Here is a 263249-nt window from a genome sequence, read left to right on the forward strand (position 1 = left end):
GAATGTTATTCTAATTGGAGGATCGAGGTACTTTATATCTGGATCAAGCGACAATGACAACACAGGACCATTTATTTCTTTTTGGTTCCCGTTTCTGAAGAAGAAAATCAGCCGTACATATCAGAGTGAAACCAAATAGGTTTTAAACGGAATTAAGATGAAAATACACAACAGCCAAGACTAACAGAGAGTTAATACATTTATATTTTCTAATAAAGTCGTTTTCTCTTTTTAATGTGTCTTTCTTTAAGAAATACGAACCCTGTTGCATTTTCACTTGATTGTGTTGGCAGAATATCAGACATGTCCCGATACATTATAGCTGTGGTGATGTAAGTTTCGTCTCCTTAGAAGAACATGAAAGTTACCACAATTCAACCATTATTGTTTTCTTTCAAAAATAGTTTTCAGTCAACTGAATGATAGTTTGATAAAACGACACATGTGACATTAGATAAAATAGTATTTTACATTAGCATTTTATTTCAGGAATACCTTTATTCACTTCAACCGAGTATTCTAAATGTGTTCGTATATCATAAGAGACATTTTATTGTTTAATTGTTGAGTTCAACGCTTTTCAAGGGGTATTCGATGAATTGTCTGTGATATGTTTTGCGCTGTGAAAACAGCCCGTACCTTGAAATGCAATATTGTCCAAAGACAATTTACTGCTGGAGTTATAAATCCAATCTTTTTTAGCATCGGCTGTACCGTCAGCTGAAGATTTGGCAGGAAACTCAATATTTTCTTTATCAATCTTTTTCACTTCTAAGGCAACATTTGTCTTGATAATGGTGGCAGATGATTCATTACCATTTTGAATACTTCTTCTTATAGCAGACCCTACGGAATCGACAGCTTTCAACATCTTTTCTGCCCCCTTGTTGTTCTGATGAATCAGAGTTTAATAAGGATTTTTACATTAATTTAAATGTTGAACTTAACATCATTCGATCAATCTCTTTTTGTTCAAATGTATTAACGATGTACCACAACTCTTTTGCGGGTGGAATATTGGAATACCCGGTACCAACTCAATAATCTGGCTTTGTTAATAAGAATTTTAACCAGACATAGATTGGAATCCGGGACAATTTTAAGAAGAGAATGTTCGAGAGCGCTTGGTGGAAACCTAATTTTTATAGACAATTTTCAAGGAACTAGTAATAACATATTTAAACTAGGATGGAAGACGCGCGTAATAAACCACAGGCGAGTGAAAAGGATATTCAATGTCAACACTTTATACTTAATACTAGTGTGACATCCAAGTAACATATTAATCGCGACTAGTAGACTGAACGTCGTAATGATAATATTTTTATACAGATAATGTACTGATACGTAACCTAAATTCAGGGAATTTACCGACAAAAACCGATTACGTACTGTTTCCTTCATTGCCTTCCAGCTTTCTTGGTTGGACGGATCAAACAAATTGCTGGCTGACTCCATGAAACTCTTCAATTTAAAACGAACATAATTATTACAATGAAGTAATGAATACGCGTTTTAGGTGCATGTATTAGTGTTACTTATACATTATTTAACTATTTTGCAATCATAAACTGTTTGTATTACCTCGGTGATATTCACAGAAACGAGATCATCAGTAGAGTTGCTAAGAAGAGCGGCAACATTTTCCAATGAACCAGAAAGCGCTGTTATCTCTCCATCTGTAAGACCTGTTGAACCGTCTGTCCCATTTGTAGTAGTAACAGCGGTCAAAGTGTTTAGTGCCTCTGATATATCTTCCTTTGTAAGATTAGCTTTCGTCGTGAGGTCATTGAGCTGTGTGCATTCATTTTAACCATATACATTTGTCGAACACATGCAATAAACAAAATTCCTTGTGTAAAGTCGGGTATATGATTATTTATGTGACACATAACAAGAAACCTAAGCTCAATGAGCTATATTCCGACATTCATTATTATATTGATATCTAACTCTTCAAAACAGGTTCGCATTGTTAACGGCATACTCCTTAAAAAAATCAACTGTTTTAATTAAGAAGCTATTTATATTCTGACTCTTTATCATTTCTCATCTTATTTTGTATAATGAAATGTTGAAAAGAAAGTGAACGCTTTTGGAAAACTTTGGTGACACGTTCTCATCTGAACAAGAATTCAGAAACTTAAGAAGCAAATTTCTTACTTGATTATTGACATTCTCCACTGCTTCTCTGACACAGTTGTACTTTGGTAGCTCCCATGTACCGTCTGGACGACATCTTCTAGACATGTTACCTATCACAGACATATGTAAGCAACACATTAGAGTTGTGAGGAAGAATCCCAACCCCTGTATGTTTTCACTGAACTTTTTTAGGCTGTGTAAAATCTGTTGTTGTTAAAAGTATACTTTCAGTCGTGCTAAATATATGTGTGTTACCTCCGGTCTCCATATATACTTTTATTGTGCATATTGCTATCCTGTTGTTTTCGTTTTGTTTTTGTATGAAACCTTATGGAATTTGTGTTAATTTATGCGGAAACTGTCGCTTGTGACATGTCGGAAAATTGTTCTTTGTTATCGTCTATACCTTTAATCCCCATAACGAAATGGTAACATGTAAATACATGTGGTAATAGGGTCCCGATAAATAACAACGTTATTCATTCAAAGGTATTTAAATTTGTGATTTACAATGTCGTACAAAACAGCTTCTACATCCACTAACGACATTATTGAAATTGTACACCAACACCAAGCGTTTGAGTATACTTTCTATAACACGTATTGTGGTAGCCTTATCTATTACATATCTTGCACCCTTAACTCACCTTTATAATCACCTTTGCAGTCATATGAACGTGTGCTGTTTGCGAGAATCTCTGTCCATAGCGTACCTCTTGTGTCTGTGTTGTTTTTACAAGTCAAACGAGGTTTCTCTGTAAAGATACTATGTTCAATATTAATTGTATCTCGGTAGAAGACCAGTGCCCCCCCCCCATCCGGTTATCATTGTAAGATATGTCAATACAATAAAGACACATTTTTATTAACGTTTTCTCTTCACGTTCTCATGCCTACTTCAAAGAGAACTCCTGTTTGAAAGAAAAATGCGAAACGGAAGTAAAATGACAATAAAACCATTGAAATATTTAATGTTTATATCATAAACAATATACCAATGTACAATGTGGTAATATACATGTAGTCATTTCATAGACAATATATTTGTGGTAATATCTTAACGCACATACATGTGACAATATCAAACACAATGTGCCTCTGTTAATATCATTAACCACATACCTTTGGCAAGACAAGACGGTTGTGCCCCTCCCCAAACCCCTGATGCCTGACACTGTCGAACTCTATCTCCAACCAGTTCATATCCATTGTTGCACTTATAAGTCGCATTCTGGCGATATGTTGTGCTCTGATAATGTACTTCTCCATTATCTGGCCTACCTAATACTGCACAGTCTATAAGCAAAATATAAAAGATACGAAGTTACCAAATTTCGAAAAAACAGTGTCTATTAATTAAGTTTTGTGTGCATATAAGGCAAGATTAAAAACCACAACATTTCCGACTAAAAATGCAATACGCTACCTTTTATTCGACAAGTCGGGATAGCTCCACTCCAAAACATAATGCCGCTGGAATTTACAGAACACACCATCGAAACGTTTCCAATCAAAGTATAGCCAAGATTACATTTGAATCGTGTCACAGTTTTGAAAGAAGTTTCGTTTGGGTTTTCTATTGTGCCATTGGCCGGAACATCGACTGATCCACAATCTACAATGGAAAATAAACTGAAAACACTATAAAATTTCATTTGCAGTTGGCAGCCATTTTAACAGTCTATTTAGGAAATCGGCACAATGCAAGTTTTGTTCCACAGTTCCTGTTTGTGATGTTTTGTTTTTGTGTTGTATGTCTTTGGCGTTTACACTGTGTCATTAAACGGGATTAAACGGGGTTTATGTTTAAACTTTTGACTTCTGTAGTTTTTCATATGAAAATTGAAAGGACAAAAACACAAAACAAATCAGGTGTCATGTATTGCTTTAGGTTCAATCTTTCGCAAGCACGACAGAGACCACCATTCAGTCTAATTAGCTGTTTTGAAGAGCTTTTATAATATATTTTTGTCGGGTTTTGGCTTTATATCGTTTGATTTTTTACGCAAAAACAACAAGCTTTGTAACCAGGAAGTCACTATTTCTCAATGTTTTATTGAACAACTTTCATATTTGTAAATGTATCGCCAAGAAGCCAGAATACTGTGTTGCTTGGATAATCTGGAGCGTTTTTACGAAAAGGTATTTAGATTATCTTAGAGAAAAAGCATACGCAATTTTAACAAGTCTCTGAAGAGAATCCTTAGTCAAGGTTGTTCAATGCCTTTCTGAAACAAGATATTGTGAAAAAAAATTATGTTTAAGTATTGAAAAAAAGGTTGTACCTCAAAACAAGATAAAAAAATACATTTTATTTTTTGTTTGCCCTCACCAGCGTTGATATTATGGAAGGCTATGAAACAGAATCTTTCCTCATTTAAAGGCTATTTTGATTTTCGCCGTAGTTTCTATTGTGTTATTCAGAAAAAGAGCAATATGGGCTTGATAGATTCAAATCGTATCTTATTGGTGAATCAAATGATTCATTCTATAGTGCCACTTAAAGTGGTCTGCTAAATTAAACACACTGTCAATGTTCTGGGAACCTACATAAGCATGCTGCTTTTTCCCAGGTGGCATTTGAAAAACATCTTATCTGATTGACATCCGCATGAAACCCCAGATAACACGTGACATTTACTTCCGATCCAAATGTTGTGTCACCGTCGTTGATTATAAACATTCCATTTAATAAAGGTGGCAGATGCCCGCATTCTACAAATAAAGATTTATCAAAAAAGCAATGTAAAGGCAATTCAGTTGTAGAGGCAATTTTACCCAAACCGGTCTTCACCTTTGTAATGACTGTAATTTCAATGATTGTGCCGAGGCAAACATGCCAGTATCTATAAATGTTCAATGCTTTTATTTGAATGTGAATACGTAGTTTGACCGTATGAAGTGAAAAAGTAATCAACGTTTTTATGGCGTCAATACGGTCATTCAGTTGTACAGTATGCAGAAAAATTAATATAACAGTTTTTATAATACGTTTAGTACCGAAAAATTAACTTGATAAAGAAGAAATAAGACATTAATAACAATATTTACTCGAATGCTACATGAAATTGACATAAAATTAAGTGGGAAAATGAATTTTTCAGAGCAATGCAGTGCTTATATGTCCCAACTATAGCATAGTGCAACAACAGTAGGCTTACTTTTAGGCAAGCAAAATGATCCTGACCATGATCCATTACTTAAACAGGTCACTTGATCTATACCAGCGGCCAGAGGCACAATATCGAATAACATTAATTTAAATTATCAAACTAATGTATAGTTACAGCAGTAAAATTATTACGTTAGAAAGTGCTACAGCAAACAATACACGAAATTGCACTCATTGTAAATAATAAAATACAAACTACATGGACAAGCCAAATCGCCCAAGCACCAACTATGACCTTGATAAGAGCTGCACGATTCATGACCTCACATCATTATTCAACAAGAGAATCACAATGTCAAATGACAATTTTCAAAAATTAAGTGTACCTTTAGGTGTGCACGATGCATCTGACCATGATCCGTTACTTAAACAGGATACTTGATCTATATTAGCGTCAAATCCTGATTCACATGTGACGTTAGCAGCGGCACCATACGTCGTGTTGGATGGATCATTCAGATCAATTTGGCCGTTCGGTATTAATTCGACAAGTCCACAATCTGGTAACGATAGTTTGGGACAATGTCAGATGGAATTCTTTAAAGAACATTGTTTGCTATTATTATAGTTTCTACCAAGATCGAAAAAGATGAATGTCAATGCACAAATCAATTGAGTGTTACAGCAGCCAAAATTATTTAATTCGTTAAAACGTACTACAGCAAACTCCACACGAAATTGCACTTATTATAAAAAATAAAATTAGAAACTACATGGACAAGCCAAATAGCCCAAGCATGAACTATGACCTTGATCAGAACTGCACGATTTAAGGCCTTACATCATTATTCAACAAAAGAAACACAATGTCTAATGCCTGTTAACGCAAATTGTGTCTACCTTTAGGTGTGCACGATGCATCTGACCATGATCCATTAACATAATAGTAAATGCACAATATATTTAAATGCCAAAAACAGTCAAGATTTTAACGCTATAATCAATTAAGGAAAGATATATACACAAAATATTATACAGGGTTATATTGTTTAGAGTGAAATAAAGGTAACGAATGTAACTTTTGAAATTGCATATTTTAACCTATATTTTTGTTAAGAAGCACACGATTAAAGGCACAACTAATGACTCAACGACAGATACACAATGTCATCTACTCTCAACACCGATGAAACTACCTCTAGGCGAGCACGATGCATTCGACCATGATCCATTACTTAAACAGGTAACTTGATCTATACTAGCGTCAAATCCTGGTACACATAAGACGTAAGCAACGGCACCATACGTCGTGTTGGATGGATCATTCAGATCAATTTGGCCGTTCGGTATTAATTCGACAAGTCCACAATCTGGTAACGATAGTTTGGGACAATGTCAGATGGAATTCTTTAAAAGAACGTTGTTTGCTATTATTATAGTTTCTACCAAGATCGAAAAAGATGAATGTGAATGCACAAATCAATTGAGTGTTATAGCAGCCAAAATAATTATTTCGTTAAAACGTACTACAGCAAACAACACACGAAATTGCACTTATTATAAAAAAATAAAATAGAAACTACATGGACAAGCCAAATAGCCCAAGCATGAACTATGACCTTGATAAGAACTACACGATGAAGGCCTAACATCATTATTCAACAAGAGAAACACAATGTCTAATGACTGTTAACGCAAATTTAGTCTACCTTTAGGTGTGCACGATGCATCTGACCATAATCCGTTACTTAAACAGGTCACTTGACTATATTAGCGTCAAATCCAGAGTTACATGTGACGTAGCGTCGGCACCATATGTCGTGTTGAGTGGATCATTCAGATCAATATGTCCGTTCGGTATAATTTGAACAGGTCCACAATCTGCAAACGATAGTTCGGAAGAATGGGAAAAAGATTAAATGTGAAAACATTTTTTTCTCTTTCACTTTTGAAACTTCCAATAACATAATAGTAAATGCACAATATATTTAATGCCAAAACAGTCAAATTTTAACGCTATAAGACAATTTAAGAATGATATATACACAAAAATTATACAGGGTTAAATATTTTATGAGTGAAATAAAGGTAACGAATGTAACTTTTGAAATTGCATTATTTTAACCTATATTTTTGTTAAGAAGCACACAATTAAAGGCATCAACTAATGACTCAACGACAGGAATACACAATGTCAATCTACTCTTAACACCGATGAAAACTACCTCTAGGTGAGCACGATGCATTCGACCATGATCCATTACTTAAACAGGTAACTTGATCTATACTAGCGTCAAATCCTGGTTCACATGTGACGTTAGCAGCGGCACCATACGTCGTGTGATGAATCATTCAGATCAATTTGGCCGTTCGGTATTATTCGACAAGTCACAATCTGGTAACGATAGTTTGGGACAAGTTAGAGAGAATTCTTTATAGAACGTTGTTTGCTATCTTAATATATAGTTCTACTAAATTAGAAGAACATGAATGTGAATGCACAAATCAATTGAGTTACGATGGCCAAGAAATAATTATTTCGAAAAACGTACTACAGCAGATAATACACTAAATTTCACTTATTATAAAAAATGAAATAGAAACTACCTGGACAAGCCAAATAGCCCAATCATGAACTATGACCTTGATAAGAGCTGCACGATTTAAGACCTAAATCATTATTCAACAAGAGAAACACAATGTCTAATGACTGTTCACGCAAATTTAGTCTACCTTTAGGTGTGCACGATGTATCTGACCATGATCCATTACTTAAACAGGTCACTTGATCTATATAGCGTCAAATCCAGAGTTACATGTGACGTAGCGTCGGCACCATATGTCGTGTTGAGTGGATCATCAGATCAATTGTCCGTTCGTATAATTTGAACAGGTCCACAATCTGCAAAACGATAGTTCAGAAGAATGGGAAAAGATTAAATGTGAGAACATGTTTTCTCTTTCTCAGTTTCTAAACTTCCAATCATAATAGTAAATGCACAATATATTTAAATGCCAAAAACAGTCAAGATTTTAACGCTATAAATCAATTAGGAAAGATATATACACAAAATATTATACAGGTTAATATATTGTTTTGAGTGAAATAAAGGTAACGAATGTATTTTATAAATTGCATTATTTAACCTATATTTTTGTTAAGAAGCACACGATTAAAGGCATCAACTAATGACTCAACGACAGATACACAATGTCAATCTACTCTCAACACCGATGAAAACTACCTCTAGGCGAGCACGATGCATTCGACCATGATCCATTACTTAAACAGGTAACTTGATCTATACTAGCGTCAAATCCTGGTTCACATGTGACGTTAGCAGCGGCACCATACGTCGTGTTGGATGGATCATTCAGATCAATTTGGGCCGTTCGGTATTAATTCGACAAGTCCACAATCTGGTAACGATAGTTTGGGACAATGTCAGATGGATTCTTTAGATGATTCTCTTTAAACGTTGTTTGCTATTATTACATTCTACCAAGATCGAAAAAGATGAATGTGAATGCACAAATCAATTGAGTTTACAGCAGCCAAAATAATTATTTCGTTAAAAACGTACTACAAAAACAACACACGAAATTGCACTTATTATAAAAAATGAAATAGAAACTACATGGACAAGCCAAATAGCCCAAGCATGAACTATGACCTTGATAAGAACTGCACGATTTAAGCTACATCATTATTCAACAAGAGAAACACAATGTCTAATGACTGTTAACGCAAATTTAGTCTACCTTTAGGTGTGCACGATGCATCTGACCATAATCATTACTTAAACAGGTCACTTGATCTATATTAGCGTCAAATCCAGAGTACATGTGACGTTAGCGTCGGCACCATATGTCGTGTTGAGTGGATCATTCAGATCAATTTGTCCGTTCGGTATAATTTGAACAGGTCCACAATCTGCAAACGATAGTTCAGAAGAATGGGAAAAAGATTAAATGTGAGAACATTGTTTTCTCTTTTCATTTTCTGAAACTTCCAATAACATAATAGTAAATGCACAATATATTTAAATGCCAAAAACAGTCAAGATTTTAACGCTATAATCAATTTAGGAAAGATATATACACAAAATATTATACAGGGTTATATATTGTTTATGAGTGAAATAAAGGTAACGAATGTAACTTTTGAAATTGCATTATTTTAACCTATATTTTGTTAAGAAGCACACGATTAAAGGCATCAACTAATGACTCAACGACAGATACACAATGTCAATCTACTCTCAAACCGATGAAAACTACCTCTAGGCGAGCACGATGCATTCGACCATGATCCATTACTTAAACAGGTAACTTGATCTATACTAGCGTCAAATCCTGGTTCACATGTGGTGTTAGCGCGGCACCATACGTCGTGTTGGATGGATCATTCAGATCAATTTGGCCGTTCGGTATTAATTCGACAAGTCCACAATCTGGTAACGATAGTTTGGGACAATGTCAGATGGAATTCTTTAAAGAACGTTGTTTACTATTATATAGTTTCTACCAAGATCGAAAAAGATGAATGTGAATGCACAAATCAATTGAGTGTAACAGCAGCCAAAAGAATTATTTCGTTAAACATACTACACAAACAACACACGAAATTGCACTTATTATAAAAATGAAATAGAAACTACATGGACAAGCCAAATAGCCCAAGCATGAACTATGACCTTGATAAGAACTGCACGATTTAAGACCTAACATCATTATTCAACAAGAGAAACACAATGTCTAATGACTGTTACGCAAATTTAGTCTACCTTTAGGTGCAGATGTATCTGACCATGATCCATTACTTAAACAGGACACTTGATCTATATAAGCGTCAAATCCAGAGTTACATGTGACGTTAGCGTCGGCACCATACGTCGTGTTGGATGGATCATTCAGATCAATTTGTCCGTTCGGTATAATTTGAACAGGTCCACAATCTGCAAACGATAGTTCAGAAGAATGGAAAAATTAAATGTGAGAACATTTTTTCTCTTTCACTTTTTCAGAAACTTCCAATAACATAATAGTAAATGCACAATATATTTAAATGAAAAAAACAGTCAAGATTTTAACGCTATAAATCAATTTAGGAAAGATATATACACAAAATATTATACAGGTTATATTGTTTTAGAGTGAAATAAAGGTAACGAATGTAACTTTTTGAAATTGCATTATTTTAACCTATATTTTTGTTAAGAAGCACACGATTAAAGGCATCAACTAATGACTCAACGACAGATACACAATGTCAATCTACTCTCAACACCGATGAAAACTACCTCTAGGCGAGCACGATGCATTCGACCATGATCCATTACTTAAACAGGTAACTTGATCTATACTAGCGTCAAATCCTGGTTCACATGTGTTAGCGTCGGCACCATACGTCGTGTTGGGGATCATTCAGATCAATTTGGCCGTTCGGTATTAATTCGACAAGTCCACAATCTGGTAACGATAGTTTGGGACAATGTCAGATGGAATTCTTTAAAGAACGTTGTTTGCTATTATATAGTTTCTACCAAGATCGAAAAGATGAATGTGAATGCACAAATCAATTGAGTGTAACAGCAGCCCAAAAGAATTATTTCGTTAAACGTACTACAAAAACAACACACGAAATTGCACTTATTATAAAAAATGAAATAGAAACTACATGGACAAGCCAAATAGCCCAAGCATGAACTATGACCTTGATAAGACTGCACGATTTAAGACCTAACATCATTATTCAACAAGAGAAACACAATGTCTAATGACTGTTAACGCAAATTTAGTCTACCTTTAGGTGTGCACGATGCATCTGACCATAATCCGTTACTTAAACAGGTCACTTGATCTATATTAGCGTCAAATCCAGAGTTACATGTGACGTTAGCGTCGGCACCATATGTCGTGTTGAGTGGATCATTCAGATCAATTTGTCCGTTCGGTATAATTTGAACAGGTCCACAATCTGCAAACGATAGTTCGGAAGAATGGGAAAAGATTAAATGTGAGAACATTGTTTTCTCTTTCACTTTTTCTAAACTTCCAATAACATAATAGTAAATGCACAATATATTTAAATGCCAAAAACAGTCAAGATTTTAACGCTATAAATCAATTTAGGAAAGATATATACACAAAATATTATACAGGGTTATATATTGTTTATGAGTGAAATAAAGGTAACGAATGTAACTTTTGAAATTGCATTATTTTAACCTATTTTGTTAAGAAGCACACGATTAAGGCATCAACTAATGACTCAACGACAGATACACAATGTCAATCTACTCTCAACACCGATGAAAACTACCTCTAGGCGAGCACGATGCATTCGACCATGATCCATTACTTAAACAGGTAACTTGATCTATACTAGCGTCAAATCCTGGTTCACATGTGACGTTAGCAGCGGCACCATACGTCGTGTGGATGGATCATTCAGATCAATTTGGCCGTTCGGTATTAATTCGACAAGTCCACAATCTGGTAACGATAGTTTGGGACAATGTCAGATGGAATTCTTTAAAGAACGTTGTTTGCTATTATTATAGTTTCTACCAAGATCGAAAAAGATGAATGTGAATGCACAAATCAATTGAGTTACAGCAGCCAAAAATATTATTTCGTTAAAACGTACTACAGCAAACAACACACGAAATTGCACTTATTATAAATAAGAAATTAGAAACTACATGGACAAGCCAAATAGCCCAGCATGAACTATGACCTTGATAAGAACTGCACGAAAGCCTAACATCATTATTCAACAAGAGAAACACAATGTCTAATGACTGTTAACGCAAATTTAGTCTACCTTTAGGTGTGCACGATGCATCTGACCATGATCCATTACTTAAACAGGTCACTTGATCTATATTAGCGTCAAATCCAGAGTTACATGTGACGTTAGCGTCGGCACCTATGTCGTGTTGAGTGGATCATTCAGATCAATTTGTCCGTTCGGTATAATTTGAACAGGTCCACAATCTGCAAACGATAGTTCGGAAGAATGGAAAAAGATTAAATGTGAGAACATTGTTTTCTCTTTCACTTTTCTGAAACTTCCAATAACATAATAGTAAATGCACAATATATTTAAATGCCAAAAACAGTCAAGATTTTAACGCTATAAAGTCAATTTAGGAAAGATATATACACAAAATATTATACAGGGTTATATATTGTTTATGAGTGAAATAAAGGTAACGAATGTAACTTTTGAAATTGCATTATTTTAACCTATATTTTTGTTAAGAAGCACACGATTAAAGGCATCAACTAATGACTCAACGACAGATACACAATGTCAATCTACTCTCAACACCGATGAAACTACCTCTAGGCGAGCACGATGCATTCGACCATGATCCATTACTTAAACAGGTAACTTGATCTATACTAGCGTCAAATCCTGGTCACATGTGGTGTTAGCGTCGGCACCATACGTCGTGTTGGATGGATCATTCAGATCAATTTGGCCGTTCGGTATTAATTTCGACAAGTCCACAATCTGGTAACGATAGTTTGGGACAATGTCAGATGGAATTCTTTAAAGAACGTTGTTTGCTATTATATAGTTTCTACCAAGATCGAAAAAGATGAATGTGAATGCACAAATCAATTGAGTGTAACAGCAGCCAAAAGAATTATTTCGTTAAACAACTACAACAAACAACACACGAAATTGCACTTATTATAAAAATGAAATAGAAACTACATGGACAAGCCAAATAGCCCAAGCATGAACTATGACCTTGATAAGAGCTGCACGATTTAAGACCTAACATCATTATTCAACAAGAGAAACACAATGTCTAATGACTGTTAACGCAAATTTAGTCTACCTTTAGGTGTGCACGATGTATCTGACCATGATCCATTACTTAAACAGGTCACTTGATCTATATTAGCGTCAAATCCAGAGTTACATGTGACGTTAGCGTCGGCACCATATGTCGTGTTGATGGATCATTCAGATCAATTTGTCCGTTCGGTATAATTTGAACAGGTCCACAATCTGCAAACGATAGAGCAGAAGAATGGGAAAAAGATTAAATGTGAGAACATTGTTTTCTCTTTCACTTTTTCAAAACTTCCAATAACATAATAGTAAATGCACAATATATTTAAATGAAAAAAAACAGTCAAGATTTTAACGCTATAAATCAATTTAGGAAAGATATATACACAAATATTATACAGGGTTATATTGTTTATGAGTGAAATAAAGGTAACGAATGTAACTTTTGAAATTGCATTATTTTAACCTATTTTTTGTTAAGAAGCACACGATTAAAGGCATCAACTAATGACTCAACGACAGATACACAATGTCAATCTACTCTCAACACCGATGAAAACTACCTCTAGGTGAGCACGATGCATTCGACCATGATCCATTACTTAAACAGGTAACTTGATCTATACTAGCGTCAAATCCTGGTCACATGTGGACGTAGCACGGCACCATACGTCGTGTTGGTGGATCATTCAGATCAATTTGGCCGTTCGGTATTAATTCGACAAGTCCACAATCTGGTAACGATAGTTTGGGACAATGTCAGATGGAATTCTTTAAAGAACGTTGTTTGCTATTATATAGTTTCTACCAAGATCGAAAAAGATGAATGTGAATGCACAAATCAATTGAGTGTACAGCAGCCAAAAGAATTATTTCGTTAAAAGTACTACAAGCAAACAACACACGAAATTGCACTTATTATATAAAAATGAAATAGAAACTACATGGACAAGCCAAATAGCCCAAGCATGAACTATGACCTTGATAAGAACTGCACGATTTAAGGCCTAACATCATTATTCAACAAGAGAAACACAATGTCTAATGACTGTTAACGCAAATTTAGTCTACCTTTAGGTGTGCACGATGCATCTGACCATAATTACTTAAACAGGTCACTTGATCTATATTAGCGTCAAATCCAGAGTTACATGTGACGTTAGCGTCGGCACCATAGTCGTGTTGAGTGGATCATTCAGATCAATTTGTCCGTTCGGTACATTTTGAACAGGTCCACAATCTGCAAACGATAGTTCGGAAGAATGGGAAAAAGATTAAATGTGAGAACATTTTTTTCTTTCTCAGTTTCTGAAACTTCCAATAACATAATAGTAAATGCACAATATATTTAAATGCCAAAACAGTCAAGATTTTAACGCTATAAGATCAATTTAGAAAGATATATACACAAAATATTATACAGGGTTATATTTTTATGAGTGAAATAAAGGTAACGAATGTAATTTTGAAATTGCATTATTTTAACCTATATTTTTGTTAAGAAGCACACGATTAAAGGCATCAACTAATGACTCAACGACAGATACACAATGTCAATCTACTCTCAACACCGATGAAAACTACCTCTAGGCGAGCACGATGCATTCGACCATGATCCATTACTTAAACAGGTAACTTGATCTATACTAGCGTCAAATCCTGATTCACATGTGACGTTAGCAGCGGCACCATACGTCGTGTTGAATGATCATTCAGATCAATTTGGCCGTTCGGTATTTCGACAAGTCCACAATCTGGTAACGATAGTTTGGGACAATGTCAGATGGAATTCTTTAAAGAACGTTTGTTTGCTATCTTATATATATTTTCTACAAATCGAAAGAACATGAATGTGAATGCACAAATCAATTGAGTGTTACGATGGCCAAAATAATTATTTCGTTAAAACGTACTACAGCAGATAATACATAAATTGCACTTATTATAAATAATGAAATAGAAACTACTGGACAAGCCAAATAGCCCAAGCATGAACTATGACCTTGATAAGAGCTGCACGATTTAAGACCTAACATCATTATTCAACAAGAGAAACACAATGTCTAATGACTGTTAACGCAATTTAGTCTACCTTTAGGTGTGCACGATGCATCTGACCATGATCCATTACTTAAACAGGTCACTTGATCTATATTAGCGTCAAATCCAGAGTTACATGTGACGTTTAGCGTCGGCACCATATGTCGTGTTGAGTGGATCATTCAGATCAATTTGTCCGTTCGTATAATTTGAACAGGTCACAATCTGCAAACGATAGTTCAGAAGAATAGGGAAAAAGATTAAATGTGAGAACATTGTTTTCTCTTTCTCATTTTTCTAAATCTTCCAATAACATAATAGTAAATGCACAATATATTAAATGCCAAAACAGTCAAGATTTTAACGCTCTAAAGTCAATTTAGAAAGATATATACACAAATATTATACAGGTTATAATGTTTATGAGTGAAATAAAGGTAACGAATGTAACTTTTAAATTGCATTATTTTAACCTATATTTTTGTTAAAAAGCACACGATTAAAGGCATCAACTAATGACTCAACGACAGATACACAATGTCAATCTACTCTCAACACCGATGAAAACTACCTCTAGGTGAGCACGATGCATTCGACCATGATCCATTACTTAAACAGGTAACTTGATCTATACTAGCGTCAAATCCTGGTTCACATGTGACGTAGCCGGCACCATACGTCGTGTGATGGATCATTCAGATCAATTTGGCCGTTCGGTATTAATTCGACAAGTCCACAATCTGGTAACGATAGTTGTGGGACAATGTCAGATGGAATTCTTTAAAGAACGTTGTTTGCTATATTATATATTTCTACCAAAATCGAAAAGATGAATGTGAATGCAAATCAATTGAGTTTGTAACAGCAGCCAAAAAATTATTTCGTTAAACGTACTAAAGCAGACAACACACAAATTGCACTTATTATAAAAAATGAAATAGAAACTACATGGACAAGCCAAATAGCCCAAAGCATAAACTATGACCTTGATAAGAACTGCACGATTTAAGGCCTAACATCATTATTCAACAAAAGAAAACAATGTCTAATGACTGTTAACGCAAAATTTAGTCTACCTTTAGGTGTGCACGATGCATCTGACCATGATCCATACTTAAACAGGTCACTTGATCTATATTAGCGTCAAATCCAGAGTTACATGTGACGTTAGCGTCGGCACCATATGTCGTGTTGAGTGGATCATTCAGATCAATTTGTCCGTTCGGTATAATTTGAACAGGTCCACAATCTGCAAACGATAGTTCAGGAAGAATGGGAAAAAAGATTAAATGTGAGAACATTGTTTTCTCTTTTCATTTTCTGAAACTTCCAATAACATAATAGTAAATGCACAATATATTTAAATGCCAAAAACAGTCAAGATTTTAACGCTATAAAGTCTTTAGGAAAGATATATACACAAAATATTATACAGGGTTATATATTGTTTATGAGTGAAATAAAGGTAACAATGTAACTTTTGAAATTGCATTATTTTTAACCTATATTTTTGTTAGAAGCACACGATTAAAGGCATCAACTAATGACTCAACGACAGATACACAATGTCAATCTACTCTCACACCGATGAAAACTACCTCTAGGCGAGCACGATGCATTCGACCATGATCCATTACTTAAACAGGTAACTTGATCTATACTAGCGTCAAATCCTGGTTCACATGTGGTGTTAGCGTCGGCACCATACGTCGTGTTGGATGGATCATTCAGATCAATTTGGCCGTTCGGTATTAATTCGACAAGTCCACAATCTGGTAACGATAGTTTGGGACAATGTCAGATGGAATTCTTTAAAGAACGTTGTTTACTATTATGATAGTTTCTACCAAGATCGAAAAATATGAATGTGAATGCACAAATCAATTGAGTGTAACAGCAGCCCAAAAGAATTATTTCGTTAAACATACTAAACAAACAACACACGAAATTGCACTTATTATAAAAATGAAAAGAAACTACATGGACAAGCCAAATAGCCCAAGCATCAACTATGACCTTGATAAGAACTGCACGATTTAAGACCTAACATCATTATTTAACAAGAGAAACACAATGTCTAATGACTGTTGACGCAAATTTAGCCTACCTTTAGGTGTGCAAGATGTATCTGACCATGATCCATTACTTAAACAGGACACTTGATCTATATAAGCGTCAAATCCAGAGTTACATGTGACGTTAGCGTCGGCACCATACGTCGTGTTGGATGGATCATTCAGATCAATTTGTCCGTTCGGTATAATTTGAACAGGTCCACAATCTGCAAACGATAGATCAGAAGAATGGGAAAAATATCAAATGTGAGAACATTGTTTTCTCTTCACTTTTCAGAAACTTCCAATAACATAATAGTAAATGCACAATATATTTAAATGAAAAAAACAGTCAAGATTTTAACGCTATAAATCAATTTAGGAAAGATATATACACAAAATATTATACAGGGTTATATATGTTTTAGAGTGAAATAAAGGTAACGAATGTAACTTTTGAAATTGCATTATTTAACCTATTTTTGTTAAGAAGCACACGATTAAAGGCATCAACTAATGACTCAACGACAGATACACAATGTCAATCTACTCTCAACACCGATGAAAACTACCTCTAGGCGAGCACGATGCATTCGACCATGATCCATTACTTAAACAGGTAACTTGATCTATACTAGCGTCAAATCCTGGTTCACATGTGGTGTTAGCGTCGGCACCATACGTCGTGTTGGATGGATCATTCAGATCAATTTGGCCGTTCGGTATTAATTCGACAAGTCCACAATCTGGTAACGATAGTTTGGGACAATGTCAGATGGAATTCTTTAAAGAACGTTTTTGCTATTATCATAGTTTCTACCAAGATCGAAAAAGATGAATGTGAATGCACAAATCAATTGAGTGTACAGCAGCCCAAAAGAATTATTTCGTTAAAACAACTACAATAAACAACACACGAAATTGCACTTATTATAAAAAATGAAATAGAAACTACATGGACAAGCCAAATAGCCCAAGCATGAACTATGACCTTGATAAGAGCTGCACGATTTAAGACCTAACATCATTATTCAACAAGAGAAACACAATGTCTAATGACTGTTAACGCAAATTTAGTCTACCTTTAGGTATGCACGATGCATCTGACCATAATCCGTTACTTAAACAGGTCACTTGATCTATATTAGCGTCAAATCCAGAGTTACATGTGACGTTAGCGTCGGCACCATATGTCGTGTTGAGTGGATCATTCAGATCAATTTGTCCGTTCGGTATAATTTGAACAGGTCCACAATCTGCAAACGATAGTTCGGAAGAATGGGAAAAAGATTAAATGTGAGAACATTGTTTTCTCTTTCACTTTTTCTAAACTTCCAATAACATAATAGTAAATGCACAATATATTTAAATGCCAAAAACAGTCAAGATTTTAACGCTATAAATCAATTTAGGAAAGATATATACACAAAATATTATACAGGGTTATATATTGTTTATGAGTGAAATAAAGGTAACGAATGTAACTTTTGAAATTGCATTATTTTAACCTATTTTTTGTTAAGAAGCACACGATTAAGGCATCAACTAATGACTCAACGACAGATACACAATGTCAATCTACTCTCAACACCGATGAAAACTACCTCTAGGCGAGCACGATGCATTCGACCATGATCCATTACTTAAACAGGTAACTTGATCTATACTAGCGTCAAATCCTGATTCACATGTGACGTTAGCAGCGGCACCATACGTCGTGGAATATCATTTCAGATCAATTTGGCCGTTCGGTATTAATTCGACAAGTCCACAATCTGGTAACGATAGTTGGGACAATGTCAGAGGGAAGTCTTTAAAGAACGTTGTTTACTATTATTATATTTTCTACCAAATCGAAAACATGAATGTGAATGCACAAATCAATTGAGTGTACGGCCAAAAATAATTATTTCGTTAAAAGTACAGCAACAATACACGAAATTGCACTTATTATAAATAATGAAATAGAAACTACTGGACAAACAAATAGCCCAACATGAACTATGACCTTGATAAGAACTGCACGATTTAAGGCCTAACATCATTATTAACAAAGAGAAACAATGTCTAATGACTGTTAACGCAAATTTAGTCTACCTTTAGGTGTGCACGATGCATCTGACCATGATCCATTACTTAAACAGGTCACTTGATCTATATTAGCGTCAAATCCAGAGTTACATGTGACGTAGCGTCGTCACCATATGTCGTGTTGAGTGGATCATTCAGATCAAATGTCCGTTCGTATAATTTGAAACAGGTCCACAATCTGCAAACGATAGTTAGGAAGAATGGAAAAAATTAAATGTGAGAACATGTTTCTCTTTCATTTTCTGAAACTTCCAATAACATAATAGTAAATGCACACATATATTTTAAATGCCAAAAACAGTCAAGATTTTAACGCTATAAGTCAATTTAGGAAAGATATATACACAAATATTATACAGGGTTATATATTGTTATGAGTGAAATAAAGGTAACGAATGTAACTTTTAAAATTGCATTATTTTAACCTATATTTTTGTTAAGAAGCACACGATTAAAGGCATCAACTAATGACTAACGACAGATACAACAATGTCAATCTACTCTCAAACCGATGAAACTAACCTCTAGGCGAGCACGATGCTTTCGACCATGATCCATTACTTAAACAGGTAACTTGATCTATACTAGCGTCAAATCCTGGTTCACATGTGGTGTTAGCGCGGCACCATACGTCGTGTTGGAATGGATCATTCAGATCAATTTGGCCGTTCGGTATTAATTCGACAAGTCCACAATCTTGGTAACGATATTTTGGACAATGTCAGATGGAATTCTTTAAAGAACGTTGTTTGCTATTATTATAGTTTCTACCAAGATCGAAAAAGATTAATGTGAATGCACAAATCAATTGAGTGTAACAGCAGCCCAAAAAATATTTCGTTAAAAACGAACTACAACAAACAACACACGAAATTGCACTTATTATAAAAAATGAAATAGAAACTACATGGACAAGCCAAATAGCCCAAGCATGAACTATGACCTTGATAAGAGCTGCACGATTTAAGACCTAACATCATTATTCAACAAGAGAAACACAATGTCTAATGAACTGTGACGCAAATTTAGTCTACCTTTAGGTGTGCAAGATGTATCTGACCATGATCCATTACTTAAACAGGACACTTGATCTATATAAGCGTCAAATCCAGAGTACATGTGACGTTAGCGTCGGCACCATAGTCGTGTTGGTGGATCATTCAGATCAATTTGTCCGTTCGGTATAATTTGAAACAGGTCCACAATCTGCAAACGATAGATCAGAAGAATGGGAAAATATCAAATGTGAGAACATTGTTTTCTCTTTCACTTTTCAGAAACTTCCAATAACATAATAGTAAATGCACAATATATTTAAATGAAAAAAACAGTCAAGATTTTAACGCTATAATCAATTAAGGAAAGATATATACACAAAATATTATACAGGGTTATATATTGTTTTAGAGTGAAATAAAGGTAACGAATGTAACTTTTGAAATTGCATATTTGAACCTATTTTGTTAAGAAGCACACGATTAAAGGCATCAACTAATGACTCAACGACAGATACACAATGTCAATCTACTCTCAACACCGATGAAAACTACCTCTAGGGAGCACGATGCATTCGACCATGATCCATTACTTAAAAGGTAACTTGATCTATACTAGCGTCAAATCTGGTTCACATGTGACGTTAGCAGCGGCACCATACGTCGTGTGGATGGATCATTCAGATCAATTGGCCGTTCGGTATTAATTCGACAAGTCCACAATCTGGTAACGATAGTTTGGGACAATGTCAGATGGAATTCTTTAAAGAACGTTGTTTGCTATTATTATAGTTTCTACCAAGATCGAAAAAATATGAATGTGAATGCACAAATCAATTGAGTGTAACAGCAGCCCAAAAGAATTATTTCGTTAAACGTATACAACAACAACACACGAAATTGCACTTATTATAAAAAATAAAAGAAACTACATGGACAAGCCAAATAGCCCAAGCATCAACATGACCTTGATAAGAAACTGCACAATTTAAGGACCTAACATCATTATTTAACAAGAGAAACACAATGTCTAATGACTGTGACGCAAATTTAGCCTACTTTAGGGTGCAAGATGTATCTGACCATGATCCATTACTTAAACAGGACACTTGATCTATATAAGCGTCAAATCCAGAGTTACATGTGGACGTTAGCGTCGGCACCATACGTCGTGTTGGATGGATCATTCAGATCAATTTGTCCGTTCGGTATAATTTGAACAGGTCCACAATCTGCAAACGATAGATCAGAAGAATGGAAAAATATCAAATGTGAGAACATTGTTTTCTCTCTTTCACTTTCTGAAACTTCCAATAACATAATAGTAAATGCACAATATATTTAAATGCCAAAACAGTCAAGATTTTAACGCTATAAATCAATTAAGGAAAGATATATACACAAAAATTATACAGGGTTATATTGTTTTAGAGTGAAATAAAGGTAACGAATGTAACTTTTTGAAATTGCATTATTTTAACCTATATTTTTGTTAAGAAGCACACGATTAAAGGCATCAACTAATGACTCAACGACAGATACACAATGTCCATCTACTCTCAACACCGATGAAAACTACCTCTAGGCGAGCACGATGCATTCGACCATGATCCATTACTTAAACAGGTAACTTGATCTATACTAGCGTCAAATCCTGGTACACATAAGACGTAAGCAACGGCACCATACGTCGTGTTGGATGGATCATTCAGATCAATTTGGCCGTTCGGTATTAATTCGACAAGTCCACAATCTGGTAACGATAGTTTGGGACAATGTCAGATGGAATTCTTTAAAGAACGTTGTTTGCTATTATTATAGTTTCTACCAAGATCGAAAAAGATGAATGTTACTGCACAAATCAATTGAGTGTTATAGCAGCCAAAAATAATTATTTCGTTAAAACGTACTACAGCAAACAACACACGAAATTGCACTTATTATAAAAAAATAAATACAAACTACACGGACAAGCCAAATAGCCCAAGCATGAACTATGACCTTGATAAGAACTACACGACTGAAGGCCTAACATCATTATTCAACAAGAGAAACACAATGTCTAATGACTGTTAACGCAAATTTAGTCTACCTTTAGGTGTGCACGATGCATCTGACCATAATCCGTTACTTAAACAGGTCACTTGATCTATATTAGCGTCAAATCCAGAGTTACATGTGACGTTAGCGTCGGCACCATATGTCGTGTTGAGTGGATCATTCAGATCAATATGTCCGTTCTGTACAATTTGAACTGGTCCACAATCTGCAAACGATAGTTCGGAAGAATGGGAAAAAGATTAAATGTGAAAACATTTTTTTCTCTTTCTCAGTTTGTGAAACTTCCAATAACATAATGGTAAATGCACAATATATTTAATTGCCAAAACCAGTAAATTTTAACGCTATAAGACAATTTAAGAATGATATATACACAGCAAATTATACAGGGTTAAATATTCTTTATGAGTGAAATAAAGGTAACGAATGTAACTTTTGAAATTGCATTATTTTAACCTATATTTTTGTTAAGAAGCACACAATTAAAGGCGTCAACTAATGACTCAACGACAGATACACAATGTCAATCTACTCTTAACACCGATGAAAACTACCTCTAGGCGAGCACGATGCATTCGACCATGATCCATTACTTAAACAGGTAACTTGATCTATACTAGCGTCAAATCCTGATTCACATGTGACGTTAGCAGCGGCACCATACGTCGTGTTGAATGAATCATTCAGATCCATTTGGCCGTTCGGTATTAATTCGACAAGTCCACAATCTGGTAACGATAGTTTGGGACAAAGTTAGAGAGAATTCTTTATAGAAACGTTGTTTGCTATCTTAATATATATTTTCTACTAAATTAGAAGAACATGAATGTGACTACACAAATCAATTGAGTGTTACGATGGCCAGAAATAATTATTTCGTTAAAACGTACTACAGCAGATAATACACTAAATTTCACTTATTATAAATAATGAAATAGAAACTACCTGGACAAGCCAAATAGCCCAATCATGAACTATGACCTTGATAAGAGCTGCACGATTTAAGACCAAACATCATTATTCAACAAGAGAAACGCAATGTCTAATGACTGTTCACGCAAATTTAGTCTACCTTTAGGTGTGCACGATGTATCTGACCATGATCCATTACTTAAACAGGTCACTTGATCTATATTAGCGTCAAATCCAGAGTTACATGTGACGTTAGCGTCGGCACCATATGTCGTGTTGAGTGGATCATTCAGATCAATATGTCCGTTCGATATAATTTGAACAGGTTCACAATCTGCAAACGATAGTTCAGAAGAATAGGGAAAAAGATTAAATGTGAGAACATTGTTTTCTCTTTCTCAGTTTCTAAATCTTCCGACATCATAATAGTAAATGCACAATATATTTAAATGCCAAAAACAGTCAAGATTTTAACGCTCTAAGTCAATTTAGGAAAGATATATACACAAATTATTATACAGGATTTAATAATGATTATGAGTGAAATAAAGGTAACGAATGTTATTTTTATAAATGCATTATTTTAACCTATATTTTTGTTAAGAAGCACACGATTAAAGGCATCAACTAATGACTCAACGACAGATACACAATATCAATCTACTCTCAACACCGATGAAAACTACCTCTAGGTGAGCACGATGCATTCGACCATGATCCATTACTTAAACAGGTAACTTGATCTATACTAGCGTCAAATCCTGGTTCACATGTGACGTTAGCGTCGGCACCATACGTCGTGTTGGATGGATCATTCAGATCAATTTGGCCGTTCGGTATTAATTCGACAAGTCCACAATCTGGTAACGATAGTTTGGGACAATGTCAGATGGAATTCTTTAAAGAACGTTGTTTGCTATTATTATAGTTTCTACCAAGATCGAAAAAGATGAATGTGAATGCATAAATCAATTGAGTTTTACAGCAGCCCAAAAGAATTATTTCGTTAAAACGAACTACAACAAACAACACACAAAATTGCACTTATTATTAAAAAATGAAAAAGAAACTACATGGACAAGCCAAATAGCCCAATCATGAACTATGACCTTGATCAGAACTGCACGATTTAAGGCCTTACATCATTATTCAACAAGAGAAACACAATGTCTAATGACTGTTAACGCAAATTTTGTCTACCTTTAGGTGTGCACAATGCATCTGACCATGATTCATTACTTAAACAGGACACTTGATCTATATTAGCGTCAAATCCAGAGTTACATGTGACGTTAGCGTCGGCACCATATGTCGTGTTGAGTGGATCATTCAGATCAATTTGTCCGTTCGGTATAATTTGAACAGGTCCACAATCTGCAAACGATAGTTCGGAAGAATGGAGAAAAGATTAAATGTGAGAACATTGTTTTCTCTTTCTCATTTTCTGAAACTTCCAATGACATAATAGTAAATGCACAATATATTTAAATGCCAAAAACAGTCAAGATTTTAACGCTATAAGTCAATTTAGGAAAGATATATACACAAAATATTATACAGGGTTATATATTGTTTATGAGTGAAATATAAAGGTAACGAATGTAACTTTTGAAATTGCATTATTTTAACCTATATTTTTGTTTAGAAGCACACGATTAAAGGCATCAACTAATGACTGAACGACAGATACACAATGTCAATCTACTCTCAACACCGATGAAAACTACCTCTAGGCGAGCACGATGCATTTGACCATGATCCATTACTTAAACAGGTAACTTGATCTATACTAGCGTCAAATCCTGGTTCACATGTGGTGTTAGCGTCGGCACCATACGTCGTGTTGGATGGATCATTCAGATCAATTTGGCCGTTCGGTATTAATTCGACAAGTCCACAATCTGGTAACGATAGTTTGGGACAATGTCAGATGGAATTCTTTAAAGAACGTTGTTTACTATTATGATAGTTTCTACCAAGATCGAAAAATTTGAATGTGAATGCACAAATCAATTGAGTGTAACAGCAGCCCAAAAGAATTATTTCGTTAAACATACTACAACAAACAACACACGAAATTGCACTTATTATAAAAAATGAAAAAGAAACTACATGGACAAGCCAAATAGCCCAAGCATCAACTATGACCTTGATAAGAACTGCACGATTTAAGACCTAACATCATTATTTAACAAGAGAAACACAATGTCTAATGACTGTTGACGCAAATTTAGCCTACCTTTAGGTGTGCAAGATGTATCTGACCATGATCCATTACTTAAACAGGACACTTGATCTATATAAGCGTCAAATCCAGAGTTACATGTGACGTTAGCGTCGGCACCATACGTCGTGTTGGATGGATCATTCAGATCAATTTGTCCGTTCGGTATAATTTGAACAGGTCCACAATCTGCAAACGATAGATCAGAAGAATGGGAAAAATACCAAATGTGAGAACATTGTTTTCTCTTTCACTTTTTCAGAAACTTCCAATAACATAATAGTAAATGCACAATATATTTAAATGAAAAAAAACAGTCAAGATTTTAACGCTATAAATCAATTAAGGAAAGATATATACACAAAATATTATACAGGGTTATATATTGTTTTAGAGTGAAATAAAGGTAACGAATGTAACTTTTTGAAATTGCATTATTTTAACCTATATTTTTGTTAAGAAGCACACGATTAAAGGCATCAACTAATGACTCAACGACAGATACACAATGTCAATCTACTCTCAACACCGATGAAAACTACCTCTAGGTGAGCACGATGCATTCGACCATGATCCATTACTTAAACAGGTAACTTGATCTATACTAGCGTCAAATCCTGGTTCACATGTGGTGTTAGCGTCGGCACCATACGTCGTGTTGGATGGATCATTCAGATCAATTTGGCCGTTCGGTATTAATTCGACAAGTCCACAATCTGGTAACGATAGTTTGGGACAATGTCAGATGGAATTCTTTAAAGAACGTTGTTTGCTATTATCATAGTTTCTACCAAGATCGAAAAAGATGAATGTGAATGCACAAATCAATTGAGTGTAACAGCAGCCCAAAAGAATTATTTCGTTAAACATACTACAATAAACAACACACGAAATTGCACTTATTATAAAAAATGAAATAGAAACTACATGGACAAGCCAAATAGCCCAAGCATGAACTATGACCTTGATAAGAGCTGCACGATTTAAGACCTAACATCATTATTCAACAAGAGAAACACAATGTCTAATGACTGTTAACGCAAATTTAGTCTACCTTTAGGTATGCACGATGCATCTGACCATAATCCGTTACTTAAACAGGTCACTTGATCTATATTAGCGTCAAATCCAGAGTTACATGTGACGTTAGCGTCGGCACCATATGTCGTGTTGAGTGGATCATTCAGATCAATTTGTCCGTTCGGTATAATTTGAACAGGTCCACAATCTGCAAACGATAGTTCGGAAGAATGGGAAAAAGATTAAATGTGAGAACATTGTTTTCTCTTTCACTTTTTCTAAACCTTCCAATAACATAATAGTAAATGCACAATATATTTAAATGCCAAAAACAGTCAAGATTTTAACGCTATAAATCAATTTAGGAAAGATATATACACAAAATATTATACAGGGTTATATATTGTTTATGAGTGAAATAAAGGTAACAAATGTAACTTTTGAAATTGCATTATTTTAACCTATTGTTTTGTTAAGAAGCACACGATTCAAGGCATCAACTAATGACTCAACGACAGATACACAATGTCAATCTACTCTCAACACCGATGAAAACTACCTCTAGGCGAGCACGATGCATTTGACCATGATCCATTACTTAAACAGGTAACTTGATCTATACTAGTGTCAAATCCTGGTTCACATGTGACGTTAGCAGCGGCACCATACGTCGTGTTGGATGGATCATTCAGATCAGTTTGGCCGTTCGGTATTAATTCGACAAGTCCACAATCTGGTAAAGATAGTTTGGGACAATGTCAGATGGAATTCTTTAAAGAAGGTTGTTTGCTATTATTATAGTTTCTACCAAGATCGAAAAATATGAATGTGAATGCATAAATCAATTGAGTTTACAGCAGCCAAAAATATTTATTTCGTTAAAACGTACTACAGCAAACAACACACGAAATTGCACTTATTGTAAGTAAGAAAATTAGAAACTACATGGACAAGCCAAATAGCCCAGGCATGAACTATGAACTTGATAAGAACTGCACGTATAAAGGCCTAACATCATTATTCAACAAGAGAAACACAATGTCTAATGACTGTTAACGCAAATTTAGTCTACCTTTAGGTGTGCACGATGCATCTGACCATGATCCGTTACTTAACAGGTCACTTGATCTATATTAGCGTCAAATCCAGAGTTACATGTGACGTTAGCGTCGGCACCATATGTCGTGTTGAGTGGATCATTCAGATCAATATGTCCGTTCGGTATAATTTGAACAGGTCCACAATCTGCAAACGATAGTTCGGAAGAATGGGAAAAAGATTAAATGTGAGAACATTGTTTTCTCTTTCACTTATTCTGAAACTTCCAATAACATAATAGTAAATGCACAATATATTTAAATGCCAAAAACAGTCAAGATTTTAACGCTATAAGTCAATTTAGGAAAGATATATACACAAAATATTATACAGGGTTATATATTGTTTATGAGTGAAATATAAAGGTAACGAATGTAACTTTTAAAATTGCATTATTTTAACCTATATTTTTGTTAAGAAGCACACGATTAAAGGCATTAACTAATGACTTAACGACAGATACACAATGTCAATCTACTCTCAACACCGATGAAGACTACCTCTAGGCGAGCACGATGCTTTCGACCATGATCCATTACTTAAACAGGTAACTTGATCTATACTAGCTTCAAATCCTGGTTCACATGTGGTGTTAGCGTCGGCACCATACGTCGTGTTGGATGGATCATTCAGATCAATTTGGCCGTTCGGTATTAATTCGACAAGTCCACAATCTGGTAACGATAGTTTGGGACAATGTCAGATGGAATTCTTTAAAGAACGTTGTTTGCTATTATCATAGTTTCTACCAAGATCGAAAAAGATTAATGTGAATGCACAAATCAATTGAGTGTAACAGCAGCCCAAAAGAATTATTTCGTTAAACGAACTACAACAAACAACACACGAAATTGCACTTATTATAAAAAATGAAATAGAAACTAAATGGACAAGCCAAATAGCCCAGGCATGAACTATGACCTTGATAAGAGCTGCACGATTTAAGACCTTACATCATTATTCAACAAGAGAAACACAATGTATAATGACTGTTGACGCAAATTTAGTCTACCTTTAGGTGTGCAAGATGTATCTGACCATGATCCATTACTTAAACAGGACACTTGATCTATATAAGCGTCAAATCCAGAGTTACATGTGACGTTAGCGTCGGCACCATACGTCGTGTTGGATGGATCATTCAGATCAATTTGTCCGTTCGGTATAATTTGAACAGGTCCACAATCTGCAAACGATAGATCAGAAGAATGGGAAAAATATCAAATGTGAGAACATTGTTTTCTCTTTCACTTTTTCAGAAACTTCCAATAACATAATAGTAAATGCACAATATATTTAAATGAAAAAAACAGTCAAGATTTTAACGCTATAAATCAATTAAGGAAAGATATATACACAAAATATTATACAGGGTTATATATTGTTTTAGAGTGAAATAAAGGTAACGAATGTAACTTTTTGAAATTGCATTATTTTAACCTATATTTTTGTTAAGAAGCACACGATTAAAGGCATCAACTAATGACTCAACGACAGATACACAATGTCAATCTACTCTCAACACCGATGAAAACTACCTCTAGGTGAGCACGATGCATTCGACCATGATCCATTACTTAAACAGGTAACTTGATCTATACTAGCGTCAAATCCTGGTTCACATGTGACGTTAGCAGCGGCACCATACGTCGTGTTGGATGGATCATTCAGATCAATTTGGCCGTTCGGTATTAATTCGACAAGTCCACAATCTGGTAACGATAGTTTGGGACAATGTCAGATGGAATTCTTTAAAGAACGTTGTTTACTATTATTATAGTTTCTACCAAGATCGAAAAATATGAATGTGAATGCACAAATCAATTGAGTGTAACAGCAGCCCAAAAGAATTATTTCGTTAAACGTACTACAACAAACAACACACGAAATTGCACTTATTATAAAAAATGAAAAAGAAACTACATGGACAAGCCAAATAGCCCAAGCATCAACTATGACCTTGATAAGAACTGCACAATTTAAGACCTAACATCATTATTTAACAAGAGAAACACAATGTCTAATGACTGTTGACGCAAATTTAGCCTACCTTTAGGTGTGCAAGATGTATCTGACCATGATCCATTACTTAAACAGGACACTTGATCTATATAAGCGTCAAATCCAGAGTTACATGTGACGTTAGCGTCGGCACCATACGTCGTGTTGGATGGATCATTCAGATCAATTTGTCCGTTCGGTATAATTTGAACAGGTCCACAATCTGGAAACGATAGATCAGAAGAATGGGAAAAATATCAAATGTGAGAAACTTCCAATAACATAATAGTAAATGCACAATATATTTAAATGCCAAAAACAGTCAAGATTTTAACGCTATAAATCAATTAAGGAAAGATATATACACAAAATATTATACAGGGTTATATATTGTTTTAGAGTGAAATAAAGGTAACGAATGTAACTTTTTGAAATTGCATTATTTTAACCTATATTTTTGTTAAGAAGCACACGATTAAAGGCATCAACTAATGACTCAACGACAGATACACAATGTCCATCTACTCTCAACACCGATGAAAACTACCTCTAGGCGAGCACGATGCATTCGACCATGATCCATTACTTAAACAGGTAACTTGATCTATACTAGCTTCAAATCCTGGTACACATAAGACGTAAGCAACGGCACCATACGTCGTGTTGGATGGATCATTCAGATCAATTTGGCCGTTCGGTATTAATTCGACAAGTCCACAATCTGGTAACGATAGTTTGGGACAATGTCAGATGGAATTCTTTAAAGAACGTTGTTTGCTATTATTATAGTTTCTACCAAGATCGAAAAATATGAATGTGAATGCATAAATCAATTGAGTTTACAGCAGCCAAAAATATTTATTTCGTTAAAACGTACTACAGCAAACAATACACGAAATTGCACTTATTGTAAGTAAGAAAATTAGAAACTACATGGACAAGCCAAATAGCCCAAGCATGAACTATGAACTTGATAAGAACTGCACGATTAAAAGCCTAACATCATTATTCAACAAGAGAAACACAATGTCTAATGACTGTTAACGCAAATTTAGTCTACCTTTAGGTGTGCACGATGCATCTGACCATAATCCGTTACTTAAACAGGTCACTTCATCTATATTAGCGTCAAATCCAGAGTTACATGTGACGTTAGCGTCGGCACCATATGTCGTGTTGAGTGGATCATTCAGATCAATTTGTCCGTTCGGTATAATTTGAACAGGTCCACAATCTGCAAACGATAGTTCGGAAGAATGGGGAAAAGATTAAATGTGAGAACATTGTTTTCTCTTTCACTTTTTCTAAAACTTCCAATAACATAATAGTAAATGCACAATATATTTAAATGCCAAAAACAGTCAAGATTTTAACGCTATAAATCAATTTAGGAAAGATATATACACAAAATATTATACAGGGTTATATATTGTTTATGAGTGAAATAAAGGTAACAAATGTAACTTTTGAAATTGCATTATTTTAACCTATTTTTTGTTAAGAAGCACACGATTCAAGGCATAAACTAATGACTCAACGACAGATACACAATGTCAATCTACTCTCAACACCGATGAAAACTACCTCTAGGTGAGCACGATGCATTCGACCATGATCCATTACTTAAACAGGTAACTTGATCTATACTAGCGTCAAATCCTGGTTCACATGTGGTGTTAGCGTCGGCACCATACGTCGTGTTGGATGGATCATTCAGATCAATTTGGCCGTTCGGTATTAATTCGACAAGTCCACAATCTGGTAACGATAGTTTGGGACAATGTCAGATGGAATTCTTTAAAGAACGTTGTTTGCTATTATCATAGTTTCTACCAAGATCGAAAAAGATGAATGTGAATGCACAAATCAATTGAGTGTAACAGCAGCCCAAAAGAATTATTTCGTTAAACATACTACAATAAACAACACACGAAATTGCACTTATTATAAAAAATGAAATAGAAACTACATGGACAAGCCAAATAGCCCAAGCATGAACTATGACCTTGATAAGAGCTGCACGATTTAAGACCTAACATAAGTATTCAACAAGAGAAACACAATGTCTAATGACTGTTAACGCAAATTTAGTCTACCTTTAGGTATGCACGATGCATCTGACCATAATCCGTTACTTAAACAGGTCACTTGATCTATATTAGCGTCAAATCCAGAGTTACATGTGACGTTAGCGTCGGCACCATATGTCGTGTTGAGTGGATCATTCAGATCAATTTGTCCGTTCGGTATAATTTGAACAGGTCCACAATCTGCAAACGATAGTTCGGAAGAATGGGAAAAAGATTAAATGTGAGAACATTGTTTTCTCTTTCACTTTTTCTAAACCTTCCAATAACATAATAGTAAATGCACAATATATTTAAATGCCAAAAACAGTCAAGATTTTAACGCTATAAATCAATTTAGGAAAGATATATACACAAAATATTATACAGGGTTATATATTGTTTATGAGTGAAATAAAGGTAACAAATGTAACTTTTGAAATTGCATTATTTTAACCTATTTTTTTGTTAAGAAGCACACGATTCAAGGCATCAACTAATGACTCAACGACAGATACACAATGTCAATCTACTCTCAACACCGATGAAAACTACCTCTAGGCGAGCACGATGCATTCGACCATGATCCATTACTTAAACAGGTAACTTGATCTATACTAGCGTCAAATCCTGATTCACATGTGACGTTAGCAGCGGCGCCATACGTCGTGTTGAATGAATCATTCAGATCAATTTGGCCGTTCGGTATTATTTCGACAAGTCCACAATCTGGTAACGATAGTTTGGGACAAAGTTAGAGAGAATTCTTTATAGAACGTTGTTTGCTATCTTAATATATATTTTCTACTAAATTAGAAGAACATGAATGTGACTGCACAAATCAATTGAGTGTTACGATGGCCAAAAATAATTATTTCGTTAAAACGTTCTACAGCAGATAATACACTAAATTTCACTTATTATAAATAATGAAATAGAAACTACCTGGACAAACCAAATAGCCCAATCATGAACTATGACCTTGATAAGAGCTGCACGATTTAAGACCTAACATCATTATTCAACAAGAGAAACACAATGTCTAATGACTGTTCAAGCAAATTTAGTCTACCTTTAGGTGTGCACGATGTATCTGACCATGATCCATTACTTAAACAGGTCACTTGATCTATATTAGCGTCAAATCCAGAGTTACATGTGACGTTAGCGTCGGCACCATATGTCGTGTTGAGTGGATCATTCAGATCAATATGTCCGTTCGATATAATTTGAACAGGTTCACAATCTGCAAACGATAGTTCAGAAGAATAGGGAAAAAGATTAAATGTAAGAACATTGTTTTCTCTTTCTCAGTTTCTAAATCTTCCGACAACATAATAGTAAATGCACAATATATTTAAATGCCAAAAACAGTCAAGATTTTAACGCTCTAAGTCAATTTAGGAAAGATATATACACAAATTATTATACAGGATTTAATAATGATTATGAGTGAAATAAAGGTAACGAATGTTACTTTTATAAATGCATTATTTGAACCTATATTTTTGTTAAGAAGCACACGATTAAAGGCATCAACTAATGACTCAACGACAGATACACAATATCAATCTAATCTCAACACCGATGAAAACTACCTCTTGGTGAGCACGATGCATTCGACCATGATCCATTACTTAAACAGGTAACTTGATCTATACTAGCGTCAAATCCTGGTTCACATGTGACGTTAGCAGCGGCACCATACGTCGTGTTGAATGGATCATTCAGATCAATTTGGCCGTTCGGTATTAATTCGACAAGTCCACAATCTTGTAACGATATTTTGTGACAATGTCAGATGGAATTCTTTAAAGAACGTTGTTTGCTATTATTATAGTATCTACCAAGATCGAAAAAGATGAATGTGAATGCACAAATCAATTGAGTGTTACAGCAGCCAAAATTATTTATTTCGTTAAAACGTACTACAGCAAACAACACAAAAAATTGCACTTATTATAAAAAATAAAATTAGAAACTACATGGACAAGCCAAATAGTCCAAGCATGAACTATGACCTTAATCAGAACTGCACGATTTAAGGCCTAACATCATTATTCAACAAGAGAAACACAATGTCTAATGACTGTTGACGCAAATTTAGCCTGCCTTTAGGTGTGCAAGATGTATCTGACCATGATCCATTACTTAAACAGGACACTTGATCTATATAAGCGTCAAATCCAGAGTAACATGTGACGTTAGCGTCGGCACCATACGTCGTGTTGGATGGATCATTCAGATCAATTTGTCCGTTTGGTATAATTTGAACAGGTCCACAATCTGCAAACGATAGATCAGAAGAATGGGGAAAATATCAAATGTGAGAACATTGTTTTCTCTTTCACTTTTTCAGAAACTTCCAATAACATAATAGTAAATGCACAATATATTTAAATGAAAAAAACAGTCAAGATTTTAACGCTATAAATCAATTAAGGAAAGATATATACACAAAATATTATACAGGGTTATATATTGTTTTAGAGTGAAATAAAGGTAACGAATGTAACTGTTTGAAATTGCATTATTTTAACCTATATTTTTGTTAAGAAGCACACGATTAAAGGCATCAACTAATGACTCAACGACAGATACACAATGACAATCTACTCTCAACACCGATGAAAACTACCTCTAGGCGAGCACGATGCATTCGACCATGATCCATTACTTAAACAGGTAACTTGATCTATACTAGCGTCAAATCCTGGTTCACATGTGACGTTAGCAGCGGCACCATACGTCGTGTTGGATGGATCATTCAGATCAATTTGGCCGTTCGGTATTAATTCGACAAGTCCACAATCTGGTAACGATAGTTTGGGACAATGTCAGATGGAATTCTTTAAAGAACGTTGTTTGCTATTATTATATTTTCTACCAAGATCGAAAAAGATTAATGTGAATGCACAAATCAATTGAGTGTAACAGCAGCCCAAAAGAATTATTTCGTTAAACGTACTACAACAAACAACACACGAAATTGCACTTATTATAAAAAATGAAAAAGAAACTACATGGACAAGCCAAATAGCCCAAGCATCAACTATGACCTTGATAAGAACTGCACAATTTAAGACCTAACATCATTATTTAACAAGAGAAACACAATGTCTAATGACTGTTGACGCAAATTTAGCCTACCTTTAGGTGTGCAAGATGTATCTGACCATGATCCATTACTTAAACAGGACACTTGATCTATATAAGCGTCAAATCCAGAGTTACATGTGACGTTAGCGTCGGCACCATACGTCGTGTTGGATGGATCATTCAGATCAATTTGTCCGTTCGGTATAATTTGAACAGGTCCACAATCTGCAAACGATAGATCAGAAGAATGGGAAAAATATCAAATGTGAGAACATTGTTTTCTTTTTCTCAGTTTCTGAAACTTCCAATAACATAATAGTAAATGCACAATATATTTAAATGCCAAAAACAGTCAAGATTTTAACGCTATAAATCAATTAAGGAAAGATATATACACAAAATATTATACAGGGTTATATATTGTTTTAGAGTGAAATAAAGGTAACGAATGTAACTTTTTGAAATTGCATTATTATAACCTATGTTTTTGTTAAGAAGCACACGATTAAAGGCATCAACTAATGACTCAACGACAGATACACAATGTCAATCTACTCTCAACACCGATGAAAACTACCTCTAGGCGAGCACGATGCATTCGACCATGATCCATTACTTAAACAGGTAACTTGATCTATACTAGCGTCAAATCCTGGTTCACATAAGACGTTAGCAGCGGCACCATACGTCGTGTTGGATGGATCATTCAGATCAATTTGGCCGTTCGGTATTAATTCGACAAGTCCACAATCTGGTAACGATAGTTTGGGACAATGTCAGATGGAATTCTTTAAAGAACGTTGTTTGCTATTATTATAGTTTCTACCAAGATCAAAAAAGATGAATGTGAATGCATAAATCAATTGAGTGTTATAGCAGCCAAAAATAATTATTTCGTTAAAACGTACTACAGCAAACAACACACGAAATTGCACTTATATAAAAAAATAAAATAGAAACTACACGGACAAGCCAAATAGCCCAAGCATGAACTATGACCTTGATAAGAACTACACGACTGAAGGCCTAACATCATTATTCAACAAGAGAAACACAATGTCTAATGACTGTTAACGCAAATTTAGTCTACCTTTAGGTATGCACGATGCATCTGACCATGATCCATTACTTAAACAGGTCACTTGATCTATATTAGCGTCAAATCCAGAGTTACATGTGACGTTAGCGTCGGCACCATATGTCGTGTTGAGTGGATCATTCAGATCAATATGTCCGTTCTGTACACTTTGAACTGGTCCACAATCTGCAAACGATAGTTCGGAAGAATGGGAAAAAGATTAAATGTGAAAACATTTTTTTCTCTTTCTCAGTTTGTGAAACTTCCAATAACATAATGGTAAATGCACAATATATTTAATTGCCAAAACCAGTAAATTTTAACGCTATAAGACAATTTAAGAATGATATATACACAACAAATTATACAGGGTAAAATATTCTTTATGAGTGGAATAAAGGTAACGAATGTAACTTTTGAAATTGCATTATTTTAACCTATATTTTTGTTAAGAAGCACACAATTAAAGGCATCAACTAATGACTCAACGACAGATACACAATGTCAATCTACTCTTAACACCGATGAAAACTACCTCTAGGCGAGCACGATGCATTCGACCATGATCCATTACTTAAACAGGTAACTTGATCTATACTAGCGTCAAATCCTGATTCACATGTGACATTAGCAGCGGCACCATACGTCGTGTTGAATGAATCATTCAGATCAATTTGGCCGTTCGGTATTATTTCGACAAGTCCACAATCTGGTAACGATAGTTTGGGACAAAGTTAGAGAGAATTCTTTATAGAACGTTGTTTGCTATCATTATATATATATTCTACTAAATTAGAAGAACATGAATGTGAATTCACAAATCAATTGAGTGTTACGATGGCCAAAAATAATTATTTCGTTAAAACGTACTACAGCAGATAATACACTAAATTTCACTTATTATAAATAATGAAATAGAAACTACCTGGACAAGCCAAATAGCCCAATCATGAACTATGACCTTGATAAGAGCTGCACGATTTAAGACCTAACATCATTATTCAACAAGAGAAACACAATGTCTAATGACTTTTCACGCAAATTTAGTCTACCTTTAGGTGTGCACGATGTATCTGACCATGATCCATTACTTAAACAGGTCACTTGATCTATATTAGCGTCAAATCCAGAGTTACATGTGACGTAAGCGTCGGCACCATATGTCGTGTTGAGTGGATCATTCAGATCAATATGTCCGTTCGATATAATTTGAACAGGTTCACAATCTGCAAACGATAGTTCAGAAGAATAGGGAAAAATATTAAATGTGAGAACATTGTTTTCTCTTTCTCAGTTTCTAAATCTTCCGATAACATAATAGTAAATGCACAATATATTTAAATGCCAAAAACAGTCAAGACGCTCTAAGTCAATTTAGGAAAGATATATACACAAATTATTATACAGGATTAAATAATGTTTATGAGTGAAATAAAGGTAACGAATGAAACTTTTATAATTGCATTATTTTAACCTATATTTTTGTTAAGAAGCACACGATTAAAGGCATCAACTAATGACTCAACGACAGATACACAATGTCAATCTACTCTTAACACCGATGAAAACTACCTCTAGGTGAGCACGATGCATTCGACCATGATCCATTACTTAAACAGGTAACTTGATATATACTAGCGTCAAATCCTGGTTCACATGTGACGTTAGCAGCGGCACCATACGTCGTGTTGAATGGATCATTCAGATCAATTTGGCCGTTCGGTATTAATTCGACAAGTCCACAATCTTGTAACGATATTTTGTGACAATGTCAGATGGAATTCTTTATAGAATGTTGTTTGCTATTATTATATTTTTACCAAAATCGAAGAATATAAATGTGAATGCAAAAATCAATTGAGTGTTTCGGCGGCAAAAAATAATTATTTCGTTAAAACGTACTACAGCAGACAATACACTAAATTGCACTTACTATAAATAATGAAATAGAAACTATATGGACAAGCCAAATGGCCCAAGCATAAACTATGACCTTGATCAGAATTGCACGATTTAAGGCCTAAAATCATTATTCAACAAGAGAAACACAATGTCTAATGACTGTTCACGCAAAATAAGTCTACCTTTAGGTGTGCACGATGCATCTGACCATGATCCATTACTTAAACAGGTCACTTGATCTATATTAGCGTCAAATCCAGAACTACATGTGACGTTAGCTTCGGCACCATATGTCGTGTTGAGTGGATCATTCAGATCAATTTGTACGTTCGGTATAATTTGAGCAGACCCACAATCTGCAAACGATAGTTCAGAAGAATGGGAAAAGAATTAAATGTGAGAACATTGTTTTCTTTTTCTCAGTTTCTGAAACTTCCGATAACATAATGGTAAATGCACAATATATTTAAATGCCCAAAATAGTAAAATTGTATCGCTATAAGTCAATTTAGGAAAGATATATACACAAAATATTATAAAGGGTTATATCATTTTTATGAGTTAATTAAAGGTAACGAATGTAACTTTTGAAATTGCATTATTTTAACCTATATTTTTGTTAATACGCACACTATAAAAGGCATCAACTAATGACTCAACGACAGATACACAATGTCAATCTACTCTCAACACCGATGAAAACTACCTCTAGGCGAGCACGATGCATTCGACCATGATCCATTACTTAAACAGGTAACTTGATCTATACTAGCGTCAAATCCTGGTTCACATGTGACGTAAGCAGCGGCACCAAACGTCGTGTCGAATATTACATTTAGATCAATTTGGCCGTTCGGTATTAATTCGACAAGTCCACAATCTGGTAACGATAGTTTGGGACAATGTCAGATGGAATTCTTTAAAGTACGTTGTTTGCTATTATTATATATTTTCTACCAAAATCGAAGAACATGAATGTGAATGCACAAATCAATTGAGTGTAACGGTGGCCAAAAATAATTATTTCATTTAAAAGTACTAAAGCAGACAATACACGAAATTGCACTTATTATAAATAATGAAATACAAACTACATGGACAAACAAAATGGCCCAAACGTAAATTATGACCTTGATATCAACTGCACGATTTAAGGCCTAACACCATTATTTAACAAGAGAAACAATGTCTAATGACTGTTTACGCAAATTTAGTATACCTATCGGTGTGCACGATGCATCTGACCATGATCCATTACTTAAACAGGTCACTTGATCTATATAAGCGTCAAATCCAGAATTACATGTGACGTTAGCGTCGGCACCATACGTCGTGTTGGATGGATCATTCAGATCAATTTGTCCGTTCGGTATAATTTGAACAGGTCCACAATCTGCAAACGATAGTTTAGGAAAATGTGAAAAAAATTAAATGTGAGAACATCGTTTTCTCTTTCTCATTTTTGAAACTTCCAATAACATAATAGTAAATGCCCAATATATTGAATTGCCAAAAACAGTAGATATTTTAACGCTTAAAGTCGATTTAGAAAAGATACATACACAATATTATACAGGGTTACATAATGTTTATGAGTGAAATAAAGGTAACGAATGTAACTTTTGAAATTGCATTATTTTAACCTATAAGTTCGTTAAAAAGCACACGATTAAAGGCATCAACAAATGACTCAACGAATGATACACAATGTCAATCTACTCTCAACACCGATGAAAACTACCTCTAGGCGAGCACGATGCATTCGACCATGATCCATTACTTAAACAGGTAACTTGATCTATACTAGCGTCAAATCCTGATTCACATGTGACGTAAGCAACGGCACCAAACGTCGTGTCGAATATTCCATTTAGATTAATTTGGCCGTTCGGTATTAATTCGACAAGTCCACAATCTGGTAACGATAGTTTGGGACAATGTCAGAGGGAAGTCTTTAAAGAACGTTGTTTACTATTATTATATATTTTCTACCAAAATCGAAGAACATGAATGTGAATGCGCAAATCAATTGAGTGTAACGGTGGCCAAAAATAATTATTTCGTTTAAAAGTACTAAAGCAGACAATACACGAAATTGCACTTATTATAAATAATGAAATACAAACCACATGGACAAACAAAATGGCCCAAACATAAATTATGACCTTGATATCAACTGCACGATTTAAGGCCTAACATCATTATTTAACAAAAGAAACAATGTCTAATGACTGTTAACGCAAATTTAGTATACCTATCGGTGTGCACGATGCATCTGACCATGATCCATTACTTAAACAGGTCACTTGATCTATATTAGCGTCAAATCCAGAATTACATGTGACGTAAGCGTCGGCACCATATGTCGTGTTGAGTGGATCATTCAGATCACTTTGTCCGTTCGGTATAATTTGAACAGGTCCACAATCTGCAAACGATAGTTTAGGAGAATGTGAAAAAAAAAAATGTGAGAACATCGTTTTCTCTTTCTTATTTTTTGAAACTTCCAATAACATAACAGTAAACGCCCATTATATTTTAATGCCAAAAACAGTAGATATTTTAACGCTAAAAGTCGATTTAGAAAGGATATATACACACAATATTATACAGGGTTATATATTGTTTATGAGTGAAATAAAGGTAACGAATGTAACTTTTAAAATTGCAAATATTATACCTATAGTTTGATTGATAAGCACACAATTAAAGACATCAACTAATAACTCAACGCCAGATACAAAATATCGAACTAATATAACCAACGATGAATACTACCTTTAGGCAAACACGATGCTTCTGACCATGATCCATTACTTAAACAGGTAACTTGATCTATACTAGCGTCAAATCCTGATTCACATGTGACGTTAGCAGCGGCACCAAACGTCGTGTCGAATATTCCATTTAGCTCAATTTGGCCGTTCGGTATTAATTCGACAAGTCCACAATCTGGTAACGAATCTAATGCTATAAGACAATTTAGGAAAGATATATACACAATCATATTATATAGAGTTATATAAAATTCATGAGTGAAATAAAGGTATAACCACTGCAATTGCATAAATGCTATCTATATCTTTGTTAAGAAGCACACAATGGAGCATTAAGATGAATATGGTCGTTAGATATTGTTTTACAGGTGCACAGTCTTCTAACAGTAGTTAGTCAGAATTGGGAAAAGGGAAAATATATTTTAGACTATTGTTTGATATTCATTTTTTTCCAAAACTGGAAATCAGTAAATGCTCAATCAATTTTACTGCCTTAAACAGCAAGAAAGATTTTAACGCTCAAAAGCTATTTAGCAAAGTTATTTTTACAAAATATTAAACATGGTGATATCTATCGTTACTTATGGCATTAAGTAAAATTACTTCTGCAGTTGCATTAACTGAGGATCTAACTTATATTATATATGATATAACAGAAGAATGGAGGTAATATTTACTTTGAGACCATTGCGTTGTTGTGGAGTACGATGTTGGAAATGACGTTGATGTGTCAGATGTTTCCCCCATAGTTACTGTTGTTTCTATCGAGATGGTCGTTGCCAAATAAGTTAACTGGATACCCGAATGATAAAATATCAACAAACATATATTTCCAATGGAAGTCATCTTTCCTGAAAAAGATTTTAGTTTTAAACAAAGAAACTATTTAGTCCCAAACGAATATCATTCTCTCTCAATGTTTAAGTTCTCGAATGATAAAGTGCCTGAATGTATTAAACGCCGAAATAGCAGTATAACATTGATGAATTTTTAAATGCAAATATAAATGTTTGTTTAGGAATTTAAAGAGTTGCTAATTAAAATAAAGAAGATTTATACGTTCAAGAAGGAAATCCGGTGTTGATGGTTATATATGTTATCTTTAGTTGCCGAAACTTGAATTATTCAGGTATAGTTTCTGGTATGGTAGCATTGAATCTACAGGGAGTAGCACAGTAGTCCAAAATCTCAAAAAAAATCTAGTGTTAGGTCTTATTTTTACTGTCACGTTAATAGCACTGAAAATATACGTTAGATCGCTAATTGGTTTCAGGGACAAAGAATTTAACTACTTTACGACGTATCCAGCGCAGATGCACTAAGGTATGCTACGAATTATTTCGCTTCTATTGCGGTAAAGTACTAGGAATTCTCCACGTTTATACTCATGTCACGCTGTCAATGTATTCATACTTTCAGCGATATACGGCGAGACGTAACTCGAATTTAAACGCTATATTTGAACGATAGATAGTAATATATTTTATGTAGGGATGGCAACGAGTAGTAAAATGGATACTCGAGTACTCGGACAATCTTCCGATCGAGTACTCGGGTACTCGATTACTTGGATAACTTGAATTGGTTTTCGGAAAAGACAAGTTCGTGTATACATGTATCGGTCATGTACATTGTGCGTTGGTTGTAATATTGGCCATTTCATCTTTAAATTAGACTGCATTATGTACCTTAACAGAGAACTCAATAAAAAGAAAACAAATATTGTTTCATGCTTTTAATTTGTCGTTTTCATTTCATTTTATACGTATATATGTACTACATTTTTAATGGAAAGTAAAACTCGGATCATATTCGAGCGTCGAGATAATCGAGACTAGACTCAACAATGAACAGCATTCAGAATTACAATAAAAAAAATTAGTTGTTTACTCAACGAAATACTTTTTATATTAAATGAAAGTTTTTTTGTACTGAAATATTGTTCTTTTCCTCATTAATATTCATTTTTCCATGATTAAGATATCCACCAATCAATTGTGATAATCATTGCAAAAAATACGCCCATTCAAGAATCATTGCACGTAACGGTCGTTACTAATTCGCTCGTCAACGTCCATTGTTTGGTGAAAACACACTCATTGGTAAACAATACAATTCTGTAGGAGATATACCGCTATAAAAACTTCGCTAACTGACATCAGTGCCATCTGCAAATCAGGGCCCTTTGTTGACAGTTTGCAACTATCACAACAACTGTCAAATAATTTATTAGGGTCAATTGCATTGCCAACTTTGGAGCTTATCAGGGTAACGACGGCCTCTGTCGATTTCTCCTCTTAGTCAAGTCAAGTCAACACATTTTTTCACCCAAATTCATGCACAACATGAAAAAATTGAGGTAATTGATAAAGACAATATATTTCAGAGGCTCAAATTGAGGATTCAAAGACATAACATACATTCAAGTGGATCAAATATTTAAAGACCATATAGTCCCGTTTAACAAAATAAAAATTGCACATGGATCATTGGATTCAAGCAGTTTTATAGTTTACGAGTTGTAAAATGGGAGAGTCAACTAATATATGCAGAAATGTCTAAAATAAATAAGAACAGTAATTTTTAACGAAATTGTTTAAGAATAACAGATACCATTTTACACATGTTCAAAAAATCCTTTTTATTTGTTGTGTTTACCAGCTCTTCAAGTTTATATATGTTTGGATATCTGTTAAAATATGGTTTTATATACTGCTTACGCTCGTTATCAAAAATGTTACACTCGAATAAAAAATGGAATTCATCCCATAGTTTGTTACATGTTTGGCATTTCCTTTCATTGACTGGTATTCTATTCCAATTGCCCGTTTCTATTGGTAGTCTGTGGTTTCTTGTTCTAAACTTGATAAGTGGATATAGTAATGATTTGGGTGTTGAATAAAGATACTTTTCATAGCAAAATGACGTTTTAAAGATTTCATAAAATTGACTGTTGCTAGCATTTTCAATAAGGGAGTACCACGATGTTAAGAATAGATCTTTTAGCTTGCGCTTAACCGCAAGTTTAAGCCATTTAGGATTTACATCTTGTTGATATTCCCAAGTTCCTATAAATCCACACTTTGTTAGTATTGACTTTATATTGAAGAACCATTGATATCGTGTTCTTATTATGTCTGGAGGTAAAGTCTGAACTGTTTTGTATATGCATTTATATATCATCGATGATAGTTTACTACTACTACTACTATTATCATTATTATTATTATTATTATTATTATTATTATTATTATTATTATTATTATTGTTATTATTTTTATTATTATTATTATTATTATTATTATTATTATTATTATTATTATTATTATTATTATTATTATTATTATTATAATTATTATTATTATTATTATTATTATTATTATTATACAAACGTACCCAGTATGACATCATTTTCTCTTCTATATCTAGCGCTACTGGTGTTGTTCCAGTTTCGCCATAAACCATATAATTTGGAGTTAAATTTTTTAATTTGAGAATATACTTTAAAAATTTCAGCTGAACTCTTTCTATAATATCAAGATTCACGTAACCCCAGATTTCTGCGCCGTAAAGTTAAATTGGTTTAACTGTTTTATTGAATAAGTCTATTTGAAGATCGATCGGTAGATTGGGTCTATTAGAATTTCTGAGGAGACTATAAGTTGCTCTAGTTGCCTGCGATGCAACATGTATTTTGTTTTTATAGAAATAACCTGTTCTACTAAACAACACACCTGGGTATTTATATTCCTTCACTATATCACGCGGTTGATTGTTTAGTGAAAAAATTTAATTTGGTTGTCGGCCTTTTAAAAAAAATTAGTATTTTTGATTTTGTTGTATTGATCGTAAGTTTCCAGTCAGTGCAGTAATTAGAATAGGCATCGAGAGCATTTTGCAGGTCACGTGCCGTTTCTGCCATTATAACTGTGGCATCTGCGTATAACAGAATAAAAAGAAGTTTATTGTCTTCATTGAGTCGGATTGAAATTCCGTTTACGGTTGGCTTTGACTGCAAGTATTCATGTAGATCATTAAGAAATAATGTTTATAACCGTGTATTTAATAACTGAAAACGCAAAAATATTAAATGATTGGTGAATGCAAAAAGATTTACTGTGATTCACTATCCTCTCATAAGGTAGAAATACCGTTTTTTCTACACCTTTCTTTAAAATAAAACGCAATATCCTTCATAAGAACCATTGTTTTCGACATTTAATTATCCCTTTTGGTAAATTTAAACAATTGTATTAAATATGGCAAATCTTATTTGGGAGTAAGAGTGCATCTTTAAGAATTAGAACTTAAGCATAACTAATGAACATGTTGACCCGATGTAGATATGTAAATTATAATCTTTGAATACCCTTATTTATTATGTTTCATAGCCCATATGTATTTAAAAAATTAACAATGAAACTTGAAACATTGATATTTTATAAGAAAAGTGTTACGTTTTAACTGTCTGTAATAGTGATTGCGATTAAAAATGGGAATAATTTTTGCTAAAATATTACTTTCTTTTTTTACACAAAAAAATATATGACATTTCTAAACAACTAATGTAAATGAATAATCAAGTATTATGTATTATTCCAATTATATAATAATGCTAAGAGAAAAAAATCCGAAATAGTTGTGGACTAATTGTATTGCTATAAATGACAAACTTCGTTGAACATGTCATACCCAGTGTCATAACCTTGCCGATGGACTATTTCTATCCTGCTGTGAATACGCCGCGGGGTGGGTCATAAAACCGTTATCGTACAGTTGAATACACAATTTCTGGGCATCGATTTTCTACAAATTTTACATAAATGTTCAAAAAGGACCAAAAGATATTTAAAAATTCATTATTTCGAAAAGTGCATTTGAAAAAGAAAATAATTCTGCATCGTAATCCGCTGGAAGCTAAGCGATCGGATTTCTATAACAACTTTAAATAGCAAAACAAATTTTAGCTCCTTCTTATTTCAATGTAACTTTTAATGACCAACAAAACCCTTAAAAAGGACGAAAATGTAAAAATCATAAAATTAATACAAAACCATCATCTTAAAGGGCAAGAATTATCCTAACATATATGTAGGAAGTAAGTTGATCTGTTGAAATACTAAGTCGTGAGAACTGTTTAACCATATTTCCCCTGTATAATTCCATAGGCACTTTCCCTACAGCGGATTTTTCCAAACTTGGCCATGTTTACACAGCGGAGATTAGTGGGGCCGTAAATTGTCGACTTGGAAACACGAAAGGTCAGATACTTACGACTGTGAATTTGGTGAATTTTATGAAAAATAAGTATAATTTTTAAGAGCACTCGAGTAGTGATTTGATACTCGGGTATTCGGATGATTGATCGAGGACTCGAGTACTCAGGTACTCGTTGCCCCATCCCTAATTTTATGGCATCTTACGAGTAAATGTGTGCTTGATAAGAGTTTGTAACATTTAAGGTACGAGTCCGTAAGAGAGGGTACCAGAAGATGCGACGTTATGAGTGGGTACCAGAAGATGCGACGTAATCAGAGGGTACCAGAATATGCGACGTTATGAGAGGGTACCAGAAGATGCGACGTAATCACAGGGTACCAGAATATGCGACGTTATGAGAGGGTACCAGAAGATGCGACGTTATCAGAGGATACCAGAAGATGCGACGTTATGAGTGGGTACCAGAAGATGCGACGTAATCAGAGGGTACCAGATGATGCGACGTAATCAGTGGGTATCAGAATATGCGACGTTATGAGAGGGTACCAGAAGATGCGACGTTATCAGAGGGTACCAGAAGATGCGACGTTATTAGAGGGTACCAGAAGATGCGACATTATCAGAGGATACCAGCAACGCGTTCAGTAAAGATGTTTGCGGCGAACGTTTGCTGTTTGGTTTCCCGCTTAACGTGTATGCGCTGCGTTGCAACAGAGATACAAAACAAAACGTTTGCGAGCGTTCTGTAAACGCTCGCCTTACTGAACGCACTTCAGAAGATGCGACGTTATCAGAGGATACCAGAAGATGCGACGTTTTCAGAGGATACTAGAAGATGCGACGTTATCAGAGGATACCAAAAGATGCGACGTTATGCGAGGGTACCAGAAAATGCGACGTTATGCGAGGGTTCCAGAAGATACGAGGTTATGAGAGGGTACCAGAAGATGCGACGTTATCAGAGGATACCAGAAGATGCGACGTTATTAGAGGATACCAGAAGATGCGACGTTATCAGAGGATGACAGGAGATAAGAAGTTATCAGAGGGTACCAGAAGATGCGACGTTATGCGAGGTTTATAAGCACTTTTATACAACCATTTTATACTACAAGCTCTTCAACTTTGACAAGACAATTTACTTTAAATGAACTCGCCGCAACTCATAGTGACAATGTAGCACGGCTGAAATGGAGGAAAACGGGAGATTCAAGACGACTATACACAACCAACTGGAAACTGTGTTAAGAATAATAAAGATTGTTCACAACCTTTGAAAGGGCAATGTTTTGCACAGTATATTTCCCTTCCCCACTAAGGCCAGAGTTTTTATATCTTTAGATTTACGCGAGCGCCGTACCTAAATATTGCAAAACCCAAATAAAAACAAGAGCTGTCACAGTATGTGACGAATGCCCCCGAATGTGACATTGACCTACGAACAAGGCCAGTACATGAAAAGTTGATCTTGCCTTTATGTGTCAAATACATATGGCAAGTTATTTTAAATTTCCTCTGAACATAAAACATACCACCCATACTTGACAACCTACACTGCTATGTCCTTATATTCAGAATTCCCTTGTGAATAAACACTTAGTGTATCTTTCACCTTAGAGGTAGGGACATGGGTCTTGCACAGGACACGTCGTCTTGGTATGTGGAACACATGTAGCAAGTTATTTTAAAATCTGTCCATACAAGGGAAAGTTACAGCCCGGACACGACAACCTATACCCTATGTCCTTGTATGCAGCACTCCATTGTGAATAAACACTAAGTGTGACCTTGACCTTTGAGGTAGGGACACGGGTCTTGCATAGGACACGTCGTCTTGGTATGTGAAACACATGTGGCAAGTTATTTTAAAATCTGTCCATACAAGGGAAAGTTACACCACGGACACGACAACCTATACTCTATGTCCTTATATGCAGCACTCCATTGTGAATAAACACTATGTGTGACCTTGACCTTTGAGGTAGGGACACGGGTTTTGCACGCGACACGTCGTCTTGGTATGTGGAACACATGTGGCAAGTTATTTTAAAATCTGTCCATACAAGGGAACGTTACACCACGGACACGCCAACCTATACTCTATGTCCTTATATGCAGCACTCCATTGTGAATAAACACTATGTGTGACCTTGACCTTTGAGGTAGGGACACGGGTCTTGCACGCGACACGTCGTCTTGGTATGTGGAACACATGTGGCAAGTTATTTTAAAATCTGTCCATACAAGAGAAAGTTACAGCCCGGACACGACAACCTATACTCTATGTCCTTATATGCAGCACTCCATTGTGAATTAACACTAAGTGTGACCTTGACCTTTAAGGTAGGGACATGGGTCTTGCATAGGACACGTCGTCTTCGTATGTGGAACACATGTAGCAAGTTATTTTAAAATCTGTCCATACAAGGGAAAGTTACAGCCCGGACACGACAACCTATACTCTATGTCCTTATATGCAGCACTCCATTGTAAATAAACACTAAGTGTGACCTTGACCTTTGAGGTAGGAACACGGGTCTTGCACGCGACACATCGTCTTGGTATGTGGAACACATGTGGCAAGTTATTTTAAAATCTGTCCATACAAGGGAAAGTTACAGCCCGGACACGACAACCTATACTCTATGTCCTTATATGCAGCACTCCATTGTGAATAAACACTAAGTGTGACCTTGACCTTTGAGGTAGGGACACGGGTTTTGCACGCGACACGTCGTCTTGGTATGTGGAACACATTTGGCAAGTTATTTTAAAATCTGTCCATACAAGGGAAAGTTACAGCCCGGACACGACAACCTATACCCTATGTCCTTATACGCAGCACTCCATTGTGAATAAACACTAAGTGTGACCTTGACCTTTGAGGTAGGGACACGGGTCTTGCACAGGACACGTCGTCTTGGTATGTGGTACACATGTGGCAAGTTATTTTAAAATCTGTCCATACAAGGGAAAGTTACAGCCCGGACACGACAACCTATACTCTATGCTTATATGCAGCACTCTATGGTGAATAAACACCAAGTGTGACCTTGGCCTTTGAGGTAGGGACACGGGTTTTGCACGCGACACGTCGTCTTGGCATGTGGAACACATGTGGCAAGTTATTTTAAAATCTGTCCATACAAGAGAAAGTTACAGCCCGGACACGACAACCTATACACTATGTCCTTATATGCAGCACTCCATTGTGAATAAACACTAAGTGTGACCTTGACCTTTGAGGTAGGGACACGGGTCTTGCACGCCACACGTCGTCTTGGTATGTGGAACACATGTGGCAAGTTATTTTAAAATCTGTCCATACAAGGGAAAGTTACAGAGCCGGACGGACGGATGGACGGACGGTGCGATTTTAATATGCCCACCTTCGGGGGCATAATAAAATTCATTTTCGTAGTTTTATTTTTATTTTTTTCCGACGAACGTTGCTCCAATGTTAAGAAAAAAATAAAATTAGTGTTCTATAACCCATATCTCAGAACCAACTGGTGTACCAATTGTGATTCATTATCGGTCTTTTACCGCACAAACCACGTAAACCAGTCGGAAATACGCGGGGAAACAGAACAGGTACCCGTTACCATAACAACGTCCTGTCAAAAGTGAAAGTACTTTTTGTCACACCCCTTATTTCTCACAATTTCTGCAGCTATATAGAAATGTTTTACTACAAAAACGTTCCGATGTTTATGTTTCATTATTTAAATCAAACCGTGGTGAACTTAGAGCGTGTTTATTGTGATTTTTTTGTAGATTCAGTATGTTGTTCGCGTTTCGTGGAATGATTGCGAAACTTCCGGTCAAAATAAGGAGACAGAAATTCGTGGGTTGTATTGTCTATTAAAAGTCGTTGGCGCACGTCGTATATTAACAAGGATGAATTGGATTACAGCGCAAAAATGTATAGCTTCTGACAAACACAAACTGCAAAATGATATCGTGTTCATCATAGTCAAAATGGATATTTTTTTCTGAATTTGACTCTGGGGAGCATTGAATACACTGCTTCATGATCACATATTTGAAGAGAAAAACACAAGGTATCGTGATATTCGTAGTTGTTAATTAGTTTAATAATGAATAAGAATTTAAATCGTTATAGAATACTGAAAATGATGTAATAATAACATAGTGTGTGTTTCCGAAAAAACAGAAACAATCTGAACATAAGATATCTGGCAGTCAGTGCAAGAAGTCAAACTTATCCGTTGCTTATTGCCAACGGGCATTGCTGGAATTAGAAGGATATTTTTCAGGACTGATTCTAAAATCAGTTCTTAGACCTGGTTTTTTGAAACATATAACACTTGTAAAATTTATCTTAATGCTCCCGAATTTTTCTTTGGTGAAGTACATAAATGTAGATTTTGACTGTCTGTGTATCCGTAAGCCCTGTCAAACTTTGAAGTGAAGAGGAATTTCCATAAGGGCTTCTACTTTTTTTGGTTATATTTTCTATATAAAAACCACATCACGGTAAATTGTCACGGTGCTATTTCGTTAAAGACAGAAAAACACATTTGACCTCCTTATTATACCGTGTCTGAAACTGTGTTCAATGTTTGATTACTTCACAATGGAAAGGATATGCTTATATTGTGGGCAAAAGGTTAGAATTGGCCATTTAAACTTCTCTATTACACTGACATGTTTCATAAAATCCATGGGTTGATAATATATGCACCTCATATGCATAGATGCATTCGAACAAATATATACAATTAATTTCAATGAGCACTTGAACTCACAGTGTTGAGGTCAATATTTTCAGTCATTAAAAGGATCTTTTAATTATACTTTTGAAACTTTATGGTGATCTATCACCCTTTTTTCAGCCTATGAAATAGCTGACACAAGCATGATATAAGAAGATTTAAAAAATATAAAAAATCGGAGAAAAATCCGTTTTATTTTTATTAATTTTCTCCTTTGGGACATTTTATGCATTTTATTTTATTTTTTATTTCCTCATCCTTACCCAACTTTTTGAAAAATCTCCCGTAGATCTAAAGATAAAAAAACTCTGGCCTAATCTTACATAGCGAACCATCGGCAGAAGCATATTCAAACGTATTGCGATAATACAGAGCTGTGTTAAAACATATGAATCGATGCTAAGTCGTAGTTTATTATGAATCATCGCTCCTTTTCATAATATGTGTTGTAATACATCACACCTTAACCGTAAAATAGCGTAACACATCACATTAAGCCGCACTACATTCGTATCAAAACATATTAAAAACGTTTATATCATTCTTGATATTTTGATGTTTATGTAGTCTGTCTTTGTTTATTCGCGACGTCGTGTGTCTCTGGTTGAATATTTGTTAGGCTTCAATAATGTGCCTCTAAACAGGGACTCTGTAAGAATGTTTGCTACAGGGCTGCCTTTATATATTCCATTGCTATATTCGTAAAGCATGGCTCTCGTTGCCTTAATAGTTCACGATAAATCGTTGAAATAATATTCTTGTTAAATCGGAAAGACATTGTCTCGATGGTATTGGTGGACGATTATTCTACGACGGTACTACGAATATCAACGAATTAGTATGACTATAAAGCGGAATCATCATACAAATGCATTAGGATAGGTAACGATATAGTTTACTCTTTGTACGGTCTAGAATGCTGTAATTCAAAAGCGTTAGGATTATACCACATTACTCATAAGAGATAAAAGACGATTGTTTACGATCAGCTGAATAAAGAGTAGTAGGATGAGGATTTATCACGATGAGCGCACGACAGGCCAAGATGTGTCCGTCTCTGGTATGGTATATATGTCTGTCTCTGCTTTGGTGTATCTGTCTCTCTCTCTGGTTTGGTGTATATGTCTGTATCTGGTTTGGTGTATATGTCCGTCTCTGGTTTTGGTGTATATGTCTGTCTCTGGTTTGGTGTATATGTCTCTCTCTCTGGTTTGGTGTATATGTCTGTATCTGGTTTGGTGTATATGTCCGTCTCTGGTTTTGGTGTATATGTCTGTCTCTGGTTTGGTGTATATGTCTCTCTCTCTGGTTTGGTGTATATGTCTGTATCTGGTTTGGTGTATATGTCTGTCTCTGGTTTTGGTGTATATGTCCGTCTCTGGTTTTGGTGTATATGTCTGTCTCTGGTTTGGTGTATATGTCTGTATCTGGTTTGGTGTATATGTCTGTTTCTGGTTTGGTGTATATGTCTGTTATGGTTTGGTGTATATGTCTGTATCCGGTTTGGTGTATATGTCCGTCTCTGGTTTTGGTGTATATGTCTGTCTCTGGTTTGATGCATATGTGTGTCTCTGGTTTGGTGTATATGTCTGTTTCTGGTTTTGGTGTATATGTCTGTCTCTGGTTTGATGCATATGTCTGTATCCGGTTTTGGTGTATATGTCTGTTTCTGGTTTGGTGTATATGTCTGTATCCGGTTTTGGTGTATATGTCCGTTTCTGGTTTTGGTGTATATGTCTGTCTCTGGTTTGGTGTATATGTCTGTATCCGGTTTTGGTGTATATGTCCGTTTCTGGTTTTGGTGTATATGTCTGTCTCTGGTTTGATGCATATGTCTGTATCCGGTTTTGGTGTATATGTCTGTTTCTGGTTTTGGTGTATATGTCTGTCTCTGGTTTGGTGTATATGTCTGTATCCGGTTTTGGTGTATATGTCCGTCTCTGGTTTTGGTGTATATGTCTGTTTCTGGTTTTGGTGTATATGTCTGTATCCGGTTTTGGTGTATATGTCCGTCTCTGGTTTTGGTGTATATGTCTGTCTCTGGTTTGGTGTATATGTCCGTCTCCGGTTTTGGTGTATATGTATGTCTCTGGTTTGGTGTATATGTCTGTTTCTGGTTTTGGTGTATATGTCTGTATCCGGTTTTGGTGTATATGTCCGTCTCTGGTTTTGGTGTATATGTCTGTCTCTGGTTTGGTGTATATGTCTGTATCCGGTTTTGGTGTATATGTATGTCTCTGGTTTGGTGTATATGTCTGTATCCGGTTTTGGTGTATATGTATGTCTCTGGTTTGGTGTATATGTCTGTCTCTGGTTTTGGTGTATATGTCTGTATCCGGTTTTGGTGTATATGTCTGTCTCAGGTTTGATGCATATGTGTGTCTCTGGTTTGGTGTATATGTCTGTCTCTGGTTTTGGTGTATATGTATGTCTCTGGGTTTGGTGTATATGTATGTCTCTGGTTTGATGCATATGTCTGTATTCGGTTTTGGTGTATATGTCTGTTTCTGGTTTTGGTGTATATGTCTGTCTCTGGGTTTGGTGTATATGTCTGTCTCTGGTTTGATGCATATGTCTGTATCCGGTTTTGGTGTATATGTCTGTTTCTGGTTTTGGTGTATATGTCTGTCTCTGGTTTGATGCATATGTCTGTATCCGGTTTTGGTGTATATGTCTGTTTCTGGTTTTGGTGTATATGTCTGTCTCTGGGTTTGGTGTATATGTATGTCTCTGGGTTTGGTGTATATGTATGTCTCTGGGTTTGGTGTATTTGTCCGTCTCTGGTTTTGGTGTATATGTCTGTCTCTGGTTTGGTGTATATGTCTGTATCCGGTTTTGGTGTATATGTCTGTCTCTGGTTTGGTGTATATGTCTGCATCCGGTTTTGGTGTATATGTCTGTTTCTGGTTTTGGTGTATATGTCTGTTTCTGGTTTGGTGTATATGTCTGTATCCGGTTTTGGTGTATATGTCTGTCTCTGGTTTGGTGTATATGTCTGTCTCTGGTTTGGTGTATATGTCTGTCTCTGGTTTTGGTGTATATGTCTGTCTCTGGTTTGGTGTATATGTCTGTATCCGGTTTTGGTGTATATGTCTGTCTCTGGTTTTGGTGTGTATGTCTGTCTCTGGTTTGGTGTATATGTCTGTCTCTGGTTTTGGTGTGTATGTCTGTCTCTGGTTTTGGTGTGTATGTCTGTCTCTGGTTTGGTGTATATGTCTGTCTCTGGTTTGGTGTATATGTCTGTCTCTGGTTTTGGTGTATATGTCTGTCTCTGGTTTGGTGTATATGTCTGTATCCGGTTTTGGTGTATATGTCTGTCTCTGGTTTTGGTGTGTATGTCTGTCTCTGGTTTGGTGTGTATGTCTGTCTCTGGTTTGGTGTATTTGTCTGTCTCTGGTTTTGGTGTGTATGTCTGTCTCTGGTTTGGTGTATATGTCTGTCTCTGGTTTGGTGTATATGTCTGTATCCGGTTTTGGTGTATATGTCCGTCTCTGGTTTTGGTGTATATGTCTGTTTCTGGTTTTGGTGTATATGTCTGTCTCTGGTTTTGGTGTGTATGTCTGTCTCTGGTTTGGTGTATATGTCTGTCTCTGGTTTGGTGTATATGTCTGTATCCGGTTTTGGTGTGTATGTCTGTCTCTGGTTTGGTGTATATGTCTGTCTCTGGTTTGGTGTATATGTCTGTATCCGGTTTTGGTGTATATGTCCGTCTCTGGTTTTGGTGTATATGTCTGTATCCGGTTTTGGTGTATATGTCTGTTTCTGGTTTTGGTGTATATGTCTGTCTCTGGTTTGGTGTATATGTCTGTCTCTGGTTTTGGTGTATATGTCTGTTTCTGGTTTTGGTGTATATGTCTGTTTCTGGTTTTGGTGTATATGTCTGTCTCTGGTTTGGTGTATATGTCTGTATCCGGTTTTGGTGTACATGTCCGTCTCTGGTTTTGGTGTATATGTCTGTCTCTGGTTTTGGTGTGTATGTCTGTCTCTGGTTTGGTGTATATGACTGTCTCTGGTTTGGTGTATATGTCTGTATCCGGTTTGGTGTATATGTCCGTCTCTGGTTTTGGTGTATATGTCTGTCTCTGGTTTGATGCATATGTGTGTCTCTGGTTTGGTGTATATGTCTGTTTCTGGTTTTGGTGTATATGTCTGTTTCTGGTTTTGGTGTATATGTGTGTCTCTGGTTTGGTGTATATGTCTGTCTCTGGTTTGGTGTGTATGTCTGTCTCTGGTTTTGGTGTGTATGTCTGTCTCTGGTTTGGTGTATATGTCTGTCTCTGGTTTGATGCATATGTGTGTCTCTGGTTTGGTGTATATGTCTGTTTCTGGTTTTGGTGTATATGTATGTCTCTGGGTTTGGTGTATATGTCTGTCTCTGGTTTGGTGTATATGTCTGTATCCGGTTTTGGTGTGTATGTCTGTCTCTGGTTTGGTGTATATGACTGTCTCTGGTTTGGTGTGTATGTCTGTCTCTGGTTTGGTGTATATGACTGTCTCTGGTTTTGGTGTGTATGTCTGTCTCTGGTTTGGTGTATATGTCTGTATCCGGTTTTGGTGTGTATGTCTGTCTCTGGTTTGGTGTATATGTCTGTCTCTGGTTTGGTGTATATGTCTGTATCCGGTTTTGGTGTATATGTCTGTATCTGGTTTGGTGTATATGTCTGTCTCTGGTTTTGGTGTGTATGTCTGTCTCTGGTTTGGTGTATATGACTGTCTCTGGTTTGGTGTATGTTAGGCCTTGGTCCTTTTGCCTTTAAAAGGGTCAATCGCTAAATTTTAAATTCAGGCTTATCCTGTATTGTCTTGTGTATTGTTAAAGGTACTATCGGGATAGGATTTTGCGTTACGTAAGTTAGGTCTGTAAATGTATAATTTTTAATCAGTTTATACTTTGTTATAACGTGTTTTAATATATACTAGTAATACATTTAATAATAATCATGACACACGTGCTGTAATCAAAACCATTTCCCGTACACAACAAACATAATTCGATATATTTAATGCACCTATCAATGCTTCCTCAGACCGGTGAGGTAGGTTTGGCGACTGTGATATGGGTCTAATGCTTCCCCACGGTCAGAAAGGTTTGTACAATCCCATGGTCAGGGATGTTTTGGGCATTAGAAACCTAGGTGTAAAACGCGTCTATGTCTACTTCGCAGATAATGGTCTTACCGGGTCAGTCAACATCCCGACTGTTGTTAATATTGATGTAAGCAGTCTCCAATATGCCGGCCATCCCCACAGCCACCCCCACTCCCACCCCTGGGTATGACAAAACATTGATTTGTGCATTAACAATCAAATGTAAAATGCATTCTAAGTCATATAATAAGATATACGAAACTCTATATCGGTTTCTTCAGTAACCTGAAAGCACTGGTCCAATGTCATTATGCTATAACTACCAGGCAGAAAAATGAATCGTAAATGTAAACAATTTAAAATATATATTGAAGAACTAGAACTTCCCCCCTGTAGTTCACGTGGTCTAAGTCGGATATACAGCGAATTGATGTATATAAACTATGTAATACATCTATGTCCTTTTGATATTTCATAGGTACGTACACATTTTTTCTTCTGTACTGAGTGCAGGACAATCCCAAAATTGTGAAAACAGTGCCTACAATACGTTTTACAAATATTTTAAATCTATGTCATTAGGGTATTATCACTAAATGTGATTTCTGCAGATTTAGACGATGAACAAAAATAAAAGGTTTACCAGAGTCAATGTATTATCCACCATATACCACTATTTTATTTAGAGTGACTGTTAGCGACAAACTCAATTGGCTCAAAAGAGTTTATAAATTTTTTTAAATGAATCATTGATATTTTAAACGCTTATGCTGTCCTGTTCAAGGTTGAGACAAAAAAGCTGTATACGGACTGACAAAAGGGGGAAGCGAACTCGATATTCACTGATTATTCTTGAGGTAAAACATCCGTGTGGCATGCAATTGTAACCATGACAATGGCATAGTATTACTGGTCGTGATTGATAAATGCTCTTATTTCAAATGATTGTTGCATGCGTATTTAAATGTTTTAATGTTAATGAGATGCAAGTTACAGTCATGCCATCGAAAAAATCGATGTATCTGTTTTATTTTAGTATCAACAGGTTAATGTTACTGGTGTAATTTTAATACATGTTCATAACGGTGTGTAGGAATAATTTAAAGCCAATGAAGGGCCAGCTTGTTTTTACGATTTTTACTGATAACATCAAAATATAAAAATGTAAAGTGACTCCTCTACACAATTTTACAGCCCACTTCATACGTATTTTAATTATAACGACAGAGAACTTCAGGGATAAACTTCAGCTTGAAGTACAATGAGTGTAAAGTCGTATATTTTGGGAACGTTCACAGTACAGAAGTGGGTTTGTAAGACCAAACACAAAATATACTTCGCAGATAATGGTCTCACAGAGTCAGTCAACATTCAGGCTGTTGTGAATATTGATGTTAGCAGTCTCCCATATGCCGGCCACCCCCACAGCCACCCCCACTCCCACCCCTGGGTAGTGTTGGGAATCGGACATAAAAATTTACTATAGATAATCGGTTTTATGAAACCGATCAATGATCGATTATTAATCAATTCAATTATAAGTTGATTATCTTTGGTCATCATATTAAAGGCATACAGATACAGTGCATGCATCAGTTTTAAGAACCAATGTTCCCTTACAATATTGTTTGTAGATTTCTTTATATAAATTACATTATTTATTCAGAAAGCGACTATCGTTTAGTGATGACAAGTCACTATTGCAGCACGTGAGACCACAGGCTCTAATTTTTGTCTTACATTTAGTCATTTAGTCATACATGTGCAAAAAACACAAAGAAGAATATCAATTTCTTTTTAATAATCAGTCAGTAATAGGTACAACAAGCAGTTGAATATTCTACAGTTTTTTTTACATGAACAGTTTCTTTCAGAAAAATGAGAAAACTAAATTCTTAAAGGATTAGAAATAAACGGTAACATGTTTTAAAAATCACTTATAAACCACAAGAGATACAAGATACAAGATACAAAAATCTTTATATTAAGTCGGGTATGTGTTAACATGAAACATTAACTCAATGAGCTTTTTTCCGACATGAATAACAAACATACATAACATATCAAATAACAATAACATATCAAATAACAATAACCACAAACATGAGAAGTTGAGAACCAATTAGCAGTTCAATTAAAAAGAAAATTTGTATTAATGCACTGTTGTAACTTTTTGACTCGACAAGCATATGAGTACATAATTTAACATAGTAACACCTTAACATTTTAACATAAACTTGCATTAACCAGAAATAAGTAAATTAGTCGGTAGCGGTTACGTTCCTTGTTTTCATAATCGATTGTTCAAATTTCACTATCGATTGTTGCCGACGTAGGTCTTTCCGATCAATTGTCGATTATAATCGATCATCGGCACAACACTACCCCTGGGTATAACAAAACATTGAATTGTGCATTGACAATCAAATGTGAAATGCATACTAAGCCATGTTATAAGATGTAATACGAAAATATATATATATCGGTTTCTTCAGTATCTGAATGCACTGGTCCAATGTCATTATTCAACTACGAGGCAGAAAAATGAATCGCAAATGTAAACAATTTACAATATATATTGAAGAACTAGAACTTAAACTTCCTGCCTGTATTTCACCTGGTCTAAGTCGGGTATACAGCGAATTGATGTATATTTATATTTCATTTAAGGAATGAATTGCGGGCTTGATTTCATTATCGGGTTATGAACGCAATTGGGCTGGTCAAAGTGTGTGGAGTCCGAATTGCGTTCATATCCCCAATAATGACATCAAGCCCGCAATTCATTCCTTATGTTTACACCAATAGTTCATTATTGCATTCAATAATTGTTAAAAAATACTTCATTTCATTTAAGAAAACCTTTTAGTAACTCTTTCCAACCCATTCTGTAAATAGAACGACCCGACTGTAACCGGAAGCTTTTTTTCAAATGACGTCACAATAACGCGGGAAAAGATCAGCCGCTTGAAATCACTTTTAAACGTAAAATTCAAACACTTAAGGCAACTATTCATTTAAAATTTATAAAATAATACTTTCTTAAAATGTTGATTTATATTTTACGGGACCTGCTGACACAATATAAACAATAACAGTATCAATATTTTTCATGTATATTGTTATGCAATGAACTGCGATCCGAACATATCCGAAGATGTTGCGTTCATCGATTGATGAACGCACATGCCGAAAGGCAGTTCATTTAAGGAATGGAAGTTGAGGTGTAAATATAGGAACTTTCACATTTTTGTCTTTCCTGTGCTGATTGCGGGACAATCAAACATTGTGAAAACTGTGCCTATTTAAGGAATGAGTTGCGGGGTTTGATGTCATTATCGTGGTATGAACGCAATTGGGCTGGTCTAAGTGTGTGGAGTCCGAAGGACTCCACGCGTTCATTGACCAGCCCAATTGCGTTCATAACCCCGATAATGACATCAACCCCGCAATTCATTCCTTATATTTACACCAATAGTTCATTATTTCATTCAATAATTGTGAAAAAAAAATACTTCATTTCATTTAAGAAAACCTTTCTCTAATACTTTCTTACCCATTCTGTAAATAGAACGACCCGACTGTAACCGGAAATATTTTTTTCAAATGACGTCACAATAACGCGGGAAAAGATCAGCTACTTAAAAAACTTTTAAATGTAAAAATCAAACACTTATGGCATAGAGGATATTTGTTTATTTCAGTGTAAGATCGTATTTTATTTCACGAGTGTCATAGAAAATATAAATTTTCAATGATCACGAGTGAAATTAAATACGATCTTACACTGAAATAAGCAGATTTTCTGTTTCTTTTATGCTTATTTTCGGAGTTTTAGTAGTTTTTTTAATTTATTTCTTTATTACCCCCTTTTTGTTATTTACGCCGCTACCCGTGGGGCGCCCCTCACGCAAAATAATAGCTGTTAACTTTTCTATTTCCGGTTTGTTGAGAAAAAGTTCTCTGCTATTCATTCTTATAGTTTATTATTCGCTCGTTTTTAGTGCAAAGCTTTTATGAACAGTAATCAATAAAGTTTAATAAGTGCACATATGTTCCAAAAAATAACGAAAACTTTTTTATTTTAAGCGGGGCATGAATACATAACCAAATTACTAAACCGCGATTTAATGAATGAAAATTTGGAAGGTCAAATGTGTTAGCAAAACAAATGCGGATAATCATTGGATTTTAAACATTTTTCTTAGTTTTAGAGTGTGTTTCATGATACATGGATATTCAGTCATCTTACTGTCAGAGACAAGTCTGTTTTGCTTGAAGACAGGTCGTTTTTATGGTAATGATGAGGACCACGCTAGTTTGTTGACATATTTTGAGGCGTGGATGGGGTTAAAAAGATATCAGATTATCTGTAAATTGTTGTGCGAATTTTCCGGGAAGCTCGTTTTACGTATAACAACGACAAACAGTTCAAAATACATTTGAACGATGATATAACATTCCTTTTATGTTCGAACAGTTGTTTTCATCTGTAATTTGTTTGGTATGAAAGCAAATGTTCGAACATTCAGCTTCAAGATCAAGAAAACGGGATAACCGGTAATAAACAGTAAGTTGTTAATTTCCAAATATAAATTTATTTAAATTTATAAAACATTTCTTAAATTTGCCAACATTTTCTGGTTCAAAGTGAAGTGTTCTGTTTTGATCAAGGGGAAGTAACTACAAAGGATTTTAAAAGTAGTTCTGAAAGTTGATATTTTCACTCCTTATTTTGCAGTGAAAAGATCAAATGGATATTTTCACTGTTGTTATTTCACTTATAAAACCCCATATTTCATCGAAAAGCATGAAAGAAAATAATATATTTAAAATATAATTAATTAACACTTTCTAAAATGTTGATTTATATTTTACGGGACCTGCTGACACAGTACAAACAATAACAAGATCAATAGTTTTCATGTATATTGTTATGCGATGAATTGCGATCCGAACATATCCGAAGATATTGCGTTCATCGACTGATAAACGCAATTGTCGAAAGGCAGTTCATTTAAGGAATGGAAAGTGAGGTGTAAATATAAAACGTTTTACAAATATTATTTATCTATATCATTAAGGAATTATCACGAAACGTAATTTCTGCAAATTTAGGCCATGAACAAAAATAAAAGGTTTACCAGAGTCAATGTATTATCCACCATATACCACTATTTTATTTAGAGTGACTGTTAGCTATCAACTTAATTGACTCAAAAGAGTTTATCTTTTCAAAAATGAATCGATAATAATGTCCACGCTTATACTGTACTGTCCAAGGCTAAGACAAAAGGCTGTATAAGAAGTGACAAAGGGGGAAGCGAACTCGATATTCACTGATTATTGGGGTAAAACATCCGTGTAACCTGAAATTGTGACCATCACTATGTCATAGTATAACTGGTCGTGATTAATGAATGCCTTCATTTCAAATGATTGTCGCATGCGTATTTTAGATTTAGATTTTAGACGGGGGAGATATCTGATCGGTGTCCAACCACAATACTGGAAGTCTCTCAGCTCCTGAATTTTCGCTGGCTGAAGGCGGTTCTATGCTGGGTGTATCGCAGGCAGTAGATGACTTCTTGAGTTTGCAGGGCAGTACACAAGATACAGTTCCTGAGGAGCAGGGAGATGATGGGCAAGAAAATAAAGAAGACTCGCCAATCTTTAGACAGACCTACACTAAGGAAGACTCTCCAATATTTGGGCCAACCTCATCCCAGAAGTATGTGTAAACTTCCCTGGGCCATTGTACTCATCACCACTTGCAGGAAATATTCAGGCGACACAACACCCAGCCAAGGAAAGAATACAGCCAACTTCCAATGTGAGGAGGCACAGAATCGCTTGACCGAAGATGAATGACAGCTGCTTGGCTCGATTCGATGAGGACTTAAACCTTATCCTACAGTCAGCACTGACAGGGGCAGTTGAGAAGAAGTTGCGTGCACTACCTACACTTACCTATGCCCTAGGAAAGGAGAGATTTGGGCTAGAGATGAAACCCAACCTTTCCAAAAAGCCGCTTATTCCGAACAGGAGACTCTGCGAAATAAAAAGATCGGAGCAGAATTGCGGTCCCTGAGGAAGAGGTATAGGTGCTCAAGTGACGCAGAGAAGGAAGGTATTGTGCAGCTCAGAGAAAGAGCAAGGTTGAAGACACTAACCAATGCAGAGAGGCTGAGACGTAAAAGAAGGGAAAAGGCAAAGAAGAGAACTGCATTTACCTCAAACCCTTACAAATACACAAGGAGTATGTTGAGCGAGGAGAAGTCTGGAAAGCTCGAAAGTAGCCAGGATGAGGTTGAACAACACCTTCGGGAAACTCATTCTGATCCACACCGAAGCGAAACCCTGGGATAATGTGATAGAATTCAACCAGTGGAAGAGCCAGTCACCCCCATTGAATATGAATGAACCAACATGGAAAGAGGTCAATGATGTGGTGAAAAAGGCACGTTCGTGCTCAGCTCAAGGTCCAAGTGGTATCCCATACAAGGTTTACACGAATTGCTGCATGGTCCCAAAGGAGAAGAACTCCAAAACTGCCAAGCGAATGACAACCTACATGATAGAAAATGGATACGTAGATACCTCTGTCTAAAAGGGATGAATTCCCGGATTTTCTGGCTGCGTAGAACACACCAGCGCACTCACACAACTGCTACATGAGGCAAGGGTGAACCACAAGCATCTCACAGTAGTATGGCTCGACCTAGCAAACGCCTACGGCTCCATACCACACCAGCTAATCAAGGTCGCACTACATCATTACCATATACCAGACAAGGCTAGCAACTTGATCATGAGCTACTTCAGCAACATTAACCTGAGGTTCTCATGTGGCAACTTTACAACAAACTGGTTACCACTCGAGAAAGGAATTGTAACGGGATGCACCATCTCTGTCATCTTATTTGTCATGGGCATGAACATGATTATCAAAGCAGCAGAGAGGGAATCAAGAGGCCCACTTACAAACACCGGGATCCGGCTCCCATCAAACAGGGGATTCATGGATGACATGACGGTCACCACAGAAACCCATATCCAGGCGAGATGGATCCTCAAAGCACTTGATGAAACTGTGTCTTGGGCACGAATGCTATTCAAACCAGTCAAGTCAAGGTGTCTGGTAGTAAGGAAAGGCAAGGTGACTGACAAGTTCAAGCTGCATATACAAGATGAGGAAATCCATTCACTTGTCAACAATCCAATCAAGTGTTTAGGGAAGTGGTTTGATTCTACACTTAAGGACACCCGCAGCCAAGACAGGCTGAATTAGCAGATTGAAAAGTGACTGAAGTCCGAACTTCCGGGAAAGTTCAAGGCATGGATCTTCCAGCATGGTCTCTTGCCTAGACTCATCTGGCCATTAATGGTCAACGAAATCCCCATCAGCACAGTTGAACAATTGGAGCAGGCAATTAGCATGCATCTTAGAAGGTGGCTTGGACTTCCGCCTTCCTTTACCAATATTGGACTCTATGGCAAGTCAACAAAGCTGCAGATGCCTATAAGCTCCCTCGTCGAGGAGTACAACGTCGCTAAAACACGTCTGCTACTAACACTCAGACACTCAAGTGATGGGAAGATTAGTGGAGCAGGAATAGAAGTTGGAACGGGAAGGAAATTTATTTATAGCTACAGCTATAAATCTACATCTGTAGCTGTACTTTCGAATACAGCTGTAGCTATATAATACAGATTTAGCCATACTTTTGCAGTTGTAGCTGTATTGTGTGTCTTACAGTTGTTGGCAGTGTATTTTGAGCCACATTATACGCATCAGCCCTTTGTCAAAACGAACAATACAGTTACTGTATTGACTGCCACTGTTATCAAACGCTAGGCTTGAAATAGGATCGTGTCACTAACTTATCGGATGTGTATATACCAAAAAATAATGTTGCCTGTCTGTAAACTATTAAATACAAAATGATAAGAGACTATTATGACAAATGTATTATTATTATTATTATTATTATTATTATTATTATTATTATTATTATTATTATTATTTGGACTAACGTCTAAAAAATAAAGAGCCAATGTTTGCGGAAATCCATGGAAATCAGATATATAAGACTGCTGACAAAAAATTAGATCGCAGATTTTTATATTTAAGATAAAAAAAAATGATGTGTTATGCATTTTACTTAAACCGCTAATAACGGTTTAACCAAAAAAACATTTATTTTCGAACAGAAATATGAATATCTACGATCTGATTTTTTGTCAGGATTCTTATATCATTGGTTTGCAGATATCTACGCAAAAATTTGCTCTTTCCAAGAAAAAAAATAAAAAAAGGTTGTAAAAACGGTAAATCTGTGAGAGTGCAGCTTTAAAGTTAGTTAAGAAATTTAAGAAAGTGGATAACAGGTAAGCCATCAAAAATACATAGCACTCACTTTTAAAAAGAAGGCGTATACGTTAATTTGTTAAATCCGTTCCATTCAACTGCCAATCCCTCAAAAACATGCCAATTTGGGGTTGTTGTGCACACACCTGCGGAAAGTCCTGCGTGTCTTCTTCAAATGTGTGTTTGTGCTAAACGATAATGTTTGTTTTTTGTTTTTTATTCCATTCATTAAATCCTTTTAATAAAGTAAAACATACTGGCATAACCTAAAATAATGCATAGTTAAGATAATGCTAAATTTGAGCTCTGTATTATTCTTTCTACAAAAAAGGTAACACTCTTCATGACATAGTAAGCTGTTCACACAGTAAACCGAAAGAGTTTCAAAATTGTCATGGTAATTGGGTTTTCAGTTGTTGTATGATTCGTAACAAAACGCTGCACCAACACGATGTGTTTTCGTTTTACCAATATTCCAAATATTTAATAACCCTGTAGCGTTATATCGTTCGAACATATGTTCAATTGAAAATATATATAACTGTAATACAAATGGTGAACAGGTGTTATTTTACATGATTCATATATACAAAAGATGTTCGTCGCATTATCGTCTCACTTGACTCACACATAATGCATTATATTAAACAGAACAGAACATGTATTGTTAACTTAAACATATACGGTTCATCGTAATTACAATAACATAACACATGGCATGGCAATAGTTGATAAATGCGAGAGTGCATATAAATATATTCATATATAAAATATCAATGATTTCAACATGTTAAAAGCAATAAAGTTAGCATTATTATCCAAAGCATTAAATCGTAGCTTAAAAGCATGTTTACAATACAAAGCTAGTTTTCGTAGACATGCAGTATTTTCCGATTTTAATAATTGAATGAATTTAAACATGCTTGGTCTTGCATAGTAAAATTTATCTATGTATTTTTTCCTTATATAATTATATTGCGGACAAATCAAAACAAAGTGATATTCGTCTTTAATATCATTATGAACACATCAAACACGTTTTCGTTGATTTCTTTCAATATTAACATATCTGCCTCTTTCAACATTTAACATATGAGAGAACAATCTTAACCTAGCAATAATATTCCTAAGTCTATAGCTATACAATTTATCCATATACGATGACATATGAATAGTACTTTTTAGTTCTCTGTACAACACTAGTGAACTAAAAGAGTCTATATCATTTTTCCAATGCCCAATAAATTGGTCGATTAATCTTCTGCTAAAATAGCTATAAAAGAATCAATATTAATCGACTCCGGATATAACCATACTTCATTGAATCCTGACTTTTGTAATATAGTGCTAACATTTGAACACCAAATGTTTGAATTTGCGTTATTTTCTGCATCGTATCGAATCATTTGCAATGTATTGTATAAAATGCAATTGTCTCTTTTAAATTGATACAGTTTAAGGAAATATTTTACGATTCGTACATGTCTAGTAACATACAGAGGGTATCGTCCTAGTTCACCATATATTGAAGAGTTACTAGTGCTTATTTTTACATCAAGTAGTCTTTTCAGAAATTTCTATGAACCCTTTCTATACTTCACAAGAATAGCACAACATGGATGACACAAATGAGTCGAATAAACCCAACATTATTTTAACAGGAAGTCTTCCCCCTAGTTATCCTAAACAAATTTCCCATAGCCTTAAGTCCTTTATCTGCTAAGATCTGTGTAGCGTTTATAAATGATATTCCGCTTGACAAAACAATACCAAGATAGTTAAAAGATTGAACCTTTTCTATCAATTCATTACTGTTGTAAAGATTTACATTTTCTTTGCGCAAAATATGTATTTTTTTGCTACCTTAGTGCGCTTTTCAAAGAACTTTTTTTCTTTAGAGCTCAAAAATACCGTAAATGTTTGAACCATTTCATCCGTATAACAATCATTGCTTTTCATTGTTAATAACAGTCCACATAAAATATCAATTTCTCGACTAACAAAATCAGCCTTTTGCCCGATTCTTGAGTTTAAATCACCGAAAACATATACAGAGCCTAGAGAATGAAAATGAGTAATCTCCTCTTCTATCTTTTGAATACATCAATATTATACATATCATGACTAGGTGAATTCTCGGGAGCAATATAAGTGAAAAGTAAGTAAACGTTATTCATTTGAAAAAAGTTTTATCTAACTTTAACCACTTTGTACAGTCTAAATCATTTTTAATCATTTTGACTCCTTTCAATATTACGAACATATACCACTACTTGCCCACTTTTTTGTTTTGCTCTTCTATTTTGAAACTTTCTAAATGAATGAAACAGCTTAAAACGTTTGAAATCAATTGTAGAATTTTTGTTAGTCCAGGTTTCACTTAAAAATATTAAATCATAATTGCTTAAAATATTTGAAAAATCAGTATTTTTCCCTTTTCAGCTGCGTAAGTTCCTTAACATTCCAAGTCATATTAAAATGAAAGCGCTGAATTCATTGAAAGGCTGTAGGCGCGACAATTGTGATTTTACTTTTTTCAACTTTCTGTTCACAGGCAATAAACAAAATTGAATCCAAAAATATGGTGAGTGGCCGCATGCTGTAACCGATAAGTGCTGCCATTACTAAAGAATTAGTAATGTAAATTGATGAATTGTTTTATAACAGTAACTGATAAACCTATATGTACAATGGTATATAAAAATTGCTTTCATATCGCTAAATAATTGCTAGTGTAAAGTTAATTAAATCAAACCCAATATCAGCTGAGAACGTTTGGACTATTTGTAGTATATAAAGTAAGGTAGGGTATTTAAGTCAACGCAACGTTATTATCTATGAATATCTACTCCCTCGGTTCCTCGCCAAGAGTTATTCAAGATTCGTTTGCTTGTTTTTAATTTCTCATTACCGTTGCAATCTTATGAAAACGTATTTAAATAAATTGATATATTGTATTCACACTATTTTAAACCGCATAACACCATACCCTGTCGCATAAATCAAGTCATGTCAAAAAGTAGATCAGACGTTTGCTTCAGCCAAAATACTTCTTTGGACAAGGGCAAGTCACAGTTAAAATATCTGACCACCATCATATGCAAATTGTATGCATTTTCACTTCGACCGTTAATCTTAAATACACATAAGCTTCTTTATAAACAATGTAAATACATTTTGCAACATTGAGACAAAAAGCGTTGCATACAAAGGTCTCTACCTCAAAACCTAACAAAAGAATTTCGACCTATTTTTGGAATATGGCGATATCCTCTTTGACAAGTGTACACAACAAGACAAAACAATAGCTTGCGAAAAATCCAACAAGAAGCCACAAGAATCACTACTGGCATAACCAAACTTAAATTTATAGATAAATTAACGAAGGAAGTATGGTGGGAAACTCTCTGACAGTTACGTATTACGCACAATTTAGATTATCTTCTTCAAAATGAATCAAAACACTGAAATTGCTAGTAGAAGTAGTTTAAAGTGACACTCGTATTTAAAGTCAATACATACACCTGTATAACAAACATTTTTACAGTGATAAACCTTTACCTTACTTAATTACTGAGGCAAAAAATGTTACCGTGTATTTAATAGCTGAAAACGCACAAATATTGCATGGTAACATTCATATCATCAGTAATGAATATTTTCCATAAATGCATTATTTAGTATTTAGTTAATGGTTTTATTCATAAATTTTATGTTAGTTATACAAATATATGTATTAATTTTAAATACGAGAATCACTTTAAGATAACTTACAATAAAACAGATCACAATTGTTTGGAGAATTGCTTAGTAACGCTCTTAGCCATAAAACACCTCTAACGTACATATGAACAATTGCGATTTGATATATTGTCAGCAGTATAATCTGGTCTCCAGACATGTACGCAAAAATTGGCTCATTCCAAGACAAATAAATAAAGAACAGCCTCAAGCAACCTTTGTTGCAGTTTAACATTCTTCTGACGGATCACTCTTGAATAATTCATTTATATGACACCACAGCTTTTATTGATTTTCAGCGAAAACCCGTATATCTATAGTAACTGTAATCAACGTGTACAAGAAAGTATTCAGTGGAAAGCATGGTATTATATATTTCATGAATTTATTGTGTATAACAAAGTTGAACAATTTAAAATTGAATTATTAAATAATTTTGTTGCGACTAGCTTAAATATATTTACATGGAAACTGAGAGACAGTCCCCCGTGTATGTGTCGCAAGGAAGTTGAAGATTATAAACATTTGTTTTATCCATTGTTCTTCATTATCCAATTTTTGGTCAATAAATGCCATATTAAAAAAATGTGGTATAAAGAAAATGTTTAATGACATCAAATATATTGTAATAGATTATAAGATACACCAAAAATAATACAACTGTGTTAAAATATTGTTTTACGTCCAATATGTTATTGTATTTCTAAAACATACTTCATATGCGACCGGAGTATGAAGCCCATATATATATTTATATTACGATCTGATTGCTTTACAGACATACCTACGAACAAAAATGTCAATTATCGATTTTTAAATTACTTATAAAAAAACCTACTTTGAATATATATGTTTTATCTTTGTCTATGTATTTCTTTATTACATGTGACATTGTTGCTTTTATGATCTAATAAACAGACTGTTATACTTCAGCATTTTCAAAAAGAAAAAAAAGAGATTTTAAGCAGCCGTAAAAGGTACACCGTTGTCCGTCTTAAGTGTGGGTATTCATGTCTTGGCCATTTAGGTTAATTGAAAATTAATTCCGAAAAAAATCGAAAACCGCTGAAACCGGTGCAAAGTGTTGTTTACAATGTTACACAGACGACAAACTGCGAGTTAATGGACACACATTTTATTTTACATGTTAAACATGTTGAATTATACACACAACAATTTTAATACCACCAAACACTTGTTATATGCGATTTTTATTATTCTGACATTCATTAAGATGAATGAAGCTTCCTGTAAATTTAGGCTCAGGATTCTGAGGGAGTTTTCCAAACGGATGCAATCGCCTTTTGTCTTCTAAAGATGACAGCATTCGTGTTGTATATGAACATCAAACGCGAGACTTGCATCATCTTTAATTCTGCAAAAGTAACATAAAAAGTTTAATATCCAAATTATCATATTAAGAGACGAAATATGTTTTTTTTGCCGTTTTAGACACCATGCTATGTTATGCTGCTATGTTTTGTATTTCCTTTGACATGCACCTACAAATTTGCTTAGATTTTTCATAACACTAGAACATCTCATCATCCAGAGCTTGTTGAACAAGAAATATATATTATTATTATTACTAATTGGTCCTACCGATAAAGTCTTGGTAGTTCTTGGATGCCTTGCCTTTGACGTCTGTATCGCCTGCTTGATCTTAACAAAAGGAGAATAAACATATGTATTGATATACAATGTGAAAGTATGTTTTTCTTTGGTAAAGATAAAAGTCGTTTAATAACTATCTAAGCAGCTTCACCTTAATATATAACAAGTTTAAAGCCTTATTTTTAGTAAAGTTTATGAAAATAACTTAAAAATATATGTATTACTTATGTAAACAAATCGCTAAGCTTTACATTTTATATATACATAATTGGTATTAACTTTGACAGATGTTGTGACTTTTATATATTAAAAGATAAAAATAATTCTCAAACAATTTTGAGTTCTATATTATGACTGATTTTCTGCATTTTTTACTTTTTAAACTATTTTTATACGTCCTTCCACATCACATTTATTATATTCGGTGTATATACATTTAATGAATTAATATTCCTCTATACGTAGTTATTAGGGAATAAATATTTTTGCAAAATATCGTTTAAAATAAAAATAGATAATCCAAGGTTATCAATTTTGTTTTCATGTTTATATATATCATCGTTGTTACACTTTCTGTTCTCTAACAAAATAGCATATATAAGCATGGATTCATTTGGCCTTGTCGACGACCCGATATGATTTGATGGATAAAAATCAGGAACTGATAATAGCCTTCAAAACGTTAACCCATTATGCCATATAACACATAAGAAAGTATCGATAGTGTAGCAGGTTTGATAAGATTTACCTTTTGCGTTTTATCTTTATTAAGGATTGTTGGGATAAGAGTGAGGTTTGTGCACATAAACTGGTTTAAACCCCCAGTAAATTTACATTTTACTGACCGTTCCAAGGCGGTACCTAACAATTCTTGATAAACATACCAATTATTTATATATATATATATAGTATTTATGCACTGTGCTGTTTGTAGAGTTTTGTGCTGTTCTATGTTTCTTGTTTGTGATTTTGTGTTATATGTCTTTGGCGTTTGCCCATTGCCACTAAACCGGGTTTATGTTTAAACTTTTGGCTACTGAGCATGTTTCTGTAGCTTTTTGCATAAATATTGGCACCAATGTCTTGGCAACCCATAATAATGAAATAAGTGATTGACGGTACTCTCATTATTTTTATGTTGACACAATGGTAAAATGTTTAAGCATCTAAAACAAAAATAATTGTGAAAAGTAAACAAACTAAAAAAACATTAATGTAAATAAAGAATGTGTTTAACACACAAAAAAAACGCAAGAAAAAACTAAAGAACGTTACCTGATGATTAAAGACGACATGGAACAGGAATATGGAGAACCCCTAGAACAACATAAATGTACGCAAATGAACTTGTAAAAGATATAAGGACAAATAAGTTTTCAAATCTTAGTAAGGTTATTTAGTGTATGACTTGTAGGTGAGTATGTTACAAGCTGGTGGTTTGGAGCCAGATTAAGTTCATCATTAAATTCCAAAGTATTTAATATGGAACAATATACGGATGACTATCGTCATTCTCCGAACAAATCTATAGTATAACAGTTGGTTATGTCATCAGATACCTGCAAGCTGTTACAGATGACAAACAAATACTGCATAAAGGACGTGTCTTTGTTGATATAGAAAATTCCCAGAATCCATGTGATGCCTAGCAGGGGAACCAAGACACACAGGGAGCGAACGCTGGTCCTAAAATGGCGGCAACAGATGAAAGTAAACGGGGTCCTAGTGCAAATAATATTTACATGACAAGTTCATTTTTGAAAAAAATCGACTTTGTTGACGATTATATTTTGAGAACATTAATAAGCTTTTATAAGCCAAATCCGTTATCGCGAAAAATAAACATTGAGTGTCGAACTTAAACTGCATATGTATATGTGATCTCAGTGCCAATACATATATATAATCACCAAGATGACGATTCAGAAAATACATAGACTCTGTACAGAATATCTTTAAACAGGAACGTACATTATTTTTGCATTTAAAGGTTTTCTTGTCATGGCCTTCATTCTCAGCATCTTTGTGATGATTATAAACAGCGCCACAATGTTAACCTGGGGAAAGTAGAACGAAACCGCTGATATTCTTCTTAAAGTTCCTTATATAATAACATAATAGAATATAAAATTAGTAACATATTTTATTACCAGCTGAAGATAGTTATCAGTATTACAAGTGGTAGATAGTTACCAGTATAATAAACAGTGCAGGTCCCACGAAGGCCCATACCACACCTCCTTTTATAGAGAGCCAGCAGCTTTGGAAGAAAGGCAAAACATAAATGTTTTCATGATAATTCGACACACATTAGTAAGGTAAAGTTAACAATGAGTAAAATTAACATCGGTATACATATTGCTCTATATGTTTCTATGCCTTTTAAGTTATAAAAGTACCAAAGTTAAAAAAAAAAATTGAAAAAGAGGGATGAAATACATATTCTTACAAACTCGAATTTCCGTAGCCATGTGTTCGAGTTATTCCAAGAGAAATCCCAACAATAACGAGGGGCAAGGCTGAAAAATGTTGAAACTCATATTATACAGCCGGCATAAACGTCTTGCGAAATGGTATATAACTGAAGTCCGATGTTTATAAGTATAAAAGGACCTTCTTGTCAGTAACTCTGTTATCAAAATGGAAATACTTCATTTTAAATGACACTATTTTCTTTTTCTAGGTTTTCTAGGTTTAATAATTTTAACAACACTAACACAATGTTAAGAATAACAGGGCACCATACATTGCATTCATAACGTCGTCGTACGACGTCAACTTTCGTCAACGCCAGTTAGTATTTTGTTCTTTGAAACACATAGCCAATCAAAAATACGGTTGTTACAAAAACAGTTATTAAACGACGGTCTTGAAATTTGCGACTGAACTTTTTTTGTTTTGAAATATTGATACATAAATGTGTTGTCCCATGACCATATTTGCCTGCAATAGTCACATATATCATTGGCCTGGGTATCAAATTCGAAGGCTCAATATATGCATTTGCATCTACAACAGTTTCATTGGGATAATTCCGTTTACTATTGGTATGACTAATACAATAAGAAATATGTTATTTACCCCAGGCGGTGACCACAAAGTATCTCACTCTTGACCTGGTAGCAAATACAAACAGGACAGTGTAAGCAATCTCAACTCCTTCAGCCAGCATCAGGCAAAATACGACTAGATAAAAATATTGTAGCAAAGCAGCAACAACCGTGCAGAAAGCCTGCAAAACAAAAAGTATGTTTGCTTACAATAAATCACAACTAGGGCAAAAATTGGAAAACGTACATTCAACTATTAAAGTGACACTCTTATTCAAAATCAATACATACACATGTATAACAGACATCAATTTTGAATGATAAACCATCAACTACCTACTAAATAATGCATTTATGGAAAATATTAATTACTTATAACAATATTATAACCGTGTATTTAATAGCTGAAAACGCAAAAATATTAAATGATTGGTTAATGCTAAAAGATTTATTGCAATCTACTATCGTTTCATAAGCTAGCAAAACCGTGTTTTCTGCACATTTCTTTCAAATTAAACTCGGTATCATTCATAAGCACAATTGTTTTCGACAATTAATCATCCTTTTTGGTATATTTAAACAATTGTATTAAATGTGTTAAATCTTATTTGGAAGTACTAGTGCATCTTTAAGATATAACGGCAAGTGAGAGTGTGAGTTGGTAGGACAAGTGTTATGTTATGTGCAAATAAACCAGCTAAACCCCCATTGAACTCGTATTCCAGTTAATTCGTATGATTACTATTTTTGTATATTGTGAGTAAAGGCTTTTCCTGAATCCGAATGTTTACGGTTATAGCATTTTACGATTATTATGATTATTTAGGATGTTCTGTACAGACCGCTATTACCATATGTTTAACTGACCTCCAGGATGTTGTTATATTAATCCATTGTTAACTGTCTTTAAGTACTTGTTCCATTATAATTGTAAATTCTGACAAAGTTCTCGTATTGTTTCATAGTGTCCGCCATCTTTATCTCGTGCTATTTTGTTGTTGCGTCACCACTTCATGTTTTGGCGTACTTCAGACGATACATGTATAGATGATGTTATTGTAGCTGTCAAAACTTACTATTTGATGAGTTTTGATATATTTTCATCTTGTGAAGATATGCCTTTAAACAGGTAATTGATGTATTAATGTATTGTTAATTGATTGCAAGCAAAAAATCCATATGTTTAACTTAATTTAGTAAATTCTACCAGATAGTTCTGCCGTGACTTGCGGAATTCCCTTACTAAATTCCTCCATTTTTAGCAGCCTCACGTTCTTTCATTCCAAAATCTTGCAGTTTCACGCTATTTTCGGCCAAATTACGCTAATTCTAGCGGAACTCGATTTCATGTATAAAACATTGTGTTTTTCTTATATCAGGAGTTCTGGCAAGAGATTTTCTTGAGTCAAGGTGCATATTTATTATTTAGGTTTACTAAATAAGCAGAACTCCTATGCTGTATGCATAGTAATGTAATGGGATTACATTGTATTTTTGGCTTGACTTTGATATTTAATGTTTATTTTTGAGAATGAAATAACTGATGAAATGATATTGATATTTGCATATTATAAATTGCTGGAAGTAATATTTAATGAGTTATATTCAAATAAATTACATATATGAACTGTTATTCCAGGCTTTGTACTAATATCTATGTGATTAGAGTCAAAAGTAATACGTCATGCTACCACATAATCGCTTGACCGTCACAATATCGTTTAGTGTCTTTTTGGCCCTGATCATGTGCCTCTAGTTTGTCCCTGTAATTTTCATCGTAGTATTTGTGTTACAGTATAGTTGTTTGTCTCTCATCCAAAAAGGGGCGTGGTTTCGAGTTTGTTTTTGTTGTGTTTCATTTAAGTAAATAACCGTACTCACAATCATACTAAAATAAATTAGTTTCATCAAATAAATTGCATAAACAGCTTACCTTACTTTCAGTCCGGTCGACGCCTGCTAGGAACACAGTGTATGAGAGAATCATGGAAATACAGAGATTCATCAACAGTATGGTCCGGTCGCTTCTTAAGCGTCTACGATAATGGACAAAATTACACTCTCATAAAGTTCTATAAGTAAATGAATGTTCAAAGTTTATCACATGTTAGCACTATAATTTTTCTCAAACTGAAGCTTTACTGACAAACGTATTAAAGTAGGGATGCAAACGAATATTCGAATATTCGATCAAACGTGTGCTATTCGAATGTCAAAATCGGTAATCGAATATTTGATTTCTTTTTTTAATAAATAGAATAATATATATTTTGCTAACAACTCTTTTGTTGTGTATAAAGTTCGTCTGTCTTGCTATTACAACGATTGGCCCATAATATGCCAGAGGTATGAATGTGATGACAATACACTAAACACGCTTCATATGTCACGAAGGGGGACATATCGTCGGGTACTATAAAACGTCTCCATAATTTTACAAAAACTGGCTTTGAGACAATTGACATCAAACAATTTTGATATTTGTTTGTGTGTAATGTATTGCTTTTTTTCCTTTCTGAAAAGAGGAAAATTCAAAGGTTCACTTGGGAAAATCAGGGTTCGCCGCGCGAACTGGCTACGACAAAGTAGGGATGAAATACACCGGCTATTACTTTTGCGAATAATGATTATAGTTCACTACAACTTCTAGAAGATGTATTTTGGTTATCGAATATTCGAAAATTCGATCGAAAGAATGACCGAATATTCTAATATCAATTTTTAAAACGTATCTATTGCAAGTTTTAGGCACACAGCTTATAAGGGTACAAGACACAAATCTTGCAAATATACCCTGACAATATGTATATACCGCTTATCGTTCAAGGCAACAACCCCAAAGTTATTAGGAAATATATCGAGATGCATAAGTAGACAATATTTGTTGTTTTGTGGCATTGTGTGTGCCTCATTTGTGTCTATTAAGCATTTTAATGTATTATATGGTATCTCTAAACACGGTAATTTGTCGTGATTTGGCTACTGGGCGTATCCCTGTAGTTTTCTTTACATATTGTAAGTATATAGAAAAAAACGTACCTCCACAGAACTAAGTGTGTAATAACTGTAACAACAAGACAAAGTATCGACACTGAGATTCCAATGATAGAAATAATCCTGAGTGGTATCGAGTGTACATCAGCCTGCAATTATATGTAAATCTTAGATGGGAAGAAATTATATGTAGCAAGCATACGTCTATTAACTTCGTGAACATCCCTCGTCAAAATCATTCTAGAAACTACTACTACTACTACTACTACTACTACTACTACTACTACTACTACAACTACTACTACTACTACTACTACTACTACTCTACTACTACTACTACTACTACTTCTACTACTACTACTACTACTACTACTACTACTACTACTACTACTACTACTACTACTACAAAATAATACTAATTATCAATAAGTATAGTACTTTAATGATTACCTCAGCAAAAGGGCTCATCAAGACGGCAAAGTTTGTAGTGTGGTTGCATGCACAAATAGTTTGTCTGGGGGAACTACTAACCACGTGACATCCTTTGCTGGACCAAGAACCAACTTCTCTATCAGATTCGCTTTAAAGAAACACGTTAGAAAACACTAAAAGCAGCACCTCTACCCATTTCAAGACCTCATACAAAAACAAAAACAATTATGTATCCTAAGTTTCGAAAAAAGAAAAAAAGTGTACCGACATTTATTATCTGGCTTAAGTTATTTTCGACTGTATCAGCTAACCATTCTTTTCTTACCTGAATTTCCAGAAATTACACGCAGGTCCGGAGTAATTGTCCTGAATAAAGAAATGATAACGATGTATCAATACATAATTCCTTTACTGATTAAGCAGATCTACAATAAGTATCAAGAATCAGAATTTTACTGTAATTACAATTATAACAGTGTTATGGACACCACTGCGAGAATCCCAACTGCCTTATCTTTACCGATGTCTTGGACATTGTGCCGCTGAACAGGGTGGCCATAACAATTTTAGATACCGGGCCTGTCCCTTTGGTTTCCGTTGTATGATTATTCAAAGACAAAGGATTAAAACTAAAAACAAAAGTCAGGAGGTTACTTACATGGAAGTGTTTAAACGTGATGTTGACTTTAAAGTCGGTTGTATTAATGCTAGGATAAACTGTAAATGCAACAACAGGGCCGTTGAGTTCCTTTGATGTCCTAAAAAACACGTATTCATTTGTCGGTGATATACAGTGGCTAGCAAAGTAGGTGGTGATGTTATTGTCGTTGTCGTTATTCAATTCCATATCATCGTTTATTTATCAATATTTTAATATCTGATATATCTACCAAACAATTGGATGGAGTTACTTACCCTGTCGACATATGGTCACTGAGCCTTGGTAACACGTGCGTTAAATTTCTATATATAACAGTGGACACTATCTGGCTATTTCCTTGAAAATGTAAAAGTAACATAAATAAATACTGGTTATTGTCGAATAGTTCATCGTTGTCGTCTCAAGAATTATATTGATATCCACTAAGATGTCGTATTACATGCATGTAAATTAGATACCCTGTCAAAATGAACATTTTATGCTACACTTACATAGATATTCCATAAAGGGATTAAAGTTAGCATACGTACCTTTTTTGGACAGAGATGTAGAATGAATAACGTTGTCATAATGTTCAATCCACTTGTAGCCAGTCGAGTTAAATGCAGGAAACAGAGTATCACCGCCGCTTATTCTTTTTACTTCCATGGCGATATTTTCTACCATTACATATGCTGTTAAATGTTCTTCTTCTAATTCTTCTACGTTTTGACTCAAATGCTTCCCAAGGTTCTCAACAGCTAGTAAAACGTTATCAGCACTGGAACTCTTCTGCAGTTGACAAACCGAACAAAAGCATATTTGGATTAGAAATAAATTCATTATGTCGTTCGTTCATTTGTTCGTGCGTTTATTCACTCGCTCGCTCGCTCACTCACTCACTCACTCACTCACTCACTCACTCACTCACTCACTCACTCACTCACTCACTCACTCACTCACTCAATCAATCACTCACTCACTCACTCACTCAATCACTCACTCAATCACTTACTCACTCACTCACTCATTTATTCATTCAGCTCGGTTTTTTACTAACCTTTTCCTGTAAACTTCGCCAGGAATGTTCGTTTGATGAATCCAACATATTGCTAACGGACATCAAGAATTGCTGAAATTACAGTAACAGATAGGAAGCTTTATAGCATTATTAATTGGAATTGCAGCTCTTATACAAATAGAAAGTTTAATATATTGTGTGTATCTACCTACCAGTGACCCTTACCTTTGAAAGAGTTGCGTTAGTTCTCACCACTGTCCCATTTAAAGCAAAAGATAAACTGTATAATGCAGTGGACAACACACTCATTTCTCCGTCTGTCAATGGATCAACCGTCACATTGTTGGCAGTTAGACTCACAAAGTCGTCCAATACATCCGTTAACTCCTCGACAGACGCGTCCAATGTCAGGTTTCCAACCTAGAATCGAAACAAACTATATATCATGAAGATGGTTATTCTCGTACACCAGAGTGATAATGTTATGCGTTAGATTTATCATTATCAAACCTCGAATGAATGAGAATGGAAGATGGTATTTGAAGACGACATGGAAGTTAAATGTTCACTTAAATAACAAGCATTCGAATTAATATGTTCATAATAAAAAGCCAAATGTAAATTGAAACGAATGTACCTTTTCAGAAAAAGACCGAATCGATTCTCTAGTGCAAGCATACTGAGGCATTTGCCAGATTCCTCCGCCCATGCATTTTCTGGTAGCATTTCCTAAAAGTTACAAATCAGTGATTGCTATTATTTTTTCCAGTTTGTTATTGTACTGTAGATTCATGTTTTAATGTAAATTATAAACAAAAACCAAGAAAATCATTCGCGCATTTATAATGCAAAACCTTTGTATAACTTAAAGAAGACAAACACTTATTTTCATGATCGGATTTCGAGGGTTTTAATGAACACACAAATAATATTATCTGAACGCATGTAAACAAAACAAACTTCTTTACGATAAATCAGCGTTTTATCGTTTTAAGCAATGTTTTGAAACGTATTTAAAATGTGATAATGAACTAGGACTGAATAGTTATATAAGTAAGTTTCATTATACTCAAATAGTAATCAAATGGTTTGCAAGTTATCACCTTCAAATCCATCAGGACACATTCTTATTTGGTCGTAACCTTCTTTTGTCTGGTGCCATTCGTACGACCTGTAATCTGTATCTCTTTGGCAAAAGCTTTCCTCTATAGTGAAGGAGCACACAAGCACATGTATAAGGTATTTGGTGACCGAACTTTGAAAGGTACTTTCAGAAAGCTGATTCGATTTTTATCTATTTTATAACATTCTTTACTAAACGTCAGCAACCATAAATAAGCCAAAACAGTACACTGTAAAAAGTACCTTCTGAAAAACATAATGGTGCAGGTTCTTTCCAAACGCCAGTCGCCAAGCACGTAATGTTTGGGTTCCCACTGAGAAGATATCCGGACATACACGTGAATGTTGCTACCAAGTCCTGGTCAGTGGCTGTCACTTGCACGCTTCCATGTATCGGGGATGGTGGTATCTTACAAGCTGGAAATACATGTTATAAACTAACCGCAAAAGCAAAAACATCACTAGTCCAAAATTAATATGACTTTTATAATAATAAAGGATTTTTAGATAATGGTATATAGTTATGTCAGAAATGAACAACAGGGGCAATAAAGGCTTATCTAAATATCATGCCATTATAGCAGTCAATAAATAACCAGACCTCGTTAGTTGATTATATAATATAATATATCCCACTCGGATCACAGGTGACTTTATCCCAGGTCAGATCCCCTCGACAGGCGACCATGTTTCCCGGAATGCTTGCTGTGTACCATGGCTGGCACCGGACATCCGCCAGGTCACTGTATCGGTGGACCGTGGTATTGCCTCTGGGAACAATAACACCATTTACAATGTTCGGTGGCTCGGGACAAACTGAAATATATTTAATACATGTACACAAAAATTTACATATATATGAATAAATGGGGATTAAGTCTAAACAATGGAGAACAGAGTGAGATAGACATATGCAATCGACAATATATCGAGTGTGAATGACGGCTTTGGAAGTAACACCTTTGCCATCTGATGAAAGCATACACATATTTAAATGTCGTTTTCTTATAACCATATCAACCAGGGACTCCTATCTATTTATATAAATAAATGAATGGGGATTTACTTTAATAGGGTAAACCACATGTATTGAGTTTCGCTGATGTAAAACAGTGTTTAGCCTCACTTCACATTTAACTACTTAAGTGTATGCATCTAAGCAGTTATTTATATCTATGTATATGCACTGATAATGGAAGGTTTTTTTCTACAGTTCCGCCACCCCCACTTCCCCCTTGCATCAACAAAATAGTTTTAACAATTTCTTTTGATATAATACACATAAATATATATAATATTTATATAACACAGATGTATACAAAACATTTTCAAAGTGCACGGGTCGAACGATGTTGAATTTGATACAAAGAAATTCATATATATCTTATAATAAGAATATTTTTTTATGTAAAAAAATATTCCAATTTAGAAATATTTGATGTTATGCAGAAAATTATTTTATTTGACTCGAGTACCTCAAAAATGCGATTATTTAGGTTAATTTTTCAATATCATGATAGGCAAATTTATAAAGATTATTGTCCGAGGTCCTTCAACGCATTAATTATACGTGTTCAAACATTCTTTTAAGTCCACAATAGATAACAACTACACTTTAGCTAATTTACTGCGAAGCATATTGTTAGATAGCGCAAAAGAGCGCAAACTCGGACTAGCCAGGAATCAATACAATGAATGTAAAGACAAAAGGGATGGCACCCGTCATTTCAAAAAGACCCACTCACACGCACACGAGCACGCGCACGCGCGCACCAAACACACACACACACACACACACACACACTGATTAGCCGATGTCTCATTGGTTTGATGTTTTGATGTGTTCTGGTCTTTTATTTAAAAGTAAATGACAAAAATAAAAACAAAAACAAATTGTATGCTTAAACAATGAAACTATATATAAATATATACATATGCCTTACCGTTGGATATCGAGGCTGCGGGTGTTGTCGAATACTCCTCCGACACTTGCGTGTTTGTGTCTGTAGCATATGTCGTGTAACAAACGATGTGATGCTGTAAAAAGGAAAACGCGGACAACGTGAACGTGATATATATTCGAAACATTCTGAACATATGATTTTTCATAGTTTCACATTTACACCTAAATTTCGCTATTGATCCGGTAAATTGATCAAAACGTTATCAGAATCTGCTTTATTCCATGTCGATAAACAAATAAATTAAGTTAAATACTGTCGGAAAAGGAACACTCACTCTAGACTGAAATTGGATTCCTGTGTAGCTTCAGATAAGAAAATGACATTTATCAAACAAAAGGCAAATGAAAGTAAACATATAATTCAATAAATTAGCTTTATCTTAAAACTCTTAAAAGTCAAGATATGTAACAATTAAATATGACGCATTATGACAAACAGTTTGTCAATATTAGACCAAGATACATTTTCTTTCAATATAGGAGAAAATAAAATAATAAAATAATAATAAAATACGCCGACTGAAATGCACCCATTTCAAACCAGAAATTGTTTAATAATTATTGGGGAAGTACCTCAACCCCCCCCCCCCGCCCAACACTATAAACCAAATAAATTTTGATTCCGAGGGAGGGGTGCAATTAAAAAGCTTACACGTGTAACGTGCCGGCTGTATGTTCAATCGGTGTCGTAGAGCCTATATGGATCGCTCTTATATAAATTTTCCTCAGGCTACTTTGCCTTATGATTAAAACAAATGATTCGAAAAATGATTGGTGAGTTAAAACATAATCAACCAAATAATCAGGGTTCAAAGATTATGCATTGGTTTATATAAAGTTCAGTCACTTTAATGATGAATGGCTTTCTCTTACGGGAGCTTGTTTATTGGCGATGCAAAATACCTTAACCTTTGTCAGCGCGCAGATCGCAATGCTCTGTGGCCAACGCAGTTGTCAGGTATGAGGCTTATTAGAGTTTCTAGCCACCAGCTCCGTTCACCAGACTAGATCGCAATGCTCTATGTATCTGGCTACTTGAACTGGAACGCTAGATAACCCTATAGAATTCAAGTTCCTGGTGCTTTTTTTTATCCCACAGATCGCAATGCTCTGTGTTCAATAATAAACAACCAGAAGGTCAAGACTCTAATTATTTGCCTTCAAAAGACTATTTCCGGTTTACTGTTTGAAGTTACCTCGACGGCGGTCGAACACAGAATGAAATCTTTCTGTTGTTGTTGTTGAGTTTATAAAGGTCTGCCCGCGCCCTATAATGGCTGCATTATGGCTTGACCCCGTCACATCCCCAAATGTGACTTAAACAGAATTTTGAAGCCAAAAGGGGAGTTTTACCCCCATCGGTTGATGGGATATTCGTCAAAGAAGTAATTTTTTACCCAAAATGCCGCGAAACCTGCGATGAATGACATCTAGGGAGGTCCCACAGCTCTGAATATTGGATATGGTTTCATTTCTCCAGTCTTGTATCTTAAAAAACATTTACGTGTAAGAATGGTATTTTTTTGAAGGATGGGCAAGATTCACTGTCAGTTCATTGACAAGAAAGTGTTGTGAGAACAGGACTTTTTGCCCACTCTATGTATTAATATTTCTAATATATATATGAACTGACCACTTTGTTGTCGATGCCCGACTATTGCCTCACTATTTACTTATTGGAAATTCTTCAAGACCAGAGAGTGCGTTGACATTACTTTGCCTACATGTTTTTTAAATGTACATGTACATATATAGAGAGGGTTATTATGGTTGTTTTGTTTTAAAAATAATAATGATTAATAATATAGGTTTTTTTTTTTTTTTCTTTTTTTTTTTTTTGCCTGCGCCCGATTTTTTCCATTTTAATATGTATGTGCGGGATAAAAACAAAAACAAAAAAAAACATAGTATACTTTCTATATACTGTTTTTCCTAACAATAAACCTGGACCAGAAGCGTTATATTACAACACCATCACCATAGCATGTAAAATCATCATGGACTTCTAATAGCACTATGGATGTAACGGTTTAAATCGGTAGAATTGTTAACACAAAATGTCTTTATACAGTTTATACCGATATTGGTTTTCTTTCTTGCCAACTTCGCCCGAAAAATAATTTGGTTTCGTTTTAGGTTATGGTGACTTGCATTTAATAATTTATGGTTAAATCGATGTATATCATCATACTCCTTAATACCTCATCCTTTCATGTGAAAACGAAAGAAGAAAAGAAAAGAAATGTTTTGTCACCATAATGTAGATTGAAAATCAGTAATTTATAGCTACTAAAAGTAGTAGAGATCCAATTTATACGCGTTCATCTCATAACTCCAGGAATGAAATGTTTGTTTACCGGACTTGATAATAATGGATAGTCGATTTGGTATTCATCGTTCCAAAAAACCTGCTTAAATCCATGAATTCCATTCGTATGTTTCGGTAATTCCAAAAGGTAAAATATGTAAAACAATAAATATTCTATATACATTTGGCTGTTAGCTTAGTATTTCGTTCATCGTGTGAATCACTATCGTGTGTGTCGCTTAAGGTGCCGTGCCGGTTATCGTTTCGTTCCCTCTATGCTCATTCTTGTTCAATATAATATAATGTGTTTGTAGTTGTCAGGTAAACCTGCCATATTTGTTGTTTGTAATGAACGTATCTCTAAGCAAGGCGCCGGAGGGGATCGTGATGCCCCTCACTAAGATAAAGTTTTACTTATAGGGAATTATTTTCTAAGCTTCATTAGGATGTTTGAGCAGTCATTGTATTACCACCCTTTTGAAAAGGGCCCCAACAACAGGTACACGGCGTATACAATGAACGTGCTTTATATTTTACTTAGAAAAAAAAAGAAATTATTTATGCTTTCTGTTTCTTTTGGATGATAAAGCAGTCGTTGTATTACCACCCTTTTAAAAAAGGGCCCCAACAACAGGTACACGGCGTATACAATGAACGTGCTTTTTATTTTTTTTGTTTTATTTCTCAAGTTATTATTAATGTATGTTTTTTGCTTCCTTGGGATGTTAAGGCAGTCATTGTATTACCACCCTTTTGATAAGGGCCCCAACAACAGGTACACGGCGTATACAATGAACGTGCCTTTTATTTTATTTTGTTTTATTTCTCAAGTTATTATTAATGTATGTTTTTTGCTTCCTTGGGATGTTAAAGCAGTCATTGTATTACCACCCTTTTGATAAGGGCCCCAACAACAGGTACACGGCGTATACAATGAACGTGCTTTTTATTTTATTTTGTTTTATTTCTCAAGTTATTATTAATGTATGTTTTTTGCTTCCTTGGGATGTTAAAGCAGTCATTGTATTACCACCCTTTTAAAAAAGGGCCCCAACAACAGGTACACGGCGTATACAATGAACGTGCCTTTTATTTTATTTTGTTTTATTTCTTAAGTTATTATTAATGTATGTTTTTCGCTTCCTTGGGATGTTAAAGCAGTCATTGTATTACCACCCTTTTGATAAGGGCCCCAACAACAGATACACGGCGTATACAATGAACATGCTTTTTTTTATTTTTTTGAAGATTATTATTTATGCTTTGTGCTTATTATTGATGTTAAAACAGTCATTGTATTACCAACCTTTTCAAAAAGGGTCCCAACAACAGGTACACGGCGTATACAATGAACATGTTTTGCATATGTTGTTTAATAATTGCTGTGCTATTTAGACCCTATTTCTTATAGAACCTTTTGTTTTGTGTGGTATTAAATTTTGTTTAGGTAGTTTATTCCCGACAGGTATGCAAACACTGCTTCCCTTACCTTCTCTGTTATATCAGGTTCGGGAAACAGCAGATGATACCTGTCGATGACTGACATATTTAGTTTCAGAAGTTCTATTTTCAGGCTTTCTCGTTGTTCCATATAAGTTGGGCTTTTAAAGAAAATGTGATGGAATGTTTCTTTGTCTCCACATTGGATACAGCAGTCAGTATTTGTATAATTTTCAGCAGCTAGCATACTGGTTCCTACACGAAGTCGTGTGTATACTTTATCTTTTAGTGTATTAGTACTATATGTTTTGATTGTAGTGTTAATTTCCCCATACTCAAAATTGTGCTCAAGTTTATATACTTCAAAGTCTCTTACAAATTTGTTTTTTGTTAGTTTCTTTATCCAGCTGTATGCTTCAGGGACGCTTAATTTGATGTTTGTTCGTGAACCTTGCCTTGATGCTTGTTTTGCAATTTTATCAGCCATTTCATTTCCTAAGATACCTATGTGACTAGGAATCCAGACAAATGTTATTGACACTCCTAGATCATGAAGCAGTGTAGTATTATTAAGTATTTGCTGTAAAATTTCTGGTCGTGACCTAGAAAAGCTTGTTTTCATTGACATGAGTGCACTTAAAGAGTCTGATAGTATTGTTACTTTGTTGTGTATATTGTTTGCTTCTGCTTGCTGGAGCAGCATTTTTAGTGCAAGGTCAATTGCCGCCAGTTCACAAGAATAAATAGAAAGCCTGAAGTCAAATTTTAACCCACATTCAAAAAGGGGTGTCATATTTTGAGATAAGCCTACTATCCCGGCCCCAGCCAAATGGAGGTGCGGGTCTTTGCTTCCATCCGTGAAGACCTGCCATGAGTTGTAATATTTGCTATTGATGTGTTCATTTACTATTTGGCGGTTAATGTTAGGGTCCTTTTTCTTGTCTATAACTTTTGTTAAGCATAAGTCTATATTGAGTTCTTGTTTATAGCGACCTATCTCAGTTTGTAGATGATGCAGCGATATGGACAGTTTCTAAAAAACCTGAAATAGCAGTTAAAAACATCCAACATACTCTAAATAACATAGAGACATGGAGTGAAAACTTCGGATTCAAAATAAACCCAAATAAAACTCAAGTACTCATAGTACACAAACAAAGAGTGAAACCACCGGAAAGCTCTCCAAACTTCCCAAAGCTAAAACTATGTAATCAAAAATTAACATACAACGAAAAAGCTATATTCTTAGGATTAACATTCGATAAATACCTAAAATGGGACTTACACATAAACTCACTCATTGCCCGATGCGAAAAGGACCTTAACCTCCTTAGAACTATCAAAGGAGAGGAATGGGGTACAGACAAAAAATGTTTATATACAATATATCAATCACTTATCAAATCAAAACTAGACTATGGAAGTATAGTTTATAACTCTGCTTCAAATGACAAACTAAAGAAACTACAAATTATACAAAATAAGGCATTAAGGATAATAACAGGTGCTTATCGAAGTACACGTACAATAGCACTACAAGCAGAATGTGGTGAACTTCCACTGAACTACCAAAGAGAAATAAATATGTTAAAATATTGGGTTAGATCCTCACGTCAAGATGATCTACCAATCAACAACAAATGTAACAGAGACCCAATCTTTGAACACAAAGCCAACAAATTAAAACTCTTTAAAGTGCCATACAGCCAGACAGTACTACCATTAGTGGAAGCATGTTCTCTCACAAAAAATAAAATAGCACAACCCCATTTCTTAAACCTAATCAATGAAATCTTTCAGCTGAGCGACGCACTTATATACTCACCGGGCGGACGAGTTCATTATTAAGATGGGTAAAATGGGTATATTCCACTTTGCGAAAACATGAAGGGAGACAGCTTTATTTTTACTAAAACTCTTTATGAAAACAACTCCCGGTAAATTAATAATGTTTAACATGATTTCTATAATTATTACTGTCACTAATAAACATTTGTATGGAATAAATAAGTCTAAAATATAAAACTAATTTTAAAACACCGCGAGACATTTAACTTTGTTAACGCAAATGGCTAATTTATAACAAAGGGCGGTAATCGTGCAACTATGCGATTACGTTACACACGCTCAGTTGGATTCGCCCAAGGTACATATGCGTAGCTATTTAATTATGGTCGTTTCTCAGTACTAAAAGTACCATTCTCCAGAGTCCGTAGACAATCTATGGCAAAATTCTTTCTTCAACAAGCTGATCCGAGTACCTTGAGGTAACCGTCTCTTCAGACCTCTCGTGGACCAACCATGTCAATAATATTACAAAGAATACCAACTCCACCTCATCTTTCATCAGAAAAAAAAACATGCTTTCGACCAACCCACGAGTACTCGTCAACTGTTAACAAATGCCTGGTCAAACAACTAGAAATGGTCCAACGTCGAGCAGCACGCTTCGTCCAATGCGACAAGTAACGTTACCCGCTCGTTTGAAAACATCCAGTGGGAATCCTTCGAGCACCGAAAGGAATATAGCCATATAAAGAATATTATTTATCTAAAAAACAACAACCTTGTTGATATCCAGTCTTCTCCTCCACTTAGACCTTCAAGGAACTCTACCAGATGTCATGACCATCAAAACATCATGGCAGGCTATCAGCAAAAAACAATTACTCGCATAGTTGTTACCCAGCGCGATCTTGACGGGTTCAAGAATGTGACATTTAGACTGAACTGCACGCTGTTTAATCCGTTTTTATCCAAACTGTATAAAAGCAACATTTTATATGTAAAAGGCGTTTCTGACTGCTGCGTGTGTGCAGTGCTTTAACCTACATCGTGAGAATACTCATTTAGGGGAGTGCGAGTACTAGAAGAGAGTGATGCTGGCACCAATGCAATAGACGCGACCATAAAGTGCATATGCAAGAATAGTTTAATTTGGAGGGGATCTACCCCGACATCAGTCAGTATGTATAATTATGACCCCTTGCTTGTAAGTGTGTTGGCAGTAAATGTACCCCAAAAGACTGATATAAAAAAATCTGAGTTAAAGCATGCAATATTGTTTTAAAACTAATCTTACTCTCATAAAATGACTGTTTTGGGTAAAAAAAAGACCGAGAATCAGTTTTTATTGGAATCAATGCCTTCAATTCATTCATGTAAAATAACTCACAATAGAAAAAATCTCAATTGTTTGGTTAACTGCCGATAGTTTTATTTGTCTTAAAGTGATATGTAGTATTTAACGCTTAAGGCATAACACATCAATAATAATAATAATAATAATAATAATAATAATAATAATAATATCTTTATTTTAAGAAGGTGACATATTAAGATCATGTACAAAACTACAGAATCTTATTTTCGATATGGCCCTCTGAAACAGAATGAAAATATGGCAAATAATCATAAGACAAACATGAAGACGATGCTAACAACGATGACGATGATGATGATGATTATAAGTATGCTGTTGATGCTGACGATAATGATGCATATGATGACATGATGATGATGTTGAATCAATATTAGACAGATACTCTCAGTTAAATATAATTATGAATAAAACATCACAATTTGTATAATCACAAGTTTCTATAATCTAACGTAAATATGAAAACAGTGATAACACTGTTTACACTTATTTACACAAATATACGCAAAACATGGCTCATTCCTAGACAAAAAAAGTTGTCGAAACGGTCAATCTGTGAGAGTGCAGATTTAAATCGTATTAGTATATTTTTGTCGGCGACCTTGACTGATACAACTACAGTATTAGTGGTGTGTAACCTAAACAATAACAAGATGGCTCTGTTGCGTAACCTTCCGAAAATCATCCCACAAATCCAGCGAGGCAGTGCATCCACTGTTGCTCTTTATCACAAAAATGTGAGTTAAATCAATTACAAGTATATAGTGTAATACGAAGCAAGGTGATGGTTATTTCCTTGATGTTCTGAAAAAGAATGAATCGTCAGAAACTTTTCATGTCATACATTTTCGCGAAGAAGTTATTACGTCGTACTTATCGGTTTATATACCTTAACATTTAGTTGACGATTTCACTACGATCGACGTCAGTTATTTCTTACATTGCTATACCAATATCGAATGCATCATGGCATACGGAAATCAACGCCCCGCCCAATTATTGCATATGAATATGACTGAAGCAGTGATGGGAGTTGGACACAATCATTTTTGCAGAAAATGATGCAATAAATCAACAGTTATTGTTGATTTTCATATATAGTGCTCAATATTTAACTTACTCTTTTAAAACTAATGAACAGCGGGGCAAAGTACAGAAAACTACAGACCTTAACTTATAGGTAACAACTAGTCCAGCTAAATGGCCGTCAACGAGTCTTTTGACGATTTTTTTTAATATGGCAGACTCGTGACGTCCACCATCCCAGCAAAAGATAGCGAACGGTCCTTGCGCAGAGAATCCTCGCGGCCACAATTTTGAAATTAGCTCTGTTATAAATTCAAATTTCTTCGAAAATATTATTGCCTACTATTAAACACATATTTATTTATCTCATTATGCCAAATAACATGTTCAGATAACATAGCACACTTACATGTGTCGATTGCATATCAAGAGACCGATATCTCTTAATCTTGGACAAATCTGACAGGGTGTGTACATGTACAACCGTATTCATGACCCAGAATATTTATGTGAAAATAAAACTTTAATGATCAATTCAATCTAGTTTAGATCACTGTCAGGTATATATTGAACCATTTTGTCATTATTATTCAACATCGATGCATAACATAACTATATATATTAATTTTGCCCTTCGTTGAATGGTAAAGAGTTGTAGCGTTACAGGGATACATAAGAAATGTCAAAATAATAAAAAAAAAAGTATCCCTGATCGCTCATTATTGTAGCTAAGGTAACAACATGAACAGATCTTAACTTATAGGTAACAACATGAATTTATACTACATGTACGTTCATGATGTCAACATAAAGCACTTCCATAGCTTTTAAACATCTTTCGCATTAAAACTAATGTTAAAAGGAAATGTATTATTTTATACCCCGTCTGCTCTTTTTTGTGTCAATATTCCAGATTTCTTGGTGTCTGGCTTTTAGGTGGGTGGAAGGGGTCATGCAGAATACTGAATAGGACAAAAAGCTGAGAAAAGAGAGCTGTAGTGCATAACAGCTCCTAAACCATGGAAAAACAACTGAAATATTTGTTGATTGCCCTTTTGCCAAAGAATGTAACATTTTGAAATCAAACTTCAGATAAAGAGTTCTGCTATGTTAAGAACTGAAACCAAGTACTGACTATAATTTGGCCATGTGTTGTTGAAGAAAATAGGCCTTTCCTGATGACCCTGTTGTCTCAAGTGTCGTATGGTTTTACAAGATTCAAGCTTGAACACATTTATTAAGTTATTTGGACACAGGTATTCCTCATGACATGATCAAAATATTAATTTGATTCTACCATATATACAATATCACAATTATTTGCGTAACAGAAAAATAAACATTTTGCACATTTCATCAGGAAACACATGCCCATTTATGTCCTGTCAGTTTTAATGAAAGAGAAAGGGGAACGGTAGGACATAATTAAATTGTTGTCAGTGCACATTACAGTAATGTTTTATTTTATACCTTGATATCATCAGTGCTTAGATAACTATGAGATTGTTTCTTCTTACTTAAAGTGCCTCCAAATGGTTAACAATGCTTCAGCTTCTCAATTTCTTTTATTTTATCTATTTCACATCACCTTTATTTCTTTTAATTAAGGCACTTATAGTATGTTTTATTATCAGAAAATTCTTGCCAAATGATACCAAAATAGAATAGGGTCCCCAGGCATCCAAAATTCGCAGTATGAAATGATATATTAAAATCAGTTTGAAGGACCCACGCTATAGGCCACAAAGTGCAAACTATTCAGAAGCTGTGAACTTTCAATCTGTGCATCATTTTGGTGAATTTATTGCAAATACTATTATTAATTGATGGCTAAAACCAAGGTTAAGCATATTATTACTTCAGGTCAAAGGGTCCCAGGTTTTTCCTCACTCAAGAGATCTAACTTACAATAATAACAGATTGGTTATTAAACACCATATGAATCAGTATAATATTGAAAATAATCTCTTTTGAATTCACTCATTTTGTATTTTCTGACATTTTAGGTGATTGACCACTATGAGAATCCACGTAATGTGGGCTCCCTTGACAAAAATGACAAGATGGTGGGCACCGGACTTGTGGGCGCTCCGGCTTGTGGGGACGTCATGAAACTCCAGGTTGGCTTATGAACAATAAAGTTAGAATAATTCTTTTGATAAATGCTCAAACCAGTGTTATCATTATGGTTTGAGTACTTTGTGATACAGTGTATAACCTACAAACTATTTGGTGCTGTTCAGGATTAATACAGGTCGAATTGGTTGCGGAAAGCTTTTCTATCTTTAAATTTGTTAGCTACCTTAACTAATATCATGTGTATATGTACATGCATTCAGTATTTGTGTGTTCCAATTCATGTACTGAATTTCATCATGACGTTAACATACATGTAATATCACTTGTGGTATAATTTACATTTGTACATCAAAATACAAGGTTTATAACATTCGGATATTGTAGTTTTACAGGCACTGTTTTATATTAGGTCAATAATTTGTGCTTTATGTTGAATTTATAAACTAGCAGATTTATTTCAAATGTGATAGAACAATGCATGATAAACTACAAGATTTAATTTCATTGTTCATTGAATTGTAGGTGAAGGTTGATGATCAAGGCAACATTGTGGAGGCCAAGTTTAAGACTTTCGGGTGTGGATCCGCCATTGCATCAAGCTCCCTTGCCACAGAGTGGATCAAGGGCAAAAATGTAAGAAGGCTATCTTGATCTGTTTTTCTTTGCCTGTGTTTTTTCTGAGGGCTTATGGTTTAAGTAAGGGGACTCCTTGCCTTTTTCATTTAGGCAGGTGGTTAATCATGCTTAAAATCCTGTTAAAAGAATAACATTTCTAAGGAGAACAGCTATTTTTGTTCTATGCTGAAGAAGTTGCTTCTTGAGTTTCTAAGAAATTATACAGATATGAAATTTCTAGTAATTTAAAGGTTCTACATCATGAAAAAGGTTCACTAATCTATACCATTGGTTATATACAACAAGGGGCCACCATTCAAATCGGAAGGCATTTACTTTGTACTATATTCCTATGTATGGAGTAAAAAACAACAGTAGAAGGCATGTTTAGCTGATTTGTTTTCAACAAAAGGTCCATATGTCATAGTATAGGTTTCAGTGGCAACATTGTCATTGTGCAAAAATTTGGCCATAACTTGAAAACTGTTCAAGATATTCAAATGAAATTGCCAGAAACTGTTTGCATATGTATAGCAAAGCCCATAACTCTGGGTTTAGTTATTGTCAAGTTATTCCCCTTGTTTGACTGGAAAACAACAACAGAAAATTATTCACTCCCCAGCCTTTTCTGTAATGGATTGTCCCTGTAGTTCCAAATTTATTATAAATTTTGTGAAGAAAATTCTATTATATGCATAAAGCTGATTATGGCCTGTTCTCTGCCTTTTTTAGGCTCATGTTTCTTGTCATATCATGTGATAACTTTCTGTTTTGGATATTATAGGTTGATGATGCTGCAAAGATTAAGAACACAGACATTGCTAAGGAGTTATGTCTTCCACCAGTGAAACTTCACTGCTCCAGTATGTTGAATATTTATGCTTTCCATGGTGGTTCTTTAAGTTTTAAAATTGGTCTGTATTTGGAGTAGAGCGTCATGTATTGTCATAGCCATATTGTTGTCTGTTTCTGCATGATTCAAACAAATAATTATCTTAAAATCTGTTAAAGATATGGAACATGAATGTGTACAGTAACATTGTATATCTTAAAACAACTGACAACACTCAGATCCACTTATGGTTCTGTTGTTGGAACAGGGATCTAAATCATATTCTCCACAAAATCAGAGATCTTTCAGTACACTCTGATAAGAAAATAATTTCTCAAACAGATCTCAAAAATCATCTTGGTGCAGGAATTTTATCTATAGATCTTAACATAAGATTATGGTGGCATTCCACCAGCAACATTGCATTACATGACAGTAACCAATATTTGTAATAAATGTATATCGGTCAGTAGTTTGGGAATTATGCCTTCTATCCAGGACTTGACACACTGGCTTAAAATATCATTAGACCCTTGATTAAATGTTTGTGTGTTTGCTTACCTAAGCTTCTTTAGAAATTGGTAATGCAGCACATAGTCGTTAACTATCATCTCAATGTTTTGATGATAGTTACTCGGACACCAGCAAGAAATATTAAGTGTATGTCAGGTCAGAAGAGGGATAACTCAGGCTTGCATTTCAATTTTCCATCAGAGTACTCTCCTCTAGTAACTATGATTGTTTGTGTTATGGTAATGAAACTATAATTAAAAAAATGTTACAATAAGTATTATTAAATATAATCTGAAATGATACTTTAAAGTAATACATTGTATTCTGGTTAATCTCAATTATTTCTTGTTAAATGGTCTCTAAAGGTAAATGTAAGAATCTCTGTTTTGAATAACAAAATCTGTTCTGATTAAGCTTAGGTTACACACTATCAGGTCCACCTTCTTTGTCAAACTCACCAGTTCTGAGAGTTCATGTGAGAGGCCATGAGAGGCCACAAGAATGTTTCCTGACCAGGGATCAAACCCCGGACCTCTTAGTCATAAGGCAGTTCTCTGATATAAGGAATTTGATAACTGATAGATTTATGATTCTCTACTATAAGATATTTCATTGTTTGTGTGACAAACTACACCAATGCTTCATGCATCTGGTGGAGATCAAACCAGAGACCCCCCGCTCTGCACTGGCGTCACGCTGGCGACAAAATCACAATATTTTTCAAAATATTTTCCAAAATATTTTCTTAAAAGCAGATGGTGGACACTCTACCATGTCACTATCAGACACTACTATGTCGCTATATAAGCTAGCTCTATAAAGAAACAGTATAAGTGCCCCTATATATCCCATACCCAGGTTACATTTCTGTCTATCCTTGCACCATGTATGTTATATATTGCGTTGATTAAATAAAAAGATCGCTTGTAGAATGAGGCAACTACTTAATGTTATATTATTGTTTGTTAATATTTTCACACCAAGACTTATGTTACAGTGCTGGCTGAGGATGCAATCAGAGCGGCTGTCAATGACTGGAAGGTTAAGCAGGGGAAGACCGAGGGGTAGACATGACAGTGTAGAGGCAGTACGGGCCGCAGAGAGGGCGACAACACCTCCACAAAGCACTAGTGATATTATTGTTACCTTGTACAGCTTTCCTTCGGGAATTCTTGAAATTTAAAAAAAATCAAGAAAAACCTGATGCAAGCATTTACATTGTGTTTTCCTATTGAAACTTGAGCTTTGAGTGATGTAGATTTTTTGCTGTATTAACAGTATGTCTATGCAGACGATTTTAAAAACAGTAGAGTTTTTTGTGTTTAATAAGTGTTTCAATGTGTGTACATTGTGATGCACATCAGTACTGGCTACAGTGTGCTGTATTATTTGTTTGGTTTTTCTATCACCTATTAACCTTTAAGTCACAATAGCAAACAATACAATGTTACTTAAATATGTTTACGCCTCGGAATAAAACAAAATAATGCTACTATCAATAAATGTGTATCAAAATTATATCACCTATAAACAATGCAAGTAAGTTGTGGGTCTTGTCAGTATTTATATCCAGAAAATTGCTTGTAAATATTTGTGTTGAATCATTGTTGTTGAAATATGTAACTTAATAAATCATTGAATTTATTACATTGTACTTGCTGCGTCTTTTGTGACCTTTTCAATACAAATTATTGTGTTAATACCAACAGCTGTGTCTTAGCAGTTTTTGTACCAATACTTGTATCGATATTTACCAAATGAAATGCACTATAAATGAAATTTACCAAATGAAATGCACTATAAATGAAATCGTGTCTGGTCATTGTCCAGACTCAAGGTAAACTTAAATAAACATTTCTCGATATTTCCTTTAATTTGGCTTATGAACGTTTTTCGCTTTATATGTAAGATGAATATTTTGATCCCCACTGAAAAATGTACAGGGTAGCATGATTACTCTTGACTTTGGCGTTCACTCCGCGGCGCTCCGTTTTTTCGCTGATCTTTGATATTCCTATGTATACATGTTACTTGCATCCTCGTTACAAAGCAGCACCGTTGGGTATACATCGATTCCACAGATGGGGTTCTAATGGGAGGTTACAGTGATGGACAGATGGTCATGCATGAAAGCTCCGTCCACGATTCAAGTGTCAATGTCACAAAAAAGATATCTAAATTGCCCGCAAAAATGAGCGCTTCAATATTTATTTTTTAATCAATAATTAAGACGTGTCACACCATCATTTTTCCAACTCAGAAGATTTGGGGACAATTTAAATCAGGGCCAGCATCTTTAGAATTTATAAATGTCTACCCACAACGTATAATGGCTGCATTATGGCTTCAACCCGTCACATTCCCGGGGTGACTAAAACAAAGTTTGAAGCCCAAGGGGGGAAATTACCTCCACCAGTTGGTGGGGTACAACTGATGGTATATGCCAAAGAAATAATTTTGAAGCCAATTAAAACGATTTGGTTTGGCCTAACTTGAATTCCAATATGGCTATACAGTATGCGTAACAAACAGTCTATCAGAATCTGAAAACAGTTTTCTCGGCAAAAGATAGTGATCCAAAGTCGGCCCACGGTAGCCTAAGTTACTGAATCGAACACGGTTCAAAATGTTATAGTCTAGATTGCAAATTAATTTATCTGATGTGCCAAGCTTGCCATGATATTGGGCCATTCGTGATAATTACATCTTTGTCCTAGACATGTTCTTAGTCATAAGTCCATTTTTTACAGCGATATCCACTGACGATTGCATTCCTTACTTCAAATTAGCAGGGTTCTGTTCGCGGTTCATTTTACTGTAATTAAGTGCCTACCGATGACGGACGTCCAAGCATCTGCATAATGCTATAATGGGACACCTTTTTGTTCGATTTTGAATTCGAGGGGATGTTTTACGGATAGTTCATTTAATGTGTATTAAATCATCATAAGCACCCTACGAATATGCCACCGCTCAGCCCCGGAAGAAACATTGTACCAAGTTCAAGATCATCTATTAAATGCAGCAAAGTTTTGCACAAGGACATCTTGCTACGATAATACAAATAATGACTGCCTAGCTCTTCAGCAATATATGCATTATTAAATAGGAAAATCAAGAAAGAAACACTGTTCAAACATTTTTCTATACTTTTATTGTGGGACAGGATTGTTTAATTGTAATATAATCTTCAAATGTTGAAAACATCAAGAAAGTGAATGATATCAAATCACAACTAATTTTCAAATTGTCCAATCATATCATAGCGCGAGTCATGACGCCACCGTCTAGTACTCCTCGCCTTCCTCCTCACCCTCGCCCTCGACGGAATCGACACCGACCTCTTCATAGTCCTTCTCAAGGGCAGCCAAGTCTTCACGGGCCTCTGAGAACTCTCCCTCTTCCATGCCCTCTCCGACGTACCAGTGGACGAAAGCGCGCTTAGCGTACATCAAATCGAACTTGTGGTCCAGGCGGGCCCAGGCCTCGGCGATGGCGGTCGTGTTGCTCAGCATGCACACGGCGCGCTGCACCTTGGCAAGGTCGCCACCAGGAACGACGGTGGGTGGCTGGTAGTTGATGCCGACCTTGAATCCGGTGGGACACCAGTCGACAAACTGGATGGTCCTCTTGGTCTTGATGGTGGCAATGGCTGCGTTGACGTCCTTGGGGACAACGTCACCACGGTACAACATGCAGCAGGCCATGTACTTGCCGTGACGAGGATCGCACTTCACCATCTGGTTGGCCGGCTCGAAGCAGGCGTTGGTGATCTCAGCAACAGACAGCTGCTCGTGGTAGGCTTTCTCGGCCGAGATGACTGGGGCATATGTGGCCAGAGGGAAGTGAATACGTGGGTAGGGCACCAAGTTGGTCTGGAACTCGGTCAAGTCAACATTGAGAGCACCGTCGAACCTGAGGGAGGCAGTGATGGAGGAGACAATCTGACCGATCAGCCTGTTCAGGTTTGTGTATGTCGGGCGCTCAATGTCGAGGTTCCTACGGCAGATGTCGTAGATAGCCTCGTTGTCGACCATGAAGGCGCAGTCAGAGTGCTCCAGGGTGGTATGGGTGGTCAAAATGGAGTTGTATGGTTCAACGACGGCGGTGGCAACCTGAGGAGCAGGGTAGATGGCGAACTCAAGCTTGGATTTCTTTCCGTAGTCAACGGACAGACGCTCCATGAGCAGGGAGGTGAAGCCAGAACCGGTACCACCACCGAAGGAGTGGAAGATGAGGAATCCCTGGAGACCAGTGCACTGGTCAGCCAGCTTTCGGATCCTGTCGAGAACAAGGTCGACGATCTCCTTACCGATGGTGTAATGACCACGGGCGTAGTTATTAGCGGCGTCCTCCTTGCCGGTAATCAGCTGCTCGGGGTGGAACAGCTGGCGGTAGGTGCCGGTGCGGACCTCATCTGGAATGACGATAAAGATGCATTATAAACAAATTAAATCTTTATTATAACATTATTATTTTACCATTATGAATATTTGAGTATCTTTTACTTTAGTACAATAACTGAATACATGTAATAATGTAGAATGTGGAAGTTTGTTAATGGAAAGGCGTATTGACCACACCGATTCCAGTCGATAACTGCCTACAGTTCAATGTATCGTCATAGCAGACAGTGACAAGCAAATATTAACAAGGCACAGTCCAAGGAGACGAAAAGAAATTTAGCTCTGCATTTCCTTTTTTCAATTTCTATATACGTGTACATGCATACAGATAAAGTTTCAACCTACCAACAACGGTGGGTTCCAGGTCGACGAAGACGGCACGTGGAACGTGCTTGCCGGCGCCGGTCTCGCTGAAGAAGGTATTAAAAGAGTCGTCACCACCACCGATGGTCTTGTCGGAGGGCATCTGACCGTCGGGCTGGATGCCGTGCTCCAGGCAGTATAACTCCCAGCAGGCATTACCGATCTGGACACCGGCTTGTCCGACGTGGATGGAGATACACTCGCGCTGGAAGTGAAAGAACAGAGTTGTGTATTAAAGCTATTAATGCGCCGCCTGTGATGTTCAATCGTGTTTTCTTACAAGATACAAACATCTTTATAGAACGTCGGACTTATGATAACAGAGAAAATTGGCTCAATTACCTATTTTCCGACATGATTGTGAAAACTAAAAGTAACGATTGCTTGTATGGTTTATTTGTTTTAAAGTATCAATTTAAATTCGAAGTTCTCTTCTCTCTTCCTGGTCAAGTTTGATAATAGATGCTCAAATATGTTTCATATTTCTATGCTTCATTGATACGAATTCGTTACACTGTGGTGTATATTTAAATACGCAGACAAATAGCTATCTAGTCTGCTACAATCGATTTACCCAAAGCTTGTACGAACATGAATCATCACTTCGAGAACATTCCATCCTGTGACTAATCATGCAACGATTGTCCGACATCGGTTATGTACGGTGAAATTGACCATTATCTTATCATTTAGCTTACCAAGACAATGAAGGAAGTTAATAAATTAAGTTTATATCAAAAATTCAACATGATGCACACTAATTAATGGCGGACGACATCACTCGCACAGCCACTTCAATAATACCTTTATAAATTGAAGGTAGATCTATACAGTATGATAATATTTGATATATTCAAATGTTAAACTAAAAATGTGTACATCTGTCAGTGTAAACAAAAATATATAATATAGTGACTTACCATGATTGTTGTTTTAGTAGAAAGATGAGGAAATCTCACACTTGACGTAAACAGTCGTAGTAAGACAACTCGAAGTGCCGACTATTGGTGCAGTCGAGGTTTATATACCGGCTTGCCAGCCGGTTGCCCACAACATTAGCCATATTGCCAAACGATTGGTTGTCTCAGTCATATGATCATTTTCCACCCCATTGATTGGTTGAAAATATACTTATTAGCATATACTTGTGCCCAGCTTAGAAACCGCTGCCAGGGATATAAACAGAAACCAATCCTGTTTAGGCGGGATCTGTTAAAACATGCTCTGTCGTCTGCCAGCGGTCAATTATCGAATTTACAATAGACTGGCTAAACTCTTTCTTTTGATATTTATAAGCGATTTTCTTATTTTTCACCATCCTCGGCACCGAGGATGATTTTTCACATTTTGAATGATATTGTCAAATTAATCAAAACAGTCAAATGGCATATGATATGAGCCATACCAATAATTGTAATTTCAGATATTGCCACTTATAAAATAAAAAACAAAATACTAACATGCAAAGTGACCGTCCGGCAAAAAGGGGAGCAAGACAAATCGGCCCCTTACCAAATCGGCCTACTACCAAATCGGCCCCTAAGACGTTTCGGCCCTGCCATTTCGTCCCCTTAATTAAAATGACTCGAGACGTTTCGGCCCCTTAGTGATTTTCAATAGAGACATTTCGGCCCCTTAATTTTATTTTATTTTTTTATCTTGAGTATAAAGAAAAACATTGTAGGTCGTCTTATAAATGTCAAACATCTAACCATATGAAACAAAATTAAATTGTATGACATTATAGGTCAGTTTCAGGCGCCGTGTCCCGCAGTAATAATGTCAGGAGTTCTAGCAGAATCCTGAGGTCCGGGATGCATGACCCCACATAATCCAATAAGCCTATTTGACAGAGGAGATGTGATTTATCTGGTTTATGAGGTCTGCTCAGGTCAGCAGTTTTAATTGTCAACATTCACATGGCCACGGACCGTGATATGGATTGTGGTGTTATATGCATCTGTCAATCAACATTGCTGGGAAATTTGAATTTGAATTTGTTTTAGCTATAAAAAAATATTCGAAAGTAGTATTTATAACTTTTTGAGAGACTTGAAATTCACAAGATATGTCTATGATACATAAAATAAACCATGTGACAATTATTTTTAGCAATTTATGTTTGTAAATTAATTATTTTTTTGTATATTTGAAAAAAAATGTACTGGCAGTCTGTAATAGCAGAAACGAACCAATTTTTGCGAAAATCCATGGAAACCAGGTATATAAGACTGCTGACAGAAAATCAGATCGCAGATTTTTATATTTAAGTTCAAAAATTGATGTGTTATGCATTTTTCTTTAACCGTTTAAGCCATATAACATTAATTTTCGAATGGAAATATAAACATCTACGATCTGATTTTGTCAGCAATCTAATATCATTGGTTTGTAGATATTTTCGTAAAAATTTGCTCTTTCCAAGACGAAAAGTAAAAAAGTTGTTAAAATGGTAAATATGTGAGAGTGCAGCTTTAAGACCCATTTTGATATTCTTTTCGAATTCATTTACGTTGAATAAAGCATGTCAAAAACGGGAGAGAATGAGAGCTTAGAAATGGTCCGAAAAAAATATTCACTTTGTTAAGCAAGGGAGCCAGAATTTTAAAGCCATGAAAACGGTAGCCAGTCTAATCTACGGAAAGTACAAATCGGTGATACTAACTAGTATATAATCATTGTTTTGGAGAGTTATTGGATGAAAGGTTTTGTACACTGTAAAATACCTTAAATCCATGTCATAAACTCCCATTGGAATTCATCATGGAATTGATAATACCTTGGAGTAGGATTATTGGTCCCAGATAATACGAACATAATGATATGGACAAAGTCCACCTCAATAAATAGTAGAATTTTAAAGCGGATTTGTGTAAACCATTCTAATAATAGCATGTCGTCAGTATCAAACTACTACTTTTGAAAAGAACCTTGTGTTTTTTGCCAATAAACCTTAGATACCAAACTATTTACAAATCGTGTGTTTTTATTTTCTTCAGGACAAAAGAAATTCAATGTAAAACCTTTCACCAAGGTATCACAGTTGACGATATTACAACTAGAACAGCGTCACGCTTATTTAGATCTTCTACCCACTCCGGATTTAGTAGAATATAATACAGTAAATATTCTGTGATGACAAAATATACATACACTACTTGAAGAAAAGTTGTTAAAATAGTAGCTCAAGTTTAATACAACACTGGGGCTATATTGAAATGTCTTATCTGTCACAACTCGGTGGTTTATAGTTTTTCTCAAAACCCGTGAAAAGGTATAATGGCAGTTTCAAACAAAATGGACTTTTTAAACTACTGGCGAAGACCTGAAACCCAGAAAGAAAGAAAAACAAAATATTACAATAAACATTTTATAATTGTAAGTTAGTTTATACAAGATCAAGTTCATTTAACACAAACCGCAGGTCAGGTATACACCTTTACCTTTAAAAGGTACTTGTAAATATAGGAAACATTTAAATCAAAGAATATTGAAATCCTATTTCTATTTATCACATCTGTAAATCAATGTGTAATATACCTGGTTATGTTTGACTTAAAAATCACCATAAAGTTTATATAACAAGCTTTAATTAACAAGGGATCTTCAAACCAAATTGATGATAATGAAAAAATGGAAGATTACAACTATCATGATGACATTCCCTTTATCTATTTCTGCCTGTCAAGTCTTGAAAATAGTTCAGCAGTGAAGTAACAACTGGTTTAAATGTGATGAAACAATTCGCTAATCATGAATAAAACAGACTATCTGATAGTTTAACCTTAAAGGGTCTATAACCAGATTGGCACCAAAAAAAGTTTTTTCTGAAACAAATCTCGGGACAATTATTTAATAAAATGTTTTATTTTTGGATATCAAAATTGCAAAAAAATACCGAAATGTAAAATAAATAGAGTCGGATAGCGGGTTCGAACCGGTGTCGCCAAAATTGCAGTCCAGTAATGTATCCACTGTGCTACGAAGGCTTACCATAAACAGTTGGAATATTTAAGCTATAAACCTAACTTGGTAATATCACGTGATAACATCGACTAGCCAATCACGCAAAAGGAATGAATTCTACTAGGTAGACATACCTACTCATCTTTTTAAATGGAAAAAGACGAAAAAACTGCGAAAAATAAATTAATTGTAACTTATGTGGTACTTTAGTTAGTAAGTTACAATGCATTGTACACATCGATACCAAGTTTATGTCAGTTTTCGACAATTTTCTTTTTTTTCCGCTATTTCATCATACAGAGTACAGCCCCTTTAAATGATAAAGCAAGTCATTTCATTACTGTCTTTTTGCAAATAACACAATATACAGAATATAATAAAAGCATGGCGTATAATTTAAGCCATGAAATAAGAATATGGAGGCCTTGGAGATAAATATTCAAAAGTTCAGTACATATGAAATTGTAGAACCAATACTGACAATTTCAAAAGAAATAACTTAAAGAGTTAAAGCAGTTTAATTGAAATATAATATAAAATATATCACATTCACTATTGGATATTCTAATAATTTAATCCAATGTGGATTATTCTTGTAAAGTTTGTGCAATGACCTCAAATGGCTGTAAAATAATCTAGTAATGGAAGTATATCTTCATACAATGTCATGAATCAGCTAGAATGCAAATGTAATACACTTATCTATGTGTTGCCCAACCCAGGAAATAGACTTGGCCAGATTTTAAAAAAAGATATTAAAATTGTCGTCCTTATGCAATAACTCAATAACTGCATATTTGAAAAACAGCATGGAATTGGTTAATACAAGCACCTTCTGTAGTTTATCCGAGATGTAAGTTACTGTATCACAGGCTTTATAATATTAAACAAATATTTATTCATCAATACCTTATAAAACTGGGAAACACCGATACTAGTAGGGCATTGCTTACATCAGTATTAATTCAATATTTTGTCACCCTGGTGAAAGAAGTGAATAACTGCATAAAGAAATAGAAGCAGATATTGAGATCTTGCATTAAAGCTAACGACATTTTAATGTGCGGATCACCTCTGAAAGTTAGGTACTTTAAAGGCCTGATTTAGACGACAAAATGTGAAGTTTGTGGAGTCGGTCGGTCAGCCATCGCCCATGGGGCAAAACATAGACAGGCGTGTGAACACAAATAATTGTCTAAACATCTATTTCAATGCTAGTCCATTTTAACAAAGATGTAGAAGAAAAATATGGTTCTCTGCTCAAGCAAACAAATAAATAAAGAATAAAAGAAGTAACAAGAATCATCACAATCGAAACAATATCCTCTTTCATATAACAACAACACAGACACAGATTGAACCGGAATCCAATCAAAACACCTCCCGCCCCACCCTATCCCAACTCTCCAAGGCATCAGTCAGCGCTCATCTGTAATAAGGCGTTTATAGTGGCGTCTTCGTTGCCGTTGTTGGCAGCAAAAACTGAGCGTATGATGTCATCTTCCATGTTGGGGAACATGTCCTTCACCTTAAATAATTATGAAAAGAGATATTAAGAATATCAGGAGAGCTTTTGTGTTATAATAAATTATTTTAAGGTACACTGTACATGTTTATCAAACTCAATGTAACTAGGAATTGCAGAGGCTGAAGTTACTATAAACCAATGGGTATGCTGGGACACAATCGTTAGACCAGGGGCCATATTAAAAAAAAAATGAATCCTTGTCCTAAAACATGCCTCAGTGATTCCATTTAGTCCATTGGCTGGTTATTTGCACAGTTAAATCAAAGACTTGGTTTCTAATTTAAAAATATGGGTATGTGTATTCTAAGGTTATTGAATACAGTCCGAGGACATACATGCAGCCTGAGGACAGAGGCGGACATTTCTAACCTCGGAAACAACAATAGCTGCTTTTTTACCTGCTTAAAATTTTCCTCTGTGTACCCTGGGCCCTGCGGCTGGGCAGGCATCATGGGTGGGTAACCTAAAACCACAAGTATACCATCATTTAGAATAAAACTCATACTTCTTATCATTTCAATCTCTCAATAATGACCACCCTTAATCGTTATAAATGTCAGACCTGATGTCTGAAAACACATAACATTCGAAGCCAGTAAGAACATACATACCATGACAAATCTTGATGACTTACTTAGAACCTGTACATAATTATATTTATATAAGTGACAACATTGAGTACAGTAAAACAAGAACACAGAAAACAGACGCAAAACACTAGTGCATATTATCATTATATATATATATTATCAGTCAATCAACAGAAACTATTATTAGAGCCAGAATTATGGGTTTTGGTAAATAGTTATTGGTAACATGTGTTTCATTTGTGTAACAAGTTTCATATGAACATCTTTAACAATTCTTTCTTATGGCCAAGGCCAAGGTTGTTTCTGCCGGATGATGACCCAATGGAGAGACGAAGGCTTTGACAATATCCCAACTTTTGGCCTCAAAAACAGTCAGGCTTAAGGTGATTTGGGAGATAATCAAAGCAATGTGAAACCAAAAATGTGTCTGTTTTTTTTCTCAGTTGCAAAGGGAAATAACTCAAAGATATTTTAGCAGAAAGTGCTATACATAATCATATGTATTATAGTGGCCACAAAGGTTCATGTCATCACAAATATTAAGCTTCAAATCTTATTTATAGACAGAGAGCAATGTTCATGTATGTTTCCTAAATGAAAATACCTTTAATAAGTGACGTATATACAGAGGAGACAATAAATTTACTATTGTGTACAAGGTTTTTTTTCAACATTGTTTTAATCAGCTGAAAACAGTTAAATCTTAGGGTGAAATGAGCTCAAAAATTTAAAACAGTACCGGTACTAAATAATTTGAGGGGTTCTAGCAGAGCAATATCGGGATGATAGAATGAAATTGTTGTTTATTGATTACTTAATACAGTATTGCAATTTACTATTCATGTGCTGGGTACCCCTTGTACCATGGTTATTCTAAAATATTTTACACGTGCAGTACTATTTAATAACTTTTGCCATTTAAAATATAATTTGTCAAAACAAGTATGGTGGCTGACGATTTTGAGGTTTTTTCACTGCATCCTATCTATGCTATTAGTGGTTTTAAGTTTTTTCTCCTGATTGTTCTCGTATTTATTTGCCTGTGTCCCATCGATGATAGCGTCTTATACACAGTGATTCAATGTAACTTTTAGAGGGACAAAATGACCTGTTACAAAATAAAGATAGATTTTAGAAAAGAAGGTCTGTGTATATTCGCACCTTGTGGCACAACATAGGAGTTGGGATACATGACGGTTGGAACTCCCACTGGTGGCATCATCTGAGGTAGGTCTTGCACAGGCTGGAAACAATCAATTAATAATTTTATGAAATATATTTTTTATGCCTATCAAAAAGATTATTTTACTATATAAATTATCATTTTCCATGTTTTACTGATAAACATAAAACGTCCTATTCATTTGAAAACAATAATTTCCTATTTAATGTTTTCCAATAGATCAATTGATTATAATCCAGTAATTGGATCATTACTTATTTAACAACAACACTTGTACTAATAGTTAACATTGCATATAAAGAAATCATGAAGCACATCATAGAAACAATGCAAAGAATGAAATCACTTATAAGGTTCGTCTTGAGATAAGGTTTATTGTAAATATCTTTTGAATTTGTATCTACGTTAATCACATGATGTTTGTTGATTCCAGGGTTATACAGTTACATAGATGCCATTTTTCCTTACTTATCAAGCACTCAACTTTTTACTAAATATGAATAAAAACTTTTTGGCAAAGATGGTGTCATATGATCGAAAAAATCTTACATTTGTTGCCATTTAATACAAAATTGTATAAAACTTGTTATGGACAAGTCATAAACCTTGCAAAGGCTAGCCAGCTTTGTAACTTTTCTTAAACTTGTTTCATCAATGTTTGTATTAAATAACAACTCAAGTCAGACATAAGCTAAATTCCTAAAAAAATGCAATATTAGTTCTTGTTTATAAGTTTATATTACTGATTTATTTTAGCTCAACCACTGAAAGCTGATATGAAATATTCTCAAGTCTGTATTCGGTGTCATTTAATGAAGATATGAGAAAAATATTAAATTAATCTACACGTACATGTACAACTTCAAAACACTGTATATAAATGTATGTAAGTAATAAATTAGAAAACAGCTCAGGACTTAATTTACTTAACCTGTGACAAACTTTTGAAATAAGATAGAACTCCATACAACAGTATTAATTCTAGTGTCAATGCTTTATTCACAGTACATTGTATTGACATTCCTCTTGCCCATACTAAATGAAATATGTATGTCAATATACAAAAAAAACTTGTAACGACCCACAACACCTACTGTAAATGTAAGTATGAGGTTGAGGGTTCCCTCTTTCTCGTCTCCCTGTTTGCCGCTGAGAGGGAACCACTGATCTACTGTCTCCCCATTCAGAGCTGCAGCAGGAAAGGTAATATACGTCCACGCAACACGGTCATCAGTGGTGAATGATTTCTACAAAAGTAGAGACAATCAAATAACCATTTTATCACCTCCTCTCATCACCTCTTTTCTTATATAAAGATATCATATTGAATATTCGCAAAATTACATTGGATGAATAAAAGATCAGTTTGCATAATCAGAAGAACATTGAAATAATACTAAATCAATATACATGTACTTGCCTCATCGAAGATTTCAACGTACATGTTGTCTACGCCATGTGGAAGCAAACTAGAACACAAAATGTCAGAACTATAAGGATAAAACAAATGAAGTAATTCAATTAGAAATTCCTTTAATAATCTAACAAGTGCTACAGGTGTCTATAACTTAACCAATAGGTGGTATGTTTGACACCTACCAGGTGCACTTTCTCTTCGCCTCTCGATAAAGGACACCGATTCTGTCAGATTTCTACAGACAAACAGATAAATGCGTGATTTATATCAGCTTAAAGGTGTGTTCACAATCTTACTTAATTAATTCAGATAAAACTGATATATGTTTGCAGTGACATTTTTTCAACAATATACTTTTTACCTGCTAGTGCAAATCTTTGCACCTACAGCTCCATATCTTAGCAACTACAAGTGCATATCTTTGCAGGGTCGGCTTCATATCTAGGTAACTATCTTTGCAGGGTCGGCTCCATATCTTAGCAACTACAAGTGCATACCTTTGCACATACGGCTCCATATCTTTGCAACTACAAGTGCATATCTTTGCAGCTTCAGCTCCATATCTTAGCAACTACAAGTGCATAACTTTGCAGGGTCGGCTCCATATCTTAGCAACTACAAGTGCATATCTTTGCACCTACGGCTCCATATCTTAGCAACTACAAGTGCATATCTTTGCAGCTTCGACTCCATATCTTAGCAACTACAAGTGCATATCTTTGCAGCATTGGCGTCATATCTTAGCAACTACAAGTGCATATCTTTGCAGCATTGGTGTCATATCTTAGCAACTAAAAGTGTATATCTTTGCAGCATTGGTGTCATATCTTAGCAACTACAAGTGCATATCTATGCACCTACAGCTCCATATCTTAGCAACTACAAGTGCATATCTTTGCAGCGTTGGCTCCATATGTTTGCAACTTCAGTGACCTACCAATTCTTATCTTTGCACCTAACAATGCATATCTTTGCACATACCAGGCAGTACATATCTTTGCACATACCAGGCAGTACCTATATTTGCCAATGCCAGGCAATACATTTCTTTGCACATACTAAGCAGTTCCTATCTTTGCACATACCAGGCAGTACATATCTTTGCACATACCAGGCAGTACATATCTTTGCACATACCAATACATATATTTGCACCTACCACTGCATATCTTTGCACTAACCACTGCATATCATTGCACCTACCACTGCATATCTTTGCACTGACCACTGCATATCTTTGCACCTACCAATGCATATCTTTGCACCGACCACTGCATATCTTTGCACCAAACACTGCACATCTTTGCACCTAACACTGCATATCTTTGCACTAACCACTGCATATCTTTGCACCTACCACTTCATATCTTTTCAACGACCACTGCATATCGTTGCACCTACCACTCAATATCTTTGCACCTACCACTGCAGATCTTTGCACCTAACACTGCATATATTTGCACTAACCACTGCAGATCTTTGCACCTACCACTGCATATCTTTGCACCTAACACTGCATATCCTTCCACTTACCACTGCATATCTTTGCACTAACCACTGCATATCTTTGTACCTTACACTGCATATCTTTCCACTTACCACTGCATATCTTTGCACCTACCACTGCAAATCTTTGCACTAACCACTGCATATCTTTCCACTTACCACTGCATATCTTTGCACCACTGGGGATTCTTGCCTCCGTTATAGGATGTGGGAGTCTCAAAAACAGCATGGCCAACACGAATCCTGCAGTAAGGGTCCATCCGCGTCAAACCGTAGTTCTTATTCAGCTTTGCCTTAAATTTCAAAAAGAAACTAATAGTGTTTGTTTTTATAGTGAATAGTCCAGTATGACTTACCAGGAGTTAACCATTTGTATTGGTATAGACCTCCTGTTACAAGATAACTTGTGAGCAATCAATAATTCAATTTAGTCATACATGCATTGTTTGATAGGTGATGTGACAACAAATAATAATTTAAATATGATTTCATAAAACAGGAGTGCTTCAACAATTAACATATTAATGATTTTATCCACCACTTCTAACACAAGTTTGCTTCTGATCTTTTTTTTTTTTTTTTTTAGTTTAGCTATAACTGATATTCTGCCTTTTAACCAATGTTTTCTGGATGTACCAATTACCGGTGTATTAAGAAACTATCCAATGGATAAGCATGGATTTGGCATGTTTGCTGGGATGCATGAAAGCGTTTCTTGAATAAATACTAACTCACCTGCACAATGCTGATGTTAAGCCTGCCCTTGACATTGGCGGGTATCGGCATGTAGCTCTGCTGGGCCTGTAGGACACGAGCCACTCTCTCGTCCGCATATGCCTGCTGCTGCTGGGGTGTGCCGTTTATTCGCAAAAAGTCAGTTGGAAGCTCTCCAACCATCACCTAAGATGAGAAACAGACAACATTAGATTTCTGAATCAGCAAGGTAGCAACTGCACAACAGATAAGTTGTGTGAGATAAGCTTATGAACTGATGCAGTATGTGTCTAACACATGATAAATAACATCATTAATGCTAAATCGGAATGCAATATTTTGCTTCAAATTAAGACTTTAAACAAAGATAATTTAAGTATTTATTAAACATATTCAATGGGACATGGCACAGTCTATGCCCTTTACATAGACCTGTCTTCGGTCTTTCACTAGAGTTTGATTGAGAGTTTTGTTTCTTAAAACTTTTCGACAAACCTTTCACAAAACCATCGCCTGATTGAGCACAGTAAAAACATTATTTTGAAATGAGGTTGGTCGAAGTGTTTGAGGAAACTAATCAAAATTAAACTCCGGATATAAAACAAAGGCAGGGCTCTTGAAGCGGCATAGACTGCCTTTTGTTTCATTTAAATGGTGAAGAAAAAGAAAAGTCATCTTTGTTTTAAGTCATCATTCAAAGCAAATTGTTGCCTTCCGACGTAGCATTTGTGACGTAATTTATCACGTGGTATACACACACTGTCTGGTGGTGTACTGTTGATACCGCCCAAATTATAAGTTGAGTTGCAGATCAGTTTACCATATGGCCCTGAATAATGACTCTACAGGCAAGACTAGTGGACCTTACCTTTACGGCCCAGATTCGTCGGTTTAATACATTCCAAATCAGCTGATCTGAAACAGCCCAGATCAGTGGACTATGGGGTCCTCGTCTGTGATATTCATAATCATGAGATTCACCTTTAACTAGACTGACTGACTGACCGACCGACCAAGTAAGTGAATGATTCCATTTGATAATCTTTTTTTATTAAATGTGTAAAACCAAAACTGACTTGATGAAATCACATATACTGCGTAAAACAAAAACTGGCATGATGAAATTACCATCTGATTAAACTGACATATTTTCTAACTGAATCAATAAGTATAAGAGATGTTTGACGAACATTATACCCCTCTGAGTGCCATGTTCTCAAGATTTTTTGGACAATTAATCAAATACAGTCAAAACCCGATGGCTCTATATCGACCCCCAAGATATCGAGCAATCCGATCAAATTTTATATGAATATACTAAGAGGAAAAATAAATCGGTCCTTTTAATCTGGTTCTAGCCAACGAGGATATCGAGCCATTAAATATCAAGTTGAGTTTTGACTGTATGCATATTCCAGCTGATTTGTTACTTTGAGGCAGTTTAAAGATTATGATTAATTTTCAGTCAAAGTTTATGAAAAGTAGGTAAAGTCCTACAACATGTTGAGACGATGACTGATTTTCCCTCTGGCAGCAAGTACATCCGACGTAAATTTGAATGAGCAATTTCAGTTATAAAAGAAATATAAGTAATATGACAATACCGGAAATCAAATGCTTGCAACATTTTAGCAAAATAATTATGTTGGTTAATATAATAATAGTCACTATATCTAAAATAACAAACTTGTCTAGAAGGATGACTAAGACTGGTTAGCTGAGTGTAACTTATATACACATTAAAACAAAAACAAAAAGTGACTTTGACCTTTGACATGATGGCCCCACAATCGATAGGGGTCATCTGCTGGCCATGCTTAACTTCCATGTCGAGTTTGAGGGCCATAGACCTAGGTATTGTCTACCAATAGTTATCACTCGGAAAAGATTTCCATGTTCAAGGTCACTGTGACCTTGACCTTTGTCCTGATGACCACACCCACAACATCCATGTCAAGTTTGAGAGCCAACATGTGCAAAGCAATTATACAGCCCCTCTTCTTTAAAGGGGTATGATTAATTAATTAAATAGATGAGTGAAAACTTAATTTGACTAAAAGGTGTATTGACAGAATAAAGAAATAATAAAATAGTAAATGATATTATGGACTGATGTATTGATTGTGTAAATATATCTTATCTCTAAATCTACGTGGGTGTTTATCTGGGCCATATGGCTGTATACTATGCTGATCTTGTCTGTACTGGCTAAGGTCACAAATCTGAACACTTTTATGGTTTTTGTACAATTATCTTGCCAAGTTTTTGTTGTAGAAAGGCTGAAAGCTAAAATTTTGTATGTAGCATCTTTGGTTAATGTGTCAACATCTGTCAAAGTACAAGTTCAGAAAGTTATCAAAATTCTTTCCATTGGGCAAAATCGCTCTCTTTTTTTCTTTCTTTTTTATTAATATGTATATACAACAGCAATATCAATACAAAACACGGTACATCAGATACAGAGAAAAAACATACGATATTTTCAATTATCATAGGACTTAATGTTTCATCTGTGTTAAATAAGCTCAAAATCATTCTTATTATGGACAGTAATTCACCCTTCAATTAATGCTTTGGAGTGCACTAATACCGAACATTTATTATAAACAAGTATTGTTTTTTTCTAAGATAATACACCATTCTAAAATGTTTTGCTAATTCTGAAGGATTCAGAAACAGATGAGTGCTTTAATTAAGTTTAAATTGGATTGAAGACAAATTGAAAACAAAATAACTTCAAACTTGATTGGTAAACACCTGCCAAAAGTCAACTTGCGAAAAAATATGTGTACATGGAATTATGATTATTAAGTATACTATCTTAATTAAACACTTAGCTGTCAAGTTATATGATGTTTTCTATCATAAATATCTTAAATGTAGGTCTACATATCTGCGAGGCCTCAAAGATGCACATGTGCCTTTTGACATCAATTCCCCATATGTTACATTTTTATCTCTTAGCGTATTAGAACATTGAAAAATACTCCAAGACACAAGATGAAACTTCGATAGTGTTGCTAAGTCAAGGATCTGTATTGATCTAGTTGATAAGATCATCCAGTTATTGATTATCGTAAACAAACGTGTGTGTAACAATCCGCTGTAGGCGGCGGATGTGCGTTCATAACAATCCGTTATAGACGGAAGTACTTGGTTGTTAACATGCAAATTAGCAAAGCCCAGGTTCTGTGTGGATAGAGAATTTAGTGTATATAAAGACCAGTGGACCCCTTCAGGGTCAAGCATGCTTTTCTCTGAAGGGATCAGTTGGTGTTTGTTTGGCGTCGCACGTTACTAATGGTGGCAGCGGTGGGATAATGACAACTGCCGGAATGGAGTTGCTTTACCCGTAAGATTCCCAGACCAAGACTTGGGACGAGTCTTCTCGGAGGGGAAAGTAATGTAATGGTCCGTTGTAGGCGGCAGATGTGTGTTCATAGAACGTATGTTTACTTGATTGGTAATATGCAAATTAGCAAAGCCCAGGTTCTGTGTGGATAGAGAATTTAGTGTATATAAAGATCAGTGGACCCCTTCAGGGTCGAACATGCTTTTCTCTGAAGGGATATGTTGGTGTTTGTTGGTCTCGCACGTTACACATGTTTTAACAGGTGTTCGGATTTGCATCCTGTTCGGATTTGAACTGTCAACCATAATGGTCCACTGATGTGGGCTATATGGTCTGCTGATAGGGCCCAAATATTTCACCAATCTGCATCCCATTGTCTGTTGATCTAGGCCTTTTTGTGTTTTTTTATCTGTATTGATTTAATTATTAGCAATGTGCCATATATCATGCCATAATATGCATAATGCCAGATGTATCTGAACTGACTGTGTACAAATGTTTGCCTTGCGAAGTATTTTTTTCAGTGTTTGAGGACATGTTGAAGTTTGTCATATGATTAAAGGTAGGATAAAACAATGTAATTAAGAGTGATGATCAATATTTGAAGTGTTATTGTCTTATTCACTTATTGTTACCAACTGATTCAAAGAAGATAGGGTAATTGTGAGAAAATCAGTACCTGACTTCGACGGTCATTAACCGCAGTTGAGTTATTAGTGGAGGACATGACTATTCGTTCAGAAAATACAGAGACAACAAACAAAATGACTAATGACCCAGTTTTGTCAAATGCTTCTAACTTCCTGAAAGGGGAGTAACTCTTATAGTTGATTAAGGCTACACACCACTAATATACTATTGTTCCATAGTGTGGTATCTTAGGTTCGGGTATCTTATCCGATCCACACTTACACTGATCTGCGTAAAATACACAAGATGGTCATGCATGCTGACTTCAGAGCTAAAAGGGTATCTGATATAAATGTTATATTAAGCAAACTTTTCGACTGTCTTTTACATACTGTAAATTACTGGTATTTTGCTCCAACACGGGGCCGTTACATACTACTACACACGTACGAGTATAAGGGGGGGGATATTCTCTTAATTATGTCCTTTGTGGATCACAGACTGAGAGGACACACCAGTACTATATAAACAGATATTGACTTGAAATATCGCTATCACGGTATATTGCTGTGCATATATGTATGCACGTGTTTTAAAGATGTATAGCTTACGCTTTGAAAAATACGGTGACGTCATGACGTCCGTTCAAATATAACGTCAACTCCGTGGTAACCCAATGACTGAAGCGGTCGAAGTTTCTTGTTAACTGACCGTGAACATGCCTGTCTTTAAATATTTCACTATCCTTATCTTAAATCCCTGATATGAGTTACGTTTCTCGACAGTTTGCACAAGGTAAGAATGATCTCATACATGTTCATTGAAGGCGTCGCACAAACGTAGAATATAAAGATTTTAAAACATTCGTAACTGGAACTACACACTTGTTATCGTTTAGGGACAGAAGCCAACTTCAACCGTTAACTACAAATGTAATTAAGGACCCAACATTCGATACTTACAATGAATAGCAGCTAGGTACTGAAATCAATATTCATAAACATAATAATGTAATCGACGGACAGAGAAATACAGAATATAGCATGAAAAAATATTAACTCGCACTAGCCTGACTAGGGTAACAGGACACCAGCCAATATGTGAAAAAGGTTACATGTAACCTTATAATTAAAATGGTTTTCTCCCTTGAATTAATTTATTCGGTATTGAAAGCCTGTCGTTTGACAGGTAATCATTCACTTGTTGTTATTGTTTCCTTTTGTTGTTGATACACGCGTATATTAGATGATCAATCTCATTAATATATATGCTTATATGATAAAGTTACAGTTGTGGAATAGCGGTATCATAATTATACAGTATCTGCTGACTAATTATTATAAACATGACTCAGGCCACGTTCAACCTAGCCACAATACTGCGCTAAAGGGAACTTTTTTAACATTTTGACATTTATTATGTTCCCCTTAACACTAAAATCGTCAAAAATTCTGAAACGGCTGTTTATGTGAACTACGTACAATCAAGACGAATGCATGGACTGGTTGAAATTTAGGACTCGGGTACTCGATCTTCTATTACCCTCGGGTTCCCGTACATGTACATACATGTATATTATTTTCATGCCGCAGAATAAACGCGACAACTTAAAGCAACCATGTCGTGAATATACCTTGTAGATCTACTTAAAAAAGACGCAAGTAACTTCAAAATTTGAAAAAAGTAGTTTGACATGTATATTTTAGTACAATCACTCACTCGGCAGCTTGAAAGCAGACATGTATCTTCCGTAGAGCATGTATCTTCCGTAGAGCATTGCCCATTTCTCGAAAAAAATAAGCATTACAAATTAAGGTTCTTATCAATTCACATATTCTAATTACTTAGCTATATTCTGAAACTTTAAATAAAAAAAATCGTTCATCGTGATTTTCATCAAGAGTATTTCCTTGAAATCTCAGGAATCTTCAAAAGGAAATATTACACAAATTATACCAAAACAACAATAGTGACTAGTTTTCATCCTCTTATACTTTTGAATAGGGTTTGAGTTATGACCAATATTCTATGGCAATACTTCGACATTGTTCTACGAAACATAGACGAGCTAATATATGAGATGTGGTTTTCAAAAGTTGAAATGTTTACCTACCGTATGGCGGAAGGGCAGGGTCAATGTTATCTGGAACTGTGATGGACATGATTCCATCAAAATACGTGTTCACGCAATGTGATCCTAAATCAGCTATGGGAACTATTTCTAATTGGAGCTAGTATATAAGTTAACCTTTTTTCACTTATATTTAATCGGATATTAACATAAAAGTTTCGCATAGGATTTATCATGATTAATATTCTAAATGAGTTTATGTTATTTGTGTTTAAAAATCAAAATGAAGCCTTATTTACATTTACTAAATAGGTAACCTTTTTGTTTCAATTTTTTTTTGCATTATGTAAACTGTGATTAACATGTCATATAACATTACCCATGATTGGAAATTTATCTGTATCTTTATCATATGGTTCTAAAAATATCCGCCCCGATTACAACCGTAGAAAGGTTCGCTATCTGTATGGACCTGGAAGCGGATTTAGATAATGACATAATCGTTTTAGACTGGCTTGAAACATTTTAACTGCTTTCAGGGCGATCATCTTTTAAGAGACGTTTTGGAATGGCTACCGCCGAGCCGGGTGGCCAATGCGATGACAAGCGCCCGGAGGACTCGAACCCAACTCGGGAAATAAGGAAGAACGACGCCACGTTCACGGAGCGCTTTGCTGCCTTGTACAACAATGAGCGTCTCAGTGATATCGTTCTGCGGGTCGGAGATGATCGTTACCATGCACACAAGTTCATGCTGATCGTCAGTAGTGACGTATTCAGGTGAGTACCGGCTACAGCTTTATTACCCCCGACCCCCACCCCCATTCGAAGACCTTAGGCTTAGGCCCCAATTTCTCGAAACATCTTAAGTTATAACAAGATCAAGCTCAGCATTCTTTTTTTTGATTGGGTATTTACAAATGTATAAATTCTCTTTTTTGAGTAGTTTTGAGGTTTAAAGGAACTTTTGTAGATGAAAAGATAAACTATTTGTTTCTTTTACAACATTATATTTAAGTTAGTAATTTTGCTGAATGAAATAAGATATTTAAGTAAGTTATCCTTAAGAACGTTTGAGAAATTGGGGCCATGTCTACAAACTTTGTATTGAGGTTGGTCGTGACCACCAGATGACATCTACTTTGACGGATCAGTGGTTAAACATGGCTGTGGTGACCTTGAAAGCAATAAAGCTTACTCACTTATTACAGAGAGAAAGCTTTGGCCAACGGTTTTCAAACTTTGTAGGTCTATATCTACTATCCTCAAACTTGGAAGAGGTACGTGTTGGCTGTAAGCTTAAATTACCACCATGACAAACATTAAATGACCTCTGGCTACCAACATCTCTTCTTAACTATACGCCATGGATCTTAAGCCGCCAAAATGTCAGTTATTCCATGTATTCTAAAAGCCTACAAATGAGTTCATGATAAAAATATTCCGGTTATCGGTGGCGATGGCAGCTTGGTTAGAGTATCGAATAGTAGAACAGATCAAGTCCCGGTTTCGAACCCCACTCGGGCCCCGTTGATGATAGTTTTGGTTATTTGCCAGGAATTGTAAATGGTCCTTAATGCCATGTACCTATCAGATTAAAAGAAACAATACACTTATGTCTGTCAAATAAAAGTTCAAGGCTGCAGAGTTTATGTTATACGTTCATCGATGCGACATTGAATAAATCTTGTAATAGCCATATACCTTTACCTTTATCATGAATGATATGTTCAATGTCAACATACGCAAAATGTTATCGTTAAAATATAAAAGTTTCATTTTAATTAGTTGTGTTGCGGTTAAGAATAACTTATCAAATACACTGGAGAATTAATATACATGCGGCATAACGTCTTCCGTGTAAATGCACATTTCGGCATATTTTGAACAACATAGAAAGTCGTATGCGCTGTATCTTTTCCTTGCAGTATTATGCTTGGAGAGAGCCGGTGGCGGGAGGGAGGCCAATCGGAAGTGGAACTGACCGAGGAGCCACCCTGTGTCCCAGTCTTCCCAGATTTTCTCAAGTATGTACATACGAAACATAAACGTTGCACAGTGCCTGCTTTCTTCCGATAATTATTGTGTAAAGCGGCGATGTGTGTTAAAAGTGGGGTGATGCTAAAAATCGTATGATTTAAAATCTAACTGATTTGTAAACGTAAGTGACGTACTTGTGCACGTTTTCAATTTACTAAAATAAACGCATGTACATGTATATCGTCTACAAAATATTCGGTCTCTGCCCCGCAATTAACTGTGTTTGTTTTCTTTTTAAGTTAATGCATCGAAGTCTACGAAACTATTAACAATAGAAACTGGCAACTCATTTTAAGTATGTTCACGTGTTTTATATCGACACATAACACGGTTATTCCTTCCACCAGATACATCTACACGGGTAGTGTTACATTGACGACGGACACCGTTTTGCCGATTCTGCTGTTGGCAGACAAATACAGCATCCAGACCCTGGGACAGACGTGCGTGGACTACATGCTACAGCACGTAGTGGAGACCCCCGACACCAACCGCACCCTCTCCTGGTACCACTACGCCAAAGTCACCATGAATACTGTTCTCATCGACAAGTGCCGCATTTTCATACTAACCAACGTAGATATTATTATGAAAACAACAGACTGGATGCATTTGTCCCAGGATGAGTTAACGGACCTCATTTCCAGTAATCAAGTCATCGTGAATGATGAGTTTTATCTTTGGGAGAAGGTAGAACAGTGGTTAACCAGCGACCTCCGTGAGAGTACGTTGGCTGACGACTTGCAGGAGGTTATTCCTCACATCCGCTTTACGATGATTCCTCCAAAGCATCTGCTGTCGGTTGAGGGTAGCCGCCTGTACCAGGAACACACGGCCGCCTTTTCTGGGAAGCTGAATGCCGCCTACCGGCATCACTCGCTGGCCCTTGATAACGTGGGGGGCGCGTGCAGCACAGAGAAGTTCCGTAACTACATGGATGATATGTACGGCATCTCCACGGCCATAACCATCAAAGGTTACCGGAATGTGGAACACATGGATAGCAAGATATCAAAGAGAATGACAGTCCCGTTTGCATTCGTGCCATCCGGCCATACAGCGAGAAATGAAAACCAGGCTGAATTTCGTGTCGAATTTTGGCCAATGGGAGCTTACAAAACATTCAGTTGGTATGGGTCACTAACTGACGACGCGAGACTTTCATTACAAATATTGAACAAGAAGAAAGAATCGGTCATTGTCAGTCTCACTTTCATTGTTTACGGAGAAAAGAATGGAGCGAGGTACGTCTCGTTCGCGTATTCAACTAAACACACATTTTCGGCCAAGAACTCGATTTTTGTGGAAGACAATCTTCTTCCTCTGAAAGAACTGAAAGACGAGAAGTCGGCGCATCTGATAAACGGTAATCTGGAAGCCAGAATATTTGTGAAGGTTGAAAACATTGTACCCCCTGAGGAGAATACCAAGTGAATTGAGAGAAATGAAAACATTTAAGATAGTATAGACATTTATAGCAACGGGATCAAGTGCAATTAATGGCTTGGTATTCATGTTTATGATAAAACTTTTTAACAAAAAATATATGAATAAAATGATATTTTCTAGCAAAACATATGTTGCTTCAATACATACAATTTGAAAGGCATTGTTCAGTCATTGTTTTATTGCATCAGTTTATTGGAGGTATGCCAATGCTTCAGATTAGAGAGTGGACAAGACACAAGTTATAATTCAAGGGTCATTACTCAAGAGATTTAAATAATACGAGTATGCCGTAAAAGTTGTGAACATACTTGTTGAAGATGTAAGTTAGACACCGACAAGAGATATTTAAGCTGAGTAGAATCGGTTAATTTGACGATTCAAGGGCGATAATTTAGGGGCGGTTGAAACGATCTAGAGGACTTTGGGATAAGACTGTATGCTGAGCGGACAAACTGACAATTCAAAGCCTATACCAAGGTGCTTGGTAACGATTGTATCGTCTGAATGCTTTTCAAATAAATATTTATGTGTAGTAGTAATATCGATTACAATTAAAGTAATAGTTTGTTTAAATGTCAATTCAAGCATAGTTTATTTGATTTTGTAAGCATACCGTGCTTATTTATTGTGCACATATCACTTGCGTACTTTCATGTATAATTGCAAATGTAGATGATAAAAAAAAATGATTACTGTATGCTGAAACATTTGTATTACTGCAGGTTGTGAATGTTACAAACTAAATATTGTTTTAACCAAGAAAAACGTTTAATTCATTGGTAACACTGACATACTATTGAACAGATATATAACATCGAAATATGGAACCGATATGTAACACTGACATACTATCGAACCGATATGCAACACTGACATACTATAGAACCGATATGCAACACTGACATACTATAGAACCGATATGTAACACTGACATGCAATCGATCCTATATGTAACACTGACATACTATTCAACCGATATGTAACATGCACTGACATACTGTCGAACCGATATGTAACACTGACATACTATCGATCCAATATGTAACACTGACATACTATCGATCCGATATGTAACACTGACATACTATATATCGATCCAATATGTAGCACAGACATACTATCGATCCGATATGTAGCACTGACAAACTATCGAACCGATATGTAACACTGACCTACGATATATCCGATATGTAACACTGGCATACATTTTACGGTATGTAACACTGACATACTATATATCCGATATGTAACATTGTCATACTATCCAACCGGTATGTACCACTGACATACTATCGAACCGGTATGTAACACTGACATACTATCGAACCGATATGTAACACAGACATACTATCGATCCGATATGTAACACAGACATACTATCGATCCGATATGTAACACTGACATGCTATTGATCCGATGTGTAACAGTGACATACTGTCGAACCGATAAATGACGATGACATACTATCGAACCGATATGTAACACTGACATAGTATCGATCCGATATGTAACACTGACATACTATCGAACCGATATGTAACACTGACATACTATAGAACCGATATGTAACACTGACATGCTATCGATCCGATATTTATTATTATTTCTAGCACACCGGATAGGCATTTCCGGTAAATTCAGCCGTGCTGGAAGACTCAATCTGGCATTGCCAGATGAGTCACGCGCTGTGACGTAATACTTTCAATTTCTTTTATTAAACACTTAATGTACCCATAGTTATGAGATTTCAATAGATGAGTTTCCATTAACATTAATTTGACAAAAATATTCCTTAAAAAAAAAAAAATAACCCTTAAAAGATGTGATAGCGAAGGAACTTAATGACGTATGCAGTGAATACAAATTACTGCGCGTCATGACGTCAGTAAACATCATCGCACGCGCTTTTTGATGAAATGTACAAAAACGCGCTTTCTTATGTATTTTCTTCACACAAAAATTGTAATTTAAGTTATGCTAGAAAAATATCTATCATGTGTGTACGTTCCGGATAGAAAAATCCGACCCTCGGGTACGCTGTGTAGCCGGTAACTCGGCAAGCCTCGTTACCAGGCAACGCAGGTGCCCTCGGGTCGGATTTTTCTATCCGGAACGGGAACACATGACAGATATTATTAATCCCTGTTGTCCTATTCGGCGTCGTCGGCGGCGTGCAAAACCTTTAACCTCGACCATAACTCCAAAAACACTCAAGATAATCTTATGAAACTGTTAGCACGTATTACTCGTGACAATATATACCATTATACCATGGCCCATAATCGTCGAGTTATGCCAGTTGTTTCACTTACAAAAACACAGAGGAGCGTAGGCACCCGCTTGCGGCACTCTTGTTCCCTATTAATATCTCTTGCAATATGCTTAAATAATGTTTTAAAGCCCCACATCGATCGACATCGATGTTTATATACTCTCTTGTAGACCCCATCCTAATCATAATATCTCGTACCCAGTTGCTATAAGTTCATGAAACTCCAGACTAAGTTCATGATGGTGTTACCAATGCTGTGCTTGCTTTTCAGTGGCAATTCGTGATACAATAGAGTTGTATGAACAATCTGATTCTACCATTGCAGCATTACTGCGGCGCAAATTTCGTTCACGTGAATAATGCATATGCACATTGATCACTTCCTGAAGATATACCTTAAACAAAACTTCAGTGGACGATAAAAATACGTTGTAACATTAAAGGCGAATATAGTTTGTTGAAGCATGTGTCGTAATGATCTATGATGCTAATGGTAGACATGTTAAACTCCATCAATCGAGCAGATTTTATCAATGGTCATGATATGAATATTATAAAAAGGAAAGGAATTTATATACATAAGTATTTAGTAACTTGTTTTCTAATCCTTATTATTTGTATTGTTGTTTTAAAAGCATATGTAAATTTGAAATAAATACTGTTTAAACTAATGATCATGATATCATGAAACTCGTAGTATGGGTCTCTACTTAAAGGGTATAACATTGCATACAATTTGCTCAAAATAAATTCAATCGCCCACGACTGGTTAGGAGGAACGGACGAGGTCCGATGAGGGCGAGTTCCGACGGCGAGTTGGAGTTTACTAAAGCATACAATAAAATATCATACAGTTTGATGTTTAAATTAAGCAGCGTATATGACCATATGTATATGTTTTCTTTTCCTTTCAGTAAAACAGGCAAACTACTTGTCATCGGGTAGCACTAAAATCTCCCTGATACCTTGCGCCTGAATTAATAGAAAATAATATGTTCTGAAATCATTATATACACGTACATTTGCATTATGATGTCTGCCTTGATTAACAGATATGTCGCCCTTTTGGATGTTATAATGCGCCCGTCAATTGTAACCAATTAGTTCTGAGTTTTGATCCGGAATGTCCTATTGCGAAATCTAAAAAAATCCACTCGAGTCGATTTCATTGTTAATCCTACTGCATTGTAAATTTACTTATTTATAAAAATGCAATTCAATATAAATGTTTGGTGATACTATTATTTTAAAACTGCAATAAATCAATTATATTAAAAACGGTCCGTAATACTATTTAATACGAGTGCAAGTTCCATAAGGGAAGTAATCGTTGCGAGGAGTTTGAAAAGGCAGCACATAACATAAAATATTATCCAATCTAATCTGAGCTTTCAAATCATTGAACCAATCGGCGATGATTTTACTAGTTTTGCCTGCGAGCGAAATTTGTACTCAAACAAACATCCTTTCAAGGTAAAGATTGCCCATCAATGTCGGTTATAGACTATTTGTTGTGATGTTTTATCATTAATTAAAAAGAACATATCAATTTACCATTTGAACTGCAGTTGTTATTTTCTGTCTCTAAAAAATGAAGACTAGATCTGTTAAATTCCGTACGCAACAACTTCGTATCTTTCATATTCGCTCCATTCATTCGTTCTTGTTCATTTTTGCATCAAGGCAGGGCAATGATTTTAAGGCAAGACTTCACAGTTGATCAGTCACATTAAATTATATTTTTATATATTTAGATTGAATGTCTACTTTTTGAGATTGATTTTCTACGTTTTGTTTTGGGGTTGTATAGCATATATGCTTTAACGCACTAGTCAATTGTAACCACAGCCCCCAAGGTCCCAAGGTTGACTGGTGCATTATCCATAAAGAAACTTTTTTAACATTCGGATATTAATTATGTTCCCTTAACGAAAGGCGCCTAAACAAAAATCTTTAAAGTCTCAGAAGCGGCTTTTTTTATGGACTAATATATTATTGCCACAGGATGAGCCCCAATAATTGAGCGTTCACAGACACTTTTATTAGCATTAAAGCTGCACTCCCACAGATTGAACATTTTGACAACTGGAACGAGCCAATTTTTGCAAAAATCCTTGGAAACCAGTTAAAAAAGACTGCTGACAAAAAATAGATTGCAGATTTTAATATTTAAATTAAAAAAAATGATGTTTTATGCATTTTTCTTAAACCGATATTCACCAGTCAATTGTTACCACGGCTCCCCCAGGTCCGGGGTATACCCAGAATAGCCGGGGAAATGGGCGGTGTTTTACCTTTCAGATGGCTCCGCAGTGCCGGGTAAATGCGGTGGTTTTGTCTTTGCGCAAAATATAGCGGAGAATGGGCCTTACATAGGGTCCCTTGGGTGCTGGGGCATTTGGCGGGGATTTTACCATCAGTCCATCCTTACAGGGCGGGGATTTTACCTGGGGTTGGCTGGACCGAAAGTCAAAGTCCCCGCTATTCCCCGGACCTGGGGGGGCTGTGGTTACAATTGACTGGTGCATTAGTAAAGGTTTAAGCCATAAAACATTAATTTTTGTACGGCTTAATGAAAATCTACGATCTGATTTTTTGTCAGCAATCTTATATCATTGGTTTGCAGATATTTACGCAAAAATTTGATCTTTCCAAGACAAAAAATAAGAATGTTGTAGAAATTGTTTATCTGTGAGAGTGCAGCTGTAAGACAGTTTTTAAAAAAAAATATTATTCTATTTTCTTTTCAGTATATATGGAGACATGTCAGATTAAGTGATGGGTAAAGTTAAAGAACCAGCTGCAAAGGTATTGTGTTTAGTTTTAAGAAAAGTTTAAAGGCTTGATTGAATTGTTTGCATCATTCGTTATTTAAATATGATTTTTCCATGAATGTGTCTGTCATAGTTATGGTCAGTATACATGATGTGACATCCATCTTGTTTTTTGCTTCATATCCAACCGCCCATTGTGTTCTTTTCATGAATGCATATGTGTAATACACACATTAGGGTAAATACTTTTAAATATATACTATTTTAAACCAAATGGTGCACACAAGCAAAAAAAGCCTGTGCATATTTCTACTGTAGTGATTTTTTAAATAAAATACACAGATGCACTACAGAAGCAAATAAAGCATTGCACGTCTTTATTTCATTTAATGATTGATTATTAATCATTAAATCTAGTCTTAGATGGACAATATCTTTGACTCAGTCATTGAAAAATCTTTTGTAGGCACATATACTTTTATTGTAATTGTATTTTCAGGCTGGAGGTCAGAAAACATTGGATAACTTTTTCAAGAAGTCTTCAGAAGTCAAGAAATCATCTGAGCTGTTTACAGAGCAAGGGAAAGACAAATTCTCTTCAGTGAAACTAAAAGATCGGAGCAAAGACTCCTGTATTATAATCGATGGTGAAGAAGACAACAAAGACTTTAAACCACAGAAGAGTGCAAGGAATACCGCAGCCCAAAAAGAAGCTCCTAGTAATGATGCTCAGAATAGTGAAATGATCTTAGAGGGCTGTAGGAAGGTGACTTGTATTCCAGAAACCCAGGCAACCCTCACTACTCCGAGTAAACAGAACACTAACAGTGAAAATGCAGATGATGAAAACATAGATTTGGGTTTAATACCTGATACCCCACAAGATAAAAATGATCTACTCAGGCCCAAGAAACCATTAGGTAGAAGTTTTCTTCTGTCAGCGGTACAAATGACCACCAATCCTATACAGCAGGCAAAAGAGAACCGCAAAGCTAAGCTGGAGCTTAAACGTAAACAAGCCAGCCTTGCAAGGAAAGCAGTTGTGTCTGTGTCAGTTCAGTTTAGTGAAGGTAATAAGAAAACAGATGATTCAATCTGTACCAGGAATGATTCTGATATTACTCAAACTGACGGTGTAAATGGCCACAGTGAGGTGAGTTTAATTGACGCTGGTAATGTTTCTGTTGTGGATCCAACTCTAGGTAACACTCCAACAAAATTTTACAATGACACTGGGTCGATGAAGAGAATGGCAAAGCAAGGCACTTCTCCTGACTCAAAAAGAATTAGCGATCCAAAAACATGTGAATTTAACAATGCCAACAGTTTTAATTGTGATAAACTCAGTAGTAACAATAGTACTGATGTTAAAACTTTATCTCATTCTGGAGTGAAGCAGCAGTTATTCGTTGAACAAACTTGCTCAGATGCAAACAAGACAGTACCAGCAGGTGCTTCAGTGACAGAATTAAATGTTTTATCGAAACAAAATACCCAGAAAAGTGTTCATAAGTCTGCAATGGAGAGGAAAAAAGAAAAATTAAGAAGGAAAAGCCTGGAGCTAAAAATGGCGGCAAAGGAGGAGAAGAAGAGGCAGAATGAGAAGCTCCTTCAGTACCAGCTGACCGGCACATCAGGTGGGTACCTCAGCACAATCTGTGATTGTGGGTGTTATGCACCAGTTTGTTTGTAGGATGGACCAACAATGTCATTCCGACATGGATTAGCGTCGCATTCTGTATCTTTGAGGAATATAATGTTGTCCTAGTGACAATTGCATTATTTGTTCACGTGTTTATCAACTGTATGTCCATTTCATGCATATCTTCTAAAATATCCCACTAACACTTACAGTTATTACACTCTATAGGAAATGTTATTGAGTTTTTAAGGATACCATTCATGGAGCCCATTGTGATGGCCTTTTCAGTTTTCAAAAAGAGTCCTCAAGTCGAAGTTGTTGAATTATATGTACATGTATGAACTGTGACTTTTAAAAGTTATGTTGCAGATGATATGATGTCCTCGGAGCGTGTTGTATCAGTGGCTGGTGATGACGCACTGGGGGACATTCTTCAGGAACTGAACAGTCCTGTTCATAGTGGAACAAGACCAAGCTCAGCCCCAGGGTCAGGCCTTAACTCTGCCCAAGGGTCATGCCCCACCCCACCAAGCTTCACTCGCACCAAACCTCACAAGACCCCCGCCAGTAAGAACTCTAGTCCTGGTGCTGTGGGGAGAGACATGCCGGACTGTAGTGCACTGGTAGAGGAGTGGACTGCAGAGGATGATGCTTTTTTCTCTAACCTTGGTGTAAGCACTGAGACTAAAGGCCATGTATCTAAGTCTTCAGACAAAGGCACAGAAAGGCCTATGTTGGATGCTACAGAGAGAACTGTAAAATCTACTAACATAGTTCATCTAAAAAGCCGACAGAAGAGGAACACTATTGAAAATGGCAAAACAAACCTAGCAGAAACTAGCAAATGTGGTGAAATAACAGAAATAGAGCAGTTCTTAACTCAAAATGCGGAGACAAAAGACACAAGCATGAAAGAGCATGCTGAGTGTAAGATAGAAGAGTTTGCATCACAGTGGTCTGTTGGTGTTGAAACAAGAGAAGAAAACGGGATGCTTGTTTTTGATGACCAAGTCCAGACTGAAGCTCCTTGTTCACAGTACGGTAGATACACAGTCACAAAGGTCACACAAAACAGGTATACTATATGATAGGTTTATTGTATAACAGTTAAGGCTTTAAGGTGATCACTGTCCTAACAAAAACAGCTGCTTTACATAAATCATTTTGTTTTAATTTTAGAGAACATATACCTATGCTAGTATTGCTTATTTTTCAGAGATAAATATCAAACTGTATTGGAGCTGAAATCTGCTGCAGATGAGGAATCAAAGTTCTGTACTCTACATGGGTTCTGGTATGATAGTTTGCTTTAAATTATTTGGACAAGAAAACTTTTATTAATAAAGGTAATCCTTTATATGTGTAAGAACATGTAAATGACAGTCCTATTAAATTATGTCCCTTTTTGGACAGTAAATAAAAACAGATGATCGTGGCATTTGCTTGCAGTGCTCTTGTTCTCTTCTCTGTTTGTCAAATGAAAACTATCAATGTCATTTTGTCCCCTTAGTAAGTACCTGTCTTTGTTGGCCACCATGGCCAGTACTAAAAAAATATTCAAGATATTTACGTGAACTAAGGCCACATGTAACCATTGGCAATGTGTGTTAATGTGTAGTAACTTCCAAAACTCCAAATGATGATTGTCGGGTTAAGCCTCTCAACCAACTGACATAAACAGACAAGGTTTTGTATGCACGACCTGTGTTTCTGAAATTTGACCAAATAGATTTGATTACCCGTAAACAGGTTAGACACCCACGTGGAGGAAGGGGACACAGTGCACGTGCTGGGGGAGTTTGTTGACAGCCATTGTCATATGACCGACACCGAGGGGCTGCTTGTTGTGAACCCTGACCTTCTGCTCTCCGGAACCACTGTCGTCTCCGCATGCTTCTGTATGCGAAAGTAAGGGAAATGAAGGCTTGTTGATGCTTTAAGACAAGGTTGATATAAGCATGCTTCTTTATGTGTAAGTTAGGGGCCCACAGGCTGGCTTGGTTATAGTTTGTGTTATTTATCACATTATTCCTTGTTTCAAGAGCAATGCAACCATAACATATTTTCTTTCATAAGATATAGTGTCTTATAACATTACATTAACATGATTGGCCCTACAAATTTAGTGTCAAATGTTTCACTGAAAAATGAGTAAATTCTTCGTTTTTGGCAACAAATGTGTCATATTATAAAAAGATTAAGAATCTTTTGAATGTGTCTTATATGGCAACAAATGAAATAAAATTGTTGCCATTTAATAAAACATTTTTTGATACTATTTACAAAATAATGGTAAAGCTCGCTAAGGGCTCATTTTATAACTTTTACATAATTATTGTATTAGATGGCAATTCTTGTAATATCCTGATATATATATATATATATATATATATATATATATATATATATATATATATATATATACATTGGCTGAAAAGCAAACCGAACATATTTACTATGAAATAAAAACATCCTTTTAAAGTTTGGTGTCATTTCAGGTCAATTCTCAAGGAAAAGTTCAAAGTAAGGATACCTTTCTATTCATTCTTTAAATCTTTAGACAAATATAAATACTTTATCCTTACTTTATTGATACAAAACAAGATCATGCCATTTTTCATTTACAGTGCTGGTAATTAGAATGTTATGCTCATTTGCTATGTTAGAAGCTTTGGATTTTCAAATACTTGCCTAAAACATGCCTTTTGTATTTTTTCTTATCCCAGTCAGAATCTTTGGTATGTAGGTGGATAATAACAAGCCTTTATATTGTGTTTCAGGGCTGTGACAGCAGGAATGTGTACATGTTGTACGGCAGTATCATACACACCATCTTCCAACTGGTAGGTAGGAGGAGCACTGTCATTATTCAGTATTCAGATTGTAGATTGCTCTTAGGCCAAAAAACATTACCGTAGTTAAGCATAATCTATTTCTGTGGAAAATCTCCACCAAGTGACTTTTCCCATTTTTTTTTACATACATGTATTTCAAGGTTTGTAACTCTGCTACAGTTTTTACCGGCTGGAATAATAATGTACAATATGTTTTCATTAAAAAAGGCAACTTTTCAAAGTAAATGCTATTTTGGTCAACTAAAATTCTAGCCAATTTAACATTGTCAGATATTCGGGGACAATTTGGGCTGGGTAACATTGAGTGACATTTCCATAGAGACTGCCTTCTACTTATGAGCAGAACTATGACTATATGAATATGCTTTATTCATTTCTACATATCTTAAAAGTTTCATTGCATTCCATTCATGTTTGTAGAAATATGAGCACTTTTCCACGTACTTTTGAACATCCCCCGTATCAGGGTACCAAAAAGGGTTATAAAATAGAATAATAATTACAGGTGCTAAAAAAGAAGCTGATAATAGCAGATGATATACTGAAAGAGGCAGAGATTGTTCTTCGACAGGCCTCAAACCTTCTTGAGATGTAAGTACTCTACAGCATTACTGTACTTGCACAGAGCAATATCCTAAGATGCTTAATAACAATTAATTTAATAGGACCAACTAATTGGCATAACTTTAACCTATCTGCCATCACAATTTTGAAGAACTCTTGAACTGTTTTATCAATATCATTTTGTTTGACAAAGAGACCTTTTGCATGAAGTATTGTATCTACAGTTTCCCTGACTCATTAAAATCTTGATATTCTAAGTGAATAATGATTTGATGCATTGTGTCTTTAGGTATGCTAACAAGACAACAGAGGGAAAGGTGATGGATGAAGTGCGTTCCTACGTGCCGCAGATGATCACCTGGGTGAAACACAACACAACATTCACTCAAAAGGCCGGTGGTAACAGGTAACGTAGTTAATTGTTATAAATTTTTAGGGCATCCCATGTAGTGTACTGTAATATTTGTATTTAGCCTGTTTGTTTGGCCAACATATTATAAGCTATGCATTGTCATTGCCTTAGCTGCGTGCTGCCAAAACTGAAAATCTTTAGGATCAATAATTGCTTGTTCTTCTGACAAAAATGGGCACAGGTTTGGCTGTTTATGAATTAAATATTATTATATGCATAATAAGCATTATACACCTGTGTGCTTTTGAATAGATAAATAATGTTATTGCTGTTGATTTCTTCAGCTCAGATGTGATGGTGACCAAAGTGTGTGACATTGAAGAAAACATTTGGTCTCCAAGGTAAATGAATCTGCTTGATGGCATTTGGTATTTGTTAGGCTTAATAACATCAGTATTTAGTAATCCCCCGCCACGAAGTGGGGAGGGGATTATAGAAATGCACTTCTTTCGTCTGTCAGTCTGTCTGTCCATCTGTCCGTCCGTCCGTCTGGCTGTAACATTTCGTGTCCGCGCTATTACTTACTTATGCATTGATGTATTATCATATTACTTGCTACAAATGTTGTCCTCATTGAGACAATGTGCAGTGACCTAGACCCGGGTCCATACCTCCAAGGTCAAGGTCACACGAGACATACACAGACATTTAAAGGTCAGAGTACACACGCTCATGTCCGCGCTATAACTTACTTATGCATTGTTGGATTACCATATTACTTGGTACAAATGTTGTCCTGTTTGAGACGATGTGCAGTGACCTTGACCTGGGTCAATACCTCAAAGGTCAAGGTCACACGAGACATTTAAAGGTCAGAGTACACATGCTCGTGTCCGCGCTTTAACTTACTTATGCATTGTTGGATTACCATATTACTTGGTACAAATGTTGTGCTTATTAAAATGATGTGCAGTGACCTTGACTCGGGTCCATACCTCAAAGGTAATGGTCACACGAGACATTTAAAAGTCAGAGTACCGGTACACAAGCTCGTGTTCGCGCTATAACTTACTTATGCATTGATGGATTACCATATTACTTGGTACAAATGTTGTCCTGTTTGAGACAATGTGCAGTGATCTTGACCCAGGTCCATACCTCAAAGGTCAAGGTCACAGGAGACATTTAAAGTTCAGAGTACACATGCTCGTGTCCGCGCTTTAACTTAATTATGCAATGATGGATTACCATATTATTTGGTACAAATGTTGTCCTTATTGAGACGATGTGCAGTGACCTTGACTTGGGTCCATCCTCAAAGGTCAAGGTCACATGAGACATTAAAAGGTCATAATACACATGCTTGTGTCCAGGCTTTTTACATTTAGCAGTGTAGACATGTCAATTCTTACTAGATTTATTGACCTTATACATTTCATGTACTTTAAGCAACAATAACTATATTTGATCCAAGAACTCGAACCAATTGCAATTTGTGCCAGTAATCCATCATGAAGTTTCGGGTCCATATTATGACAAATTATCATGTTAAATGAAAGTGTTAAACAAGTTGCACAGATTGATACTTAGCTCACTCTACCAAGCATTATCATTATGTGCAACAAGTTTAATATTTAAAAAAAGCAATGGACACAAATGTGATAATATATTTATAACATGTGTTTTCTCGTCAAAAGCAGTAAAACAATGCTATGACGTCACCACAATATATATGTATCACTTTATAGAAAATACTTAAGGCTTGCTATTTCATCAATGTTATAAATCAAGGACTCATTTTCCTTCTCTGTTTGTAATTTGGATGGTGACTGATAGACAGTATCATATATTGTGTAAATATAAGATAAGTTATATAGAAATATTATGAGGACTTTTTTCAGGTTTGGTATCAAGGGAAAGATTGATTTGACGGTTGAGGCAAGAATTAAAGTAAGATGTGTTCTGGTACATGTACATGTATAAATATACTTAGTACTGTATTCTCCTTTGGTAGTTTTGTAATAATGGTAGCAATTGTTTGAAAGGTTATACATATATTAGATTTGTGTTTAATACTTGGAACATGGTTGACGCAACAGTGGGTTGGAATTGAGAGTTGTTATTTAACCATTTTTTTCAACAAGCAAGACTTCAGAAGGGTGTACAAGATTTAAAAATGCAAAACTTGTTTTACATGTATGTATGTGTTTCAGGGAGAGCCAGGCAAGGTGACAGTACCTCTGGAGCTGAAAACGGGCAAGACCAGTTTTTCCATAGAACACAAGGGACAGGTCGGTGGGAAACACATTCACGGTTGTACTGTTTACTAAATAGGCAGTGTTATGGTATTTTAAGTTCATCTGTTTTTCAAAGAAAAAAACACTCAAGGTATTGTGATAGCCTTGGTGTTGTTTGCTGTATCATGCACAAAACATGACCTTTACTATTACTGAAAACCATTTGGTTGTCTTGCTGTTAGAGACAAAATGCACTTATATGGCAAGGCCCACAACTCTGGCTCTAATAATTGTTGTTATGCCCCTTGTTCACATGAAGAAAAACAGTTACGTGTGGGCTTCGTTCTGCAGCATTCTTGTTGACATGTAATTTAGGTTCAATGAATGAGTTCCTAAATCATATGCTTTTTTGTTTTGATCAAATGAGTTGAACAAGATACTGCATTAAAATTAAATATATATATATATATATTTGCATCAACCTGTATGGAGCACGTTTAAGCAAAATAGCATGTTTATCACATAAAAAAACAACAATGGTTTTTGCAGTTTTCTTACCAAATTACATAATAATACTAGTATACAATATATTTTTTTTTAAAGTTTGCTACTGTTTGCACAACGTTGTATGATTTACTCATTACAAAGGCACAAATTGTAATTGAGATATTCAGAAATTTATGAATGCCATAAAAATAATTCCATAGTAATTCAAACACTTTCTACTTGAGAAAACACTGAATGTCAAATACCTTTAACATCACTCAATTTCCTTCATCTCCCAATTTAGGTATCCTTATATTCAATGATGTATGGGGACCGGCGTGAGGACCCCAGGCGTGGCCTACTACTCTACCTTAAGGAGCCCAGTATGAAGCTTATCCCTGCTGAACACCTGCACCAGAAAGGTCAGCTCAATATTATACATCTGTAGGTTTCTTTTACTGTCTTAATTTAATTGGTCTGTGGATTTTTAGGGTAGATATATACAGTTCCTTCGCTCACAAGTATGTTTTTTATGACAAAAAATTTGAGAACGAATTTGCCCTGAGGTGTAAGGGAGCAATAAATTTGGTTCTTTATGGGTCCCATAATTGTCGTAGTATTGGTGTATAATGTTTGTGACATTATAAATCTGAAGACTTTATGGACTGATGAACATTTTAGTATTCTTGTTTGAAGAAACATTAATTTTATTGTGGCAAATGCTCGTCAAACTTGTGTGCTTTTACTACTTGATTAAAATTGATACCACATGAATAGTTTCAGCTTACTTTAATGTAAATACATCTATGCTAACCACTACATTTCAAAAGATTGGCAAAGTAAGATTGTTCAATAACTGAAACATTTTTTTTCAATTCTTTGAAATGGTTGATGAATGATTCACATATATTTGATGAGCCTGTGAGAAATGTATTGCAAACCTTTCTGTATAGCTTCTGTCATTTGTGTTTGCAGGTTTGATACAGATGAGAAATGAGATGGCATATTACATTTCCCGCCAGGTGGCAAAGTCAGAAGACGACAGTGGCATAGCAACCTTCACACTTGGCAGAATGCCAGAGCCTATCTCAAACATACGGGCATGCCAGAAGTGTCCACAGCTCATCAACTGTGCAATATACCAGAGGTAAACTGGGAATCGAATTTAGCAAAGAAAAGTGAATATATTATACAAACAAGTATGTCAATTGTATAGCATAATAAAAGGGATCACTTGGTCCACCATGTATGGTTGCATCTGACATTCATGTTTGTTCAATTCCTTTGTTCAGCCTGAAAAACAGTATTTAGTTGTATTATAATTTTGATTTCTAGCTTCGAATATGTTCTATTATATAAATGATATGTTGCAGTCATTTAAACATAAATAATTTATAATTCTTGCAGAGAAGTTGAGAAGCGACCATTGAATGGCAGTGGAATGGCAGGGCTGGTAAATGAGACTCTGGGTCACCTGACCACAAGTCACATGACCTATTTCATCCAATGGTGTCTTATGTTAGATCTGGAGGCACAGGTCGACCAATCAAAGAGGACAGTAGCTGATATCTGGTGTAAAAGCTCTGTTGACAGGTTGGTACATATATATAATAATTCAATCAAACTCTAGGCAGCGGCAACTTCCCTTTGTTGTACAATAATTACTGCCCTTGCGGTAGTCACATGGTATTGTTCAAAGTCACATGACATCATTTAAAACTTACCGACATTTGAATTCAATTTAGATTTTTTAGAAAAACATTATTATTTTTAAATATTTTTTAATCTAAAAAAACCATGTGTTATGAAAAGCTCAAATTGAGTTATTTTTAGCTCTACTGGCCAAAGGCCAGAAGAACTTTAATATACGATGGTAATGTGTACATAGTATGTGCGTCCATGCCTCTGTAAACAATTGCTTGCGAACACGATACAGTCTTCAGTTTTTATTTTATCTCGATGAAACTTGTACAGTATTTAGATATCTATTAGAGCTCGGTTCCTTTTGAAAACCAGCCAGATCCGCCCATGCATGCCTAGATTATGGGCCTTGAAAGTATGAAAAAAAATGTGGGTCTGTAAACAATTGCTTGTGAACACGATACAGTCTTCAGTTTTGATTGTATCTCGATGAAACTTGTACAGTATTTAGATATCCATTAAAGCTCGGTTCCTTTTGAAAACCAGCCAGATCCGCCCATGCATGGTTAGATGCGTCTTCAAAGTATAAAAAATGCTATTTTTAGCTAAGTCTATTTTTATCCAAGTCTTCATGAGCGAAGTCTATTTTTAGCCAATTTTACATGTAAAGTCACAATTGCTTGTGAATGTTTGTTCAAATTATGCCTCTGGGGTCATTACTGGCCACGCCCCCAGGTTCACAGGTTTGGTATACTTAAATTGGGAAGTGTTAAAAACCTTTTTTTCTGAAACAGCTATGCAGATCCTTGCTATTTTGAGCAAGGCTTAATTTAGTGGTCCACTACCATGGTTGTTCAAATTATGCCCCTTCGGTCAAAACTGGCACTGCCCCGGGAGTCACAAGTTTCCTAGATACTTATTTAAGAGATATTTTCAAAATCTCCTTGTTTCAAACCACAAGGCCCATACCTTTGATATTTGTTGTGGAGCATCATATGATGACCATCTAGCAAAACATTTCAAATAATGCCCCTTGGGCAAAAGCTGGCCCCACCCCTTTTGACTTACTTCTTAATTTTTAAAGCTACAGCAATGAAATTTTTACCATGTTTACAGTTTTGCAAACGAGCATCAATGTTGTCCTCGGATGTCCTGAACTTTGACCTTTTGACCAACTTTTTTATTTTTAAAGCTACAGAAATGAAATTTTGACCATGAGTATAGTTTTGAAAGCAAATATTTTTTACCCTCAGATTACCTTTACTTGGCACATATTAAAATAGTTCATGCAACTAATCTGCTTACAACACTTCCTGTCCTCAGATGTTGAATGTGCAGCGTTTTCAGCTAACCCAAACACAAAAAGCGAACTATATATTTGTTGCCTATTACTGATACGTACATGCTCTGGATTGAAAATGACCACAAGAGCCATGCCAGTAGAGCATAGGTCCTCTTGGGCCTCTTGTTCTTACATATTGGCAGCAATCTTCTTTGTTTGTCAGGGGAGATCACTGCGTAAGTGATTGATACATTTCACATCTTTGCCCAAAGAACACATACTGTGTTTCTTTCTGCAATATTTATATCATAAAAAACAGCTACATGTAAGTTTCCTAGAAATAACAAAAGTCTTTACAAAGTTAAAAATACATCTGCATTGTGGTCATAATGATACAATTTAAAGGTTTCCCTTGGTTCTTTATCATCAGGAAAATTGGTACACTTTGACAAATTGAATAATTGAAGAGAGTTACATCACTTTGGCTAACATATAATGTGGTCAATGCTCCTCGATTATCTATAAAAAACTATCAGATGTAAGCATCTGCAACAGTTCACTACTTTGAGAGAGGTAAGACATTTTAGGTAAGATTTATTTTATGTCGCAATGATCTTTGATCAGCAACATGTAACATAAGCTCTGTGGAGTTTTTAGCATGAACATGGAACCCAGGACCCTCTGAATAAGAGTCCTATACGCTAACCTCTAGACTATCACCACCGATGAATGGCAGTGGAATTATAGCTAAGGTTGAAAGGTGGCAGTTACTACAGTCTTATAGGCTTATATTAAAGTGACTATTTCTATCTCTGCAGGGAGGATGGGGGTCAGTGTTTGAGCGGGATGGTTCTGACTGAGGATGTGGTAGCGGAACCTGGCACTGACATAGTCATCATCTCCTTCACTAGAAAACCAGGCCATATCAGGTAAACATATGGCTTCAATCAGTAAAATGTATTATATCCATTATGTCATGAGCAAATGAGCAAAGCTAGGCCAAATTTTTCTTGCATTGATGCCTGAAGAAGTGTTTTCAAGCATATTTCAAATCTAGCCAAGAGCATTTTCTGTAAATGTTGTAGTGGCTTATCTGCATGAAGGTTAGTGCTGACTTCTATGTGCCTTAATACATTCCCACTATTTTCCTGGCAGGTCAACCCCACTTCATGAGATTGGTTTGTGTGTACAGGACAGTATTGTGGTGAGCCGTGAGTCCCCAGCCTGGGTGGCTGTGTGTACAGGATTTGTGCATGAGATCTCAGGAAACATGATTAAACTACTCACAGACAGGTACAGAAATAATCTGTACAGCTAAAATTTCATGTCGACCATTTTTTGTGAAGTTTTTACAAGTTTCCTATCAAGTATGATAGTTATTTTTTAGATCTGATCATTGCACAACAACTCAATAAAACTTCTAGTATCTTTTAAACCTTTTTTTATAGATATACCGTAGATGTAAAACAAGTTCCTAGACTTTTTCATGTAGATCCATCCAATATACTAGAAATTACAGTCGACGTACCAATGTTTAGTTAGTTGGTACACTGTTTTTAGTAAGCCATATCATTTCTTATCAGGGAGTGTGTGGATCGACTGCAAGGCTTGCACGGTGCTGTCTGGCGGCTGGATAAATGTGACAACTTCAGCACAGCAAGCATCCTCTACACTAATGTCTCCAGACTTATGGCTGATGACCCTCACAGGTAACACTTTCACATGGTGTGTCTATATCAGGGGTGCTTAAAGTATATATGTAATTCACAAAGACTCGTTAGTTGGACTGTTGTTTTTAGGGTAGAAGTTAACAATCTTTCATAGCTCACAAGTCTGGGTTTTTTTAAAATATGGAAAAAGAACATTCCCAGGGTTGTGCAGGATTTCTATATGGTTCACAAAATTGTTAAAACCATGCTGAAGAATGTTTTTGTTGCTCAAACATTTTATAGCGATGACAAAACTATAACAGTTGTCAACTGTTCTGCAAATTTAATATGTCCAATGTAGTTTTGAAATGATAGTGTTAATTATCAATCTACTGTTTGCACAGATAATTTGGTGTTCACAAAAGTCTTAAGCAGCATTTAAGATAAATCTGAGGATGGAAAATTTAAATTTTGCCAACTAAATTATGCAGCCTATTATTGAGCATTCAAATTTTCCTCTTGTTTCAAGTTAAAATGTACAGGCTATATGTCAGGGCAGACTGTATGTCAGGGCAGAATGTATGTTGCAGCAGACTATATGTTGGGGCAGACTGTATGTTGGGGCAGACTGTATGTCGGGGCAGACTATATGTCGGGGCAGACTGTATGTTGCGGCAGACTATATGTTGGGGCAGACTGTATGTTGAGTTCGTATCTTTCAGTCACAAGCTTCGAAGGCTGATCATAGAGAGGATCAAACCAGAGTTCACCAACACGCTGTCTAAAGGAAATATTGAAAAAGGTGTGCATTGACTCTTTATATATTTTGTTGTTGGAATTTTTCATGCAACACTGCTTACTATTACTGCAATTTGAAGAACTTGTAAGCTTAAGAAAGATTCCCTATTCATTTTAGGTTAATCTTTGAAAAGTAGTTGCTCATTGTAAAATATTACAAGGAAGTTACTGTATGTTGTTCTTTTGCAGTGAAAACTGTTTTCAAAAAGCTTAACAAACCACAGAAAACAGCCATTTTAAAGGTAAGTTTCTTGTTTGTCCAGTTGACTGTTTTGTTTCGACTTATTAAAAACTTCACAAGATTCTTTCAGATTTAAATAAAGTAGTTGTATTTTGAAATTGTAGCATTATGTTGCATTTCATTTGTACCAGTATACATGTATTACCACAGGTGCTGATGAGCAAGGACTATGTATTGATAAAGGGATACCCAGGAACTGGTATGCTCAACCTTAACTTTATGTGTTGTCATGATAACAGTTCCTCAAAGTTGAGTTTTCAGTTTTGTTTGTCAAGCATTATCTTTCTGGAAAGAAGTCGATGAACCAGCAGTTTTTATTACATTAAGAAGACTGGTTTTGAGGTTAGTCTCTAAATGAAATAGTCCAATTGAGCTTTCAGCTTATACCCGGTAAGATGTTCAAGAAGAAAAAAAATGAGATATTGTCATATCCTTTTGTGTCTTTGTTTGCATCATTTTTCTGCAAAAACTTTAACCTTGGTCATAAATCGAAAACCATGCAAGATATTCAAAAGAAACTTGGTATATGCTTCCAGAGACAATAGTCAATAGTCATATGTACAACAAGTTCCATATCTCTGTCTTTGAAAAATGGCCTATGCTTCTGTTCTACTGAAAAACAAAATATTAATAGCTTTGGCGTTTGCTCTGTGGAATTTTTGTTCCAATGGAAATTACAGGACAGAACTGAATATTAACATTTACTGTAAATTACACTGCATTAAGACCGAATTTTGAACAGGTTATTGATGTTATTCTGTATCCATTTAAAAAACAACAACACCATTTATATATGTGATTTGACCCAGGTAAGACATCTACAATCGTTGCCCTGGTGCAGGTCCTACACACCCTCGGTCTCTCCGTTCTCCTCACCAGCTACACACACTCCGCTGTAGACAACATCCTCATCAAACTTAAACAGGTATGCTTGAATAGCCTTAGTACATGTCACTTAACAATGTTCTAAAAATAAACGTTTTATTAAGTATTGAACATGTCAGGAATGTATAGGAATGTCTGCCCACCTAGGTAAAAATATATTGGCTATGCTCCTTGTTTAATTGAGAAAAAAGGGGCAATTGCTCCGCTTGTGTGCTCATGTTCTGTAGCTGCATTTACGATTTCAATTATTTTTCACCTTTCTTATATACCGTATAGCCATTGTTAATCTAGTAAGTTTAATCAATGTCTGACATAATGATGTACCGGTAATTTAAAAAATAAATAAATTGAATTTCCAAGCTAAAAATATGATTGAAATACAGATAGAAACTTTATATTAGCATTGTTTATTGATTATTAATTGAATTATAACCCCATGGATGTTGTTATTGTTGCAGGAAGGTATGGACTTCCTGCGTGTGGGGCGTGTGTCAAAGATCCACCCAGAAATAAAGCCCTACACTGTGGACAGGAAGTTGGCAGGCTGCACCGGGGTTAACGAGCTGGAGAACATGTACATGAAACAGGTTGTATGATACATGATCTACACAGTGTTTTCGTTGAACATGAAAATGTTAATGCAATATGGACTTTTACATGTACATTGTGATGTACAAATTACTTTTATAAAATTGCAAACTGAGTTCTTGTGAACTTAAGACATGACAAAAAATATCCTAGAATGAGCTCTACATGTATGTCATAATCCAAAATCGTTGGTCAAGTGCAGTTTATAATATACATATTTTATGCTAATTTCAAACACTTTTTTGTTGTAGAAAATTGTGGCGAGCAGCTGTCTGGGCCTTAACCACTCATTGTTTAGTGGGCGGGTGTTTGACGTGTGTATAGTTGATGAGGGGTCCCAGGTTCTGCAGCCTGCATGTCTCGCCCCACTGTTCACTGCCCACAGGTTTGTCCTGGTGGGAGACCCACGCCAGCTACCACCTGTTGTCCAGAGTAAGGAAGCTAGGTAGGGAGTGAATCTTGTCTATATGTACCATCTATGTATGTTCTTGTAAACTATTACAAAAGAATAAAAATTATGTTGAATATATGATATGATATATGTTAAAGGTGTTCTAACTATGTAGTGTATAACAATAAATCTCCATATCAGTCGCCTTATCCAATTATTAAAGTGGTTCAGGCCAAATTAACATCTGTAATAGGCTAGCTACAGTGGGATGGAATAAACTTTGCAGGTAGGCTAAAAAAGGGATGTTTCAGTGTCTAAATGTATATTTGTGCAATAATCCAATTCTTCTGTTTCTTTGTATAAAATTGAATAATAGTTTTAGACTAAAAGGTCTTTTTGTTTTTGAAAGATTGTATTTATTAATTTTAGTGATAGTTACAACCTGCAAGCATTATAGTTTACAATGGTTTCAATCACAGGGCCCTCGGCATGGATGAAAGTCTCTTCGTACACCTTGATGGCATGGGTGCAACATTTGAACTGAACCTGCAATATCGCATGAACAGGTAACAGCCTCTGTCTGTATAACATGTTATGTTGACTGTGAATATTTGTCATTCTAAGCTTGTCTGTTTACAGGCATTGTGATAGCCTTGGTGTTGTTGGTGCTGTGCAAAATCTTTGACCTTGACAATAACTCAAAAACCATTATGAAACTTGGTATACATGTTGCCAGTGATGATATACAAATGTATAGCTAGGTCCATAACCCTGGCTTCAATAATTGTTGAGTTTTGGCCCTTTTTGAATAAAAAACAATAGGCTAGGGTTGGCATCCCCTCCGCTACACTCTTGTCTGGCATTATATACCCCCTCCCAGTTTTAACAAGTTTATTATATTACATGAAAATTACTAGTTATTAACCTAAATTGGATATTTTAGATATTTTGAAAGAATATGATCAAAACCTGTTTGGATGGGATTACGTAACATACAATGTAAATAAACTATGCTTTTGTTTCCAGTGAGATCATGAAGTTAAGTAACCAGTTGGTGTACGATGGCAGCCTCAAGTGTGGAAGCCCAGATGTTGCCAGTCAAACCCTCACATTACCCCATCCACACACGCAGGAACAGGTACTATGAGAAACAGATGAAAAATTGTGGTGATCATTTTCCATGGGTGTAAAAAATATTGTTCGCCAATCCTCTTCACAAAATTTGAATGGAAGTGGCGGTGAAAGCAAATTTTTAGGTGGCAATAGCTGAGTGGTAACTTATCAGACTCTTGATCATAGTGTCCCTGGCTCAATCCTGACTGGAATCTTTGTGAATGATTAATACTTGTTATAAACTAGGAATGTTTCTTTATAATCTCATTTGCGTAGAAGATTTTAACAACATTTCAAACGTTCATCGGTATAAAAGCTCTTCAAAGCTTACCTGTATTTAACTGGTGAATCATTCACATAAAATAAATCTTACCTCGTCCTTTAACAGTATGTATGTTTTATGTGTTTATATTCAGATATTGAGTGGCGCCCCCTGGATGGCCAGAGTTCTGGATACCAGTCTACCCTCCTCTGTCCTCTTCCTGGATACCAGTCAGGTAACAGCTAGCAGCTCAACATAGCGTATATATAATACTCACACAAGTCTAAATATTAATATGACAGTACATTTTGAGCTCTGACATTTGCTTTTGTAGGATACTAGTAGAAATATTGACATAGCTTTGGTGTTGGCGTTGTCAACTTGGCCATTGGCATCTCTGAAAAAACTTTAATGTTAGCTTATATTGGAAACGTTTCAAGATATCAAATGCAATCTTTTGTTTTGATCAATTTAACATGTTTTAATATAATCATTTGAAAAAAGTTGTTACCCCGGTAATTGAATATTTTTGTAGTGTTTAAATTTGTGACATTATAAATTCACAAATTTTGAACAATTCACAGTATTGTTCAAGTAATGTCTTTTGATTAACTTGGAAATTGTGAACATCTGTTTTGCATGAGGAATGGTGCTTGTTTACGCTACTTGTATGTTATTGCATGTTTACAACTTTCCCAACTAATAAAAGCAATTAATATCATACTTCTAATAATGAATTCATGTCATGTCATTTGAAAAAGAAAGGAATGAGAGTAAAGTAGTTAGCATTCATTAAAATAAAAACTAATCAGATATTTACTTTTGTGCTAGATTGGTGCAGCCCATTGTAAAGTGAAGGGCAGAGGGTTCCGAAATGAGACAGAGGCCAGACTGGTGCAGCAAATAGTGGCAGGGCTAACACAGGTGAAAATCACTCTGACTGGTTGCATTCATTATTGAGTTATGGGCAACTTTACTCAAACACTTGGGAGTGTAATTCTTATTACAAAGCTCTTATTCTAACTTTAATAACATAAATATTGCTCTGTAATCGTTCTTTCCATAAAATAAAAAAAAAATGAAGAATAAAATTGGGTATGTGAGGGAACTAAATTATTTCATTGCTGTTGACTTATCATGGCTTTGATAAATTTATTATTTCAATGTTACTTCTAGGTAGGGGTAGAACCTGGTGATATAGGAGTGATTGCCCCATACCGCAGTCAGGTGCTGCTACTTCAGGGCCGGCTAGGTCAAGGTCATGGTTCTGAGGTTGAGGTTAACACGGTGGACCAGTACCAGGGCAGGGACAAACACGTCATTATCATCTCATTTGTCATGAGTTGTGCTGCAGGACAAAAGGAACAGGTACTGGTACTCCTGTCAGAGTTAAAAAGTTTTATGTTTTATCAATATGTTCACAGATTAATAATCAGAAAATGATTCCAATATTCTTCAATATGCAATTTAAGAGGGTGGGAGTGGTCTAGTGGAATTATAGGGATTTGCCTCTTACTCAAGATGTGCGTTTGATTCCCATCAGGTGTACTTGTCATGATCTCATAAAGAACACCAGCTTTGGTTTCTACCCAGAAAATTGACATGAAAGTCATTCATATGCAATTTCAATTAAGGAATGAATTATGGGGTTGATGTCGTTATTGGGGTATGAACGCAATTGGGCTGGTCAAAGTGTGTGGAGTCCGAAGGACTCCACGCATAATTTGACCAGCCCAATTGCATTATCCTGCAATTCATTACTTATATTTACACCAATAGTTCATTATTTCATTCAATAATTGTTAAAAAAATACTTCATTTCATTTAAGAAAACCTTTCAGTAATCCTTTCTTACCCATTCTGTAAATAGAACGACCCAACTGTAACCGGAAACATTTTTTCAAATGACGTCGCAATAACGCGGGAAAAGATCAACCACTTGAAATCACTTTCAAACGTAAAATTGAAACACTTATGGCATCAATACATTTAAGATATGATAAATAAACACATTCTAAAATGTTTATATATATTCTACGGGACCTGCTGACACAATACAAACAAAAACAATATCAATAGTTTTCATGTATATTGTTATGCGGTGAATTGCGATCCGAACATATCCGAAGATGTTGCTTTCATCGATTGATTAACTTAAATGCTGAAAGATAGTTCATTTAAGGAATGGAAGTTGAGGTGTAAATATTACAATATAAAACAAAACATCTGACAAATGTCAAACTTTTGATTAAGTGATTTTATGTCAGTAACAGTTTATGAAGTTAAGGGCCACTTTAAATATATATTTTCTTGCAGGCTGGTGAGTTGTTAAAAGATATTCGTCGTTTGAATGTGGCTGTTACCCGAGCCCGCTGTAAGCTGTTACTGCTGGGAGATGCCACCACCCTGCGACGGTTTGAGCCAATGAGAGCCATTCTGGAGATACTCACAAATGACGAACAGATATCCTTTTTATGAGGTTTTAAGCCTTCCTATTGGAAATAAATCTTGATAGTATTTGTCACATTAACATGATATTTGACATTCCAGGTGACTAAGAACCAGTTTATCCATACACGCATGTTGGAAGTATTTTAGTGAAGTAGACATTGTTATACTTATCTGTTTACAGTAAAAACTTCCTCAATGAAATGTACATCTCAAGATTTTAATCAAAACATAGTTTCCTTAACTTCCCCACATTATTTCTGTGCAATGATTGACCAGTGTCTAGTGTACACTACCGCATGGATGAGTGCCCATGTGAATGGGGTCAAACATTACAAAGAAGTAGAAGACCCATTCAACCAACGAAAAGACTTGGACATTCAAATTTACTTACACGAGTAATGAAGTAATATTTTCTAAGCAGCATTTAACATGAAATAATACATGGTTGTTCAATAATTATATTATATAAATTAAAGTGCTAATAGAAGTGTTATAAGCTTTAACTCAGGAGAGCAAACTTATTTACTGTGATTTATGCAACATTGGCATTGAAAATTGTTTAAATCAGGTCACATTATACATTATTTTGCATGAATTTATCAATGAGTATACCTGCAGCTTTACATTTGAATGATTTTATATGAAAACTGTTTGCAAATTGTGTTCAATAAAATGTCAATTACTTATTTTTGTTTGTCTACTTTGCATGATAATAACCCTAATTATGAATATCTAGTTTACATAGTTTTGTGTTACAATAGCAGACGTTTGGGTACACGCAACGCTATTGTGATTTTACAGTTTTATTGTGTACTATAACATCATATCACTGTTGAAGGGTCCACTGTCAACCTGACTGACTTCGTCCTCTAAATACATTGTAAAACTGAAACACATATTTTATATTACGAAACATAATTTACATATATTTTGGAATGTCTGTACATATGTATTTGAAATAAATAAGATGCCTTAAATGTCACTATTTACACATACTAGAAATGGCTGTGCAGTCCAGAAAATAGTGTAGACATCCTGATAAACATGTATTCTTTATATGAATTAAAATAAAACCTAAACAAACAATATATGTATCATACACTGAAGGGTGTTGTACATCTATAGTCTGAAGCCCACTTTACTTGGATACCACCAAAGACCTAACAAGTGATTAAACCTTTATTACGTTGAACAATTACTATACTTGATGCCGTAATTGACCTGTGGTAAAAGTATATCTTAGTGGTGAGGTTAGCTCAGTTGGTTATAAAGTTGCTTTGTAGGTGGCCCCAGTTGGTGTCATATTTTGCACCACCTTGTACATATAGCCATGGAATGGAAATATGATCATCAAGATTCATCAAAATTGGAAACTCGGGGATATTTTTCTCATCCTGTGACATTTAATCATTTCTAAGAATTAGTTTCAAATATGGGTACATGAAGAAGAGTAAATAGCTGATATGCAGTAACATTTACCAGCTGGGTTGTCTATTGTCATGGTTCGAGTCGAGTCAGTAGACCATGCGTTTAACATGGACGCTCATTTTCCTTTGTTTGATAAAAAGAAAGCTTATTCACTGTTCTTGTAATGTTACATTTAATTCGTATTTAACGCCTCTTGCAAAAAGTAACGCAACTTCATTTATTTTACTGACGCCAATCATGTTTGTAGTGTTCAACCGTATGCATTTTACCGTTTTGAATATTAACGTTTTGTCTAATTAGAAGTTGACAGCTGTTGGATGTGCTTACTTGCTTACTGAAAACTAAGTCTTAAGCCAATGCAATAGCTGATAGTCAATTAAGTGGGAGGAATGGAGTTCCCAATCATATCAGCTATACAGCGATTACAAGTTTATGAAACAAAAGCGGTAATTTAAACCATATTTTTTCACATAGCTTTATTAAAGTATTCGTACTCAATATCATTCGTACCGGTAGTAAACTTTGTGTCTTCAATATGTCCAGAGCCAGATTAGTGAAACAATTTAAACATAGCTAATAAATATTCAGCTATTGAAATAAAGGAATTATAATAATTCATTTAGTTCAGAGGTTATATGGTTACAATGACAAATATAAGAAATAATATTTGTTTGCCTTTGATCATTATTAGAAAAAAATCTCTTCTTGCAAAAGGTTTCTTTTGGCATTAATCAAATATTTATAAAAAAAATATTTGTTGTAATTCATGAAGTCATTTCCTCCATTGTGGGGTTGTTTGTTTACATTCAGTTGTCCCACATACTGTGGTTTCAGTGATTGTTTGGCTAACATATTAAAGCATTATAAAAATAAAAAATAAAAAGCCTACCTACTTTACCTGTCTTTGAAAGATGTAACCCAAACCAAACCATTTCTTTTGGCCTCAACATTAATTTTATAGTCATGACACAATCTTTCACATGCACATACACACAAGACAGTGGAAATGGCTGCCTGAAGAGTGTTGTGAAACTATTTAGTTAAACTTGGTGTTTAATTTGCACTAATTAGAGCTTTAAGCAAACGTTAGGATTTTCATTTTGGGAAATTTTAACGTTGCACCTTAAGTAAATTTAATCAAATATTAATGCAAGATTGACATACGCATGGAAACAACTTAAACATTAGCACAAACAATGATTCTATGATTGTATGATTCTCTAAAACAAAACATAATTAGTCTTTTTAATGGGAAAGAAACGTCTAAAAATGAGAAGAAAAATAATTGTCTTAAAGTGAGATTTTTTCAATTGGGAACTGCCAAATTCCAGCCTGTGATAAAGAATATAAAAGCCTTGCTTCATGCCTAAATGATGTATTTATCTTACCAGTATCTGTGAATAATATTATGCTGTATACTCAAATAACTAGCATGACCGAATTGGGCCATGAATGTGTTGAGTTTCAAAGAGCATCAGTCTTAGACCAGACTTAAGCCTTTTGAGCAAAAAAGAGTCTAAGAAGCATGATCTAGCTGTTGAGCTAGCTTTTTAGCAGCGTTGTTTAAGGATCAGCCTGCAGATGTGAAAGTCCTGGGTTCAATCACAAGTCGGGACATAAAGTCTTTCATTAACTAGCATGCATAGCCTTCTGAAAATATTTGTGTTTGTTCAAAGTTTGTACTTTTTTGTAGCGATACTACATAATTGGTTCCAATGCCACAGAAACAGCCTTCAGGGTGTTAAAAGTTGATCGTCAGGAGCCAAAGGAACTTGTAATCCATGATGATAAAGTAAGAATTCTTTAATTATAATAATGATAATAGTAATATCAATAATAATGTATGAATGCTCATAAGTATCACACATGCTTATAATTTTCATGCATGAAGTACATACATAGAATTACATGTACTTATATGCTGTTTACATATTTACAGCATGTTTACAACAAAGTGGACGTGCGTAAACTACTGGAAATGATTGCCTCTGGAAACACAAAAGTCACATCAAAACAGAAACAGATTGATAATAGCCTACTGAAATGTGTTGCAGCTTATGGCATTGTTGGTAAGACATCCAATGTTCATGAACTCTTTTTGCACATATTTATTTAAATGAACAAGATCTGATATAAATATAATTATACAAACATTAAAATTAAGTATTGACTACATATTTAGTGGTAAAAATTATCACAAGTCTGCACACCTGGCTTAAATAAACTGTTTTAGAGCTAGGATTGTATGAAGTAACATTTACTTAAGTTTGCTTTTACAATTTTCGAAACCTAATACATGTATGATGTCCCTGTTTTGATCGGAGTTGTAATTTTAATTACCAATATTGGACAGAGTACTTTTCAAACGTGTTAACTGAAAATTATAAAACCAATCTAAACATTTTGTTTAAATCTTCTTGTAGGATTTGTGCGTTTCCTGGAGGGTTACTACATGGTCCTGATTACGAAGCGTAGCGCTGCTGCTGTGATAGGGGGCCATGTGATATACAAGATTGAAGACACCGTGATGCTGTATATCCCAACCATCCCCAGCGATAAATATTTGCACCCTGATGAGCCAAAGTGAGAACTATTAATTTAATCTGATTTTTAAAAAAAAAATGTGTGACAAGTTATTACAACATTATATTAATCACTCTTATTGGCATGATGTTAGGTAAGAGCATGGTTTGTTGTAAGGGGAAACCAACGTAGGAAGAGGAAACTCTTGTCTGGCTTCCTGACCCTAAAACCAAAACCGCTGTGCTTACTTTAGACATTATCATACTTGTATTCATATCACGTTTCTCAGGAATACTTCAGTCAAAAAGTTGTGTGTTCATTGAAAGTTTAAAAATTTGTAACAATTTTGCATGTTGTTATATTCTGACAGCTTTATTTGTAAGTCACTGAAACAGTTGTTGTGCTGTTCTATGTATTTGCATGTTTGTTGAAACAGAGGCCCTTCTATTTTTGTTCTATAACCTGCCTTATTGTCTTATATTTTAACTTGGCAAACAATAATTTCTTGTATTGACCAGGTATGTGAAAATGTTCCAGAGTGTAGATCTGTCCAGTGACTTCTACTTCAGGTATTATAAGCATTATTATTTGTTATTTCTTTAGAATAAATTGTAAAATGCCTAGTGTCTGCATTGTTTAACTTGTCTATTTTTAAAAGGAAAAAAGTGGAGGTTTTGTCATAGCATTGGTGTCGGCATCAGTATCATTTGTGTACAAAATCTTCTACCTTTACTTTATCTCAAAAGCTATGTGCAGCACTCTTGTTTTGAATAAATGAATTCATTAGTAATGCTGCTACTTAACCCCATGCATAGAATTATTGACTGTTAAGCATGTATTTAACTAACTTTGTAACCATGTAATATTGTTATGGATAGGGTTGTTATTTATCTCATTTGTTTAAGTTAACATATGGCCCAACCAATCTAGTGCCAGTACATGTCACGTTGTTTCTTGCAGCTATAGTTACGACCTGACCCACACACTTCAGTACAACATGGCCCAGGCTGTTGATCCCAAGTTTGGCCCTCCAACTCAGGCAGATAAGGATGAGCAGAATGGTATTAATGGCTGTTTTATTACTTCCATTTGAGTTACACATAGATAATCCTTCATTGCTGTACAATTCATCAATCAATGTTGTTATTTAATTTCTTATAGTTATGGCTTAAGGCCTTCATCATTTGTTTCAGAACAAAGCTCATAATGTGTTATTGCAAAATAAAGCTAATGGCATAATAATGAATATTTGTCATACTTTTAAATTATGATACCTTGATATTACTTGACTGTGATGTTTTTGGATGACTCTTTGTTTACAGTGTACGGAGTAAAGGTAAAGCCGGAGACCCTGTATGTATGGAATCACTTCCTAACGCAGCCGTTCAAGGCCGACCCAAACTCTGACTGGGTCCTGCCCATAATACATGGATTCATTGCTCAAGCCAGTATCCTTTAAAGCATATATATTAATGGATCCTCTATTTTGAAAGACAAAAAGTGAAAGCATGGTCATGGCCCTTTTGTTGCAAATCATTAATGTTTGTCACCAATTTTTAGAATACGGTCTTAATTATGAGTACCATAATGTGTAATAGGGTTATGTTTCAGCATAATATTCATCATTAAAAAGTACACTGATAATTTCTTAACCCCTGTACAGATCTGTATATCTATGGGAAGTCTGTTTACATCACCCTATTAGCTCGCAGGTCCAACAAGTTTGCCGGGCCCAGGTTCATGAAGAGAGGGGCAAATAGTCAGGTAGGTGTGTCAGTTGATTAAGGGAAATAGTTCTCTCTTTTTTTAGCTAGATTATTCGAAGAATAAGGAGGGCTTTACTACTCGCCCCAGCATCGGCGTCCGGTTAAAGTTTTATGGCAAGTTGGGATTTTCACTTATAAGTCCAATACCCTTCATTCAATTCCCTTAATACCTCACACAGTTGTTCAGGGCCATCACATAATGAGGTTAGATAACTCCATATCATCCTTTATACAAATTATAGCCCCTGATTGACTATGGAACTTGGGTTAAAGTTTAAGGGCAGGTTGGGATATTTATTAATAACTTCTATACCCTTCATTCAATTGACTTAATACTTAACACAGTTGTTCAGGACCATCACACAATGAGGTTACATAAGTCCATATTATCCTTAATACAAGTTATGGCCCCTGATTGACTTTGGTTAAAGTTTAAAGGCAGGTTGGGATATTTTTAATAACTTCTACACTCTTCATTCAGTTGACTTAATACTTTACACTGTTGTTCAGTACCATCACACAATGAGGTTACATAACTCCATATTATCCTTAATACAAGTTATGGCCCCTGATTGACTTAGGAACTTACGTTAAAGTTTTAGGACAGGTTAAAAGTTTTAGGGCAAGTTGGGATTTTCTCTTATAAGTCCAATACCATTCATTCATTTGACTTAATACTTCACACAGTTGTTCAGGGTCATAATGAGGTTAGAATACTCCATATTATCCTTTATATAAATTATATGGCCGCTGATTGACTTTGGAACTTAGGTTCAAGTTTAGGGGCAGGTTTGGATATTTATTGATAACTTCTATACCCTTCATTCAATTGACTGAATACTTCACACAGTTGTTCAGGACCATCACACAATAAGGTTACATAACTTCATATTATCCTTAATACAAGTTATGGCACCTAATTGACTTAGAAACTTACGCCAAAGTTTTAGGGCAAGTTTGGATTTTAATAAAACAAAATCTATACCCTTCATACAATTGACTTGATACTTCGCACAATTAATAACGACCTTCTTACAATAAGGTTATATAACTACATTTAAACCCTAAATACCAACTATGGCCCTTGATTTACTTTTTTTTTCTTTTGATTTCTTTAGACAAGCACATTTTTATATTCTTAACCAGATTTTCATAAAGGGAAAACAAAATATAAGAATGACTTGTGTGAGACGGGCTGGTGGGAGGGCAGGGTCAAAGTCACCTTATGTATTGAATAATTTTAGCTAGGTTTGACATATAGTGACCAAACTTGGTATATAGGAAGAGGTTATAGAGACCTTTCATGGGATTGCATTTGAGGCCCATAGGATCAAGGTCAAGGTCAATGTTATTATTAATAGAAAAATGGTTGGTATTGAATAACTTAAGTAAGGGTTGACATATTGCGAGCAAACTTGGTATATATAAAGAGTTTATAGAGACCTTTTTTGGGGGCCCGGAGAGTTATGGTCACTGTTTACTTTTTAATTTGATTTTTTATTGCTTTTGACACATACATCAATATTGTATTCACTTCTGAGTCAAAGCGGCGTAGATGAGCCCGCTGTCTTATGATAGCTTTTGTTTCTTTTTTTATTAATAAATAACTAGAACAAACTTTCTAGGAAAATTCATCATTAAATTTCTTTTTACAGAAATGTAATATTGAATTTTATTTGCTCAATAGTTTATACGACTTTTATACCTGTAACAATATTTCACAATACAAAGCACAAAATCCTATGTTTGCTAAAAGCTTTGGACTCTGGTATTTCTTCTGATCATCTTCAAAAATTCAGGTTACCAATTAATCGGATATTAATTTGATTTACCTAATTAAATGATGGGTTGGTTGTTTAACTTAATTAAATTTAATAAACTTATTAGTCATAATTAAATTTAAATAATGATAGCCTTTGTTGCTTGCTGGCAGGGTGCAGTAGCTAACGAGGTAGAGACTGAACAGATAGTTCAGGACATGTCTGTGACCCAGCTCCACCATGGACGTGTGTCCTCTTATGTCCAGATGCGGGGATCCATCCCTCTCTACTGGTCCCAGGACATCTCTAAGATGGTCCCAAAACCTGCCATCACAAGTAAGTGTCTATTACCCCACTTCAGGAAGCCTTTTTATCCTCATTTCACCTGTCAGATGCATTGTCCTTCCCTCTCTACTGGTCCAAGGACAGAAGATTTTCTCCAAACCCTCCATCACAAGTAAGTGTCAGTTACCTGGTCTCAGCAAGGGCATGTCCTCGTATGTCCAGATGAGGGGATCTATCCATCTTAATTGGTTGCAGGTAATCTTCAGGATGGTCCCCAAACCCTCCATCACAAGTAAGTATTTTACTCATCCTCAGCAAGAGCTTTCATCCTTATACGTCCAGATTTGGGGATCCATCCCACTCTCCTGGCCCAAGGACATCTTCAAGATGGTCTCCAAATCTGCTTTAACAGGTTTGTACAGGGCATAGAAAGTTAAATAAATTTAGGCACTAAGTTTAATATAAGTATCTTAAGAATATAATGGTATAAAACAATTTATCAGTGACTATGATAATCTTGTGGCGTAGCTTAGGGCACACTTGATGTCTTCGAGCAACATACCATTTGCTTAGATAGAGATTAGCCATGCTAATATTTATGCATTTCTATATGACCTGTACAGTTGACAAGAGGGACCCCTACTTCCACACTGCAGGCCTGCACTTTAACCGATGCCTGTACAGATATGGATCACCAGTCATCCTGCTCAACCTCGTTAAGGTATAAATGTCATAACTTGGGCAGCAGGGCTTGATTCTGGAACATATTGTGTTCTGAGCACTCTTGTGATCTGCTTTTTAAAATATAACAACAAGGGGAGGAGGAATTAATCTGCCTGGAGAGAGCCCTGTCTCTTGTTAAAAAAACAGTTCAACGAAATAATAATACTGATAAATTGTGGCATTTTTTAGTTAAGCTATGAAATAACTGCTTCAAATAAAAGAACATTTAGTTAACAAACTGCTATTAAGGAAAGAGGTTTTAGTATAATTTTAAATCATCCTTTTACTTTGGTGTCCAGTTATTCTGTAATCGTAGTAATGATACAAAATATCAGGAAGATCTTGTACATGTTGAGGAAAAGTAAGTAAGTATTAAATGGTCTTGGTATTTTCAGCGTCGTGAGAAGCGTCGTCACGAGAGCCTACTAGCCGATGAGTACAAGGACTGTAAGACATACCTGAACCAGTTCTTGCCCCCAGACCGGCAGATGATCTACATTGGCTTTGATATGGCACACTATACAAAGAAGTAAGCAGCTATGTTTCAGCTTGTCCTAATACCCGTAGTAGATCTGTCCCTTACCCTAACCTGAACTAGTTCCTGACTCTTCAGAGGTAGATGATCTAGGTCTGCTTTGACTTTGCACACTATACAAAGAAGTAAGCAGCTATGATAAACCCTGCCCCAATAGTAGATTTAACCCTTACTATAAACTGAACTAGTTCCTGCCACCTGTGAGTAGGATGATCCAGGTCAGCTTTGACACACTAAGGTCAGCTTTGACTTGACACACTAAGGTCAGCTTTGACTTGACACACTAATGTCAGCTTTGACTTGACACACTAAGGTCAGTTTTGAATTGACACACTATCGTAACAATAAATATAGATGTTAAATTTTCCACATGTTCATATACAAAGTCCATATAAAACTCATTATTGTAAAGTTCACTGTTCAATATCCTATAAATACAAGAATTATATTGTATGTGATGGTCAATGTGTGTATAGGTCTGTGATGGTCATTGTGTTTATATGTATATGATGGTCATTGTGTATATATGTATGTGTTGGACATTGTCTATATGTGTATATTTTTAGGCAGAGCAACGATGTGTTTGACCGTCTGGCTGGTATCTCGAGGTTCTGTGTAAAGCAGACTGGTTTCTTCCTCCATCTTCCACAGATGAGGGAGGGATTCTGGAGCCAAGAAGAGTAAGACCAGTCTATGATTCTTAAATTTTAATCCATGATTTTAATCATATCATAAGTTTTGGTGTGAAAAAAAGACTGGATTCTATCTCAGTCTGCCATAGATGAGAGATGAACTCTTTGGCCGAGTAGGAAACAGTATTTTATTTGCTGGAATGTGAAGTTTTTATAAAAGATTTACACTAATAATACAGGGCTCTCACTAGGCTGAAACTTTTTGGAAAGTGACTTCTCCTTCCAGTCAAACTAGGGAAAATTTTGGGAGAAGTGATACTAATCGTAACCCCTGATACAAATACTAAGCCATACCACACACCTCAGATAATTTACATTCAAATTGATTACTTTTACTTCATGAAATGGTCAAAAAAGAATGTATCAGTTGTATCAGACATATGAATCCCACTTGTGTCAAACCAGTCCACATGTCCATTTAACTCATGTCCATATACTACTAGACCATCTAACCTTCATAATTGAATGATGAAAAAGATAATTATATTTAGGCAAACTCATTCATATAAAACTATAAATCACAGTAATGTAAGTGTTTGGGTCCTTTTGGCAGATATGAGGGAGTGAAGGGCTTTAAGACATCTACAGGTTGTAAGCAGACTGGGGCAGTACGCACCAACTGTGTTGACTGTATAGACCGCACAAACACCGCGCAATTTGCTGTGGGAAAATGTGCCCTTGCCTACCAGGTACGACATTGTAATGCAGCAGACTTATGCATCCTATATATATATATACTATCATAAGTGTTGGTACCTTCTTGCATTATACCTGTGAGTTCTTAGCTTGGCACTAACATTTATGCTACTCTTATATATTTTATTTAAGAACTAAATTCCACAACTGTACTACTATAAATTATGTTTATGCAAATATACTGTATGTTAAAACATAGTCAGTTAAAGAGCTCACACAACATTATGTTCACTTGTTGCTATCTTACAGACTTAAATTAAATCTAATCTTATTACTTTTTCTCTGACATGTATTTTTGTCAAAGAGATGTTATTTAGAAGATTATAAATTTATGGTGGCTTGCTGTCCTGTAAATACTCTATTATTAGAACCATCTTGAACAAAAAATGTCAAAGTGTTACTTTAAACTGTCTAATGTCTTTTACATCCATAAGTCTGTGTGCAGTTAGTGGACTGTTGCTGTATGTGTTTCAGCTGTGTGCCCTGGGTGTATTACCTGTACCGGACCTGGACTTTGATACAGACTGTGTTACGTATGTAATGTTGTGACCACCATAAATTAAAATCTTTCTTGTTATCAACAAGAACTTATCTTGGTGTTTTCAAAATGTTCCATTTCAATACTTAACCAAAGAAGATTATTTCGGTTTTGAAAAAATGTTTGTTTGCATTAAACATTTAACCCTCATTTCAACTACGCCGTTGGCCATAGAGTTGTAGGAGATTGAATGAGCATTGCTATTTTGGTTTCCTTTTATTTCCCAGTATGCTTGAGGAGCTGTACGAGGATCAGGGGAACACAATCGCCCTGCAGTACGGGGGCTCGAACCTCGTACACCGCATTGAGGGGTACCGAAAGATAGCCCCCTGGAAGGCCCACTCTGTAGACATATTCAACACGCTCTCCAGATATTACAGCAATGCATTTTCAGGTAGATTAAATATGTTGTAAAACAATACTATATGATGTGACAAGATTATCACTTTTATAATCATACAGTGAATGTTCAAACCAAGGTTTAATTATTATAAATGATACCATAATTATTTTGATTCCTGAAGCAGACACTCTTTGATGTACTTTGAAGTTGTTTATTATTAATTGTTATACAAATTCAATGGAAATTTTGTTCTGTGGTTCCCTTTGAAAACATGTTTTGATGTGTTATTTAATTATATCTTGTGATCTTTGTTATGAAATAACAGCAATGAAAGCTTATGTTTTCTTTGATTGCCTGTGCAGACATGGAGAAGCAGCAGGCAATGAACGTGTTCCTTGGTGTGTTCCTTCCTAGGGAGAATGAGCCCTGCATCTGGGACCTTCCAACAGACTTCTACCTACATAACCCCGACGTACAAGGCTCTACCCTCAACAGGAAAAGGTGGGTCATTTCAGGGGTACGGGGGAATGGAGAGAGGGAATGTGGGAGGGAGGGAGGCAGGGGGAGGGGAAGGTTGTCTGGCCCCTGGTAAATGGACAAAGTACCTGGGATATTCCAAAGGACTTTTTACCTTCACCACTCAGATGAGCAAGGCTCTTCATTAAACAACTAAGAATGTGAGTCCACTCATAGTTGAGGGGAGTGGGGTGCATATAGTTTCCCATGGAGAACAATTCTAGCATCTTGGATCTTCCTACTGACTTCTAAAGGTTAAGGTGATGATGAGGGCAATCCAACATTACCTTAGAAGACATTTATGAGCTTTGAGCAGTTGCTATGTAAGATGGTGATTGTACATTTATGTACTCACTGATTACCCTCTAATTGTTCTTAATTCCAGATACACAATGTGGTGTGATCAACCAATATTTGATCATCTTCCTCTGCCATATGATGAAGGTATGTGTTTTTAAATCAATTATAAATCAAGATATTACAGTCATACTTCAACCAAATTGATATTTATTTGAAACACCTTTTGTTTTTATACATTGTAATTTAAAAACATCTGTATATTGTATAGCATATAAACAAATTGCCTTTTTTTGTGTAACTCAATTGCAAGACTGAATAACTCTTGAGAAACTGGCACTGGCATCCAGTTTGTCAACTGCTGTACTAGTGCTTCTTTTTTTGGCTTAATGTGCTCAAATTTAGCAGATAAGACATGCCTTGTTCAAGTGGTATCAAAGGACGATAAAGCAGTCAACATGCTTTTCAGTTTCAGCATGTAAGACACGCAAATGCCTGGTTCAGGTGGTGTCCAAGGACGATGAAGCAGTCAACATGTTTTTCAATTTCAGCATGTAAGACACGCAACTGCCTGGTTCAGGTGATGTCCAAGGACGATGAAGCAGTCAACATGTTCTTTGAGAACTACAAGCCATATCGTCTCACAGAGCTCAAAGCATTCAACAAGGACATGGAGAAATGTATCAGGTTAGGGAATGGAGAAATATAGGCTGCTAATACATCAAGGGGAGAAAGCAAAATAACTATCTTCTTTAACTTCAATTGCCTTTTAGAACAAATTTTCTTTCATCTCTCAATATAGCTCAATATAGCATTCAGTTAATCAATATTGTAGTAAAATAATGTGATATCATTTGGAACTAGATGTTAGAAATATGAAATTGATAAGGTTTGTTTTATTGTCAATGATCTTAAGCATAAACATAAATACTGAAGGCCGACCTTTTATTGACATATATAGTGGGAAACAACTTCAGCTGCAAATGTTTTACTGACAAGTATGATAATGCTGTGATAGTTCTTTTGAATGATCATAAGCTGTATAATAATAAATCGAGGGGTGAAAGCGAAAAGGTTCTATCTGCTTCTTTATTTAATGTCACTTAGAACCTTTTCGCTTTCAACCCTCTGTCATACTGGTCTATTTATAGGCACTATAAGCCACGGATATACAGGACCCCCACTCCCAGTCCCTTTGAACGGAGAGTGAGCATGGATGGTCGTGATTCCAGGTAACATTCATTATATCTTAGCTAGCGTTAGGCATCGTATGTTTGGTAAGGCCATGCCAAGTTTACTCTATGTTCCACATCATTGGGCAGGTAGGTTTTCATAATTCAGAATTAATAAACCAAAAACAAAAAAACATTTACCAAAATCTAAATTAAGCATAAAAATTTCATTTTCGACAGCTTAATATTTGGAAAAAAAATAGTCAGAGTCAAGAAATGTATCATATATGGAAAGGAGCTCAATGTTGTAGATGTGTGGACCTGGAAATGTATACCATGTTTCACTTTTATGAATAACATTGGTGAAATCAGCTGTCAAGGGGATATACCGGTATTGTAAAATGAATAAGCTTTGTATCTTCTATGACACTTGGTTTGTTTTTCTTGCCAGGAATGTAGGTTTTTAAATGGGAAATATCAAATGACGCCAAACATAGAAACAACTTGGGATGGCCTAAGATTAAATACATGTGTCGCATCACAGAATTTTTTTTAGCAGAACAAATTTAACTAACAGTATAATGAATCTTGAGTAGTAAGTATATAAATTACTCATTCTCTTCAAAAAGTTTACTTTGGGCCAAAATCCTGTGAGGCGACTCCTACATGTCACAATTATTCTAGCTAACTACGGATTGTAGTGTTAGATTCATACTATAATTTTATGCATAATGTAGTACTTTAGTTTCATTAGAAATTTGTTTTTTTGCCAGAACAGAGTAAAATGTTTTTCTTTGGAATATACTGAGTGTGTAATTACATGGTTTGACTGCTAGTATACATTTAAATGTATACCTAGATGTGATATAGTAGGCCTTGCTAGAATGGATTTAATATTTTTCTTTAATTTACATAAGGGATGTTCATTTACTGCGATCTGGCCTGATTTTTAAAAATATTTTATATAAAATAATTGTTACACCATTTACACTTTCAATAGTTATGCAGCATGTATAAACATGTAGCACGATCAAGCTGTTTTTGCCGGTATTTATATATATATATTTATATACATATGTCATGGTACTGACTTTGACAAGTAAAAGAGTATGTAAGCAATCAAGGTTGGTAAGCTCAGTTGGTTGAGCACCTGACTTGCAGGCTGGGGGCTGTAGGTTTAATCCCCAGACTGGCCACATTCTTTTTGAGTCTGTGACATTTTGCGCCATGGGGCTGTGGATAGTGCCCAGTACATAAGTGGAACTGAGACGTTTTGTTAGTTGAGCGGACCGCAATGATTAAATATGGTCTGGTGTTGAAATTTGGAGACAAATTACAGCACCGAGAGGTGGACTTTGTGGTTCTGACGGTCACAGAGTATGTGAGTGATCCAGGACAGTTAACTCAGTTGGTAAACACCTGACTTGCAAGCAGAGAGTCCTGAGTTGGATCCTCAGACTAGCTGCATACTTTTATATATGTCAACCTTTTTCATTGGTTTTAAAAAAATCTGACATATGATTTTATAATCAAAATCCTGATTAACATAAGTCGATACATGTATAAGTATTTCCCTTATCCCTCAGTACAACATGTCTGTTTCTTGATTGTATTTTACAGACGAGTGCTAGATATAGCAGGATTTAATAAAGTGACCCGCACTGTGCATCCTGTCTATAAAATGATGTAACAACATTTAATAATTACAGGCAACGGGATTTCTGTTTAGTTTCATGGTTAGAAGGTTTATGTTAGTTTCCAATAATTTTGCATCTTTCTCGTCTGTAAGGCCATGCCAAAATGATTCCATGTTGGCCATCAACCAGTGGGTGGGTCTTTAGCCTTCAGAATAAAAAAATAAGTATTTAAAAAGAATTTCGCTGAAAAGGGCACAATATAGGTTGATGCAAAAATATATATTTTCTTGATTTTAATGATTATTATGTTACATTTGCCTTGAATGATCAAAACAAAACCACAACATGATTTGTGTTCAGATATAATTATATAGCAATACTTTGGCGCTTTTGACTGGGGAATTTGTGGATATAACAATAATATAGCGATACTTTGGAGCTTTTTAACTGGGGAATTTGTGGATTTAACAATAATAAAGCGAAACATTGGCGCTTTTTAACTGGGGAATTTGTGGATATAACAATAAAATAGGGATACTTTGGCGCTTTTTAACTGGGGAATTTGTGGATATAACAATAATATAGCGATACTTTGGCGCTTTTTAACTGGGGAATTTGTGGATATAACAATAATATAGCAATACTTTGGCGCTTTTTAACTGGGGAATTTGTGGATTTAACAATAATAAAGTGATACATTATCGCTTTTCAACTGGGGAATTTGTGGATATAACAATAATATAGCGATACTTTGGCGCTTTTTAACTGGGGAATTTGTGGATATAGCAATAATATAGCGATACTTTGGCGCTTTTTAACTGGGGAATTCGTGGATATAACAATAATAAAGCGATACTTTGGCGCTTTTTAACTGGGGAATTCGTGGATATAACAATAAAGCGATACTTTGGCGCTTTTTTTACTGGGGAATTTGTGGATAGAACAATAATATAGTGATACTTTGGCGCTTTTTAACTGGGGAATTTGTGGATATAACAATAATATAGCGATACTTTGGCACTTTTTAACTGGGGAATTTGTGGATATAACAATAATATAGGGATACTTTGGCTCTTTTTAAATGGGGAATTTGTGGATATAACAATAATAAAGGGATACTTTGGCACTTTTTAACTGGGGAATTTGTGGATATAACAATAATATAGGGACACTTTGGCACTTTTTAACTGGGGAATTTGTGGATATAACAATAATATAGGGATACTTTGGCTCTTTTTAACTGGGGAATTTGTGGATATAACAATAATATAGCGATATTAATATAGCGATACTTTGGCACTTTTTAACTCTGGAATTTGTGGATATAACAATAATATAGGGATACTTTGGCACTTTTTAACTGGGGAATTTGTAGATATAACAATAATATAGGGATACTTTGGCTCTTTTTAACTGGGGAATTTGTGGATATAACAATAATATAGCGATACTTTGGCACTTTTTAACTGGGGAATTTGTGGATATAACAATAATATAGCGATACTTTGGCACTTTTTAACTGGGGAATTTGTGGATATAGCAATAAAATAGGGATACTTTGGCACTTTTTAACTGGGGAATTTGTGGATATAGCAATAAAATAGGGATACTTTGGCACTTTTTAACTGGGGAATTTGTGACCACTTACCTTCAATGGAAAAAAACAAACATTTATAAAGGCTAGTATTTTTTTAACTGTTCACAAATCATATGTTCATTTTTGGTTATGATCATTTAAGTCAAATGAGTTAAACAAAATAATACTATATAATGCCCTTTTAAGCAAAGTATAATGGGAAAAAATCAATTAAAAATTAAGATAACAATGATACGTGTGAAGAGATATATAATGAATACAGGGAGAAGTTCAATTTCCTAGATGTATAGACCTGCAAATGCATATGATGCTTTCTATATGATTTTCATTGGTAAAATCTGCTTTCAAGGGCATTTGATGTAATGAGAGAAAGATATCACTAATCAAAGAATCAATTTGGTATGGCTTAGTGGGCATTGTTTAGTTGTCTAACATCTTTAAATAATAATTTCTCATATTTTATTTATTTTACCTTTTATTAAATGTTGGCCGTATCTCCAACACATTTAAAAAGTAAATGAAACTGAATTATTATGAACATGCTTACAATTAAATTGGACAGAAACCTTTGCTTAGATAAATTTTCAGTTTTGCTCCATTACTAACTAAGAAAAGAGCTAAGCGTTTGCATCGTCTTAGCTTTGTTTTAAGACTAATCAAATCTTGTTATTCTGTGTGTTAGGCTGGCCGCATTCTCGCGCAGACGGAGTAACCTACAATTTCAATCATTGAGGTTTCCATACAATACTGTTCTCTTTGCCTCTCCTTGCATTATAAAGCTACTCTACCATAACTATTTTTTCTGCCTTTCAAATATTTACAATGCTTTTCCCAGTAATCTTAAACCTGGTTTGCATACCTTATAAATAAAAAAATACAACATTTAACTCAGCTTTGTAAATATGTTTTCAAACGAAATAGATAGACACAGTTCTAATCCCTTCTGATAAGATATACAATTGTAAATACTTCAGCCTACTGACTTGCCGTTTTACCCTCCAAGTATATATAAAAGATTATATTTATTAAACAAATCAATGTCCTGTATCATCATGCATATATGTGTACCTATATAGTGTACAAATCCAAGTATTATGCTGGTATATTGCCTTGTTTAAACTCTACTTCTTGGTATGTCACTTCATGAACCTGTCATATTTTGATACTATCTGCAAAATCCCCAATTAAAATAACTTTTATTGCTAAATTAACAAAAATATAATTGTAAATTTTGAGATAGCTTTTATTGGAAAAGATGGCATCTCCAGTATTTTGAGCACAATATAATTTTTTTTATCATATTGATATTTTCCTATTTGTGCATAACGTTAAACTTAATTCGTTTTTCATTTCTTATATATCTTAATAATGCTTAAATTGTAATTTGTTCTTCCCACCCCACTGACCCATATTCAGCCAGGAGCTGAGTCGCACGATTAGTGTTAAGGACTCAACAGCATCCACTTCCTCCTCCACATCTGAAGATGCGACCTCCAGCAGCGCAAGCAGCATCGAGGGCGACATCGTCACCACCTCCTCTGATGACGAGGGTAATGAGTACTTCCAGCGCAGGCCGAGAGAACTAAACGAAGACACCGAGGAGAACCTGTATGACCTTGACCTATCTAGGTTTGAGGAGGATGAATTTACACAGGAGCTCTACAAAAGGTGAGAAGCTGGAATTTGAATATTCAATGGAAAGGTAACCACCAGTAATACAAAATGAATGATGATATTTAATCTAAAACTAAAAACTAAAATGTCCAAATAATTGCATGGATTATTTTAAACTTGTCTATTTTCTAAAAAGAAAAGTCCAAGGTATTTCCAAAGTCCTGGAGTCTAGAAGTTACCTACATGCTTGAATACCGACTGTTGCTGTTGTTTCTTGATAATCAAATGATGTGGACATATCATCTTCTGTGGCAGCATGCAAAAATTTTAGCCTTAAACTTAGAAATATTTACATGAAACCCATGTGTTAACAGTGACACTACCCTTAAAATGAAGCAAAACCAATCTGTTTTAAAGAACACATCTATAATAGTAGCTATATGGAGATAAAATGAACATTTTAATTTGTTTTCAGGTATGTGGATATCGGAGCTGCCGACCAGAGCAAACTGTCTGAAGCCAACGTGCCTCACCTCTTCTCCTCACCCAAAATGTAAGTGAATAATCCACAACTGGCACTTGTTAACTGGTCTGTTTTTCAAAAAAAAAGTTGGAGTATTGTCATAGTCTAAGTGTCCTTGGTTTCATTATCATAATCCAAAAAACTTGAACCTTGGCCATATCTCAAAACTTAAAGATATTCTTATGAAATTGGGCACATATGTTGCCAGAGACAATATGTATACATACAGCAAGGCCCATAACTCTGGCTGTAATAATTGTTGAGAATGCCCCTTGTTTGACTGTAGCAAAACTGAGTCTTGATGTGGTGTTCTTGTTTAATTCTGACCTATCAGCTCTGTTGTCAGATATAGTTTACTTGGTATAGTTGTGCCTTTTCGGGAGGAAAAAAGGGATTGTTATAACCTAGTATTATGGTCTTGATTATGTAAAAAACTTAAAATCTTGCATGGCCAATACATGGAAATTTTTATGAATATTTATGTAGAACTAACATTGGTAGTAAACATGTTCCATTAACAGTACCAGGACTTAAATGGTTGTTAAGTGAAACCGTTTGATCTGGGGAAAAACAGAGGAGTGTTGGCATCCCTTTGTAGGACTCATGCTTTATACTGCTGTAATAACAATTTGAATCAATAATGTTCGAGTTTTGTTTACCATTCTTACCTTATAATGATGGGACATTACAAGTAGGATATCTCCTATGATATATTATTTAATTTAAATACCAATTCAATAAGATAAAAAATAAACAAAGATTATTGATGTAAATAACAGATTAATTCTCTTGTTTCAGTGACCCCCTTGGTGAGTACACCAGCGATATATACAGCGTTGAGGAACCTACAGTGAGTCACACATCCCTTGATGTTTACTTTCGCTATGTGGAGTGTGGGATGGCTGGGGCCTCAGACCCGGCCCCTGCCAACCGCGACATCTACCGCAACTACATTAAGCAGCTCTACATGTGACAGCCAGTGACTTCCACCCTCCTTGCTACATAGATCTTCAAAAGCTACAATCAAAATGCTCTTATTATTTTTCATTCAATGATTACTAGATTTGCAGCCACAAGTGGCATATACCCCAACCACATTGAACATGTCTACAGAGCGGACCCAGTACAGAGTGGACCCTGGATTTGGCATTATAGGGGTTGTAACTTCGGGGAGCAACTTTGGACTTGGTCCCTTCACAAGAACTGAACAATATATGGCCTAAATGAGGCTTCCTTCCCCGAAATGTTTTTGCCTTTTTTTAGTCTGAAATTCCTAGTGCATTCTAGTGTTCTATTCATTTTTTTTTCTATACTGGCATAATAAAGTAGTGAACTTGAACAATTTAAGGGCAGGTTGGGCCTGGTACACCCCTGCATTGCTTGTGCTCTTTGTGTGACTAGTATTGCCACAATTTACATTCACCATAGACATATTTAACAGTGCCAACAATGATTAATGTGAATCTGAATTACATCAAACCATTTTACCTGTACTTACAGTGGCACTTGTGAACCTATCGGAAATACAGCTGTATTTGTGATTGAAAGTACTACATGAGGAACTATGGTACCTTCACATCTGAAATACAGCTGTATTTGTGATTGAAAGTACCGGTACTACACGAGAAACTATGGTACCTTCATGTACATTAACATAGTTTGAAACGTTGACATCGCTAGAGGGTGGGCACTGCCTCTGTGACTTGACTCTACTACCTACATGTAGACATGATTTACTCAGTGAGTGACATGTTAATGCAGAAATCTAAAATGATAATATTTTTGAATTCTATATTTGAATGATGTGGGTTAATAACACTGTGTTCTAGTTGAAATCATGCTTTAAAGAGTGCAATCCTGAATGGTTTGGTGCAATATTTTTTTTTCCATTTGGTCCATGGTAATACATTCCATTGCAATTTGTATTTTGTTTTTATTTTATTTGTTTGTTAATTGTTACAATGTTGATAATGACAATAAATTTATCCGATCAAATTGAAATTTATTTTTCTGACGGTACAAAAAATAACAATTTATTTTAACCAATATTTAAAGTGAAGACTAATTAATTTCTTGCTTTGTATCAGTCCAATAAGCAGAGTGTATAGTAAGTAACATGAGCACCTCAAAGCAGAGCAATTTTCGTCTAAATATCTGTCAAGATTTAAAACTTCAAAATATCAACAAACCGAGACATAAGTTTTACCAAGTTTTGAATTAGAAAGTTAATCATTTAGCAGAAATGACCATGACTCTCACCCAAACAACCCCAAATGTAACCCAAAATTACGTTTTACCAAGTTTTGAATTGAGTGAATAAATATAATTTAGCAATAATGACCTTGACCCAAACCTAAGATGATCTCATAATCAACCCTTCCATCAAGTTTTATCCATTCTCAATACTGATCAGGCTATTCATTACGTATGACTCCACATTGAATAATGTTTAACTAAAGCGGACAACAAGCTATAGTGGGTTCTGGCTGGTCTTATCCAGACCAGAAGGAGACTGTTGCAATTAGAGAGCTGCAGACACTAAAATTAACATAAGAACTGCGTTAGTTTTTAGTTTGGATGCTATTGATTTTGATCTAAAGGACAGCAAATGCAAGCCAATGCAGATTGTCACAATTATCATGAAACATTCTACACATCAAGTTTCATTCAGATTACATGCAAGGGGACAATCTTATTTTACAATTCAATTTGTGACACTTACTTGGTATTCAGTTGAAATTCTTGATATTACACATTAACTATTAATAAAAAAGTTAAAGTGCAAGATGAGCCGTCATTGAATGCCAGTGGCCATGATTACAAACAGTCTCAAGTCCAGGTCTAGACTCAGAAAAGCACTTATTAAATTACAAAGAATCATCTTTATTCTATTCGTTTTACAAAATTAAATTTGATGAAATGTATAAAAAAAAAAATGAATAGTAGTATAATTCAGCAAATATCATCATAAAACTCCACCAAAAAGAAATTTACAATGAAATGAAGATCTGCAGTTTTGCCACTTGAGTCTGAACTCGGACATGAGACTTTTTGTAATCATGGCCTCAGGGTCAATATTCAATAACATTTTGGGTCGGAATTTGAGACTCGGACTTAGAAAAGTAAATTTTAATTTTATTATAAAAATGCTATAACAGGAGCAAAGATGGCAAAAATTGCTGTACCGGTTACAAATAATCAGTTCTACAAACTGGTATACATCTTTTGTCAAAGTTAATTATATTACAGATATTTTGAAACATTTAAGAATTCAGTTCTCTGAGCCTGAGTCTTAAACTCACACTCAAGACTTTAGTGAATACAGACCCTGGTTGCCAACGGCGATGATATTCGTATATCAAGGCTGCATGTTAAGGGGAAATTGTTGATCTTCGTTTGGTAAATTTTCAGAGTGAAAAGGGGGAATAACTTATTACTATTTAGGAATGTCTACTTAAGATCACTTAAAGTGGTTTACCTTTGTATTGGTATGCTGATGAGGATTGCCATTATAAGATATAACAAGCATTTTCAGTGAAAAGATATCCCCCACCAACAATGGCTTGTTTGTGCTTGATGGCTTGTTTGTGCTTGAAGGTTAAAAAAAATCTCAGAAAGAATAAGATAATCACATTGGTTTTACTGAGAAACGGCTGCAAACAATGATTTTTTAATAAATCAAGGGCAATAACTCTAAGGAAAATTGACCAATCCAAAAGAAAAATAGACAGGCATCATCACAGTATGTTGGTTCTTATTTATTGCAAGTGTCATGAAATTCTACCAGCTAGTTGCATAGAAAAGGCTGCAAACATGGATCTTTTAATAAATCAAGGGCAAATAACTCATATAGAAATTACACAATCCAAAATATAAATAAACAGGCATCATCGCAGTATGTTGGTTCATATTTATTTCAAGTTTCAAGAATTTCTACCAACTAGTTACTGAGAAATGGCTGTAAATGAGAGTTTTTTCAAAAAATCAAGGGCAATAACTCCAAGTACAATTGACCAATCCCAAAAAAAATTAACAGGCATCATCCCAGTATAGTAATTCATATTTATTTTAAGTTTCATGAAATTCTGCCAGCTAGTGACTGAGAAATGGCTGTGAATGTGCATTTTTCAAAAAAATCAAGGGCAATAACTCCAATGACAATTGACCAATCAAATTTTTTTTGGATGGGCATCATTCCAGTATAGTGGTTCATATTTATTTTAAGTTTCATGAAATTATACCGGCTAGTTACTGAGAAAACGCAGGTGAAGGGCGGAAGGAAGGACGGACGGAAGGAAAGACGGACGGAAGGACGGACGGACAACGCCATTTCAATATCCCCCTCCCTATTTCATAGGCGGGGGATAATAAATGTGACTAAATTGACTTTACATTAGAATTGTATGTTCATAAATGTATTCTAGTTCTTCTGGTGGCAACAAAATGGGGGCTGACAGTGACAGTGTCCTGATCTTAAGCTTTTATCTGAATCATCATTGTGTGATCTGAAATGATTTATTAAACAGCTAATGACCTTAAAACATCATTTTAGACAAAACAATCATTCATGGTTAGAGAACACTTAGTGGCACTTAATAAAATTTCTATACATTCTATAGTCAATTGACCACTTTGCACACAAAATAACCCTGATCTTGATTGTTTCACCACCTATGGGAGCAAGTTTCAATTTTCACAAACACATTAAACAATGATAGAAGAAAGTAATGTTTTTTTGTAAGAAAAAATAAATTTATTGAATGTTACCACTTTGAATCAAATCAAAACATTCAGGTGCAAGACCTACAAAGATGGAAAGTACCCAATGTCTGATACGATATGCTTTGATTTACTGTCATTTGTAAATAAAATAGAAAAAACAACAACATGTAACACTGAGTAGTCACTTATGGCTTGGTATAATTTGTCCTTAGAATTGTGTGTGAATAAAAGTCATTGAGTTCCTCTTGTGTCCTGATGATAGGAGTTTAACTGAATCATCAATGTGTGGTCTGAATAATGCATTTAAGTAAGTTTTGGGCCTGATAGTGAAACAATAGCCATCAACATACTTTGCCAGAAGGAACTTTATAATACATCATTTCAGACCAAACACTCAGTCTAACAACTGTGGTTGTGATAAGTAATGTATTCCTAAAGTCTGAGGATCAGATTTATAAGCTTTGAAATAGTTCTCCTTTTAGTAATAGCATATGCATTATGTTGCCCATTAAAGAAGAAGAAAAAGAAGAAGAAGAAGAAGAAGAAGAAGAAGAAGAAGAAGAAGAAGAAGAAGAAGAAGAAATATAATACAAAAATACAATTATAAAATAATTATGATGATGCATAGTAATTTACTGAAGGAAAATCAAAAAATGATATCTTTAATTTGTACTACTACTTCTACTACAACTACAACTACAACAACTACTACTACTACTTATAATAATAATAATAATAATAATAATAATAATAATAATAATCATAAAATCATTATTATGGTTTATGATACTGATAATAATGTATAGCAACTTAATTATGATGATAACACTAAACTAATACATGTATAATAATGTGGTTTTTTTATTATAGATCTAATTCAGAATAATAAAAAATAAGAAATTTTATTTAAAGAAATAAATTTGTGAACAAATATCACAATTGGAGTGAATTAAAAATATGTTATAATATCCTTAAAATCCATTCATCAGTCTCAGCATCATAGGACAGGTAAAAATTACCTTGAGACTAACCCCAGGTATTTGAATAAACGCGCACCTTGATTAATTTGCATATCAATGTACTTATACGCATGCGCATTACATTCCGAAAGATGGGAGGCCGTTGAAACGGTGTGAACTTAGAAAACATTCCAGTAATGTGTTTACAATGTGATTTTTAAACGTTTTTCGTGTAACTGACTGGAATTTATTTGGAATTTTATTGCTGGTGTTTTATTTTTGTCGCGTGGATTACAAGTGCCGATATGGTGAAATCGGAAGAAGTTCGGGACCGTCAAAAACTCGCAAACTTGATAACTCAGTGGAACTTAGATCATTACGATCTTTTTGAATTAAGTCCGCCAAATGAGGTAAAGTATTGGCGAAATTACACCTTTTATTTATGATGATATAAAGTCGAATGTATATCCTTCCTTTTTAGGGTTTTTATTAACCAATTATCTCACCTGAGCAGGTAAGTTCAGGTGACAAAATTCGTCAACAATTCCCAAAATGGCCGACAAATTTAAGGTCAAGTATGTAAACAAAGGTTTCATTGTCACCTGAATTAAATGAACATATGTCGGAATATAATATGTTGCTATTTTTAATTGCGTCTGTTCTCTTATTAACCTGTTTATTTCACAGGTAATTCCTGTTCGCCAGAAAGTTCAAATTTGTTCCATAGCTGGGTTACCTCCCTTGAAAATTAACTTCCTGTTGTCTGTCAAAACATGGTCGACGTTATATTCTATACACGCTCACGGTCTGACCACTGGAATCTATACACCCCCATTGAAATGTCGTAAAATATATGAAAATTTCTTTATCCACATTTTTTTTTTGAGATTTCAGATAATAATTAAGACAGAAGATGACAATTTTAAATAAAATAAATACTTTACAAGGAAATAAACAATTATAGCTCACTGTTCCCAAGTTCGATCGACATTGGAATCTATACAGCTACACCGTAGGACAGACAATGGAGTCTTTTCCAACTCCAACGTAGCACTAACATTGGACTGTATACAGCTTTATATTAAGACAGATATTGGAATCTAAACAGCTTCAAATTTGAGAGATCTTGGATTCAATACAGCCTAAAATTTGGACAAACATTGAACGTTATACAGCCTCAACTGAAGACAAAGATTAGAATCTATATATACAGCTTCAACTTAACAGCCTCAACTGAAGACAAACATTAGAATCTATACAGCCTCAACTTAAGATAAACATTAGAATCTATACAGCCTTAACTGAAGACAAACATTCGAATCTATACAGCCTCAACTGAAGACATTCATTGGAATCTATACAGTCTCAACTGAAGACAAACATTAGAATCTATACAGCCTCAGCTTAAGACAAACATTGGAATCTATACAGCCTCACCTTTAGATAAACATTGGAATCTATACAGCCTCAACTGAAGACAAACATTGGAATCTATACAGCCTCAGCTTAAGACAAACATTGGAATCTATACAGCCTCAGCTTAAGACAAACATTGGAATCTATACAGCCTCAGCTTAAGACAAACATTGGAATCTATACAGCCTCAGCTTAAGACAAACATTGGAATCTATACAGCCTCACCTTTGGATAAATATTGGAATCTATACAGCCTCAACTGAAGACAAACATTGGAATCTATACAGCCTCAACTGAAGACAAACATTAGAATCTATACAGCCTCAACTGAAGACATACATTGGAATCTATACAGCCACAACTGAAGACAAACATTAGAATATATACAGCCTTAACTGAAAGCATACATTAGAATATATACAGCCTCAACTTAAGATAAACATTGGAATCTATACAGCCTTAACTGAAAGCAAACATTGGAATCTATACAGCCTCAACTGAAGACAAAGATTAGAATCTATACAGCTTCAGCTTAAGACAAACATTGGAATCTATACAGCCTCAACTGAAGACAAACATTAGAATCTATACAGCCTCAACTGAAGACAAACATTCGAATCTATACAGCCTCAACTGAAGACATACATTGGAATCTATACAGCCTCAACTGAAGACATACATTGGAATCTATACAGTCTCAACTGAAGACAAACATTAGAATCTATACAGCCTCAGCTTAAGACAAACATTGGAATCTATACAGCCTCACCTTAAGATAAACATTGGAATCTATACAGCCTCAACTTTAGACAAACATTAGAATCTATACAGCCTCAGCTTAAGACAAACATTGGAATCTATACAGCCTCACCTTAAGATTAACATTGGAATCTATACAGCCTCAATTTTAGACAAACATTAGAATCTATACAGCCTCAGCTTAAGACAAACATTGGAATCTATACAGCCTCACCTTAAGATAAACATTGGAATCTATACAGCCTCAACTTTAGACAAACATTAGAATCTATACAGCCTCAGCTTAAGACAAACATTGGAATCTATACAGCCTCACCTTTAGATAAACATTGGAATCTATACAGCCTCAACTGAAGACAAACATTGGAATCTATACAGCCTCAACTGAAGACAAACATTAGAATCTATACAGCCTCAACTGAAGACATACATTGGAATCTATACAGCCTCAACTGAAGACAAACATTAGAATCTATACAGCCTCAGTTTAAGACAAACATTGGAATCTATACAGCCTCACCTTAAGATAAACATTGGAATCTATACAGCCTTAACTTTAGACAAACATTAGAATCTATACAGCCTCAACTGAAGACATACATTGGAATCTATACAGCCTCAACTGAAGACAAACATTAGAATCTATACAGCCTCAGCTTAAGACAAACATTGGAATCTATACAGCCTCAACTCAAGGCAATCATTGGAATCTATACATCTTCAAGTTAGGACAAACATTGGTGTCTATACAGTCTCAGTATTGTCTTGTATATATACAGCTTTTAAAAAGTATTTAGCAACAGCTTTGGTTCTTAATCTGTTTTATTGATCATATACAATGTTTTATATAACATGAGTTACACTAAATGTAGCAATCACATGCAGGGAAACCCTTAGATATTTTGTAAGAAAAATGTTGAGTTCTCTGTAGCCACTCTATATGTATATGCATAAAGAACACATTTTACAACAAAAAATATATCTGTTTTATCTTGAAGGCTAGGAATGGACATGTACATGTACCCTATGACACCAACACAATATAATCAAAATAACAACACATTTAAATTTGTTAAAATGTTTGATAATATACGAATGGGTATTCAATGAAGAGTATAATAAATACAGTTTAAAATGGTTAAACTAAAATGACACATTCGGTCTTGTTTCGTACAGAAAAATGAAGAGAATAAAGGTACACATAGTGTCAACATAAATACATACTATCCCCAAATAAGAAAATGTTATGATAAAGGTTGATTACTCACCACTTAACCTCATAAAAATACAGGTAGTTACAAGACAAATTTCAAGTATGTGGATGAAACAAATGGAACACATCCAAGTTAACTGAAGACTCTGACTATGTCTGGATTTATCTTATCTTGCACTGTCAAAGAATATTTTTTCCATATATCCATGTTTAATGGAATATCATTACTATTAATATAGATATTCATTATTGTTGTGCATACTTGTTATGTAAGTTAAAATAAATCATGTTCAAATTACAAAGGAAACACATCCAGATTGTCAACTGTAGTGTGAACTTGACTTTCTATGTTAAGAAAACCTTTCTTTCTATTCTTTGCCTGAAAAAATAAATAATAAAGATATAGATTAAAAGCATCCCCATTTATCAAAAATCAGCAGTTAGCAATTTTTTTGGCAATCTTGGGCATTTATCAGTTCATATGCAATACGGAAATAAATGCTGTTAATAGGAAATTACAAGAATTTCAAATGTATAAGAAACATTTTTGCATAAAGTTTAGTTGTAGAGGATCTTTTAGGATTATGATATAGTAATACTGGCAAATTGAAATTGGAATACATGATACTTATTTCATGGCAAGATTTAAAGTTTAACACAGTATTCACATATTTAGAAAAAAACAAATACAACATACATATTATCGTTCTTCAATGCTGCATGCAAATCCTTATTCGCCACCTCTCGAACACCATTTTTCCATGAGTACATACTGCAATTAAATCTAAAAAAAAAAATCTATGAAAAATCTTTCTTTTGTTGATCACCTTCAAAAATCAAAGTCTTAAAACCTATTGTGCAGATATTAAGAAGTTTTTTTACAACAAAAGTATGCTATATGGATTGCCTGTACGGTAGTATTAGGCAAAATATATTAAAACATACTTTGTGGTTTGCTTTACTCTCATGATATTATTTCAAAGTCTGAAGCAGTTAAATATTCCTAAAAATCCAATAAAGAAAAAAGTCCAATTCTAGGATCACAATACACATGATATCATATTGGAAATCATGATTAAAAAAGAAGGTGTTTTAAACATTTCTTGTAAACATTACCTGACAATAAGACTCTTTCCTGCCTTTCCTCATCATATTGCTCTCAACAATCTGCATAACCTGAAATTATATTTGAATAATGCAATACTTGATAACTTTGTCATTATCAACTATGACTGCAAGTCTTGGTATAAAACCTTCAGTTCCCATAGTCTTTGATATTCTTCAAGATATATTACAAAAAGAAAAGGAAAATCTTTACTGTGCATGATATCTGATCTGCTTTCATTGCCACAATTGATGAAAATAAAATTTGGACAAATGGGAGCAATTCTCTCAACTAGAATCTGACATTGCATTAAGAATGTTATGCATCAGTCAATTATAACCACAAACACTTGACAAAGTACCATTATGAACCAAACATACATAAAATAACATTCAAATATTCGTCTTTGATATATCAAACGTCACAATAAAATCATATATCTTTTATACTGTTAGCATACTTGATCCCAATCCTTTCGTACCACAGCGACACATCATGGTGACGGAGAAATTACAAAGTTGACTTGAGGCTGTTTATCCATGTCGACATATTGGAAGTCCAAGTTATAATCCTTAAAATAGCTATTATACAAAAACGGTAGCTTAAATGGCTATCCGGAAATAAAACTAGTTGAAATGGTCGCAGTCAACAGTTTCATGGTTTACTTTACGGAAAAATTTAAGGGTGTATAGATTCCAATGGTCAGACTGTGAGCGTGTATAGAATATAACGTCGACCTCAAAACATAGTCACTTGTCAAATTTGTTAAGGGACTGGTGCATGCAGGGTGTCACTGTTAATTTATTTGATCTGTCTACCTAATTTGTTCAGTTCTTAAGTAATTGACAGTTATTATATAATTTGACTTAAAATTAAAAATGTATTGACAGTTTATTTTTATTAATTAAAAGCACTGACTGCCCCATCTAACATATCCCTTTTACCCGCAACAGATATAACATGTACAATATAATATGTTTTTTATTATTATATTTTATATTATATGTATTTTGTCTTTGAAGATGTATGCATTATCTAAGATATGAGACATACGTCTTACTTCTTGGGAAGGCAGTTTTTACCCTGAAATCCAGCCAAAAATATTTCTGTAAAACAAATATTTGTCCCAGTTTGTACACAGTCTTGGAACAGTGAATTTTTGCGCATTTTTCATACTCCTATATATTCCTTTTAAAACAACTTTGCTTGGTTTCTTTTGTTTAAATATGTTATCGTCAATTCACATATTTATGCTTTTTGTCACTACTTTCACAATTGTCACAAAAAGTTGAAAAGTGGGTGTTAATTATTCTTATAAGAGAATGGTGTTCAGGCTTTAATATTGTCATGCATGAGGGAATTTTTAAATAACATTGGACAGATGCTCAGCACATAAAGGTGGCGTGTCACATGATAGACCAACATCCCTATCTCAAAGGTCCAGGTTACACTTAAAAGGGCTATCATCTTGGAATGTTGCATATTTGCACATAAAGCATAGGTGGTCATGTCCAGGCTGTAACTTTGTCAGGCACCAGGGCATTTTGAAATCGCAGTGCAGAGATGTTGGGCACATAAAGAGGACAGGTCAGGTGCAAGACCAAGCATGCAAGGATCATAACTTTGTTGCCAAGTATTACCAAATTACCTCCCTTGGTTAGATCAAAATTCTAAAGCACAATTTACTGAATGTGAATGGAAATTTAAAGATATTGAATAGCACTACATGTTTGACTAATGCATGTTACATGAACCATAACTCTGTGGCAACCTGTTACCTTATTTTCTTCCTTGAAATTAAGTGTTTAAGCAAATTGATTTACTTTTCATTAGCACTTTAGCAAAATTCTATGGAAGTGAAAACAATTTGAAGCACCAGTAAATGACAATGTGATATGACGTTTTGTACAAGAATCCTGTCTCTAGGAACTGATATTACCAAATTGCCTCCCTTGATATGATCAAATTAGAGTTCTTCGGATTCGTAAATGAAGTCCATGCAAATTGAAAGATTGGTTAATGACAGTCCTTTTGTTACCGAATCAACTCTGTTGGCAAACAAGCATTTCCCATAAAAACATTCAAGAAAGACAGTGAAGTTAGAAATAAAAGAAATAAAAGTTGAATGCAATAAGGATTTGTTCCTATTTGTGTTACCATAACTGTATGATCCATTTTTCAAAACTCTTTTGATATGTATTATGTTTTAGAAAAACTGTATTGATGTGGCTTTTGCACAAATGCAAGAATTATTTATTATACTTAAGTATTAAAACTATATGGTATTTGTAATCAAATTCCATTCATTAATCCTAACATATGGTAGGTTTACTGAAAATTAGAACTTTGTATTCATGACAAATGGTTTATGATCTAGGAGTAATATTTCACTGCATGGCTTATATTTGTATAGTAATGATGAACTTACCACAATTGACTTGTTACATGCGTGCACAACCCCCTTGTCAGATATACTATAATTTTGGGCTCTCATCTTATCCTGTGATATATTAATTGCTAATATATTCGCACAACATGCTATTTCTAGGCAGATTTTCATTTATTTTGATGAGCAATTATGAATTTCCCATCCAGACATACTGTTGCAGTCTCTGTTCCAGTTCTGAAATTCTGATTAACGCCCATACAATCCATTACCTTTGAAAGGGTGGTAATTGGACAGAGCAGAACATGTGTTTTAACCATATGAATTTTTGCATGCTGAAAGACTAGCAAGATAGATAAGATAGAGGTTCCAATCACATATTGCATGTTTTTGTTCACAAATTGCACCCATAGGAAAGCCTGAATGATCCAATATCTAGTGTTTTGTGTTATTAATGAGTGTACTCTCTCAACAGGAATATTGTTAATATAAAGATCATTCTTGCATATGAGTTCGAGAACTGTTTTTTGTTGTTGAAAAAAATGTATACATCACTACATGATTCTTAGTGGACTTCTTGGACATACAATGGATTTTAAACATCTGTGTATTTTTAAATGAATAATTGTGTTTTATGAATGGAATGTCATGGCAGGCATTTGTTCCAGAGGATTGAATTTCACATAATTATACAGAACTCATTGGAGTGCATAAATATGGCCATTTTGGGCAGTCACAGCTCCTCAGAGGAAAATTAAATCTGTTATCATTGACTATGATCAAGCACTGATCAACAGTATGTAACGGTGACAAACCATCCTATTGTGTAGATATTCTATTATTCATGTCCTGTTGCTGGAAGTGTCAAGGCATTTTAAATATTTAACCTCTGAATTTGTCCATTGAGCCCTTAATGCTTTTAGAAGAACAGTTGGACTTTTAACAACAACTACAGCTGGTCAAGCTTGGTATGAGTTGTCTTGGTTGTTTTGGATTTCTGAACTGGAAAAAGAAGTCACACAGAACCAAAGGCCGATGTATTTCTGAGGTACATGTATTGACATACATAAGAAAACACAGACCCTCTGAAATAAAGAAATATTTCCAGTGGTCGAAATTTGCACATGCCTTTAAGCACAGCATTGGTGTTAAAATGCTTACAATAGGGTTTGTTATGATATAAAATGCCAAGCATGAGTGAAATAATTTGGGTTTGTTCATCAAAATTCTAACTTTTGTGACAGTATTTCTCTGTAAAGAGCAGAACAGATTTTTTTTGCTTTCAAGTACTGTACATACAGTTAGGGTTATTTTCATTTACTAATTAGAAAATGAATGTGCTCAAATCCAATGTCACAATGAATGGTTAACATTATATGACAGCCATCCATGTGCCTTAATACTTAATACCTACAAAATCACCCTACTTCAGTTACTCTTCCCTTTTCCATTGATAGTTTTATTATTAAAAATCTTAACAGTTGTGGAAACTGAAAATAGGTCTATGAAGCATTATTTGTAATATTTCATTGTCAGCAAATTAAATATAGAATTTGTCAATACAAATATGCAAATATTATGCAATGAGTAGTCAAGTAAATGAGAATCAACACCTTCCTCTGTTTATCTTTAATCTGATCTAAACCAAAGGATGAAATCCTTTTCCATCACGACATAAACATGTATACTACGTTCAACAGCACATTAATGAATACAAAACTGAACTAATTTTCCCCTCCCCCTTGTTGAAAAGTCCTATACATGTAGCATAATAGTGGAGTGTGGAAAAGGATGACTGCTACCTGTAATTAATAGACAAGTAAGAGTTATTAGTTATCTCCTCCCCCAGGGACATGTTTTTAAGGGTACGCCGAAAACTTAAAAGTAAACAAAAAACATCCAACACAAATGAATCATCAATACAAGAAACTAATTAGTCCTAAAGCGCAGTGGTCAAATTAAAAAGCCTCTAGGAGAAAGTCTTTGCCTTTGACATTGTCAACACTAAGCAGTCTTTGTAACACTAAATTAATGTAATATACAGCACAACTCATGTGGATATCATTCATTATTGTCACGGCGGCAAGGTCTCCGGGATGTCAGCAGCTCCTTAGTCCCTGCTTTATTGTAAGGTTGAAGACGGGCAAGGGCACGTGGTACACTGGTCATAGGCCTATCTGGACTAGAGTTTCGGTGGTCCGACTGGTCAAAGCTCAGACGCTTTGGCTCTAAAGTTGATTGGGTAGTCTGCCTTGGAGTAGAAGCCCTGGTTGGCCTACCTGGTATGCTTTCCGAAGGAGACGCCTTGGTGGGTGTTTCGCTTGAGCTAAGCGGGGTTTGAGAACCTCCTGGTGGTAGTGATGGAGTCAGAGGCATGGAAACCTGTGGTGTTACCCTGGATGGAGGAGGGCAATTGGAAACTTCTTGTTGTGGTCGTTCCACAGCGGGTGTCACCGACAAACCTGGCAAGGGAGTGCCGTGGAAAGGGGTGAACTTTCGAAGGTGTTGTCGGTTCCGGATAGTTACTCGGCCTGTACCATCCACACGGATAACATACTGGTGGTACTGCCTTACCTCTACAACAGTCCCAGTGCGCTCCCACCTCCTTGGATGGTTGCCGACCAAGTTTTGCAGATAAACATGATCTCCCACCTGCAATGGAGGCAATCTGTGGGTGTGTTCATTCCAACGCTCATGATCCCTTGAATGTCTTCGGGCAAGGGCCATCTCTCGATGCGACATCAACTCAGTCCAAGTCTCATGAGGAGAGTATCGACCCATTAGGATTGGGATAGCATCACGGATGGGTCGTCCAAACAGTATTAATGCTGGGGACGATTTTGTCTCTGGGTCAACAGAATTTCTGTACATCAGTAAGGCTCTCTGGAACTTATCTACATCAAGGGATCCTGTTGCAGTAACATTGTCCATGAGCATGCGTTTAACTGTTTTAACAGCTAACTCCGCCCTGCAATTAGCATGTGGGTTTGCAACGGACGTAATCCTGTGTCGAACTCCCCAGGCCTTTAAGAACTCCTGTGTCTTTCCAGCTGTGAACTGTGGTCCCCCATCAGAAGTTAACTCTTCAGGTATCCCAAATGTCACAAATGTCTCCCGCAGTCGCTTGATAAGGCCCTCCGCACCTGATTCTGACCTGTGTACCATAGGCCAGTTTGAGTATCTATCGACTATCACCACATAATCCTTGCTGTTATAAGTGAAATAGTCACTGCAGATCATCTGAAATGGGTAGTCTGGAGGTGTTATGTCTGAAGGAGGCTGCATCGGGTTGGACTTGGCCATCTTATGGCAGTGTACGCACTGTTCCCTCACCCTGGCAATATCAATTGAAATGTCTGGCCAATACACAGAGTCCATGGCCCTTGCACGCATTGCGCTGACTCCTTGGTGGGCTGCATGGAGTGCATTAAGTACCGGCTTGCGGAGTACAGGGGGAATAACTATTCTTTGGCCCATGAGAACCACACCGTCCACAACACATAGGCCTGCAGCAAAGCGATGAAAAGGGCGCAAGGGCACTGGTAGCTCCCTGCAGTCCTCTGGAAACCCAGCCTCCAGGATGTTGACAAGGTCAACAAACGTCGGGTCTGATGCTGTGGCCTCTCGTACCATGTCCCAAGTAACAACAGTGATGATCGCATTAAGTGCACTGCTTGCAGCGGCAACTGTATCACTGTCATTTGCCATATCATTATCCTCGGCGTGCTGGTATAAGCGTGTCAAGGTGTCACGGTAGAACTCTGTTGTATTACTGAGAGTATCAGTTTCCGGTGCTTCGCCTGGTAACAGAAGACGATCTGGCTGACCAGCAGGGTGTCTTGAAGCTGCATCTGGATCTAGGTTCCTTTTGCCAGGTACATGAACGATTGAGAATCTATATCCTAGGGTCTTCTCTTTGAGGTTTAGAAGTCTCCTGTTGTCAATGTCGGTGAGCGACCTGTCATTCAGGATCTGGAGAAGGGGTTTGTGATCCGTGGCTACGATGAGGTCTTTGCATCCAAGAATATAATACCGTGTTTGGTGGAGTGCATACACTACAGCCAAGGCCTCACCTTCAATGGGAGCATACCTGCTTTCAGCAGGATGTGTGAACCTACTGCCAACTAGACACAGTTTCCAGCCATCCGGACAGCAGGCAGGAGTCTTGCTTTCACAGTGGCAGTACTTCTGCATCAAGAAGAATCCAATTCCATCTACAGACCAGTCTGTGGCCAGGCATGTCAGGCGAGTGGGATCAAATAGGCGCACACCTTCTTTCATCTCCTGGATGATGACCTCTTTGGAATGGTGAAACAGTTCATCTAGTTCATCCGTCCATTGAAATATTGCAGATGGCTTCAAAAGAGCACGAAATGGCTTCATTTGTCTTGTCATGGCAAAAGCATATGCCCCCTGATTGATTAGTCCAAACCAAGCTCTCGCACCAGTAATGTCAGATGGTGTAGGAAAGTGTCTTATTGCATCCAGAAACTTTGTACTTGGTCGTATGTTCGTTGGTGTGATGGTAAGACCTGCGAAATCAACAGTGTCCTGGGCAAATTGGAACTTCTTCGGATTCAGGGTGATACCATTTCGAGCACACAGGTCAAACCATTCACAAGCCTGGAAGAAAGCTGCTTCAATGGAATTTTCCCACATACATGTATCATCTACACATTTGACCTTGTTTTTGAAGTCTGCAATAATGGCGTCAAAGCGTTGATTATAAGCATCTCCACTGGCCATGAATCCCTGTGGAGCCACCTTGTACCTGTAGCGCCCCCAAGGTGTAATGAACGTCGTGAAATGTCGGTCCTCTTCACGGATTGGCACAGAGTGGTACCCATTCCAAGCATCTGTCACTGTTTTTTTCATGCCCTGCGGAACTCGATCGGCCAGATGGAAGGGGCTTGGTACATGATGGGTTTGGCGGACAGAATGGCGGTTTTGAGGTTGCAAGTCAACTGTACGTCTGGGGGTACCATCAGCCTTACCCGTTACCACCATCCTGGAACACCATGTTGTGGGGGTATTCGAATCGACCCTCTCAAGCACACCGATGCGAACATCCCTCTCTAGATCAGCATAGACTTTATCCTGCCAGTGGATTGGGACAAGTGCTGGTTTGTGGACTGCCACTGGTGGGGCACTTGGGTCAACATGCAGTTGGAGGGGCTCACACTTCATTAGTGGCAGTGGTTGATGTTCGCACACATTAAAAGTCGTAGCACTGTAGTAGTCGAGAAGCCACTCTTTCAGGGCTTCCACATTGTCCTCTGTTGCACTCAAACCATTGGGTAAAGTCGTGGGCATAGGTGGCGGTTCCTGTCGACGTCTTGGGCAGGAGCAGGTAATATTCTCACAACTATCCATGGAGGCATTGATGTCAGGGGATGTTTCTGCCGTTGCTTGTGGGAAGTCAGTGTGAATTATCCCCAGAGAGACGAGTGCTTCCCTGCAGAGGAAAGCTTTTTCCATGGCATCTGAGACATAACAGAGCAAACGTGTTGACCTTGCAGACCCATCAACCGTACAAGTGGCAATGTTAACAACAATGGCTCCCATAACTCCAAGATCCTCTCTAATAGCCCCACGCATCACAAGTTTGACAGGAAGGAGGTCGTGTTCCTTTATTCCTAGATTTTTAGCGGACTGTAAGGGTATAATTGTACTTTGACAACCTGTGTCGGCCACCATGGACATTGTAATTGATTTGAGTTCTGAGGCATCTCGCATAGGGTGTCCAAACAATGCATGTTCTTCTGGCAGTGGTGTCATATTCACTAATATCATAGGGTGGGGTTTGGAAGGTCTAGCCACCCACTGACCATCATATATATAATGTTCGAGAGGTGTTCCACCCTCTTGACATCTGGATCCTATAGCCTGGCTAGTCCTAATAGCTGATCTGCCCTGCTCTGATGTAGAACACAACTGGTCGAAGACGTAACTAGCTTTATCATAGTCAGAATCCTTTGTTGAACCTCTAGTGACATGTGAATTGGGAGGGTTCCTAAGACTCGTACCCTGGCGACAGGCTCTTGATGAAGAGTCACGGTGACCCCACAAACCGCAAGTAGTGCACTTACTACAACATTTGGTATAGTGTCCTTTTGTTGCACATTTACCACAGGTGAATGTCCAGGCCTCACAGTTTCTAGACCTCGTCTTTCGGTCATTCCTCTGACCATGAGCAGGGCCTCCACATGCCCAGCATTTTGCTCCAGGAACTGGGGCAGGTTTTTGGCTTGAACGAGCAGCATACATGGCACCAGCTGAGTCGCCCACTGCACTTTTCGTCACTTTGCCCTGTTCTTTCTGGGCAATAAAAGACACAGTTTCCTCCAGTGTTCTGTCTGTCTTAGGATCACCAAGCAAATCAGACATAATCTCTGGGTCAGCAATGCCCCTAACCAGGTTGTCCTTGATGATCTCATCACTAAAATCAAAAACATGTGCACAGCCCGGTTCCTTGCAGGTGGCCTTATACTGGCAGAGTGAAGCTTGGCCTCGGAGACTGGCCAAAAATGTCCGAATACCTGTCCCAGGAGATTGGGTCATCCTGTTAAGTTTAATGCGGTGGACCAGGGTGCTCTCGTCTTTGACAGCTAGTCTCTTGATTGCACCCAGAAGATCTGCTTCTGCCATGTTCGCAACGTCCCCCTGAATATCACGCATAATGTCTGTGCGTAGATCTGAATTGCAACAGTAGAACAGGGCAGTGGCCAGGACGTTGTCAGCGATAGACATTCCCACCTTGTACATGTCCCACTGTCTGGTGAATGCTGACCATTGGTCTGGATCACATCCGGCAGTAATGGACGGTGGGTCCAACTTCAGCTTTTGTGGTGCTGGGCGGGCCAGTGCCGTGTGGACAGTTCTGTCGTGAATCTGGAGCGCGGCAGTTAGAGCAGCCGCAAATTCTGCACCCAGGTCCTGTGACTTCCATTCGCATCCATCTATCGGGCACTGCAACACCGGCATGTTGTGGAACTGTAGGGTTTCAGGATAATCAGGTTGTAGCAGTCATAAATGAGAATCAACACCTTCCTCTGTTTATCTTTAATCTGATCTAAACCAAAGGATGACTGCTACCTGTAATTAATAGACAAGTAAGAGTTATTAGTTATCAAGTTTCACATCTTTATTGTATTAAACTTCCCTTTCTTAGGATGTAGGTGTAGACTTACTGTTTAAAACATTTAATTATCAGGTTCAAAATCTGTCCAAGTCCATTCAACATTTAACATTTATTTAATGAAGAGCTCATCTTTTTGTATATTAAATGAACAGTTAAGGATATTCTTTTCGATGTATGTGTACAAACAATATTATAGAATAACTGTTCACATTTAAATAAGATCTCATTATGTAGAATGTTTGCTTGTGTCCATTTTGTTAGAAGGGTTTGAGCTAAAGAGTAATGGAATGGTGTTGCACCATGTCCTATTTTGTAGCACTCCTCTTACCCTCAAGGAGACCAGCATGGGCACCTTTATTGCTTAATTAAATGCTTAAGACATTTTCTGTGAAATTTATAATGTTTCGAGTTTGTCACACTCAGCAACAGTCAGATACATTGTGCCCATTTCAACATTTGCAGGTTGCACCCTGTCCCTTTTCTGCAGCACACAACATGGCTAAATCCTTTCTATAAGTTTAAAGCCTGAAACCATGTCTGAAAACCCTTCATGATTCATTTCCATTAATGTAATACATATGAATCACACATTGTTTAAATGTCAATTCATATTTTAATACAGTGTATTTCTTGTTTGCTTTCAGAACCTCGAATTCCATGGGGTGGTGAGGTTTTACTTCCAGGACGAGGACCACAATGTTGTCACAAAGTGTATCCGCGTGTCAAGCACGGCGACCACACGAGAGGTCACCAACGTCCTCGTGGAGAAGTTCCGCCCAGACATGCGCATGCTCACAACCAACAGATATAATCTGTTTGAGGTCCACATAAATGGGGGTAGGTTCTAGTTATTAACCAAGATATTTCCACAAAACTGGGTACACAGTATGCTTCCAAAAACATTACAAGTGTGTAGCAAGGCCCATAACTGGGGTCAAAATAAAGGTTATGCTTTTTGACAAATTGAGAAAACCGGACAGACATTGGACTGGGATAATTGTAATCTTGTTTAAAAAAAAAAAAAAAAAATTCTTTTTCTTTTTTCATTCACTAATTTTACCGGAATATTATCATGTATTTATAATGTAAGCAAAGTTAAATTGAGTTAAATTAACCATGTAAGTATTGACCTTAGCGCTAAAATATAAATGGATTAAGGATCAAGAGTAAAGAAGATTTAGCTTACAATTTGTTTATTACTTATAATAATAGCTGCCTTTTTGGTATGGTTCTTGTATATATACACTGAATATATACACTGAATGAAAGTACAGAAGTGCATTGTGAGGAAGACATAAAAGCTGACAAACAGTCTTGTTTTGACATTATGGCACTGCATATGAATGTCTGCATGTATCAACAACATCATGTTTGGCAAATACTTTCTGTAAACAAAAAGAAAGTCATGAAGTCAATTGTCAAATTGGCCATTTTCATAATGTCAAACTCAATGTATATATATTAAAAGCTGCTGCCTTATATTGTATCTAGTGTTATTATAAAGCCTGATTCGGTGATGATTATAATTGTGTCTAAGTCTCATTTTTGTGTGGCATCATCCTCAAAATCTTGTGCAGACAATAGCTGAAGTATTTATTATCCAATTATGATGAAACTTGGTGACAGAGTTTGGGCATAATGTTTTGTTCAAGTTTGATTTAGGGGTAAAGGGTTAAGGGGTAAACTTAAAAAAATAGCAAGCTAATATCCTGTACATATAACTAGTTAAATATTTTTATCTTGATGAAACTTAGCCAGTATTTGTGGCTATTGTCATTGTCAAGATCTGTAGTTGTGTCAGTTGCATCAATAAAAACATGGTTACGCCCCTTTTAATTAAAAAAATAGTCTTTCATGTCTAGTGCAGATAATAAGTACTATTCATCTCAAAATTATGATGAAACTTGGTGACACTGTATGCGTTAAATGTTTCAATTATGTTTGATCATGAAGTGAACTACTCAGTAACTCAATACTTCAAAGTTTTACTCCCTATTTATTAAAATTAGTATGTTAATTGGTTTCATTTCACTATGATGGGTGCTTCAAAAAGGAGAACATCCAGTTCCACGGAATTTTAGTGTTTGTTTGAAAACACAGAAATTTTATTGTAATTTAATTTTAGTGTGAAACTATCACTCCTGGACAGTTTTCCAAGGTTGTATACTATCATATATCCATGTTCGTGAAGAGAACTTGTTTTTTTATGAAACCATAAGGATATCAGGTTCTATTGCTTGCAAACTAAACGTGACATACATACTGTTATATTTTTTATTTATCATTATTGACAGTATGTAAATAATATATCTCTGTCTATGGAGCAAAAATCAAAACCAGAATAGAATGTTTGGAGGTCTCTGGTAATTCAATCAGCATTTGCATTTGCTAAACCAATTAGCACACAAGTCATGACCAGCTCAATGTAAATGACCAATAATACACTCAGTTATACCAGCATTGTAAATATACATGGACAGGATTGTCATATTTGTTAAATAAGTCACATAACTTACATTCCATTGGTTTAGAAAAACAGGTCAATGGTCTTCCTATGTTATTTAAAACCTTAATTAACAATATGTATGCTTGAAAAGTTACCAATCTCCTAACTTAAAGAAAAATACAGATGATAATCTGATTACAGGCAAAGCAAAATAACACTGGGGTTGAAATATCTTGACTTACATGTATGTCAAGTTATGAATCATTATTTGTTCATTTTGAGATACATGTTTTCAAAGATGCAACAAAATTCAATGTACATGCTTACGAAGTGACAATGTAGTATACAATTTGAGTTTTCTTTATTTGACAACTTTCTGACTGCACACAGTTTAATATGATTTACATCCATGAAATATATATATATAAGAATTTTGTCCTTCATCATATGGCCATGTATCTGTGGTTTACAGCTCTCATAGCCTGGAGCATGTTGACTGAATATTTGTAATTCCTGAATATAATAATTATTATGTGAAATTACTCTACTAATTTATTTTCTAGTATGACTATGAAAGAAAAAAATGGCAGTTTAAATATGCATTTGGTGAACCTTGATTCAAACTCTAATTGGCCTACCTTTGATCAATAGCCTGTAGAATGTGCAGTTTTCTGCATCCTTGAATCCTTTGATTTGCAAAGGTGTTAAAGTGTATTCAAGTCATACAATTGAAGCTACAGAATAGGATTATCAGCCAAAACCTTGCTGTTAAATATTACGTAATGGCATGCAGATCAAACAAACAACAGACAAATCAAGCAAATAAGAAACACATGGTGTTAGCATTACGTTTAAATTAGGTTTAATAAATGTGTATAAGCTTAAAACCTTGGAAGGTGCCATTTCAGAGGAGAGCTTTTTGTTGTTGGTGTTGTTTCAGAGAATAAACTGCTTTGCATAATCCCTGACTCATACTTTCACCTGTATGGCAAGGCCCATAACTCTGGCTGAAACTTAAGTTATGTCCCTTGATCAACAGAGAAAAGAGGGATGAGGTTTGAATTATTGACAAGAGAAGCTACAGGTTATGCTCTATGTGGGAGATATTTTCTTATTTTTGAATACCTCACAACCTCAATAAAGTTATTTTATTTATCATTATGTTGTTGCTGTATTTCAGAGGAGCGTAAGTTGCTGGATGATGAGCGTGTGCTGTATGTGCAGCTCAACTGGGGCAAGGATGTTCGTGAAGGACGCTTTCTCCTCCGCAGAGAGGCAAGTGCTATTATGAGCAGTGTTCATTACGTAATTAGATATCGGGTTCATGCAGTGTTCTGCCAAAGATTTGGAAACATGGGGTCACGTGTCCAATCCGATTTAAAAACTAGGGGCCTTTTTCAGAAATGATTGGCCAGGGACAACACCATATAAGTCGCATGGATTTATCAACATACATTTTATTTACTTTTAAAAGTTGTTACCTGTTGCAGCTCCTCTCTTTTTTGATTCGCTTGCAAAGAGCGAGATATAGTTGTCACATTCATCCTGACTAAATTTGTCTGGGCTGTATCTTGACTTTGCATTATAGAATTTATAAAAAAAAAACTTGCCATTGTGATTTACCATGATGGGGTTGACTGTCATGCACAAGACCCAGGTTTGCACGACAAAGGTCAAGGTTAGAGGTCTAAGTTGATATAATCCATGTCTGGGCTGTATCTTGACCATGCACAATAGAAAACTTGCCATGATGAAGTGGCATCTGGCACACAAACTCCAGGTCTGTACCTTAAAGGTTAAGGTTAAAGTTAAAAATAATCTTTGTCAGGGTTATATCTTGACCATGCATTAAAGGTTTTTGAAAAAAAAAGCCATGATTCAGAACCAGAAGTATTTTATTTTTATGCCTAGGATCAAAAAAGATGACACAACATGTATTTAGTTATTAAGAAGGGTTTTGGTCATCATTATCATTTTTGTTTTGTTTCCTCCCAATATACAAAAATAGAACACAAACAGTCTGTTTCTTTTTATTTGCAAATTTCATGAATAAGTACAAATCATTACATTTACATTACAATAACCTACATTTATTTCAAAAATAAATATTGTGACTGCAGGGTATAAATAATTATGAATCAATGTCAGCTAGTACATAATTATGGGCATTTTCTGATTGAACAGTCAAAGTGTCCTTGGAATTTACATGACCGGGCCATTTGAAATTTTACCACACTAGGGCCTTCATGGTTTTCAATAGGAATGGATCAGTTGTGTCACTCTCATGCTTGACAAAAAAAATGGGAGTCTCTGGTGGAAATCTAGGGTCCCAGTTTATGGTTTGCACTCAATGAATCTTTATTTTGCAAGTCCCATGGACGCACAGCAAGTTCAAAATGGGAGTCCCTGGCTTGAGTGAGGGACTCCGGCTTTCTGATTTCGGGGCATTGCCTTGGCAGATCAATGTGTACCTTTACATAGCATATGCATGCATTGTAGTCCTTTGGAAGGAATTTCATTTATTTTTTTATGTTGATTGATTTGAAGAGAAGATTTTTTAATGTATGGTTTGCTGAGCTTTTTGACACTGATGAAGTTTTATCGAACAGAAATTATATTTAGAGGAATATGAAGTTGTCTTAAAGTTTAAGAATTAGAAATGTCCATGATAATTAGTGAGTAATTCTTCACAATTTATAGTGACAGTACAGGTGTTGTGCAGAAACGAGGAAGGAGTCCTGTTAGTGATTAAAATATGATTAATATCTGCATCCATATGTTTCAACAATTATAATTCAGTATCTGTTCATAGGGTGCCTCCGCTGCGCCTGAGAAGGAAACTGCACAAAACTTCAAGAGAAAACTTTCAAAACGAGAGAAAAAGGAAAAGAAGAAAGCTGATAAAGAGCGCCGAATGAACAAAGAAAATGTGGATGACAAGGGCAGTGGTGTGGCCAAGCAGTTGTACGACGATGCCCCTGAGACAAGCTTCACAAGGAGTATTTCCAACCCAGAGGCAGTGATGAGGCGACGACGACAGCAGAAACTGGAGAAAAAGCTGCAACAGTTCCACGGTCAAAATGGACAAGGTGGGTTAAATGCCTTACGGCTTTCTAGTCATTGTGACCTTGTAAGATTAATTGACCTTAAACAATTTCAGTCATGGAAAGAAGGCTTTTAAATGGACTTAACCTGAATATTGCTGCTGAAATGGTAACATAACCTGATCTGTAATAGCAAGCACAGCTCAACATTTTTTTTGCATCTTTTACTAGAGAACCAAGGCAAATTTTGCAGGTAGTAGTCTTCTAAATTTATGGCAATTTTGTCCTCGAGTAGCCTATGTTTTTGTGGTTGTGTAGCTCCCTTGTAATAACAGTAGGAAGTTTAGGGTAGGGCAGTTTGACAAACTTTGTGGACCTTGTTAGTCTTGCTCCATTAACTGATAACATCAAGAATAAATAGCAACCAGTAGATGTGTCTTTTGATGATTTGTGATATGAACTCCACACTTGCACATCCAAGCTATGTTTGTGTGAGAAACTGACCACTGACCATTCACATATCTTGATCCTTACATGAGAAAGGTTGCCAAAAAACTATCTTGACCTTTGGTATCGCTATTCAAGGCGCCATTGTGATCTTTAAGCTGCACCAAGTATGGACACTATTTAGACACCATTTTTCATAACTAAGTGAATAGCCTCTACAGTTCTTATGTTAACCAAGCCTGATAAGTCTATTTACTAAGGGGATTTACACTTATCGTTGACCCATTATTTGCAAATTATGTGCTAAACCTGTGTGATTTTTGCCAGCCAAGAGATTACTAAAGTTGATAAATATAAATTAATTTGACACAGATATAGTAAACTGGTGTAAACAATGGTGGCATTTCACCTCATAACCATTTTCTCATTAAAGTAGCATTTCTTGGGTAGTTCAGGCCTAGAATTTTTATCTTGGCCCATGTCACAAACTGTTCAGAGTCTGAGTCTGAGAATCAGAGTCAGTAAAGCATTTTATTTAAATTACATATAATCCTTATTCTGTTGGTTTCATCATCAATACTCAACTAGAAGTAAAGTTACAATGGAAAGAAGTTTTGTTGTTTTGTCACATGAGTCTGAACTCAGACTTGAGACTGTTCATTATCTTGGCCCTGTCAGGGTTTCAAAAGGCACCAGTCTCAAAAAATTCTTAAAAGGTAGAGTAGGGACAAAGTGTTTTTGTTTGTTTTAAGTCCAGTCAAAACAGGACAGCATGGAATATCATAATTAGTTTTATCTAGGATTGAAAACAAACTCTAGAGTTTTGCAAAGAAGGGTCTGGTTGGCCTAAACAGGTATTTTTTAGGTCTCACCTGAGAAGAAAAAAATCTCTTTTATCATGTGATCGTTTGAAAACTAACAATTGCTAGGATATTTGTGTACATGTATATGAATATAAGCAAAAGCCAGCAAGGACCACAGTGTTTAAATAGATAGATATCTTTATTTCCTCCTTTAAAAAAAGATTTATAACAAAGTTGGTTTAAACAATGAATCAGTACACAAAGTACGTGAACAAGTGCATGAAATATATATTTATTTTTGGATTATATAGGATAGTATACGAAAGTGAAAGTGTTTACAGGGGGTTTTGGTGGTACTTCCCCAAGAAAATGTTAACAATTTTTAGTCTGAAATGGTGCATTTTGGGTGTATCTCAATAAAAATTTCTCCTATAATGAAATGAGTTGCAGACATTTGGCAATTATCTGGATTCCCTGGACATATGAAGCAATTTGCAAGAAAATAAATGTGCAATCCAAGTGCTTTAGGTTGCTCTTTGTCTTGATTGGGTCTCTTGATTGAAAATCAAAGTGGACTGGAATGATAACAGTCTGGCTTAGAACTAGGGGATGGGGCCTGATACCTCCCCTGGCACCTCCCCACAAACACTGTTGTAACATTGCCAAGTATCAAAGTTGTCCTACCATTATAGCCGCTTCACCTTTGGAGAATAGTTTTACCCAGTTTTTCTGGACACATGACCCATGTGTTTACAAATTCCTCACTATCCCAGCCAAATTGTTCATCAGTGGTTTCTCTTTGTTTAGTGATATCAGGGACAGTCCAGACAAGCTGGTATTGTTTTAATGGGGTTTATCAGAGACAGGGTCAGGTGACAGTATTTTAGATGCAGGAGTGACAGAGCCCAGGTCTGGCGGCCTGATAGCTTCCCAATTACCACAAACACTGAAGCAATTAATAACCCATGCTTATCATTTTCGCATAGCTTTGATAGCTTTGATAATTACCCTCAAGGGGTTAATACTTTAGGAATATTCCAACCTTTTCAGTCTTCAAATCCTCGACTTGCACTTAAATAAAGAAATGTATTAAAAGTGCAAGTCATGAGTCTTATGGGAAAATATTGTAAACATCAGAGAAGTTAAGCTGCATTTGAAATGTTAGAGCATACATTAAGATGTAATTGGTGATAACATTGGTCCTAGCTTGCTCTGTTGTTTATAAAAGGAGACCATAGATTAGAGTTTAAATAAGATAACAAATCAACCTGCGATGTACCAGATTTAGAAAAGATGTCATCTTTTACTATTTGTCTGATTGACTGACTGTCTTTGCTTTTTGATATGACCAACTTTATATTTTGATCACGAAAGCAAAGTAAGCTATATTACCTGTATGTTATTTAGTATATAATCAGTATACAGCTATATATTTTCATGTTCGGAAGAGTTAACTCTGGAATGTAAATTGATCAGTAATTGATTTACCTATAATTTAATTGCTTTTTTGGTTGACACACTTGATCATATTTGTAAGTTACAACTTAATATATTTACAATAAATTGGAATCAAGCTGTTAAAACACACCATGTGTCAGTGCCCTCAAATAATAGAGTCATTTATTAATTATTGATGTATTAATCTATTAGGTCAGATACCCTGATCTTTGATATAATTGTCTGCTCTTCAATGGAATGAAGTTGTCTTAAAAAAATGACCAAACTATTGGTGCCTTGCTATTCGACACAATGATGCATGTTAGTTTAAAATTGTTTGTACCTTTCAAACACTATTAACATAAACAAATATTAGCGTAAACATTATATTCCCCTGCATCTGGAAAAAAAAAGATTTTGAAACAATCACATTTTTTGTGCAAAAACTACAAAATAAGTGATTACTGAAGCTATTTTGAACTCCTTTAGGAATAATGAATGTTTGGCATGCAAATGTTTTGTTATAATCTTTCGTCAGACAATAGGTTTATGGCAAAATGAGGACGCTTTAAACACCCTGTCTTTTCATTATTGTAAAAAAAGAATGTCAATGATGATGAAGAATTTTAACACTTTCAAAAATGTGTCTTGACATGCCACTTTCAGAACTTCTTGATACAGTTGATTTTAGCATTAATTGATGAATATTAATCTGGAAGGGGGTTGGGACTAGGGAAGCAAGATATTAAAATGTTTTTCAAAACATTGCAGGCCATGTAATATTAAGTTTGTCATGTAATTTTTTTGTTTTAAAATTTATCGCTTTTCAAATCAACCCCCATGGCTAAATTCTGTCTGTATGATCAAAGATATGTTTACTGTATACACCTACATATAAATTTTTTGACAGAAAACATTAGCCCCTGCATATGTGGGCGTTGCAGGATTTGAAAGATAATTCAGTCTATCAAATGTGGTGCAATATAGTTCATTAGATATTTGTTTTTCAATTATAGTAAAAACGTGATAAGTTTCTATCCAATTGTTTCAAATTGTTTGAATAACATGAGAACTCAACAATGCATTTATGTGCAGGATAGGACAATTTTCTGTGTCCAAAATCACCGGGCATTTGACTATCTCAGGTCTGCATTGTTGCCCTTGTAATCAGCTACTCCTATGTTATCTGGGAAAGTATTTGCCCTGGTAGATAATTCTGACAGGGTGAAGTACCCTGGGTTTTAAGGTCCCCTCAGTGGTGATATGCGGGCTGGTTTATTTCCTCTTTCAGTGTAGGGTCAAATATAGACCCAATGGATGGTCAATCTCTCATTCTAGGGGCATGTATTGGTGACAACATAGTGACCACTTTTGGAATGTTTGGCCTTGTAATGTAGAGAGGGCTCATATAAATAGTTTCTGATACTTGAGTCTGAAGTACAAATTAATGATCAGTAATAGGTTTTTAATGGCCATTGTGAAGTGTAAGTTTCCAAATTGATTTCATGATGTGGATGCTTAAAAATTTAAGATTTCTTGCTGAATTATGATCAATATTCTCTGCAATATGGTTAAAAATACCCAACCCAAAATATCTTAACTTTATCAAACATAGGTTACATAAAGATTCAATTTATTGCTGCACCAGGCTGTAAAACGCTGAGAAATTTGTACATCTAGGTGCAAAAGGTATCAAAGTAAACAGTTGTTTGTGAAAATGATTTATGATACAATGGTTTTGTTACATTGGGACCCTCTTCTTGTGTGGATTCAATACACTAGCCTGTAAAACTATCACCGATATTGCACAGTTTAGCCTGGGGTCACCCACACTTACTAATTATCAAGTCATGAAGGGACAGTCACTGTCAATAAATGAAGGAGGCAGTCGGTACAACGCCTGCTTGATATCTTGACCACAATGAATGTCATGGAGTTGTCTATAGCTTAACTATCAAAATGTTGATCTGTTGTTAATGTGCAAGTATTTCAATTTGAGTCAATAAATTTGCCTTGTTTGTTATAGAACTATTTAATAATTTAAATATGATATTGAATACAATAATTGAATTAGAGTGAAGTAATTATCTAAAGCGTTGATATTGAGAACCGCCCCTGTATGGGTCATCTCATTTTGTTCTTTCATTTTCAAAGCAGAAAGCATATTTATAAAAATGTATATTTACTTTGATAGTTATGTTTTCCCAATATTTATCCACCATTGTGTTTTTTAAGGGAATATCGCTCCTTACAACTGCTTTGTGAAGCAAAGGTGTTCCTATCAAACTTGACGCATTTTAAGCACATAAAGCGTTAATAATATGTGTAGGTAGACTGTATAAAGTGATTTAAAGTTATAGCATAGGATAGAGGCGGTTCCGCGTCAGTTGTCATAGATAGTGGAGTATGGCTTGGAGTTGTTTACAAATGACATGTACATGTCCTAGGGTGCATTGGGGGTTGTCTCAAAGTGGTGAAAATCACAATTACAGTTCAAACTGACCTTGTATCATGACTTGCAGTTCTGTTTTCCCTTTGATCTATGCTTTTGTCAGGAGCTTTATCAATATAATACAGACAGTTACAGATATATAAACAGGCATTTATTCTCAAAAAAGTAAACCACATGTAATAAAGCTTTTCTTTTTGAATTGCTGTGAAATAGAACTTTTACATTACAGCATACACTTGAGTAATACTTGTTATTTAGAATTTAACCAGATATTGAACCAACTGTGTTTCAGGAGGGACATTGAAGATCTATGGTGAGACATTGAAGCCTGACATCCCCTACAAGACTCTGCTGCTGTCCACCGCAGATACTGTGCAGCATGTTATCAAGGAGGCAATGGAGAAATATGGAGTCGACACAGAGGATACCACACAGTTTGTACTTGTGGAGGTACAAGTCAATTCCCCAATACGATTATCAATAAATGACAGTATTATTTTTCCAGATGGTATTTTTAAGAAAAAGGTTTTGACATTGCCTTGCAGTGGTATCCTTGGTCATTTATTCATTGGTGCACATTTTAAAAATGTAAAAAAGAAACTGACTATTAATTAGTACTTGCGTGCTCTATGACAAAATGACATGAAATGTATGGCTTGAATATTTGTGGAGTTATGGCTTATGCCCCTTGTTTGAATGAGCAACGATATCATTGGGATTGATCTGTAGTCCTCTGCTATGCCATGCATTAAACTGTATCCTGTTTTAGGTGTTAGTACCCCCAGGGGAGCGCGAGTACCATGGAGGCAGGATGGGGGAGGAGAGGGTGATGGATGATGATGAATGTCCTCTCGCAATCGCAATGCAGCATCCACCCAGCAGAGGTATGTACATGTTCAAGGATAGTGCTCCATTAATTTTTCTTTTAGCTTCCATTTGTTTTATAATTTATGTCTTTATTTTTGCTGGCTATTTTTCTCAATTAAACTTTTGACTGTGAACAGTGAATCTGCATGGTTCCACATGATTCTGACCAAAAAAAATCAGCCATAGTTGCAGTATGAGTACCTGACTTCATGATCCTAAAACTATTTTCCAGTACTATAAAAAGCACCTCAGAACGCTCAAAATGCACCATGTTTTTCAAAAAAATTGAGGGTGCATGCCCCCCATATCCCCTTAGCACAAAATGAATCAAGATGAATAGAGGGCTAGCTACCCCCCTGCAAATCTTCATTCATGTTTGTGAAAAGATGTAGCTAATGTAAAAAAATGTATTGATTGCCCTTAAAGTAAGTTTACTTTGATGCCATCCATGAAATGCCTTCAAATTATTTTTCGTCGTGCTTTTGCACTTTTCTGTTGCTTCTGAACAGCTAAATGGCGGAATGTTTTATTACACTATCAATATTAAACTTATTACACTGAAATCAATACTCATTAAACCACAGTTAATCATAAAATGTCTTACCCTGCACAGGTATGCTGATGTTCCAACTGAAGAGGAAGAATGCCGACATGATCAAACCAAAGTACAAACGGCAGCGCGCTGTGTCACACGAGGACCTGCGGTCGTCACGGGAACCAACAGCATCACAGACCCCGCCCAATAAACTGCCCTTCCTTGTGGAACTTAACCCTGGTATGTGTATGGAGAATATAATGAAAGCATTTGAACAAGAAAATTTTGATATTAAGAGTCCATAGAACATACACTCTGTAAAGCCTTCAATTTTTTCAACTGACTATACAATGATTGAATTTATATAATAATTATACATACCTTGATCAATATGTACCTATAACAATGTTCTGGTTTTTATTGATTTATATATATGCTTCAAAATAATTTTGTTCATGTCATATGTGTTGTTTTTTGTTGTAATCAGTACAATACACTCCTACGCACAGGGTACAGAAGATAAAAAATTCAGCTGCTGTCTATATGCTTAAAATATTGCCCACCCTAAGCCAATTTCTGATCACCGTGTGCTAGTGTGGATAATTATTAAGACAATATTTATTGGTAAATGGGAGATAACCGTGTTAAGATCTTGAGAGAGAATTAACATTAGTTAATGGAACTGTTACTTCTTGACCATATTTTAGACGTTTGTCTGTAAAGTTACAGCATAAACCACTTTCCAAGTCATATCTGGGACTGACCAGCCATCAGTAACTATGTAATAGTTAGTACATGTAGTAAAAACTGAATGATTAAGAAGGGGGAGAAGACAAAGCTTGCTAGTCCTTCATAGTCATTAATGTTTTATATAATATGTTCAAACTGACTAAGATTATAACATGTTTTTAGAAAGTGGCAAACCAAATGATAACATCCTGTCTGTTAAGTTGTAAAACAGCAAGCCTTACAGATTTGGCATTGTATTTTTTGGTGGCCGATAGCTGATTTCATTGGCTGGAAAAGTAGATTATAATCAGAATTGTTTGCAACTTGTAGCATTTTTTATTTTTATTGGTCAGATGGTACAGAGAACCTGAAGGGACATGTTCACCGCCTGCATCTGGACGTGACGGAGGTGGGACGGGAGAAATCTGCCTCCCCTAATGGACAGTATCTGCAGGTAAAAAAAGCAAATAACATATCTGCTGATACTCAAGCAAGGCCTGTAATGCTGACTTGGTAAATTGTATATTCAGGCCTCTTCTGCACTATCTGTAATACAAACTAAAATGAGTTAATTTATTTTTTTGGAATATAGTTTTGCCTGGCGACATTTTGTTGGTTATTGAAGTGCATAAAAAGTACAAATAGGCACCTTAGTGCAATAACTCAATAACTGCATATAAATATAGAAGCAGATATTGAGTTCTTGCACTAAGGTGACATTAGAATATATATAGTCAATCTGCTTAATATCATCTTTAAACCATGGTTGATGAGACATTAACATTGATTCACATTTAGAGTTTACTACTGGGGTTAGGGTTTTGTGTGTTATAAATTATACTGTGGTTTGATGAAAAGTGTCGATTAGATGTAAGTATTTGTGAACTTGTGGTTGCACATATTGATTTAACTGTACATTGGTTAACAATGCATATCCAGGAAATGCCTTCTAACTTCATTGTTTACAATGTGTCCAAACTATTTATTCAAGCTACAGGCATATTGTGCACTGTTTAATTATTCATGAATAGAACATGTTTTATAACATATGTGTATTTTAGTTTTGTAGAACTTTCATCTTAAGCAGACAAGTTTTGATTGATTGTGTGTGTGATACTTTTTGCCTTATTTCCAGTGTGTTTCTCTTCATAATGTCATATTAAGATGATGAATTGGCTGGGTTATGATGTTAAATTAGAAAATGTCATTGACATGTATTTGTGCAATTATAGCAAACTATTGCTTCTAAAGTTTCCATTTTACTATTCAGCAAAATACAATTATAAGGATATAGCAGTTTACATATATACATATGAAGAAAGGAAATAAACTAGTAGCATTTAAAAACATAATTTTGACAGCAGTTGGTTTCGTGATTTTCAGTTGACGGGGCCAAATATCCAGCCGCGACACTGTGTGATTGCCCACACTGGTGGGATTGTGACGGTCACGCCCAAGACCCAGGGTGCAGAGACGTATGTGAACAATGTAAGAGTATCAGAGACCACCCTCCTGCAGCACGGCATGACTGTCCGGTTCGGCAAACACCACGCATTCAGGTTCTTCGATCCTGCGTGGGAAGAGGTGAGAGTGAAAACCTTGCAGTGCTATATTCAAGTTTCAAATGAAGATAAATATGAAATAAATTGTATTTAATGGACCCTAACTATACACTCGTTGAGATGAAACAAAACTACTTACGTTTTAAGCATAGAACAATTGCAGTGTTTCTGGATATGAGTCTGTACAAAGCTCTATTTTCTGTGTATTTTAGTGCAATAAAAAACAGGAAGTAAGCACTATCTTAAATGTCCTCCTCATGAAGCTTTAAAAAATAAATACCCTTCTACCTCTGTTTATGGCTGTACAATCTTTTGTCAAAATTTTAAAGTCTGAAGTACACACTTAAATTAGAATAAGATTTTGGAGGTCACAAGTGACTTTTTGAACTTGCTACCTAAAAATAGGGTTACATTGCTTATACTTGATTATGCCGACCATTAGGATTGGTATGGCGTTATTTTGTTGGATAAGATCCCCTTAAAGCTGAAAAGAATATTTACACATTTTCACTTTCAATGTCACTTGCTTACAGGTTGAGAAACCAAACTTTAAAAAAAAATCATTTAATAAAAGATTACTAGTTTCACTTTAAACACAAGTTAATTTTCCACAGGTAAAATTGTCAATTTGTCCTGCATTATTTTAATTTTTGAAACATGATTGTTTTAACTTGGCATTAATTGTGCTGTACTGTTGTAATTCAATGATTATTTTTATGCTTATATTTTTTACTTTTTATCTTGAAGATTTTATTTCAAATCTATATAGTTCAATTTCTTTGATTGAAAAGAACGTTTGAAACATCTTAAAAGATCTGAAAAGATTAGATAATTTTGAGTCATTGATATGAAACCAGTGATGGGACACACTTGTCAGGTTACAAGTGTATTTGTGGGGTTTTTTCATGAATCCATTTATTGTTAGATTATTAATCCATGTCCATTTTTTTACTGCTGAAATAGATTTCTTAAGTATCATATCATAAATCCAAAGATAAGGTGGTCCTTGTGCAAAAACTTCAATCTGTTATGTTAACTCTTCAGAATCAGCGTAAGGGACCAGTACCCCAAGAGATGGCCCAGATGTCAAGGCAGGGAGCCCCAGGGCCTGGATTCCCCCACCCACGAGGAGCGCCCCAGGAGACAAACTTTGATACGGATGGGCGGGTGGAGACAGTGATGGATCAGGCCCGGGGCGGCCCCATCCCCCAGAGGCAGGAGAGCAGACAGAGTGGGCACAGTAGTGTCCCTGGGAGCCATGAGGAACACTCTCGTGGGTAAGGGCCATCGCTTTTGTAAAACGTTAGCATCAGGCTTCATGATTATACCCCCACAAATGAAGTTTGAGGGGGTATATAGGAGTGAGCCTGTCGGTCGGTCAGTCTGTCTGTCGGTCGGTCTGTCGGTTTTCACGGTTTCCGGATGATAAATCATGAAAGGCTTGACAGATTTGAACAATTTTTGGTACACAGGTGTAACATCAGAAGATACAGGTCAAGTTCGATATTGGGGCTGGTGGGGCCAAGGTCACTTACTAAAAATAAAAAAACTGTTTTCGGACGATAACTCATGAAAGGCTAGACAGATTTGAACAATTTTTGGTACACATGTGTAACATCAGAAGATACAGGTCAAGTTCGATATTGGGGCTGTGGGGCCAAGGTCAAGGTCAGTGTTACTAAAAATAGAAAAACGGTTTCCGGACGATAACTCATGAAAGGCTAGACAGATTTGAACAATTTTTGGTACACAGGTGTAACATCAGAAGATACAGGTCAAGTTCGATATTGGGGCTGGTGGGGCCAAGGTCAAGGTCAGTGTTACTAAAAATAGAAAAATGGTTTCCGGACGATAACTTATGAAAGGCTTGACAGATTCGAACAATTTTTGGTACACAGGTGTAACATCAGAAGATACAGGTCAAGTTTGATATTGGGGCTGGTGGGGCCAAGGTCAAGGTCACTGTTACTAAAAATAGAAAAATGGTTTCCGGACGATAACTCATGAAAGGCTAGTTTTTCTTGTCAGCAGTGTAACTTCTAAATTACTCAACAGATTTAAATAAAACAATACATTCATGATAAAAGAAGATGCAGTGTGCAGTAACCTTGGAGTTATGGCCTCCTTTCAAAGGAATGGTTTGCCATTCCTGTGTCCAGGCGGCATTTGGTGGTATTCGTCACTCCTGTGACAGCTCTAGTTTTGATCTATTTTAAAAAAAAATACAATGAAAGGTCAAAGAAAGAGTCTTACCAAGTATGCAAGTACGGGCTCTAATTCTTTACCAAAAATGTTACAGTACAGCATTGTTAAACAAGTCACACACTTCAAAGTGTAGTTCTGGGGAATGCCAGAGAACTGTTATACAATAATAAAATATCCAACATACCATGCTATGTTTAAACGATGATTATTTGTTGCAGGTCGCCACATGACGCTCACCTTGATGGACCTGGTAGCAAGTTTGAAGATGCTCTACCAGCATCTCTTGAATTCAAGGATGAGAGTGAGTACATTGCTCGTGGAGATCAGGCATTTCAAAACTTAGTTTTGTCTTAATTGGCTTAAAATTATTATTAAAATAGTTAATTTGGAATATCTTTGTATAATAAATATGAAAAAAAAAATCTTTTGAATGGAATATTTTGTTATTTCATTTACTAAGACCAGTATAATTTGCAAGAAGTTTTTTTCTTTCAGTTACATATATTAAAACTGACAGGATCTTTTTTCTTATTTACAATTATTGCTTGTATTAAATTGATAATAAATTTTCATTGCAGAAGAGAATGATTTCTTGAGCACTGTAATCTTAGACACGAATGCGTCTGCAACACAGTTCAAGCTGTCCCCCACGTACACACTGTACCTGGCAGTGAGATTTCGCTTGTCAAGTGTGTACAGACCTGAATTAACTCCCCACGACAGGGCACACAAACTTACTTCGGTCGTCAATAAGATTTCACAGATGGTCCATCAGGCAATACAGGTATATAAGCTTAGTAGAAGTAAACTTACATTCGGGGTTATTTTTTTTCCGGATGTGTGTTATAGCATTTATATTGATATCATGTCGGAAAACAAAACTATATGACTGTAAAGCGAAGGCCATGAAATATAACAATAAAACCGCATTTATGCCTGGCTATCAAAAGTAACACAATTTATTATGTAATTAAATGGAAGCAACTGATCAAGTGTCATCATTAAAACTAAACCCATTTAGATGTTCTCACAGGACAATCGTGACAACCCGGCATCGCTAGCGTTCTGGATGGCGAATGCCTCAGAGGTTCTTCACTTCTTCAAGCAGGACCGGGACGTTCATCCTTTCAGCCAAGATTCACAGGAGATGCTAGCCGAGGCGGTACAGATGGCGTTCCATCACCTGGTGCGTTGCCTACAGTACGACCTCCAAAGGACTCTTCCAGCATTCCTTGATGAGAACGATGATGACGGGGAAATTGGTGAGGGACCCTCTAGTATGTTACATTTATCATTATTGTCTTTTTAAATTAATCATTTTGTGTATTTTTTCAAGCATGGATCCATTCTTATCATTGAAGTTAAGTCAAAATTCTCCCATTGGTTTTGAAGTTTTGAAGCTTTTTTGAAAAACTGGCTGTCTGTGTTTTCACCCCAAAAATGTGGCAGTGGCCTTAAACAGTCATGGTTGGATCTGGCATTCCATTTGACTCTCTTCCAAAATACTTCAAGTCTTAATTTTTAGTTTGAAAACTTGATTTCCTGTCTGTTTTACAGATGACAGGAGCAGAGGCATTCTGTTTGACTCTGTTCCAAAATACTTGAAGTCTTAATTTTTAGTTTGAAAACTTGATTTCCTGTCTAATTTACAGATGATAGGAGCAGATACAATAGGAACAAACCAACAATGATGGACATTCTAGACACACTGTCATCAGCCATGAACCTGCTTCGTCGTTGCCGTGTGAACGCTGCCCTCACCATCCAGCTGTTCTCCCAACTCTTCCATTTCATCAACATGTGGGTGTTCAACATTCTTGTCACAGAGAAAAGGCTCCAGCTGTGCACTAGAGTCTGGGGTATACGACTCAAGAGGCGCCTGGGGCGGGTTGAGGCTTGGGCCGAGAAACAGGGCCTTGAGCTTGCTGCTGACTGCCACCTCTGTAGGATTATACAGGTAATGTATCAGAAGATGTTTACTTATAAATGACTTTCATCTTTTGGTAAAAATGTTGTCAAATTCAGTTAAAGCCTGAAAATGAGCATTTATAGTTTCGTGATACTTTGAATCTGTAGTTTATTTGTTGTTCTTTTATTTATATGGGGGAAAACATGTTAACTGAAAAAAAATCAATTAGTTTTACAAATTGAAGGCAGGGTTTCAATGGCGAAATTAACACCAAACAAAATCCATACTAATAAGATAAAGCTAAAATATTGATATTTCTCCAGGCTGCCCATCTGTTACAAGCCCCCAAAAGCAGCCCAGACGACATAGCCAACATCAGCTCAACATGCTTTAAGCTGAACTCTCTCCAGCTACGGGAACTGCTCGAACGCTACATGCCAGAGCCCATGGAGCCCCCGATCCCACACAACCTGATCGACCGGGTGGTGAGTGTAGCGGAGAACATGGCAGACGACCTGATACGCTCGGACGGCCGTGTCGTGCAACTTGAGGAAGATCAGGATCTACAGCTGCCCTTCCTGCTTCCGGAGGACGGATACTCCTGCGACACAATCAAAGGTAAGGCTTCATTAGATGCTGACGTACATTGTGCGAAATTGTCTGTAATGGTCTTTTTGTCTATAATACTGAAAAATTGCAAGGTTAGGTTTTAAAACACTAAGTGGCAGGTTTAAGATCATAATTAGACCTCATGCAAGAACCTCTTTTGGGGTTGAAACCACTACTGTTGTCCATAATTCAAATTAGAGGCCCCTAAAGGGAATTTCAAGCAGGACACACATTTGAGATATAGTTAAAAAAAATACATTTTGATATTTTTACAGTTTTCTTCTTAGAATAAATGAGGAGTGATGAGCAAAGCTAAGTCTGCAGAATATTGATTTCATAAATCCATTTGTTGCCATATATATGAGACCTACAATGACCTCTGTAATTCTCCACCAGCGATATATCATTTGTATCCTGATCAATAAGTTGGTTACCTAATAACCATTATGATAACTTGATAATTGCTTATTCTGTCATAGGAGATATGGTAATGATGGATACTGATTGAATATTTTGTTCACAAGGCCACAGTTATTTCTTAACTTGATACATTTGTAGAAACAGAAAGGCAGAACTTGGTTAAAAAAGTATTGTTTAGAAAATGTTTCACTTTTAAAATGGCATTTTAGCAAACTTGAGAAATGCATCTTACTCAAGTGCACTTGTGTATACTTAAGCGTACTTGTGTATACTCAAGCGTGCATGTGTTTCTGGATAATTAAATGTAAGAGGTGTAATATGATCATTGCATTTATTGGTATAGCATTGAAATAGTGTAACACTATGACTGGGATTCTCAAGTCAAAGATTATATTTTAGCCTGGGTTGTCTTTTCGTTATTATTTGCGATTCCGATGCTGTAGATATATTTAAATCATCCTCAAAATGATATGAAAAACCTATCATGTGTATGGAAGCAATACATATCATCATGCTGTCTTGCATTTTCAGCTTCATAATTATGGTAAAAAAAAATCTATAAAAAAGAATCACATATTTAAGAAATCTACTGTTTACTTAAATTATAAGTTTAAAATGTATCACATTCATTTAAATTCATTGTTTTAAAGATGGATATAGGTATTTGTGTCTTCGCTTGCAGGAGTTCCAAATGGTCTGGCAGATTTTATTGAACCGTTGACTCGGCAGGGACTATGCAGGATGGCTCTACAGCCACATGCCAATTTGTGGACTGTGTACATGTCTGATGACGAGCCCTCTCAGATTATAGAGGTAGGTACCCGGGTGATGAATGTGGGGCTCATTACAAGAGTGTTTGCCTAGAATGCGGGTGGAATCAAAATACAATACACAACTTTTCCATGGCACTTAAGAACAGAAACAGACAGGCAAAACTGTTTTTTTTCTAAATAAAATTGATAATTAGAATGATGATTGCGAATAAATATAATTTTATTCTGCCTTCTAAAGGAAGTACACAACCAAGTGTATTGTTTTCTGGAAGTTTAACATTTATTCTAAATTGAAAAACAATTTTTTTTATGAAAGATAGTTGTTGCCTTTTAAAAGGATATAATTTTGCTTTTTATGAAGTTTCGGTTAATCCAATGAACGAAATTTCAATTGATTAATCTAAAAAAAGAAATTATGTCAATAACTCATTTCACGTAAAAATCCACTTTTGGGTAAACAATCTCTTGATGGGACAATATACTGAGATGGATGTGTTTGTATCTCCACAATTCATGTGCATTTCTTATTCTTTTATTGTTTAGTTTTAGATCCATTTCTAACATTGAATCCATATAATACAGTAGCATTCACACTAGGTATCAATAATTCGTTGAAATGAGATGTTGACAATTGTTATGACATATTACATGGCTGTTGCTTTATTGTTCAATCTATGCCATACATTCAACTCTGCGATGTATGAAGTCTTGAGGTTTTTACATTTCATCATGACAGGATGATAGCAGTGACTCTCCTATAGACTCAGTAGAAAAACCATATTTACCAAACTATAAACTATTGTTCTATTTTACCACTTGTAGGCCTTGTTTGATTTATATATGCAAATGTATTGATTGCGGAGGCTCAATTTCCATTTTTCATTTTTAAACAGAAATAAAAATGCAGCGTGAATCAATTGATGAATAATATTTGATGAAATAATTAGAGAAGGATATTTCTGGTATGCTGGGCTATGATTGATTGTTGTTTGAACAGTAACATTTCTCCCACACAACTGTTAATTTCATAATTAAAGAAAATTTGCAGTGAAAGGATTACTGAACAGGATTTATAACAAGCATAGTACATGTCTGCTGATAATGGTTTTCAAGCTTTGCAAAGCTGATAATATAGGTGTGGTTAGGAAATGTAAAAAAATGCTACTCACTGTAAGAATAGCGCTGAAAAAATCTTGAAGGAAAAAAACATTGGTATCTTAACAATGAATTGGGTATTTAAGTTTGCTTGACGATATTTTCATGATAGATCTGGGCATGGAGCTTGTTAAAGATAAAACTGGAAAGCCTCATTTAATTCTTAAAGTATCTTTGTGGCCATGAAAAGTTTGTAGTTCGAAAATAGCTCTGATAACAGAACAATGTCGGAAATTTACAAAAAACCTTTGTTGTTTAAACTGAAAGATTGTGTTTCAAAACTACTGAAGTATAGATTTTATCTGGGAAAAGTGAAAAAGTACATAACATTTGGATTTTATTTCTATCATGATAATAATGTGGATGCAAGATGCTGGCTATCACTTACACTATGGAAGTTGAACAACAGTAAAAGATCAATATGTCTCTGTTTGCTTCTAAAGTAGCCAGCACTGATTACAGATAGTTTGTTGTATATCTGACCACTTTTGGTGATAATAGATGCAATGAGACCTTTTTAAATTGTGTTAACATGCTGATAATGCTGCCTAGCAACCTGTTCAACTATAAATCCATTTACAGTTCTTTAACTTTGAAGTATGATTTTTCTGATAAATGCTCATTGAGTGCTAATGGCAATTTGTGCTCTTGTTCAGTTGAAATCAGTGATGGATTTCAAATGTAGTTAACGCCGCAACGGTCTCATTCAACAATTAACTTTCCATGATGTGTTGAAGGAAATACAATGACTTTGATCATCCTTGTTCTTTTACAATGCTATGTATATTGAAAAGTGATATATGTTGACTATTCTGGAAAAGGATATTAACCACAAACGCTGATAACAGGATTATAAAACAAAAGCTCTTATGTGAAGCTAATGGCCTAGCCACAGGAAACAATAAAACCATGCATGAATCATGGTCTTACCCGTAATGCCAGCAAAAAACATAGTGTGATGATAATATTTGTGGGCCAGTAATGGGGACTCGGAAACAATGTGTGCCGCCCGTAAGTTACGAGATCGTCTCCGCATTGCGGGTCAGCCATTGCCCACTTCAGACGAGCCAAGGCTTGTCCGTCCTGTAAACGATCATGTTGCTCGTGTGCTACAAAAACAGAGAGAAAAAGTATGCAACACATTTAAATGATATCTTTCTGGCCATATTATGGAAATAATGTTTATCAGTAGTATTTGTAGTCATGAACTAAGAGCATTCTCAGAAAAAAAGGTTTTAGATATTCGTCAGTGTCACTGTCTTTATTGTTGTCCTGAATATTTAACCATAACTAGGTAAATATTTAAGAAATAAGCATGACAATGGGTCAAATTTTGCCAACACGTGCCTATCACATAGCTCCGTTTAACCCTTCAGCTACAAAGTTTGGATTGGTATGTTGGAGTGTGCTTGTGGGTTGGGTGGTCAATCCAGACAACAACTCATGAAAAGATTGACAGACTTAAATAATCTTTGGTACACATTTTTTTTACATCATAAAATATAGGTCAAGTTTCATTTTTTGTTACAAACCTCTAATTTTTAATGCACTCTCACAAGTTTTTACAACTTTTTTTATTTTTTTTGTCTTGGAATGAGCATATTTTTGCGTAAATATCTGCAAACAAGTGATAAAAGACAGCTGACAAAAGATCAGATCGCAGATATTCATATTTCCATTCAAAAATTAATGTTTTATGGCTTGAAGCATTACTAACGGTTTAAGAAAAATGCATAAAACATCTATTTTGGAACTTGGATATAAAAATCTGCGATCTTTTTTTTGTCAGCACTCTTATATGACTGGTTTACATGCATTTTCACAAAAATTGGCTCCTTCCAAGAAAAAAAAAATAAGTTGTCAAAGCGTTCAAACTGTGAGAGTGCAGCTTTAAGGCCTCTTTTTCATCTTAGAATATCTGGTCAGGACAATACCTAATAAAATGGTGACGGATTTAAATGAATACTGGTTCAGGTTGTTTAACACCATACAATACAGGTCAAGTTTGACTTACAAATCACTAAATGTATGGAGTTATGTCCCCTATTCAACTTAACATTACAACAATTTTTCAGATTATAACTTATGAAAGGTTCAACTTATTTAGATAATTTTGGATACTCATGTTCAATACCGTAAAATATGAAGCAAGTTTGACTCCCTTTACAAACTACTCTTTTAAACTTAGAATTTGCCAAACTTTTCTGTCAAAATGATAAGTTATGAAAGGAACAATTTCATTTTATTTTGATAAATACAGGTCAAGTTTGACTATGGGGTAACAATTCACAAAGGTTTGATGGAGTCATAACCACTTTTCAAAGAAATAGTTTACTACAGTATTCAAATGTCAAGATGGTGTGTGTTGTTGTTCGCCACCCCTGTGACAGCTTAGTTAATATTTGTTGAGCTCTGTTAATTGATCAACTGTGAAAAATAGAAAAGTGTTGGCATTCACTTGGGATATTTTTGTTTTAAAAAAGATGTTTTTTTGGCAAGGAATGGCTTCAGTAGGAATATTCAATAAACCATTGGCCAGTTGTATAGGTAGAGAGTGCATAGCCATATGTGTGAGCATTCCTCACCCAAACAATGACCTGAATCAAAATGTATAGATTAACCTTAGTGGTGCTTTCTAGTACTAAAATACTGGTGCTTAAGAGTCAATTGATGACGCTTCTGCGTAAGCGACTTGCCCCAAAGGCTTTCAGCTTTTGTACAACTTCCATTTGTTGCATAAAAACTTTCTATGGACATCTCTTATTTCTAAAAGTCTTTAACTGTTGCCATGACTGCATTACAATATTGGTGTAGGGATATCATCATCATTATTATTATTATTATTGTAATACAAGGACTTTTAATTAGAGCCATAACTTTCATATAGTATACACAATATGGGAAATGTTACAAGTACATTTTCTCCAGCTATTAGTTCCAATTACGCTTTATAATGATGTGGAATCTCCCTCAAGACTTCCCTGAAATTCAACTTCCTTTGTGCATATTAAACAAAAAAAGTAGACTTTGTAAAGAGCCCTGATCAAGATTCCTCCTGTTATTTATACATGACATTATATTGGAAAAGGAAAGAAAATTGTCACCTAACACGTCATCATAATTCTCATAACTTTGTTTCTCTTACTTGACACATAATTGCTAGTCTCATGGATACGATAGTTAAATGAATGAATGCTAACTGGCTAGTTTCACAGTAACAGTTCTAGTTAGCTAAATGAGTGCTGGCTTGTTTCATTCTAACAGCTCATCATGTTTTACTCATTGGTCAGAAGCTACATGAACCTCCGTAACTTGCAGGATAGCCTCCGTGAAAAGGGGCGTACCCCGGAGCACCCACGAGCCGACCCCAGGGGTGGGGCTGGGCCAGGAACCCCCGGTGGCAGGGAACCAGAGGTCGTTGTGGTGTCCTTCCCCAAGGTCAAGGGCAGCATGGGGCTCAGCATCGTTGCTGCCAAGGTCAGTGAATCATGGTGTTCAGTAGGACTGGGCCGGTACTCATAAACCTTCTTAAGTCATTTACCAACTTAAGTCACTTTCCTAATTTTATTATCTCTTTAGTCATATGAAATAAAAAAAATAAAGAATTTTTATTATCTCTTTAGTCATATGAAATAAAAAATAAAGAATTTCCAAAATACATTATTTCTATTGGCCTTATTGAAAAAAAAAATACTTTAATGTTAAAAACACTTATACATTTCTTTTCATTTGGCTTTGAATTTTTTTATGAAATTGACTTAAGTTAGGAAATGACTTAAGAAGAGTTATGAATACCACCCCTGGTTGTGATCAATTGTGATTATTATTAAAGTAAATAAATGAATGAAATATTATGATGCCAAGTGTGGGATGAGGATTTCCAATATTTAATTAAAAGGGTTGATATTAATATGTAATTGTGGGAAAGTTATTCTTAAATCAAAACATTATTGTCACATGTAATGAGCATAATGCTAATATGACAATTCCATGGCATTTTTTTTAAACCACAGAATACAGTGGCTTCTGCAAAAATCACACAATCAATTATTTAGATTTAATCATTTTTTTAATAAATGTAAGAAAAATGAGGTACTCGCTCATGTTTTTGGAACAAAAATTAGTTTTCCCAGTTATTCATCTGAAAACATTTATTTTATAATTATTATATTCTATGATATCGAAATTGCCACAAAAAAATACAATTATAGTATGAAAAAGTATTTTGGTTTTAGTTGGGTGAGAACCCATGCTGTCAAGACAATTTATAAAACTGACAGCTTCACAACTAGGCCACCAGGACTTATACGAAAGTCATGGATATTTTAACCTATTGACAATACATTGATAACATCACTTGATAATGGCAATTAAAAAAAACGTGCATCAACAAAGCAGAAACTTAGTTACCATTAGCGTTGTTAATTAGCTTTATTATTGTGATTGAAAATTGAGGTCTTTAAAGACAATATTTGAGAAAATATCAACATTTGCTGAAGAGTTTGAGCTTTTGGCATCGTCGTTTTAACACTCCTAAAGGGTTTGTCACAATTTATTTTATTTAGTCCCTTTAAGAAGCAATAAAGGATGAAATTTAGTTGCCTTTTCTTTTGTCTTTTTTAAGAGGAGCATTGACCTTAACATTCAGCAAATGTAGCAATATAGTGCCATTCATGAATATGTCCATAGGTTTGTTGAATAAAATGTTGAACAAGTTTAACATTATATCAGTCATGTTTAAATTTTCCCCCTTTTTGCAAAAACAATGCTATTTTTCAAAAGGCCCTGCAACCATTCCCTTAAGAGTGGGAAAAAACACTGATCTGAAGAAATTTCAAAGACCCTCTATGAATCAATTTAATAAATGATTCTTATGATGATCTGCATGTCTAAGGATTGTCTTATTAAGTACATGTTATAACTTAATTTTGATGTTTCTGTCTGAAATTTAACATTAGTTCTTTGAGTTAGTACAGCATGGAAGCCAAATGTATCGATCAATTATACAGAGTTTGACATTGATTACACGTTGCAAATTATTTATCTCAACCCGTAATTTAAATACCTTAACTCGATTGTATACCTAGCCATTTATAGCAATTTAAACAAACTTGAATTGTGATTGGTTTAATATCTGCAATTAAGTGCTTCTTGTACACGTTTGGATTTTCTTACTTGCATAATTTTTGTGAGAAACAAATATACAATTTTTTAACACAATATAATTTTAGAAGTTGAGTTTAATGACCATTCTATTGAAATTCTTGTATAGTTTGTGGATATTCAAATTGGACAGGTGGTTTTGGAATTATAATTATCTTTGACTTTGAATGCTATTTGTATGCAGGGAACCTCTAATTAGTAGCTTTTGAGCGTCATTTGTAAGCACTATGGTGAATGTTAAGTGGATTGATACCTTTAAGTGCTTGGTATGATTAAATTAATCAGATATAGATTTACATTTCAAACTTTTGGATAGTTGAGGGCTAATGGATTATTTTCTTGGAAGCAGTTGGATTTTCATGAAATCAAATACTATTTTTGTAACAATTGGTGTGTTTTAAGCTTTGCTGATCATTTTGATGAGAGGATTTAATGTGTCTTGTTTAGGAAATATTGTCTCTGTCATTGTTTTACTAACAGAAGTTATGATTGATTTAAAAAAATTCTCCTATTTGTTTGGTTGTGGTACACTATAAAACTCCATTACATTCTGTCTAATGTTTGATTGTTGTGTAACAAGCTTGTTTTGAACTTAAGTTCTCAAGTTAAGCTATTGTTGAGTTTCAATCATAGACTTTTCTTCCAAAGATAAGCGAAACTGATAGAATTGTTCTGACTTCCACCTGAGCTCAATTTTATACAAATCCTAATACGGTAGCAGTTTCAACTGATAAAATTGTGTTTTCTGATTCCTGTGTCAATACAGTTAAGACTATCTTGAAATGCGCATGTATCTTTGATAAAAGTTAATGTTTACAAATGAAATGAGGTTTTTGAAAGCCAGTTTAGGTGTTCAGATATTTGACAAGATTTGATTGGTGGGTGTGTGAGGACATTTCAAGGTCTTGGATCCGCTGGAATTCTGTACGGAGTGGGGGGAATGTGACGCTTTGATTGATCATACTTTAACTACTGTATCTCTAAAATTGTTTTCCACCACAGTCATTGAAAGTCATTATATTTTGGTATATTAATACATATCTTAAAACCATAATAACTTCATAATGATTTCATATGATCAAGTTTATAAGAATGATTTAATTCTTTTAGAAGCGTATTAAATTGCTGAAACAAATATTCAGATATAATCAAAACCTCACCGTTTGATAAAGTGCTGGTTTTATCAAAAATTAAAATCTTCCATATACATGGTTATTGTTATTTACAAAATCGTAAGACAATAATTAATTGGAGCAATTAAATATTGAATGAACCAACGTTACATTGATCTTCTGTAAGCAAGATAGGATCTTTCGAAGTCCGGTTGGCATAGAACCAGCGTCATTCTATAAAACAAGCTGGGTTTGATAATGAGACTGATTATAATTATCATAAAGTTTTGTGTCCTTAGATCTTGATTTCAAACATGATAGTTTGTTAAGTAATAGGTTTGAAGAGTAAATTAAATCTTTTACAAGGAAAATCATTTAAATGTTTACGAGACAGTATTGGTATAGTAGTTTATTTAAAAAAAGTTATATATAGCATGTCTGTTCGTCAAACAAAAAAGTCTTGGTATTGTCAGAGCCTTGTTATACCCCCACAAACAAAGTTTGAGGGGGTATATAGGAGTGAGCTTGTCGGTCGGTCGGTCGGTCGGTCTGTCGGTTTTCATGCTTTCCGGACAATAACTCATGAAAGACAGATTTGAAAATTTTTTGGTACACAGGTATAACATCAGAAGATACAGGTCAAGTTCGATATTGGGGCTGGTGGGGCCAAGGTCTAGGTCAGTGTTACTAAAAATAGAAAAACGGTTTCCGGACGATAACTTGGAGTTATGGCCTCTTTTCAAAGGAATGGTTTGCCATTCCTGTGTCCAGGCGGCATTTGGGGGTATTCGTCACTCCTGTGACAGCTCTAGTTGTTGTTGTTGATGTTGTTGGCATCTTCAGTGTTGTCGTCGTCAACATAGTCAGCATTGGCATTGAACAAAAACTTTTCATTGTGTAGTAATTTTGCTGTAACGCAGATATGGTTTGAATTTGTACTAAAGTGAAACTTGGCATTTGTGCAGTAGTTCCCACCACTAAATCTAAGTCATGGTTCATGTCAACTAAGTTACGGCCCATGCTTACTGAGAAAACAGCAGAGCAATGGCATCTCCCTGTGTTGTTTTTGTAAAAAGGATGAGCATTGCATCTGCTTGCAGTGCTCTTGTACAATAAAATAATCTGTAAATGATTTGGAAACTACTGTATTTGGTATCTTCCACTTTGTGCTTGCCTGCTTGAAATGCTTGCCTTCTGTGGCCAATGTATTGCATTTCATGAGAACAAGAACTGATCCCTTCATGCACAGTAGACCCTCTTTGATGTGTTAAGGGTCTAAATGAATTACCCATTGTTTCACCAATCATCGGCATTCCAATCTAACCATATGCCACATAAATAAAGCAAGGCATGGCAAAAAATAAGGCATATCTCGAGGAACTGTTTGGTAATACTGTCATGAAATATTTCATGAATATTTTATAAGAGATTTGCAATTGAACCTTAGTGCAATAAACTGGAATATGCTTATCCAGCTTTTGGTAAATATATATTATTATATCTTGTAGATTTATTTAAAGTTTATTATTTCAAATTATAAAGTCACATTAATTTCATTGGCAAACAGCTATCTGCTCTGAGGACTTCATAGCACATTATAACCATACCAAGGTATATTACATGGGTAGATTTTGTTCTTGTTAATCAAGTGTCAAGTAGAATTCTGCTTTTGAAACATGGTATTGTTTCATTCTTGTTTTATTAAGAACTGTTCCTGTAACTTTCAGCCTTCAGCTTCCAATCTCTGTGCATTCTGTTTCTTGTTCAACCAGACCTTTGTATTTATGAGATTTCTCTTGACAGAGATGTATAATTATTTACATAAGAAAGAGAAGCTCTTCAGTGGACCATGCCTGGCTTACAATGTTCAATACATGATATAGTGCGATGTGACCTGCCCTCATTTCCGGTGGAGCTCTGAGTAGGGCTGAGAGAAAACCTCACAATTGACAACTTCACCTTTAATAATTATGCAGGCGTTCAAAAGTCCTTTACCTGACTTGATTCATTGTGACTTTGTTTCTTTATTTTGTTGTCATATTCGTCTTAAAAAAATAAGGCACAAAAAAATGTTTTCTCAAAAGAAGTTTTGATTGAAATTGGTCCCTTTTTGATCAGGCAGGGCAGATTTTATTTGATGTGAAAGTTTGCTTTTTCTTCATATTTTATCAGTCGATGAATGTGAATAGTTTGCTGGCTCATTGAGTAACGAGGGAAACTTCAAACTTTTATTGTAAGGGGTGCTCAATTAATCTTCAGCATTTTCAAATTCTGTCCTTGGCAGGTTTTGCTTTTTTTGGCTGTAAGTGGATATCTGTTTTGGATCTTTGAGGTACAAATTTCATTTCTAAGAATGTCCTTATATAGATTTATGCATTATTCAAGAAAAGGTTATTAAATTATTCATTGGATGTTTCTGAAATCCCAGGGGACTGTCTCGATATCACAATCATGTTTTTGCTGTCCTTGCTCTGTGTTATTTTATACAAAAATCATTGTGAATATGTATTTTATTAAATGTGTTTTAAAAGTTGTTTCAAGAGCTGCATTTGCATTAAATGTGTAGTGCTAGTTAAAAGATTGGATGATTACATTTAAAAGTATGTTGTTTTTTTTTATAAATGCTTCTGTCCTATTGTGCAGTGAGTTTTCTTTTCAATTAGAAATTCAGAATTCTCATTTTCCTTTAAACTCCTGATTTATATTGCTTCATTGTGTTATAACTATGTATAAATTGTGCTCAATCAGCAGGAAATCATTCAAAATGACAAAGTGGATTATAAATAACAATTAAACAGGTAAGAACAAGGAAAAAAATGAAGATTTATTATTATGATTAATTGTTAATCTTAGTTTTGCCAGTAACCCTAAATGATATAAAATGAGATGGAATTTCATGGATGGCATGTTTTGTGGCCAGAGAAACCATGGAAGGTCCTGAGGCCCTGAAGTTATTATGGATCTACTTTTAATTAATTGATATCATTGGATGTGACATGTTTCATGTACCAAAGTCTGGCCACTCAGGCTGATTGCTTGGCTAAGTTAATATGTATAGGAAAATAGACATAACATAGCTAAGTTTGTTGGTTAGTCAAAAATGAAACAGTCCTGTCTGCTTTGCTATACCATTCGACTTTCAGTCCGCATCAATTATTCGGGCAATGTTCTTGGTTTTGATTGAAAAATGTGGATAAAAAATAGTGACGTTTAACCAACTGACAAAATAAAATTTAAAAAAAAACTGAAAAATTGTTTGTTCTATATGAGATATGTAAGTGTTGATGTGAAAAAATAATTCATTTTAAGAGGTAGAAAATAAAAGGTGATGTACATCTATGTGTTCCAGGGTGACGGGCAGAGAGAGAAGGGCATCTACATCAAGTCTGTTGTGCCCGAGGGAGCAGCTGCTATTGTAAGTAACATCTCCCTGATTGGGTCTCAAAAAGCCTTTTTGAGTTCTTATGCCACTGGTTGTATGAAGGTCCTTTTAAAATAAAACATATTTAAAACACAGCTTGAAGTTTTCAATTTAATTTTTTTAATTTGTATCCACATTTTAGAAATAAAATTAAAAAAAACAGATTTGGAACTGTATTTGGCATTATGTATTCAACTGTCTCAAAGTGGTCACAGCAATTTTAGTGTTGCATACAATGCAGAAAGACATTAAACTGTTATCATATGGTGTGTCTGGACTACATCCATCTTTGATGTCGATGTCTCATTATGAAAGCCATTCAAGAATTTCAAGTGCTCTCGACTTCTTGATACAATTCTATTTGTGATCAGAGACGTTTATTCAGAAGCATATGTTGATATTTTGGTTTAAGGGATCATCTTTTGTCAATTTCATGGTATTATCATTAAATCCTCATATAATTCCAATTTATTTGGATGCCTACTTATCTCTTATGTCAGGGAGGCCGTTTAAACGGCGGTTATTTTGAGGGCCTGACTTAAACATGTAGGTTGGTGATAAATTAATAGACAAGTTCGTCAAGTCTTTGGAATGTGTAGAATGCAGAGTGTAAACATTCAAATACCTGCTAGTAAAAAAATACAAAATTTAAACTTAACTTTTTCGTAGAATTGCCATTGAAGAACCAATTTTATAACTCAAAGGGTTTACTTTGAAATTTGTTTGTTTATTATTGAGGAGTAAAATTTTAAAGAGAGGATGGTAATTTTTATGTATCAATAAAAAAAAGTGTATGAATATTGGATTATACGCTTGAGCATATTAAGTGAATTTATTGACGTGGGAAATTCAGAGGTAATATAAAGTTTTTACTTACCACAATTATGATAATGCATGAAGTTTTGGCTGTATGATCTCACGATCTGCACTTTGATACATTTGTAATTTGTTTGATTTCTTTTTATCTTGGCTTTTCAAATTTTGTTCATAAACACAAAATTACAATATATAACTATAAATATATATTTGACAGAGCAAAATGCTTTCTAGTCAGTTGTTTCAGCTCAGTTTTATTATATGTTTTGTACTGGTAAGTTAAATTTCAAGTTAACATACGTTCTCTGTATTCCAGGATGGTCGACTGCAGGCCGGGGACCAACTACTAGAGGTTGATGGGAAGAGTCTTGTTGGGCTCACGCAAGAAAAGTGAGTTTAAAAGTCTGCAGTAACAACCATACCTGTTGTAATAAGTCATCGACTGAGAGGTTTTTTTTAAAGACCCTAGCATTAAAAATAGTGTCTCAATTTGTCAGTAAAATTGATGTTGTGTAACCTTAAAGAAGTAAACCAGAGTACAATTTATAGTCAACAATATGGCCAACTCCATAGATAGTTACCGGGTGAGTAGGTGACCTAATATGGTATATACAGGGCAAAGGAAACCATAATGGGTCACTAAGTGAGAAACATATATATATCACCTCGACAACCTGTTTACACGTAAAAATGATTCATTTATTCATCAGAATATTCATCTTGCCATTTAGGTACAATATAAATTTGGTGACCCAATATGGAAAAATATGGGGTCACTGCATGACCAGTCCTGGACCAATGGCATTGCCTCATTTATGTTGGAAGCGTGATATAGTATAATTAAAGGCCAAGAATGCTATTTGTTTTTAAAATCAGGTTATCTGAATTAAATAAATTTTATAACAGGTCTTATGTCAACTTCCAATGTTTCAAAGTTAATCCACTAACTCTTATTGTAATTTTCAAGAGTAGAAACATTATGAAAAATAAATTAAAAAAAGTCAGAATTTTTGAAAAAATAATTTTTGTGTTCAACGCAAACTTCTCAAAACAGGATATATTTTAACTTAATTGATGATTTGTATCAAAACCGTTCACAAAGTAAATAAAAAAAAAGCTCCATTAGAAATCAAATTAATTGTATAAATTACCTGTGTCAAGGTTTATGAGTCATGATGCACGTCTGACACATGCTTCTCTTTGTTCACCTGTATGCACATATTACATTCAATTTAAATGATATCCATATTTGGATGTGTGGGATATGATATGGAGTTATTAAAAAATAATTGACAAAAAAAACTATTTTATCTCGGAAACAGTGGTAAGGATTTTGATTTTACAGTATCTTGGAGTTATATTGAACTAGCTTATCTTGGAATAGATAAATAAATAAAAAAAATAGCTCTGAAATGCTGAATCAGACTGTGATTTTGGTTCAGTTTTTCGTTGTGATCATTTTGATTTTTAAAAAGTTGTAGAAATAACTGACATGGGTAAAGGGAAGGGCAGGCTAGTGAAAACTCATTTAGGCCCACGCAAAATCTCCTATGAAAAAAAGCCATTGTGATGTTTGTAAAATATTTATAAATATTAAACACCCAGTCTTCTCTTTCACCAAACATTGTAGAAATAATTGATGATTATTGGGAATTGGCATTTTTGCTATTTTTAAATAATTTTAGAACTGTTTTGTTGTTTTTCGGAGTGGCCAAATCCCATTTCACTTGGGTTAATATTTTGCTAACGTTTATCATTTCACATACTTCAGTGGTTTAAATCATGACCATATTCAATTTTTCTATATCACCATTTTTCACCTTCTAAACATAGTTTAATAAATTATTTGCAAATTGTTTGGTGAAATAGAACAGATTGTGTATATATTTACATTATATAAGGCTCATATTTGATCTTAAAGAATTCAAGCAGCAGAATAATTTCTTAATTAAGGGGAATTTTCTTTGCTGAAAATGACCCTTTGTGAAGCTCCTTTTTTTATAATGTTATAAGAAGTCTTAACGAATTGTATAATTTTGTTGTATTTCAAACTGCAATTATTCTTTAGATATGTTTTGTGTATGTGTGTATCAGCTAGAGGTCTTATTACATACTTTAAATAAACTATTGTTATGAGCTATAATTGTCCAGTCATGAAGTATTATTTACAATATTGTTGTGTATTGTTCAGGGCTGCTGAATTGATGACAAAGACTGGTCAGACAGTGAATCTGAAGGTCGCAAAGCAAGGTGCCATCTACCACGGCCTCGCCCAGCTCCTTTCGCAACCATCTCCCATCATGCCCAGAGGTAGGTCTTTAATCCTTTTCAAATTTATAAGCTTATCTGTTTATCATAGATAAACTAACTTTTTAACCATATTTACATGAAGTTCACTCATTGTGCACAGGTTTAGCAAGTACCATAACTCTGGATAAATTAGTCTTGTAGTTATTCCCCTTGTTTACCTGTAAATTGGACAAGTATTGGCAGCTGCTGTTTTGATGCTCTTCCTCAGGCATTGGATCAAACAATGCCTTAGGATGAGAGTGGTCTAGTAGTAAAGGTGTTCACCTTCACTCAAAATGTTGTGGGTTCAATCCCCACCAAGATGATATTGGTCTAGTATATAGACATCCACTTCTTACCCAAGAGATTGTGTGTGGGTTCAATCCCCACCAGGGTGTGAGTGATCTAATAATAATGGTGTCCGCCTCTCACCCAAGAGGCTGTGGGTTTGATCCTCACCAGGAGTTCTTTCTCATAACTTTTGCAAAGTGGAAACCAGCACTGGTTTGTTCATAGCATGATTCTATAAGCTGTCGGGTTTTCTCAGAATCACAATGAAATGAGCATGAACTTAAATGATGCCTAAGGGGCTTGCTGTATAGTTTTTGTAATGCATTTTTGAGCTCCTTCCTAACACAGGGGAAGTTTGGGTTTTTAAGGTCTGTCATTGCCTATTGGCAACATTATGGCTTGATCCCAACGCATCACTTTGCAGTTTAAAGAAGAAATTAAAACCCATTGGCGGGGATTTACCCTCATTCTTGAATAAGGTATGAAGTCAAAGAGAATAATTTAGTACCCAAAAGTGGTTGTTATCAACGATGAATGACATCTTAGACGTTTCACAACCGAGAGAAGAGAAGAAAGAGGGGTCATTCCTCCTGCTTGACCTCATGATGCCATCACCTTGGTTCGGTTGCAATGAATTGTCCTGAAAAGAGTTTCAGAGCCTCAACTAAGACTATAATCCTATCTGTTGATATCCTTTGATGATCATAGCAGAATGATTGTCCTTCTTTACAAAAATATACTTATTTTCTAATACTTGATTAGATAAAAGTCGATAGTATTTTGAGTCATGACTACTGTTTGATTGAGATCGTAAATAAAATTGATTTAATTTTGTTCCAGCCTCCCCTCAGAAGGGCCCCATGACCCCCAACAAGCAGCGTCCTGGTGAGGATGGCCCACCCCCGTACAATGGAATGCCCGAGCCTGACCGCCGGCCGGGCATGCACAAGTCAGACTCCCGCACCCTACCCCGGGACTTTAGGGGCCAGGGACTGCGAGGGCCTGATAGTCGATCCTCCCCAGCTCTTAACAGTAAGTTATGGGTTCCAAAAAACAAGATTATAACTTGTAGGGACACACACTCACTGCACAATAGGATCAGTTACTGTGCATGCTGGACATAGGCTGGAGACAAATAATGTACATGCTTCATTCATATTACTTTACGTATCCCAAAATGTTTCCTTCTGTCAATCTAGCCAACATGACCATGCACAGTAGCTGATGGAGTTTTTTATGTTAATGATTTAACTCCTGCTGTAAAATTTTGTATGCTAAGGATTAGTGTACATATTTCCAGTGAAGTATAGACGAAAATCAATTGGTTCAGAGGTTGAAAGGTCATGGCATTCGAGTGTGGTGGCAGATTACGTTGAGGATGTTGAATTTGGACCTGAGGAAGGCTGGCAAGGGAATACATTTCCTCGTGCCAATCGAGAAAAGAAACTGCAGCCCAATGCTCAGTCCAGGATTGAAATCGGCAAACTAAAAGATATATTTCCTCTTAAAGTGTTGAAACAAAAGGTTGAAGAGTTTGAGTTGAGGGATTATCGAGCAAGGGCAGAGAGATTGACTCCAAAAGGGGACTACTATGGCATGAAGAACTTCTCCAAATCCCTCTCAGTTGCTAGCTACTTCAGTAGGGGAACTTTGTACAGCTACCCCAGACTGACGAAAGCGCCATCACTGTATGAACTTGTTAATGCTATTGATGGCGTTGAAGATGATGTGTTTGTTGAAACTGGGCTCAACAGTGCAAGGTCTGAGCCTGAGAAAAGAACAAAGAGTGACTCTGAACTTATACCCAAGTCAAGATACAGGTCTAAGACCACTGATGATCTTAGGAGTATTAAGTATAGGAAGGAATTAAAGTCAAAGTCAAAGAGACATAGTAGTAGGTCACTTAATGGTAGAACAAGTAAGTGTGTGTGCTGAGGCTAGATCATTTCATTAATGTCAGTAGTCAGAGAGATAATCTTACCATTATTGAGATGTAAAAGATAATGTATCTCAGTAGTGCAACATTTGCAATCTTAACTAAAACAATTTCTAACATAACATTTTATTTTATGATATGTTTTATTCCAGTCAAGTACTGCTTTGACATCATCTTTAGATTTCTATTCCTTTTCAGGTGACCAGCCAATGTCAGCTGCAGAACGATTGCGCTTGCCTTCAGCTGGCAATCTCCGTGACAACACTGGGCAGTTAATGCAACAGAACCCAACCTCCCATCACTACAACCCCCGTCACCGTGCCAACCGTGACATGATGGACAAGTCTAAGTCCATTCCTAACCTTCACATGGACAATTCCATGGACGGGCGCATGGCCCAGGGATCCATGCGGCCAGCGCATAGTGTTAGTGCCTTACAACAACAGCAACAACAACAGCGAGTACCAAACCCCCATCATGCAGACTACTACAATCAGCCCCACTCCCTGGACGACTCTCGTAGCCATGACTACGAGAACCAGCCTGTGAGACAGCCTGAGCCTGGTCGAGGGTACCCGGTCAATGGTCAACCCTCGCCTGCCGGTCAGTTCCGCCCGCCCGGTCAGCCTTCCCCTGTCACTCGGCCGCCCCAGACACAGAACTTCGAGAGGCCCCAGTCACAGTTTTTCCCAAACCAAGAACGACCAGAGTTCCAGAATGGTCGACCCAAGTCAGAGGAGATAAACCCTGAACGTCTGCGGAACTTGCAAGATATGGACCGCAGTCAGGGCTCTCCACATGATAGCTTTGAAAACCGAACTCCTAACTATAGCAATATTAGACAACAGCCAAATTATGCAAATCAGGGAGATATTAGAAAAATGGACGTAACTAATCCGCCTAAACAACCAAATTTATATGAGAATGCATATCCAAGACAGCCGGAGGTGGGGCAGTCCTTCCAGCAGGTAAAACCGAGACCGCTGAGTGAAGTAGACAAGAGTCGTCCACCGACAGCCCCTAAACCAACAAAGTCACTTCCTAATGTGCAACCTGTGGTTGAAATGTCAAAATCTGAAATAGACAATAGAATGAATCAGCCAAATTTCTATGGCCAACAGAAGCCAATGTATCCTAGCACTTCCTCACCAAACTACAACACATCACCCAGTTCACATTATCAGAACACAAGCTTCATAGAAGGCAGAGGTGATATAAGCTCAAAGATGTCACCTAGTCATATGGACTACATGAACAAGAATCCTGACGATATGGCCCCCGAATTGCCTCCCCCACCCAGCATGGAAGAGCTTCATGACGAAGAGTTGCCACCATTGCCACCACCCCCAGTCACTGACTACAGACTGGAACAGAAGATTCGTGAGGAACAAAACCGTATGATGCAAATGCAGCAGCAACAACAGCAGCTTTCGGATCCCAGCTACAGCAACCTGCCCCCACAGAGCAGCCGGAACCAGTCTTTTGTTGGGAACCAGTCACTTCCAGTTGGCTACCAGCCTCCCCCCGCCCCACACGGGTACCAGCCTGTCATGTCACCTGGGTACCAGCCAGTACAGCCACAGTCACTGCCTGTTCAGCCATTGGGATATAATGCAAGTCATGACTATCAGAATATCAACTACCCAAACAGAAGTGGCGAGCACAGTCCGAGCACTCAACAGAATATGTATGAGTCATATGACCCAAGAAAAGTGCCCCAACAGCAACAAGGCCGACCACCGATCCACACACAGATCAAGGACCAGCGGGAGGCCATAGTGTCGCCATGGCAGCGGGAGGAGCGGGAAAAGCAGCAGAAGCAGCAGCAGAATGGGATGAACCGCCTTAGGGAGATGGAGATCGCTGACCTGGAGGCGCGGCCCCAGCGCAGCCATTTGGAGGAGGAGCGCCTCCGAAAGTTGAAACTGGATCAGGAGTTCCAGAGACGCCTGGAGGAGGTCCAGGACAATGAGGAGGAGGAGGACTCAGATGATGAGCGAATTGTAAGTGACCTTTCCTGAAGTTGTGCTGTTTACACACAAGTATTGACTAAGTTTGATACTCGTATTATTTATGTCTTTCTTCACATCTTATTGAAATCAAACATAGAACTCATGTTCACTATGTATAAACACAAGTGGCAAGGCCCATAACTCACATAAATACCTGTTGAGTAACTCCACGTTATCATCTGCGAAAAACAGATGAGTGTTGCACTGGCTAGGAGTGTTCTTGACATATCGGTATAATAATTGCTATTTATCTCTCAAGTTACCGTAAATGACTGGGTATTAGACGCACTTTTTTCCCTCAGATTTTGATGCAAAAAAATGCCTGCATATAATACCCAGTAACAATTTTTTGAACTTTTTTTCTGAGGTCAATTTCTAGCCGAGAGTTTGTTTAGATTTATGTAGAAAGGGATGTTACTCGCGTCATATTGATCGAGTATATACGGGTTAAAACGGCACTTGAAGATCGGGATACGGTATATCGTAAGACGTTTATAATTTCAACAAAAATAATTTTCGATTAAAGTTACGATAATTCACCTAAGAGTTCGTACACTCTAAATATTTGGACACCCATAATTATTTCCCAAATACATCAATCATAACTTTCATAGTTACCAAGTTTCACAGACGAAGATTATTGATTTTTATCTTTACAATGCCTGGCTAGATTACCTAACCGTATACACCACTGTGACAATTTAATTAGTTACTACCCATCCTAAACGATTTATTGCCTGTTGAAAAGGAAGTGTGATATATTTATTTGAGGATTAAACAAACAACAAGGGCAATCAAGGGATTAAGAAAACATCGACATGGCATGTTTGTAAAACGATCTGCCAATAAGCTTTCAAACTTGTACCACACTTATAGACTATATGAAGCAATAATCGTACAGTTATACATTAATCCTGCATAGCAATGTCCATGCTCTCCACGAGATCCTCGTGGGTATAACTGTAAGTTATGTGACGTCACACAGTGTGACTCTTTGATCTGAAGCCGATAGAATGTGTTTATTCAGTTCAGTGTATGTATAAAATGGTGTTTTAATTAACTTCATGAAGGATTTACACTTATAGGCGTAATAAATAAGTTTATGACCATTGATTACTACGGATAAATTAATAAGTGGTAAAAACCAAACATGAAGAAAAAAGGCAGGTTAAACAAACATGTAAATAAAATGTAAAAATGATAATTTTCTATGTATTTGGAGAGCGAAAAAAATAATTAATTTATGGTGTCCGAACTCTTGTGAATTACGGTATTCAATATTATTTTGAATAATAAATTGAATTAAACAATAATCAAACTTACATATAAAAACAAAGTTGGGCACTGTCAAAATATTTTTTGCATAACATAACTTCATTCTCGACAGTATGGTTGTATGGTTTTAAAGATAACCATAGCCATTTTCACGAAAAAAAAATTTTTTGTCACTGTCAACAAACATGGTGGCTGAAAATGACGGACGATTTTGACATTTTTTCTATGCGTCTTTTAACCAAAAACATAGATTAAAAGTTTTTTCTCGGATTTTTCACAGATTTTTTTCCCTGCGTCTAATACCCCCTATCGTCTTATACCCAGTCATTTACGGTATACATTAACCTTTTTTTCCAAGCAGAATAATGAGGCATGGACCTAATTTTCAAAACAATCCATATTTCTCTTGCTTAGAAAAATTCTTGTCAATCAAGCAATGCTTGAAATATTAGTTAAATATTTTCCCAAATTGATTGTTTGCCTTTCTTTAAGCATGAGTCATACATGAATCAGTGCCCACACTTGTATTCTATGTTGTCAGGTGAACCCGCGAATGTCGATCCACACGCTGCAGGAGGACCTTGTGAAGAGCCGCCTGAAGCTTGAGGACCATGAGCAGAAACGCCAGTATGAGGAGGTTGAGAAGGAGAAGGAGCGAATGCAGAGGTGAGGGAACACTAGTAGAGTTAAAACCCAGACAAACATTGCAGTTGAATACTGGTATAGTGTCGTCACATTAAGAGCTGAGAGCAAAAAGGTTCTAAATGACATTTTATCTGGCACTGATAGATCCCCTTAATGTACAAAAGAAAAATTAAACAGAAATTAAAAATTTGATTGAACCATTCTTTTGCAAAGAATTTGGTATTTAACTTGAAATTAAGTCTACCATCATTAATATTGTGATTTATTTTAAAATGTGATTGGAAACTGCTGGTGCCATTATACATGTATTTCTCTTGAAATGGTTGTCTAGTGCATGATAATATTGTCAATGTGAGAATATCCTTTAAGAAAGCTGTATTGTGCATGCTTATAAGTTAAACCCCTTTCCCATGCTTGCCATTATACCTTTATGCTGATCTGTTCTGTCTGTAATTATGTGATATCATGAAAAGGTCAATAACAGTGCTTTGCAATGAATAATTTTGTTACTAGGGGGATATTAAAAAAGCGACCTGCCTCTCAAACTGAGCCCGAGGAGCCATTGGTTCCCACGGTGACTGTGCGGGCCGTGTCGAACGGGTACGCTCTTGCACATCTGCAATCGGTCTTGGTTGAGTGCATTTAGTGGCAGATTTTTTCTCTGCTTCAGTGCACTTGGGTTCAAGGATTGTAGTCATTAGTTGTTTCTGTGGTCTTAGCAAACTGGTGTTCATTTTCAGGTCAAAGATGTGAGGTCACATACAGGCATGTCACATAATGTGTTGAACTTTTGCAGCATTTTTATGCCCCCGAAAGCAGGCATATAGAAGTCATTCTGTCTGTTTTTCCATCATGATATAATGTCTGTAACTTACTAAATTTGATATGAATTTCGACCAAATTTCACCGAAATGTCCAGGGGCATAATGTATCACGCTTAGCCTTCATGCTCTTTCCTCAAAGTTCCATTGGCTATCACTCTGACAAGGTCAAACTGAGGGTATTTGTAATGTTCTTGTTTCATGTCCATATTGTCATTATATATACCGGTAAGATATGCAGGGCAGTTTTTGCAATTTTTTATGCATCATATATTTGCCAATACTGTACAAACGTTGCTTTATTTTTGCATGGTAGTTTTGCATGGTAGCACCTATTTTTTGTAGAAATGTTTGAGTAGAGTAGATGCAATACAATGTGGTCTGTTAACAACGTCAGCCAATTCATCATTTCCAGCATGCTTGTGGTGGGAGATTTTGAGGCTTACCAGAGATTAAAGGTGCATTCTTGAAATAGTTGGTCAGCTTTTAGTCTGTGAATGTCCTTGTTGGCTTGATGCACATATCAAGTTAACAGAATGGGACTTGTTGTACCGTACTTAAGTTGTTGGTTATTTGATTCAGACACATGTACTTTCATAACCCATGACCACTATAGTATAACGTCTGCAATATTTCATTCAGTTTTTTTTCATTGAAACTTTGAAAACTGCCATTCGGGAATTTACAAAATATAGAACCTGTTTATCACTCAAAGATGTATCTACATACTTGCACATTATTCATGATGACCTTATGATTCAAGAGAGTAATATCATCATTACTATTACAATTCATCAACAAATAAAATAATCCTTTTCTCAGACTGGAGCGACGAATTGAGATGTTCGAGCGCGAGAGGGAGGAGCATCGTCAACGGCAACAGAAGCGGCTGGGGAAACAAGCCCGTGAACAGGAAGAATATCTCAGGAAGCAGAAGGTCGGCAACATAAAACAAGACAGACCAATTGTAATGATAAAAACAAGAATACATGTATATATGAATAGCTTTGATAGGTGGAATAAATACCAAGAGATACTAAGCAACTATAAAAAGGTGGACTAAATACCAAGAGAAACTTAGCAACTTTAAAATATATTACGTTATTAAGTTTTTAGTACTTTCTGTCACTCGACCCACGTTGAGCCCACTTTCTCTGAGCTTAACAGTTGTCAAAAAATAGCAATGCACCCATTGTAGGTCATTTATAGGTCAAGGTCACTCTTGTAGGTAAACGTTCATAATAAAATACCTTAGCTTGTTCAGACTGTATACTTATTCATACATTGGCAGACTTTAAAATAACTTTGCACTGTTCACTACAAAGAAACTTGGATGTGTAAAAGCATACCCATATGTTTTGTATTCTGTTTTAACAGGAGGCTCGGGAGCAGCACAAGCGTGAGATTGAGGAGAACCTCCGACAACAGCGCCTCGAGGAGGAGAGATTGAAGGAGAAGAAACGCCAGGAGGACGAACGCAGACGGGAAATGGTAGGTCTTGTACTCTAAAAGAGTTACTGTGTCATATGATTTGAGGAATATATTATTCCTAACTTCATTCTTTGTATTTAAAGCACAATTCTGTGTAATGTGTACTGTTTTTGTAAAAAATTGACATGCAAGTGTTATATAAAAAATGGAATTTAGTCACCATTTCATATAAATTATTTAATATATAATTAATAAAATGCATTTAAATATGTTACTGTGTATGTGAAATACCTGAACATCTTGAAATATAAATAAATTTCTCCTTGTCTTCAGGAGCGACAGCGTGCACGAGAGCTGCAGGCCCAAAAGGACGCAGAGGAAGCTAGAGCCCGCGAAGAGATCAGACGTCAGGAAGAGGAGTACCAGCGACAGCAGTTTGCTGAGCAGGAACGGAGACGACGTGAGGAGGAACGTGAGATCAGGGTTGCAGAGGAACGCAAACGATTGGAGGCACTCAACAACCAGCAGAACTTGTACTATCAGCAATATGAAAACCTGCCCCCCCAAGGGTCATCTAAGACTATGCCAGATAGTCGCTATGGACAGCAATTTTTACCCAATCCTCCTGAAAGAGGGTCCTCTTATAACGTGGGTCGGAATGAGCAATACAACAATGGAGGGTATAGGGTGAACAACCAAAACCCTCCTTCAACCTTTCGATCAAGTCAGGAGAACATCCAGAAAAAGACTGTTTCATTCAACACCCAGCCTGAGCCCGGTCCTCCACGGAGTCCTGCCACCCAGCAGCCTCCCCAGTCGTCCTACCAGCCGTTCCAGCGAGCATACATGCCCCCAGCAGAACAGGCCAGGACCAGTTACTCCCCTTCACAGAGTGTGCCAGTGAGCTCAGTTAGCTCCCCTACTGTGAACAACAACGATGTGAAATATCGCACACAAGAGAACACTCCAACTGTAATAGGGTCCCAGGAAGTGTATCGTGACCCAAGGTCGAGAATTGAGGCCAAGATGGCGAACAAAAATAAACAAAATACGGACAGGTTATCATTCAGAGACAAAATGAAGTTTTTTGCTTCAGAGGCAGGGGAAAATACACCAAAAGAAAAACCTAAAGCTTCAACAAGTCAGAGACGCATAGAATCTCAGCTATTGTACAATGGACAATAAGAAATGCAGGTTGATAATATTTTGGCTGAATTTTCTGATATGGAGGTCTTGTGAAGTGCTTTGAATCTGTGTTCATGATATTATACAGAAAGGAGTTATGTAAGATAGGAATTGAGATAAGGATGGACTTTTGGAAGAGAGAGATTGTTGGACTGGTTTGATATTTTGTGGTGAGCTGAGATATTTCTTAGACTATATTGAACAAAAACCTCAGCAGAATGGATTTATTAGTATGGCAGGGCTTAAAAAGCGTTTGTTCAGAGCTAGATGGGTTGTGATCATGGAGAACATTTTAAGCAATAAATATTTATTGACTAATTACATTGAGGATGGAAATAATGTGTAGGGGAGAGGTTTTCATCCGAAAAGGCATTTATATTCATGTATGTGGACAAAATAGACTGTATATTATCAGTATATGTAAAATGTGTGACAGTATAGATGATATAGATTATATGCAGTAAGCATTCCAATTTTTAAAAGGAATATGTGATATTTGTATTGGGTTGTTTTTACTGTCTAATATAAATACAGTTGTCAATAGTCTACATTGTGTGATTATTGTCATAGATGTGTAGGTATTTTTTTATACTCCTTGAATGATATGCATTCATTTGTATGGAACATTAAGCTTGTAGATAATGTTTAAGTGTAGAATGTTCTTAACACATCTGGGTCTGGTGCAATAAACAAGCATTCAGGCCCAGTGTGTCGGGTTGTAAAATAGTTTTTCCCTCTTTCAATAAACTAGTTTGAAATTGTGTATCAATACCAACTGTAAGATAACTCCCTTAGCTATGAGGTCTCCTGTAATTCCTCATGGGTTTTCTCCAATGCAAACGTCAAGAACAACCAACGTTTATAAAAGGTTGCATATAAGTTTAAACAAAACGTTGCTTCAAATAAAAAGAATATTTTGTCACAAAAGATGAACACAAACTCCTTTAATGTAGTTTTAAAATATCAAACGAGGTGGTCTAGTAGAAGAAGGTATCCGCCTCACACCCAATAAATCATAGGTTCAATTCCCACCAAGGTAACGTCCTTTTGGCATCTTGAAAAGGGCGCAGTAATGGTTTCTGACCAGCAAGTGGACACGAGACTGATCCATATCCGCTTTCAGCTTTCTTCACAATCAAGCAAAAATTAATATAGTATACACACAAGTATCTTAGCTGCTGGTAAATCATTATGATACTGAGTTGGGTAGATCATGTAGTATTTATTTATTGAATAGTTAACTGATAGAAAATAGAAATATTCCAGTTGAAGCATTGTGTCACATTGTTACATAGATTTTAAAATTGTCATTGTAATAAAGAGATTTTGGTGTTGTAAGCGCATGATTTGTACACTGTAAATAGCATCTGTTATGTTTTTGTACAGTAACAAATTAGATTATTTTGTATACAATTTAAATGACTATTTCATATCAGATGTTAATACATTATCATTGTATGTACACATTACTGGAAAATCTCAGTTTACATTTTAATCTATAATTTTATATTATTATCAATATTTTCTATTCCACTGTTGGCTTCAAAGGACAAGCATAATGTTACATTATCAGGTCAAACATTTGAAATATAGAGATACCTTGTACATTGTTCATTCAAATCAAACTCAAAGTGAAGATTTGATTTTATATGGCCATATGTAAGTATATCAAACCCATATCACTGTTTTCTGTTGTCTCTATGTTAAGGTATTTGATGTACAGTATTGTGAACTGTGGACGCCTGCTGAACCCATATTATCATGGTATCATTTGGAAGGGTTTAATCTGTAAAGGAAGAGTTATGTGAATAATATAGTAATAAAAAATACTGCAAACACGCTGTTTTGACTTTACAAGATTTAAAAATTGGTCACTTCACTACTGATAAAAGTTGAAATAAAGAACAAAAATACAAACATTATTATAAATGTGTTTTCAGCAAAAACAAATTACATATTAGTTATGTGTAAGAAAGACCCTAATTATATGGGTTCACCAGGCATCGGAAATTTAACATTACGGCCGATGTGGCGACGAGATGACAAGTATATTTGTATAATGGCTACCCTACCATACCATGTGAAGCATGATAGAACCACTGTATATTGTCATATCTTTAAGCATTTACCTACATTGATAGCTGGTCTAACATTGAATATCCTTATACTTCCTTATACTTTTTGGTCAAACAATATCAGTTTATAGAAGTGATTTATTATCATATCCACCATATTTACATCATCATTTCACGAACTCCGAAAAATTGATCAAATATGTCTTAAATATATCCAGGATATTTAATAGAGCGTCCTCTTAGTGCAATAATGCAATAACTGCATAATTATACAGATAGAAGCAGATATTGCGTTCTTGCACCAAGGTGACGACTGAGGTACTTCAGGAATAACAGTTTTCATGTTTTCATTATATCGGACCTTTGTACTGTTTGCTTACAATGGAAAACATAGTGGATACATTAATACTCGGGATAGTATCGATTGCTATAATTATACTACACTGGACAGAGAATGTTACACAAGTGATATAAGTATGGTTGATTATCAAGAGTGCCTTATGAAAAACTCATATGAGACATATCAAAATATTTGTTTCATTGTGCACAATTTTTTATACACCAATAATTATGTTTTTCTGTCAGTCAACTGCAGCTTTTGATGGTTGTTTATTACAGAAATTGTATTATTAGAAGTCTGTGCCTAGACTCTCTTTATGTGTGAGTTGTGATCTGTTGACTGTTACGCTACTGTGTACATGTAGAGGGCCTGCCCCAATCTTTTGAAGCCAGATACATTACAATAATATATTAAACATACTGATGTCTTTGTGTTGATTTGCTCCATTTTAATGTAATTCCAATGGGAAAATAAGATGGTCCATATTGTCATATATCTCCCACCTGATATATGGATCTCTGGCCATGGCATTTTTATTATGTTCATTAGATACTTCTATGATTTGTGCTTGTGTTCTACCTTTTCATCCAACGAGACCTATATTCATCCTAAATTTGATGAAGACAATCATTTCTGATCCTAGGATGAATATTAAACCTTATATTGAGTTCACAAGATTTTTCTACAAGAGCTTGTTGACCTGGTTTGTTCCCCACAAGACCCAAATTCGAACTTGATCTAGAGTTCCTGACGACAATTTTAAGCAAGATTTATGTAGCCTATATTGGGTAAACAAGATTGATCTAAGATTTGACCTACTGACCTATTACTTTTTTTAAAACAGATGTTCAATATTCAAACTTCATAAAAACTATGAAGATATTCATTTTAATCAAGTTTCACAAAGATCGACAAGTAAAAGCAGCCTCAATTGTGTAAAGAAGGTATTAAGATTCGACATAGTGACCGAGGATTTTTACCTGAGATGATTCATATTTCAACCTGTCTGAGAAATTTATCAGTACAGCATTTCATCAAGACCATCAAGAAGCATTGGTGTAAAACTGAGGCTTCTGTTGTGTGTTAAAGATATTTATAAGATTTGAGCTAGTTCCCAAGTGTTTGTCCCAAGATGACCCATATTTGAAGGTATCTGACATTTCATCCTAACAATAATTCAGACTAATTCTTAAGCATTGGTCTAAAATTGTGGCCTCCAGAGAGTAAACAAACCTTAGACCGCTTTGTTCTCAGCTGAGCTTAAAATATTGAATTGAAGAAAGCCTGACAGATACACATTCCAGACTTGGAATAAGCTCAAGCGGCTGGCTATAAATAGAAATGTTTGTGTACAGTGGAATGTTATTTGAAAGATACAGATTTCTGTTAGTGCGAATGTTATGAATGAGGATATAGCTTTAAGAAACCCGCTTGGTAGGGACTGGTACTGGCCTCCATTAAGAGAGGCTACAACCTACAAGAACAGACCATCTACAAGGACAGGCCCTAGGTGGAAAATACACGTTCATGTGACCTTTATGGGTCAAAATAATTTAACATAATATACTTCTGGGTAATGTGTCCAGACAAAACCAGTTCAGACGTGACAGTCTAACTTACAGGTCAAACCTGCAAACCTAAATGAATATCTTTCAGGTTACAGGGACTTTAGGAAAAGTTGATGCCAAGCTCAGAAGTCATGGTCACTTAAGGCCATTTTTGTCCGCCAATTGTATAAAACTGGTTAATTCTCTTAAGGTTAGCCAAAATGTTTATCGATTTGTCAATTTCTATCCAAAAATATCAACCAATCAAATCACATACGGTAAATGTGAAAACTAGCCCCAATAAAACGAGTGGAAAACTTATCCAAGTCTTATACAATTGGCTCCTGCTGACAGAGCATTCTATTGGCAAAGGGAACTGGGGATTCAATCCCACTCCTGTTATACACCAGTCCTGTAAGATTGCCTGTTGACTGTAAGATTGCCGGTTACATTGCCTGTTGTCTTACATATGACCGCATATTAATAATTATAGAACTTTATGAACCAGGTACAGTGAAACTGCGTTCCCTCGAACAAGCGGTTGCTCGAGAACCGGCGTTCCCTCGAGGTCGGAGCTTGGTCCCGAACTTTTTTCCTTCTATTTTCATATAAAATATACCCACGCTGCCTCGAAACCTAATTATGTCAAGCAGTCGAGCAATATCCTAGGTCCCAAGTACACAAATCGTGCACAAAACCTCATGGCTCCCTCGAGGTAATAATTTCACACTTTTTCCCGAACGCGTGTTCCAAAATAAACAAACAATTGCCAGGTGTTAAATTTTCGCAAGTTGTAAAAATTGCAATGACAGTTAAAAGGCAATTTGATAAGGTGTGAAAAACCGTTTATCACTGTTAACGCATGACCGATATTAGTTGATATTGGCATTTGAGATGATAATTATGACAAGTTAATGACGAGAAGTTAATTGCGAGAAATTTAAATGAGTAATAAAAATATGATTAAAACACTACCATATCGATCCAACATCGGAATCTCTGGAAAGAATTCCTTCTTGTCACTTTGTTTTGGAATATGGCAAATGAGAAAGAACTTACAAATTGTCGAACACCTGAGCAATCTAGTGAAGGACCCATGACTGGGGGGATAGCTAGATCGGGTTCCTTACTTTCAAAATGTCACACCCAAATGAAAGAAAATAATTGTCAAACACCTGAGAAATCGAATGAAGGACCCATTACTTATACCAAGACACCAACACGCCCACTCACGTCCTTTACAGGAAAGAATCGGTGTCTTAGTAAACAGTCTGTTTGACGACTTCAAACTAAAAATACACTGAAAGATATTTCATATCAAACTGGAAAATTGAAAATCGGGTCGCTCGAAACATCGGTTCCCTCGAGGTTTTGTCTCGGTCCCTGGCGACCTCAAGCGATCGCAGTTTTACTGTAGTTAACAAGAGCCGTTGTAAGACAGTGCGCTCGACTACGCCGCTTTGACTTAGAATACAATAAGGATGTAATAATACTAAGTTTGGTCTCTTTATGTCAAACCTAACTAAAATTATTCGATACATAAGGTGACTTTGATGCTGTCCTCCCAACAGCCTGCCCAAACAATGACGCAAGTCATTCAAATAACTTGATTTCACATTATGAAAATGTGTTCAAGAATATATACAAATATGCCTTTCAAATGAAATTAAAAAAAAAAAAAAATCAACGGGCATAATTTATATTTTATCAAGTGCATTTAATGAACAGTATAAGTTTTTTTTTATTAAAATACCAACTTGCCCTTTAGTTTTTTTATTAAAATCCCAACTTGCCCTTAACTTTTACGTGCCTAAAACGTTAACCTAAGTCAATCAGGGGCCATAAGTTGTATTAAGGATATGGAGTTATGTAACCTCATTGGGTGATGGTCCTGAACAATTGTGTGAAGTATTAAGTCAATTGAATGAAGGGTATAGAAGTTATTAAACAATATCCCAACCTGCCCTAAAACTTTAACGTAAGTTCCATAGTCAATCAGGGGCCATAATTTGTATAAAAGATAATATGGAGTTATCAAACCTCATTATGTGATGACTCTGAACATCTGTGTGAAGTATTAAGTCAATTGAATGAATGGTATTGGAGTTTTAAGTGAAAATCCCAACTTGCCCTAAAACTTTAACCTTCCCTAAAACTTTAACCTAAGTCAATCAGGGGCCATAACTTGTATTTAGGATAAAATGGAGTTATGTAACTTTTGTGGCAAACATGTGTTGTTTGGTACCACGCTTGCAGTATATATGCTGTCTTGCAGCAGGAAAATTAAACAAAACAGTTTTCTTACGTTAGATAACATTAGACTTTACTGAATGCATGGCTATTTCAGGATTAATCCTGAACCACAGAACCCCTGTTACAATTAAGACTTTTTTGGAAAACAACAAGCTGATAAGTATTCTAGTATATTCTGTCAGATGCAAAAACATAATAATCACAGGTTGAATAAATGACAAAATGGACGGAATGTAATAAATAACATAATTATTCATAAATAAAAGCACAGACCTCAGTAAATGACTCTAGAATTGTTTGTTTTTTTTGTTTATAGATATAGATTTTTATAACATCAAGGGAGTCTATAACATAAGTAAACGATTTGTTTTTTGCAAGATGGGCTTGCAACGATGTCACTTGACACATATCAAAGATGATCTGGCAAAACACACAACCTAATTTTAATCATAACACAATTATTGGCTTCATCTACTCAGGAAGCAAATCTTCTCCCAACTCTTCATCTGCAAACTCATCGTCCAGGTCTCGTCGCTTGGCTGCAGTTTTTGGGCGTTCCATCTGGGGCCCAAGAGGGTCAGAGTACGAGGGGTCCACTTCCTGTTTGCGTGGCTGGTATGTCTCCTCATCAGCTTCGTCCAGATTGGGCCTTCTCCGGGCCGCCATCCCACCTGCCGGACCACCCCTCTTCCCTCGCATACCAGCACTGCCCTCACGGTCTATAAGGAAAAGTACTACAAACTTAGAAATAGATAGATGTGTCTCACTGCCAATCTGTTATTGGTTAGAAATCATTAAATATTGGGTCTAACTTACCAGGAAGATTTGTTTTCTTTCAAGACTAAAATGTTAACATCATAACACCATAACACTGGTAAGTTGTTTTAACAATTACTCAAGAAGTCAAGCCCAAATAGCCTTCATTTGTAGCATTAGATTATCAAAAGCGGATGAGGCTATATGCTATTTTACTGTAACATTTTTATTTCAACCCAATGTTAAATAAGTTATTTGACAATTATACATTTATTGCCATTTGTGTTTAAAAGTGGAGAAAAAAACAAGACATTATGCACATACCTCCTTCAGCACTGCCCTCCCGTCGCCGCCCAGATCCTCGTCGAGACGCACTGGTCGCCCTCTGGTCCTTGAGCTCCTTGGCTTTCTCAGCTTTCTTCAGCTTAGTGGCATACTCCTGTGCCTCCTTCAAGCCCAGGTCAGAACAGATACGCACCAGAAACTTAAGGCCTGGAGGGAGAAAATACCATAATGTTATGACTGATGAAAAGGCATATGCAAAAAAATGTATTCAGATGTTTTCATGATATTCCATTCTGCTTCCTGCCGGTAACACAGTACTGGTTATGTTTTATGAAAGGTCAAGAGAAGGTGCCCTACATAGTATCAGACTGGGGACTTTTGAGGTATTGTCAAGAAAATATAACCACCTTGTCAGTGCACTAATCATTCCAGAATGGTTATTTTAGGAACAGTTAATTTCATTTTGCAAGTTCAACTTCTTTTATATTTGACACAAGCTTAATATGTAATTGAAGTTTATGATCTAACAATATTTTGTTTTACACTCGGCCCCAATGTTACTGTACTGTAATATTTTCAAGCAAAATAACAGTGTATTGATATGATCTGTTAACCACATGATGTTGACACACATGCACGGGGAACGATAACTAGCCTGCAGTGTAAATAATCAACTTACATTCAACGTTGTCTGGGAACTTTCGGTGGATGAACTTGTATGTCTCCAGAGCTTGTTGGTAGTTACCACTGCGTCGGTGACAGCTCGCTATCATCAAATGCCATTTTACCTGGTTTGGTCTGAAATTAATAATTATATTATTAACTCATATGCTCTGCATTTTAGTAACATAATTATACAAGGGTCCTTTTTCCATTGAAAAACAGATCAGCTAAAAACAATTTGATTCTTCCTGTCTTCCACAGAAATGCAGTGATGAAGTCATACCATTTTTAGTCTGCATTTATATCAGGTCATAAAATACTAAAAACCTCCTATAAAAGCAGAAAGCGCTTGATTTCTTACAAATTACTTTCAATGAGAACTTATGTTACTAAAATACTCACTGTACTATACTAGCTCTTTCGAAGTAGTGTATAGCTTTTTCACAGAATTTGGAGTCTATGTAGTAAGCCCCAAGCCACTCTATCACAGGTATGTGGGAGGGGAAATATCTGTAAGACTGAAATAACCCAAGTGGAACATTTACATGGGTTTTAATGTTCAAATGTTGTTATACTATATTGTGTTTTACAGAAAAAGTTTGAAAAAGATAATTCAATCTTTAACTTGACAGCCTACAGTAAAATTATTATGAAAAAGACTTTTCCATTTGAAGAAACCAAGCCATTGGATAAAGTAATAGTCTGAGGCAGTACTCCAGTTATTTTGAATACATGTTTGATGTTCAGTACATCACAAAGAGCATTTTTTTCCCCCATTTCGCATCTTAGTGACCACACAGGTTTTCATAAAAATATACCACTGAATTTGTAACTGAACATTGAGCTCTGTGATTAGCTGTTGGCCTACTTACATCATAATAGTACTGGAATGCCTGGGACTTGTCCCCATCATTGTCGTAAATCTCTCCCATCCGAGACAGCACAGAACAGTCAGTAGGCACCACACCTATTAGCTGCATAAACCTGAAACAAAACAAAGAGTAAAACAGGGTCATAAACACTGGCAGTGCATTAACAGTTATCAGCTTTTGTCTTGTCTCAATTACATTAAGTCTAAACAAACTAAAGCACTTTTAGGAAATTTTGTGTGTTTAGGATACAGCGCCTATATCACTCATGTAAGTGTGAAGTTAGCACACCCAGGTTTGATTCCAAACCTTGGCGCATTCCAGTTTGTGGTCATAAAGCAGGACACGTGGGTTTCCTCCAGGTACTCCGGTTCCTCCAACAACACAACACCACACTATCGCATAACATCAAAGTGATTTATGAGAGTATTAATATGATGTTGTTATTACTTCTTTCACAATTGTTGTAAAATATATTAGTTAAAACTTATAACACTTTAATATTTACTGTTAAGGCAAATACATAAATGACTTGATGTATATTTACTTTTAGCAGTTCAAATTAACATGACAACAAACTTCTGAGTGTTATATTTGCTAAACTAGTGCAGTGTTAAACTGTGACATACATGCCTGAACAAACAATATACTCATTTTTTAATTTATTTATCTAACAACAACAAATTCCTTGACAAGTGAGGGAGGACTTAATCTGGCATTAATGTCTATTCAATTATATAGAAGTTGATCTTACCATTCAGTTGCCTGAGCTGAATCTTCCAGCTTATCATGTCTGATCACAGAGTTAAGGAATGTCCAATATTTATTGTGGCAAAATATTTCAAATACCTGTGCTGGACAATCTTTTTCAATTTTAGCTGAGTTCGGGAATATTGCATTATAATTTTTTGGAAGTTTACCCGTGGATTTCAGAGAGGAATTTTTATCATTCAGATTATAACTCATTCAAAAAAACTCTGACAGTCACAACAACAAGTAATTAAAATGTTGCCATAATTGGCTGTCTTGTTATAAGGGAAAGGATACGTGTCTGCTATCTGGAAAATGACCTGTGGGGAGTTGCGCATGATGGCATGAAGCTTGTAGAAGGCGTCCAAGGCATCCTCCAGCCGCCCAATACGCTTGTTTGTCAACCCTGTAACACACAGGAAAACATGTGTATATGAGAGCAGGCGTCAACATATGGTTTATGGTACAAAATGGTAATGAAGTCAAGCACTATCAATCAATTCCTTTGCAACGAAAAGTTTGCAGAGAGCTCTATCTATTTTACTGATGTTTTTGCTTTAATACATAGCGCTTTCTCGTATTGCTTTGTGGTTCTCTCTACCCACAAAAATAGTATATGGTCTTATAGCGGATTTGACTTTTAACTTGTGATCTTATAGTAAACAATACTTGATTATACCAGTACAAGCTATTACAAGCTATTAACCAATTAAACTAGAGATTGCTTTTTTGAAAAAGCGCATGTCTCCCCCATTGTGTGGTCGTAGGTGAGAAATAATCAATGATGGATCCCAAAATCAATAGGGGCCATCAACTAGTCATGACTAACTGGCATACCAAGTATGAAGTTCCTGGGTGTAAACGTTCTTGAGTTATTGAGCAGAAACCGGTTCTTCACCTCAAGGTCAGTGACCTTGACCTTTGACCAACTGATTGCAAAATCAACTAGACATCATGACCAACCTCACTTCAAAGTTTGGTGAACCTAGATCAAAGCATTCTCCTGATATTGCACGGAAATATTTTTTTACATTAGAGGTCACAGCGACGTTGACCTTTGACCTTGTGACCCCCCAAAATATAGGAGTTTTCTAAACCTCATGATCAACCTCCCTACCAAGTTTGGTGAACCTAGGTCAAACCATTCTCAAGATATTGAGCGGAAATGTTTTTTACATTGGGGGTCGCCGCGACCTTGACTTTTGACCTAGTGACCCCAAAAACAATAGGGATCCTCTACACCTCACGACCAACCTCCCTACCAAGTTTGGTGAACCTAGGTCAAACCATTCTCAAGATATTGAGCGGAAATGTTTTTTACATTGGGGGTCGCCGCGACCTTGACCTTTGACCTAGTGACCCCAAAAACAATAGGGATCTTCTACACCTCATGACCAACCTCCCTACCAAGTTTGGTGAACCTAGGTCAAACCATTGTCAAGATATTGAGCGGAAATGTTTTTTACATTGGGGGTCGCCGCGACCTTGACCTTTGACCTAGTGACCCCAAAAACAATAGGGATCTTCTACACCTCATGACCAACCTCCCTACCAAGTTTGGTGATCCTAGGTCATGCGGTTTTCCAGTTATCGATCGGAAACGAAGTGTGACGTACGGACGGACTGACGGACTGACGGACTACCGGACTACCGGACTGACGGACAGGGCAAAAACAATATGTCTCCCCCAGAGAGGGGGAGACATAATTAACCAATGATATTCTGTGCTCACAAGTTGTCTGAATCTTTATGGTACTTGCTCTCCTATTGTGAAGGAATATCGACATATGAGACACATTTCATTACAATCAGACTTATAACCACCCAGTCTGTTATTGAGACTAACCCAGGTTGTAGAGAGCCTCGACACACGAGGAGTCGTTCTGCAGGGCTTCTCTGTAGAATTCCCGCGCCTTCTCATAGTCTCCCTTCGTAAACAACACATTCCCTTTGTTCACCAATGCTGGAAATAAAAAGGTCAATGTATCACCTGAATGCATATTTATGAATATATCTTTATGAAGCATGTTTATGTATGCCTGTAATTCTCAATTTGCATCAAATCATGCTGGCTTTGTTTTTATTTCTTAGATGAGATAGCAGTAATATAATATTTAGCCACCTGGGAAATAGACTTGTCTAGGTGTTTTTTCAAAGGTCTTTTGATGCATGCAACTCCTAGGACGCCAGGGATGTTGACTTATTTTCCAGCTTTAAGGTGGGAATTAGAAAACAATTTGCAGTTCGTCTAAATCCCCTGGAAGTGCTTGCCCCCCTGCTGGGGCAAAACTTTGATAAATGCATTAGACACAATAAGACACACAGAAGGCTTGGTTACCGTAGGGATTGTATCTGTCTGCTGTCATGGCAACCTCAGCATACTTGTCAGCCTGACCCATGTCATTCTCCTGTAAAAGAGGAGCAGCGGTGCAAATGGATGGAAATGTGAACTACACTATCAATGCGCAAGCCTCCAAGCCACAAGGAAAATGCATGCAGAACTTATTTAATTTTAACTCTATGTAGTCTGTTATCAAATGTTTCATGCTTGTTGCTCTAAATCTAAACATTGAAAACTGTCAGAGCCTTTTCTGCAATAAATTGATATTTGTGACAGAGAGTCTGGTACAGAAAACCAGGCATAAATACTATTTTATAAGCACTGTCCTCAGTTCTTTACTTGATCCATTCTTACAACAGTTGCAACAATTAATTATCACAGTATGTGAACAAGAACAAACAGTAACAGACAACAAACATAAACACAAAAGAAAGGCATTAAATAGTTATACGCATGTCTAAATTAAGAAATAAAATGAAATTTAAAACTTTAGTAGTCACCTCTTCATAATTTCTCTACAACAGAAAGTGGATAATATTCATTAATGGTCATGAAGGCCACACTTACCCCTCCTATCCTGAGAAAAAGTCACAAAAATATTGTGTTAAGCAACTTAAGTATTCAGCACCTTTGAATTTTAAATGAATTTGATAATAGAGGTCCAATAAACAAGAGTGCAGCTGAGTGAACACCACTTCTTGTCTGTCTTGGGTTTCTTTCAGTTAAACAAGAGGCTTAACTTAACAATTATTAAAGCCAGACATGTGGGCCTGGTATACATGTGCCTATAGTTTGAAAATGTGTACATAGTCTTAATTGCATATCTTGACCATTTACCATTTTTGAGTTATGGCGAATTTTTAAGCTTTTGTACTACTAAGACAACACAAAGACTATCACAATACCCAAAACAAGAGCCGTCGTAAGACAGCGCGCTTGACTACGCCGCTTTGACTTAGAATACAATAACGATGTAATAATACCAAGTTTGGTCTCTTTATGTCAAACCTAACTAAATTTATTCGATACATAAGGTGACTTTGATGCTGCCCTCCCACCAGCCCGCCCAAACAATGACGCAAGTCATTCAAATACCTTGATTTCCCATTGTGAAAATGTGGTTAAGAATATACAAATATGCCTTTCAAAGGAAATTAAAAAAAAATAATTTAAAATTCAAGGGCCATAATTTGTATTTAGGCTTAAAAGGGAGTCATGTTTCTTGTTGTAAGATGGTCGTAAATAGTTTTGAATTTTATAAAGTGCATTTAATGAACGGTATAGAATTTTTTTTTATTAAAATCCCAACTTGCCCTTAACTTTTACTTACCTAAAACTTTAACCTTAGTCAATCAGGGGCCATTACTTGTATTAAGGATATGGAATTATGTAACCTCATTGGGTGATGGTCCTGAACAATTGTGTGAAGTATTAAGTCAATTGAATGAAGGGTATAGAAGTTATTAAACAATATCCCAACCTGCCCTAAAACTTTAACCTAAGTTCCATAGTCAATCAGGGGCCATAATCTGTGTAAAGAATAATATGGAGTTATCTAACCTCATCATGTGATGGCCCTGAACAACTGCGTGAAGTATTAAGTCAATTGAATGTAGGGTATTGGACTTATAAGTGAAAATCCCAACTTGCCCTAAAACTTCAACCGGACGCCGACACCGGGGCGAGTAGTATAGCCCACCTATTCTTCGAATAGTCGAGCTAAAAATGTTCAGCATGTGTGGGCTCTTAAATGATCCTTCACTATGAAATGAAATCAATTTTTGTCTAGGCTGCTTCAATTGCATGATGTAGATGTCTTTATATATAAGCTTATTTCTTCCTCAGTATAAACCAATGTCTGACAGCATGTGTTACCTACCAGGAAGTAGAGGAAGCTGAGGTTGGTGGCGGCCGTACATGCAACCTTGGAGTCCTTCTTCTCAAATGATTTCAGGGTCTCAATTGCCTGGAAATATACATGGTATAATACAGCGGGGAAATGAGAAGTTCAAACAACCAAAAAGACAAAGGAAGTAATATACTTCTCTCTTAGAACATCATGGAGACACCAAATTAGCATGCATATTACATTATTTCCTGAAATCCTACAATCTACAAATTCCATCAACAAATAGCATTGCAAGCTGATACAAAATGCTCATATTTTCCTCTCTCTTTTAAAACACAAGCAATTGTAACAATAAAAGAGATTTCAACAATACCACACCATCACTGCAGACAACAACAAATCAGGCATTTTATTTTCTCTGATACGTAGACTAGCTACAAATGTCACACAGCAGCCAAAAACAAACAAACTTTCATTTCCATTTCTTCATAATTGAGAGAATGTGTGAACACAAGGTTCTATGCTAACAGAGGATGTAAATCGGAAATTTGTTATTTACAAGGCGAAATAAGATAAGTTAAATCTTTGTGGCTATGTGTGATATCAGGCCTTAATTTCTCAAAACATCTGAAGTCCCTTATAACAGGATTGAGCTAAGTTAACTATTTTGTTTTGGTAGTATTTACATTCTTAAGAGGTTTTGGACATTTAAAGGAAATATCTTATAACAATAAAAATAAACTAAAGATGTATTTAGTAAAATCAAGATTTAGTAAGAAGTTTGGCTTGATTAAATAAGATACTTCAGCTTGTGAGCTCGAGAAGGGGTCAGGTGTATGAATCAAAATACCTGGTTGAAGTCTTTCTGTTTTAGGAACATGATGGCCTTATCGATCTCAAGGTCGTGTGCGAGGTCAATGTACTGGGAGTTCTTCACCTGGTCAACACACCTGTAATAAACACATAGGTATGTACAGAGAGGCTTAACGCATATACCTTACCAACACACTCATAAATACAGTGGTCAAAATTAGCACAAGCGTTGCATTGTCAATATTTTTGCAAAGCTTGCTCAAAGTGTGAATTTTTTAAGCTGGGATTGATAAAAATCTGCAGCAATTTAATATGGTAAAAATATGAGATGTTGGTCCAAGAGTTTGATTTCAATTTAAAACTTTTAACAAGTTTTTAGTTATCTAAGAAAATGGTCAAATGGTTGTTCTATATTCAAGGGAACTTAACTTTTGCCCCTTGCTGTTTGGAAATCAAAAAGAATACAAAGTAATCATTTATATCAGTAAACATTCTGTAACTACAAATGTTTCACAAGTAATTCAAGGCAAAGAGAAGCAGTTTTCTCCTCTCACCAGTCATATCCAGCGTCAAAGCTCTCCTCTATTGCAGGGGAGATGATCTTTGCACCTGTCTTGATGCAATTGTCTGCCTCATACTTCCTGTATGATAGAAACATAAATCATTTATAATATTTGAAAAGAAATTGTTTAACTTTAAATAATTCTCATTTATTTGTTTGCGATCTGGTTGTATTTTCACTGGTTGTTGTGCAAACATGTTTCATCACTATCCAACCACCTGTTTGACACCCTCCCGCCTGCTATCCCATCCGCCTGACCAATGCCATTCCTAATCTAATTACCAGGATTTGAAAAACTTAGAAAACCAGTATATGGGCACCTGGAGTAAATGTAAAAGGTAGCTGAGAAATTGTAACACTGCAGATTAGAAAGCCCATCATTTCACTCAAGACCACAGAAATTTGAATGATATTTCCTGCCCTCTAAAGTCACTAGGCAAGAAGAGTTCACTGAGAACCCTTCATCTCACTTCTTATGAGATACATGTACTCTGATGGTGAGCTAGCAAATACAGTACAAACGCAACATCTTCATAAAGATATGAGTTAAGAGAGTAACTGACCGTTCCCGCTCTATCTGTACAGTACAAACGCAACATCTTCATAAAGATATGAGTTAAGAGAGTAACTGACCGTTCCCGCTCTATCTGTACAGTACAAACGCAACATCTTCATAAAGATATGAGTTAAGAGAGTAACTGACCGTTCCCGCTCTATCTGTACAGTACAAACGCAACATCTTCATAAAGATATGAGTTAAGAGAGTAACTGACCTTTCCCGCTCTATCTGTACAGTACAAACGCAACATCTTCATAAAGATATGAGTTAAGAGAGTAACTGACCGTTCCCGCTCTATCTGTACAGTACAAACGCAACATCTTCATAAAGATATGAGTTAAGAGAGTAACTGACCGTTCCCGCTCTATCTGTACAGTACAAACGCAACATCTTCATAAAGATATGAGTTAAGAGAGTAACTGACCGTTCCCGCTCTATCTGTACAGTACAAACGCAACATCTTCATAAAGATATGAGTTAAGAGAGTAACTGACCGTTCCCGCTCTATCTGTCTCAGGGAGTCGTTCTTGATCATCTCCAGGACGAGGTTGTACTGCTTGTCTTCCTGTAACCAGTCAGTCATAAATAACATAAATAACATGTATAAAGTCTGCATGTGTACATGTATAGTTTTAAAACAGTTAACTGAAAGTAGTTTTGTTAAGTAAGACATGTCAATGTTATAACATTTACATTCCTGCTAACTGATTGCCAGCATATCATTTGTACTGTACTCATTTACCTGGTGAGCATTTTAATTTTTACTTCTATCTTCTAACATTATGACCATAAAAAGTAAAGTAATTTTAAAAGCAGAAATATATACCAGTTATTCTATATTCTCTAATAGCAGCTACTGCTGAAGCATAAGGATATTCTATCATCTAAGCTACATATTTTTCGGACAATTTTTTTCTGCGAATTCATAAGGTAGCTATGGTAAGAAATAAGAGCTTATTAATGTGAGCCATAATAAAATATCTAAATAATTCTACTAATTCTAAGTGTGTGATGTAGGTAATGACAGGCAGAAATAGTTGCGACAGGCAGAAATATTTACTCTGTGTATAGTCATGATACATCTACAGAATGTCTTTGTGAAAAAAAAGTAAATTTCAATGAAAAATGAACAAGAAAAAAAATGTATGTGAAGATGAAAAGAACAAAAAAGAACTGATTAATAAATCAAATTCACAAACCAAAATACCTGATTGAGTTTCTCATCCTTCAATATTTGAACAGAAAGGTGACTACATTATAATAAAAACAAATACATTTCAACTCAACCTCTTTGTATAAAAACACTGCAGCATCATTGTGAATGTCAACAATGTCAGTAATCCTTAATAATAGTAAGAATACAAATTAATGGAAATATCAAAGGTAAAAGCACTACTACAAAACTTAATATATTAAAGGGGTAATCCATAAATCTTAAAGTAATTGCTAAAGCCAAAATAAAACTATCAGGGTTAAATGCAAAAATAAAAGAAAGCATAAAGCTAATTTGTAAACAGCTAAACTTTCAAAGCTCACCTTCGTGTCCTGTTAAAAACACAAACAGATACTGTTATAAGATCCCTTTCTAATAGCTGTAGTTGATTGTATTTCAATAACTATATTTAAGTTGCTTAGGCACACTATTTTTCATTTATATCTATGTACATACTTTTTACTTAATCCAAAACAACCAGTACATAATCAGACTTAAAAACATACCATATTTTACTCAACACAATATATTTCCCAGTGAAAAAAAACAACAACATTATATTTTCACTCAAATTTACACATATTCCGTTACCGGCAACCATAACACATTTATAGCTTGACCCCAGAATGGCTTACCCCATGTGGCAGGTATTTATCCTCGTCATCCAGTTTCAGATCCACAGTCAGCAGTTTCTGGAACGCCCTCTTCATCTTCTCTCGATCTCCCAGCGCAAAGTAACACAAGATCAGGTTGAAGCCAGTCTTGAAGCTCGGGGCTTCCGACATGATGTGCTCAAACGATGTGATGGCGTCAGTGTACTGGCCCATCTTCACAAACACGATACCAATATTCTGCATTATTTTGGTCCTGGAAAAAATAAAATTTTCTTAACTTCAACTTCAAAAATACTTCAGATATTCAGATTAATCTGTACAAAGAGTTATACATTTCATTTTATTTCTGATTCTGAAAAGTATAATTTTCTCATGCCCTATCTTATTATTGGTTGTTCATAAAAGCACTTGGGCCTTTCATCGAGCCATGCTTTATTATCATTTGGCCACACATTCACCAGGTTCTTTCCTCGCATTTTAATATTTTGATCATTTCAGCAAGGCTTATTATTCACAGTCCAAAAGTAATATGAATCACTTCTGTATACATGATATATATTTCAGTGAATTTTCCAATTCACAAAATTGCAAAAAGAGATTACCGAAGACAAGAGTGCCAACAACTTTTTCTTCATTCAAACAAGGGAAATAACTTGGCAAAACTTAAAGCCAGAGTTATGTCCCTCACTTAGTGTTTTAGCCAGGAATTAAAAAGGGCAGTGTGGGCCAAAAAAAGGGCAGGGTGGGCTAAAATAGGGGCATGGTGCTTTCTTAAATGGGAAAACAATGCGCACAATATTAGCTTTGCATTGTTGTAAAACGATCATGTACCTTATTAAAGCACATGCATGTTCATGCACACATTGTAGTAATATCCCTACTGAATACTCTTAATTCTTTTTTCTTGTTCATTTTCACTTCAGACACTTTCTTTACCATCTCGGGTTGTTGTCACCAGGGCTCTCACAAGGCTGATTTTTTGGGGAAGTCACTTCTCCCACCAGTCAAATTAGGGAGAAGTGAGGAGACGAGATACTTATCTTTAAACCTGAGATAAATATTGTACCATGCCACAAAACTTTAAATTCACATTTACTTTGATTGCTTTTACTAGATGGAATGTTAAAAAAAGTGTTCTTGTTTGGCCTATCAAAGGTGTACTTGTCTATAGTCTCCTTTTTGCAATGTAAAGTTTACCTCCAAAAAAGTGTATAAAAAAAACAAAGACAGTTAAAAAAAAATACCATTACAAAAAATCAGAATGGCCTTATATATGAGCTGTTAAAAACATTTAAGTGCAGGGGGCGAATCTTGTTTTGGTACGATCAGGATAGGGTACGAATGTCACATTCAGCTTTGCTGTTGTTTACTTGTCTTTGGTTAAATAAATTTTAATATGCTGACATTTTAAAACAAAATGACATTTAAAATCTCTATCCTTCATGAAAAACTCACTAATACTTAATAATAGAACTAGAAAATCGAAAAATAAACTCCGAAAAATGTTATGACAAAATGGCGGTGACTCGCCGAATCTTCTACTTTTAAACATCGTACAAATGAGGAAAATACTGTAAGTAAAAGCTATATAAACCAAATAAAAAAGTTTTGAGATATCAAAACAAATTTTCATTACGAACATTCAACACAAAAACTATCAAATATTGGTCATGAAGTCAAGTATTTGATTTTCTTAGGCTAATAGCGCCACCGTCTGTTTTTCAATGACCGTCTGCTTCAAACGAAACACTGTTCTAAAAAGTGTGCCTTGTTTTTACACTGCAAGTATCAATTGTTTACTAATACTTGACAGCATTTTTCATCCTTTCTTCGCGTTTTCTATCGCAATTTAACAAACTTTTAATCATTTGACCAGTGTCTTCTCTGATTGGTTAAAATGGGACGTTTCAATAATTGGATGATAGACGACCCAATTGTGTGATTAGAAGATTACCGATAATAAATTGCTAAATTAATTAAATTTGTAACAACATCGGCATCAAAGATCGACATTTAGAGGTACAACTTCGATGTCTCAGACAAGGAATAATGTGTCATAATGAACATCAATTAGCACCCTGATTTTAAGCGCGAACTACCGTTAATCAGACCCGCGGTGATGACGGTCATGTGCCTTAGAACGCACTGATCTGTGACAGATTAGGAAACGGCGACATTGACCAATGAAATAGTTTTAGGGCGTAACTTCGTGATAAACAACGATCTAAATGGCCAGAAGGGCGCAAGGGGGCGGGAAAAATATGACAGGGCGTGTAAAAAGGGGCAACGGGGCGGGGTCAAAAAAGGGCAGGGCGGGCCGCCCTTCCATTCCGCTTTAGCTAAAACACTACCTCACTGAACATGTGTGTATAATATCTGGAAACATGAATATCAAGTTTCAGCTGAAAATCATGAATGTTTTTTTCGAGTTAAGCCATAAGTTAAAATTTTAGCGAAACAAAGTCATTGACATCAAGGCTACTGTATAACAATTCACCAGATGAGCTAATAAACTTTTGCACAAATTAAACCAATCTTCAGAACTGACCTCATCTCCTTGTGAGAGTTAGGGACCTGGTCAAGGGACATGCGGTACATCTTGATGGCCTTGGGGTAATTCTTCTGCTTGAAGTAGATGTTCCCCATGTTAACCTTCAAACGACCTGTAGACAAGCAGAAGGTCATGAGTCTTTTGAGACAGAAATGCAGTTAATTATATAAGGTCTACAAGGAAAAAATGATAATCCTGGAATCAATGGAATCTGTTCACTCTCAGAGAGAGACTTACACCATTTCATGCAACAATATAAATAATTAAATTTAAACATAGCCTTGTCCAGTAGAAGAAAACAAACACATATAATATGTTTCATGAGACATACCTGCATTATTAAACATTTTGTTTTTTACGATGACCTGGTATGTGTTCAGTGCCTCGTTGTACATCTCATTGGCAGCATACTGGTTTGCCAGGTTAAACAACACCTACAACAGAGATGGCCATTTGATGATTGATTATGATTCTTTATACTTTTTGATACTGTCATTCTTGAATACCATGTTTATGACTGTTTTTCTGTTTCATTTTTTCTTTGTCCTTTATTTAAGCAAATCAACAATGTCATGTCATATGATATGATTCCAAAAGTAAACCTTTACATCAAAGACAACCCTCATAAGCATAGATCATAAGCAGTTTTTTATGAATGTGAACAAGCGCACCACGGAGCATACACAAAACTCTTGTCTGATTTTTTACTCGAAAGGGTGATAACTTAGCCTTGCTTCACATCTGTGTATTGTATTGGGCATAATTTGTATTTAAATGTCTGGATTTTTTTTTAAATTGTGGCCAAGTATAAAGTTGTTGTTCATAGACAACAATGACAGCAAACTTATAGCAATATCTTAACATGGTTTTCCTCCAAAAATAGACAACCTCCTTTGGCATTGAGCCTGTTTACTTACAGAGTAAGTAAGGTCAAGGTTGATCTGGTCTCCCATGGACATCTGTTCCCGCTGTCTTACCAGCACCCGCTCCTTCCGCCCGGCCTCCTTTGCCTTTTCTAGGGCCTGAGGAGATAAAGGGATTAGTCAGGGGAGATAAGTGGAGTAGTCAGGGGAGACAATTTTTTGTGCTTAATCATAACTATACCATGCGGTATTGTTTTCCAAGCATAAACACTAAATTCAGCAAATATTGACTGTTAACACATTTAATTTTTATTGTTAAGACCAATCTTTAAGTTAATGGAAGTTAAATAATATTTCATGTGTATGTACCAGACTAAGTTCCCCGCGGCTGTTGGCGAAGCAGCTCTCCTCTATCAGCTCATTCACCTTCTTCTCCAACTGCCGAATCTTCTCCTCGGGACTGTTAACATTGTACAATGTATTCAACTTGATTTAATCATTCTAAATGTATATCATAAAGCATATTTCAGCGCTAATAGTGAAACAGGAACTAGAAAAATGAGACTTTGACATAGAAAATAACTGTAAAAGGTAGAAGTAATGTAAATTTTAATTTCTGAACAAGTGCAAAAAACATTCTTCTAAAGCTGGGCTTCAAAAGATTATAAAACTTTGTAAAGAAATGGAAAACTTCTGCAATTTAATGAGAACATGGTAAATGTTGTCAACACTCGTTTGTTTTTCAGTCAAAAGGGGCATAACTCAACAATCATTTTTGCTGACAACATATGATAACAGGGCAATCAATGAACTGGCGTTCTTTTCTTGCAGAACCATACATGCTTAAAACAATTGTAACAAAGGTTTCAAGCTGTGCATACATGTACTACACCCTGCCTACCTGTCTTCTGGCTTTGGTTCAAGGGGTGGAGCAGGTCCAGCCTGGCTCATCGGATCAAACCCAGCTGGGCCTAAAACATTAAATTAAAAAATAATAATGCACAAGCAATGTAAAACATACAACCCAACATGAATCATTTATATTAAATTCCCCATATTAGATTTAATGAATATCAGTTACTCACAGACTACCAAGCATGAGCAATATAAAATGACCACATCAATCATATTATGATAATTCACTATTTTTACATTAATTTTTCAAGCTCTACTGATTTTGTGAATGTAGATCTATGTGTAATTTACAATCAATCTAAGCGAAACCAATTGTGCTACATGAAATCATGTCTGACCTCTCTTGCCTACAGCAGTGTAACCAGCGGCTCTGACAGCTGTCATGGGTCTAGCCTGTGAATCCTGCCCTGCTGCAGCCCCTGTGATGGGCCGTCCCATGGAGGAAGGGCCAGCTCGACCCCCACGCATTGCTGTACCCATACGGGCACCTCCTAGCATAGGTGCTCCACCTCCTGGGCCTCGGAAACCAGTCTGTTGAATCAATAATTCATGATTATATAGAACTTCATTTTCAATTCACAAAGTAAATTGAACAATTCTTTTATTTTATATTTACATAAAAAAAAATATTGTGAGGCAGGATTCTATGTCTTATATTTAATCTATTTAGTCTTTTTTCAAACTACATAAAACATACAGGAGGTGGTCGTCTTCCATGGCTTGTTCTTAATACTGCTTTCTGGAAATTAGGATCATTTGCAAGGTCCTGAAATGAAGAAGAAGTACTAAAACACACAAAACAAACAGGGGAAAAAAATGACATTTTTTTTAAAATTCACTAGCAAAATCCCAATATTGTTTTTTAATTAGTTCAGCAGCAAAAAATGTATTATTTTAAGTGAGCAGGGGTATTTTTTGTATATAATGTTCTTATAATATTTGCATATTGTGCATGTCTTATGAATGTTTTATTCTATGGATCCAGACTCACATCTGTGTCAAGTGTGGCATTGTAGTCATTGAAGCCACCATAAATGTCTTCCTCGTCTTCTCCGGCTAAGTGTACTGATTCCATCATGCTCATACGATTAACTCCGGCCATACAACTCCTGTTATATTTACTTGGTACTATACTTAGATACACACCATACATACAAGAAAACTCAAGCCCTTGCTTAACAACATGCCATTCATAAATTTCTAAGAATAAATTAAACCACAAAAATTCGTAAATATTACACTCTTAAAATGATTCTAAGAGTAATTATATTTCCTATTCTTAAGATCTTTAAAATAATTATAGTAATCGCATATTGAGTAGAAAAACAGCAACATATGCAACTGATATTAAACTTAAAGCAGAAATGGTGAAAATGGGAAAAATCTATTTCAAATTCCAAAAAATAACATGTCCGTCAGTATATCCAAGTAATGTATTATTGATATATTCCCACTCTACAAACACAAGCTCTTACCCCTGAGAAACTTGAATTAACTGAGAAATGTGTACAAAATGTTTTTGACAAGTTGCTGTGTTTTGGAATTTCGCTCGTACAACTGCGCATCAGTTCTGCGCGTTTACGGATGTGCTCTTCTGACAACGGAAGTGTCGAATTGTGCAGATATTACTCACTATCACGAGCTAATTACCAAATGTTGCTGTAAACTAACCAACTCTAAGGCTCCATTTATCAAACACTGATTCGATATATATATCTATAAACTGGAAAACAACGATTCCTTACCTAATAAGTGCAGGTATGGTCGTACTCATTTTCATTCGCTTTATGGGACTTTCGCACCCTCTAACTTTTCAATAGATTTAAAGTGCTTGTTAATTACACTACAGTATCAGTTAATGATTTTTTATTATTTAACATTTGCATATGATTTATATTAAATCCGAATAACTTTTAGAATATCAGTATAAGTTTAAAAATATCAGTTTTCCTGGCACTGAAATACTGTAGAAATATTTTCCAGAATCATGGAGGCAGATTGGGCAGTTTTGCCAGAGATCGTCTTGGCCAAAGTGTTCAGCTACATATCCACATCAGATCGTGTGTACATGCGAAATGTCTGCACATCATGGCAAACAGCCTCTCTACGACCAGAAGCCTGGCATTCCTTTACTTTCTCAGAGGAGGACTTTTTCATGAAAGCTCTTGGCTTTGATTACTTCAGCAGCAGAGTAGAGCAATTGTCTGTAGACAATGTGGAAGGAAATGTTTTGAGAGATGTCCTTATATCTGTTATTAAAACGTCTGGGAAACATTTCAAGGATGTGAAGGTTTTCTATAGAAGCCAGTCTTCCAATCAGATCATGAATACTCTAGCCGAGTATTGTACCAATATCAACAATTTAAAGGTTCAGAAATTGAAATCAAATGTTCAGGTGGTAAGAAATTTTGACAGTTCTTGTAAACAGGCAGTGCGAACAATTATTCAAAGAAATAACAAACTGAAAACATTAGATTTGGGTGACATTGATGGCTACTCAATATTTCAGCAGAAAAATACCTTACCAATTGGTGCAGCACATTCTGCATGCCTTACAAAACTGTTTTTGATCCAGTCATTGCAAGACTGTAACCTTGGTGGTCTGATGTACCTGGTTTGCCTTAAGGAGCTGGCTATCGGCCCACACTTGCTCAGCTATAGCCTGTTACACCACCTGGCTGGCCGCTCTCTCAGGGATCTTCACATTGTTGCCCTTGCCAAGCACATGGAGTTCTACAATGAGAACCTACAAGATTGGCAGTGGGCGGAAATCAAGAAACAGGGGCCACACCTCCGTGTTCACTGCCATTTTGGTGTTGGCCATGAGTGGACAGAAAAAGGGATCATTCTCAAAAAGGAAATGCCTGTACAAACTTTGATATACTCAAAATGGAGTTTGCTGGTTTTCCCAAACCTGCGAGGTCCTATTTGTAATTATTCAGAAACACTTGTGGAATTTATTGACTTCAGTCTGTCATTTAAAAGTTACGAAGTTTGTTCCACTTTGAATTACAGAATTTCAGTAAATCAAAGCATTTTTGAAATTGTGTATTATTGTAAGCACTTGAGAGTTCTTGCGGTGAAAGAAATTTTATTATCTGGAGTTATTCTTGCAATGTTCATGAAAAACTGTCATTTAGATTTATTGTTAATGGAAAACCAGGTTGAGTACGGATTTGCCCTTCACTCACAAGACTTGTATTTTAATGTGGATGAGGTGAATCACATTGTAGACTCTTGCGATACAATCGAACATTTTAAACAGGAGTATGCCACTATAACCGGAAAAGAATGGAAATTCTACCTCAAACATGAATTATTAGATCGTTTGTTTAAGTGTCATCTAAAGTTTATTTAATCATATTTTATTGCTTCCTTGTAAATGGCTATACAAATGTAAATGTAGTATTGTGCATCTATAAAATCAATTTGTTACTGAATTTAATTGTTTTGTAGATCAATTGCAGTTTGGAAGTTTTATCTTTGTTGAAATTTATGAATATTCTATATATACATATATACCAGTATTTTTGGGGACTTTTATAAAATTTATGAATACCTCTCAAACCTTTGTGAAATAACCTTTTTATGTTTATTATAAAAACAAGTGCTTACTATTTCTAATAAATAATGTATTGAAATTAAGACTTTCAGATTTTTTGTTAAACATTAAATTGACAAGTATTCACGATTTTATTTTCAACCTGTATCGTAATCCACTCTCACTTGCCTAATCAAATTGATAATGACTTCCCTAAAATGTTTTTTAACAACATTTGTCATCAGAAAGCATTTTTTCAGTTTCTTGTTGGCACTAAAACTTTGGACATGTAAGCTATCCTTTTCGTGTTAACATGTAGTTTAATTTAAAAGATTGGTTTTTAGGTTGACTATTTGACTGTTCACCCTATTCACAATGTAAGTATCACACGTTGCTGTAGGTTTTGCGTGCAAATTACTGTCAAGATCATATCTCAGTAACCACTAGACGTATTAGATTAATAATTGCCCTTTATTATTTGACTTAGAAATTCTGGTTAAGGTTTTGCATGTAACCACATTTAAGTCAATATCAGCAAATATATCATATATTGCATTGAAACTTTAGATATGTATTCCAAACTATCTAATCTACTAAATTAATTATTATTAAGTAAGTTAACACTTTTTTGAATGTAATGCAAATTATGGGCCTTTATTATTTGACTAAAAAATTCTGGTTAAGGTTTTGCATGTTAGCACACATAGGTTAATATCTCAGCAACCACTTGATGTGCTGCATTGAGACTTTATACAATGGTATTCAACCATCCAATCTACTTCAATAATCAAGTAAGGTTACTCTAGTTTGCATTTAATTCAAATAATGGCCCCTTTTTTATTAGACATAGAAATTTTGGTTAAGGTTTTGCATGTAGCCACTTTTAAGACAATTCCTCAGCGAATACATCATGTATTGCATTAAAACTTTACACACAAGCTCCCAACAATTTAACCTTCTTATTTAATCAAGAAAGATTATAAGTATCTTCCATGGCCGAGAGTGTAAGATAGGTTCATTCCGACCCGAGCGTAGGGTGTTTTGCTGAAACGAGGTTTACCCGATTTCCGCTAAACACCCTACGCGAGGGTTGGGATGAACCTATTTTACACGAGCGGCTATGGTAGATGCTTTTTCTCGCACCTCAGTTAAACAAAATTAAGTAAAAATGTATTTTTTTGCTAGAACTCTTTTGTGCTTAGTGAAAAAAATTGCGTACGGATATGCGATAATTCGTGGTTGTCATGGATATTCGCGCAGTGATTCAGAGTATGTAAATGGTCTGATCGGTCTTTAAATAGTTCTAAGAAGAGTGAAGCATTATTTCTTGAAAGGTGCGTGAAAACTGTTTTCTGGAGACATTTGAAGCGAGAAATAATTAACTAGCGTTCTAAATATTGCGACAAGACAAGGTTTCCATGATGCGCTACAGACAACAGTCTTCAACAAGGGAGGTAATAACAATGTGGTGACCATTAAAAGGAGTTCCATACAGGCATTTTATCTTCGCCTGTGGGCAAGATAAGAATTTCTAGCATGGTTAAATTAATGGATCTACTTATCTGAGGTGGGAGAAAACTCTATCTTTCATATTATATAATTTTTGCCCCTTTATTAGGCGACTTGGAAATTCTGGTTAAGGTCTTGCATGTTAGCACACATAGGATAATATCTCAGCAACTACTTGATGTATTGCATTGAGACTTTATACAAAGGTATTCAACCACCCAACCTAATTGAATAACCTAGTTAGATTATTGTATTTTGCAAATAATGGCCCTTTATTATTAGACTTAAAAATTCTGGTTAAAATTTTGCATGTAACCACATTTATGTTAATATCTCAGCACATCATGTATTGCATTGAAATCTAATCTAACAGTGATTCATGCAGCTCTTGTTGTTACAATTTTTGGCCTTTGGTTTACTTCTCTTCATGGTAAAGTTTAATGTGCAAATACAATTAAGTCTATATCTCACCTGCTGCATGGTATAGCCAGACATCTTTCTTAATATACCATTTTCAAAATTGTAAACACTTAATAATAAATATGCCTTCATTTCTTTTTTTAACCCTCCTTTAGATACTGAACTTATCAATGAAAGAGAAAACATTTATCAAACAATGTAAAACACTAGAATATTGATAGAATTTATAACTACAATATAGTTGTATGTAGCCATTTTTGGCTTTATTTTAGAGTACATATTTCTGGTGAGCTAATTTGTTATATCACTAAGGAAGATAACTGAGTTACAATCCTTGCATAATATTCTAGAGTTAACTGACCTTGTGCGTAAGAGGAGACAGGTTGACTGCGATCAACTGAATCAATGTCACAAGTCACACATTTAGTGTGTGCTTTAATCTGCATATCAAGAAATTAATACATGGCAAACATACATACTAGTACATGAAAATGTCCCTTTAAACCCTACAGGAAATGGGTAAGTTATTGATCAAGTGTGCTGACCCACTGACCTATAAGTGTCTTCTATTTTTATAGAGCATGGCTATAAAAAGTATGCAATAGATGTGAATAAGAGTGGGACATGATTGCAAAACTTGACCTATTACTAGCACTTTGTATTGACTGCAAAGAAGCATATGATAAGATATGTATATATATTTATGGTAATATAAGTATACATATGTATGGTAAGATGTGTGTAGATATGTATGGTAATATATGTATACACATATGTATGGTAATATATGTATACATATGTATAGTAATATAAGTATACATATGTATAGTAAAATATGTATACATATGTATGGTAATATAAGTATACATATGTATAGTAATATATGTATACATATGTATAGTAAGATAAGTATACATATGTATAGTAAGATATGTATACATATGTATAGTAAGATAAGTATACATATGTATGGTAATATAAGTATACATATGTATGGTAATATATGTATACATATGTATAGTAATATATGTATAGTAAGATAAGTATACATATGTATAGTACGATATGTATGGTAATATAAGTATACATATGTATAGTAAGATATGTATACATATGTATGGTAAGATATGTATACATATGTATAGTAAGATATGTATACATATGTATGGTAATATAAGTATACATATGTATGGTAATATATGTATACATATGTATGGTAATATATGTATGCATATGTATGGTAAGATATGTATACATATGTATAGTAAGATATGTACACATATGTATGGTAATATAAGTATACATATGTATGGTAAGATGTGTGTACAAATGTATGGTGAGATATGTATACATATGTATGGTAAGATGAGTATACTTATGTATGGTTAGATATTTATACATATGTATGGTAAGATATGTATATTAATATATGTATAGTAAGATAGGTATGGTAATATATGTAAACACATATATGGTATGATGTGTATGGTAAGATATGTATACACATGTTTGGTAAGATATGTATTTACATGTATGGTAAGATATGTATACATGTGTATGATATGTGCAAATGTATGGTGAGATATGTGTAAACATGTATGGTGAGATATGTATACATATGTATGGTAAGATATGTATACACATGTATGGTAAGATATGTATACACATGTATGGTAAGATATGTGTGCAAATGTATGGTCAGATATGTGTAAACATGTATGGTGAGATATGTATGGTAAGATACGTATACACATGTATGGTAAGATATGTATACACATGTATGGTAAGATATGTGTGCAAATGTATGGTCAGATATGTGTAAACATGTATGGTGAGATATGTATGGTAAGATACGTATACATATGTATGGTAAGATATGTATACATGTGTATGATAAGATATGTTTGGTAAGATATGTGTTCATATGAAAGGTAATATATGTTTACATATGTATGGAAAGATATGTTTGGTAATATATGTATAAATATGTATGATAAGATATGTATTGTAGGATATGTTCACATGTGTATGGTAAGATATGTTCACATATTTATGGTAAGATACTTTCACATATGTATGGTAAGATATGTATACATATGTATGGTTAGATATCTTCACATATGTATGGTAAGATATGTTCACATAATATGTGTGGTAAGATATGTTCACATATGTGTGGTAAGATATGTTCACATATTTATGGTAAGATATGTTTGCATATACATGGTAAGATATGTTCACATATACATGGTAAGATATGTTCACATATGTATGGTAAGATATGTTCACATATTTATGATAAGATATGTTTGCATATGTATGGTAAGATATGTTCACATATGTATGGAAAGATATGTTCACATATGTATGGTAAGATGTATTCACATATTTATTGTAAGATATGTTTGCATATGTGTGGTAAGATATGTATACTGTATCTGAAAACAATTCTTATATGTGTAATAACAGCAACTGCTTGATACATATTAAAAGCTTGTACTTTAAAAAGCTGAAAATAACTGGCTTATTTGTAAATTTCATTCTTTACTGTTAGAAATTTTGAATAGCATGTGACAAAATGGCCTTCTTCAAATTGCCCATTCCATTAGCATAAATGATAATTACTAACCATAACAATTGTTGCCTTATCAACTGTTCTACTGTGTGGTATTGAATAAAGATAATGATATTCATTTGAGATGCAGTAATTATTGCAGTATGCTACACACCTGTATAACCAACTGTCACCTGCCTATGAAGTGGTCAAGGCCACTTTTACATACCTGTCACCTAGCATGCAGGAAGACCTTATAATTGTTAACATTAGGATCAGTTCAAGGCCAACTTTGTAAAGCAGGGCTGTGTGGCAGGCAATAGCATAAAAAATCATGGGCGTAAAAGTCTGATTTTGAAATTAGCAAGAATTAAGTCCTCTTTTACTAACAAGCCCAAATTCATGTTGATCAAGGCATTAAAATGCAGTAAAATATAAAGTGCAGAAGATGTATGTCTGTAGCCTTGAGTTAATGTTCTAACATTAGTTGGCAAGAAACAAAGTCACTTTATGCATGCAAAATATCATTTTATTAATGCAAGATATTATATATTATCAACTTTGACAGATTCATATGATTAGTAAAGTACACTTAAATTCAATGATAGTTGTACTTCAAACTGAAGTATTAATTTGTTCTGCCGCAAGGAATAAAACATTATGACTAAGTGTTATGTGAACAGATCCATTTTATGGATAAAGATTGTTATTTCATTTTAAGGAAACAAATGTTTAATATTGAGTGACCTAGTGGATACTGTGCCAGTTGTAGCCCAAAGCTTATGTGGCCTTGGATTTGTTAGATTACAATCAATGTCAAGTTCATGTTTTTGCCTACAGATATGATATTACCGGTACGTGATATATAAGCATTGTGAAGGGACAAATAGATCAAGTGAATAGACAGTAATAATGAGTTAAGACATTTTGATATCAGTTACATGCAACCTTGTCAAATCTACCAATGTTCCAATAGGACAAAATTCCCTTTGGCATGTGAGATGGTAGGAATGCCCAAGTCACGCCTCCAGAACGACTGCTATCAATGTAGTGTCCCATAGTGGCAGTAATTCTTTATTGGTAATCAGAAAGGTATACCAAATCACCTCGGAAGACAGAAGAACAAGCCTATTTACTCCATTTATATAATTGCCATTTAATTGGAAGAATATATGACTTTTGCAGGATCAAACTGAAAGGAAACCAATGTTCATAGAATTTATTCCTTCGATTAGCTTTAAGATATATAACCTTCAACGATTTTGAGCACCCTTACAAAATACAGGACATTTTACAAGATCACAGACCTCTAATTTGTCCATTTTCTGGGTGAAGCATTTCTCAGATGGCAGAAGTGCACTTCTTAAATTGTCAACATTTCACCAAATTGACATTGTTTAGCTCTCTATATCGGTAATTGCATATCATTTCTTTACAAAGACGTTGTTATAATGTTTCATTTATATGGTTAATTTTTGCTCTGGTGAGTTAGGTAATCAACAAGATACCTTCATTTATTCATGGTTTTAGTACCTTCAAAATTGACCAAATTTACTTTGTCTTCTAAAATGAGCAACCTTAAGCTTTGGATTATTAAATTGGTTAGGTAACATAGTAAAAGCTCTGTAGCCAATTCCGTTAAACCGTTAAGTTGGTTAAGTTTTTGGTTTGGTCAAAGTTTTCCAAAATGTTTCTTGATTGGTTAATATTTATCCAATAATAACTACTTACCAATCAACTTGACCAAAAGATGACCTGTGGACACCTTGTCAAAGTTTTATACAATTTGCTGCAAATAAATTGAATAACCAGCCTATTCAACCCAGACAACATTTAAGTGCACATGTTTCCCAATTAGCTTTGTCAACTCCCATCTAATGCATTTGGCCATCATCTGTATGGCATACTTGTCTCTATCACGTGTATATCTGATAAACAGCCAGATCAACTGGACACTCCCGAGTTATATTTTTATTGGCCATTGAGCTGCTAAATATTTACATACCAGTAATTAGAACTGTCCACTCTCAAACATCTCTAATCCCACAAACCATCTTCACTGAAGCAATATTGGATTGCAAGTTGCACTTGCATTATATTTTGGTTGATGTTGGTAACTATAATTTTTTAGGCCTGACCAAATGTGAGTTATGGCCCTTTCATCAATTGTTGTTGTTGTTGAGTTTATATAGGTCTGCCCGCGCCCTATAATGGCTGCATTATGGCTTGACCCTGTCACATCCCCAAGTGTGACTTAAACAGAATTTTGAAGCCAAAAGAGGAGTTTTACCCCCATTGGTTGATGGGATATTCGTCAAAGGAGTAATTTTTTACCCAAAATGCCGCCAAACCTGCAATGAATGACATCTAGGGAGGTCCCACAGAAAAATGTCATCAATTGTTCTGACTCTTCATGACAATATAGGCAGCCAACTATTTTAAAAGATATCAAAAAAAGATTAATACATTATGTTTGAAGTATCATAAAAATCTAATTCAAAAATTGGCATTTTTACTTTTTATTTCAGGAAAGGAGAAAAATGTAATAGAATATGCCCAAAATGCAATATTTTGGACAAGAAATTGTCAAAAAATTCTTGGGGGAATGCCCACAAATCCCCCTGCCAACGTTTGGAACTAAATAATTTTCATTTCGGAGGCAGGGGCCCAAGTACAAAGGTTATGCACTTCAATTACGCCTCCTCTAACATATATTCCTGAATCAGCCCCTGATCCAACATGTAAAGCGGTTTCTATTTCTGGCTAAGATCAATCAGTTTATGTAGTATTTTTTTTTTTTTTAAACAGATTTTGGCATTGATAATTGAATGTTTTTCATTTTGTCGCTTGACTTTTAGGTTTATGAGAGCATTTGCACATGACTGAACAGCAATGGGAAAAAAAATCATTCTTATTTGAATACAGTATAAACTGTATGAATATTGACAATAAAATGTTCATAAGATGAATTCATTAATAGACAGCTTTTGGCCAACAGAAACTGCATTATTTCATTTAAAAAAAAAAATCCATAGACTTGTATTATTTATTAAAATGAGTCAGAAAATGTGCAGGAGTTTTATTTTTGTAAGGCATTTAACATGAATTCACCAAAAGATATAATTATAATAATAAGTTCTGTATAATTATGTTCATTAAATTTTTTTCAGAATACATTTAAAAACTAATAAACTGTCAATTTTTTAACAAAAAATCCCTTGTATGGCTATGTGATTTTTTCTTATTCAAGCATATCAAATTGGCTTGCTGGAACCTAACATGAAGTGATTTCTTCTCACAATGAGACCATGAAAATTATGCACCAGTCAATTGTAACCACGGCCCCCCAGGTCCAGGGGGAAAGCCAGGGAAATGGGCCGTGTTTTTACCTTCCAGGTGGCCCTGCAGTGCTGCAGTGCTGTGTGAATGTGGTGGTTTTGTCTTCGGGCCCAAAATAGCAGGGGATGGGCCTTCCCTAGGGTCCCTGGGATGCGGAGTCATTTGGCGGGGATTTTACTAGCAGTTCGTCTCAGCAGGGCGGGGATTTTACCCGGGCTGGGCTGGACGGAAAGTCAAGGTCTTCGCTATTCCCTGGACCTGGGGGGGCCGTGGTTACAATTGACCAGTGCATTAGTATGTACTGTGAGAATGTCATGGAGATTTAGATTGTGTACAATATTGTATGTATCAGAGTATTGTGTATCTGAGAGTATTATGGAACTTTTAAATAAGAAATGACATGTAAATATCCCTTGGGTTATCTGATGTATGATGCATGTGTAGTTGGGGGGGGGGGGGTAGCTAGACTGTAATGAAAGTGCAGGCCCGTGGAGACATGGGTGACGTGTGTGTGATGGTGTGTTTGGGAGGATTCTTTGATGCCCATATAAGTGTTTCCCAGCATATGTAATATTAAAAAGCACATTTATAAAGAAATTATGTGCCAGCCTGGGCTTATACTGTCCTATAGTGTCTCTTATAGTTAAGTGCAGCTAGGCAGTGGTAGTTGGTGAACTAAGGTCGGTCTCCTTATTAGCATCTCAGGACATTACCCTCTGGACATGGCTCACAACTGAAAGAGCAATAATCAATAATTCCACTGTCTAGATAAATGATAGCACTTGCCACTTATTTTCCAGTGAACATTCACTTAGCTCTATGGTAAGCTATTGAGAAAAATCATGGCAAGAACATGATGCCACTTTGTTCATTTCTGTTATTCTGGTGCTTACCACAAAATTACTTGTATTTAATGATTGAACATTCTTTGGGATGAATGGGGTCACACAACTCTTTGAAACTCCTCTCCTATTCATCTGGAACTGGGCCCATTGCCATGAAAATTCTACTAGAATCTCTGTAAAAATGATTGATATGCACAAATTGACCTTAAGTATGAGTTTATATGGGTTATTTAGTGGCTAAGGTCAATGCCCTTTGGCTGCTGTCCTTTAAGAACATATTGGCCTTGAACTTTGGCTCTTCCGATTTGTAATTCACTTCACTCCATTGTTACGAAAGCTTAAAGTTTATAAGAATCAGGGAGATACTAACTCACAACCTCTTCGGTTGAGAAGGCAGTTATCTGAACTGCTATAGCAAATTGCCCAACTTATTCCCTAGTTTAACCTTGACCTTAATTTAACCCTGACCTTGAGGGACATGGCATCAGCATGGTTCAATGTTGAACACATATCTCAAAGTTGTTTTTCAATCCATTTGTTGGAGTGTTTTGGAGTGACAACAAAAACTTGTATATTGCATGAACTTTCATTCCTTAGTTTGACTAAATAACAAGACTAGGGAACGGAAACATTCCCTCCGCACATCAACATTTCTGAAGGAAGGTTAAGACACATTTGCAGAACTGTTCATAAATACCTTTAGCAGGATTGTTTGCAACATTTACTGGTTACAAGATAGGCGCTAATCAACACTTGGTGGGATCCAACATAGATTGTTTTATTATGTCAATATCAGAGTGAAATCAAAGTGCTGAAAGCACTGATGGACTAGGGCTTCATTTAGGGGAATGTTGATAACCATGTTCTAAGCATTAAACAAATCGGCTCACATCACAAGGGGTCACTGTTTAATGGGCTAGCTTAAACTTTAGACTAAAACTGCTTGCAAGCTGCAAAGGAAATTTTAAAAGTGTGGGTAGAGGGGGGGGGGGGGGCTAGAGTGTTTAATCAGATAAAGTCATAGTTCTTTTGAAAATCTCAATGTCGTTAAATCAGACCTAAACAAATTAATTTACGTGGTTGGCGTATGTTAACCAAAGTACACATACTTCTTTATTTTGATCAAATAATTTTATATCGAAGGTCTGTTATTTGCAGTTCCAGAGAAGATTTTCAATGATGTAATTATATCCTATATAGAAAACCTGTCACCTCTTTTCCAGGGGAGCTTTAAACCACAGGGCCATACTTTGGATAATATTTGTAAAAGACATCAATAAATGCAACAGTTGGCCATTCTTGTATTGTCCTCTGTCTCTGTCCTGATACCTCCCTATCTCAATAGTTGCAAATGGTTGTAGGTTCATGATTCTCCTGTTCATTGGTCATACAGAAAGATGTTGAATGTAGAATCAAGAAGTTTTCATTTCAGGCACTCCGAATTGAATAGAACTGTACCATTTGGAGTGCCTAGAATTTGTAGGATTCCTAGGCAACATGTATCAGGTGTTGCAGTACATTTACTTTACTACAAATACTTTTACCCGCCCTTGTACATCTAAAAAAGCTTTCATTTCGCAAAAGTAGTTCATATATTAAACTATAATAAGGTTGCTAAATCAGACTAATTCTGATATCTAGATGTACCTTTAACTGCAGCAATTTAATGTCCAACTCATGATGTCAATTGAGTTGGTTAAGCAATACTGCATTTCCTTGGTGTGGGGATTGCTTTATTAACTTGAATAAACAAACAATTCTTGCGTTCGAAAGTACAATGTATTAACAATGTTACATGCAATTTTCTTGACCTGACTCCATCCAAGCCTTAAATCTAAGATCAACATGTACTTGGGGCTATGTGTTTTATCAATGAGAACTATAAATTATGTTCAATTTAGTGCCACTTATGATATATCATTCCACATACAAAATACTAGAATTTTCTTTAAAACCACTAGCATTAATATCCTATGTTATGATAAAACCATTGCCAAGTTGATAATTTGAAAACACTAGAAATTTTATCTGGTAAGGGTTTGACATAGTCTCTCTAGACAGCTGGACTTGTTTTGCAGTTACTTTGAAAATCTTCAAAAGCTAAACTGATCAAGACTGGAGCAAAGAACTCACAATACCAAAAGGGATTTTAAAGACTTAAGAGATCATTCTCATATCACCTATACCATTAGTTTTTATCTACAAACTTAAGTCAACATAAAAATGTTTTACATTAATATTGCAATGAATAAAACATATTGCAATTACATAGCAATCAAGTATGATCACTTTAAGCCTAAACATGAGATTTCAACATTTTCCAGATAAACAATAAATAATTTTACTTAATAATTTTCTCGATACTTACACAAGCTGGAAAATGGTCTCTTTTTGAATACTTCACATATTTCATGGCTTTCATCATTCAAACTAACATTTCGCTTGTTATTTCAATATTCAATGATTTTGTAAACATTCATAAATGATGGTTAAAATTAAGATTCATACTAATCATGCCTACCAAAAACACCTGACTGACCAATTAGAATCAAATTTCGGCAGGGCTTATTGGTGGTTCAGTGAAATCAACCATGACCTCCCACAATCTGCACTGATAAACAGTAGTAAATGCATTGTTTCCATTGTTCTTATTTTCATAAAGTTAGAAAACAACTGCAGTGAATAAAATTTATTCCTTATCACTGAGAAAAAGTTTAGAATGAACGAAGCCGACGGTTACATTTAGTGGGATATCAAATCCTACAAATGTATTCATCATTTTATGTAACCGTATTTAGTATAAATGTTAAAAAGTGCTGAGTGCCATGCAATGATTAGTTAAAAAAATAAACTTTGTATTTAAAAAGAAAATGTCACGGAAACATGCAAATTATGTCGAAAAAAAGAACAGCCCTGTTAATAAATTAATACCAACATTCTATACAAAGGATAACAATACTTTAAAAAAAAAAAAAAAATATCCTGGTTGTTTACTACTTAGACCGCACGCTTGATTTGGTTTACGTACCCACAAGACATTTCGAATGCGTGACGGGCACCGTGGTTAGCTGATACTGGTCTCTTTTTAAAAGAGAAAGCGGCTACCAGTCTATCAAAAAGAGCTTTGAACGGAAAATGTTGATGCGTACTTTTCCAATATGTTCATATTCTTATTGCATTTAATATGAGCATATGCAAGATCATTCATGTAGTTAACCCGATTAACTCACTCGCTACTTACCCATTTCCTGTGCTTCATTAAAAGAACATACAATTAGCTTGTCTTGTTAGGAGAACTATTTTTATTGGATGTTTTCATTGTAATCAGTTCTGGTACTACTTGGATTATTCAAATTCGCTAACGGCAATCCAATCAAAATACAGCGTATGAATACATTACTTCAGTGAACCCCCAGATGCGGCTTGAAAATGCAGACATCGCAGTTACGGCTATGAACTAGGCCACGTCATGGTTTGTAAAATGCACTTTTTAAGGAATTTATTAAGAAATAAAGTGTGGTAAAACTAAGATACTGACGGATGGAACCTTCAACAAATATTATATTCTCAGATATTGTCTTTTGAAAATCATTTCTTATGTGATTCAACAGATTGGTTGATTGACATTTTCACATGATGCCATCAATGTATTCAATAAATTTTTTGATATTCATCAATATACTTGAGTCCTTGTGGGCAAGTGGATATGGTATCAGTTCTCTATTTTTTTCCTTACACTTCCAGCATGGTTCGCTCCCCACTGCAACCAGTTTTTTTATACCTTAATTGTATTTTTTCCTGCAAGTTTGGTATCAAAGAGTGAAATAATTAGAAGTGTTGTCAAATGCATTACCGTGAAAAAATATTTTTGGTGCCAAAACATGAGGGAGTCCTTTCAAGTTAGAAAATGGCTTAAGATTGACCATGAGCCCGGTGTATTTATTTTTGTTTCCTTCCATGCAGAGGGCATTTCAGCCCAAAGACATCTCACAAACATCAAATTTGGTTAACTTCTTCAAAAACACATTCCTTAGGATCTAATAAAATTAAATCATGACTAACTATTGCCATTTCTAGAAATATTATTCATCTTCTGAGTGTGTGTGGGATTTAACATTGCTTGTTTGTTGAGGTGGAACATATTTCAGGGAGTATATAAAAGCTGAAAACTTGTAAAAAGCATATTTCAGAAGTAACACAAAACTTATATTGTTCAAAAGGCAATATAAAGCTATGTCAAGTCATTTTTTAGATTGAGTTACATGCATTATTATTTTTGTCAATATTTATCACGGAACAACAGGTAACATATCCCATTCCCAGTGTCATTGCCCATCGTACCTGACAGTAAGGTTTTACAAGTATATAGTTTTCTATATAAATACTATTGTTTGTAACAGATGGTATATGTAATCTAAAAATATTCAAGTATGGGTATAAATATACTACTTGAATATTTTTAGATCACATCAACTTCTGTTACAAACAATAGTTTTTATACAGAAAACAAGTTTGGCTTTTGCATGCCAGTTTGCTATCATGTTGATGTGTTCACAGGCTTTCAATTGACCAATAACAAAAAAGGTAAGAACAAAAGTAGGATAATTTTAAAACAAGAGCTGTCACAGAGACAGGGCGCTCGACTATTCCACAGCTTTTCAATGTAAGGATTGAAAAGTTTTGGCGAAACATGGATCACTGTAAACTAAAATTAGATTTTAATGCAATACATGATGTATTGGCTGAGATATTATCATAAATGTGGTTACATGCAAAATTTAAACCAGAATTTCTAAGTCCAATAATAAAGGGCCATTATTTGCAAAATACAGTTATCTAACTTGGTTATTCAAGTAGGTTGGGTGGTTGAGTACCATTGTATAAAGTCTCAATGCAATACATGAAGTAGTTGCTGAGATATTAACCTATG

At 35.6% G+C, this 263249-nt stretch overlaps 11 protein-coding genes and 1 long non-coding RNA gene across 23 annotated transcripts; 6 read left to right on the plus strand and 6 right to left on the minus strand.

Annotated features, from left to right (window-relative positions):
• Positions 1–51922: 51922 nt before the first annotated feature.
• Positions 51923–55643, minus strand: LOC128236969 (uncharacterized). Its single transcript, XM_052952127.1, has 2 exons — positions 55629–55643; positions 51923–55117 (listed from the first exon to the last, which is right to left on the minus strand). The coding sequence occupies exons 1-2, from the start codon at positions 55641–55643 to the stop codon at positions 51923–51925; spliced, it is 3210 nt and encodes a 1069-aa protein (XP_052808087.1).
• Positions 55644–68640: 12997 nt separating this feature from the next.
• On the minus strand, positions 68641–84340 carry LOC128236973 (adhesion G protein-coupled receptor L3-like). The gene is made up of 23 exons (XM_052952133.1): positions 84284–84340; positions 80467–80560; positions 79160–79339; positions 78767–78940; positions 78505–78606; positions 78039–78130; positions 77627–77821; positions 77441–77512; positions 76932–77172; positions 76656–76737; positions 76399–76498; positions 76066–76106; positions 75759–75888; positions 75354–75457; positions 74248–74350; positions 72346–72496; positions 71714–71783; positions 71458–71524; positions 71236–71321; positions 70824–70950; positions 70540–70581; positions 69253–69312; positions 68641–69025 (listed from the first exon to the last, which is right to left on the minus strand). Exons 1-23 carry the CDS (start codon positions 84338–84340, stop codon positions 69020–69022), a joined length of 2376 nt encoding a protein of 791 aa, XP_052808093.1. The 3' UTR covers positions 68641–69019.
• Positions 84341–88010: 3670 nt separating this feature from the next.
• LOC128236668 (iron-sulfur cluster assembly scaffold protein IscU-like) lies at positions 88011–94103 on the plus strand. The gene is made up of 5 exons (XM_052951680.1): positions 88011–88131; positions 90427–90540; positions 91022–91132; positions 91899–91977; positions 93457–94103. Exons 1-5 carry the CDS (start codon positions 88048–88050, stop codon positions 93525–93527), a joined length of 459 nt encoding a protein of 152 aa, XP_052807640.1. The 5' UTR covers positions 88011–88047; the 3' UTR covers positions 93528–94103.
• Positions 94104–95594: 1491 nt separating this feature from the next.
• Positions 95595–98266, minus strand: LOC128237341 (tubulin alpha-1A chain-like). The gene is made up of 3 exons (XM_052952760.1): positions 98149–98266; positions 97211–97433; positions 95595–96876 (listed from the first exon to the last, which is right to left on the minus strand). Exons 1-3 carry the CDS (start codon positions 98149–98151, stop codon positions 95747–95749), a joined length of 1356 nt encoding a protein of 451 aa, XP_052808720.1. The 5' UTR covers positions 98152–98266; the 3' UTR covers positions 95595–95746.
• Positions 98267–100584: 2318 nt separating this feature from the next.
• On the minus strand, positions 100585–112279 carry LOC128238987 (toll-interacting protein B-like). Its single transcript, XM_052955377.1, has 8 exons — positions 112164–112279; positions 108154–108318; positions 107578–107711; positions 105916–105964; positions 105590–105742; positions 104474–104555; positions 103121–103185; positions 100585–102722 (listed from the first exon to the last, which is right to left on the minus strand). The coding sequence occupies exons 1-8, from the start codon at positions 112209–112211 to the stop codon at positions 102609–102611; spliced, it is 810 nt and encodes a 269-aa protein (XP_052811337.1). The 5' UTR covers positions 112212–112279; the 3' UTR covers positions 100585–102608.
• Positions 112280–113274: 995 nt separating this feature from the next.
• LOC128236788 (BTB/POZ domain-containing protein 17-like) lies at positions 113275–117830 on the plus strand. Its single transcript, XM_052951901.1, has 4 exons — positions 113275–113302; positions 114725–114965; positions 116114–116212; positions 116573–117830. Exons 2-4 carry the CDS (start codon positions 114754–114756, stop codon positions 117657–117659), a joined length of 1398 nt encoding a protein of 465 aa, XP_052807861.1. The 5' UTR covers positions 113275–113302; positions 114725–114753; the 3' UTR covers positions 117660–117830.
• Positions 117831–121386: 3556 nt separating this feature from the next.
• LOC128238638 (DNA replication ATP-dependent helicase/nuclease DNA2-like) lies at positions 121387–142825 on the plus strand. Its single transcript, XM_052954757.1, has 32 exons — positions 121387–121419; positions 122697–122754; positions 123220–124357; positions 124732–125437; positions 125579–125656; positions 126112–126270; positions 126861–126885; positions 127143–127205; positions 127723–127808; positions 128071–128187; positions 128478–128534; positions 130035–130083; positions 130347–130424; positions 131161–131278; positions 131832–132003; positions 132264–132449; positions 134598–134708; positions 134935–135072; positions 135363–135488; positions 136151–136230; positions 136416–136468; positions 136618–136666; positions 137277–137392; positions 137811–137939; positions 138192–138385; positions 138811–138897; positions 139358–139469; positions 139861–139941; positions 140538–140630; positions 140883–141074; positions 142023–142169; positions 142408–142825. The coding sequence occupies exons 2-32, from the start codon at positions 122725–122727 to the stop codon at positions 142423–142425; spliced, it is 4788 nt and encodes a 1595-aa protein (XP_052810717.1). The 5' UTR covers positions 121387–121419; positions 122697–122724; the 3' UTR covers positions 142426–142825.
• Positions 142826–143892: 1067 nt separating this feature from the next.
• LOC128238549 (polyphosphoinositide phosphatase-like) lies at positions 143893–162797 on the plus strand. Of its 6 annotated transcripts, XM_052954585.1 has the most exons (24): positions 143893–144031; positions 145279–145377; positions 145525–145654; positions 146009–146168; positions 146627–146677; positions 147069–147169; positions 147431–147556; positions 147772–147872; positions 149808–149970; positions 150543–150640; positions 151038–151171; positions 151744–151857; positions 152423–152558; positions 153040–153098; positions 153331–153497; positions 153809–153947; positions 154348–154406; positions 154811–154946; positions 155411–155491; positions 157141–157167; positions 159348–159398; positions 160082–160333; positions 160755–160832; positions 161601–162797. In XM_052954585.1, the coding sequence occupies exons 1-24, from the start codon at positions 143975–143977 to the stop codon at positions 161773–161775; spliced, it is 2694 nt and encodes an 897-aa protein (XP_052810545.1). In that variant the 5' UTR covers positions 143893–143974; the 3' UTR covers positions 161776–162797. The 6 variants fall into 6 exon arrangements, with proteins under 6 accessions (XP_052810545.1, XP_052810550.1, XP_052810546.1 ...); XM_052954586.1 differs by lacking the exons at positions 157141–157167; positions 159348–159398 and adding an exon at positions 157052–157117 and having other exon boundaries at positions 143908–144031; XM_052954588.1 differs by lacking the exon at positions 159348–159398 and having other exon boundaries at positions 143908–144031.
• Positions 162798–166636: 3839 nt separating this feature from the next.
• On the plus strand, positions 166637–227127 carry LOC128237195 (afadin-like). 6 transcript variants are annotated; one of them, XM_052952505.1, is made up of 27 exons: positions 166637–166893; positions 181148–181340; positions 184130–184224; positions 185762–186038; positions 191425–191582; positions 191902–192016; positions 192613–192774; positions 193617–193717; positions 194647–194847; positions 195870–196102; positions 197249–197331; positions 197609–197814; positions 198052–198307; positions 198683–198987; positions 199263–199557; positions 200651–200781; positions 205215–205373; positions 211521–211586; positions 212725–212798; positions 214600–214718; positions 215829–216020; positions 217123–218927; positions 220753–220877; positions 221370–221456; positions 222500–222614; positions 223055–223168; positions 223442–227127. In XM_052952505.1, the coding sequence occupies exons 1-27, from the start codon at positions 166789–166791 to the stop codon at positions 224291–224293; spliced, it is 6624 nt and encodes a 2207-aa protein (XP_052808465.1). In that variant the 5' UTR covers positions 166637–166788; the 3' UTR covers positions 224294–227127. The 6 variants fall into 6 exon arrangements, with proteins under 6 accessions (XP_052808465.1, XP_052808467.1, XP_052808466.1 ...); XM_052952507.1 differs by having other exon boundaries at positions 198052–198292; XM_052952506.1 differs by having other exon boundaries at positions 198064–198307.
• On the minus strand, positions 169311–171607 carry LOC128237209 (uncharacterized). The gene is made up of 4 exons (XR_008261523.1): positions 171437–171607; positions 170988–171047; positions 170569–170655; positions 169311–170250 (listed from the first exon to the last, which is right to left on the minus strand). It is a non-coding gene; the product is annotated as an uncharacterized LOC128237209 (long non-coding RNA).
• Positions 227128–230665: 3538 nt separating the features above from the next.
• On the minus strand, positions 230666–247707 carry LOC128237197 (intraflagellar transport protein 88 homolog). 2 transcript variants are annotated; one of them, XM_052952516.1, is made up of 24 exons: positions 247587–247707; positions 247103–247220; positions 246809–246877; positions 246450–246642; positions 246098–246167; positions 245566–245656; positions 245251–245355; positions 244665–244767; positions 244331–244445; positions 241804–242035; positions 241163–241180; positions 240450–240520; positions 239389–239475; positions 238872–238971; positions 238052–238138; positions 236170–236239; positions 235678–235794; positions 234129–234237; positions 233836–233874; positions 233085–233196; positions 232615–232730; positions 232229–232347; positions 231589–231756; positions 230666–231227 (listed from the first exon to the last, which is right to left on the minus strand). In XM_052952516.1, the coding sequence occupies exons 2-24, from the start codon at positions 247211–247213 to the stop codon at positions 230980–230982; spliced, it is 2550 nt and encodes an 849-aa protein (XP_052808476.1). In that variant the 5' UTR covers positions 247214–247220; positions 247587–247707; the 3' UTR covers positions 230666–230979. The 2 variants fall into 2 exon arrangements, with proteins under 2 accessions (XP_052808476.1, XP_052808477.1); XM_052952517.1 differs by lacking the exon at positions 241163–241180.
• Positions 247708–247711: 4 nt separating this feature from the next.
• On the plus strand, positions 247712–249855 carry LOC128237201 (F-box/LRR-repeat protein 21-like). Its single transcript, XM_052952527.1, has 2 exons — positions 247712–247869; positions 248095–249855. Exon 2 carries the CDS (start codon positions 248099–248101, stop codon positions 249467–249469), a length of 1371 nt encoding a protein of 456 aa, XP_052808487.1. The 5' UTR covers positions 247712–247869; positions 248095–248098; the 3' UTR covers positions 249470–249855.
• The last annotated feature ends 13394 nt before the right edge of the window (positions 249856–263249 follow it).

The sequence above is a fragment of the Mya arenaria genome, chromosome 6 (assembly GCF_026914265.1).
Source record: "Mya arenaria isolate MELC-2E11 chromosome 6, ASM2691426v1".
Classification (NCBI taxonomy): Eukaryota; Metazoa; Mollusca; class Bivalvia; order Myida; family Myidae; genus Mya; species Mya arenaria.

Excerpts from the sequence above, each read along its gene's own strand:
- LOC128236973 (XM_052952133.1), bottom strand. The coding sequence starts at position 84,340 with ATGTCAGTCATCGACAGGTATCATCTGCTGTTTCCCGAACCTGATATA. Across the intron at positions 77,822-78,038 it reads TTCGGTCTTTTTCTGAAAAG|GTTGGAAACCTGACATTGGA; the intron begins GTACATTCGTTT and ends TTTCGATTCTAG. Across the intron at positions 75,458-75,758 it reads TGATGAGCCCTTTTGCTGAG|GCTGATGTACACTCGATACC; the intron begins GTAATCATTAAA and ends ATATAATTGCAG.
- LOC128236668 (XM_052951680.1), top strand. The coding sequence starts at position 88,048 with ATGGCTCTGTTGCGTAACCTTCCGAAAATCATCCCACAAATCCAGCGA. Across the intron at positions 88,132-90,426 it reads TTGCTCTTTATCACAAAAAT|GTGATTGACCACTATGAGAA; the intron begins GTGAGTTAAATC and ends CTGACATTTTAG. Across the intron at positions 91,978-93,456 it reads AGTGAAACTTCACTGCTCCA|TGCTGGCTGAGGATGCAATC; the intron begins GTATGTTGAATA and ends CTTATGTTACAG.
- LOC128237341 (XM_052952760.1), bottom strand. Across the intron at positions 96,877-97,210 it reads CCTGGAACCCACCGTTGTTG|ATGAGGTCCGCACCGGCACC; the intron begins GTAGGTTGAAAC and ends TCGTCATTCCAG.
- LOC128238987 (XM_052955377.1), bottom strand. The coding sequence starts at position 112,211 with ATGTCCTCCACTAATAACTCAACTGCGGTTAATGACCGTCGAAGTCAG. Across the intron at positions 108,319-112,163 it reads TTAATGACCGTCGAAGTCAG|GTGATGGTTGGAGAGCTTCC; the intron begins GTACTGATTTTC and ends TTCTCATCTTAG. Across the intron at positions 102,723-103,120 it reads CAGAGGAAAATTTTAAGCAG|GTGAAGGACATGTTCCCCAA; the intron begins GTAAAAAAGCAG and ends TAATTATTTAAG.
- LOC128236788 (XM_052951901.1), top strand. The coding sequence starts at position 114,754 with ATGGCTACCGCCGAGCCGGGTGGCCAATGCGATGACAAGCGCCCGGAG. Across the intron at positions 114,966-116,113 it reads GTCAGTAGTGACGTATTCAG|TATTATGCTTGGAGAGAGCC; the intron begins GTGAGTACCGGC and ends TTTTCCTTGCAG. Across the intron at positions 116,213-116,572 it reads GTCTTCCCAGATTTTCTCAA|ATACATCTACACGGGTAGTG; the intron begins GTATGTACATAC and ends TCCTTCCACCAG.
- LOC128238638 (XM_052954757.1), top strand. The coding sequence starts at position 122,725 with ATGGGTAAAGTTAAAGAACCAGCTGCAAAG. Across the intron at positions 138,386-138,810 it reads GTCCAGAGTAAGGAAGCTAG|GGCCCTCGGCATGGATGAAA; the intron begins GTAGGGAGTGAA and ends TTTCAATCACAG. Across the intron at positions 138,898-139,357 it reads CTGCAATATCGCATGAACAG|TGAGATCATGAAGTTAAGTA; the intron begins GTAACAGCCTCT and ends TTTTGTTTCCAG.
- LOC128238549 (XM_052954585.1), top strand. The coding sequence starts at position 143,975 with ATGGAGTTCCCAATCATATCAGCTATACAGCGATTACAAGTTTATGAA. Across the intron at positions 151,858-152,422 it reads GGATTCTGGAGCCAAGAAGA|ATATGAGGGAGTGAAGGGCT; the intron begins GTAAGACCAGTC and ends TCCTTTTGGCAG. Across the intron at positions 157,168-159,347 it reads GATTTCTGTTTAGTTTCATG|GCTGGCCGCATTCTCGCGCA; the intron begins GTTAGAAGGTTT and ends TCTGTGTGTTAG.
- LOC128237195 (XM_052952505.1), top strand. The coding sequence starts at position 166,789 with ATGGTGAAATCGGAAGAAGTTCGGGACCGTCAAAAACTCGCAAACTTG. Across the intron at positions 205,374-211,520 it reads TCAGCATCGTTGCTGCCAAG|GGTGACGGGCAGAGAGAGAA; the intron begins GTCAGTGAATCA and ends TATGTGTTCCAG. Across the intron at positions 222,615-223,054 it reads AATATCTCAGGAAGCAGAAG|GAGGCTCGGGAGCAGCACAA; the intron begins GTCGGCAACATA and ends CTGTTTTAACAG.
- LOC128237197 (XM_052952516.1), bottom strand. The coding sequence starts at position 247,213 with ATGGCCGGAGTTAATCGTATGAGCATGATGGAATCAGTACACTTAGCC. Across the intron at positions 246,643-246,808 it reads ATGGAAGACGACCACCTCCT|ACTGGTTTCCGAGGCCCAGG; the intron begins GTATGTTTTATG and ends TTGATTCAACAG. Across the intron at positions 233,875-234,128 it reads ATTTTCCAGATAGCAGACAC|ACATGATAAGCTGGAAGATT; the intron begins GTATCCTTTCCC and ends CTCTGTGATCAG.
- LOC128237201 (XM_052952527.1), top strand. The coding sequence starts at position 248,099 with ATGGAGGCAGATTGGGCAGTTTTGCCAGAGATCGTCTTGGCCAAAGTG.